Source organism: Daphnia pulex, chromosome 6 (assembly GCF_021134715.1).
Source record: "Daphnia pulex isolate KAP4 chromosome 6, ASM2113471v1".
NCBI classification, from domain to species: Eukaryota; Metazoa; Arthropoda; class Branchiopoda; order Diplostraca; family Daphniidae; genus Daphnia; species Daphnia pulex.
Genome location: NC_060022.1, coordinates 4,178,379 through 4,428,859, shown reverse-complemented (window position 1 = coordinate 4,428,859; position 250,481 = coordinate 4,178,379). Strand labels below are relative to the sequence as shown.

General features: G+C 41.2%; 19 protein-coding genes and 5 long non-coding RNA genes across 96 annotated transcripts; 9 read left to right on the top strand and 15 right to left on the bottom strand.

Annotated features, from left to right (window-relative positions):
- The first annotated feature begins 2,393 nt into the window (after window positions 1–2,393).
- On the top strand, window positions 2,394–10,115 carry LOC124195930 (vitellogenin-like). Of its 2 annotated transcripts, XM_046590616.1 has the most exons (17): window positions 2,394–2,576; window positions 2,702–3,000; window positions 3,089–3,512; window positions 3,579–3,724; window positions 3,805–3,942; window positions 4,016–4,180; window positions 4,246–4,485; window positions 4,577–5,103; window positions 5,187–5,355; window positions 5,431–7,197; window positions 7,267–7,486; window positions 7,556–8,037; window positions 8,109–8,282; window positions 8,351–8,624; window positions 8,698–8,846; window positions 8,938–9,594; window positions 9,680–10,115. In XM_046590616.1, exons 1-17 carry the CDS (start codon window positions 2,552–2,554, stop codon window positions 9,821–9,823), a joined length of 6,000 nt encoding a protein of 1,999 aa, XP_046446572.1. In that variant the 5' UTR covers window positions 2,394–2,551; the 3' UTR covers window positions 9,824–10,115. The 2 variants fall into 2 exon arrangements, with proteins under 2 accessions (XP_046446572.1, XP_046446571.1); XM_046590615.1 differs by having other exon boundaries at window positions 2,417–2,576; window positions 7,267–8,037.
- A 6,259-nt stretch (window positions 10,116–16,374) lies between these two features.
- On the bottom strand, window positions 16,375–17,213 carry LOC124195929. Its single transcript, XM_046590613.1, has 2 exons — window positions 16,997–17,213; window positions 16,375–16,905 (listed from the first exon to the last, which is right to left on the bottom strand). The coding sequence occupies exons 1-2, from the start codon at window positions 17,116–17,118 to the stop codon at window positions 16,395–16,397; spliced, it is 633 nt and encodes a 210-aa protein (XP_046446569.1). The 5' UTR covers window positions 17,119–17,213; the 3' UTR covers window positions 16,375–16,394.
- Window positions 17,214–25,548: 8,335 nt separating this feature from the next.
- Window positions 25,549–27,720, bottom strand: LOC124195928 (collagen alpha-1(X) chain-like). Its single transcript, XM_046590612.1, has 4 exons — window positions 27,503–27,720; window positions 27,313–27,369; window positions 26,243–27,239; window positions 25,549–26,177 (listed from the first exon to the last, which is right to left on the bottom strand). The coding sequence occupies exons 2-4, from the start codon at window positions 27,322–27,324 to the stop codon at window positions 25,723–25,725; spliced, it is 1,464 nt and encodes a 487-aa protein (XP_046446568.1). The 5' UTR covers window positions 27,325–27,369; window positions 27,503–27,720; the 3' UTR covers window positions 25,549–25,722.
- Window positions 27,721–32,979: 5,259 nt separating this feature from the next.
- On the bottom strand, window positions 32,980–35,662 carry LOC124195927 (collagen alpha-1(III) chain-like). The gene is made up of 4 exons (XM_046590611.1): window positions 35,143–35,662; window positions 34,776–34,849; window positions 33,662–34,685; window positions 32,980–33,597 (listed from the first exon to the last, which is right to left on the bottom strand). Exons 2-4 carry the CDS (start codon window positions 34,785–34,787, stop codon window positions 33,143–33,145), a joined length of 1,491 nt encoding a protein of 496 aa, XP_046446567.1. The 5' UTR covers window positions 34,788–34,849; window positions 35,143–35,662; the 3' UTR covers window positions 32,980–33,142.
- A 14,579-nt stretch (window positions 35,663–50,241) lies between these two features.
- Window positions 50,242–53,884, bottom strand: LOC124195919 (collagen alpha-1(VIII) chain-like). 4 transcript variants are annotated; one of them, XM_046590598.1, is made up of 8 exons: window positions 53,603–53,884; window positions 52,705–52,797; window positions 52,311–52,599; window positions 51,905–52,234; window positions 51,673–51,780; window positions 51,482–51,588; window positions 51,120–51,339; window positions 50,242–51,045 (listed from the first exon to the last, which is right to left on the bottom strand). In XM_046590598.1, exons 2-8 carry the CDS (start codon window positions 52,735–52,737, stop codon window positions 50,528–50,530), a joined length of 1,605 nt encoding a protein of 534 aa, XP_046446554.1. In that variant the 5' UTR covers window positions 52,738–52,797; window positions 53,603–53,884; the 3' UTR covers window positions 50,242–50,527. The 4 variants fall into 4 exon arrangements, with proteins under 4 accessions (XP_046446554.1, XP_046446555.1, XP_046446556.1 ...); XM_046590599.1 differs by having other exon boundaries at window positions 53,482–53,831; XM_046590600.1 differs by having other exon boundaries at window positions 52,711–52,797; window positions 53,603–53,830.
- A 3,369-nt stretch (window positions 53,885–57,253) lies between these two features.
- LOC124195920 (collagen alpha-1(I) chain-like) lies at window positions 57,254–59,737 on the bottom strand. 2 transcript variants are annotated; one of them, XM_046590601.1, is made up of 5 exons: window positions 59,586–59,737; window positions 59,301–59,356; window positions 58,955–59,232; window positions 58,061–58,881; window positions 57,254–57,971 (listed from the first exon to the last, which is right to left on the bottom strand). In XM_046590601.1, the coding sequence occupies exons 2-5, from the start codon at window positions 59,310–59,312 to the stop codon at window positions 57,445–57,447; spliced, it is 1,638 nt and encodes a 545-aa protein (XP_046446557.1). In that variant the 5' UTR covers window positions 59,313–59,356; window positions 59,586–59,737; the 3' UTR covers window positions 57,254–57,444. The 2 variants fall into 2 exon arrangements, with proteins under 2 accessions (XP_046446557.1, XP_046446559.1); XM_046590603.1 differs by having other exon boundaries at window positions 59,301–59,454; window positions 59,521–59,622.
- Window positions 59,738–61,451: 1,714 nt separating this feature from the next.
- Window positions 61,452–63,581, bottom strand: LOC124195922 (collagen alpha-1(I) chain-like). 2 transcript variants are annotated; one of them, XM_046590605.1, is made up of 5 exons: window positions 63,356–63,581; window positions 63,161–63,233; window positions 62,960–63,084; window positions 62,100–62,899; window positions 61,452–62,030 (listed from the first exon to the last, which is right to left on the bottom strand). In XM_046590605.1, the coding sequence occupies exons 2-5, from the start codon at window positions 63,170–63,172 to the stop codon at window positions 61,666–61,668; spliced, it is 1,302 nt and encodes a 433-aa protein (XP_046446561.1). In that variant the 5' UTR covers window positions 63,173–63,233; window positions 63,356–63,581; the 3' UTR covers window positions 61,452–61,665. The 2 variants fall into 2 exon arrangements, with proteins under 2 accessions (XP_046446561.1, XP_046446562.1); XM_046590606.1 differs by having other exon boundaries at window positions 63,161–63,235; window positions 63,359–63,401.
- Window positions 63,582–63,776: 195 nt separating this feature from the next.
- On the top strand, window positions 63,777–65,923 carry LOC124195926. The gene is made up of 3 exons (XR_006875489.1): window positions 63,777–65,115; window positions 65,180–65,405; window positions 65,483–65,923. It is a non-coding gene; the product is annotated as an uncharacterized LOC124195926 (long non-coding RNA).
- On the bottom strand, window positions 65,789–69,838 carry LOC124195921 (collagen alpha-1(III) chain-like). The gene is made up of 6 exons (XM_046590604.1): window positions 68,736–69,838; window positions 67,896–67,973; window positions 67,612–67,811; window positions 66,739–67,532; window positions 66,630–66,674; window positions 65,789–66,559 (listed from the first exon to the last, which is right to left on the bottom strand). The coding sequence occupies exons 2-6, from the start codon at window positions 67,905–67,907 to the stop codon at window positions 65,985–65,987; spliced, it is 1,626 nt and encodes a 541-aa protein (XP_046446560.1). The 5' UTR covers window positions 67,908–67,973; window positions 68,736–69,838; the 3' UTR covers window positions 65,789–65,984.
- On the bottom strand, window positions 69,774–71,458 carry LOC124195923 (tryptophan--tRNA ligase, mitochondrial-like). 2 transcript variants are annotated; one of them, XM_046590607.1, is made up of 6 exons: window positions 71,258–71,458; window positions 70,980–71,156; window positions 70,818–70,916; window positions 70,573–70,736; window positions 70,355–70,476; window positions 69,774–70,284 (listed from the first exon to the last, which is right to left on the bottom strand). In XM_046590607.1, exons 1-6 carry the CDS (start codon window positions 71,441–71,443, stop codon window positions 69,824–69,826), a joined length of 1,209 nt encoding a protein of 402 aa, XP_046446563.1. In that variant the 5' UTR covers window positions 71,444–71,458; the 3' UTR covers window positions 69,774–69,823. The 2 variants fall into 2 exon arrangements, with proteins under 2 accessions (XP_046446563.1, XP_046446564.1); XM_046590608.1 differs by having other exon boundaries at window positions 71,250–71,439.
- A 155-nt stretch (window positions 71,459–71,613) lies between these two features.
- On the top strand, window positions 71,614–73,391 carry LOC124195924. Of its 2 annotated transcripts, none has more exons than XM_046590610.1 (3): window positions 71,614–71,937; window positions 72,044–72,152; window positions 72,283–73,391. In XM_046590610.1, the coding sequence occupies exons 1-3, from the start codon at window positions 71,776–71,778 to the stop codon at window positions 73,104–73,106; spliced, it is 1,095 nt and encodes a 364-aa protein (XP_046446566.1). In that variant the 5' UTR covers window positions 71,614–71,775; the 3' UTR covers window positions 73,107–73,391. The 2 variants fall into 2 exon arrangements, with proteins under 2 accessions (XP_046446566.1, XP_046446565.1); XM_046590609.1 differs by having other exon boundaries at window positions 71,618–71,937; window positions 72,280–73,391.
- Window positions 72,095–105,944, bottom strand: LOC124195918 (glutamate receptor ionotropic, kainate 2-like). Of its 6 annotated transcripts, XM_046590596.1 has the most exons (20): window positions 104,944–105,943; window positions 98,231–98,392; window positions 89,086–89,346; window positions 86,247–86,422; window positions 84,693–84,746; window positions 84,354–84,518; window positions 84,074–84,226; window positions 83,293–83,496; window positions 81,934–82,027; window positions 81,637–81,746; window positions 81,410–81,514; window positions 80,266–80,523; window positions 79,389–79,790; window positions 76,941–77,138; window positions 75,909–76,134; window positions 75,677–75,756; window positions 75,329–75,413; window positions 74,807–74,907; window positions 74,268–74,429; window positions 72,095–74,039 (listed from the first exon to the last, which is right to left on the bottom strand). In XM_046590596.1, exons 1-20 carry the CDS (start codon window positions 105,179–105,181, stop codon window positions 73,968–73,970), a joined length of 3,306 nt encoding a protein of 1,101 aa, XP_046446552.1. In that variant the 5' UTR covers window positions 105,182–105,943; the 3' UTR covers window positions 72,095–73,967. The 6 variants fall into 6 exon arrangements, with proteins under 6 accessions (XP_046446552.1, XP_046446546.1, XP_046446547.1 ...); XM_046590590.1 differs by lacking the exon at window positions 80,266–80,523 and having other exon boundaries at window positions 104,944–105,944; XM_046590591.1 differs by lacking the exon at window positions 80,266–80,523 and having other exon boundaries at window positions 74,274–74,429; window positions 104,944–105,942.
- Window positions 105,945–111,674: 5,730 nt separating this feature from the next.
- On the top strand, window positions 111,675–136,297 carry LOC124195916 (glutamate receptor ionotropic, kainate 2-like). Of its 6 annotated transcripts, none has more exons than XM_046590589.1 (19): window positions 111,675–111,895; window positions 127,868–128,029; window positions 129,930–130,039; window positions 130,154–130,295; window positions 130,952–131,127; window positions 131,561–131,614; window positions 131,722–131,892; window positions 131,962–132,114; window positions 132,632–132,835; window positions 133,833–134,036; window positions 134,183–134,287; window positions 134,481–134,704; window positions 134,795–134,828; window positions 134,931–135,128; window positions 135,191–135,416; window positions 135,479–135,640; window positions 135,729–135,829; window positions 135,901–136,075; window positions 136,157–136,297. In XM_046590589.1, the coding sequence occupies exons 2-19, from the start codon at window positions 127,876–127,878 to the stop codon at window positions 136,219–136,221; spliced, it is 2,658 nt and encodes an 885-aa protein (XP_046446545.1). In that variant the 5' UTR covers window positions 111,675–111,895; window positions 127,868–127,875; the 3' UTR covers window positions 136,222–136,297. The 6 variants fall into 6 exon arrangements, with proteins under 6 accessions (XP_046446545.1, XP_046446543.1, XP_046446542.1 ...); XM_046590587.1 differs by lacking the exon at window positions 111,675–111,895 and adding an exon at window positions 124,020–124,422; XM_046590586.1 differs by lacking the exons at window positions 111,675–111,895; window positions 133,833–134,036 and adding exons at window positions 124,022–124,422; window positions 133,096–133,299.
- Window positions 136,298–137,102: 805 nt separating this feature from the next.
- Window positions 137,103–163,455, top strand: LOC124195915 (actin-associated protein FAM107A-like). Of its 3 annotated transcripts, XM_046590583.1 has the most exons (6): window positions 137,103–137,341; window positions 137,510–137,600; window positions 137,787–137,997; window positions 161,705–161,948; window positions 162,251–162,404; window positions 162,699–163,455. In XM_046590583.1, exons 4-6 carry the CDS (start codon window positions 161,722–161,724, stop codon window positions 162,822–162,824), a joined length of 507 nt encoding a protein of 168 aa, XP_046446539.1. In that variant the 5' UTR covers window positions 137,103–137,341; window positions 137,510–137,600; window positions 137,787–137,997; window positions 161,705–161,721; the 3' UTR covers window positions 162,825–163,455. The 3 variants fall into 3 exon arrangements, with proteins under 3 accessions (XP_046446539.1, XP_046446537.1, XP_046446536.1); XM_046590581.1 differs by lacking the exons at window positions 137,103–137,341; window positions 137,510–137,600; window positions 137,787–137,997 and adding an exon at window positions 158,255–158,556; XM_046590580.1 differs by lacking the exons at window positions 137,103–137,341; window positions 137,510–137,600; window positions 137,787–137,997 and adding an exon at window positions 161,268–161,530.
- On the bottom strand, window positions 137,248–145,704 carry LOC124195914. Of its 2 annotated transcripts, XR_006875488.1 has the most exons (10): window positions 145,020–145,483; window positions 142,964–143,405; window positions 142,705–142,802; window positions 141,132–141,453; window positions 140,757–140,920; window positions 140,404–140,627; window positions 140,128–140,314; window positions 139,979–140,065; window positions 139,542–139,841; window positions 137,248–139,480 (listed from the first exon to the last, which is right to left on the bottom strand). XR_006875488.1 is itself a non-coding variant. In XM_046590579.1 (9 exons), the coding sequence occupies exons 1-9, from the start codon at window positions 145,102–145,104 to the stop codon at window positions 139,639–139,641; spliced, it is 1,812 nt and encodes a 603-aa protein (XP_046446535.1). In that variant the 5' UTR covers window positions 145,105–145,704; the 3' UTR covers window positions 139,488–139,638. The 2 variants fall into 2 exon arrangements, 1 of the variants encoding a protein (XP_046446535.1); XM_046590579.1 differs by lacking the exon at window positions 137,248–139,480 and having other exon boundaries at window positions 139,488–139,841; window positions 145,020–145,704.
- A 1,233-nt stretch (window positions 163,456–164,688) lies between the features above and the next one.
- LOC124195913 lies at window positions 164,689–167,438 on the top strand. Of its 5 annotated transcripts, none has more exons than XR_006875485.1 (6): window positions 164,718–164,888; window positions 165,008–165,112; window positions 165,436–165,762; window positions 165,824–166,247; window positions 166,330–166,587; window positions 166,711–167,438. It is a non-coding gene; the product is annotated as an uncharacterized LOC124195913 (long non-coding RNA). The 5 variants fall into 5 exon arrangements; XR_006875486.1 differs by having other exon boundaries at window positions 165,436–165,911; window positions 166,016–166,247; window positions 166,330–166,559; XR_006875484.1 differs by having other exon boundaries at window positions 164,719–164,888; window positions 166,330–166,559.
- Window positions 167,439–167,691: 253 nt separating this feature from the next.
- LOC124195912 lies at window positions 167,692–171,152 on the top strand. 2 transcript variants are annotated; one of them, XR_006875482.1, is made up of 7 exons: window positions 167,704–167,775; window positions 167,853–167,983; window positions 168,342–168,447; window positions 168,782–168,955; window positions 169,039–169,147; window positions 169,586–170,188; window positions 170,668–171,152. It is a non-coding gene; the product is annotated as an uncharacterized LOC124195912 (long non-coding RNA). The 2 variants fall into 2 exon arrangements; XR_006875481.1 differs by having other exon boundaries at window positions 167,692–167,983.
- Window positions 171,153–172,560: 1,408 nt separating this feature from the next.
- Window positions 172,561–176,022, bottom strand: LOC124195910. 3 transcript variants are annotated; one of them, XR_006875479.1, is made up of 7 exons: window positions 175,731–176,018; window positions 175,267–175,372; window positions 174,759–174,932; window positions 174,567–174,675; window positions 174,029–174,128; window positions 173,525–173,629; window positions 172,561–173,045 (listed from the first exon to the last, which is right to left on the bottom strand). It is a non-coding gene; the product is annotated as an uncharacterized LOC124195910 (long non-coding RNA). The 3 variants fall into 3 exon arrangements; XR_006875480.1 differs by having other exon boundaries at window positions 173,525–174,128; window positions 175,731–175,861; window positions 175,939–176,010; XR_006875478.1 differs by having other exon boundaries at window positions 173,525–174,128; window positions 175,731–176,022.
- A 253-nt stretch (window positions 176,023–176,275) lies between these two features.
- On the bottom strand, window positions 176,276–180,495 carry LOC124195909. 6 transcript variants are annotated; one of them, XR_006875477.1, is made up of 8 exons: window positions 180,252–180,490; window positions 179,894–180,145; window positions 179,671–179,818; window positions 179,100–179,588; window positions 178,851–179,005; window positions 178,582–178,771; window positions 178,319–178,430; window positions 176,276–177,277 (listed from the first exon to the last, which is right to left on the bottom strand). It is a non-coding gene; the product is annotated as an uncharacterized LOC124195909 (long non-coding RNA). The 6 variants fall into 6 exon arrangements; XR_006875476.1 differs by lacking the exon at window positions 176,276–177,277 and adding an exon at window positions 177,390–177,735 and having other exon boundaries at window positions 177,797–178,430; window positions 178,554–178,771; window positions 180,252–180,495; XR_006875473.1 differs by lacking the exon at window positions 176,276–177,277 and adding exons at window positions 177,390–177,735; window positions 177,797–178,158 and having other exon boundaries at window positions 178,851–179,033; window positions 179,671–180,145; window positions 180,252–180,494.
- Window positions 180,496–181,549: 1,054 nt separating this feature from the next.
- On the bottom strand, window positions 181,550–183,572 carry LOC124195907 (S-adenosylmethionine mitochondrial carrier protein-like). 4 transcript variants are annotated; one of them, XM_046590573.1, is made up of 7 exons: window positions 183,486–183,572; window positions 182,922–183,031; window positions 182,692–182,848; window positions 182,502–182,614; window positions 182,165–182,432; window positions 181,956–182,094; window positions 181,550–181,875 (listed from the first exon to the last, which is right to left on the bottom strand). In XM_046590573.1, exons 2-7 carry the CDS (start codon window positions 182,967–182,969, stop codon window positions 181,776–181,778), a joined length of 825 nt encoding a protein of 274 aa, XP_046446529.1. In that variant the 5' UTR covers window positions 182,970–183,031; window positions 183,486–183,572; the 3' UTR covers window positions 181,550–181,775. The 4 variants fall into 4 exon arrangements, with proteins under 4 accessions (XP_046446529.1, XP_046446530.1, XP_046446531.1 ...); XM_046590574.1 differs by having other exon boundaries at window positions 182,922–183,026; window positions 183,486–183,566; XM_046590575.1 differs by having other exon boundaries at window positions 183,414–183,522.
- Window positions 183,573–183,730: 158 nt separating this feature from the next.
- On the top strand, window positions 183,731–185,075 carry LOC124195908. The gene is made up of 4 exons (XM_046590577.1): window positions 183,731–184,006; window positions 184,068–184,284; window positions 184,369–184,511; window positions 184,577–185,075. The coding sequence occupies exons 1-4, from the start codon at window positions 183,946–183,948 to the stop codon at window positions 184,687–184,689; spliced, it is 534 nt and encodes a 177-aa protein (XP_046446533.1). The 5' UTR covers window positions 183,731–183,945; the 3' UTR covers window positions 184,690–185,075.
- LOC124195905 (telomerase reverse transcriptase-like) lies at window positions 185,000–189,708 on the bottom strand. 3 transcript variants are annotated; one of them, XM_046590567.1, is made up of 4 exons: window positions 189,638–189,708; window positions 189,401–189,514; window positions 185,635–188,351; window positions 185,000–185,550 (listed from the first exon to the last, which is right to left on the bottom strand). In XM_046590567.1, exons 3-4 carry the CDS (start codon window positions 188,341–188,343, stop codon window positions 185,080–185,082), a joined length of 3,180 nt encoding a protein of 1,059 aa, XP_046446523.1. In that variant the 5' UTR covers window positions 188,344–188,351; window positions 189,401–189,514; window positions 189,638–189,708; the 3' UTR covers window positions 185,000–185,079. The 3 variants fall into 3 exon arrangements, with proteins under 3 accessions (XP_046446523.1, XP_046446524.1, XP_046446525.1); XM_046590568.1 differs by having other exon boundaries at window positions 189,396–189,514; window positions 189,638–189,698; XM_046590569.1 differs by lacking the exons at window positions 189,401–189,514; window positions 189,638–189,708 and adding an exon at window positions 188,682–189,124.
- A 15-nt stretch (window positions 189,709–189,723) lies between these two features.
- Window positions 189,724–234,620, top strand: LOC124195902 (plasma membrane calcium-transporting ATPase 2-like). 34 transcript variants are annotated; one of them, XM_046590533.1, is made up of 23 exons: window positions 189,731–190,061; window positions 191,686–191,917; window positions 208,347–208,453; window positions 208,595–208,922; window positions 211,198–211,383; window positions 212,273–212,281; window positions 212,991–213,223; window positions 213,308–213,443; window positions 213,564–213,698; window positions 214,834–214,860; window positions 215,639–215,842; window positions 215,932–216,134; window positions 216,250–216,492; window positions 216,590–216,831; window positions 216,895–217,159; window positions 217,225–217,404; window positions 217,513–217,707; window positions 217,775–218,180; window positions 218,285–218,493; window positions 218,600–218,751; window positions 219,845–219,983; window positions 227,004–227,072; window positions 230,276–234,620. In XM_046590533.1, exons 4-23 carry the CDS (start codon window positions 208,766–208,768, stop codon window positions 230,525–230,527), a joined length of 3,642 nt encoding a protein of 1,213 aa, XP_046446489.1. In that variant the 5' UTR covers window positions 189,731–190,061; window positions 191,686–191,917; window positions 208,347–208,453; window positions 208,595–208,765; the 3' UTR covers window positions 230,528–234,620. The 34 variants fall into 34 exon arrangements, with proteins under 34 accessions (XP_046446496.1, XP_046446521.1, XP_046446509.1 ...); XM_046590556.1 differs by lacking the exon at window positions 227,004–227,072 and adding an exon at window positions 222,551–222,731; XM_046590530.1 differs by having other exon boundaries at window positions 214,831–214,860.
- LOC124195906 (arrestin domain-containing protein 2-like) lies at window positions 231,484–248,859 on the bottom strand. Of its 2 annotated transcripts, none has more exons than XM_046590571.1 (9): window positions 248,362–248,859; window positions 240,614–240,790; window positions 239,124–239,246; window positions 238,872–239,002; window positions 238,089–238,184; window positions 237,833–238,012; window positions 237,316–237,513; window positions 237,123–237,237; window positions 231,484–236,995 (listed from the first exon to the last, which is right to left on the bottom strand). In XM_046590571.1, exons 2-9 carry the CDS (start codon window positions 240,723–240,725, stop codon window positions 236,643–236,645), a joined length of 1,308 nt encoding a protein of 435 aa, XP_046446527.1. In that variant the 5' UTR covers window positions 240,726–240,790; window positions 248,362–248,859; the 3' UTR covers window positions 231,484–236,642. The 2 variants fall into 2 exon arrangements, with proteins under 2 accessions (XP_046446527.1, XP_046446526.1); XM_046590570.1 differs by having other exon boundaries at window positions 240,614–240,794; window positions 248,362–248,858.
- Between the last annotated feature and the right edge of the window lie 1,622 nt (window positions 248,860–250,481).

The window sequence follows — 250,481 nt, the reverse complement described above, 5'->3', positions numbered from 1 at the left end:
ATTTCAAGGCTTATTTAATGACGTTTGCTATGCATATTGGGGTTTACTAAATTATTCTTTTTCAGTAATTAGATCTTGCAAATATTTACTTAGTTCAATACGGTATTTTAAAGAAAAATTTTACACGGGTTATTTTATTAGGAGCTCTCACGGCTCAACGTGTGATGGCCCCCACAGAAGCGTTTCGATTTCAGATAAGCCTCTAGCCATCCAGGCTGAAATCGAAAAAAATACTTATAAAATTTTAAACGGACATCGACATGTCTCAAAAGTGGTGTTTTATGGGGCCGAGTTTTTAAAGGGGAATTTCAAGGGATAGGAAAGGGTCTTAAAAACATTTTTTTTTATAAATAAATTTATGATTCCATTAAATAAACGACGAAAAATATTTTGGCGCAAAGAAAACTATTTTAGCGCCATTCTAAGTATTTGTTATTTTAGAAAAAGCCGTTTTTAGCACGGCGCTTATGGGGGGAAAAGGGGGTGTTCTTAAATGGTAAACGAGGGTGTAGAGACGTGGGGGTACATCCTACGACAATGTCAAGTGTGTATGATTTGTAGATCGTCTTTTCTTCTCTTCGGGAAAAAAAGAAAAAAATTCTATCTCTTGTCATTCAAAAGTTATTTGAGTTGCAATGAGACACGTAGCGCCATAAGAAAGCACGCAAAACGCGGGGGTGTTCTTAATAGCTTGGTGGGTACTTTAAATTATTACAAAAATTTCCAACTGTTGTGTTAATTAGAGACAACTAACGATAATATTACAAATTACAATAGTGACAGATCGAAAATCTTGGTATTGGTATCAACAATGGTATTTAAGAGCTGTGGAGCTTCATTGCGTGAAAATGATTTAGTATTATTTCAAAATTTTAACAGCACAAACGATTTTAGGGTAAAATTAAGACGCTTGATCAATGTTGTAGAAACCAGAGTCTAGCATATGGTATTAAAGAATACCTAGCTCATGAAATATGTTCAGTGCGTATTCGTTATCCTTAGTTAATTAATTTCAAGATTTTTTTATCGTGGATTAGGCCTATCAGATAAAGAAACATGAAATAGAGGGAAATTTTCCGACGGGCAAATTATCACTTTGCATTTATATAGCTAAACTGGGTTCCTCTATAACACATGGATTTTGCTTTCATTTTTTCAGCATTGTATCTTGACCAAGTAAATCCCATGTAAAATTTTGACGTTGAGCTGACAAAAACAAATTAAATTTTAGCCTATTAGTTCATTTTTGTTAATCTATCCATCACAGTGAAAAGAACGATTTTGACAGAATCGTTTTATGAAATTTAAAAAAATGGATTTATATTTCCAAAAATGACTATCAGTGTTCTGGAACTTTTTGATAATCTTCCCTGAAAATTAAATGAATATATTTAATATAAAGTTCATATGAGCTGCGTTGTTATCGCTGCCACACGAGCTGGACTCACTGGCCCCGTATTCAACAGCTGGAGTCATGTTTCAATATTAAAAGGGACAGTGTCAGCACAGTCACTTCGCCGTCATCACCGTGGTCATCACCGGATGTCATCTTGACGGCTTATTTGTAAACAGTTTGTTATCATTTAGTAGTTGACGGGTTGTATAGCATAAAATTTGATGAAATACCACAAAATTTTTCGTTCATACTTGAATTACTTGTACTTCAACATTTGCATTACAAATCGAAGATTTCCTTAACTTAGAAATCCATACATTTTCCCTAGCTTTTTCTTCTCACTGTAATTTAAAGTGATTTGAAGTAAATTTTCAATTTTATTCAGCGAATAAAAATGCAAACTTTTTTAAAACCAGCAACATATAAAAGAACTAAACAAAATTGAAATATAGCATGATTTTCGTAAATTGCTTCAATCACAGCGTCCGTTGCATGTATATAGGACTACTCGGCTTAACATTTCTCTTCAAATCAAAAAAGAAAAGAGTAAATAAGGACAATCAAACAACTCATCACATTCGGAATGGTTACATAATATTGAATATTATTGAAGAATAAATTTAACATTAAGTATATGGTAGTAAAATAAAACTACTAATAGTAATAAGGACACTACAACGTTAATTCCGTCCAGAAAAATTTCAATTCGATTGATATTTTAATATACATATTTAGTACTTATACTTATTGGCACTACACATAGATAACAGGCTTATGTAATTAGTGGTTTCTCTAGATTCATTTCGTCGTACCACTAAATGAAACCAAATCTTCGTGGCGTTGTTGGTTGCCAAGTGTTATTTGTCTGATGCGGCAAATCGTTGGACCTTAACACTTGTATGGCGTTTTGTCAAGTTGCACATAAAGAGGAAAAATTGCGCGATCAGCTCTTGTGAATGGGTGGCAATGGGTGGCGAGAAAAAGACAGGGTTGTGTAAACCACCTCCCGATCTTAGTTTTTACTGTGACTCAGTGATAGAAATCGCTGACGAAGTATCATTCAATTGGTATAAAAGCCGAACACGGACTGAATAACTTTTGTGTTCAAGCCATTTTCGTGCCAAGTACCCTACCCAGCGGTTCGGGCACTCCAAGATGCGTCTTCACACAGTTTTCTTCGGTAATTATTTAATTTTTAATTTATTATTATCCGAAGTATAACATTGATTTTTCTATAAAAAATATTGCATCCCTTAATCATAAAAAGAACGCTTAAACTAATCAAATTTTATGAATGATACACAGTCATTGCCCTCGGATGTGTTGCTGCCAGGTCTCCCCATAAGCCCACTGAAGGTCCTCGTCGTGCCCTCGTCACCATCGAAGGTATGGACATCAGCGGCAAACTTATGGTCGAGCAAGCTTCTATCACTAGCCCCGTCAAGATCCGTGGTGTCATCTACGGCTTGGAGCCCGGTCGTCACGGTCTGCACATCCACGCAGGAACTACTTTGGGTAACCAATGCGAAAGCGTTGGCCCCCAATTCACTCCTGCCGAGAAGTACGATAGTGAACGATCAGTGAGCTACATCGGCAACATCAAGGTAAAAAACTAACTATCGATTGTTAAAGAATTTAATGTAATAAAATAAATTTTATTTTTGTAAAAATAACGTTAATTTTTGTCAACAGACCTACTCGGGTGTGCCTTCCCGCACTGACGTCAGCCTGATTTCATCGCTGGTGTCTCTGTTTGAAGAAAGCCCTCGTAACATCTTGGGTCGTGCCGTTGTTATCCACCAACTCCCCGATGACAGAGCTCGCATCAGCAACGCCGAAGCTGAGAACCGTTTGGTCGCATGCGGCCTGCTTACTACCACTGAAGTCGAAGATGTTACCACCATCGAATCTACCATCGTCGAGGCTCAAAGAAGATTCAACACTGACAAAATTGAACAAAGAATCTTGAACGGCGAACAGTCCTGGGAAAATGTCAACCACCCTCACTACGGTGGTGACGCCAGAAAGGTGCCCTCCAACCTGAACTTGGAAGGAATCGAACGTCCCGTCACCGTCGATAGACTTACCCTTGAAAATGCCGCTCCTACTCGCAAAGGTAATCGAGCGCCTTTTCTGTTTTAACGGAATGGTGATCTAAATTCTGCTTGGCTATCCTCTTCAGTTTGGATGGCCGGTTACACCTACGAATACGATTACGCTGGCTGGACTTCAACTGGTATCATGGGCATTAGCACCAAGGTGTCTGGTGGATCCATCAAGGGACGTTTGACTATCGAACCCGTCGACGAGAGCACCATCGTCGTTGCTGTAAGTTCAAATCAGAGGGCTTAGTTTCATTGTAGTTGGCGAATTATAATTTCATTTCCCACTTTGTGTTGCACATTCAGCTTCTTTCCACCAAGGGAAAGCAATTCAACGAAGATGTTATGGAGAAATACTCTGAAGTCGACCCCGGACAGGAAGTTCGCATTATCGACCAAGAGCACCTTGAGAAACCCTTCCAAGTCAAGTTTGTCGCTGGCAAGGTATACAACAATCATAATTGTGCTGAATCATTATGGGACGCAATTTTGATCGAACCTGTATTGGTCATTTCAGGTTGAAACTGTCTCCATTGGCAAAGAAGAGCCCTTGTGGATCGTCAACTTCAAGCGCGCTTTGGCCGCCCAGATCCAACTCCAACTCGATGGAGCTTCTGGAGTCTTCCATCAGGGTGAACACGACAACTACTATGCCGAAAACACCGTCTACCACGCCATGGAGGTAAAAGAATCATTTTCCTGTGATTGAAAGTGGAATTTGTCTCAGTAAAAAAATTACTGGCGCAGGGATCCGTGACTGGCGAGTGCGAAACCTGGTACCACATCAGCCGCTTGCCTGTCGAGGCTGTCGAGGCTGAGCCCAAGCTTTTGCCCGCTCCCGAACTTTGCCAGAACTTCCCCGTCTACGAAATCGTGAAGAACCGCGATTTGGACAGTTGCCGCATTCTGCCCGTCTTCAACTACAACAGCAACCAAGGACTTCGTTGCAACTTGGTTAACGGTGCTGGTTGCGAGAACAAAATTTCGGTATGTGACGTTACTTCTTTAGGCCCTATAAGTTAATGATTGATTTTACTACACCTTTTGGCTAAACTTGTTATTTTTTTCTTCTGAATAGCACACCGACACCGTTAGAATCATCGGTTGTACCTCTGCTGAGGGACACTTCATCGTCCAGCGCATCAAGTCCATTGACAAGTTGGTCGTCAAGCCCTTCAGCTATGAGACCGAAGCCACTGAAGGTTTGACCATCCAGCACTTGACCCTGAGATCTGCCACCCCTACTGGTTACTCCAAGTTGGTTTCCCGCATCTCCGCCGATGTTCACATCTACCAGACTTTGGCCTACTCTTACGATGATGACTACAAGACCCACGGACCTCTTATGGGCAAGCCCACTCTCCGCAACGTCAACTCGCCCATGATCATGGAAGTCGAGCCTGAGATCCTGAAGAAGGAGGCCCTCCGCTTGCTCTCCGAAATCATCAGCGACGTCGAGTCTGAGTCTTACTACGTCGACCCCGCCACCAAGAACACCTCTGACAAGATTAACATGCTCCGCAGAGTGTTGGCATCTTTGGATTACAGCGAGTTGATGGCTTTCGTCGCCAAGGTCTGGGAGACCAAGGAATGGAGCACCTCAAAGTAATCATAATCTATGATGAAATTAGATTGTTTTGTTTTGTTTCAGGACGGTTGTTAACCAAGCATTGTTTTTTTTTTTGCAGCCAAATCGTTGTCGATACCCTGATGCTCTCCGGCACCAATCCTTCCTTGATGTTGGTCCGTGAATGGATCCTCCAGGGTAAGATTGTTGGCGAACAAGCCGTCCAGGCCATCTCTGCCCTCGTCCCTACTGTTGAGACTCCCACCAAGGAGCTTTTGACCAGCTTCATGGTAAATGACAAAATATGGCCTAAATGATTCATGATTGATGTGTCACACGACTAATTTTGAATGGGACGATTGCAGGAATTCTTGAAGTCCGAAGTCGTCCAGAGCCACCGCCAGCTCAAGATCACTACTGCCTTGTCTCTGTCTCGTTTGGTCTACCAGGCCTGCGTCAACAGCACCCTCGGCTTGAACATGTTCCCCAAGTTGGTTATGGGCGAATTCTGCAACCCCAGCGACTCCATTGTCGCCAGCCAATTGGTCCCCTACTTGGCCGAACAGGCTAAGATCGCCAGAGATGCCGGCGAGCGCATGGCTTTCCTGACCGCTTTGGGCAACATCGGCCACGAAATTATCGTTCCCTTCGTCAAACCTTTCATCACCTCCTGCGAGCCCAGCTCTCACTACGAGAGCGAATGGTACGAGCGCAACCAACGCGACTTGGTCAACTTGTCCAAGAAGGAGATGAGGAAGAAGTGGATCGAAGCCAAGAAATCCCTCAACTCAAAGAAATCCGAAAAGGAAGAGGAGGACATTGTCCTGTCCCGCTTCGAGTCCGAGGACTTTGAAGATGAGGCTCTATGCAACCTTGTCCGCGCCAAGGCTATCTTCGCCCTGAGCACTTTGGCTGTTGAAAAGAAGGAAATCGTCGGCACTCTGCTGATGCCCATCTTCTTCAACAAGGCTGAAGAAACCGAGGTCCGCTTGGCCGCCCTGACCCTGCTCTTCGTCAGCAACCCACCCCAGGCTTTCTGGTCCCGCGTTGCTTTGAGCACCTGGTACGAGCCCAACGACCAGATCTCCCACTTCATCTACACCACCATCGCCAGCAAAGCTGTCAACAAGAACCCGCTCAACCGCGAGGAGACTGTCCGCGCTGAAGCCGTCGTTGCTCTGATGAGGCCCATGTTCTGGACTTCCCACGCTGCCCTCAACTACCAAAAGGCCGGTTACTCCGAGAAGACCCGTTTGGGCTACTTGACCGAGACCGTCAACTTCCCCGGCTTCGAGTCCTTCATCCCCTCTCACCACTACAGCAGCTGGTCCGTCGCCATGGGACCTTGGTTCACCAAGTTGATGGAATTCTCCATTGACAGCAAGCACGCCGAAAAGTTCATCGACCGTCTGGTTGGTAAACCCGGTCTTCGCTTCAAGGCCAACAAGGACGAATCCTCCATCATCAGCCCCGAGTTGGAGAAAATCCACGAGGAACTGAAAATTGAGGCCCGCGCCACCGGCCAGCCCGAGCTCTACATCTACCTGAACTTCTTGGACAACTACCAACGCTTCTTCACCATCAACCCTACCACCGTCTTCAAGATGATCGAGAGACAGATCCTTCAGAAGGGATTCCGCGAGAACGCCGGAAAATTGGAGATCAATTTCCACAAATACTTGCCTCTTTTGGACTCTTTCGCCCGCATTCCCTCTTCGATGGGTTTGGCTTACTCATGGGCCAGCCACCACAGCGTCTTTGTTTCCCTGAAGTCGAACATTGAGGGTGGTTTTGCCATGTCCTCTCTCAGCGCCAAGTTGGAAGGTGCTTTGAAGCCCGTCATCGTTTCCAAGATGACCACCCGCCTGATGGTTGAGACTCCCTTCGCCCGCTCTTACCCCACCACCGGTGTCGATATGGAATGGGCTGCTGCTCTCCCAGGTCGCTTCTCCGTCGAAGGTGAAGTCAAGACTGGCAAGATCCAGACCGCTTGGGAAATCTTGGGCGATAAGCTCCGCATCGTCAAGCACTCCATTATTCCCTTCACCACCATCCGCAAGATCAGCGACTTCACCCCCGCTATCCTCCTCGCCGAGACCAAGCGCATCACTTATGTCGAAGAGCCCAAGGAGGTATTTGTCATTTTCATGTCCCCTGGAATTCAACAATTTTAGTCTAATTCTTTCCGTTGTTAATATTAGAACAAGGTCGTCTTCGGTGAGAAGCACCTCGGCATGAACTTCGTTTGGGTTGAGCGTGGTGAGCCTTTGGCTGCCAACCAGCCTTGGGCTTACACCAAGGACTGGTTCGGTACTCTGGCTTTCTGGGCCCTGCCATCCACCATCCGCCAACGTGAATGGAGCTTGTGGCTCGATATGGCCTCATCCGAGACCAAGGCCATCAAGACCATCGTCGCTATCTGTAAGTTTCAATTGAACAATTCCAACCTCTCTCAGAAGATATTTCATGAACTCAATACGTTTTCTTTAGCTACCAAATCTGACTCCAAGTTCGAGACCCCCCTTGCTGGCCACCTCCACGCCAAGTCCCTCTTTGACACCGTCTACGGCGAACAGATCCAGAGTGAACAGTACTTGAAACAACAAGACAGCCAATGGGAATCCCAAAAGTTCCAACACGTCTTCCAGACTCTGACCAACCCCACTGGCTACTCCTTGGATTTCACCGCTGAGCTTGTCCCCAAGTCATCTTCCATCAAGGCCCGTCGTATCGGTTCTTCCATTGCCTATGGCATGGACGGCAAATCCCACCGCGGAAGCCTCATGATGGAAAGACGCGATGAAGTCGAGGGCCAGAACAACTTCGTTCTGTGCGCCGAGGTTGACGCTCAATTCCCCGAAAACTTGATCTTCAAGCGCAAAGAGCTCATCAAGGATGAAGCCGAGCGCCGCTCCACTGTCAAGATTGGCTTCGGCAAGTCTTGCACTGAAGATCGCAAGATCACTGTCGCCGTAAGTACCACCTACTTTTGTGTTTCCAACTATGAGCTTTCTGATTAACTTAATTTAATGGGTGATGTCAGACTACCTGGGCTCGCAGCGAGGAGGACATGTCCCCCACTCTGCGCAACAAATGGGAACAGACCCAGTGCCGCAAACAGGAGATCCAGGGCCGCAGCATGAGCGATGAATGCATCGCTGCTCGCCGTCTTTCTTCCATCTTGAACAAGGCCGTTATGACCATCAACTACAACGAGGTATTAAAATATTATTGTTTTTTTTTCTATATGACTACCGGATTAACGACTTAACTTGATGCAACTAGATGCCCGCTGTTGTCCGCAATGTCACTGTCAAGGCCTCCAACCTCGTCCGCAACTGGTGGGGTTCTTACATGTCCGACAACCAAGTGGAAGTTAAGAACACTGCTAACCAGATCACCATCGAAGGTCTCTACTACCCATTGGCCGGCTCCATGGATGTTAAGTTGTACAAACCCTGGTCCAACGTCTTCTTCCGCGGAATCGAAGTCCACCCCGTCGCTGAGGTTTTCTTGCCTAAGCGCATGGCCGTTCCCCGTTCCGTCTTGGCTGCCCCCGGTAGGTTTATTTCTCACTGAGCTTTCAGCAAAGTTTAAATTTACAACAAATATTGTTATTTTACACGTTCAAGGCGTTTGCTTGATTGGTTCTGAGACTGTCACCACTTTCGATGGCCTGTTCTACAACGCCTCTTTCGCTGGCTGCGACCAAGTCTTGACCAAGGATTGCTCTGGCCGTTACAAGTTCGCCGTTCTGTCTCGCGTTGAAGGAGACAAGAAGGTAATCAGTTAAATTCTTTATTAAATACATTGGGTGGTTTATATCGGTTGAACAAGAATTTCATTAATTGGAATTTTCCTTGTAATATTAGGTTGTGACTGTTCTGTTAAACAAAGAGAAAATTGAAATCTTCCCCGCTCAGCAGAAGGTTAACGTAAATGGCATGGAAATCTCCGTCAGCAGTGAATCTTACACTGTTAAGAACGCCGAAAACGAGGTTTTGGCCGTCATCAAGAAAACCGCCGACAACTTCATTGAAGTCGACTCACCCATGTCTCATATGATCCGCGTTTTGACTGACGCCAAGGAAGTCGTCGTTTTGGCTTCTCCCATCCATCGCGGTCGTCTGTGTGGTCTTTGCGGCTCTCAGACTGGCAACAAGGTCACTGACTTGACCGGTCCTCGCCAGTGCTCTATTCCCCGTGACCTGATGGATGTCGCCTACGAGTTGAAATACCCCGCCGGATGCAAGAGCGACATTTCTTCTAGAGATATTGCTGAGCTCCGCCGTATCCAAGAAGAGTGCTTGAAGGAGAAATCCGAGACCGTTTTCGGTATCAGCGATGTTTCGCCCTTGTTGCCCAAATTCCAACAGAACATCTTGTCTAGCCAGACCATCCGCCGCCCTTCGCAGTGGACTGTCTACCGCAACAAAATGGTCGTCCAGGATAACAAGCGTTGCTTCTCCACCGAATCGGTCCCCAAGTGCGCTGAGGGAGCTCGCGCTCAAGAGACTGTTGAGAAGAAGGTATTTAATATGTTTATTTATGTCGATTTGAAACAACCTTATCAAAATTTTTGTGAATCTTATTAATGAACCTTTTTTCTTATAGTTGGGCTTCCACTGCCTTCCCAAGAATGTCTTGTCCGAGAAGCTGAATGAGGAGATCACTAGCCGTCCTCTTGATGAGCTTATGGGCAAGCAAGTCGATATGGTGCGCGTCTACTCGGTGCCCACCGCTTGCCTTCCCTTTTAAATAAATAAATACGAACTCGCCGAATAAAGTTTGGAAACTGTTCAAGCAGTTTTCACTTCTTTAGAAATGACCCTTGCAACCGAACGTCATATGCAAATTACTGAAAATCCTAAGATATATTAATTTAGAAGTTGGAATAGACTCTCATTATATCGAGAGTAGTTATGGCATGGAATTGTTTTATGGCGTTTTTGTGTTGTATTGTGACGCATCGCCAGGGTGATGTATTCTATATTAAAAAACAATTTCCAAGAAAGAGATAAATAAATATGCAGCATCACAAAATTTAAAAGTTGTCAAAAAACTTATTCAAAAATATATATTCGAACACTCTTTGTGTCGAAGACGCATCGTTAAGTTGTCCAGTGTGCATAGATACTCTATTTTTTATATACTCTTTTTTACAATAATTATAAGAGAAAACTCATTACATGTGACAGGTTGCATTGGTGTTGAAGAAATACCAAAAAAATGTCCCAAACATTTAGCCTGAAATATTTCCAAATCGTGGTAGGACCTTTCCTATCACATGTAATGGTATTTTTCGTGTTGAATCAGTGTAGAATACTCTATTGAACAATAATTATAAGAGAAAACTCATTATATGTGACATGTTGCATTGGTGTTGAAGAAACACGAAAAAAACGTCCCAAAGATCTAGCCTGAAATATTTCCAAATCACGGTAGAGACCTTTCCTATCACATATAATGGTATTTTTCGTGTTGAATCAGTGTAGAATACTCTATTTTACAATAATTATAAGATAATTTTCATTATATGTGACAGGTTACATTGGTGTTGAAGAAAAAACAAAAAAACGTCCTAAAGTTCTAGCCTGAAATATTTTCATATCGTGGTGAAGACCTTTCCTATCAAATGTATTGGGATTTTTCGTGTTGAATCAGTGAAGAATACTCTATTTTACAATAATTATGAGAAAAAACTCATTACATGTGACAGGTTGCATTGGTGTTGAAGAAATACCAAAAATACGTCCCAAACATCTAGACAGAAATATTTCCAAATCGTGGTGGAGACCTTTCCTATCACATGTTATGGTATTTTTCGTGTTGAATCAGTGTAGAATACTCTATTTTACAATAATTATAAGATAAAACTCATTACATGTGACAGGTTGCATTGGTGTTGAAGAAATACCAAAAAACGTCCCAAACATCTAGCCTGAAATATTTCCAAATCGTGGTAGGACCTTTCCTATCAAATATAATGGTATTTTTCGTGTTGAATCAGTGAAGAATACTCTATTTTACAATAATTATGAGAAAAAACTCATTACATGTGACAGGTTGCAGTGGTGTTGAAGAAATACCAAAAATACGTCCCAAACATCTAGACAGAAATATTTCCAAATCGTGGTGGAGACCTTTCCTATCACATGTAATGGTATTTTTCGTGTTGAATCAGTGTAGAATACTCTATTTTACAATAATTATAAGAAAAAACTCTTTACATGCGACAGGTTGCAGTGGTGTTGAAGAAATACCAAAAATACGTCCCACACATCTAGACAGAAATATTTCCAAATCGTGGTGGAGACATTTCCTATCACATGTAATGGTATTTTTCGTGTTGAATCAGTGTAGAATACTCTATTTTACAATAATTATAAGATAATTTTCATTATATGTGACAGGTTACATTGGTGTTGAAGAAAAAACAAAAAAACGTCCTAAAGTTCTAGCCTGAAATATTTTCATATCGTGGTGAAGACCTTTCCTATCACATGTATTGGGATTTTTCGTGTTGAATCAGTGAAGAATACTCTATTTTACAATAATTATGAGAAAAAACTCATTACATGTGACAGGTTGCATTGGTGTTGAAGAAATACCAAAAATACGTCCCAAACATCTAGACAGAAATATTTCCAAATCGTGATGGAGACCTTTTCTATCACATGTAATGGTATTTTTCGTGTTTAATCAGTGTAGAATACTCTATTTTACAATAATTATAAGATAAAACTCTTTACATGTGACAGGTTGCATTGGTGTTGAAGAAATACCAAAAAAACGTCAAAAACATCTAGCCTGAAATATTTCCAAATCGTGGTAGGACCTTTCCTATCACATGTAATGGTATTTTTCGTGTTGAATCAGTGTAGAATACTCTATTGAACAATAATTATAAGAGAAAACTCATTATATGTGACATGTTGCATTGGTGTTGAAGAAACACGAAAAAAACGTCCCAAAGATCTAGCCTGAAATATTTCCAAATCACGGTAGAGACCTTTCCTATCACATATAATGGTATTTTTCTTGTTGAATCAGTGTAGAATACTCTATTTTACAATAATTATAAGATAATTTTCATTATATGTGACAGGTTACATTGGTGTTGAAGAAAAAACAAAAAAACGTCCTAAAGTTCTAGCCTGAAATATTTTCATATCGTGGTGAAGACCTTTCCTATCACATGTATTGGGATTTTTCGTGTTGAATCAGTGAAGAATACTCTATTTTACAATAATTATGAGAAAAAACTCATTACATGTGACAGGTTGCATTGGTGTTGAAGAAATACCAAAAATACGTCCCAAACATCTAGACAGAAATATTTCCAAATCGTGGTGGAGACCTTTCCTATCACATGTTATGGTATTTTTCGTGTTGAATCAGTGTAAAATACTCTATTTTACAATAATTATAAGATAAAACTCATTACATGTGACAGGTTGCATTGGTGTTGAAGAAATACCAAAAAACGTCCCAAACATCTAGCCTGAAATATTTCCAAATCGTGGTAGGACCTTTCCTATCAAATATAATGGTATTTTTCGTGTTGAATCAGTGTAGAATACTCTATTGAACAATAATTATAAGAGAAAACTCATTATATGTGACACTATGCATTGGTGTTGAAGAAACACGAAAAAAACGTCCCAAAGATCTAGACTGAAATATTTCCAAATCACGGTAGAGACCTTTCCTATCACATATAATGGTATTTTTCGTGTTGAATCAGTGTAGAATACTCTATTTTACAATAATTATAAGATAATTTTCATTATATGTGACAGGTTGCATTGGTGTTGAAGAAATACCAAAAAACGTCCCAAACATCTAGCCTGAAATATTTCCAAATCGTGGTAGGACCTTTCCTATCAAATATAATGGTATTTTTCGTGTTGAATCAGTGAAGAATACTCTATTTTACAATAATTATAAGATAATTTTCATTATATGTGACAGGTTACATTGGTGTTGAAGAAAAAACAAAAAAACGTCCTAAAGTTCTAGCCTGAAATATTTTCATATCGTGGTGAAGACCTTTCCTATCACATGTATTGGGATTTTTCGTGTTGAATCAGTGAAGAATACTCTATTTTACAATAATTATGAGAAAAAACTCATTACATGTGACAGGTTGCATTGGTGTTGAAGAAATACCAAAAATACGTCCCAAACATCTAGACAGAAATATTTCCAAATCGTGGTGGAGACCTTTCCTATCACATGTTATGGTATTTTTCGTGTTGAATCAGTGTAGAATACTCTATTTTACAATAATTATAAGAAAAAACTCTTTACATGTGACAGGTTGCATTGGTGTTGAAGAAATACCAAAAAAACGTCAAAAACATCTAGCCTGAAATATTTCCAAATCGTGGTAGGACCTTTCCTATCACATGTAATGGTATTTATCGTGTTGAATCAGTGTAGAATACTCTATTGAACAATAATTATAAGAGAAAACTCATTATATGTGACATGTTGCATTGGTGTTGAAGAAACACGAAAAAAACGTCCCAAAGATCTAGCCTGAAATATTTCCAAATCACGGTAGAGACCTTTCCTATCACATATAATGGTATTTTTCGTGTTGAATCAGTGTAGAATACTCTATTTTACAATAATTATAAGATAATTTTCATTATATGTGACAGGTTACATTGGTGTTGAAGAAAAAACAAAAAAACGTCCTAAAGTTCTAGCCTGAAATATTTTCATATCGTGGTGAAGACCTTTCCTATCACATGTATTGGGATTTTTCGTGTTGAATCAGTGAAGAATACTCTATTTTACAATAATTATGAGAAAAAACTCATTACATGTGACAGGTTGCATTGGTGTTGAAGAAATACCAAAAATACGTCCCAAACATCTAGACAGAAATATTTCCAAATCGTGGTGGAGACCTTTCCTATCACATGTAATGGTATTTTTCGTGTTTAATCAGTGTAGAATACTCTATTTTACAATAATTATAAGAAAAAACTCTTTACATGTGACAGGTTGCATTGGTGTTGAAGAAATACCAAAAAAACGTCAAAAACATCTAGCCTGAAATATTTCCAAATCGTGGTAGGACCTTTCCTATCACATGTAATGGTATTTTTCGTGTTGAATCAGTGTAGAATACTCTATTGAACAATAATTATAAGAGAAAACTCATTATATGTGACATGTTGCATTGGTGTTGAAGAAACACGAAAAAAACGTCCCAAAGATCTAGCCTGAAATATTTCCAAATCACGGTAGAGACCTTTCCTATCACATATAATGGTATTTTTCTTGTTGAATCAGTGTAGAATACTCTATTTTACAATAATTATATGATAATTTTCATTATACAGTCCCCTCCATAAGTATGGGATCACCCCGCGCCGTTCCATAAGGCGGTGTGTATTTTCCATATGGGTTTTTCGGTTGGCAAAAATCGAAAAAATGACATAAATTCACCAAACTTGGGATTTATGTCATTTTATGTCTTTTCTATTGTCTGAATTTTTTTCAGATTTTTTCCCTTACTTTTTATGCCTAGAAAAGTGGCGCACAAAGTATCGGATCACTCCGACGCCGTCCGTGTTGTCTTATGGCGCAAATGGGCTTTTCATATTGCTTTTTATGTATTTAATTTTTAAGAAGGAATTTTTATATTCAAACCCTTTATACATTTCCCTTATATAAATTAACTGTAAGATTTCCATTATGATCGGAACCTTTTCCGAATTTTCCCCGATTTATTAATTTCCCCAGTTGCTAAAATAAGAGACTACAGAAGAGTTCATTTAGGGTTTGCAACCTATCGTCTGGCGTAGGCCGGAAAATTAGTGCCGTTTTTAAACGCCGCTGGCGCTCCGCTACCTTTTTTTGATTTTTGAAAACCCATCAAGGTCATTTTTCTCATTTTTTCACGATGTTTGAAAAAACTAAAATTACCATTTGGTTTTCTTTTACCGACATAAATCCTTTTCTGATTTTCTTCAGTACAATTATGTTTACTGATAGAGAAACATGTCCCAAGCGCATATTCATTTCGGTATAAAGAGACCAGAATTAAGTGTTAAAGAGAGAGAATAAATTTTGAAATTAAAGTCAGAAGGGAAATCAGAAAGAGTAATAGCATGTATTGTAAAATGTTCACAGAGTACAGTTAATAGAACTGTCAAACGTTTTAATGCAACTCAGAGTAACAATTCACGCTATCGCAGCGGACGCCCAAGTCTTATTAGTGCTGCTGACCGTCGGTATATTAACCAACTGTCAACTCGATGTAGAAGAAAAACAGTGTCTCAGATAATGGACGAATTCAATGTTTCCAGAAACGTGAAAGTTTCCAAAACAACAGTGAGGAGAGTGCTTCACAGTTGGGGTCTTCGAGGTTGTGTCGCAGCCAACAAACCTTTGCTGCGACTAGAAAACGTGCGAAAACGAATAAAGTTTTGCAAAAAGATTTTGAAAATGAAGAAAAGCGAAATTTTGAAAATATTCAACACCGACGAGACAAAAGTGGAATTGTTTGGCGACAAAAAGAATGGCTACTGTTGGAGAAAACCTGGAGAGAGATTCCACCGTAATTGTGTAAAACCAACAATAAAACATGGTGGTGGATGTATAATGGTGTGGGGTGGCATTTCGGCACAAGGACAAAGCAGATTAAGATTAATCGAAGGTATATTTTATCGTTATTCTAGATTTCACTCAATTCGGATAAATTTAATTTGAGTGCTAATTGTAACTATATTTTGAAGGAACTATGGATGCCAAAATGTATCACGGTATACTCGTTCAAGGTGTGAGGCAGGCTAAAGAAATATTTAAAGGAGAGCGGTTCTATTGGCAGGAAGACAATGATCCGAAGCATTCGGCTAATATTAATAGAGGTTATCTTTCTAGAAAAGAAAAAGACGGTAATAAATTTTCTATTATTCGTGTCCTGGCCTGATTATTTAAAACATTCGCTTTTTCTGCCAATTGGCTATGCAGGAACTTTGATTCACTTGGAATGGCCTCCACAGAGTCCAGATTTAAGTCCTATAGAACAGATTTGGGATTACGTCAAAAGCAAAATGGACACTACAGAAAGATCCTCTAAAGAGGTTATGTGGCAAAAAATTCAAAAAGAATGGAATAAAATCCCAAAGAAAGTTTTGAGAAAATATATTCTGTCATTGAAATCAAGATGTGCAGCTTGTCTGAATGCTAAAGGCTATCATACCAAATATTAAAAACACTTTGCTGATTTTCCCTAATGCTTTTGTTTTAGTTCGATATTTCATTAGAAATAAATGAAAGATTCACAATTTCGGATTTGTAATAACTTTTATTCCAAAAGTTCCCCATTATTGACCACAACTCTTTTCATATTTACAGGCATTGAGTCAAAAATATCCGTTACGTATGCATCATCGGTTGACAGTAATGAAAAGTGGCGTTCAATTTCGGCCCATAACATTTCTTTAGAAAGAATCGGTTGATGTTGCTTGTTAACATCCATTACTACTCTTGAAAAAACAGAGTTTAGAGGCATGATATCGCCTGACTTTTCGGGCCAAGAGGGAAATAAATGGAAATCATTTTCCTTCATCCAGGTCTTAACAGCTGAAGCGACGTGGACAGGGAAGTGATCTTGTATGAAACAAGACTGGCGAGAAACATGTGGCAGCACGTCACGTTGCAGCAAAGCTATATACATGCGAGTGTCAAATTTTTCTTCAATCACTCGAATCATACGAGGTCCTTGAACCGAGAGGCATGCCCAAACGAAAACTTGTCGCTCCACGTTACGGCTGGATGGCCCAAAGTACTGAGAAACAATACCATGGCTATCAAAACTGATACAGAAAAGACGTACACAAGTTAATTTTAAGTATAAGCTAGTCCCACTAGTAAAGTTTTTTATGATTAAGAAATATCTTTGCTTACGTGAAACGAGCTTCGTCACCACAAATTTTTTTACGCCAATCAAATTTGTCCAATTGACTGTTCAAACGGCAAAAATTGATTCTTCTCTCTTTGTCGAACATGTTAAGGATATAACTAGCCATAACGTATCGAACTGTTGACTGTAGATTCCAAATAAGCTTCACAAATTGATAGCTACGAATGTTCACTCTAAAAAACGAAAAACGTCCACTGACAAACTAAGTGAAAAATTAAGTCTAAACAGTAACCAAATTGTATACGCAGTTGTCAAATAAAAAATGAGAAAAATGACCTTGACGGGTTTTCAAAAATCAAAAAAAGGTAGCGGAGCGCCAGCGGCGTTTAAAAACGGCACTAATTTTCCGGCCTACGCCAGACGATAGGTTGCAAACCCTAAATGAACTCTTCTGTAGTCTCTTATTTTAGCAACTGGGGAAATTAATAAATCGGGGAAAATTCGGAAAAGGTTCCGATCATAATGGAAATCTTACAGTTAATTTATATAAGGGAAATGTATAAAGGGTTTGAATATAAAAATTCCTTCTTAAAAATTAAATACATAAAAAGCAATATGAAAAGCCCATTTGCGCCATAAGACAACACGGACGGCGTCGGAGTGATCCGATACTTTGTGCGCCACTTTTCTAGGCATAAAAAGTAAGGGAAAAAATCTGAAAAAAATTCAGACAATAGAAAAGACATAAAATGACATAAATCCCAAGTTTGGTGAATTTATGTCATTTTTTCGATTTTTGCCAACCGAAAAACCCATATGGAAAATACACACCGCCTTATGGAACGGCGCGGGGTGATCCCATACTTATGGAGGGGACTGTATGTGACAGGTTACATTGGTGTTGAAGAAAAAACAAAAAAACGTCCTAAAGTTCTAGCCTGAAATATTTTCATATCGTGGTGAAGACCTTTCCTATCACATGTATTGGGATTTTTCGTGTTGAATCAGTGAAGAATACTCTATTTTACAATAATTATGAGAAAAAACTCATTACATGTTACAGGTTGCATTGGTGTTGAAGAAATACCAAAAATACGTCCCAAACATCTAGACAGAAATATTTCCAAATCGTGGTGGAGACCTTTCCTATCACATGTTATGGTATTTTTCGTGTTGAATCAGTGTAAAATACTCTATTTTACAATAATTATAAGATAAAAATCATTACATGTGACAGGTTGCATTGGTGTTGAAGAAATACCAAAAAACGTCCCAAACATCTAGCCTGAAATATTTCCAAATCGTGGTAGGACCTTTCCTATCAAATATAATGGTATTTTTCGTGTTGAATCAGTGTAGAATACTCTATTGAACAATAATTATAAGAGAAAACTCATTATATGTGACATGTTGCATTGGTGTTGAAGAAACACGAAAAAAACGTCCCAAAGATCTAGACTGAAATATTTCCAAATCACGGTAGAGACCTTTCCTATCACATATAATGGTATTTTTCGTGTTGAATCAGTGTAGAATACTCTATTTTACAATAATTATAAGATAATTTTCATTATATGTGACAGGTTGCATTGGTGTTGAAGAAATACCAAAAAACGTCCCAAACATCTAGCCTGAAATATTTCCAAATCGTGGTAGGACCTTTCCTATCAAATATAATGGTATTTTTCGTGTTGAATCAGTGAAGAATACTCTATTTTACAATAATTATAAGATAATTTTCATTATATGTGACAGGTTACATTGGTGTTGAAGAAAAAAAAAAAAACCTCCTAAAGTTCTAGCCTGAAATATTTTCATATCGTGGTGAAGACCTTTCCTATCACATGTATTGGGATTTTTCGTGTTGAATCAGTGAAGAATACTCTATTTTACAATAATTATGAGAAAAAACTCATTACATGTGACAGGTTGCATTGGTGTTGAAGAAATACCAAAAATACGTCCCAAACATCTAGACAGAAATATTTCCAAATCGTGGTGGAGACCTTTCCTATCACATGTTATGGTATTTTTCGTGTTGAATCAGTGTAGAATACTCTATTTTACAATAATTATAAGATAATTTTCATTATATGTGACAGGTTGCATTGGTGTTGAAGAAATACCAAAAAAACGTCAAAAACATCTAGCCTGAAATATTTCCAAATCGTGGTAGGACCTTTCCTATCACATGTAATGGTATTTTTCGTGTTGAATCAGTGTAGAATACTCTATTTTACAATAATTATAAGAGAAAACTCATTATATGTGACATGTTGCATTGGTGTTGAAGAAACACGAAAAAAACGTCCCAAAGATCTAGCCTGAAATATTTCCAAATCACGGTAGAGACCTTTCCTATCACATATAATGGTATTTTTCTTGTTGAATCAGTGTAGAATACTCTTTTTTACAATAATTATAAGATAATTTTCATTATATGTGACAGGTTACATTGGTGTTGAAGAAAAAACAAAAAAACCTCCTAAAGTTCTAGCCTGAAATATTTTCATATCGTGGTGAAGACCTTTCCTATCACATGTATTGGGATTTTTCGTGTTGAATCAGTGAAGAATACTCTATTTTACAATAATTATGAGAAAAAACTCATTACATGTGACAGGTTGCATTGGTGTTGAAGAAACACGAAAAAAACGTCCCAAAGATCTAGACTGAAATATTTCCAAATCGTGGTGGAGACCTTTCCTATCACATGTTATGGTATTTTTCGTGTTGAATCAGTGTAAAATACTCTATTTTACAATAATTATAAGATAAAACTCTTTACATGTGACAGGTTGCATTGGTGTTGAAGAAATACCAAAAAAACGTCAAAAACATCTAGCCTGAAATATTTCCAAATCGTGGTAGGACCTTTCCTATCACATATAATGGTATTTTTCGTGTTGAATCAGTGTAGAATACTCTATTTTACAATAATTATAAGATAATTTTCATTATATGTGACATGTTGCATTGGTGTTGAAGAAACACGAAAAAAACGTCCCAAAGATCTAGCCTGAAATATTTCCAAATCACGGTAGAGACCTTTCCTATCACATATAATGGTATTTTTCGTGTTGAATCAGTGTAGAATACTCTATTTTACAATAATTATAAGATAATTTTCATTATATGTGACAGGTTGCATTGGTGTTGAAGAAATACCAAAAAAACGTCAAAAACATCTAGCCTGAAATATTTCCAAATCGTGGTAGGACCTTTCCTATCACATGTAATGGTATTTTTCGTGTTGAATCAGTGTAGAATACTCTATTGAACAATAATTATAAGAGAAAACTCATTATATGTGACATGTTGCATTGGTGTTGAAGAAACACGAAAAAAACGTCCCAAAGATCTAGCCTGAAATATTTCCAAATCACGGTAGAGACCTTTCCTATCACATATAATGGTATTTTTCTTGTTGAATCAGTGTAGAATACTCTTTTTTACAATAATTATAAGATAATTTTCATTATATGTGACAGGTTACATTGGTGTTGAAGAAAAAACAAAAAAACGTCCTAAAGTTCTAGCCTGAAATATTTTCATATCGTGGTGAAGACCTTTCCTATCACATGTATTGGGATTTTTCGTGTTGAATCAGTGAAGAATACTCTATTTTACAATAATTATGAGAAAAAACTCATTACATGTGACAGGTTGCATTGGTGTTGAAGAAATACCAAAAATACGTCCCAAACATCTAGACAGAAATATTTCCAAATCGTGGTGGAGACCTTTCCTATCACATGTTATGGTATTTTTCGTGTTGAATCAGTGTAAAATACTCTATTTTACAATAATTATAAGATAAAACTCATTACATGTGACAGGTTGCATTGGTGTTGAAGAAATACCAAAAAACGTCCCAAACATCTAGCCTGAAATATTTCCAAATCGTGGTAGGACCTTTCCTATCAAATATAATGATATTTTTCGTGTTGAATCAGTGTAGAATACTCTATTGAACAATAATTATAAGAGAAAACTCATTATATGTGACATGTTGCATTGGTGTTGAAGAAACACGAAAAAAACGTCCCAAAGATCTAGCCTAAAATATTTCCAAATCACGGTAGAGACCTTTCCTATCACATATAATGGTATTTTTCGTGTTGAATCAGTGTAGAATACTCTATTTTACAATAATTATAAGATAATTTTCATTATATGTGACAGGTTGCATTGGTGTTGAAGAAATACCAAAAAACGTCCCAAACATCTAGCCTGAAATATTTCCAAATCGTGGTAGGACCTTTCCTATCAAATATAATGGTATTTTTCGTGTTGAATCAGTGAAGAATACTCTATTTTACAATAATTATAAGATAATTTTCATTATATGTGACAGGTCACATTGGTGTTGAAGAAAAAACAAAAAAACGTCCTAAAGTTCTAGCCTGAAATATTTTCATATCGTTGTGAAGACCTTTCCTATCACATGTATTGGGATTTTTCGTGTTGAATCAGTGAAGAATACTCTATTTTACAATAATTATGAGAAAAAACTCATTACATGTGACAGGTTGCATTGGTGTTGAAGAAATACCAAAAATACGTCCCAAACATCTAGACAGAAATATTTCCAAATCGTGGTGGAGACCTTTCCTATCACATGTTATGGTATTTTTCGTGTTGAATCAGTGTAGAATACTCTATTTTACAATAATTATAAGAAAAAACTCTTTACATGTGACAGGTTGCATTGGTGTTGAAGAAATACCAAAAAAACGTCAAAAACATCTAGCCTGAAATATTTCCAAATCGTGGTAGGACCTTTCCTATCACATGTAATGGTATTTTTCGTGTTGAATCAGTGTAGAATACTCTATTGAACAATAATTATAAGAGAAAACTCATTATATGTGACATGTTGCATTGGTGTTGAAGAAACACGAAAAAAACGTCCCAAAGATCTAGCCTGAAATATTTCCAAATCACGGTAGAGACCTTTCCTATCACATATAATGGTATTTTTCGTGTTGAATCAGTGTAGAATACTCTATTTTACAATAATTATAAGATAATTTTCATTATATGTGACAGGTTACATTGGTGTTGAAGAAAAAACAAAAAAACGTCCTAAAGTTCTAGCCTGAAATATTTTCATATCGTGGTGAAGACCTTTCCTATCACATGTATTGGGATTTTTCGTGTTGAATCAGTGAAGAATACTCTATTTTACAATAATTATAAGAAAAAACTCTTTACATGTGACAGGTTGCAGTGGTGTTGAAGAAATACCAAAAATACGTCCCACACATCTAGCCTGAAATATTTCCAAATCGTGGTAGGACCTTTCCTATCACATGTATTGGGATTTTTCGTGTTGAATCAGTGAAGAATACTCTATTTTACAATAATTATGAGAAAAAACTCATTACATGTGACAGGTTGCATTGGTGTTGAAGAAATACCAAAAATACGTCCCAAACATCTAGACAGAAATATTTCCAAATCGTGGTGGAGACCTTTCCTATCACATGTTATGGTATTTTTCGTGTTGAATCAGTGTAGAATACTCTATTTTACAATAATTATAAGATAAAACTCATTACATGTGACAGGTTGCATTGGAGTTGAAGAAATACCAAAAAACGTCCCAAACATCTAGCCTGAAATATTTCCAAATCGTGGTAGGACCTTTCCTATCAAATATAATGGTATTTTTCGTGTTGAATCAGTGAAGAATACTCTATTTTACAATAATTATGAGAAAAAACTCATTACATGTGACAGGTTGCAGTGGTGTTGAAGAAATACCAAAAATACGTCCCAAACATCTAGACAGAAATATTTCCAAATCGTGGTGGAGACCTTTCCTATCACATGTAATGGTATTTTTCGTGTTGAATCAGTGTAGAATACTCTATTTTACAATAATTATAAGAAAAAACTCTTTACATGTGACAGGTTGCAGTGGTGTTGAAGAAATACCAAAAATACGTCCCACACATCTAGACAGAAATATTTCCAAATCGTGGTGGAGACCTTTCCTATCTTATGTAATGGTATTTTTCATGTTAAAATAGTGTAGAATACTCTATTTTACAATTATTATAAGATAAAACTCATTACATGTGACGGGTTGCATTGGTGTTGAAGAAATACCAAAGAAAATCCCAAACATCTAGCCTGAAATATTTCCAAATCGTGGTGGAGTCTTATCACATGTAGGGCCTAATGTTATTTTTCTTGTTGAATAATTGTTATTGAATATTTTCCTATCTACGTATTACGGACACTCCCCTGAGGGTTTTTACGTTGAATTTTCTTTGGGTAACGCGGATTTCGACTTTGGCACACTTGAAAGTGTTGAAATCGAAACACGAAAATGTCAACAAAAAATGATGAAAGTAGATTTTCAACCATGAAGAACTTTTGAAATCCTATCGGGTAATGGAATATTTGCCCCTCTACGTATTATGTACATTCCCTTGAAGGTTTTAAAATTAAATTTTCGTTTGGATAACGCGGATTTTCACCGTGGCACACTATGAAAATCTTGAAATCGTAACAAAAAAATGTCAACAAGAAATGATGAAAGCAGATTTTCAAACATGAATAACTTTTGAAATCTTATTGGGTAATGAAATATTTGTCCCTCTACGTATTATGGACACTTTCTTGAAGGTTTTAAAGTTGAATTTTTGTTTGGGTAAGGTTGATTTCGACCAAGGCACACTCCAAAAGTATTGAAATCGTATCACGAAAATTTCTCCAAAAAATGATGAAACTATATTTTCAACCATGAATAACTTTTGAAATCCTATCGGGTAATGGAATATTTGTCCGTCTACGTATTATGAACACTTTCGTGAAGGTTTTAAAAATGAATTTTCGTTTGGGTAACGCGGATTTTCACCGTGGCACACTATGAAAATCTTGAAATCATAACACGAAAATGTCAACAAAAAATGATGAAAGTAGATTTTCAAACATAATAACTTTTGAAATCCTATTGGGTAATGGAATATTTGCCCCTCTACGTATTATGGACACTCCCTTGAAGGTTTTAAAGTTGAATTTTCGTTTGGGTAACGCGGATTTCGACCGTGACACACTCCGAAAGTATTGAAATCGTAACACGAAAATTTCTCCCCAAAATGATGAAAGTAGATTTTCAACCATGAATAACTTTTGAAATCCTATCGGGTAATGAAATATTTGCCCCTCTACGTATTATGGACACTTTCCTTAAGGTTTTAAAGTTGAATTTTCGTTTGGGTAACGTGAATTTCGACCGTGGCACACTATGAAAATCTTGAAATCGTAACACGAAAATGTCAGCAAAAAATGATGAAAGTAGATTTTAAAACATAATAACTTTTGAAATCCAATTGGGTAATGGAATATTTGTCCCTCTTCGTATTATGGACACTTTCCTAAAGGTTTTAAAGTTGAATTTTCGTTTGGGTAACGTGGATTTCGACCGTGGCACACTCTGAAAGTATTGAAATCGTAACACGAAAATTTCTCCAAAAAATGATGAAAGTAGATTTTCAACCATGAATAACTTTTGAAATCCTATCGGATAATGAAACATTTGCCCCTCTACGTATTATGGACACTTTCCTGAAGATTTAAAAGTTGAATTTTCAATTGGGTAACGCGGATTTATTTTTTTGGACTAATCCAAAAGATTTCTTTCTTACAGGATGTGTTAATTGATGTCCAATACACCATTTTAAGTTCATTGAAGCAATGAATTCCAAAGGAATTCATGTAGGAATAGAAATAAGTTCAGTAGCTGGGCCACACCATTTTTGCTGAATATGAATTTGCTATTTTGATGGTTTCACTAATCCAAAAGATTTCTTTCTTACAGGATGTGTTAATCTATGTCCAATACATATTTTAAGTTCATTGAAGCAATGAATTCCAAAGGAATTCATGTAGGAATAGAAATAAGTTCAGTAGCTGGGTCACTCCATTTTTGCTTAATATGAATTTGCTATTTTGATGGTTTCACTAATCCAAAAGATTTCTTTCTTACAGGATGTGTTAATTGATGTCCAATACACCATTTTAAGTTCATTGAAGCAATGAATTCCAAAGGAATTCATGTAGGAATAGAAATAAGTTCAGTAGCTGGGTCACACCATTTTTGCTGAATATGAATTTTCTATTTTGATGGTTTCACTAATCCAAAAGATTTCTTTCTTACAGGATGTGTTAATCGATGTCCAATACACCATTTTAAGTTCTTCATGTGGGAATAGAAATAAGTTCGGTAGCTGGGTCACACCATTTTTGCTGAATATGAATTTGCTATTTTGATAGTTTCACTAAAAGATATCCAAAATACACGATTTAAAGGACATCTTTTTAAAATATCCTGTAAGAAATAAATGTTTTGTATTCGTTAAAAAATCAATATAGCAACTTCAAACTCATTGAAGTAGTGTTTCATAGTTCCACGAAGAGTTTCCATGAACCGTTTTTTTCTAAAACTATTTCTTCATTATTTGTATTATGAATTCGTTGTTTCAATATACTTCAAAACGTTTATTGGACATCTTTAAACATATCCTGTAATAAAGAAATATTTTGTATTCGTGAAACAATCAATATAGCCACTTCAAACTCATTGAAGTAAAAATGTTTATTTATTGTCATTTATTTACACATTGTGCGTAATCATAACGCAAGTCTAAAAATATAAAATACACAAGATCCTTCTCAAAGTGAAATGTGAATGAAATATAAGTAAATAAGATAAAACAATTTTTAGAATTAAATTCTGGTTATGATAGGGTGATGTTTAACCATAGCTTGGTGCTTGGGGCTCGTAAATAGGCTGCTGATAGATGGGAGCCGGTGCCGGATAAGCTGGAGCAGGGACTGGGTAAGCTGGAGCTGGGTAAGCCGGGGCCGGTGCTTCGTAAGTCTGTCCTGGAGAACCGGCAGGTCCTGCTGGTCCAGCGGGACCTGGATAACCAGGAGATCCTGGTTTACCTTGAGGTCCGACGGGTCCAACAGGTCCAAGAGGACCAGCTGGTCCAGGGCCGCCTGGGTAACCTGGACTACCTGGTTTGCCTTGTGGGCCGACTGGGCCGAGAGGTCCTACTGGACCAACTGGTCCTGGACCACCAGGGTATCCAGGAGCACCGGGTTTACCTTGTGGGCCAACGGGGCCTGGGCCGCCAGGGTAACCAGGAGTTCCGGCAGGGCCGGGAAGACCATCTTTACCGGGTTTACCTGGTTGGCCAGGTGCACCTATCAAGAAATTATTAATTTGATTAAAACACATTTGCAAAAATTATTTGTGCGGTTAATTTTACCAGTGTATCCAGGAGCTCCGGGCTTTCCATCTTTGCCTGGGTATCCAGGGCCGCCAGGGAGACCATCCTTGCCAGGAGCGCCATTGTAGCCAGGTGAACCAGCAGGTCCGACGGGACCAGGTGGACCAGGGATCTTGCTAGGTGCGCCGGGGTATCCATCTTTGCCTGGGGCTCCTGCATAACCAGGAGTTCCAGCGTCTCCCTTAGGTCCGGGACCTCCAGGATAACCATTGGTGCCAGGTTTGCCAGGAGCTCCTTGAAGTCCAGCGGGGCCAACTGGGCCAACGGGTCCGGGACCACCAGGGTAACCAGGAGCTCCGTCTTTGCCTGGGTAGCCAGGTGCACCTGGGGGGCCTGGGATCTTGGATGGGATAGTGTAACCTGGTGGACCAGCTTCACCTTTAGGTCCTGCAGGTCCGGGAGCTCCATTGTAACCGTCTTTGCCGGGAAGTCCAGGGCCCCCAGGTAAACCAGGTGCTCCATTGTAACCAGGAGTTCCCTTTTCTCCGTTGTAGCCAGGTTTACCAGGTGCCCCGGGAGCTCCATTGTAACCTGGTGTTCCTTTTTCTCCAGGATAGCCAGGTGAACCAGGTTTACCAGCAGGTCCTTGAGGTCCGGGTCCTCCAGGGTAGCCAGGAGCTCCTGGAGCTCCAGCATCTCCCTTATATCCAGCAGGTCCTGGAGGTCCAGGTGGGCCAGGTGGTCCAGGGATAACTTGAGGTTGTGAGTAGCTAGAACCTCCGTAGGCGCTTCCTCCAGATGATCCGGCAGATCCAGGAGATCCTTGTGGGCCTGGTGGGCCTGGAGGTCCCTTCAACCATGGAAGGTATTCATAGAAACTTTCCCACTGTTTCTGTATTTCGTATGTTGCTCCAGACCCATGAGGATTAAGAGTGGCCCACTGCTCCTTTGTAATAGAGACGGTTTCGCCTGCAGCTGGTGGTTGTCCATATTGGGGTGCAGCCAATACGGATGCGAGCACAAGTGAAACAAATGCCTGTGTTTAGGTAGAACATGTTAAGATACGGTTACTTCACTATTACAAATTATTCTTTTTTCTCGTAACTCACCCAAATCCACATGTTTTTTTCACTTTCTACCCGTGCGTATTTTCGGAAAAAATGGGTCTGCAAAGAGAAAAACCAGATGAAACTTAATTTTCAAGTAAGACATTGGTTCTAGTAGTATATATGTACAAAGGTAGGTGCAAAGTGTTCGCATTTGTTGTGATCAAAGGATATTAGTGTGAAAAATGTTTACCTCTCTCTTTCACGTTCTATGTTCAGAAGCCGTCAACTCAACACTAAGTTGTGATAAGAAAGTTGGTTCCTTAAATACTGTGCCGTCGAACCATCCACTTTTGAAGTCAGATGCAGGCTAGAAAATATGGGAGGTTTTTTTGTTCATCGTGAGGTAAATGCTGTGCTGCCCACTACAAGGCGTTCTATTGGTCGCGTTACTACTTTCGTTGAGCCAGGCGGACCTAAAAGAATGTTTTTTTATTGCTTGTTTTTTTTATTCTGGAATATTTGCTAAAAGGGAAACCTCTCTCTGCCTTGGGGGAGAGAAAGAGAAAGACGCGCTTCTTGCGCTGAGTTTCTTGTTACTTTCGTCCAGTTTAACATCATAAGAGTAAGAAGATTTTCAGCATCACCACTAAAGCAAGTTTTTCTTGTCGTTTCTATAATGGGAACTTCATTTTGAATACAACCTGGCATATTTTATTTCCTCAGTAAGAAACGTCTTGGGCAATAGGAATTTGACAATAATATTCCTTTGCAATATCCGCAAATAACCCAACACATGTTCATACACTTATTACATTGTTTTTACTATTGGCTTGCTTTTACCCAGATGAGTCATCAAGATTAATTTTTTTTTTATAATCGTCGTCGTTGTCTCATTATGCACATTTAACATTTGTGCTGTTTCTTATTATGATCAACGAAGATTTTCTTGTCTCTCATTGAACATATAACGTTAATGCAAATAAATTATATGTTTAAGCATTTTTATTCCATTCTTAGTCGATAGGCCATTGGGCTATATTTTTATTTTTTTTGCTGTATATAGATGAATATTCTTTCTTATCAACGCATAATAGATTTTTTTGATGATTTAAACAAACATTTAATTTGTCATGTTAAAAAACTTGAATTTATCTAGTACATCCCACATAATAGGCCTAGTTGTTTCATTGAGAATAAACACATGTTAAATATTCTTTCGTTTTCCGGTAGGCAGACCCTATATAACGCTTTCACTTGCTGTATTTGTCACTTTTACTTAGCTTTTCTGCAAAAAAAAAAATAAGTAGGCCCTATTTTTGCGATGTTTGATTGTGGTGCTGTCATCTGTGATGTAGACCTATATATATATATAGCTAGGCTCAACACTGACTTATAAGAAATCCAGCGAAAATTTGAAGAGCCAGAGAAAATTTATTTAAACAATATTCGCAGATACCTAAAACCATAAAATAAAACCTCACGAGTTATACATAGGCCTAAGCACCTGTATTGTCGAAATATAATACCATTATTTGACACAGCACGTACAACTATATAAAAATGTGTCTGATGACTTTATATCGATGTCCATTCCTCACTATGAACTAATAACTGGTGCTGATTGTGGTGAGTGGAAGAAAGAGGAGCAGTGTAGGACTACGATATTAACTCAACGGCAGAGGCAAACTCCTGTGTTCCTTCGGAAGAGTGGCAGACTCTAAAGCGTACGCAGATTTGGGATCGTTATTATTGGAAACCATCAGGGTGGCAATCATTTCTGTGAAAGACCCCGATGACGCTTTATTTTGGAAGATTGGCGTCAGCAGAGTCTCGTAAGCATGTCCTTCGATGGTTGAGTAAGCAAAGCGTCCACCGATACGGTCAAACTTAATGACTGCACTATCGTGACTTGGGACTCGGATCAGATGAGTAGACACAAATAGGGGGATACCATGAGTGGTGGCCACAAAAAGTAAGAAAACTGTAAGCTGTATAAAGAATAAAGTGATTTGGAGATGTAGGCTATTATAGGCTTATTAGTTCATTAAATAAAGTAATTCGTTCACTTTATCACATTTAAAGTATATCGCTACATTGGACTTACGAGTTTCATGTCGTGCAAAATGAGTGGTGATGTTGAGAGCACGATTAAAAGTAGAATAACACTGTTGGGTATTCCAAGATGAAGCTTTTATACATCACATTCATTTCTGGGAGCTTCCGGGACACACCATGAACCAATGGTTAAATTATAACGAAAATAAAGTGCTCCGTGCAGCGACCTTCAGTTCAAAAGGCGTGGTCGCGTTTTTGTACTTTTAATACAAGAGCCGTCTCACTGATCATCTATTTTATTTGCAAAAGGTAAAGAGTTTTACCTACTATTTACGCTTTCTTTGTTTTCTAAATAATTATGGTTTGTGGTCAAGGTTAGGTCAAATTTTTAATGATGCAATATAAAATCGTCATCCGCCCTTTTATCTTGTGTTCAGCTGTAATTCAGGATGCATCATTATTAACAACCATTTTCAAATCACCTCACGCATCCATTTCATAAATTGTTCTAGCATTTTCCCTCTCTTTTCGCATTAACTTTGGCCTTGTAAATTGAAAGGGATTGCACATTCTTTTCAGGTTTAAAGTAACTACAAAAACTACATAATACATTAACAAAACATGGAGCTAGATGAAGCTTATTTGACCCGCTTGTATAAATAGGATGCCTAAATGCATTCATAAATTAAGAGAAAACGGTTTTCGGTGTTATAAACAATTGACGTATTGTATAGACGAAGATAGTACCTGTGCTGGGTATAATATATATAGCAAGAATAACACACATAGATAGGCCTACTTATTATAGACCTACATATGGAATAAAAATAACTTGACAGAATTTTTTATTATTCATTATTATTTGTCTACGTCTTCTGCATTGCCTAATAAGTTTTATTGGTCTATTCTTATTTGGTAGATCTTATTGTTCTCTTTTCTTTAAATTAAAATAATAAAAATCTGTCTTTGACGAGTCGCGAAATAGGCGAGGGAAAGTTGTTCAATTATTTTTCTATGACCGACTTTCATTAAATGCCACTTATACAGCTATATGTGTAATACAACATTAATGAGATCTACAGTATGCCTATATCACAAAAAATGTTGTCTGTGGGTGGCATTGCCGTTGCCATCGAAAGAAAACGATTGTATAAATACTCCTACACTCACAAGCTCTCAATTAATTTCCTTTAATTTCTTAGTCAATTTACAATAGATTGTGAATTACGCCATGTAGAAAAAATTGATTGGCTGATGGGTCTTATTCCTAAAAGCTAACACATGCTGATGCATTGGTTCTCTTGCATCTTTTTCACGTGTCACCGCCTATATCTACGCTACATTAAATTCTATCAACACCAGCATTCATGATTCATCTATATAAAGGAAAACTTCTGTAGTTGAGTCATCGAAGACACCAGCAGCACACTGTTCGTGTCACCAGCAGCACAGCTCGTGTGTTTGGCGGTGGAGTAAGAAAGAGAAAGCTTTTGTATATTCTTCTTGTCACCGGTAGTGCTCGTTTATTTGTCGCGTCCAAAAAAGTGAAAGTTTTAGAGGACAAAACTCTATAGACTACACCTTGTTATCTTTTATTTAATATTGATGTTAATATATTTCCTGCTACCCTTATACTGAGACTGTCTTATACAGCACCACACTGAGATTTTTGGTTGCTGCAATCTTGTTGTAATGTGTAATTATTTTGCATGAAATTGAAATGTATTTTAAAAAAATTATGCAACCTGCTAGTCTGTTCAATGTAGGAGACGTAGAGATAGCGCCCTGTGCATATCACCTGCTGTACCCTGTGTCTGTGCTGATGTTGATGGGAATTTATGGAACGCCATAGGGACAAAAAATTAACTGCTCCAAAGTAAGCATTAATTTTTTGCTCTCCAAAAATAAGTGCTCAAAATTTAGTGCTCTCTCGCATCCGCCCTCTAGCGGGCGGTTCAAAATATTTCGTTTCTCCGCCTGGTTGTGAGAGGAGTTAGAAGCTATCGATTAAAATCCAATATTTAGCTTAACTATGGGATTTCTAAATTCGAATGCTTGCCCTTTTTCTTGCCTCATCACCTTTGCCAACCCGGCAACCCCTTATGTCTTCCGAGAATCCTGAAATACGTCATGCATCTATTCCGGATTCCGGCGATGCCGAAACATCGGAACATGCTAGGACAAATATTGTTACTTCTGCTGGGGAAGAAGAAAAAGTATCGACGAAGTACTAGTCACGAAGACAAAGATGGAATCATTAAAAAAAACACGAAAAAAATCACAGGACAGAAGGGTGGTGGGCTGGTGGCGGAGGTGATGGGGTAAGACGCTGATCGACGCTGATGTATTCGAAAATTAGATTTTAATCGATAGGCCTATTCAATTGTCAATATTTTCATTGATAGCGAAATATTTTGAACCGCCCGCTAGAGGGCGGATGCGAGAGAGCACTAAATTTTGAGCACTTATTTTTGGAGAGCAAAAAATTAATGCTGACTTTGGAGCAGTTAATTTTTTGTCCCAATGGCGTTCCATAGGAATTCTATAAACGGGAAACCGTATGTAGCCTATAAATATTTATATAAACCCACACTATCCTACAGCATGGATATGTGTTGCTACAATTTGATTGCATGTGTTACTGATGCGTGTTGAATCTCAATTTATTTAAAGACTTTCAAAAATAGACTATAATATAGCAATCTTTTATATAGGCCTATATCTTATATAGATTGCACAGAGAAGAGTCCATGTATAATATACGGTAAAACTTATGTATGGTCCCGTGCAACCCATATAGCCTATATAATAGAAATTTTGTGTGTGTGTCTATACGACGAGAAGCTGTATATAGGTAGAGTCGGGTATACAGTGCATAGTTTGATCTTTTGATGCCCGCAGTTAAATAACAAAAATTGATTCTGTTTTTACATAGGTAAAACAACATATTTTTACTTTCTATATACTTAATGCCGGAGGAAGTAGAAATTGCAAGTTGTCATGAAAAATAAACGAAGCTTTCAAAGGCCGCTTTCGATGTGCAAAAATCAGACCAACGAATTGGTGCACGTCACGACCTAAAAATATAGTCAGCAGCATGCAATGTAAATTAATGCACGAAACTAAAATCAGGTATCTTATGTTATTTTAAGTTTTATAATTTCTATTATCTTTGAATCGATGGCTATAATAATAATTTTACAGCTTCTCAAAATTCCACTTAGGCTTATTATTCTGTAGCGTAACTCGTGACACATCTTGCATCTGTAGTTTTTTTTTTTAATATTTTGAATAAGGAAAAATTTCTCTTTTTAACACGGTGAAATTGAAGCATCACTACATGAATCAATAAACGATGGGAATCATACCAAAAAATAGGCATCTCACGCAAAGTCCGAAAAGGAAAAAAATGTTCGCTTTCTAATTCATGTTGGTCATTCTCTACAGTTCTTCACAAATTTCGTAAAAGCCATCTTTCACCGGTGTCACGTGCCTTAGGTATTTACTTATTAACGTCACAATATCAGAAAAATCCTATTTCTATATTTTTGAGAATACGCTGTTAATTTAAATTCATGAAAGATACTTTTTGATATACTCTCGTAACTTTTTTACTCTACCATATTTTCGATTGATAACCTCTTTTTTTCAGAACTAAACTGTAAAAATTCATTATTATTATTGTGATTTATTTACACCTTGTGCGAAATCATAACAACAGCTAATATTCAAATATCAACTGCAGCAGACTTCTAAAAGTGAATTGGGAATGAAATATGAGTCAAAGAGGTAATAAAATTTTTAGAATAAAATTCTCGTTATGATAGGGTGATGTTTAACCATAGCTTGGTGCTGGGGGCTCGTAAATGGGCTGTTGATAGATGGGAGCCGGTGCCGGATATGCTGGAGCAGGGACTGGGTAAGCTGGAGCTGGGTAAGCCGGGGCCGGTGCTTCGTAAGTCTGGCCTGGAGAACCGGCAGGTCCTGCTGGTCCAGCGGGACCTGGATAACCAGGAGATCCTGGTTTACCTTGAGGTCCGACGGGTCCAACAGGTCCAAGAGGACCAGCTGGTCCAGGGCCGCCTGGGTAACCTGGACTACCTGGTTTGCCTTGTGGGCCGACTGGGCCGAGAGGTCCTACTGGACCAACTGGTCCTGGACCACCAGGGTATCCAGGAGCACCGGGTTTACCTTGTGGGCCAACGGGGCCTGGGCCACCAGGGTAACCAGGAGTTCCGGCAGGGCCGGGAAGACCATCTTTACCGGGTTTACCTGGTTGGCCAGGTGCACCTATCAAGAAATTATTAATTTGATTAAAACAGATTTACAAAATTATTTGTGCGGTTAATTTTACCAGTGTATCCAGGAGCTCCGGGCTTTCCATCTTTGCCTGGGTACCCAGGGCCGCCAGGGAGACCATCCTTGCCAGGAGCGCCATTGTAGCCAGGGGAACCAGCAGGTCCGACGGGACCAGGTGGACCAGGGATCTTGCTAGGTGCGCCGGGGTATCCATCTTTGCCTGGGGCTCCTGCATAACCAGGAGTTCCAGCGTCTCCCTTAGGTCCGGGACCTCCAGGATAACCATTGGTGCCAGGTTTGCCAGGAGCTCCTTGAAGTCCAGCGGGGCCAACTGGGCCAACGGGTCCGGGACCACCAGGGTAACCAGGAGCTCCGTCTTTGCCTGGGTAGCCAGGTGCACCTGGGGGGCCTGGGATCTTGGATGGGATAGTGTAACCTGGTGGACCAGCTTCACCTTTAGGTCCTGCAGGTCCGGGAGCTCCATTGTAACCGTCTTTGCCGGGAAGTCCAGGGCCCCCAGGTAAACCAGGTGCTCCATTGTAACCAGGAGTTCCCTTTTCTCCGTTGTAGCCAGGTTTACCAGGTGCCCCGGGAGCTCCATTGTAACCTGGTGTTCCTTTTTCTCCAGGATAGCCAGGTGAACCAGGTTTACCAGCAGGTCCTTGAGGTCCGGGTCCTCCAGGGTAGCCAGGAGCTCCTGGAGCTCCAGCATCTCCCTTATATCCAGCAGGTCCTGGAGGTCCAGGTGGGCCAGGTGGTCCAGGGATAACTTGAGGTTGTGAGTAGCTAGAACCTCCGTAGGCGCTTCCTCCAGATGATCCGGCAGATCCAGGAGATCCTTGTGGGCCTGGTGGGCCTGGAGGTCCCTTCAACCATGGAAGATATTCATAGAATCTCTCCCATTGCTTCTGAATTTCTTCAATTTGTGGGCGTTCAGCAGCGGGGTAGGAAGAAGCAGACCCGTATGGGTTCAGAGAGGCCCACTGTTCCTTGGTAATGGAAACAGTCTCGCCTGCTGCTGGGGGTTGACCGTATTGGGGTGCAGCCAAAACGGTGGCAACCAAAAGTGGAACGAAAGCCTGTTAATCACAAAAATCAGTTAATTAAGTCATTTTTGTGTTTATGTGGCTAAATGTTTCTTTTTTAATAAGAGGGATGTTGTTACTCACCAAAGCTCTCATGGTTGTTTTCTGAATTTACAACCTTTGTGTATACTGAGTCGATCTGCTCGACAAGGAACGATCTGCCGATGAGTAAATGAATGATTAATAATTGAATAAATTGTCGATAAAAGTATAAAGAAACGAAACTTTTTCAACAATAAATAATCTTTTTGTAATAACTGATTCAAGGTAAAAAGCAATTAAAATCATTATTGAACTAATCAGTTAATAGTATCCGTGTTTGGTTGAATATGTTATTACAGCTGGTCGTGACTGTTATTTCAAAAAAAGCTGTACTGAATTTGTTGTTAAATATTATGCTCGTTTCTCTCTGTAAATCCACTATTGAAATTGCATTCAAAGTGAATCTTACCTCTTATTGGGTTCGTTGTTTCCTAAACTGTCGACGGCAAAACACTGACTTAAAATGAGAGAACGCGGCCTTTAAATACCGAACGGGGTTGGCGGTGGCGGTGTAAACAGGGTAGAAAGAATGGGAGGGCTTTATTTTAGAGAACGCAATGGAAACTGTATGAATTGAGGTATAGAGTGTCCGCTACAAGACGTCCGATTGGCCGATAGACAGTGGGAAGTGCCAACCGACTAGAGAAATATACTGACAAAACCTTCTCCATGTACTAGAATGTTTGGCGTAAAAGGGAAAGCTCCACCATAGGAGAGAGAAAACGAAAGAATTGAAGAAAAAGAAAAAAAAAAGTAGGCGGAGAGAAGTGAAGATCGTCAAGAAAATATTCTTCCTTAACTGGTTGCTCCTCATTGCCGGCGAGTCGTTGGCAAGTGCTGTAGAAGAAGGTTCGTTCGCCCGGGGAGCCCATGATGGTGACCCAGTTTGATGGTTCATGTGTAAAGGGACGACTCGTTCACAACTCTCCTTTTCCTAGAAATATAATCCCGCGTCTTAGCACAAGCACTGCCATAGGAAGATATATACATACAATAACCCAGCAGCACTCGTATTATTTTTGTTTTTCCTCTTCTCCTCTTTGAGACACCTGATGTACTTCACCATATAGCCGCAATTTTATTTAAGTACTTTTGACTCCTACGAGGCCACACTCTCCATTTAAACTTCCTTTCACTCCTTTTTCCTTATATTACTGTCTCGATCTTTTGTCTCTTGAAAGAGTCAACGTGAAATCAGTACGGTCTCGTCTACTCCTCGTTTCACTGTCCTACACTTGAGAAACCATATTTGAACCTCACGATAATTCATGACGTGGCTATTGTTGGCTACAAAGGGAGGCGGAAATCCAATCTGTCCATCACAGCATTTCTCTCTGCTGTGTTACAACTTAAATCGCGGTCGGGAGCGCGTAGGTTGGCGTTTTGACATGCCATCCGGCGGCACGGAGCCGCGCTTTCAATATCGGTATGCAATTCTCTTCAGCAGAGCACTCTTGACGCAATAGAATGAGATATGTAGGTATACGTGTATATAGTGGGTTAGTAGAAAAGTGAAGAAGGATGTCGCGAAATCTATCCCAACTCAACGTCCGGATCTAATTCGCATGGGCGACTTGCTGCGATTCACATGGGCTCCCCTCGTCGCATTCCACATTTCATGCTTGGCACATGCCCGATGATGGGCGATGCGATGGACAGCAAAACGAGGACTATGTGTGTATATACCTGTTTATTAGAGAAATCAGGTTCAAGTTGTTTTCAAAAACAGAAACGCGGATCTTAGTATTAAGTCACGGACCCAGCAGTGTAGGTCACACCAGGTAGTCACGTATGTATGGACCGGTATATGGACGTATACTATATATACCACTGCGATCTCAACAGATCGTTGCGTCGCCAATCGTTAACCTTAATAAGTAGCTAGCCGTTTGTCTTCCTTCAATCGCTGCCAAGAAATGCAGTAGCTACGAGGAAAACGGATTTCAGCTGAACCTGTTGGACGGCCGCTCAGATCGCGAGATTGTGGGTCATCAACGAAAAAAAAAAGATGAGAAATAGGCGGAAGGACAGCGAGTGAGAGAGAAAGAGATGGGAGAAAAGAAAGAGAGAAGCGATGGATTGCTGTACAGTCTGGACGAAAAGAGGACGCGGCCAGAGGTTGGACAGCACATCCTACATCGCCGAGAAAGTGCGTGAGCGCCAAGCAGATGGGCTGGATAGCCTACTATACTCTCACTCTATCCGTATTTTGTGATGGACCAAAGGAAACAAATGAAGTGAAAAGTACGTGCGGTAAGAAAAACGTAGCCATGCGGGAATGCGTAGGGTTAGAGCAAGAGACCTACTTTTCACTCCACATCATTCGACTCGGACATTTGCCTGATGGCGAGAATGAAATAAGACAAAAGCAATGAGAAGAAATATGGATGTCAGCGAGCGGTCGGTTGAACGTTGAGGCGAATACAAGTCGATGCCTATAGCCTAGCCTACCTACCTACCTTTTGATCACCGGCCAGATATTCATATTATTTTCTTTTTTTTTCTTTTTTTTTTTCTTTTTGTTGATGTTGTTGTTTTTCTGGCTGTTGTTTGTATCAATGCTCGAAAAAGCATTCTTTCTCCGCTTCAGGGTGAGAAATCTCTTGGCCGCAAGCCCATTGCAAGCCATAGAAAAGAATCTAACTCATGCCGGAACGACGAAACTCTTCCTCCTTATTATATGTCAAACGCTCGGGTTTGGGATTATTCAGAACAAAATGCAGGCGGAGTTAATTACAGTAGTCTACGCGTGACCGATCATTATTTTAATCTCTTTTCGTATATATACAGGAACACCGACGACCGAACACGGACAAGGCAAAGATCTCAGCATAACGCGGACACAGCCTAGCTTTTGTCTTCCTACATCACATCATATGATGACCATCAGTTGAAAGTTTAAGAAAGCTGCCAAGCTCCGAGAATTTCTTTTCGTCGTGACCTTAAGTCACGATATGAGCGACAACAGTCGTTTAAAGTTTACGCTGATGTATAGTTCAAAGACAGTAATATTTATAGCCAACACTCAATCTCCTATTATCTCTCGGTATAAAGATAAAGTTGAGATAGACTATTATACACAGCGTGACACGTTTACGTATAACGTATAGGAAAGAAGACTTGCTGAAGCTGAAAGGAGTGTTCGACAACGGGAGAGGCTCTTGAGTGCTGAGCAAAGTATATACGAAAACTGCACGTGTATAACGATTTGGGGATTTTGGTTGGAATAAAGCCCAAGCATAATGTGATAACGGAACGAACCGCAACATTCAGCAGTACATGTGCTCTCCGCTGGTAAGCAGAACGAGAAATTGATGGATATATCGACAAGATTGAGACGAAATCGTCCTGTGGGCGAATCGATGCACTCGCGTGCTCCACTTCTGTATTAGATTCTTTTTCTTCGACGAAAATCTAGACAACCGGGCCCTTTTGCTGTATGTAGCTGCTGCCTTCGTTTTCTCCAGTTGAATCGGTGCCAACATCACCTGATAGCGCGTATTCGTTTATACCGCCATACTTCTGGTGCAAACCTGCATGATTCTCACCAGCAGTGAGTAGCCAGGAAGCGCCGGAAGACGCCCGAGGCGGAGACAGCAGAGCGCTCGATGCTCTCATTGTCTCTCTCTCTCTCGAAGCCAAAAAGCTTTCTAATTGAAGCAACCGACATCCTTGTTCTTCGAATAGCCGCAGAGGTTAATAGCAGCGTCTACACGTACGTATATACGAGTAAAAGTGAAAGGGTGCGGACGAAATTTACGATGACGGACACGGTGGACTCGTCTCTCCGCAGGTCTCAGCACTTTCAAGCAGCAGGGCCTCTGTTTCCTGCTTGCTCCAAGGGGTGAAAGTATGGCAACTGTTACATTCATTTTTTTTTTGTAAAGCGCTCAACTACGTAATAATAGACTGTATAAGAGTTATCTCTGCCATCGCAGACGATGTATAGCTGATGGTGAATGGGTGTATCTATAATGCATGTTACATTCGGCTTTCAAAGGAGAGAAGGGTGTGTCCCACTTTATAGTTTCCCCCTCTTTGAAGATGGGCCACTTGAATAACACTGGAAAGGATTTCAAAATATTGGCATGCCAAAAGATCTTCTCTGTGAACTCCTTTCCCGTTTTGGTGACGAGCGTTGGCGAGTTTACGCGTTTATGGTATGTTTACGGTTATATTTGTATTCAATATGTTGTATTGAATTTTTGAAAGGACATAAACTGTGCGTCTGATCAACGGTGCGTACTGTCCTTGATGCCAATTTGGTTTATGAATACTTCGTCGTGTCTATACGCTTTTCCAAATGAAAGTGATTCTCACTGATCGCTTCACGATTATTTGATAAATCTCCCACAACCTGCTTTTTTTTCTTTCTTATTTACGCCGTTCAGAACCGTGCCTGGAAAACGTGAATAAGTATATAGTTGACAAACAACTTGAACGTGGAATTAAAATGGGGGAAAAAAAATCAGATAGATATAGTGGAAAATAGAAAAAAAGAATTAAAACAAGATCGACAACAATGCTAAGAATCCTCGGTCATCGTACTGGTTTTAATATAACTGATTCAAAACGTGAAAACAAAAAAAACCTTGATGCCCCGGCTCTTCCTACATAGTAAATCGTCTGATGTTCAATCTCAAGTTTACATCTACACGCAGCAAGGAAAGTGAAAGTTGAAGGCTCAATGCCGGAGACTCCCAGCAGACTCATCTGAAGTCGGCCGCGACTCCTTGATGTATGTTTAGAAACTTGTTGTATATAAAATAAAGCTCCCAAAAACATTTACATCGATCTCCGTAATCTTAAGCAGCAGCTCGCTGAGGGGTTTCCCCGACGATGAAACTTGTGGATATACTTTGCTATGGTGTGATTTATCAAATCGACCCAGTATTTTCCAAAAGCTGTCATGGAGCCATACGCTGGACAGCTCCCATTACGACGTATCTACCTACTTCTTGATTATACCAAATATTTGAAAACTACGCGTAAATATTTATGTGAACTTTTCCCGTATTCCTTTTGAGAAATTTCCATTCGACTTTTATCCGCTTTTATATATCCCAGTTCCCAGCAATATCTGAATGCTCGTCTTATTGATATGGCAGAAGAAACGAAATTACTTTTACCGCGCTCAAGCACATATCTGCATTCTTCAGGTGAGTAGAAACTTATTGAACGCATCAAACATTTCCCATATGTTGGTCATCAGGTTTTAGCCGAGACAGAGAATATTATTTCTTTCTGCTCAGCTCGTGAATCTTGTCAATGATGCCCGTGCTGTCCATGTACGGATTCCGAAACTTAAGTGATGAGCACGCGATAGTGCAGCAGCAGATTTTTCAACGAGCTGTCCAGTTGAAGCGAAAGTATTATTGACCAGCGCTTATTCTCTCCTAACCACAAAATAGAGACAATCAAAAAATATCTTACAGATTATTTCCATCAGTTATTGATATCTGAGGTATGTTGTGGTCTTCTATGTTTCACGTGGAAAGTGAAAGCTCAGCGATGCTGGTATACCACCGTTGAAGGACGCCAACCTCTTTTCTAGTTTTAGAAGTTTTTTTTTATTGCATGCTTGACAGAATGTTTCTATTTTCTTCCGTGTGTCTCGATGATGCCCATTTTTTGTTGTTTGCATTAGGTGTCTAGCGAAATCTCGCCAGCTTTCACCTATAAATTTTAACATTGCCCCCTATGACCTTAAGGTTTTATTGTACGAGCAAAGCAATACAAATGGCGAGTTCGGTGTTCATCAGCACGGTGGCTTAAAAGGCTTTAATGCAAAGGTGCGGACTTTCTCTGCATGTAATTAACATTCGGTTTCATGCAGCCCTACAGATGAGCCGACCTTTCTCATATATCAATAAAAATATGTTTTACGACCATCTATTGTTTCCGTAGGTAACACAGACACGTGAAGAAGTAAATTTACAGCAGCAGCACTGCGGGCGGTATAATATTCGTTCACCATTCACAAGTTTACCATGTTGACGGTGCCCCTTGAATGGATGTGCGGTCTGAGCTAAATTGCGCGTGGTTCTCATTTGTATATACACGGGAGCAGACTTGTATAGGTATATGCTGGCGCAAAAGACCTCATAGGAAAACGATCGGCACGTTGTTGCGTTATTTTCAGACCAAAACTAACAGCCATCTCACTCGGGACATGCAACATCAGACAATGGAACAAGCGTTGACCGCTGAAAAATATGATGTGAAATAGAACCGGAGTCAGACCGGAGTAGAACGGTAACTTTCCAGCAGGCTTATACCAAATGCAAGAACAGTGATGATGACGCACGCCATAGCACTATATTGCTCAGTCATTCAGCCAAGTCACTTTTTACGACATAGTAAGCTATATGTGTGCCAGTTCTCTGAAACCGTTGCGCATTTAATGAAATGCTAACATACTTCCGCAACAAAACCTAAGATGCTATAGACGAGACGTCTGTATGTATACTTTCGATGGTCGACATTCTCGGATGGGAAGGAGAATGATGAAGAAACTTTTAAGCCCCTCAGAAGTCAGCCAAGTGGAATATCCGACCGAGACGTCAAGCTAGACCCAGTCTTTTTCACACAACACTTTCACTTCTCCGGCCTAGAACTACAATTACGGAACGCGCTCAGCATTAGCACTCACGATCGTCACACTTGGAGATTAGTCACATGACGAAGCATTCAGAGGATCAGACATGACGCAATTCGACGCTTGCTGGACGTTTCGCTTTTTAAAATCCGCGCGTTCAACCCACTAGGCTAAACAGTAATAAAAGAAACTGTAAAACTCTCGCCTTTTTTTAAAAACAGCCAACCATGTTTCTCCAAAATCGTCAACACTATAAACTATATTTAAAAACTCGGATGTTTAACGAGCCATAATATACGTTTAAACTTTATGTTTTTTAAAAATAAATGTCCTTATACAAACAAGCTGAATAATTGCTGATCAACGACCGTGCTGCGTGCGCAACAGCACTCAACAGCGCTGTATCGCTTAAAGACTTAAATGGAAGGTTGCACTGCAGGTGTTAGCTTCTGTTAACTTAATAAAACACAGGGAAAGTGAAGCATTAAAGAGATAAAAGATCGTTTCAAAAATTAATCCAGAGATTATGTTCTCATTGGACATCCTGCTGGATTTATGCTCTATCTTGCTGGGACTTTATATCGTACGCCTAGACAAATAACAGGTCTACTCTTTTATCTTGATCGGCCAACGGGGTGGCTCGTTTCATCGATGTACCCGAATATTTCTGGTTATTTGATGGAGAAAAAAAAAAGAAAAAGCGGGGAGCGAAGTCAATGATGATTTTCATTTCAAGGTTTTTTTTTCTCCAAACTTTTCCAAACTAGATGAATTTACATACAAGCTTTTCCTATAATTTATTTTCTTTGAGTCGTTTTCCGTGGGACATTCCAAATGAGAACCCTCTGCTGGATTCCACCGGAATCGGTCGGATTGGAACCGCATGAACAGGTACACAAAAATTAGGCTTCACAATTTCAGTGTTTCATTAGTGCAGCGCTCAATTTTGAAATGACACGAATTTCAAAAAGGACGAATCCCCAAGTCCGCAAGCCATATTAAATGTCCCCCGTCGTGTATGAAATGACAGCGCATTTAGAAATAAGCATATACTCAACTATCCATACTGTAATTAATATAATGAATTTCAGCGGTTCAAAAACAGTCACAGGAACTGGAATACATTTTTTTTTTAAGAAAGAAAGAAGCAAAAAGAAACGTATCAAGAAACGAGCTAGAGAGATTCTGAAAAAAAGGGGAAATAACCAGACCATCAAGGACAATGCAAACGGGTATATACTGCTTCACTGAGAGAAGGTTTTTTTTCTTCTTCTTTTTTTTCAATGCACCCATTGTCCAAACTTCAAAATCAAATATTCAATTTCAAGTTGGATTTTCCCCCAAAAAAATTTCGAAAAGAGAAATGAACCCTTTCATTATATATTGAAAATAACCATATATAGAAAATCGCAAGTCGTTTTTACAGTTTTGGGGAGAAAGTTTGTACCGTATCGTTTGTGGTCTGGTTTTGCCGTTTTTTTTCTTTTTTTTCTTTTTTTTTTTCTTTTTACCTGTGAGAGTGAGACAGATGTTGTTGTTTGAGGTGTACGAATCTTTCGTTGCCCTTCCCCTTATTTCACTTCAGACAAAGGACGCTGAGAATTCCCTAGACTATAATACTATAATACAGCACCATACATATTGAACCGCAGTTTTACTAGATTAACTTTCACTTGAGGCTGGGTATGATAATCTTACTGCTGCTGTGGGTAATAACAAATAGCTAACACCACACCAATCAAGTAGTGTCTATACAAATTCTGGAAAACCAATTCCGGAACTTTCCCTATATAGGTTCCGTTTTGTTATTTCTTTCTAAGCGATTGTTTATTATTAGGCAGCGCATTTTTTTTAACAAACATTTTCTATTTGCCGTGTTTAGTTTGACTCCTGCAGCACCGGAATCGTTCGCACACTATTCGGTGACCTATATTTTATAAGAATATTCAATTCTTTTTCCATCATCTGTAGGGCCCAATCCCATTAATATTCCCACCTTTATTGGTTAAAAGTATATAGTAATACGTTTAAATGTTATAGAATGCTACACAGGAGGGCGGTTAAAAAAAACGCTGTGTCACCAAGATTGATTATTTTACACGTTATATTGATGGATGGACGAACCAGCAGAAGTATGAGGTCGAATATAGTACTACACCCAAAATGTCCCTTTCACTTCAACCTGGTTTTTTTAAATTTTATTACTTTAACCTACCTGCAGAAGGGCTAAAGGTATGTTTCTTTTATCTTCCCAAAAAATCCCCCCACACTTTGCCCTGTTGTATGCCTTTTTTGTGACCTATTTTAAACCTTGACCTATTTGCTCGGCCCTCCATTGCAACAAGCTTATAGCGATGGATGTCTAGTCTTTTCTTATGGCTCTCGGGATCCAATAACCTTTCTCTCTTTACTGTAAATATAACTGACCTTGCTTAAGACATTCAAGTTGTCCACTTTCCTGTTTTTCTCTCCGTCACAACATCTTTCAAAACATCTAGGCTATAGTAACCACTCATATAGTTTCCAAAGCGAAAATTCCCTTTTAACTTAGACTTAAACATCTTCCAGTTGGCAACTAAACTTGTTGTAACTATGGGTTTTACCACACAGACTCATCGAAGAATTTCTTCGCGTTTTTTCCTTTGATATCGAGAAAGGTCCCCAAAAAGCTTCCGAATTGATGTAGCAACAATGATTATTATCGTTATTTTATTACTATTCCCAGCAGGTTCTCTTGTTGGAACATCTGATACAGCTTACTATATAGAAAGAGAAACAGAGAACCGATTCTTTTTTTGTCGGCTTTCGCCTGAACGAGCGCGCTTCCTGAAACGACACGATATCGGGTGTTATTAAAGCGTGAGGATTGCATCAGATGGTTTTATAGCGCTTTCTAATATATTCATGAATTCATTTGGCCATGGGAATAAATCACACCAGGCTACATTTGAAGCTCTAGGTGCTCATCGGTAGACCTATCTATCTGTATATTATAGCCTTCGGCAGATGAAGCAGATATAGGCGTTAACTTGTTTCGTTTGATGGCATTACCCGACCGCACTTTTACACGAAACTTAGTTCCAGAGAAAGGGAAAGAAAAAAAAATTGGGAATACCGCATGAGTGTCTACATTCAGTCCTGCTTCAAAAGACTCGGCAATGAGTCGAGTCCGACGAGCGAGTTTTTTTCAATAATCAGAGCGCATCAAACGCAATGGCTTTGGAAAAAACAAGAATTTAATTTTAATGGCGCACCGCAAGCACCGCAAACACCACAATGGGATGCGACAGCAGTCATGTCGGTCTAATCACATGCTATATGTATATTATTTCTTATACATCATTCTTTATACCGCAGCAACTATTTTCTGGACGTTACCCATCGTCTGCCCGCACTTTGGTGTTCGATGAACAATATTTATATCCCAGGCTAACGCAGCATGTACACCCAATCTCCATATTAGACTCATTAGACTCGATTATTTCCATTGCGCTGTGCAGCAGTCACTATAATTCCCGAGAAAAAAAAAAAAAACAAAAAACACCGCATATTGAAATCCCATGCAACCGAACAGAAACAGGAAACATTCCTGGTGAATGGGTCAAAACCTGCTCGCATGATGGCCAGCTTTCTAGTCGTGGGTAACTGGGCACAAATACACATGCGCACACAATTTCAAAGGCTTGATTGTGAGGACTTTGTTAGTTATATAACCAAACACGACTGATATTGGGGTGACTTGAATGAAAAGTTGTTAAAAAATCTGTGCTATAACGATTTGCATTTTTCCCCTTCTGCCAATAAATAAGGCAACAGAGTATGTAGCGTTCCGCTGTTGACATATGGCGATATAACTTCGCCGAAAAGAAATCAGGTTTGATTTCGTTTTCAAAATTTTTTTGCACAAAGTGTCTGCGTGCGTTGGAATTCAGAGATACAACAATAAATCGTGAGCAAAACAAATAGCAGGAGAATATAGCGCATGCAACCCCCCAAGCATATTAGACACTTTCGTCAAAGTTGTTTTTTTAATTCACGAAAGTTGTTATTCGCTCGCTCAAGTCGAGCTGGGGACTTTTCCGAAACGCAGCGTGATCTCCATCAAAGTTTTTTTTCTCCCACAGACGCGGGAGAGACAGCAGCGTAGTGACTATAAGTCTATGTACTATAAGTTATTTTACTATCTACATTGTGTGTTAGGAACGCTCTCTCTCCGTCTGCTGTCTCTCTTTTCCCTTGAAGTACATTTTCGCTATTAAATTGAGCGCGCGTCATATGGTGCCTTATGTTGCGATTCTCTTTATATTTTACAATTTGACATCCATTAGCTGGATGTATACTCTAAGTTGCTTCCTCGCGGGTATAGCCAGCAGGCGTGACGGGAAACGCAACTTATATAATACTCGCGCAAATGACGAATATAATTTCACTAATGGAGGTCAGGAATTCCAGAGCCACACCTATAAGAAATTGGGTATGCTTGGCGGAGGTGAAGAATTTGATTTTTGCTTTTTGCTTGTAATACCGTTGATGAGAAACCAACCTCTCTGACATGTGAATAAATCGATTCGTAGAAGCGGGTCAGGATATCGTGGCGTGCAGTGGAGAAAGAAAAAAAAATAGCGAAAGAGATCGATGGGCGGAACAGCACCGCTGGAGACACATGAGAAAGGAACGGGCGCGAGAAAGTGCGCCTTTCTCGGCCATGCGGACATGCGTAATATTTTTAGCAAAATGTCTGCTGCTGTCCCGAAACATATAATAGGAAAAAGTGGCGTGTGGAAAAACCAACTGCTGGCTGTATTATAGAAGGTTTGCGTGCCGCGACTGCTGGATGGAGACGCGGATGACTTGCTCCACTTTCCCTGTAAGTCTGCGCACATACGCGTGAGAGTGATGAAAACAAAAGTTGCTGCTGCAATTGCCAAATAATGCTGGCGAGATAGATACACTTGAGATCTGAAATCGGTTTAGCGTGCGGATGCGGTGGTGGGCTGGTGGCAACAACGGGGTGTCGCTTCGTAATTACTGATGTGTCATGCCGCAATAATACGCAATAATAGAGCTGTATATTTTCTCAAATAAGTTTCCGATTATCGTCACTATATACCACTCTGAGTTCACTGTTCATTTATTTTTTTAATGGAAAGTGAAATGTGTTATGAATGAACAGCATCAGCCTTGATCGCAAGTACATATAATCATCGAGGCGAAGTATGAAGGAATTTATCAGTAATGTGTGCGGCAATGTGTCTAGATAGACATAATAAGGATGTTCTACCCGATTTGCTGGGCAATTTTAGGGCACCAAAGAAAGAAAAGAAAGCAGCGCGAGCCATACGAGGCTAAATTTCAAAAGCGTCTATATGGCTGACTTTTTTTGGGCGTCCACGATTTCGTCACCGTAAATAATAATGAACCAAATTACAGTTTTTTCGATGGAAATCCTATATTTAGGCTTGCGTTTCCGCATCATAAATCAACTTCTTCACAGATTGTTTTGGGGAGATTTATTTATATATTTATGAGGTGCTGACCTTGCAGTCTGTTTCCGATGAGCCGCTTTCTAACTACATCAAATTTTTGTAATAATCAAATTAAGAAGGAAGAAAATGATTGGCTCAATAAATCATGGGAAGACAGAAACCCCGCCGTTTTTTTCCAAATAAAAAAACGCGGTTATACATTTTCGGTTATTTTAAATGGAATCAAATGTGAAACACCACCAAGCAAGAATACAATTTCCACAATATCGCCGTGTGTATGTGAAAGCGAACAACGGAGGGGGAAAAAAGTGGGCTATATTGCGTCCGCGGGCCACGAATAAATGAGCATCTTTTCTTAGATATAAAATTGCAAGAACCTAGTCGTCTGGAAAACCATCACAATGTGTAGCGGGAGTGGGGGAAAGCTGGCGATTTGTTTGGGGAAAAATACCATTATACCTTATAACGTCTACAGCAATATATAATATAATATAGGCTAAACGAAAAGAAGTGAAGGGCACGATGAGAAATTCGATCTCGGATTTTCTTTTCTTTTCGGGTAAGTGAACTTTAATTGCGTAAAGCCGTAATCTCATTTCTCATAAATGTCTCTTCACACATGATCGCATCTTCCCTTGAGGCACATGAATCAACTTTCGATTTTTTTTTTTTTTAACGCCGTCATCCATTGTGACTTTCAATGTAGTACATGAAATAAATACTACACACTGCATCATACTCAAGGAAAAAATCATACCGACAAGGTTGCTGGATATAATATAGGACTAGAGTTAATGAGCTTTAGTTTCTCATTTGAACAATTCAAATAAGCTGCGCTCATTTTATTAATTTATCAATTAGTTCGCATCAATTTTTAATTCTTGTTGGCTTACTGGTATGCGTCATTCATGTGTTTCATTGAAAATATGAAATGAGTATACATAATAGGTCTGTACTAACAAAAGAAGAGCCTATAAATCAGAATGAAGATGGAATAGCGGATACAAAATCACCGAGGCCGCTCCTCTTAACGAGGAGGTGCCGGTGTGGCGGCAGGTCCCTCTTGATCAAAAAATTCAAAATTGTCTTGTTGCACTTTGCTTGAAGTGTTTAAAGTTTAAACATTTTCAAATGTGATGGTTACCCACAAAAAAAGTTGTGAGGTACAAAAACAAGCCTGATCTGCAGTTGTTTGACAAATGAGATTTTTAGTGAATCCTGACTGATAAAAAACAAAATAGAGAGAGAAAATAGTTGCAGTAAACCGCCTAGCTCGGGAATTCACGTACTTCGTGACTACGTAACGATTTATAATCAATCCCACCGAAAATTGTCATAAAAGAAGAATTGTGTCCTACCTTTTTGCCTGGGAAATACAGCCAGGCATCCACAGTTGCTCCATCCATCCGCTGAAGAGTTCAATTACACCACCAGACGGGATAGGGTAAAAAGGAGGTCCTCGTGAATACACCCACACTCTCATGGGCATACACGAGAACATTTAAAGAAAGGGGAAGAAGAAATACGGTAATAACTCCAATGAAAAGGGATGCTGTTTATCTAAATAGAAATAACAAAATTGGATTACGAAATGACAGAACAACAAAAGTCTAGGGAAAAGTTGAAAATGAGACAGCGGGTTAACTCTTTATTAGTATTAACTAACAGCATAATTGAAGATCCTCATGTGATACACTGCATTCAGGGAAGATGTGCATTAGTAAAAAACTAGCAGGTCACGGGTTGATAAAAGTAAGTTAAAAATCATTACCCAAGCAATGACACTAGGATTGTTGGTGGGTGCCAGGGGAGACAGACAGACTGACGTCAGACTCAGCACAAGCAAACTTGTACATCTTTTTGTTACGATGGCTGGCTCTGGCCTCAAATCTGCACAAAAGAAAAAAGGTTACACAGCAATTTGCAATGCATCAACAGTGCAATTACACAATAAATGCTAGTCAGGAACTAACATTTCACAAAATTAGAACAGATTTAAATTTATTATTTAAAAGCACCCATAAAATCATTGCATTTCTATTCTTATTTTATTTACCCGCCAAAAAGGCCAAAAAGCATCGAGTCGAGGGCATGAGGAAACGCGACACCAGACACTTCACACGAAACGATCACATTTTCATAATTTGATTTGTTCTTGTTTTGTTTTTTTTTTTCATTTCATTCAGCCATGTATTTAGTTTTCAAAGGAGTTATCGCTCCATTTTTTACTAATAAATAATCTCAAACTTTATGGGCATATGCTTCATCGTCTTGAAACTAGAGGAAAGCAGACGAATCTAATCAGCATGCTTACAGTTACGTACAGATACGATTAATAAGATATCGATAGAAATAAAAATGATAACAAATCAAACTCCCAAATAAAAATACACACCGCTCAAAACCATAACCGAATAATTTTTAGTTGAAAACAATAACATTTCTTTTTGGTATAAAATTCCCCGGTAAGACCCCCGCCAAAAAAAAATTTATGGGGAAAGTTTTTTCAACTCTGGTTTAATATAAAGATAACTTATTACAATTCTCTATAGTTAAAAAAAAAATTAAGACTATTAAAGTTTCTCTTTTTGACTTCGTATATTCTTCGGCTTTTACACGAGACGTTTTGCCATTTTTTTAAATAATTCCCATGGGTGTAAAAAGATAAAACTCTATTTACCTTCTCCAATTTTATTTTATATGGAGAGTTGGAGCACAATATTCTGCTTGCATGGCCAGCTACTACGCGTAAATAGTATTTTACTCGGTATTTTATATCAATTATTTTATTTGCGTTACTCCCGTGATCAGATCTTTGAAGTGTAAATGAGCTTCCCATGCATTCTAATAAAAATTATAATGAACATTTCGGGGCAAAATAATTATTCGGCTAACCTTAAAACTAACGCAACCCAGACGGAAACTTAGCCATAAAATTTCAAGCTTTCCCATAAAAGAAGAAGTCTGGTGGTTTCGACACGGTTCAAATTGTCCTTGTAAGGAGAAAGGTCAACATCCTCTCCGAGATAAAGTCTAATAACTTAATAGGGGTATTTCCCGAATAAAAATCGCCAGCTTTCGCGAGTACGGTATGTTTGCCCATTTTTGTTTTCGGGATTCCCAATACCAAGCCCAATACGGTATCGGTTAGAATAATGTCAGATTGCCAAGTATGTAAATGGTCAACTCAAAAGCCACTCTAAGCTAACATGTATATACTTTCCAGAAAGTTTTCTCCAAAACGAATCGTAGCTGGATTTCTTTACCTTTGCGATTGTGTCGATGGTTTATGCAAAATGCGATAAACGCAAGAATTAGAAAAGTAACTTTTAGAATTTACTCCCTTCCCCTCTTCCACATGTTTCCCCATCTATTGCGCATTACAGCAAAACGAATAGCTATAAAAGAGAAAATATCAATTTCATTTTGGCAGAATCAAATAAATAGATTTAGTATTCGCAACGACAAATAAATAACATGAAAATAACAAAGTAATGAGTTGTTTTGGGGCATTCTATAAATACATATATAAATACTTTGTCTTACTCTTAGATGGTTTTTCAATCGAGAGTGGTTCAAACAAATTTAAAAAATTACTCAATGGGAACAATTTCGAACTCTTAATAACAGACGAGAAAGGCCAAAGGACTTGATCAACGAGCCATCAGACTTAAACAGGGAATTAAAAACACAAACAAAAAATCCGTTAATTAATTCCAAAGGCTAGTTAACGTGGGAGCAGATAAGAAGCTTAAATCGACGGCAGCAGACGAGGCCTTGTTTGATTTGACTTCGTGGAGATTTGTCACTCTTGGTTCTTTCTGCTGTGATCTGTAATTTTGTGACGAATATCCTGATCCTCCGCCAGTACTGTAACTCTGTGGCTCATAGGAAGGTTTCTCGTATTTTGGGGGAGGAGAATATGAAGGTCCTGGTGATCCTGGTGGCCCGGGATAGCCATCAGCACCGGGTTTCCCTCGAGGTCCTGATTGTCCTTCAGGACCAGGCACACCAGGATAACCTGGAGGGCCGGGCTTTCCTTGCGCACCTACTCCTCCAACTGGCCCTATAGGTCCTATTTGACCAGGGCGTCCTGGATTTCCGGGATGGCCGGGTGCCCCAGATTTTCCTTGAGGTCCGATTTGTCCAGGTTCTCCGGGGTAACCAGGAGTACCAGGGGGTCCTATTAAGCCATCTTTTCCTGGTTTACCAGGTGACCCAGGTGCTCCTGATTGTAAAACAGAGATTGAAATTTGAGAATACTTTTATTCAATTATGATTTGATTGATAGAATTTGTATACCCGTATAACCAGGAGGTCCAATAGGGCCGACAATTCCTGGTAAACCATCTTTTCCTTGGGGACCTCTTGGCCCGGGAACTTTACTGGGAGCTCCCGGATATCCATCTTTACCCGGAAGTCCATTGTAGCCAGCATCCCCTTTGAGCCCCGGTTTCCCAGGATAACCTGGAGGTCCCTCTTTGCCGGGATATCCCACTGGCCCAACGGGTCCGATCGATCCCTTTTTGAAAGTACATCAAGTTAGAATATTTTTCAAATTATAGCGCGATTTTCAAATTGTACATTACTATTTAACTGTAGAACCGAAAGGTCTAACAAGACTGGTAATTATAATATAACAACAATTAAAATTGACATCTCACCTTTGGTCCTGGCACGCCGTTAGCTCCCGGATATCCATCTTTTCCCGGAGATCCAGCATAACCGGGAGGACCAACAGGTCCGGGGAGTCCGTCTTTGCCAGGTCGTCCTACACACACAATATTAAAAAAATTAGTAACTGTCGAAATAGAAATGATGTAGAAGTAGCAAAGTAAGAAAACAATTAAAACACCATTGTATCCAGGTTCTCCTTTAGATCCAGGCAGACCAGGAAAGCCATCCTTTCCGTTGTAGCCTGGTACTCCAGCCAAACCGGGAGGTCCAGCTTTACCCGGATAACCTGGATAATAAAAAATGATATTAAGAATGTTAAAGACTATTGAATAATTCGGGATACATTGCGACAAAAATATTGATTCGCATTTGTGATTTTATTAAATGCCCTTGTCGACTCAAGTATGTACCTCTTTCTCCAGGAACTCCCTGTTTTCCAGGAATTCCATCATAGCCTGGTTTTCCTGCAAGGCCTCTTTCGCCTTGCGGACCGGGACCTCCATTTTTACCAGGATACCCCGGAGCTCCAATAGCACCAGGGTAACCGGGAGCTCCAGTATCTCCCTTATACCCAGCGGGACCAGGTTGGCCAGGTGGGCCAGGAGGACCTGGAATGTATTTTGGCTTCTCATAGCGATCTCCGCCATAGCCTCCTCCTCCTCCACCTCGGTAACCACCTCCGCCATGTCCTCCGCCACCTCCACCTCCATATCTGCCCTCTTCAGTTTCATATTCGCCGTCTAATAGAAAAAGTCATGATGTGAATCAAGGAAATCTCTTTTGAACTATTCTTTGCGATTGTAATTGTATGCGTACCTCTTCCAACTCCTCTAACGATAGCCGTTCCAGGGGGGCCAGGAGGGCCGGGAGGGCCTGGAGGACCTTTAAGCCACGGTAAAAAATCGAAAAAGCGCTCCCATTGTTCCTGAATTCTTTCAATGTTGGCTCGCTCTTCGGCTGGATAGGCACTGGGATCTGAGCCGTAAGGGTTCAACAAGGCCCAATCTTCTCTGGAAATCGGTATAATTCTGTCGAGCACTTCTCGACGCGGAGTCGCTTCAGCCAAGGAGAAAATTGTGACCGCCACCAACATTGGCGCAATAATCTGTTATTGGAAATGATTAGTACCAGCAAAGTGTTTTCCAATATAATATTATATATAAAAAAAGGCAGATGGCAAACTACTGGCATTATTCCTTAATAAACGTACCAGCACCTTCATGGTAGACACTTTAACACACATCAGTAGGTTTGGTGGTCAATGGAAGTGTTGAACCAGTGGTAGTAGGTTAATAAGTTTCGCCTGCAAAAGTTACAAAGGGAAAACCTATTTAGTACCAGAGGGTAAATTGGAACAACCGTTGAGTGGGACACATAACGTTTTCAGTGCCTTGCGGTGCGCTGTAAGCTATATAGGCTATATATATAAGTAAAAGACGTGTTGGAATCACGATTATAGCATCCAAACGTCGTTTTGACCTCTTTTCTATTCATGCGTAAATCGCAGAACCTCGATGTGAAATAGACCATGCTGGCGAGAGACAAAATACCATCATCATCACTTGACTTAACATCTTACTGTGCGCACTTGTAGTTCTGAAATGAAAAATGCATCAAATATTACCGACGCGCAAATAAAAAGCCGCAACATTGGTTCTTGCTGGTTAACAAATCATTTCAAGGTACCGTGAGAATTTCGAAAAATCGAAACCAAATTCTTGGCGATTTGCCCAACTTGAATATTGTGCGGCTTACCGTTGACCAGCCAGGGCGGCACTGCGGCAGTGTTCTTGTTTGACAAGTATATCGCGAATAAACCTTTCAGTCCAATGACCTTCTATGATATATGTGATAAGATAGACGTCATGAAAACCACTTGTGATTAACACATCTAAGGGAAATTTACAAACATGCAAATATTCTAACCATCCTATCTAACAAACCTATATTCGTTTGAAAATAAAATGATATCTCTTAGCTTATTTACTGATTCAATGCGCAGAAAATGTAATCCTACAAGTGAGACACTATACGATACGGCACGGGCACGACACGAAAATCTTCCCTGCACACTTTGAGGTGTTTGGTAGCCAAACTGAATTACCTACCTCCACCAGGAAACGAATGCGATGTTGCACCACGAACTGCCTGCAGTTGGGCACTGACTAGGGCTGAGAGACCATCGGTCGTTTAAGTAGGTGACGCCATACGATGAGGAGATGAAATTCCCGCGACGCCTTAGTATACACCTTTGAAATAAACGCTGATTGTCCCGAAGAACAAGGCGATCAGCGGATGGGTGAGGGGATTCCACCTGGAGCGATAGTCCCCAGCATAAGCTATACAGAGAGGGAATAGAATATGTAGAGAGAGCAGGTGACGTGAATCAGGAAGTAAGTAAACAATGCTCACCGCGGCTTTTATTTGTAACCTATCAGCATTGAGGCTCTCACATGGCGAAACCGCACATCTTTTTAAAAGTGAAGACCTTGAAAAAAAAAATGAAATTGTGTTTCGTGTTAGTAATAGTTTCTTTCTTTCTTTCTTTTTTGTTATTCTTTGTTAGTTTTTCTTTGGATTTTATTTTTTTTCATTCAAAAAGATTTGGACGGATAACTGTAATTAAGGTACTAAACACGACGTCTATAATAACTGCAGTACATCGAGAATTCAGTTAAGCGCCTTTTCAACGTAAAAAAAAAACAAGCTACAATAGTTGTTTTTTGCGGATCGAACGGTAAAACGCAAACAAGTTGAAATACACTTAGATACGCACTTCTTACTGCGCTCGATAAAAAACAAAATGCAGGCGAATAAGAAAATTGATGCGAATTTGATTAGCATGCTGAACGAACGAAATTTTCGGCAACAGGTCGCTGCTGCTGGCAATGAGATGCGCCATGTTCTCTCGCTCGCGACGTGATCAGACGTGGAACTGAAGCTATGTTGCTATTGGCTCCCGGCAAAACAGTGTCCTTTATATAATCTTATTCTCGGAGCAATAATCTGACAAGATTCTTATTCAGGATAAAGATTGATTGCCACTATAGATAAAGACCATACGACGACACGTATAGCAGCAAGTTACCGCAAGTTACACATCGACTAAATTTACACATAGGTAAATGCTACATGTATGTCGCTCAATTATCAGGATTGTAAAAAATGGGACGACTTTAGTTTTCGAGATGCACTTCTTAACAGAGCAAAGCAGCACAGCAGGACTGCTTGTATTACGTATTCTGAACTATTCAGTATCCAGCAGGCGTGCAACCCGTTTACCGTTATACCTGCTGATGCGAAGATGATTTTCCGACTGTACTCTGCTCCACGAACAAGAGCGCTATCTGTTACCCTTCGCACTACTTAAAGATTTAAATATAAAACTTTATTATAAATCCGCTTGATTTGTTATATTAATAAATGAATACATTACATTTCTTATATTAATAAATAAATACATTACAATCATTAGATATAAAATTCAGGCTATTATTATGATGTGGGATACGAACGTTATCAATCCGCATCGACTGGTGATGGATTATATGTTTTACGTAAATTGATTTCAATAGATTTATTTCAAGATAAACCTCGAAAGGGATTTGAAAACTTAAACCTGTTGGCCCCGATTAAGTTTAATCTGGCAGAAACATAAAAGGTTTCAAAATGATACTAGTGGCACAGTAAATATAGGTTACGTCTGTATAGTGTCCGTAGGGTATATATGTACACATCTTTTTTACAGCGTCCATGCAATATATTTCTTTCGAAATCTAATTGAGAGAGAAATCTGGGTGAAATGAGTCAGCGAGATAAATGTGACAATCTGTGCAAAGGATTCTTATCTCAGCTTGCCTTTCCCTTAAAAAAGAGGCATTGAAACAGCTCCGACTCATATAATTGCATACCTCAGAAACTACTATTAGTCGTTCCACTGCTTTCATCGGTCTACCATGCCATTTTCTTTTGTGTAATTCAACTAGTCACGAAATTATAACAGTTATGTGAATGGCCAATGTCCGACAAAAAAAAAGAGAGAGAGACGTTACACTTTAGTGAGCCAGTTCCAGTCCGCCATATGCTGCTGATCACTCAACATTCGACAACTAAAGACACGCTCGTATATTATAATATAAAGCGTATTTAGAAGTTTAAAGTTACCTTATTCTTGGAATGCTGATAAACATTTAAAGGTTAGATTTGCCGTGTCAAACAGTCAACAGTCAAACCGGCCAACGAATTTCTGTTAATAAAGGATGCAGAAACGGCTAGTTATAAAGCGCATCATGCGCGCGTTATTAATTTTTTCCAATTTTATTAGGGGTGTTAAGCCATCCAATAAAAGTTTTCAAAGCTGATTAAATTATTCAAATACCTGTAAGCTACACAGCAGTAACAGACACTTTTAGTACTGTTTCTTTAACTGTAAAATCCGTGTCTATAGTTTGATCGCCAAGAGATATAATATAATAACTTAACGGATCTAGGGCATCCGCCGCATGACATGTCTCAAAATCACGTAAACTTGTACGAAGTTTTAGTTCTGTTACTAACGTGGGACAACAAAACCGCAGGCTATGAGTTTGATTTTATGTGGGAAAGGCGATCCAGCAGCGGACGGATCAGATAAAAGACAAAAAAAACAAACAATCAACGAAGAAAGTAAAAATTCTTTCACTTTGAACACCAGATATTTCATAATCTACGTACTGAATCTTGAACAGCACAATACATTTCGTTCCGGTTGAAAAGGATTGCCTTGTTACGTAAGGCTTGCCCCCAACGGGCGCCGGTTCATGGCGGTTGCATCCTATTCCCTTTCGGACTAAAAAAAAATGTAATGACGGCCTTGATATGCTGCATATTTTTTTTTAATAAGCGGTATGGCGACCGTATATCTTTGGAGAGTTCTACTGTCAGCAACCCGGCATGAGGAATGAAAGCCTCTACGATGGAAAAAGAACGTTTAAAATAATTATTCTTCGTGAAGTTATATAGATATTAGTCATTAGTAAGTCATAATGGGTTGTAATGGTCACCGTATTTCGATTTGAAACAGCATGTTTCTGTTAATTTTAAATTTTACGATGCATTTTTATAGGTCGACATTTTAGAGAACACTTATTGTATAGTAACGACAACATAAACACAAGACAATTGTGTAGCAACAAGTGAGGGGAAAATTACATACCGCGTGACAGTTTTTCACTATTCCAAGCTTTGAACCACTGACCCTATAGAATTGCAGTCCAAAAATTACAACAGATACTCCAGTCTTTCACTTTTGATGTGATTATTTAACAGTGAAAGAGGTTCTATATTTCGAACATTTTTACTAACAAATAGCTGTTAACTTGTACCGAATCGGCAAACAGAGCGTGACAAAAAAGCAAATTTTATTTACGGTTAATTGAATAGGTGACTTTCTCCTATAAATTTATTACTTTTGCAGACGTATAAGTTTTGACGATTTACCGCGATTGACAATAATTTCTCTTTCTCTGAAAAAGACAAAAGAGCATATTTCCATTGACTTTCCTTGCAATTGATTTATTAGCAATAAATGTCAACTAAAAGGACTAAAAGTCTTTTCTCTTCTTGCAATCAACTATTCATCTCTAATAATCCAAGGAAATATTCTACTTTCCCTTTCTATTAATTCTAAACCACTCAGCACATAGATAAATTTGAAACGTGTAAAATAAAACAGGAAAAATGGAATTGGAATAGTATTAAGAAATAATTTGTTACAATTGTTTCGTTACGAATGTGCATTTTGTATTTAAAGCAATTAAAATCTTTCTGTTTACATCAACCAACTGTTGCAAGTGAAGTGAATATGAAATTACCATCGCTTTGCGATGACGAGGGTGAAAAATGTATAGCGTTTAGAAATATAGTTTTCTTTTTAATGTTGATGATCACCTAAAGTAGAATCTGAGAAAATCTATCGTCCGTAAGCGGACTGAAGTGGCTGGAATGAGGACTCGGCTGAAGGTGTCCACGTAGACTGAATGGGAGCTGACCAAGACGTTTGTGATGGGGTATGGAATGGGGAAGGTTCCTCAAATACAGCGTGATGAGAAGGTTGCTCGACTGATTGGGTTGGGTAAGCTGGAGCTGAAATTGTGCTTATACTGCCAGCTGCACCGGGTTGTCCAGCTGGTCCAGGTTGTCCAGGGCCACCGGGTGCTCCATTTTGACCAGCTGGACCTGGACCTCCTTGGGGTCCGGGGCCTCCTTGTGGTCCTTGAGGTCCTGGTCCACCCGGGAAGCCAGGTGAACCTGGTTTACCTTGAGGTCCGGGGCCACCAATCGGTCCAACGGGTCCAGCCGGTCCTGGGCCGCCATTGAAACCTGGAGCACCGGGTTTGCCTTGAGGTCCAGCTGGTCCAGGTCCGCCTGGAAAGCCAGCAGCTCCTGGAGCTCCGTTGAATCCATCTTTGCCGGGTCTGCCTGGTTGTCCGGGGCCGCCTAGATAAAATGAAGTGGTAAGAAGTTTTTTTTTGTCAAAGTTTAAATAGAATAATTTTGAAATTAATAAATGGAATAAAAGTAGCTACCTGGGAAACCTGGTCCGCCTGGTAGTCCGTCTTTGCCTGGAGCTCCGGGTCCGCCAGGGAAACCATCTTTTCCGGGAGCGCCATTGAAGCCAGGGGAACCAGCAGGTCCTTGGGGTCCAACTGGTCCAGGTTGCCTGCTTGGAGCACCGGGTTGTCCATCTCTGCCAGGACCACCTGGGAAACCAGGACTTCCAGCTTCACCTTTAGGGCCAGGTCCTCCCGGGAAACCATTTCCACCAGGTCTTCCAACAGGTCCGACTGGGCCAGCTGGACCAACAGGGCCAACGGGTCCGGGGCCGCCATTGAAACCTGGAGCTCCATCTTTACCAGGTAAGCCAGGAGCACCGGCAGGTCCAGGTTGATTTGAGGGCAAAGTTACTCCGGGTGAGCCAGGTTGACCCTTGGGTCCAGCTAATCCAGGTGATCCATTAAAGCCGTCTCTGCCAGGGGATCCTGGACCTCCATTGAGACCAGGTGCTCCGTTAAATCCAGCTTCTCCCTTAGCTCCAGGGAAACCAGGTCCGCCAGGAGCGCCGGGAGCTCCATTAGAACCACGTTCGCCTGCTGGTCCAGGTCCACCAGGTCCACCATTGAGTCCGGCAGGGCCAACAGGCCCGGGTCCTCCAGGTGTTCCTGGATTTCCAGCATTTCCAGTTTCTCCCTTCGGTCCAACAGGTCCTGGTGGTCCAGGTGGTCCTGGTGGTCCGACTACTGTGCTCTGTTGGGACTGTCCGAATCCTCCTCCAATAGCACCTCCATCTGATCCAGGAGATCCTTGTGGGCCAGGTGGGCCGGCAGGTCCCTTGAGCCAAGGCAAGTACCTGACAAGCCGTCCAATCTCTTGTTAGCCATAGTTCGGAAACTTATGTTATTGTTTGTCAATTTCGTAATTACTCGATGAATTTTTCCCATTGTCTTTGGATTTCTTCAATTTGAGGTCTTTGTTCGGTCTGGAGTCCGTTATTTTGTGTCCCCCATTGTTGAGACGAGATTTGTGGAGCCACCTCAACAAACTGAGGAGCAGCAGGTTCATACTGGGTAGCAGTAAGCTCGACTGGATTCAAGGATGCCCATTGGTCAAAGGAAACTTGTTGAGAAGCCTCAACAGTCTGTGGAGTAGGACCGTACTGTGGAGCAGCAAATGCCGCTGCAACCAAAAAGGGGAGGATAGCCTAACGACAAGGAATTGATTACGTTGATGATGTAAACTGCCTTATTTTAAATGTCTAATAAAACTTACTACTGCCTTCATGGCTATATAGTCTTCTCAATTAGCGTCTTGAGTGACAGGGTCGACTGCATAATCAGAAGGAATCGAATAATCAGAATTCAAAGTTTTCGTTTTTAGGATTATCAATGGTTTGAATAAATCTTAACATGATACACATTTAAGTCTGGAAATAATTGAGATTGAATGAATCATGACTCAATAGCACTACATATGAGACCATGCATCATACATTATGATATGAGTTTCTGATTGAAGCCTTTGAGTAAGAATCGTTTTGTTTCCACCAATTGTTACCTTTTCTTAAGATGTTTCTTCGATCACTGCCAACACAACACTGACCATAGACTGCAGAGATCCCGCCTTTTAAACATGCGTGCAGGCGTCTAGGAAATGTGAAAGAAGTGACGTAACCCACGGGTGAAGATGAGAGTGGGACGAGGTAGACGATAAACTGGGTGTACACATGGATAAAAGTAGAAATCTTAACTGTAGAGAAAGGAAAGAAAGTGTAGAAATAACACAGCACGAAAAAGACCAAGCATCATAGATCTTTTTTCTGAGTTGACACCATTTCTCTTTTACTTGGAGTTAAATCTTCAATGATGCATGTTGCTATTTATGTTGTATCCTAAATTTTTTTAGTTGAATGAAGGAGTAATATTTTCCTTATACTTTGATGTTCTTGTTATAATAAGCAAAGAAAAAGGCTTTTTGTCAGTCTGTTCTTTGAGCAGTTTGGTAATATGTCAGTCTCAAAGACTTTGAGACTGACATATTACCGAAAATAGTATAGTATTCCTTCAAATCTAGTCTTATATCTTCCTCCAATCAATATTATTATCTTTGCTATTACATACCTTAATCACCTTATAACCACTGATTCTTCGACGCGTTACTATTTCTAATTAAGTGCAAACAGATATGTAAAAGCTAAACAGTGCTCTTATAAACTCTCTGAGTCCTATAGTAAGAAAAGACCACTGCTTTAAAATTTCATACCGCTATATTACGGAAATATCAGTTATAGGCCTTATAGCGAAAGGAAAAAAATGAAATCCAGCAGGTGGTTGATGTGATCTAGGGAAATACCACCGGGAATACCTGAGGCATTTAGAGCTATACATAAAAGTGAAATCTTTTTTACGTTTTGGGAAAATGAACAAAGGCATATACTATTAAGTGATGAAAAGACGCACCAATAGTTCGGGGAATTTATTTTGCTGAGTGGACTGCGTATATAGCCACCAGCAGCCTGACTCTCTTTTAAATTTAAAATTCTTCCTTATTCTAATTAAACTATATAGGAGCTGACTGTCCGACCTCAAAACAGTTTATACCTACTCTCTAAAATGCCCAGAATACCTTGTTTTTGAAGACCCTGCGAAGAAAACAATTGATATTTCATTTTTTGAGTTATTTTTCAGCATTTCTTGTCGGTTAATATAAGCTCAATAAATGAAAGAGCGATCATTAGAAAATTCTTTAAATCTTTTAGATCACCACGTCCACCTATTCAAGAAAAAGCAGATGTAGGCTAAACAACAGAATTCGGGGATACATAAAACATATTTTGCTTTAGTACACATAACAGTTGAACAAAAAAAATGTGCTCGTCACAAAGTAGTACTAGAAACCTTTTTTTGGCAAATTGGAATGCAGACCAATTTTTCTCGCAATCTCGCCCCAGTTTTTTTATCTGGGGGATGGAAAGTTTGCGGCCGGAGCAAGTGATTGCTATGTGTTTCAAGTGGCAGGGTTGGACAGCCGCAGGTCTTCTGGGTCTATGGACAACAAGGATAAAATAAAATTTTGAATTTCATTATCTCATTTCTCATGCAACATTTCCTTCAATGAGAAGGGGAACATAAACATGAATCCAATAAACCAAGGACGTTTGCAGAAATAATATATCATTTGCGCATATTTTAAGATTCAATGTAAATGAGTTCCAATTTGTTATTGAGGGAAATCCTCACTTAAAACTTTGATGAAACAGAATATTCATTGGAATAATTCGAGCGTTATATTTCTGGAAAGGTTTTGGCTTTTTCTATTGAATATAGTATACTCTTTTTAATGCGACACAGAACCTGTGGAAATATGTTTATTTTTGTTATTGATTGCGGAATCTAAAAGAATTAAAGACCAGATTGTACCAACGATTTTTAACTTTCTTTATTTAAATTACAATTGCAATATCTCCAATAAAAATAGATATATGTACGGACATTTTTTCAAAGAATTTTGTTGGGATCTAAAAAAAACGGTAAGCTGCCCGAATTTAACAAAAGACCAACTCATAAGGCCTTAATAATGGTTCAGATTGGTGGCACTTTACTCCATTTTGGCAGCCAATGCATCATACAGGCTGGGCTTAATAATAGCGCGCAGGAGCGGCGTAGGTAACTACAGGTCCTGGAGCACCGATTGGTCCAATTGGGCCAACTGGTCCAGTGGGTCCAGTTTCACCAGTTTTGCCTGGGTAGCCAACAGGGCCGACCGGTCCGACGGGGCCAACAGGGCCAGGACCACCGGGGTATCCAGAGGGGCCCTGTTTTCCTTGAGGTCCGGCAGGGCCGACTGGTCCAACAGGTCCAACGGGGCCAGGACCGCCGGGGTATCCAGAGGGACCCTGTTTTCCTTGAAGACCTTGAGGACCAGGAGCTCCGGGGCCACCAGGGGCCCCAGGTCCACCAGGATAACCATCCTTACCAGTTTTGCCTTGTTCGCCTTGAGGTCCTGCTTAGCCAAAAAGTTAAAATCATTATAAGAATTCTATTAATCACATTTTGTCCACGGTTCACGGACCTGGAGCTCCAGGAGCGCCGTTGTATCCATCTTTTCCAGGAGCGCCAGTCAAGCCATTGGAACCGTCTTTACCAGGAGCTCCATTGTAGCCTGGATTTCCAGCAGGGCCTCGAGGACCAGCAGGGCCGTTAGATCCAGGAGCGCCGTTAAGTCCGTCTTTGCCTGGAGCTCCGTTGTAACCTTGGTTTCCAGCCTCTCCCTTGGGACCAGGGCCGCCAGGGTAACCAGGAGCTCCGTCTTTACCAGCGGGGCCTCGGGGTCCAGTTGCTCCAACTGGGCCAATGGGTCCAGGACCTCCAGGAGCGCCAGGAGCTCCGTCTTTACCAGGGTAACCAGGGGCGCCAACTGGGCCGGGGACATTAGATTGAACAGTTAAACCAGGGACTCCAGTTTCTCCCTTAGGTCCAACAGGTCCGGGGGCTCCATTGTAACCGTCTTTGCCTCGAGCCCCAGGTGCTCCATTCAAGCCTGGAGATCCAGGAGCTCCGGGTTCTCCCTTTGCGCCAGAGTAACCAGGTCCGCCAGGGGCACCAGTAGCTCCATCATTGCCTCTTGCACCAGTCAATCCTTGTGCTCCAGGTGTTCCATCATCTCCGGGCTTTCCTTGAGGTCCGGGAGCGCCAGTAGATCCAGGAGCGCCAGTATTTCCCTTTTCTCCCTTAGGTCCAGCATATCCTTGCGGGCCAGGGGCTCCAGGTGGTCCAGCAATATATTTATCAGAGTAGTCAACAACTCCGGGAGCTCCAGCGGGTCCTTGGGGTCCTTGGGCACCAGCTGGTCCTCTCAGCCATGGAAGGTACCTAAAAGGTTCGTATATTTATTTCGTCTGCAATTTTTAAAAATTTTCAACTGTTGCTTACTCAAGGAAGCGTTCCCACTGTCTTTGAATCTCTTCAAGCTCGTAGTTGTCACCGTAAGCAACTTGAGCCCGCTGGTATTGCGGAGCAGCCAAAGCAACCGCAAAGAGACAAGTTAAAATGATAGCCTAAACAAAAATACAATAACAAACGAAGCTATAATAACTGTGGGATGTGTTATGTTAGGGCAATTAGGTAACTTACTGCTGCTTTCATGATTTTCAGATTAAATAATGCTGGTAGAACAAAAGTTTGCTTCTTCAAAACAGCAAATATTCTAAACGAAAAAAAGAACGGGTCGTAAAAAATTCACTTTTCAATCACTTTCCAAAATGTTTACGATGAGATGATGTCGCTTGAAATCCAATTTGAAGGATTTTGAAAAAGAAGCTAACCTACCTTTAAGTTTGAAATGCTGTTTGCTTTTCCGCTGCTGAACCAACGCTGATGAAAATTTGCTGATCGCTGGCCTTTTAAACTCCCAATTGCTCCAATTAAAAGTAAAGGAAAATGGAACTCTTCATGAAACACCGCCCGTTAAACCTGAAAATGCAAGGCCATAAACAGGTTGCTGTACTGGAGCCCACCAAATAAAATTGGCTCGATTCAACTTTAACAGTCACTCACCAAAAGTGAAAGGTTAAATCGTTAAAATCAAACTGAAATTCATTTTATCCTTAAAGAATCGAAGTGAAAGGGTTTACCGGTAGTGACGTATATTAATATTCGTATACAGTTTTGAAGTCTAGTCCTGCAAACCTGTCAAACAACAACATGCTGGTGGCTTTCTTTCTCACGCAATTTATGGCCAAAGGCCGAAACTTTATAAGATTATATAGATGCTCGTCAATTAATGTGTAACGACTCTCTAAATTTTTCATTTCATTTTGCTGAAAACGCAAAGATAAGCCAAATATTGTGATAAGTCCAATTCTCATTTTATGTAATAATTGTTGTTTCGGTGCGCACCCTAGTTTTCTGTCTTTTATCAATGTTCCGGCTTGCATAAATGAAAGTAAAGAAAAGTTTGCCCGTCCGAGTAAGGTTAGTGAAATTAAATTCATCTTCCGGCATACGTGAGGTGTGGTGTGATTCATTGAGTGGTTAGATTTCTTCATCTGACTTCTGAAAGACACTGCAAGTGACTGCAAGCAATAATATTATTCAGGGAGAAAGTGTTTAAACCAAACAAGCTGAAAGTTGCTCAGTCCTCTTTCACAAATAGACCTTTTTCACAATGCGAAAAGTCTGGATTTTTCAATCCGGCAACGCAGAAATCGGCACGTTAGTTCCGATTATTTTCTCCCATGTAAATTCACATAAGAAATCGGGGTCCCTGTAGTTTAAATTCAATTTTTATTTTTGGGTATGTTAAATTTAAAATATTGTTCATAGACCGTGTTCCCCGATGAATTGGTAACATTTTCATGTATATATAATATTGCTTCTAATTTTTATTCCAACTAGATTTTTTTTGTTTTTTTGTTGAACTTTCGCTCAATGCCGAACCACCTGTGAGTAGTGATGCCCTTGGTGATGGTGATCTAGACGAATCATCGAAAAGAAAAATTCCTTGTCCAGGCAATGCTGCCTTTAACTTTTCGAAAAGGGTGGTACAACAGCGACCGCGATTGTTCCAAAGACTGTTTGTTGTGGAATGAAGTCTTGACCTTGCTAACAGGCCATACGAACCAGGATAATAACAACAAAACGTCGCTCCAAGAATACATTGAAACTCTGACATGGTAAGTAGTGGTAAGTAGTTTTCTTTCAATTTTTTCAAATTTCGATAAATCGCTAACAGTTTTTTTTTTTTCAAAACAGGAGAGTAGGGCCACTTTCTGGGATTTTGGAAATACTAGCGTCGGATACTGTGGTGTGGACCATTCCAATAACCAACGTCAATGGACCAATTTGCTTGTATTTTGCGATCGTCATGTAAATCGTATATACCGTTCGGCAACTAAGTCATGCCAATCATGCGATCGTACTTTCATGACAACGCAATTTCCACCGAAACCAAGATTTCTTAATCTTTCGAAGAAAGAGGAGTGCCAGGACAAGACATTGGTATTCTTGTGCGCCCGGAAATCGAGCGGGAGTGAAATAAACAAGGAACATTTCGACAACCTACTCAAGTCACTCAAACAAAGTGAAAGGTGCACACAACCATCACTGTCTAATTATTTATTGGTCAAAATAATAATTCTCTTCTATTTGCAGAACCGAGGAAGATTTGGTAAATTTAACCGACCTGGGTTACCAGCAAGTATGGAAGTCGTTGGAAAATTTGTTGCACGAACGACTGCAACTTCAAGCATTGCTTCGAGATACGAGCGAACAAACAATTCGGAACCTGATTGGCTACCAATGACGCTACTGGCCTGGCAATACTGTTCTGATTGGAATGTCTACACCTTCTTGTTTCACAATTTCCCCAAATCATCTGGTATTGCTTTCTGTAGTTACGTATCATATCTCTTCATCAATTTTTGATTGATTTTTTTTTTCTTTTTGATTCTCCAGAAAACATTCATCGAGGAAATTTTTGTCCGTGGGATCCCAAAAGACAGCCTCTTTTTTATTGTCATTGCCTAACGCCAAGAATTGTAATTCAAGCAAGTATGAAACAGTTGTGCTGGCCCACGACTTGCTGATCGCCTGAAAAAAACTTGTTTGTTTTGATTTAGTTTCTCATGAGGGCATCAAAAACATAGGAAATTTGAATTTGATTAAACTGATTTGTAAACTACACTTTTGACTTGCTACCAATAACGCCTTACAAATTTTAGAACTCGACTTGTAATTGAAATTATAGAAAGTATTCTCTTGTTTAGTGTACATATTTGTATATTAAAACGCACTTCACATTTTCTAGTTTACATCAATCAACTTTAGTTATATGAAGTGATCATCATTTTGCGAAGGTGAGGAATGTGAAATGTAGCGTATAGTTCTTTCTGTCAAGAGATATTCGTTTGAATGTACAAACGCTGACGTTCAGCCGATAGTTGCGATCTTAGTGAATTTATCGTCCGTAGGCGGATTGCAACGGCTGGAATGCGGGCTGAGCAGGAGCTGACCATGAAGATTGAGCTGGAGCTGGGGCCGACCATGTCGACTGAGCTGGAGCTGGAGCAGACCACGACGACTGAGCTGGAGCTGGTGCGGGCCAAGACGGTTGCTGAGCTGGAGCTGGGTATGAGGGTTGTTCAACTGGCGCTGGGTAAGAAGGCTGTTCAGCTGGGGCTGGGACTGTGACTACACTGCCAGCTGTACCGGGTTGTCCAGCTGGTCCAGGTTGTCCAGGGCCACCGGGTGCTCCATTTTGACCAGCTGGGCCTGGACCTCCTTGGGGTCCGGGGCCTCCTTGTGGTCCTTGAGGTCCTGGTCCACCCGGGAAGCCAGGTGAACCTGGTTTACCTTGAGGTCCGGGGCCACCGATCGGTCCAACGGGTCCAGCTGGTCCAGGTCCGCCATTGAAACCTGGAGCACCGGGTTTGCCTTGAGGTCCAACTGGTCCGGGTCCGCCTGGAAAGCCAGCAGCTCCTGGAGCTCCGTTGAATCCATCTTTACCTGGTTTACCTGGCTGTCCGGGTCCACCTAATATAAAACGCAATGAAGGAAATGAGTAAAACAAAACATTTTTTTTTTGTGAATCCCGAATAAATACCTGGGAGACCGGGTTGTCCGTTGAGTCCGTCCTTGCCAGGAGCGCCTGTTAAACATTAATCGATTAAAATGAATTATTAGATATTGTGATTTAAATGAAATCTGTTTACCTGGTCCACCAGGGAATCCGTCCTTGCCAGGGCCTCCGGGGGCACCGGGTTGTCCGACAGGGCCGGCAGGTCCAACTGGTCCAGGTTGTCTACTTGGGGCACCAGGTTGTCCATCTCTGCCAGGACCACCGGGGCTACCTGGAGTTCCAGCTTCACCTTTAGGGCCAGGTCCTCCGGGGAAACCATTCGTTCCGGGTCTTCCAACAGGTCCGACTGGGCCAGCTGGACCAACAGGGCCAACGGGTCCGGGGCCGCCCGGGAAACCTGGAGCTCCATCTTTGCCAGGAGCGCCGGGAGAACCGGCAGGTCCAGGTTGATTTGAGGGCAAAGTTACTCCGGGTGAGCCAGCTTCGCCCTTGGGTCCTGCGAATCCAGGTAGTCCGTTAAAGCCATCTTTGCCAGGTGTTCCAGGAGCTCCATTTCGACCAGGTGCTCCGTTAAGGCCAGCTTCTCCCTTAGCTCCTGGGAAACCAGGTCCACCAGGAGCGCCGGGAGCTCCATTCGATCCGCGTTCGCCTGCTGGTCCAGGTCCACCAGGTCCACCATTGAGTCCGGCAGGGCCAACAGGTCCGGGTCCTCCAGGTGTTCCTGGATTTCCGGCATTTCCTGTTTCTCCCTTTGGTCCAGCAGGTCCAGGTGGTCCAGGTGGTCCTGGTGGTCCAACTACCGTAGTTTGTTGGGGTTGGCTGTAGCTACCACCATAACCACCGGAAGAAGCTCCAGCAGAACCAGCAGTCCCAGGAGCACCAGGAGGACCAGGTGGGCCGGCAGGTCCCTTGAGCCATGGCAAGTACCTAGAATTAAAAAATTAAGAGTAAATACAGTCGTTCCTAAATGTTTGTTTGTTTGATTAAAAACGACCAATTTACTTACTCAAGGAATTTGGCCCACTGCCTCTGGATTTCTTCAATTTGAGGCCTCTCTTCGGCAGGGTAAGCATTGGAATTGCTTCCGTAAGGGTTTAGTGAAGCCCATTGATCAGCTGTGACTGGAGCTGTTTGCTCGGCGACTTGTGGTGCAGGTCCATACTGCGGAGCAGCCAAGACCGTCGCAACCAAAAATGGTAGAATTGCCTAAAATAATAATAAAATGTGTCGGTTATATTGGCAACTTTGACACGATTGACTTATTTTATGATCGCAAAAGATTCAACTTACTACTGCCTTCATGGCGAGGTCTTTTGAATGATTAGCTTTGTGGTGAAATGTGTTGACTGATTAGGGGAACAACAACGTCTGTAAAAACAAGTAGAAAAGAAAAATATTTGTTAAACCGGGGGTGTGGGGTGAAGTGGACTAGAGCGTCAATGCTCTGGAAAAAGGCAATGAGGCTCTGGTTTCGATCCCCAGCTGAACCCGTCAACAAATTGTTAGTCGCGCCTGTAATGGCAGCACAGCACAGATTCTTGATAAAAGTGTCAAGAAACATGACGTTAAATATACTATGATGTATAATACATCTCGATAAACTGAAGCGCCTTTGAACATGTTATGGAAAAGGCGCTATATAAATGTAATACTAACTAACTAAACCAACATGTCGTTGAAAACCAGTTGCTTAAACAATTCAGAAGAAGGTATAGACTCTAGTTCCGGAATATCCCTAGAGTTTCTCTACCATTAACCTACTTTCGCTTTCTCTACTTTTTTAACTTTAAGAGGTCTGTAAACCATGGAGACTGGAGAGTCACTCCGAGCGAGTGAGAAAGTATACAAAGAACATGATACAACTTTGAGAGCAAGGCTAAATTAATTCGGATTTCAATTTCGTTCAGAATTCTAACGTTCAAAATACTAAACACGTCTCTTAATTAATCGGACAAGTAAAAGGAATCGACTTTTTGTGTAATTTGTGGGACTACAACTAAAGAAATGTTTACTTATTCGCAAAATTCGTCGTGATACTTTTTTTAAATAGCGAGAGGTAGAGAGAAAATTCAATTGGATAAGCTTTTATATAAGTAGTGCGGCACAATACTTGAAATGAAACTCTCCTACCTTTCAGAAGATGTTCCTCAATTCAACGACGGCTCAACACTGACCATTGACGGCAAGCCGTACGCCTTTTAAACGTGCGCGCTCGCGTTCTAGCGAAGGTGAAAGAAAAATGAAATCCACCGGTAACATCTCGATGCGCCCGTCAGAGTCTATACCGGGCCTTGAAGAAAAGATGAGAGCTAGGCGAAAACGTGCTATCTTCCGTGTAGAGTGGGTAGTCCCGCAGCTGGTTTAACATAAAAGTGAAAGGTTTGAAGAACCGGGAGAAAGGAAAGGAAAGAAAAGGGGTGTAGACGTAATCAACAAAAAGGACGAATAGTATCACAGAGCCTATTTCTGAGTGGACACCAGCGGGGATACGTGACCCAAATCTCTTCTTTCTTCGAATTATCTCTTCAAGTCGGAATTCGGGAAAGAGAATCTCTTTCGTTCAGGAACCAAACGAAAACCTGTTTTACGATTCAGCTTTTCAAAGAAAATAAGAGCCCATGGGAGAAAGATAAAAGTACTGTTCTTTTCTGAAGATATAATCTAGACTACAACACCAGAAATATGCTGGGGATTAGAATTTGAAAATGTGGAGAAAAAATCAATTGAATTTAATGGGTGTCGAGCCGTTTGTCACTTGGTCCAATTGCTTCAAGCATGGCATACAAGGTAATAAGACTTTAGATTTTATAACGTGATTCTCCAACATTTAAATATGGGTTGTTAACGAAAAGGAACTTGCTAAACAACATACTTTTCGCAACTCGCTTTCTAACGTCATTTTCAGACAAGCGCAAATTTTACTTTTTTTTCAAATCGAAGCAAAAAACATGGCCCGCGGATAGTTAATGATTGATATCTCTAACCCTTGTCCAGTGTCGAACCCAAGATTATAGATGCATTAAGCTGACTACGGGAAATGAGGCGGAGAAAGCGACGGTAGAGATTCGTTTACCCTTAAAACTACCAGTAGGCTTTAGGCCGGAGGCGCACTGAGACGCTTTAAACAGAAAGTGAAGTCAAAGAGGCAAAAAGGTGCATCACTGCTGGTGGATGCTGAAATAAGACTCTATTGCGCTTTCGTTATTATTACAATTGCCTCAAGATGAAACAGTGAGACCTACGGCACTCTTGACTTCCCGCCACGTTTCTTGGGCAATGTCGGCAGCTCTAGCGCCACCCTGATCAAGTATGCTGATCAAGTAGTTGGGGTCTTTCAATAGCTCCATGTACCGATGCCGGATTGGTCGAAGAAATTCATTAACTGCCTCGGCGACAACCAGTTTGTACTGGGCAGTGTCAATGTGTTGGTTCTCGTGACAGATACGATCTGCATCTAGGCCAGTGCAAAGCGAGTGAAGAATGATCAAATTGGACACAGCTGGCCGGATGGCTGGATCGTATGTGACAGCTGATGTGAAATCAGTCATGGCTTTCTTGCACTTTTCGACGACGACGTCAGGATCGTCAGTGAGCTCTATCCTGCTCTTTGCGTCAGGGTCAGATTTTGACATCTTTTTATCCGGATTCCGCAAGCTTTTCAATCTGCTGGCCGATTCGTCTATTGCAATTTCAGAAAGTTGGAATATCATCACATTATCTCATTGCCACTGGTTTTGAAATCTTGTTACCATATACTACAGCACTAGGTCTTGGAAATATGGGGCCATATTTGTTGTTGAATACTCTTGCCAGATGTTGAGCCAGCTGTATATGCTGCAACTGATCTTCACCCACAGGAACATGGGTGGCTCTGCATAAAAAGGAACGAAAAGTCAAATACAATGTTAACAGAAATTTCTCCTGTCATCATTTTTAAGGAAGATAAAGTGAAATAGAGACAAATTACTTGTATAGCAAAATATCAGCAGATTGAAGAACAGGATAAATATAAAGGCCTAAAGGGATGTCTGTCATTTTTGCTGATTTCTCTTTAAATTGAGGTAAATGTCCCAATCGTGGCAGGGTTGTTAGACAGCTTAGAACCCAAGAGAGTTCAGCATGTTGAGGGACCTAATAAAGAGAGGACTAAGTCACAAAAGAAAACAACATTTCACTAATTAACAGCCTTAAAAATGCCAAGCTGCAAAACACCTTTGATTGCTGAAAGAGAATGCATTTCTCATGATCGATCCCACAGGCAAGAAGTGATGCAGCCATTTTCAGGATGTTCTCTTTCAGTGCTTTCGGGTCCTAAAAACATATAGGGTTACGTGTGGGTTAAACTCGCTACGGCAAGAGCTTCCTTATAATAACCTGGGGAAGAGTAATTGAATGAAGATCTACAATGCTGAAGAGTGAGTTTTCGTTTTGAGTTTGAACCCATTGTCGAACTGCTCCAAAATAATTTCCCAAATGTAAAACTCCTGTGGGCTGAATCCCAGAAAATATCCGTCTGGGTGCTTTCTTACTATTTGTTCCTTCTTGAGAATTCTATAGACCGTGAATAACACGAAATGAGTGTTTGCTTCATGAAAAACGTGCACTCGAGGGTGCTAGCAACGTTAGTTGGGTCTATGTGATTACGTTATTATCGCTACAAGCGAGGGGGCTGTTAGAAAGAAACTTTCTATCCAGAAAAGATGATCCACTTTTACTTTCTGCTGCTGGGCGAAGAAGACAATGAAGCGTTCTCGACATGCACAGACGGGACAGGCACAGACCTGACATTTTCTATTCAACAATAATACGAGATGGCTAAGGCGGATGGCGTTGATCATTTGTTCTCGATTCTCCGTTCAAAATATTCCATCACACATTGTTATGTGTTATGTTTTGTTTTTTTTAAGTTTTAAGTATATTTTCGTGTATGAAAAATTATCAAATAATTTATGAGAAATACAATTTTGAATTAAAAACTTAAATTAAATTATTTTGTAATATATCATGGCGTTCCCGCACAGAATGTTCCACGACTTTAGAACACACTTTGACACTTGTTTACAGACACATCAGATCGTTTCAATCACAGCCAACGTATGTCTGGCTTCATTTTTAAAGAGATTCATTGCTTTTAGTTCGAGTTTTTACACATTTTATTTGTGGTGGTGCTATGACTAACGTTTGCAGAGTGCACGGCAGTACTTCGGAATGTGTTTCATCGCAGTTTGCCAAGCTCAAGATTGCCGTCGCCTTGGTGGTGATACGAGACAAGCCGGCTGGTCAAAATGTCAAGGATTTCGTCAACAACTTGATTTCATTTCACCAAGACAAGGTAGGTTCATTCTGTAATGAGCTCATTTTGAAAGCACTGTATTGTTTGTTTTTCATTTGCATCTTTCGAATGGCAAAATAAGCAATTATATATATTTTTATCAAAGGACCAACGTTGGAAAGCCGAATACCACCGACTCAAACAAGAAGTCCTTCAATTAAGACAACAACAACTTTTATTCGCGATTAACAGCAGGTTGAATTCACAATCGAGTGGTAAGACCCGAGTAATAATCAAGTTTGACAGAGTTTGCTTTCATTATCAATATGGCAGTTGGATGAATTTCTTTTTAAAATCTCGTTTGGTTTGTTTTTCAATTTTGCATATGTGAAATGGGAACAGCAGACGACGTTAGTAGGCGAGACAATCGTCATTCTCGGTCGTTACTTACACCGCCAGACTCGCAATCAGATAGCCAGCCCGAGACGACCGTGGCACTATTGCCAGCCACTTTAGAGACGTCTAGCAGCAGCAGCAGCAGCCCTGGAGATGTCGAAGACGTCGATCGCATGGAATTTCTACGGGCTTATTTTTATTTGGAGCATCAGCTGCGCTCGAGTCGGCCAACACCGGCAGCCATCAGCAGCAGCAGCAACATCAATGGCAACGAGATCTTGGAGAAAGATGTGATTCGACAGAGCGTGCTGTCTGTATTGCAACACGTCGAACTCTGCGCACCCAAAGAACAATGCGATTTCTCCAAATGTCTGGACAGTTTGCGTGTCTGCGTTCGTCTACTCGACGCCCACGACAAGTGGAGTCAACCCGTCCGCGCCAAGTTCATCGAACTATCCTCGTCGTGGCTGCAGCGCGTCAATCACGGCGACAGCGTGCTCCGACATTACGCCCTGCTCGAGATCCTGGCCGATTCGGACGGGATGGCCGTGCAGCTGGCTGGGAGCCTCGTCAAGTCGATAGCCGAGTCGCAGCAGCGGATGAACGAGTGGGAGTGGGACGGAACGGAGCTCATCCCTCGACCTGTGCTGGCCCACTTCTCCAGCGCTTCCTATTACTTCCTCTTGTTGGAGAAAACCATTCCCCGAATGGCTCCGTCCGATAAAAGTCGCTTCGTGACCAGTTTATCCCACGTTGAACAGCGGGTTCACCTCAACTTTCCCCTCTTTGCCGCTTCCATGATGCGCCTGGCCCATCAGCTGGCAACCAGCTGAATCGAGAAAAGAAGAAGGAACGAAAAGAGCCCCAAAAATAAATCAAAAAAAGAAAAAGGAAAGGAGGAAAAAGAAGAAGAATTGAAGGAGAACGTTGAACGTGACCGCCTGCCCTTATTCATCCCTGCGTGCGCCGCAATCAATTCCCGATTGTTTTTGATTTCTTTCTCTCTCTCTCTCTCTAGTAACTGCTTCTTGTTTCACCAGTTGATTGGCAATCTGTCTTTTTGTGTGTGTCTGTGTCTGTGATGGGTTTATTGCATCTGTACATTTCTTTTTCTCTCACGTACTTTGTTTTTTTTTTGTTTCGTTTCTTTCATCATCAAAAGGAGGCCCTTGAGCTTCACCGGAACACTGTGGCGTGGGGAGGGATTGCTGGGCGAAGGAGGAGGACACAATTTTTTAGAAGAGATCAAAATGGGAACTTTTTTTGGTTTTTAAAGAGAGGCGGGAAATGATGCAAGGAATTTTAATAAAAATGTACATAACAAGTTCAAGAAAAAAGAAGAAAAAAACAAACAAACAAACAAAACAAAGAAGCTTTCTCTTTTTTTATCCATCATATAATTATTATTATATTTTTTTTGTTTTTTTGGTTAATTTTTTTCCTCGTCTCGTTCGTTCTTCTTCACGACTGGAAACGAAAAAAAGTGTCGGAATCCGAACGAAACCATCTGTCTTCGGGACGAGTTTCTTGTTGTTGTTGTTTTCGACTCTCTGCCTTTTCGTATTGGAAATTCTTTGTTTTTTAAAGATAATAATTGACTTTATGGAGGGGAAAAAATGTTTTTGTATCCGATGGGTTATTTGGTTGTCGTCACGAACAGCTTCTCTCGAAAAAAAAAAATTTTTTTACTAGTTTTAGTTGTCTAGGTCGTAGCTCTGAACGATAGACGCTTTGCGCAATTCGATCATTGGCATGACACCGTTTTCCTGCATGTGAGAAAAGACAAGAAAAGAAGGAGAATTATAATAACAACAACACGTTCACAAGAAAAGGGAAAGTGCGGGAGTTTTTTATTTCGTGACGGTCGTTGAACTTGTGAAATGTTTAGCGAAATAAAAAAGCGAACCGGTTCATTTTGGTATTATTTTCTTTTTGCTCCCGTTTTCCCCGCACCAACCGAATAAATGAGAGTAAATGATAATAATAATTCATACACGAACCCCGTGAAGAGGTGGAACGTCGTGGTTGGTCGGAACGTAAGTGTGACTGGGTGGCGTGCACCGGAGACAACTGCGCCTCAATGTTGGCCGCTGTCGGGATCCTTGGCAGCGCAGGGCGAAGCGAAGCTCCTCGCCCATCTCGGAGCAGAGCGATTGCTGCTCGACGTCGTGACGGCGGATGGATGGATGGATTGACGGATGGGGGAAGGTGAGGTAAAGTAAACCACAAAGTGTTGGTAATTCCAGGAATAGAAAAATAAAATAAGAAAAAGTGGGCGGACAGGTAGCCGAGGAAACGTTTTTGATTGCGGGGAAAGGTAACGAAAATAAATGCATCAAATAAATTTGAAATATTTTGAGAAAGTCAAGAAGAAGAAGAAGAAAAGAATAACGAACGATGTGAAAGCGAATCGACCGCAGTTGGGCCGGGACTCGTCCGCGATTCACTTAGTGGGAATCCGGGCCATGGATGGCAACGTCGATTCGAGTTTTTCATCGTTGACTATTACAGTTATCGCTCGTTTATTACGTACCTTCTCTTGCTGGGCATTGCGTTTCGAGTTCCAGCAAAACTCCAAAATGGCCACGACGATGGCCATCGCCAGACCGCACAGCAGGACAACAAACACGCCGCCTATTGTCGTTTGGCGGATGCCGAAATTTCATCCGACGTAAGAGCGGACGGACGGAACAAGGTGGGCAGCAGAGAAGCGGACGAAAAACGGGCAGTCGGTCAAGAGACAATTCAAGTCACGTAAACATGAAGAAAGAAAGAAAGAGAGAGAGTAGCCAGACACACACAATGGATCGTTAATAAGGCTCTGTATGGCTTGGTGATGCTGCAAAAGAAGCTTGTTGCGTTAGTGTAATACTATTGGGGCAACAATAGAATTCATAAAGGAAAAAAAATAAAACATGTTTGCAAAAGACGTGGGGGATCGACGAGGAAGAAGGAGAATGCTGATGGAACACGGTGAGAGAGAAGAGAAAGGATTCTTATTTCTTTTTTCATTAATAATAAAATAAAAGATATAGCAAAGAAGAAGAAGACTGACCGATATTTTCAACGCCCAAGGCACTGGCTTTCGACTCTTTATTCTTATCGTCTCGGTTGCAAACGTCACCCGTATCTTTCCACCACTGTCGTGTAGGGAGAAAAACAAAAAAAAAAGACATTTAGAAAAAGTTGACAATTTATTACCAAGGCGTGTGTAGTCATTTGCGGAAGAGTTTGCGGTGCAAACGAGTTTGTGTTGGCTTACATTCTCATTTGTTAAAAGAAATGGGCCATTTTTTTGTGTGTTATTGTTTCAAGGAGATTGAATAGTTTAATTGAGATAGTCCGGGTAACCGCAAACGCGTACGACATTGTCGATTGTCTAATGGAATTAGCGTTCAGTTACCTTATTATACAACAAGTGGATGGAACCTTTCTCTTGCAGCTCCAAAATGGCCAAAGATATTCTATCCCGCCACGGGGAACCTAGGAATTGTTAAGAAAACACGATAAAGAAATCCAACATAAAACGCCAAGCTTCTCGCATTAAAAAAAAAATAATACAATGGATCAAATTCCGTAATAATCAGAGATGAACAAATTGCTTGTAATAATAATTTTTAAAAAATTAAAATTACCTTTTGGCGTCCCGATGCCGTAGCCTTTCGAGTCGAGAAGACCGCCGATTTGGGTCAAATTGCAATTGCGTTGGACGACATAGTCGAGCGTGGTCGACTCCATCAGAAAGGCAAAGTTGCCTTCCATCACTCGCTTGGTGCCTTCCTCGTAAGTCGAGACGAAGACGGACGGTTTTTTGCTCTCCATGTAGCGCCACATTTTCTGGTACGTCTCGATACGAGAATCCTTTTTTTATTTCCACGTCACGGTCGTCAACGTAACGCGGGAGGGAGAAAGAAAAAAGAAAAAAAACATCTTAGCTTCTTAATTACCAGAGTGGAGATTCAAGATATTCAGACTTCAAGGTCCGCTGCCCATCATTAGTTTAAGGCCATCGGGGTGAATAAATGTCGGGGAAGAAAAGGGAAAACTACAGAATAAGATTTTTTTTCTTCTTCTTCCAGCGCTCACTCTCGTTTTTAAGAAAATTGAAATGACTCGGCAAAAGAAGCCGAGAAACTTCAATGGGAAAAACTGGGTTATGCCTTAAAAGGTCGTCGTTCATCCTCCTATCCCCAAAGTTTTACAGCCTTTGACGTAACAAAATGAACACAAAAAATATAATAATAATAATAAATGAAAGAGTTATAAGAAGAAGAAGCTTGCATACAAGACAGGCTTGAGTGCTCGTTTCAACCGAGACCGGTTCTGCTGCCCTTGAAGATCAGGTGGTAAATTTAACAAAAGAAGAAGAAGAAAGGAAAAACCCCCCAGAAAACAACAATTTGGTGGGCTATTAAAAAAACCAAATTTAAGCTAGGTTTTTCCCCCTATAGTGTCGTTATCCATTTTAATGAAGCTGCCATGTGTAGAGAGAGAAACAAACCCAGTCGTAAAAAAAATACTAAGAAATACCAAGAAGAGAAAGTGAAAAAGAACGAGAGAGAGAGAGCGGGAAGAATGAAGAAGAAGAAGAAGAAAAAGGGGATGGCCGCGTATCAAATTAATTAAAATATTTGTCTTTTTATTATAGTAGATATTGCGTAGTATACTCGAAAGAAAGTCATGGTGGATCCAGCCTCGAGAGTGCCGTACGAGATATCGCTCTGGTCGGCCAAGTCCTCGACCGAATCGATGGGCGCAATCATTCGCTCGACGGTGAGGAAGGCCGCCAGATTGGCCGTGTACGACGAGATGATTATGAGCGTGAAGAACCACCAAATGCCGCCGACAATCCGCGTCGACGCCGCCTGTTGCCGCAGCCCGTCACGCAATAGGACAATACCGACGGCGAAGATATCAAAGCAACACACACATCAATATTAGCGTCATTATTATCGCATAGCCCTTTTTTCGTCATTTGCAGACAAAAATAAATAATTAGACACGAGTGAATGACTTTTGCCGTGACCGTACGTGTCCGTTTGTATGTTGTGGGTGTTTTTTGGTTATGTTTTTTTTTAACGGGTGGATGATGGATTGAGAGGGATGGATATAGAGTTTTCTTCGTTCGTCATCTTTTGCCATTTTTTCTAGATACCGTCGAGTGATATTCGTTCGAGAAATCAGTCGAAAAATTGCGCAAATCGTTTCAAAGCTGCCACCGAGAAAGACGTTAAACACGCTCCGCGTTTTCATCACAAACCAAAACACGCACAGAGAATCAAGAAAATAGAGGAGACTATAGAGACGACGAGAGTGAAAGTTCCATAGAGATATTTTAGCGCATATAAAAAAAAATGAAAAAGTCAAAAATAACATTTTCAAAAAAATATTTAAAAGAAAAAAAAAAACAAGAGGCTGAATGAATATATAAAATCCCACGGTTCCTGATCAAATTATTATTTTTTTTTTTTTTGCTTCATGCAATCGTCCCGATGTTATCCGGGACCGAAATAGAAAACACACAGTCCCATCACGTGAGCAATAACAACCAGAGAAGGAAAGAAAAACACAAGACACGGGCCCACAAACAAACGGGAGGAAACGAGGAGCGGGATGATGATGGGAGAAATGAATTGGAAAGTTCGGGAATAAAAGAAAAACAAACGGGGGAAAAACGAACGAGAATAAAATAACGAAGAGACGAAGAATAATAATAATAAAAAAAGAAAAATGCGAAATTCTCACAGCGATCACCAACAAGGGCCACTATCAATTACAAGCCAATGGAATTTTGGAAAAAAAAAATATTATGCAATAGATATGTTGTGTAAATAATGACAGCGATGTATATAAAGGTTGGCATATAAAAGGAGCGAGGAAAAAGCGGGTAAGCCATTACACATCGTACACTGTAATGTCGATTCTATATTCGAGGAGAAAAAACAACTGCCAAATGATGTTGGATCGATACAACTAATTGGTTTGCGTAAATAGTATACTGAAGCCTCTATTTATGCACAATCACTGTCAATCATCGTCAATCGATGAAGACGTCGTGATTTTAGGGGGGTGAATGAAAAAAAAAGCAAAAATACATTAGCACAGACTCGCCTCGGCAGGTGGTGGTGAACTTGTGTAATTATTAAGGTCTTTTTTTTTCCAAATGAAAATGGCTTTTTTGGTCTTTCTTGGTGACAGATGGAACGACTTGGGCCAGCTTGGTATCAACCGCTGGCCGCTACTCATACAGAAGTCTATTGGCTCAAGACAACAGAAGCAGAACGCGACAAGGTTTGTTTGGGGAGCGATATATCGGGGGGGGGGGGGGGAATTGAGGGCTAACAGAAATCATAAGGCTGCAGTAAAAATAATATTTTAAAAAATAATTGCGTTCATTGAGCTCTGATATTGGGTATTATGACGTATAAACTGCAGCTCGAGAAAATCAAAAGGGAAAATTACAGTTTCAATTTTTAAAATTTTTTTGTTCAAAAAAGCAAAAAAGGAACAAAGAAAACTATGGAAACCAATCACGTTGCTTTGGCCTTTGAAGACTCTGCTTTTTTGATTGAATTGATTTTGGGACGAGAAAAAAAAGGGGGGAAATTCGTAAGATGCGGTAAGCCGCATTAGAATGCTAATGCGCTCGTCTACAAGTATTTAGCGGTATTTCGAACTATTTGCAACAATACGGTTCTGAGATTGCATTTTTTTTAAAGGAGGGGGGAAAGAAGTTGAGGATTTTCAGATTCTAATTACATCCTGATTAGAAATCGACGTCGACTTATAATTCGACCGCCGTGTAATTGCATCAAACCTTCCGCCGGAACGCAATTCGCTTTGATGTAACTCGTACGAGTGCAAAGAAGAAACAAGTCTGGTGGAAAAGAAAAAAAAAAAAGGTGAAAGACCCACACAAAATTGAAATAAAACCCTGCCGCCCAAACGAAAAAGAAAAAGAGAAATCAAAATAATCGGGTACACGCACGCAAAAGTTTTTCATTTTTTGTTTCCGGTAAAAAAAATCGCGGGCCTGATTGAAACTTTTGAAATTGTGACCGAAGCGAAGGCCTCTCTCGAGATCAGACGGCCACCGCCGCAGAACAACGAAATACCTTGGGATTGAGATCGGATCCTTGCTGCATCAAAGTGCCAATGGTAAACCAGAAACTGTTGGCCAGCGAGAAATCGTTGCTGCTGGCCAGCACCGGCTGATCGCTGCTAAACAAGGCATCGTGATTGAGTTGGTGCTGGTGGTGGTGGTTCTGCTGCTGCTGCTGTTGCATGATCTGGTTGATGCCGCCGCTAATGCTGCCCGACAGGTAGTGGTGGCAGTGGTGACACCGGCTGCCCAACCCGCTGCCGTTCACATTGTCGTGCCACTCGTAAGGCGTGAAGCGGGCCACCACCCACATGGAGAGCGAGACGAGGACGTAGGCCAGCAGCAAGAAGAGCCAAATCTCCACGGCCAGCGGATTCATAAAAGAGAAGAGCCGCGTCGGCGTCGGCGTCGGAACCTGGTCACAACTCGTTTTTTGTTTTGGCTGTTTTTTTTCGTATTTCGAATTTCCCGCGCCTTTTCTCAACATTTTCGCATGCAAAACCTATACTTAACAAACAGCTAATATACTATATCTTAGATCATACGAATATGCATATATAAAAGCGCTTGCTGAACGCTCTAAAGCGGAAAATTGACGGAGGACGCCAGCCGTTTTTAACGAAAAAATCTTGGGGGCAGCTTTTGAAACGTTCCGTACATTTTTGAAATTATTTTTTGTCCGGTTTTTTTGGCGTAGAAGCAATGGCATATGATTTGTTTTTTTTGTTTTTTTGTGTTGGGTTTGCGTGTGTATAGGTGCTGACATGTTTTTGAGCGGGTTGGTGAGAGCTTGTGGAGGATGTACGGGTAGAAATATTTGAGGTTCAAGCGGTCAAAAAAGAAATAAAAAATGTTTTTTGGGAGAATTTCGGGTGGGTGTTAGTAGAGACCTTTGGATTGAGTCCCGATCCTTGACGGAGAAAGGTTCCGGTAATGAACCAGAAACTGTTGGAGATGGAGAACTGATTCTCGACCACGTCGCTGTCGCCGTTGCACGGATGCGGGTTGTTCCACTCGTAAGGGGAGAAGCGGGCCATGACAAAGAGAGTGAAACTGACCAGGATGTAGGCGGCCATGACGTACAGCCAAATCTCCACCGCCAGTGGATTCATAAAGGAAAAGAGTCGAGTCGGCTGACTGGTCGGGATCTACTCCCCGGAACAACCCACATTCATCATGTCAGAAATTGGTTTTGGGGTTTTTTGTTTTGAATTTTTCGTCGGAATTTGAGTTAGTTTCGTAAAAGAATTCGATTTCTTATTTCTTTGAGTATCAAAATAGGCATACACCGACACGACATAAATATAGCAACATGTTTATCTCGTGTTATTTTAATAGATACTAGTTCAGGTGGCCAAACAGAAGACCTGTAATCACTCAGTCGGAAAACTCCCGCTGCGTTTTCGTGTTATTCACGACCACCGTATATAACATAAAACTAACATTTACAGTACATTCAACCAACTGAGAAAACTTTCACTTTCGCTCGGTTTGTTGACTTTGAATACGTCCCAAAAGAAAAAGAAAAAAAGCGCGGTCAAGGCAAACCAGTGACGAATATTTTTCTTCTTTTTTTTCAAATCCAGTCTTAATAAAGAGCTACTACTATGCCGGTTCTACCAGTAAATCTTGACTTTGAAGGCCGTTGTTAATAGTGACAGCCCAAAAAATTAAAAAAAAAAAATTTCGACGTGTCATTCGAGAAAACATATGACATCATCGAGCGACAGGTTTCTCCTTTCCCTGTCATTCAATTGATCAACTCTTGACCATTTAACCATTTTTTTTTTTTTCGAATTGTTTTGGATTGCCAGACGATGTCGAACATTTGGTCAATTCAATTCAATTCAAATAAAATAAAAGAATGAATGTCCGCTATTAAACGGAGATTTAAGCGCAAAAATACGAGCGGTACTTTGAAAAGTTGTAAAAATAGAAATAGCTAAATATTTGTGCTGTCAGAAATAGAAACGAATTGTTAACGGATTGCGCGTCAATAAAAAAGAAAAAAAAAAGGAACGGGGAATCACCAACCTTAAACAAGATGCTTATGCCAAGGTTCATAAAAGGCTTGGTAAAATCAATGACCATCTCCCGAGCGTAGTTGATCGTCATCGATCCGACGGCCAGATCGGCTTTCTGCAATTCCAATAAATCGTCCGTTTTGGGTTTTGGTTTTTTACGATTTTCAAATTCATGCAGAAGCGCGCGGAATTATTCAAAAAGAAAAAGAAAACGACCACCCGACGATCGAATCTTACCTTTTCGAGAATCTGACGGACGACGCCGTTCCATTCGCCAGTTTCGGGATCGAGAGCCCCGTACTTTTTGTCGGGCACCATTTCGATGACGTAATTGAAACCAACCATTCCTGAAATAAAATTGAAAACAAATTTCAAATCAAATCAAAATTCCCGAAAACATTTTGTTGCGCGGATACACGACCGACTTCAATTCATTGCCGGCCGTAAAATAAATGAACGGCGAAACGGACATCACCTCACACACAAAATAAATAATAATGGGCTAGATATAAAAGAAAAACCCTCAAATCATACCGGCAATGGCTTTAAGTAGGTCGATGCAGAATCCCTCGTAGCGGTCGTTCCCGGTCAGATTACGTTCGGATCGAAGCATCACGTACGGCATTTCCTGAAGTAACGGGCCGCGCATCAATCCCAAAGCCAAGCGCGTACAAATCGAATGGCACCAAAAAAAAAAAAGGCATTAGATAACGTCTCGGTCTTTCTTCTTTTATTTATTTATTTGTATTTATTTCCCCCATTTTCTCTCTGTTCCTCCTCCCCCCAGAGACAGCCGCGAAACGTTTATATATAAATCGCGTTTTCTGATGATGGTTTTACACTCCATCGGAGCCGCGGGAACCATTACAGTAGCACAAAAGACTTGAATCTCCAATCGGAGAGAACTTTGGAAACTTTTGTAAAGTCGAAATCGAACGTCGAAAGAATTTAATCGAGCCATCGAAACACGGTTGTTTTCTCTCTCTCTCTCATACTTGATGTTTCGGTTCTCTTTTCTTGTTTGTATTTCATTTCATTATTTGGTTTGTTTTTGTTTCGCTTGATCGGTCTGAACCCCAAGGAGATGATGTTAATCGCATCATGGCAGCAAAGAGTTGCCCGACGTTCTCTTCCATCACATATCAGTTCCAGAGAAAAAGAGAAAACGTGCCCAGCTAGACGTAGTCCAACAGAGTAGAGAGTAACAAAAAAGAGTAAAGGGGAACGCGCCAACGATCTGTAATTAAGATCTCTTTCCAAGCAGGATGATTCTTCTTGTTACAGCACAGCTAGTCGTCGCATCCAGTTGTGCTGAGCTCTCTTTTTCTTTTTCTTTCACGCTGTACGCGACACCGGGGGATGGAATACATCAGAAAAATGGGGCTTCTGGTGGTAGTGGTGGTGCTGATCCGTTTAACCCAGTCGTGTCTCGCATAGATACAGCAGCAGCAGCGACCCGACCAGGGGGGATCTTCTTCTTCTCTTCTCATTCCAATTTGCTTTCTGCTCGCTTCGTTGCATCACAACAGGCCAGCCTAGTTTTCCCTTTTTTCTTCTTTTCCACCCATCAGTGGTGAGGTGAGAGTGTCACACAAGACCTGAGCCTCAGGAGAGAGGGTCATTTTCTTGTTTTCTTGTTCAACATTCAACATTCATAAATGTGAGGCTTTCCCTTTATTTTCTAACCGCCAGCGCAACTCGTTTTCGTCCATCATCAATCAATCGGCGAAACGAATTGGACAACCGACGGTGATGAGCAAACCCAACGATTATACGCCCCTCTTATTTTGTGGTGATAAGAATAATCAGCTCTCCCGCCCTACCTCCCAAATAGTTGTTTTAATTATTCATTATTGACGGACGACGTGGTGTTGGTTTTTTTTAATTTTGTACCTCGTTGGTCATGACGATGAGCGTAATGTTGGGCGTGCTGCCTTCGTAGAACGCCACCGGATCGGTGATGTTGAGCCCTGACTGCCCGTTCCATTCGCCAACTTTGGTGAGATTCTCGCGCTTGAGCTTGAGAAGGTCCAGCGTGATATTGGAGCGACGGCCTTCCTTGAAGCGGATGGGACCCGTCAGTCCGACAAATTCCACCTAATACGTTTCGTCGAAGCGAGAGAGGCACAACCGGGGAGCAGGCCGTTGCCAAATTGGAATCAGAGAAGAGAAGCAATTAATAAAAAGGACACACACACACACACAGAAGAAAAGACTGATGCAAAGCTATTCATTCCCCGCCGAAGAATAGAATAGCCATAAATAACAAAAGAACAAAAATAACAAAACAGTCTGTTTTTCTACAGAGCTGCCTGTGCAAGGGGCCGACAGGCTTTCCACGCTACCTTATCAGTAAACACGTACACAGCCCAGCAGCTGTACACACACACACACTACGTACATCAAACGGCATAAATCAGAGTCCCAGTAGCAATCTCTGATACAAAGCAATACAATCCATCTATTTCTTCTCTTATTTTTTTATTTTTCCTCCTTCCAAATAGATTCCGGTGTACGCCAAGTGTATACGGGTTATATAACTGCCGTCTAAATAAATAGACGTGGGGGGTCGAGGTGCGGATATATATTTAGTGACGTATATATGACGTTTTGTTGCCGGGCGAGTTGCTGCTGAGCTGTGTGTGCTACTATTACTATATATACTACTATATACCGTGTTGATGTAATTGAAGAGCGACGATCCGTCATTCCACGGCTGCTCGATATCGCACGAGAGGTTGGCGAGACGCAGAGCCGTGCCCCGATCCAGGGCGGCCAATCCGTGGGCCAACGCCATGACGCTGTCGTACACCAGAGCCGGCTCGGCCTTGACAACAGCAACAACAACAACAACCGCAAACAAAACAAAACAAAAAACACCAACAAATTGGAATGAAATTAGTTGAGTAGAAATTTTTGTAGTAATTTCCCCACCACCACCAACTTTGACACACCTGGATGATGTTGGATTTATTGAGGATACTCTGGCCGATGGGCTGGAATTTCTCCATGTCTCTCAGCAGCTGACGTGTAAAGTTGCTCTCGGCGTCGACGATGCGGAATGCCGATATGTTCACGAAATTGTATTTGAAATCCTCCAAGTCGAACGTTTCCAAATCCTTTTGGCGTTTTTTAAGTCCCGACAGTCGAAAAACAACAAAAAAGAAAGTTGGCAATTGAAGTTAAAAGAGAATAACACTTCCTCGCCCACGCACACACAAGTTGCGATTTGAATTGATTAACAAACTGCACCGTGACTGTGTATACGTGTATAGACGGACGCGTTCAATTACCGGCGAGGCGAAGAGGTAGTGATACTGATAGTCGTTCATCTGCAATTGGAGAACCTGGTTGGGGTTTGGTCGACGGTGGCGGTGAACGAGGCGTGAACGGTTGCGACAGTTGGCGACAGACCACCACCACACGTACGTAAATTATCGTCGGTGATAAACCAAAAGAATAAAAAGAAAAGACAAAAAAGAAAAGACGATGAATTGCAATGGGCTCTCATTTACATATTGATGTGTTAGTATCCATCTTTGTCTGGAGGATTATACGGCCAAGGAAACAAGAAAATCAAATTCGTCTCTTTTTTGTTTCTCTTCTCGTATATACACGAGATTTAAGGAGAGAGAGAGAGTCACTATCCGTGCCGAGATTTATTCATTTATTATGAACTAAGTTGTCGCGTTCTCTTTTTTTTTTCTTTTATTTTTGGGTCGGGAGAGGAGAAGTTGAGACTACACACAATGGAATCTACGACGTGGAAGTTGGAAAGAGACAGTAATATCCACCGCCGGGGCATTAGTGCCCTCATAAAGTCAAGAATGTGAGTGTCTCTACTCCGACGCTCCAGGATTTTTCTTCTTTCAAAAAAGGAAAAAGAGAAAATCTTTGGCCCGTCATTTTTCATATTTCCCGGCTTCTCTATTCCGGTTGTTACAAGATCACGGAAAATAAGGGCGTGAAAGGAAGAAGCTAGGAAACCCACTCGACGATGTCACGTAACTCTAACAAAATCAAAAGACATGATCTAACTTGACTCCCACCCCCCACAAACTCGGTCACGACAATTTGGCGCGGGCGTCGGATTTTCCCCCCAGCACTGCTGGCCGCTTCAGGAGCGTCGTTAAAAAAATAAATAAAATGAAAATAAATAAAAGAACTCCTGGCTTTTCTTCGCTCCCGCCGTCGTTTGTGCGTGTGGCATTTCGACTTGTCTGCCGTTGGGGGAGGTTTGATGGAGGCTGGATGTGTTTCGGATAGAACAAGGCGTCGCGGTGTAACACATCCATTACGATCGTTGCAAACAGCTCTCCCCCCGTCTAGCTGGCCCTGATGCTGGCCTTTTGAAAATGCCGAAAAGGATCTGGAGTGTGAAGACGCGCCTCTAGCGACCGCCAGTGGGCGGGAGGGTGGACAAAATGTCGCCGCCAACAGATTTATGTCCGCAAGTATTTCCCTTATTTCCAAAAGGAACAAGGAACGAATATATATATACCATATCCCATCATCTTTATATGAAAAAAGAAGAAGAAGAAGAAGAAGAGGATAACTTTTGTCTTCCAGCTTCTGATTTGTGTCTTTTGATTTCGCTCTCCCTGCGGCTGTAATAGACTATACCCCCCATCTACTTGAATGGATATTATTATTACGATCGACTGGAATTTCCCTCCCTTTCATCTTCCGATTTCCCCCCTTTTCGGTTAGTTGGCCAAACTCTATCGAGCGAGACCACCCCCGTTGGTCGACGTACGAGCAAATCGTCGAGCAAAAAAATTAGAAAGAAACTTGTGCGGATTGTTTTTGTTTTGCGCTAAAGTTTCCTTGGTCTCGATATGACTTACGGCTCTGAAGAAAATGTGGACGTGCTCCGTCCGCGTGTCGACGATAATGTTGTTGATGTCTCGTTGCTTGATCTCGCGCAGCACTTGGCGGTAAGTGTTGACCGTTCCTTGACGGATGTGCACTTCCATTTTGCTGGTCGGCGGCGATCGCACCAGATCCTGCAGCCGCAACAAACCTGGGGGAAACACACACGCAATCGACAACAAGGCCAAATTAAAACGAGTTACATGATCTTATTTTAAATTCATCTAAACTAAATATTCAAAATAAGGTCGTGAGTCATCTAACCGAGACGACACTACACACACGTGAGGTTTTAAGGTTTTGCGGTTGGGTTGATGGGACATTCATTTTTGTTTTCTTTTGTAATGTGAGGTACAGAAAAGAGCCATTGAACAATTTTCAAAAAAAAAAAAAGCTCTTTCGAAAGTTGAAACCCCATTTGAACAAATAGCAGAGGCGGGAATCGTCGAACTCAAAACGGAAAATACAAAATAGTGGCGAATGTATATAAGAATATAAGCACACAGGACGTCGGTAATAACCAGCCATGTAACGCCGGGAGTTTTTCCAAAAACACTTTCAAACGAGTGTGGATGGGGGGTTCGTTCGGAGAACGCCATAAAAGCCCTGGGAAAGAAAACCTTCTGGCTGATATCGCGTCAGCGAAAAATAACATGTGGCAAATACTCCACACAACACAAACACACACTTGCGTAGGGTGGGGTAGGGGATAGTATTTATCCGGGGGTGTGTTTATTATTATTATCATTATTATCGTTCGTTATAATGCAGCGGCAGCAGCAGCAGCGACGCCCCGGCGAAAAATAATCGCATCCACATTTTCGTTTCATTTCCCACTTCTACTCCTTTGCGAGCTCTATTTTTGACGCTTGTTTATGTGACACGAAAGTGCGCAGATATATATATTACAGTTACACAATAGTCAGTCGAGTCGCTTTGAGGCGAGAAAAAGAAAAAAGGCCTCTCAGGCACTCTATTCTACGTAGATAGCGAACTGGATCACTTATTTTGACTTTCGTCTGTTGGTTTTTTTTTCTCCTTTCAAGTTTTGCGTGGGACTGGGAGACTTAAATCAAAGATTCGAATATAACGACAGACAGTGCAGCAATGTGTTGACACAGTTGGGGCCAGGAAGAAGAAAGAAAAAAAGAGTCGACACAGGGTGATATGACGATGGTGTGTGTGTGCCTTCAATTCCTATTTGAGTTTGGGGAAAAGAAGATGAACAGGGCGGCCAGAGAAAATCTCATATATCGTATCGCTTTGGCTGTTATACATAAATCTAAATATTAAGACTGTCTCTATGTGATAAGGAGTTTGGGGGGAAAAAAGGAAGTCACAGCAAAAACATCTTCTTCCGTTTAGCCGGAAGCTCGCCAAAGCATGAAACAAATCTGGATATAGTAGTCGTGTACAGTGTGCAGTATATATATAACTATAGATAGATATTATATAAACTGAAGCTAACGGAATAGATGGATATTATATCGCCCTGCAGGACCGGATATTTCAGCGCTGCGCTCGCTACCCCGGGAATTTCTTTTTATTTTCTTTGGTTTTTTACTTCTCTTCCACCAGATTTATGCGTCCGCTGTGTATTGGTGACCAGCACCACCTCTCCCTTTTATTTTATTATTTCTTTTTTTCGCTAGCTTATAGCCTTTCGATAAAGTCACGAAAGAAAAAGATAGCCGGAGATATAGAAAGAAGAAGAAGAAGAAGGCTAGTAATAATGTAACACACAAAGTGTATTATACACATGAGTGTATACGGCGGGGGAGAAAAAAAAAAGAAAAATAGGACCGTGAGAGTCGAACGAGAAGATGGACTTTTGGGGTTCTCCTTTTTGGCCTAATGCCAGACGTGTGTTATTGCAGCCTATTATATCGTCGGCGAAAAAATAAGAAAAAAAGAATCTAAGATGGACGAGAGTCAGAAATGGGTCGAGTACTCCACAATATTATGTGGCCGCGTCCAGTCATGCCAGTGTACAACAAGCATTTGGCGAATTTCTCACAGAATAAAAGCGAGCGATAGAAACTCTCTCGACCATAATGACGACACACTGTTGTACACTGCAGTGCACACAGCACACACTCTATTACATATACTACACATATGCAATTCCTTTTTTTTTTTCAAAGGCGATATATCTGCAGTACTATAGGTTTTCCCCCGGATGAATAGAGCGCGCGTGGCCGCATATGGTCTCTCCTATATGTAGCCTACATCCAGATGTGTGTGTGTGTATGTGCTAAAGGCTCACGGCACAAATAATATGCCGGCCAGTTGTTCGTACTGTCGCAGATTGCGCGACTAGACACACCATTTTATTTTTTTGAAAAGGAAAAACTTTCTCCAACTCTGTGAAACAAATAAACAAAATTTCAAAGTGACGCAGAGGGCGTCTTCCATGTACACAGTCACACAGTAGTATGTGTATACCTATCGCTTTTTTATCAAATTAAAAAAGAAAAAAGAAGGAGAACCCGGAGCACAAATAGGATTTCTATAACTGAGCTCCTGGCGCTCGCGGTGTCGAGCAGCAAGGAGCTGTAGGAGGTTTTCTATAGGGTTGGGTCGCTGAGTGCGGATCGATATAGACTACGGCTGAACGGAAGTCGAAGGGATTGTCTTTTTTCTTTCTATCTTTTCCAGCGCAATGTTTTTGAATAAAACAGAAAATTACGTATCCCCTACGAAAGCTTTGACGGTCTTCTTTCTTCTTCTTCTTTGACACTGGGTCCTCCAGATATGTCAATATTTTGAGTGGGGAGGGGGGGGATCATTTGGAAAATAATTGATTGTTAGTACCTCCTTCGTCTTCGTAGATGATGGCGACTTTGGTCCAGTTGAGAAAGCGCATCAGGTCCTTGTATGCGGCGTTGAGGACCTCTTGCGACGGATGCAGATTGATGGACAGCTCGTTGCGGGCGCTCGTCCGCGACTCCAGGTCCAGCCGGGTCTCCAGGTGCGGAATGTCCAGTGCGTCGCAGATGGACTGGACGTGAGGACCCAGGACCGGGTCCGATGGCCCGAAAATGGCCTGAACTCCAAAGTCAATCTGCTTGCAAGCTGCAAATGAAAATGTTTTAAAAAATAAACAAAATAATTTAATAAAATACTTAAAGTTAACAGTTTGAACGGGAATGTCATGAAAAGAAATAGAGCGGGACATGTATTACAAGGTATTCGAATGACTCCAACAACTTGGAAGTTATTAAATATTAATGCGTGTGTTCTTCAAGGTTTTCACGCTGGCGGGTATACGCTTGAACAAGCTGGGCGATCGTTATCATTCCCCCACGTTACGGATGGGATGAAACACATAGCCCTCAACTCGTTATTATTATACATTATTCGAGGCCGATTGAGGCCATCCACAATACTTCTCTTGTTATAAAACTTTAGACGTATAGTATTTCTCGTTTGGAAGTAGTCGACTCGGAGAACTTGGGAGAATTATAAAGGACACGTAGCCGAGCGGTCATCTTCAAGGCTAACCGGAGCAAAGGAATTCAAATCAAAGTTGAAGGACGTTATTGTGGTTCTCACCAGGAAAAAAAGAAATCAAATAAAAAAGAGGCCTTGAACGATTAAATGGTGAAAGTGACGGGAGATCACGGACCCGAGAGTATCTTGTCCAATTGTATCCAACGCTCGCGATGGGGTCATTACAGAAATACAAGGCCAGAAACTGGAAGCTATGAATACATCCCTAACTAGCTATAGTACTGTATACGTGGCCATTGTCAAGAGTTTCAGGATCGAAAAAAGAAGAAAAATAAAATCCTAGCTCCTTTTTTCTTCCCCCCTTCTCTTCTGTATGATCGATGATGAGTCTAACGTCTAGCGAACATGTAGCTAAAGAGAGAGATCGAATCTTTTCTTCTATCCTCGGGGTTTCCTGTTCATTTCCCTTTTTCGGTGGGGTCCCGATGCCGAGCCCTCGCCGACTTTGGGCTGGCATTTAAAGGGTTTCTTGATCCCTATTGACGTTTCATAATGGACCGATTTTAAAACGACATCGGGAACATCTCTCTCTCCCTTCTTACTTTTCGTTATCCCTTTATATATATTACCCATTTCGGGTCTTATTTCTTCCTCTCCCTCCCTACACCAGCACAGCACCGATCCTTTGGGCTTCGGCGGGTCGGTCGGTCGCTCTTGTTATTCTTCCAGCCGGATCTGCTGAGATTTCCGATCTTACAAATGAATCGAGTCGTTTTGGGTGTGTCCAGATTGAGTCCAACGATTTTATGGGGTCTTAAAATAAAAAAAAAGAGAGAAAGAAAAAGAAAATCTTCCATACTTCTTCATCTTCATTACAACTTACTACAGAGTTGGTGATTTATGACTTTTGGAGCTCATGTCGAATGCGAATAAAAAGAAAGTTTCAGCCGTGTGTCGTCGGTTATAGTTTAGCAAATAAATACCAATTTCATCAAAGTGCATCAAAGTTTAGGTGCATCTAGAAAAATGTGTGTTTGATTTGCAGCATTTCCTTGAACAAGATGTTAAAACGAAATAATCTTGAGTTTCAGTTTTAACTAATTTTTAAGCTGGGTGAAAAACTAAATAACTACCTAGTCCACAAACATATCGAAAAAACAAGTAGTTGTTACTGTCTGAGTTGCTTAACCAACGAGAACCACTAAGTGATTTGTTCACATCATGGGTGATGTCAAACAACAAAACACTGAGATGCCTGACATGATAATTTCATCATTTTCTTCCAAGTTTTCTTTTAATTTTGCCACGGTGGCCTAAGTCTGGCCTCTGACAAGAAAGAAATCTGAGCTCTATGACTTTGCTGGTTACCTCTGCCAGCTTTTTACACTCCAAAATATTTCACACTCACATTTACAAAAGTAAGAAATAACATACTTTCCAAAATAGTAAAATGTCCATTGGCAAGTGCACAAACTATTTCCTTGTAGGTTTTAATCGTTATATCTATAATTTCAAGTATTTTTCTCACAATGGCTCAAAAATTGAAATGCCATGTGGCGCTGAAAATTGTAGTCTGCAATCTGGATTTTCGTTTGCCAGATTGGCAAATTGTTATTTATTAACGAGTTTTTTTTTAATGGAATTTTGGTCTTGTTTAAAAAAACAAGTATTCAATAAAAATGATTGCGTAAAAAATGAAGTACAATAAAACCTAGTAAAACGTAATAACTCGAATCAAACCGAATGATGCGATAAAACTAGATGTTATGTAACGCTAAAGTGACTCTTTCCGCTTCCTTTGATTATTTCGGTGCCCCGGTGAAGGTGACTTGCATCTCTCTCTTAAAGGTTAGTGTGGCATGATTTCCCCTCCGCATATTTACACAATGGATTCTGTCTCCTCGACGGATTCATCACTCGGTTTCTTCCAGTCTCACGTTACACACACACACACAATCGTCTCGGGGGGAGAGGATTACATACGGGACGCTGCCTATCAATGTGGAACAGAAGAGATCTAAACAAAATCAATCATCTGTGTGTGGAGTAGTATAGTACACGTTAGGTACGCTGTCGCAAATCAATCCTCTTAAGATTTCACAATGGGCCCAACGACCAATGGGAGGCCAAGGCCGTCGCCGAGGCCGTATAAAAGTCAAACCTATTAAGTGAGGTACAAGAAGAGCCGAACATCGGCTCTCGGTGATGGCCATATTTTTATTGATTGCACGCAGTCTAGTCGCTTTCTCTTTCACTATAATAACATTGACGGATTATTTTCCCTTTGAAAATGATTATTATTTTATGATCATTTCTTTTTTTTTTACTCAGATGAATTTATAGCCGTGAACAATAATAGCTCCTCTCTTGTCTCCGAGCCCTTGTTGTATTATGCATGCGCCTATTATTAGTACATGGGCTGCGGTTGATATGTATACCTCCCCGTTGTATATAATAGGAGAATATAGGAGCAGCTCTATCTAATATTGCAATATAGCTCTATTATTATACTATAGCCTCCATAGCCCCACCTCATTAAGCAGCATTATTCCAAAAAATAATCATAATTAATTAAATCAAGAAAAGAGGGGGAGGGGAATTAATCTGGATGTCAACCGTCACCTTGTCTTAAGAGTCTATTAGTCAACTCCTCTCTTTATATTACAGGTCCACCATTCTTCATTTTCTTTGTTTTAACTTTTTTCAACTTGTTCTATCCCCCCGTTAACTTTGGATTATTGGACTTTTGATGTGTAATAACCTCCCTTCTATATCGTCTCTAATAATAATAATGAGAAAAGAAATATCAAATGGTGTCGTCTGTGGGCTCGACTGAACTCGATCGCCCTCCCCTCCCGACTCCATCCGCCAACACAAATTTGAAGATTGGAGGAGAGTTATTGGTGCGCCTATGCGTCGTGTGCTGCTGGTGCGTGCTCAAGCGTGTAGACAATTTCGATGGCCCAGCAGGACAACTCAAAAGAAGAAGAAGAAGTCGACGAAACGATATTATGTATTTGATTGTCTCTGCAGCCTGGACGAAAAAAGAAAACGACGACACGCGGGCTTTGATGCGTGCGATTCTGATCTCCTATTCGTCGCAAAGAAAAGAAGAAGAAGAAGTAGATTTTTTGATTTTATTTTTTGGCCCCCGGCTGCTGTCGACAAAATCAAATCCGAGTGGAAACAGAGGAAGAGAAAGTTGTCTCTTGTATAGTTAGATAATATCATTATCTTCAACTTTTTTGATTCGATTTCTAGAATAAGGTGAAGGCGCGATCTCCGGCTCTACGTGCTCGAGCGTGTACATCTTTCAAAGTCTACCATCGTCCAAAACAAAACCAAAACATCTCGACAAAAGTTTCTAGACATGCAGACGAAGGAGGAGGAGGGGCGAAGATGTAACTATTCCCGACACAATACAACAGACTTGTGTGCTGTCCAGCTATATTGTCGATAAGGTCCCTCTTCTCTCACACGAGTCTCTGAGGGCCGATGAATCCGGGACCTGATCTGTAACGTCCTCTTCTTTTTCTTCTTTTTCTTCTGAGTATAGTAGAGTAGGCAATGTTCGTGCTGTCTTTGTGTGAATGTGACGACTATACACGCACTCACGTCGCGAGCGAGGGATTTATTTGAGAACAAATGTTGTGCGATGTTGTTTTACCCCGGGATTCTCTATGTACTCCTGCCGCTTCTTGACACGTTAGATACGAGTCCAGCAGGAAACCGGACCCGCAAAATTGGAATGCATGGAAGACAACGGACCCAAAATAAAAGAAAAAGGAAGAAAAGTTCATCTCTTTGACTTTAACTATACGTCGGAGCGGCGCTCGAGATTCTTTTTTTCTTATTTTCTTGTCTATATAGGCTTCTGGCTTTTTCTTATCCGCCCAGCATTGACGTTTTTTCGATTACCGACGTGTCTGACGTGCCGGCCGTGTTGATCGCCAAGGACACTGGATTTACTTGTCCCGATTCCCGGCGTCCAGCCCAACAAACAACTCAAAAAATGCGGGAGAAACAAAACAAGAATAAAAAAGACGTTTCTTTTAAAAAATATAACAACCCGCAGCCATTAAAGTTGTTACTTGTTTTTTTGAATTATAAAATAATTTGATCGTTGATTTAAAAAAAAAAAAGGAAATGTTTATCGTCGTAATTTGGTACTTGATTGTCGGTTAACAATCAAATTAACCGGTGGTGGGGCCGCAAACTATTGACAGCCGGGGTCTTGTTTGGGTATTCTTTTTCCTCCGACCCCCATTTTTCACGGCCCTTGTCTTGCGGGAGATGCTATAGCTGTATTTCACACCACAGCAGCAGCATCCACTCTATTATTCCATCACGCCATTGAGGAGGAAGATGGCCAGGGCTCTCTCTCTCTCTCTATTGATTATTAAAAAAGGGATGAAAGGGATCGGTGCGGAAGAAATGAAGGGGAGAACCAGAAGAAGCCAGCGCACGAGTGATGTGCTGCCGCCGACACGAAGATAAATAAATAAATATTAACATCTTATCATAGAGATCTCTCTCATCGGTCTAGCAAAAAAAAAAAAGAAAAATGTATAGCGGGATAAACTAAGAGGAGAGAGTGATGGTATGCCATGTGTCCTCTGTTGTAGATGCTTCTCACTCTTCTTCTTTCTTTTCTTTATTCTCTCTTCTTCTTGTCTAGGAGATGATTGGAGAAAGTGGTGTGCCGGCCTTATACCCCACCACCAGTGTCTAAGGGCACACGCGTGTATATGTACATATCCATACCGTAGGACATACACCATCCGGCAGACTCCGCGCGCGGAGTGAAAGAGGAAAAAACGAATAAAAGAGAGAGAGAGAGAGAGTGCTATGCCGAGATAGAATACAGATATTCATTTTTCCCCGTGTCTATTTTTTGAGGCTTTCGCCCCGGAGCCTCTATATGGTGGACCCATAAAAAATAAAATAAAAGTTAAATGTTTCTTCTTTTTTTGGGAGGTTGTTGTTGGAATGATTATTTATTTACGGGCGGTGATTTGTGGGATATTTTTCTCGTCTCACCATGGACTACCACAACAAACGATTTCGTATAGTGCAAAAGAGGCTAGCTAGCTAGCTCTCTTTGTTGTGTGCGTACATTAAAAAAAGATTTTTCTTTATATTCCGGCCAGAAAGAAGATGGAGAGGCCAGCGCCATTTATTTTTTCCCATTTCAGTTTCTCCGCATCGATGGGCTGTTAAAGCGGTTTGTTAGTTTCGCCCCCCCTCGCCACATCATAAACACACGCGCGTGCATTGCATTTTGCCCTTTTTGGGGCTGGCGAATAATAATCTCAAAAGGCTCGCGGGCGACATCGTAATAGCACTCCGCCAGCATCGAGGTGTTGCTAATAAAAGAGCCTTCAGGCCGCTTTTGTGTTCCCCTGCTGCTGTCCAAATTGGCAAAATCAATTCTTATTGTATAAAGATTCGACTGAATGGGCATATAGACATTTGATGTGTATCCACACAACCAAACTTGTATGGCATCTTTTGGGTTTTTGTGACGGGCGAACGTAGTGGGTGGGCGCGAGAGAGGATGAAAAATATTCCTCCTAACGAGTTAAGAAAGAAATACCAATGTTACACGGACCGGGCATGACCTAAACAGTTAAGCCAACTCTATAGCTGTATACATCCTTAATTCTTTATGTAGGGATGTAGCACCGCGACAGATACAGTCTCAGTCAAAAGTATCATTTTTTAATAGTCCTCTCGTGTCAAATAGTTTAAACATCGTGAGGAAAAAATACCTATACCGTATAGATAATATAAATAATGCGCATAATAATAGTCTATAATGTGCTGTAGGTACCTTTCTCCTCAGATTATTCTTGGGATTCTGTGGCCTTTTTTTGTTGTTGTATTGGCTATAGGCGATGCCGCTATTATGGCATGTCTCATCACTCACGACCAGAAGTGAGCCGAAGCTCTCGAGTCCTAACACGTCAAGGAAAAAATCTCCAGCGAATGACACAGCAGCACAGCAAAGAGACAGCAGCAGGAGGAATATAGAGTTTCTCTGCGCTATCTGCCATGCGCTTTCTCCGGCGCATCATCATCATCATCTCCTTCTCTCTAGATTCTTTTACGTGCATGTACACTAGCGTATACTAGCCAGACTTTCACGCCAGACTTGGACGTCATCACTGGCTGGCTGGCTGATGTACTATAAGCTGAGTTGAGCTTCTTCTTCTTCTTTTTTATATTATTATTAACTCGTAAGATTCCTCTGGTGTGTATACTATACTGTATGTATACGCAGGATTAAATATTCATTTATTACGTTAGATTTTTCGTTTCGCTTTCCTAATGAACCGCGCATTCATCAACCACCTACGCATGGCTGGGTGGGGTTCCAGCGGGGTGATCTGGTCTGGCGACGTTCATTTATAATATACTTAGATTATTTATGGGCAATAATATATTTAATATACCATACCCAGTCGACCTATCCACACCGCCCAATTCCATCCAACAGTCTCACAAATATCAACGACGCCACTCTAACGCCAAAAAATCAATAAATTAAAATAAATAAAAATTGCGCATTCGGTAAGTCATTTCATTTAATCTGTGGAGAGATTCTGCAGCATTAAATGTTGTTATTTCCTGATTTGGTTTGACGAGGCAGAATTCTTAATGCCAAAAATCAATTTCCGAAGGTTTTTATTCCGGCCAAGAAAATTCCGAGAAAGTTGAGATTAATTGAAAAGAGTCGGGAATTTGTAGTGAAAACTGGATAGAGCGCATCATCACAATAATACATAATCTGATACACTTCAAGGTAATATCGTGTAGAGGAAGGAGGAAGCAATTAGATGAAGCAGTCACGAATTTCCGGTCCGAATCGGCAGTGCGCGCGTTCGCATTCTCACGAATTGCATTCAGCCGAGCCCGCGCGTGCAAAAATAAGAGAAATTCCGCGTCCGGCAAAAATAGAAAAAAGGATTTTATTTTGATTGACACGGATGTTATTAACCGTAACTGCGTGATGATAATGCGCAATGGCACACATCTATTCGGCAAGTGTACAGTATTATATATTATAGAAGTTGAATAGCGTTGAAAGTTTCCATCTTTTATTTTGTGCGTGAATATCTTTGGCGCTTTTTTCGTATTCGCTTTTGAAAAAGAAAAGAGAAGGGACACATTTTTTATTTTTGGTGGGTCATGTATGTACAGGCACTATATTTGTATAGGCTCCCAAGTTTCGTCTATGAGTCCCATCAAGAGAGAGACACTATGGAAAGAGAGAGAGCGACAAACAGCGGTGGCGCCTGTTCTTGATCAACCCATAACAGGAGTATGTCATGGCTGTGCATGTTTGGATGCTTTTAGAATAATACACTGGGGCCCGGCTAAATAATAATAATATAGCCTATAGCGCAGCAAAGCTATTTGCACTCGTCATATCAAGATATATCATTGGCAAAGTTGAAATTTTGTAATGGAAAGCTAGTGCTTTTTTTTAATGGTTTATCTGGTGGAAGATGTAGGAGTGGCGTATAGAATATAATGATAATCTCATGCGTCTATTTTTTAAACAAAGTGTTTTTGACTATTTTTGGGTGTTTATACAAATCGACTCGATAGGCCGTTAGCGCATTATGTAGCAGGGACTTTTCCCCTCCTTTCTCTTTGGGATTTTCCGTACGTAAACGTGGGCCGGGCAATTGCATATAGGATAGTCGTGGCAGATGGGAATATAACGGGCCGAATATAACGGAGAAAATTTCTGTGTAGACTCTCCTGCGGTGCCAAACTTTTAGGCTCTTTTTTTGATGCATCCCATAAACATTTGAATGAGGTGGGCGGGAGACACACACATAGAGAAACTCTCTCTCTCCCAAGTCAGAGGTATATACCAGACATGCATAGCGCTATATAATAATGCCGGGTCTTGTGTCTATTCCTTGTATCTTCACTTTCTTTTTTCTTTCTCCTTTTTCAAAACTCGCGGGCGATTTCTCTCTTCCCCGCTTGCCTAGCGACCGACCCTTTTGAACTGCTGTCTGGATGTGTACATGTCGTGTACAATTTGGCCGTACACAACACAGCTCGTACATTATTGTAAATAGTCCAACACATGTTAGAGCTTCAACTCTATACAGTACATGTCTTCGGGCTAAATTCACGCGGGCTCTTGGCGTTTCCTCGTGTAATTTACGGCACTTTGATGGAGTCCTCAAAAGAAAAACTCAATGCGAACCCCACCAGCAGCACGAAGAAACACCTTTTTGGGTTATTATTCCATAGGTCTCGATGACAAGTTTTATAATTTATGACGGGATGATTCGCACGAGGTTATCTCAGAGTGCCCAGATTTTTGTTTGGTTGTTTTTGAATGTTTTCCGTTCGTGATGAATGTCACGCAGTCATTTGCTTTTTGGGGAGAGTTGTTCCAGGTTTATTGCGGGACAAGTACGGAACCGAGTGGATTATTATTATGATTGTAATGTTAATTTGTTGATGTGTTGTGTGTTACCTTTTTTGGACGTGCGAAAGCTGTCGTCCCTCGGCACGTACTGGATGTCGTACACGAGCGTCGTGTTGGGCAAAATGGTGCGTTCGCGATTCAACCGGTAGACGGCATACTTGAAGGCCAGTTCAGCGCTGCCGTCCTTCTGATCCTCTCGGAAGATCCCACCTGTCAGAAATTCGCATCACGTTTTTTTTTTAGGGTTTGGTTTGGTTTGGTTTGGAAAATTTTTTCGGACGATTGACACGTGTGTGGGAGAAAAAGTGAAAGCCAAAAACAAAAATAATCATTAGCATTTTTGGTCCATAATATCAACAGATGCTGGAGAATGCTCGAATTATTATTGCGGACCCGATGCTATGGCCAAATAATAATTGGGGCCGATCGTAAATTTCTACAAGGATAAAATAATCTCTCTCAGTCTACCTGCGGAATAATATTTGAATCTTATTGACTTGTATGAACATAGCCTTCTAATCAATCTTTGTATATCCTCTTTTCTATTTTTGGTCATTTTGCATTTTTGTTTTTTTATTTTTATTTTTTTGTTCTCGTTGAACCCGTCGCCAGCTAGATTTTCTCTTTTTTTTATTTTTATCGAAAGCTTTTTGGTTAAAATGCTAGGCAGAAGGCCAACGGGTTTTATTTTATTTTTTTATGTGAGAAGGGGAGAATAGATATATTTTACGAGAGATGCGATATGTCGAAACGGTTGACTTTTACCCGTTTTTAAACGGACGTCAAACGGCGCCATCACAACGGTCCGCACACAAAAAGGAAAAAATTTGGTACTACATACGAAACCATCAACGACCAGCAGTTTAATAGGTAATTTCCCAGCCTCCAACCTTTTCCCCTTCTCTCGTTTTAGACCGTTGTCAACATCGTCAAATCCCTATACTAGCTCCTAATATAACATCGCCAGGATATGGTATCTATAGGGAAGATGCTTCAAGGGTATACCCAACGACCATATACGGAATTACCCTACAAAAAATATCTACTCTTATGAATTTAAATTCCTAGTATTAAACAGCCCTTGCACGTTGGAAGGAAGATGTAAAAACTACTGAAACAGAAAGTTTACTACATATTATAAATTCAATTTTCAATAGAAAGAACAGCGCAGCCGAAATCAAAAGTTGAGTGATAAAAATGTGACATTTCTGTCAAAAAGTTAACTTGATTCAAATAGGCCTACCCTCCGTCTCTAATTTATTCACCTAGGAAAAAAAAACACTTCTAGTCAATGAGTATTAAAATTTTAATGAATGGAATTCTGTACATGTGTGCTGGTCTCATTCCTGGGAAATGAATGTAACGATCCGAAAAATTTGCTGAGAGGAATAAACAACACGAGCGCTCGCACTCGGGAGAAACTTTTACTTTTCTATACGCTGTTTATAATACCCGTTCATTATTAGACAGCAGCTGCGCTCTGTATCAAAAACGAAATAAAATATCGTGCAAAGTTTTGACGTGAAAAAACAAAAAGATATCGGGGTGGTGATGAACGCGGGCACGAGAGAAAGGCGAAAAAGACGAACTGCAGATCATTTGCAGCAATTTCCTCGTTTTTCTTTTTGTTTTATTGTGTATAGACTTTCACTATACGTATATATACTCTGCGCTGCACATGTATGTTATTTGTGCACAACGCACCACCTGTTATTCCTTTGTTTACACAATTGGCATTTAAAAAATGTAAATGGGATTTTTTTTTTGAGTGGTTTGTGTTACAACTTACAAGGCGAAAGTATCGAATAATAATAAAAAAAGGGCTATATAATGACAGCGTTGTGCGTATGCTATGCGCGCGAAAGTTGCTCGAGTTCAAACGAATTTAACTAAACGTCTTTTTTTTTTATTGGACTAGGAAATAAACATATTTTTTTTTTGCTTTCTTTCTCCGTATAATAACTGTCTCCTGGTTTCCATTTTATCGTGGGAAAACCTGCCTGATGGCTAATTAAATACGTTCCCGGTAAACCCCATTCTGTCAATGTCTAGAGAGAAGTGAAATCATAAGATTTATTATTATTTTTTAAAGGCCAAATGCATTCGTCTAAATTTCTTGGGAATCAAATAAAAACAGGCATCGGGTTATCGAAATTGAATTTTAAAAAAAATATCACAGATGAAAAACAAACAAACGAATATTAAATTGGCCCTGAGCTCAAAGTCCTTCATTTGTATCTAGCTTTTTATATAGTGTATCTTAATTGAATGCAAATGAATTCAGCACGTCAAAATTTAATTCCTTCTTCCTTTTCCTGAATTTTAAACAAGTTTTCCCTTTCTTAGTAATAATTTCGCAACAAATATATATTATAGAAAAGGTCGAATTTCCAGCTATCTAGAAATTGGTATGAATCACAACAGCAGTGGACCTGCTATAATAAAAGCAACTTTTATTGCTCAAGTTATTTCTCGTGACAGTCAAACTAAATAAAAATTTAAAAAAAAATCAGATAAATTTAACAAGTCGAAGGTGTGTCACTTCGAATGTCTATTGCTTTCTCTCCATATGGCTGTAATAATATAATACGCCATTGGATTACTTTTTCTTTTACCCCCAGAATCTGATATGGTAATCCGTATATGATGCAATTCCAGGAATGGGCCGTCAGCGACCCAACGCATAATAATGTGCGCTCATAACTCTCTTTCTCCTTTGCACTTAAATGGACGTTCATGATTGCAGATCACACCTAACTGCAGCACGCGAAAGTGGGCGAGAGTGTATGCGAGCCAAATTTCACATCCGTTTATGCTGCACGCTGGTACTACGTTTATAGTAATCAAATGCCTTGGGGAAATTGGAAATCGTTGCTGCTGCGAATGAAAATGCCGACCTGTTCGGTCATGTACCTTTGAGAATGTCTCAATTATGCTAAAGATCATCAGCGGTATGTAGTATAGTTTATACGTAGGTATCATTTGTAAAACATGCAGGAGTCTCCTACCCACAGCGAAAAGCTCCCCACCGAGAGATTTATATTCCTATTTTCTGATGCCTACTTTCATTTTGTTCAATCAACTGCAAATTGTACTCACGGTAATAATGTAAGAGGTGACGCAAAAGAAGGTGGGAAAGTGACGTGGCCAAAGACGCAATAGATGCGTGTACTTGGTCATTATTAGCACGCGCCAATAAAATGATTATCCCGTTATTTGAAGGCCCTGATGGACTTTCTAAACGTGTACGTCGAAATTGAATGTGTCTCGTTTTTTTGTGTGTGACAGCCACCCTGTTGAGTAACTCTTTCAGGTACTGATGTGGAATACGTCGGGGGGTATGTAGAACTTGTTCAACCGAAAGTGTGACTGGCTTAATTCAGTAGTTATACCTGACCCATAACACGTATTATAGTCAATCTTATATCTCTACTTTATTAGCCAAAAATGGAGAAATGATATCAAACGGAAATTTCGTATTCTCTCCTCAACGCGACCGAAATCTTATCAAACGATTTAAATCACTTTTAGTTTTTCTCAAGGTTTTTCTAATTCAATTTTTGAAGGTGATCTCAACAAATGGCTACTTTTTAACGAAAACTTTCCATTCTTATATTTCCATCAGTCTGGCGTGATTAAGCAAAACTTCTTATTGGCCACCAAATAAACCGCAGCGCAACCATATACATCGTCTGGCACAACACGAATAATGAAAAGTGTCTATACATGACCCAAACTTTTTTAAGGATATCTAAAAACCTGATTGCGCTTGTGAACCTGAAATTCTTGAATGGACAGAACGAGAAAATAAAATCTAAAAAATATTCAAGTCTACACAGACATTGCCCGGTGCTAATGTCCTGCGCTATCTAGGTATGCTTTTAGTTCCTCGTTCGCTCGTCGTGGCGCATCGTCCAGCGCCAATATTATCGTCGAAAAAATAAAAAGGAATTATTTATTTCTATAGCTCAAAACATGTCCACGAATAGTTGTGTGTAACACAGAGAAGAAAAAGAAAAGAAAATTGACAAAAAATGTAGTTGTCGCATACACATCACACACATTGGTCTAGCTTGTCATTTCCACGGCTTCTCGCTAATAAGATGACGACTAGCGTAACCTTACAAATGATGGAACGTACACAAACGTTTCAATGGCTTGGGTCGCCCCAAAAAGTGTACAGAGCCGTCACAGCGGAGACAATCGACTATACTACCAGTTACTACCTGGCCAGCCAGCCGCCGGCCATGTCCGCACATCGTGTCTGTCTTCCCTTTGCTCTCCTCTGTACATCGCCCAGTCTTTGATAATCCTTTTTTTTTCCCTGATTATTATTTGCCTTTATAATATCGATTTCATGTACTACGACGTTCTATATACACTCTCTCCATCAGAGACCGTGTAGACAAGTGGACTGCATGGCCTATACACTCGATGGATATCAATGGCCAACCAAACTAAGGTGATGGCTGATGAGGAGCTATCGATAAAAAATTTGTTTTTCTTAGCTGGGCGGGGGGAGAGAGTTGGCCGGCTATAAATAATATCCGCTGGTCTTCCACAGGATCGACACGTTCCGATCTTTGAGCGCTGGGGGAAGAAAAGAACCACAACTCGGCAGGAAAAAAAAATTATTGACATAAACACGCCGACCTGAATAGATCCCAAATGATGTACCCCCCGCCCGTCGTCATCGATGGTATAGATCTTTGATATAGCGCGCGCGCCTGGGGGTTGCTTGTATAATATCAATCTCGATGCCTAATAGCATTAGATATAGACACAGCAGGATCGCCAATGGCTCCTATTTTCTCGGTCTGGCGGGCTCCTATTCGCCAGGCCGTTATCGCCATCTCTAGTCGCATTTCTCTTATTACTTTCTCTCTCAACTTTTTCCCCATTGAATTGTCCATCCACACGGATATCCTATATAACTCCCACTCTCTGAGGGGCATAGCCAACAGGATCTTTGCTGGCCAGCGCTTAGGTTATCACTATATATTCTTTTGATCATTATTAGCCGGCCACCCTAATGCTTTAGATAATACTACATCTAGGACGATATGTGGTTCTCCTCTGGCTCTTGGTACGATATTATATACAGCATGTACACGTCTAGAGCTCCAGCATACATTATAAAATTTAATCCTCGATGATGTACTATATGCATATAAGAGAAAAGACGTGGCTGGGAGCAGCGTTAAGGTTTCCTTGCAGGTGGGGGGGATTGTTGGGAGGATTGAGTATGTACACTATGATGCAAAACGACGACTACAGGGTGTGTAGACCGTGTAGTGCTCTCCCCCCCTCCCTCTAGTCGGTATACATATACTAACCCCCAGGTGAGGTACATTTTCACGAGCATGTGTAGACTCTATCTGGCCGCTGGCAGTCCTTTTCTCTATGACGTGAACCCCTAGTATAAATGTGCTGGTATGGAAGACGCACAGGGCGCAAGATTTTTTGGGCCGGACTTTTGGCCGCCCAGTAAGTAAGTAGCATATAGCGGGCTAGCACAATATCTAAGAGGTGTACGACTGTGTACTCGTACCTGGGCCAGATATCCTCTAGTTACAATGTGTGTGTCCTTTATTGGATGAGTGTTTATTTGTGCCTTATTTCTTTTCGGTTCTTCTTCTTCTTCTTCTTCTTCTCCTTTTTCTCTCCTCTATTCTTTTGAGGGTGGAACGGGCATGGGGACGGCCGCACTAATCGGATTGGTTACATACATATCTAGCCTCCTCTATATAGTTTGAGTCTTTTTACTTTTTACTTTTATTTTTGTTCAAAATCCCCTTCTTTTTTCTATTCTCTTTCCCACTTTCCTTCTCCTTTCCTTTCGTCCAGGTAATGATGAGCCCACGACATGTATAGACCCATGGTTAGACGGCCAATATCGGATTGATTTAACTTCTATTATACACTGTACTACATATTCCGCATTAAACCCAATCCATCAATCATCATCTGCAAGACTCTATATCTGCATCCTTGGCGAGAGGACATTCTTTTTTAAGCCGGGCTGAATCTATACACATCGAAGCGGAACGTGGTGGCAGGCGCATATCAACCCAATGTAGCGAAAAGTTAAGTCTATAGATATTCCCAATAGTGACGACGAGTTGCGGATTTCACGCAAACGGATTCCTGTCAACGTTCTAGTCGTCGAGTCTACACAATCGGAACTGCACACACATATAGGACGCCTTACTAAATCAAAGGCTAGATAGTAGTAGCTGCACAGCCGCTCGTGGGGGAGGGGAAATATGCGGCCTCGGGGATAACTATCCAGACAAAAAAAAATAATACATGTAAGAGAAGATGTAGAGATCCCGATTGGCTAATAGATATATCTAGAAATAGGGAACAATCTACATATTTCTAATATAGACTGAAGATCAAATTCGAGCGAATAATGTAGGGGGAAGAAAATTCAATCATCCTTCAGCTCTCTCTATAGAGTATATCCCTACCGGCATTTTGCGTCTAGAAATATCGTTCCGGCCGGAAGAAGAAGAGCTTCCGGAACGAGTTGGATATAAGACGTAGTGAAAATCAAATCAAATATAACTACTAGTTCTTTTTTTCTATCCTCCAACTACGTTACTACTTGCTGTGAGTGGTACAGAACAGTCGAGTCCAAAAAAATCGATAAGAAACTTTGTAGCATTTTTTTTTCTTTCTTGGTATTATATAAGAAAAGTGGGGGCGAATAATAATTGGGTTCTTGTCTATCGATTTTTTAAAAATTATTTTTGTACCTATTCGGATGACTGGCGGAAGTGCCGAAACGGACTGGAAGATGAAGGCGAGGGCGAGGAGGCAGGTGAAGGAGCGGCTGTTCCACGACGACGACGACGACGACCAATAGCCAGCCGACAAGCGGATATCATCTGCCCGGAAGGTTTCTTCGTGAGTTCCGCTCAAAGTTGTCGCTGGAGCCCAGGACGGAAGGAGCCATTTCCACTTTTCTCGCTTCCTCACTGCTGCCGCTCCCATGGCGCTCAATTCATCGAGTTCCTTACCGGCTCCTGGTGGCTCCTCCTCACACACTCCGCTTATGGCGCTGCTCCTTTTTGTGGCCTAGCGCTCCTTTTCAGTCCTCCCTGCACAGCAGCAGTGCGATCAACTTTTTCTTTTTTTTTGTTTCGGCAGGCCGGCAGCAATAACGACTATAGCACCTCACCGGCTTCCCTGTGTCACAGTCCCGTGTCCCAACCAACCGACGATCCAGCCGATGGACTTTCCAGACAGCGATGATCGGAGAAATGAGCGTTCGATTGATCGTTAGGGAATAAGAAACATCACTGGTGTTTTGGTGTTTTTGAGTCAAGCTGGCACACACACTCGGATAACGAACTATGTGTATGGCTGACACACACCTGGTCTCACTGGCCACTCCTGACCAAGACGACGGAAGGTAAGGGGGAGAGATAATAAATATTCAAATGACCAAAAAACGGGAAAATGGAAGAACAGATTCGGGATGGAAAAAAAAAGATCGAATGAAAAATCGTCAACGGAATACTACTGACGTGGAGCGGAGGTCTGGAAATACATTTGGGGTCAGAAAAATGCAAATAATATCAAGAAAAGTTTCAATCGACGATGTCAGAGGGCGAGCGGGAGTTTGTACAGCACTGCTCCTGTCGTCAAGGCAGCCCGTAAGCGACTGGCTTCTCCCAAAAAGCTGCTACTCCCGCCGATCCTACACACACACCCATCCGGCAGCGGGACACACACAGCACACACGCAGAAGGAGCCAAAGACAGAAACACCCTCTCCCACCCACTCCTGTGTCTTATGCGCTTCGACCCACGTACCCCAGTACCAACCACCAGCACCACCCTCCTGAACGAAGAGAAAATAAAAATCCCTCCGCTCCTATGTAGGACTTGTCATATCCCGCCCGACTCTTCGATGGGTGTAGTATGTAGCTCCTGATGCGAGCTCCTGTCCTGCCTATATCTAGGAGAGACGAACTCTATACTGTCTCTTCTGTCTCTCTCTCTACACCTTTTCATCCAGCTCTTCTCTTTTCTTGGCGCATTCGTGTGTCGGGACATCGGACGGGATATAGTTGCAGGAGGGCTAAAATATAATAAAGGCCGGACCGCCAATGCTGCGACGGCGCATTATAGATCCTGCAATTGGTTCTAGCCCCCAGCTCAGGAGCCCGCCGATTTTTTCCCATTCGCAATAGCAACTAGACCGTACATTTTTGGCTGATGTCAATCAAAATCTAACATGCTGGACAAAGCCGATCAGCATATGTTATCATCTTTTCCATTTTTGAAGTTAACACATTCATCAGACACACGCCAGATGAATCGAAAATGAACCCAAGATGCGCTTAGATAATTTATACATTTGGCCGTGTAATCATGTTGTACAACATGGTTTATTTCTTATATCATGATCACGTTAGAACGCTGTCAATTGTTTCGATCGTCTCCGATTGCAAAGCAAAGTCCATCTATTGTTTCACGACGTGTTTGGTTGGCGACCGAGTAGGATTTGTCGTTCGACGTTCAACAAAGCGACGCAGCCAGCAGACGACGAAATGTGTGTTCTCAGTCAACATGGAAATCAATGGGTACATATCTCTAATGGGAAATCATACGATATTGCTGCTGATGGGCAAACTGATCCGTCAAGAGTGCATTATATTATCACCACCTTGATTCTATAAGCGCCATTTCATTATTTCTATATAGATCTCTCTGCTGTCTATAGCTGTTGTTATGCTATTATACATTTATATAGTTGATAGTGCTGCTCATCTCTTTTCTACGTCGTTTCTATTTTCGGCCGGATGATTGATATCCATTCTTCTGGTTTTGATGCCAGATGCCAGGATGGGGAGAAACCGGATGTCCGGAAGATGAATTTTGGCTTTTTTCATATATACCAACTTATAAGTATACGTGTGTGAGAGTATCTACAAGAGCAACGCTGCCCAGCGCCCAAGTGTCTAGAGATAGTAATATCCACGACGGAGAAAGAAAAAAGAAAAACACGAAAAAGGATTGAGTGGGTCGCTGGATGGTATACTATAGCTATACATACAGGGGCTCGTTGTGTGTTTTATTACACTTATTGGGACCATTCTTTTTTTTCTCTCTCTATTACAGCCCAGCACGTAGAGAGAGATAGATATTGTTTTTGTAGTGTAAATCCAACCCACACGGCCGTCATCCTTGCTGTTGTTGGCCCAGCCAGTATCTTGTTATACCAAGCTATCGATTATGGGAGCGGAAGCTATATTCACTGGGCAACAACAACCACTGGACAGCCAAAAAAATGAAAATAAAAATATAAAATGTGCGGGGGCTATATATCGAAGCAGCAGCTATACATTGGTTAGCCAGGCAAAATCCGCCAAGGAGCTCTTAATAATTTCCCCCTTTTTTGATCTAGCTATATAAGATGTGTATAGGTATCTGCGTGAATAAGAAGGAAAAAAAAACCCGTCCGCTCGAAATGACCGCGAGCGACGGTCGTGACACGGAACAAGGCACAACATCACACAAGCGCCACCCAAACGAGATCCTAACATCATCATCATCTGTAACATGTCCATTTCTCTCTCTCCTCTTTGCAGCTTTTATCCAGCTGCACTGCGATCCACAGTCCACTGTCCAGCAATATTAGAGATCAATATTGTAAATCCAGCACTGGCGGATATCTACAGTTGCTGCCGGGCGCATCAAACTAAATGTATAGAAGAGTATAAAGACAAAGCAATAGAGGCATTAAATAATAATAATAACATGGGCGAAAACAAAAATAAGATATGGCACATTATTATACAAGAGTGAGAGAGAGAGAGAGTTGACTTGAATGGCCAGCGCAGTCCCCGTCACGCGGGATTTTTTCAGGCGGGCTATAAAAATTGATTTTCATATAAGAAGATGGCTCTGCTGGGTGTGATAGATCAAATCAGGAGAGCTATCCGCGCGGACGATATACTATACTATAGATGATGGATATACAGGGTCCCCGCCACTTTTCCCTTCCACGGAGCTAAGCTTCAACGATTGCGGCCAGTTAACAGCTCGGCGAAGATGGAAGGAAAGTCCGTCCGAACGACCGAGGGGTGTGCGGACGATTGATGGGAGGGATGAAGCCTGGGCTAAAAAAAAAAAGATGGAGAGTGTGAAAAAGATGAGCAGCATACATTAATGGAGCTAGACTCTATATCTCCTATATACACCTCGATATAGCACCAAACGTATAATAGTTGTGCTCATTTATTTTATTTTTTCAAATAGCCCGCGCTCGCTTTATTACGTATAAGCCAGTTGGAATCGACATTTCTAGAACGCGCTGGTTTATTGTGTGTGTGTGTGTGTAATAAACGAAGCCCTTTATCTGCATAATTTCGCTATTGAATCTAGTGCGAAACTATGGAGACGAGCTTTTCTCTCCTATGATGTCAATTTCAAAAGTTAGAAAGATGCCCACCAGCAAGATCCCCCTTTATTTTATTAATATCATCACATCATCGATTGTTGGCGTTGAGCAGATAAAGCGCAGAACCGGATATAAATATACAGGGAAAAAACCCCCTCCCGCGTTTGTACACATCTAATAAGAGAGTCATCACAGCCCAATTGGTATATTATATATAGCTTATAGCTTTTCTTCATCTTCTCTCATCACTTGTGATTATTTTTATTTATTTTTTTCCATCTTAGCTGTACTGTATGTATACATATAAAAAGTCAAACAGTGTTGTAACACCCCCGGATATCTTCGTCCCACGCTATATAGCGCGTTTTCCTATATTACATGCGCTGCACACAGCGCGATAAGTGTTGCTGCGGCACTGTAGTATGGTTATACATGCGACAGCCAACACTGTGCGATCCTTCAAGAAAGGAGGGGGCGAAAGTTACGTAATAAAGGCTTGATTAATCTATTCGGCACTGACGAGAATAATGTATATATCACTGGCGCACCGCGTATTAAATATAAATAAGACATGGCATCACCTTGTTATTTTGATTTCTTTAAACCTGTACAATAGAAATAATGAATTCGTAGCTGCTGCGGGTATAGATAGCTATGATAGCTTTGAAACGTTAACAATATTCCGGTCGCTAATTGATTCAAAGACATCGCCTTTGATAGTATAAAAGCTAATATATAGGGGCCCGACCAAATTGGCTAGATCCCTTTAGATTCCTTAATATTCTTGTTGCCTTGGTTGTGTAATACAGAATGTTACACAGAAGTTGCCGCTGGATACTACTGTGTATGTACCAGAAAGTTGGAAGCCAAGATTCTTGTCCTATTTTGGCCGCTCGCTATAATTTACAGCAGTCCAGCACTTGTTTTTTCCCCTTTCACAACGCCCATATATATTTTGGCCAGCCATCTTTTATTTGGATATTGAATGTTATATCTGTTTTTGGGGGGCTGAAAAGAGAAAAGAGAGATGAAACATAATCGGAGGCTTGGCTTGATCACACAAAATGAAAATACAAATATAACTGTCATCATCAGATCCAAAAGCCAAAATAAAATAAGAGATGAGAAACGGTTTGATTGCATCCGGAGCTGCCGCGTGAATCACCGAGTAGATGATACGCAAATGGACGCCGATGAAGAAGGTATACCGGTATATACATTGTCGAGTTTGAATGTCTCGAGTCGGGAGTTGACGGCGCTCCGCGTATTGCATCGGGCGGCGTCTCGTATAAAACGACGCGTCGTAAACTAGTCGAATCGTATTGGCGGGCATCCGACGCATATCCAGCAGGAGCAGCCCATCACAGCCTCTTCCATTTTCACGTTGGTGTGTAGGGTGCGGGAATTGTGTGTCGTATTACAATACCGTTGGAGAAGAATCTATATAGACAACCCCCCTACTAACACGTTCCCTTATTTCTTCAGCTGGTCGACTTGTAGGAGCAATAACTCGTCAGCTCCCGGATCAATGTGGGTGCAAGTCGACGACGAGGTCGGTGAAACTCTTGTGATCTAACCCAACATGCAGTCAACTGTCATTACCGGAGACATATTAAACAATGCTTTTAACGCATCGGCATTCATTCTTCTTCTTTTTTCTTCCCCTCGTCTGATTCCCTTGATTGCCGACAAAAGATGGGCGGAAATTCAATTAGAAAGGAATCACTGGGCGTTAACTACAAACAATTATGGAATTCCTTCCGCTGGATATGAGTCGCCACAGCGTCTAATATCATTTAGAACGCGGAGCCAGAGCAGTTTGGTCGTTCCCTGATTTGCCGGAGAGCTGGATTGATTCGCCGGCGTTTGATTAGCTCAGATTGGTGGATGAGATAAGTGTTTCAGCATGTTGTCCAGCATCCAGCCGCTTTATACACATGTATACTTTCTGGAATGGTAGGAATTGGAATATTATATGGTACGTCTGATGAAGCATTCGATCCCGTCGACAGAAGTTTTGTCCCCTGAGCGTGAAAGTTTTTGTTTATTCAAACGGCAGTCAAATGAACGACGATCGAGTAGATAAATTTTTATTTCCTCTTGGCTTTTTTTTAAAGAGGGTCCTGGAGGGTCTCATTGTGGTGGTTTCGGTGTAATAATAATTATCTGCGGTGCAAATTTGTATTTTTATCTTGATTGTGGTAGGGGAAATAAGTGTAGCATAATGAGACGAACTATTAAATACTTAAATAATTTAACGATCCGTTCAGCGGATATCGAGGGCAGGGCAACTGAGAAAACCGCTTGAACGGTTTGAATTTACTTGGGGGTCGATTTTTAATAAGATAATCGATACCTTAAGAATGACTAATTAGAAAATGAGTGTCGTCTGCTTCTACGTCTGCTTCTTCGACTTTCGAAAGCAGGAACTTCTCTGCTCAAGAGATTACAGATTACAAAGAAAAACGGAACGATCAATTATTTAGAAACGTTAAGTGGCTGAACGAAAATTAGCAAAAGAAATAAAATGACAAAAATGTGGTTGTCGTGTGAAAACTCTGGTTTAGCGGCTCTCCAAGTCTACATGCTCGCCACTAGTCCATGCTGTTTGGCGGGTAAATGAAAACAAAGAATGCAAATGGACCTTTTCCAAATTTGTGAAGTGTTTCTTACTATAATAGCATTTATCATGTATGCCCCCTGTTGATGCATTGAAGTTTGTTTGCATCAAGATGTAACCTTTTCCTTTGTGCAGATGTGAGGCCAGAGCCAGCCATCGTAACAAAAAGATATACAAGTTTTTCTTGTTCTGTTGTTTGCCCGTCATCAACAATCTCAATATCATTGCTAGGATTATAATGAGATGTGTTACTTTTATTCCTGCGACCTGCAAGATATTGGAATGATGCATGACTTGCAAAATGCAACTGTATTACAAGGAAACCTTCGCTTCTCCCATTTATTAACAATTAGGGTTTACCAGCAATGTTTCATTTTCAACTTGTCCTTACTTGTTGAGTTTTTGTTTCTGTAAATGCTTTTCGTAACTCATTTTTTATTTTTCATTTAGATAAACAGCATCCCTCTTGATTGGAGAAACAACCGATGTCGGCCGTGTTACGGGTCTCTTCTTCTCCTTTCTTGAAATCCCCTATGTCCTCGTGTATGCCCATGCGAGTGTGGGTGTATTCACGAGGACGCGGGATGCCCTTTCTCCAATCTCGCCTGGCCGATTCAACTATTCTGTAGATGGATGGATCACTTGTGGATGCCTGGCCGTACTTCCCAGACTAGAAGGTAGGAAACACCTTCATCTCTATTCTTCCTTTTTGACTATTTGTTGGCATTTGATTATCGTCAGTTAGGTAGTAAGCTATGATATTCCTGAGCTAGGCGGTTGACTGTTTTCTCTTGCCGTTTTTGTTTTACTCGGTTAGGGTCCATTAAATAACCAATGGAAGGGTTGCTCAATTGTAGAGAACAACTGCAGCTCAGGCTTGTTTGTACCTCACAACTTGTCTGTGGGTAAACAATCCAATTCGAAAACTTTAAAGCTTCAAGCAAAATACAGCTAGAAATTTTTACGACCAAGAGAGACCTGGGACCTGCCGCCACACGGGTACCTCTTCGTTATCTCACTGCCAAAAATGTCAGGGCATCAAGGAGTTACGAAAGCGAAATAGGCCGTTGTGTTTTCACATTGTGTAGCGTTTATTTCTACATAATTTTGTGATTCGGATTTGGCGCTTTTATGGTTATAGGCGGTAATATCAATAAATAATCCGTTGGCGTACATTTTCTCTCCCGCACTCTTGTAGAAATATTGAAATGTCGACGGGTTGTTCGTGCGCACAAAATGATTCAGCATCTTTTCCAGTTTTACACAACAAAGTGAATCAACTCGTTTCAGGCCCAGTTACGCGGAATCATTGGTACTATAGCTACCGTATTCCCGAGGGGCTGTAATCCTTTCTCCGCACAACCCCGAATGTAATAGGTTTTAAATACCTCGTCATCCTTCCCCCGCAAACGAAATTGAATCAAGCGCAGTTGGGTAAACACATAGAACGCAAATGCTTTGAAAAAAAAGAAAAAAAGGGTCTCCAACTTTCTCTGCTTTGTGTTTCACTTCTGCTGGATTCCTGCGTTGATTTGACGATTCCGAGTATTAGTAGTAGATCCTCCTCCCTATCTATGTTAATGCATATGCAGATTGTGTTCAGCATGTGAAAGTTCCACACGTTCATCCACCGGGGTCATTCCTTCCTTTTCCAGCTAGCTCCGTGATGGGCCTTACGGTGTGCCATGCGACACGCTTGAAATATTCGAAATAACTAAGGAGAGAATACGAGACAGATACCAAATACATACTCTAGTAGCTAGTTGAGCCCCCGTGACTGAGCAGCAGGGAAATCCCGCCATGATCCACTCATTTCCGAAATAAATTGAAAAATACAAAATAGGGACTGAAAATACCAAAGACTCTGTCTCTCGGCACGCGTAACAGAGTTGACGGAAAGTAAGTTTTCACGGTACGTACGTACAGTACACGAGTAAATATTAAACAAAGGAGACATTTCAAATTTCGTATCGGATCGTCGACACGACAGAGTCGAACATCACAAATGTTTGAGCTGGAAATGTAATTTCAAACCAGAGTTGTTAACGTTTCAAATGGAGCGGCGATCTGTCTTGTTGTAACTTATCGCCCTACATTTAAAACGTGATATGTTTGATCTAAGATATGCGTCATTAAGACTCGTCTCTTTATCGGAAAAGAGATTAAATAGAATTGGGGAGTCTGCGCGGAGATGCAGATGCTACACGTAATTTGTAGATCTGTCGGGGCTGTCAAGTTCACAAAAGGATCGTCCTTACAAGCCATCGATTTTTTAAAGCAAATGAGTTTCAAGTTTTCTTCCGATTTGCCGTAGACATGCGAATGTTTTCACTTTATTTTATACCCTTCGATTTATAGGCTACTTGTTCCCTTTGCTAATGTTTGATGACTGAAATTGATTTGAATTTCTATTCAATTTCTATTCGAATCGAATTTGAAATTGGACAATCAGTTCTACGATGTGTGCGGGCGGCAACCAGCCAATCATAGGCTGATTTTATTAAAGATCTACATATGTAGTATCAAAAGACTTTTTCTTTTCTTTTTTTCTCTTTTCTTTTTTTCTCTTTTCTTTTTATGTTATGGAGTTCATATACAGATGCACTCAGTGCCTAGCCTAGCAAGTATTGGGTGGCATAGTTAGCCGATAGAATCTTGACATCCCAACAAGTGAAACACAGCAATTGCACGCCACACGCAGACGTCCCGGGAGATTAGGTTGCTTATCACCCAATAGAGGAAACTGGGGAGGGCGGTGGTTGGTGGTGGTGGTGGTGTTTTTCTTCCTAGGCGTCTTATTTTCAGTCTCTTCTGTGTCTCCACGGTGATTTAAATCAAAAAAAGGCTGAGAAAGATTCCGATAGAAAATCTCGGCATTGGAATAGAAACTGAGAACAAAGTTGTAATTCAACGTCTCTTATTTCTTTATACGCGACTGCTGGTTCTCTCTCCCCTCTCCTTCGCTTCGTTTCTTCCTCCCTTGACAGTTGAAATCCCGAAAAATAGGAAAGACAAACTTCTCCTCGGTGTCCTATTATATGGTTCTTTGTTGCGAATAAGTCTTCGCCAACTATATAGGGTTTTCCGCCGCAAGTTCCAGTCGCCAGTTTGACTACTCCAAACAGCGGATTGTTTCTCTTCGGCCTTTTTTTTTCTTTCTCTCTTTCATGGTAAATTACTCCGGCCAAGCGATTCCATATAAAATAGTTCTTTACACACGAAAGATGGTAGCTATACAATAATTACGGTACCGAGGTTCCGTATAGAGACGCTCAAAAATCTATGTAACCAAATCATCTTCACATGGTTGAATCGGCTTATAGACTTATTCTCTCTCTTTCTTCTGTATTTAGTCCCAGACTACTTTGAATGTGTATACAGCGACGAGAGACAAGCCTCAAAATAGCGGAGCAAAGAAATCAATATCGCGCTTACAGAAAAGATGCCATAGTCTATGTACTGTGGATAGCGTTCATCCTTAATCGGATATAGTGGTTGGCATAACACGTGTAGTAATGTGGGACCCATTCTCGACCTTAACCTGCGATGTGCATACGAGGTGTATTTTTGGAATTTTTCGTTGATAAAAGACGATGTAGCTCGTCTGACATGGGTGATTCTGTCGAGATAGTTGCGCGTTAGGGTTGTTCCGCTTAGAAGGAAACCCGCCAAAAAAAAAGAGAAAAACCGGCACGGGTTTATTGGCGCTGATTCGATTGCCCGTTTCTTTTGTATGCCGCCACCGCCGACTACTTTATAAGTCGGTCCTCTCAGGTTGGGGGAGGACCTCTGAAGCTCCAAGAACCGTATTGGAATATTCATGGCGTCTTGCATCATATTCATCTCGAGGTTCGTCATGCACAGGCCAATTTCCTCCATCTCAACATCTTAGCCTTCACTCCTTTCCCCCGTTTTTGACATGGCGAAGCTATAGAGAAGAAGAAAAGAAGAAGAAATAAAGGACTCCTTTCACTTCTTCTTTGCTAATCAGATAGGATATGTCTTGACTTTTGCCCGAGCAACTTGAAAAGTAGTTTATACCTCTTTTAACGCATTGGTGGGGGGCTGGCCTTGCACGTTGCGTAAGTGAATGAGACAATCAAAGTCACGTTTCTTGTAGACTCTGCTTCTAATCGTTCGTTTTTTTTTGTTGTATACCAGCGAAGAAGATGAAACGGTATTTTTGTATTTAAAGACAAATGATGCAATTATCTACAAGCATTTGTTTATGGCCGGGGAGAGCGCTAGCCCGAAAGAAGGTCGAGTACAGTAGGATATACACGCGATCAAGACCGACGAAACTTGTTGTTTTCAATTCCGCCTGTATCGAACTGTGAAATCGAAATGCCATCAGCCTCCCTTCAGAGACTTGAGACCCCCCCCCCCCCCCCCCCATACGGCCCGCCAACTTTGAATAGCAGCCAATGACATTTTCGGATTTCAGCCCCGTTAGTCTCGATGAGCTCTCGAGAGCAGCTCGCCTATAGGATTTGTCGGCCCCACCAGAGAGTCGTGACAAATGTGATCCAGTCTAAATGCAAGTAGGAAAAAAAAAAACAAAAAATACTGACTCAGGGAGCTTTGAACAGACAGACGTCGCACATAAATATATTAAGTCTCTGTCTGAATTTCTGCCTTATCGCATAGAAACCAGTTTGAAATGCAGATATTGTGCGACGTATGACAAGTCAACCAGATGGGATTCGTCGCCAATCAAGTTTAAATCAGAATGAAATGTTTTAATGGGAATAATTTAAACCCGAAGTAGACTGAGTAGAAGTAGAATTGAGCGAGTTTGAAATTTTTGGCGGGATTGAGCTTTTGAATCCAACTGAGGATAACTAATAGGTAATTGCATAACTTTCCATCCGAGCGGAGTGGTGGTGGTGGTGGCGAGAGAGTGGCGACGTGTGTCTTTTTTCATTTGATTGACTTTTGATTATCACGATAATTATATTTGTATGTGTTTGTGTGTGTGGTTTTTCCTTTGATTTGGCGACCGTGCCGAAAGGGCGCGCCGTGACGTGAAATCCAGATCGGGCGCTGGGAGACTGATGAGACAAGAGAGAAACGGGAGAGTGCACGGACGAAGGAGTGGGCGGGACACGGGAAAACTCGTGACTCTGGGCCGAGAGAGCCACAGCAATTAGTGGATGAAAATTGGCCGCCAGAGGGGCGATGGGGATTATTCGGACCCAGAGTGCTGAGAAATTCTCTCTCTCTGATTCAATTGCAACAGCCAAGCGGAAAACGACCGGGACAAAAAGAAAGAGGAAAAAATGGGAGATAAGAGAGAGAGAAAAAAAAAGGAGAAAGTCAAGACAGAGACTGAACGCGTCACTATATAGAAGGAAAAAGGAGAAGAAATGAACCAAGAGCGAGGATGCACAATAATCGGTTTGCTACAATAGAAAGAGGAAAAAGAGAGAGAACGGGAGTTTATCCAGCACGTCAAAAGCGAGTGCCGTCTGTGTGAGTCTGGCCCGGCTTCCCAGCCAGTCGAGAGTCTATCCCCTGGCCGCAAACCGTTGACCTTTTGCCGACCCCAATCTTTTCTTCATTTTCCAACGCGTTTTTCTTTCTTTCTATCGCAATAGCCATTTCAAAACGAAGCGATCTCTCTTCTTTTTGGAAAAATAAAACTCGCTTCGAAAGCGGACCCACGATTATTGACTTTGCATACGTAATAGAATGTAGATTGCGTCAACTCTACGATGATGATGATGGTGGTGAAAAAGGATGCCACACACACACACACACACAAAAAGCCCCACGCAAACAACCGGATCATCAATGAAAAGATCAGACTTTATCGTGTTTTTTCCAAAAGGCCTTTGCGCAGCAGCACAAAAGAAGTAATCGTCGGTAAACTAATGTCCCTGCCGCCCATCAACCCGACGCAAATAAGGTAACTAATAAAGTGAAAACGACCGATAGATTGATTGATCGGAAATGCGGGGATAAAGAAAACTGAAGTCGCCATTTAGGAGGAGCCGCTTTTTGGGGGGGTCTTTTTGATTGTGATATTCGGGAAATCAACAAAGGGAAATGATGTAGAAGCCATCGAACCACATCTCGCAAGCCGCTCGACATCCTCACTCTCGCTCGCTAGCTGAGGGTGGATATGCCTTTAAACAATGGCGAGAGATCGAAGAGCGATGGGTTCATCTATGGCTGCGAAGCGAACACAAACAAGACAAAACGGAAGAAAAACGTCAAGGAGCAAGTCGACCGAGCCAGCGGCCTCTATATACAAGTATAGATGGCTTGGTGCTCTTATTCCAACACTAGAAAAAAACAAACCGAATCAGAAAAGTTACATCCAAGAGCCGGTGGTACCCCATCCGCTCCACGTCTTGCGCAAGAGGGCGGAACCAGGAACCCTTCAACCCTCACCAGCTTCTTTTTTTTTTTTTGTTTTTTTTTTTTGCTTCCACCACTCGGAAGTTGATCGTAAAACTTCGGCGTGTGTCGAAAAACCCGAGAGCCACTAGCCCGACGCTTGCTACTTTTACGTACTAAACTATATATACGTATATGGTGTTTTTCTTGTTTCTCTGGTAGTCTCGAAACACTTTGTGTATAGGAATGGGGTGACTGGAACCTCTGCCTTTTTGCTATCGACAAGACGATTTGTTTTTCTGCTTTTTTTATTCGAAAGCTTCAGCCGCTGTGTATGGCTTTAAGTCTCGCAAGAGACAGGAAGAAGGATAAAGCGAAAGAGGAAGAATAAGAGATGGGAATAATGGCCAACATTCGATATCGATGTTTTTAACTTGGATGGTGGTGGTAGTAGTAGTAGGGACGGGGGGATGGGATATCTATGCGAATGGATCGGCGATGGATAAAGACAAAAGTGGAGCCAACAGTTGAACTAACGGCGGAAACCTTCTAGAGACGTATGTCCGCTCCATTGCGCCAAGTCTTTGTGAGAAAGCTCGTCGTGTGTCGTGCTGGCTGTGCTTGTGGCTACTGGCTGGCGAAAGGCGGCTCTGGCGATGCCATAAAGTTGGCCGAGTGAGTTTGACTTGAAACTCTAATGCAGTCAATGTTGTATAGTAGAAGGCGTTCCGTTATTCTCGTAAATATCTGGATATGGTGTCGCGCAATTTCGCTCGTAAACATCTGACCCACCAGACATCAAATCGTTTTTGTCCATCAAGATGGTCACACATAAAAATTGGTTGTGCAAATGAAATTCGAAACCAGTTTTGCAGCTTTTCAACCTTCTCCCATTGCGAAATGGAATGATATTAAGATTAAATCAAAAGATAATCGAGTTTCTTTTGCAGTTGCTAAAAATTTTTTTTAAGGGGTTTCCACTGCTTTTACCTGTCACTTATTGAGTGGAAATCAGAAAGTACCAAAGCTATTTTCGCCTTGCCATTTTTGGACTCGAGTTCCTTTCCCTGTGCCTTCTCTTTTCTCTATTTTATTTCTCTCTTTTTTTTTCTTTAATGGTATAATAGTAGTAGTCGCAAATACGCGCTAGTTTTCCTGGTTTATTCACCTCGTAAGTTTTGATTGATCATACTTAATCAAAGAAAACGGCGGTCGCCCACGGGAGACTTTTCTGATGCGGCAACTTTCTCTTCTTTTTTTCATGTCATTTTGATTTGATTTTTGGCATAACACTCGACCCTCTTGAAAGCAAGACTCTCCCCTTTTTTTTATTTCAGTTTTCTTTCATTACAGCTCAATTTCATTTCTTTGATTGGATAGCGCGTAGTCGTTTGATTTTGAGTTTTTTTTTCTATTACGAACGCGCCAAGAATGGGAGGTTTCCAATTTAGCTAATGGAGAGCAACCGATTGATGTGTACTGTCCATCGCGCATAACAGTAAATAAATAAATTGAAGAAACTTGTTCCGTAGTTAAATTAACTGATATATTTCGTGTAATTTAGAAAAAAGTTGTTTTCAACTTGTTTGTGGGCTTGGCAATTACCCGAACAGAAACCACTATGCAAGCAAGCCAAACCGCTGTTGCAATACGTAAAATATGGGTCAAAATCTTTGACATTGTGCTGGTAAAGAAAACAAGTTCCCTTTCTTGACATTTTCGCCCCAACAGGACACCCTTCTTTTTTCTTTTTTAAATTTCCAAATCTGAACCGAATGCAAACAAGCGCCAATTAAAGAAAATTTTCAGAACAGTTTCCAAGTACAATTTCAATTTTTGTAGAATATCGTTCTCAATTGCGACTCATTTCATCGCGTTATTTTGCATAAAGTGTCAAGGCCTTTAAGGAGGAGGGAAATTTATGGTATTGCGTCAATATTTGTTGATTCAATGGTCTGCAGAATACTAAGGCCCTTTGTTGGACACTGTCTCTGTCCTTCCTTTTTATTTTATTTCACATTTTATTTTCTAAATATATATATATATATATATATGTGGCGTTAAAAAATAGCAGACCGTGACTGGGCATCTTGTTATTTCGACATCGTCATCGTCGCCCACGAGATTAAGGTTATGAAGCGTAAACTATCATCCACCACCTGACGCCATAAAATTTTTTTTTTTTTTGCGTGACCGCGTGATTTGTTAGCTTTTTGATCGTGTGACGGTATTAGACCACCGCTTTCCCTTCACTTTCACCGTCTCTATTTCACATCCCCTCTGTAAATTCGACATTGATCTTAGTTACATAACGGTGGATAGCGCAAAGTTAAGAAGCCAAGGATCGGTAAACCACAGCCATGACGAAGCAAGATCGTAAAAACCGCTCAAAGTAAACCGTCTTTCATTTAGAAGATTTGTTTTTTCTCTTCTTGTCATCATCCGACGACATAAAGTCCTATATGGTGATTCAAATAACCATCTACTCTGCACAGGGAAAACCGTTGCAAACCGTTGCAAACCGTTGAGCCAATGTAGTCTTTCGTTTTTTATTTCGTTGTCGGAAAACCTATTGCCTATCTATTTTTTGATGAAAACAAAGCGCGCTAGATAGTAAAAAGGTATGACGTTTGTTGTTGCCAATGTAGTGGTCGTATGTTGCAGGTACTATCATGTGAAATGTGCTGTCAAGTAAGTGTAATAAGACCGACATCGTCAGGGATAGTAAACAAGAGAAAGGAGAATGCGGCTGAATCGTTACGTCTCGCAAATTTACCCTTAGATATTTGGAAATGTTAGAGCAATTTTGGCGAAAAGTGACTTGGTGTGGTTACGGTTTTGAACCAACGAAATTTACGGATAGAACTTAATTTAGGAAACAAAATCTCATATTATTTGCGCTCGTGTACTGGTTGCGGTTGGCATCGCGGTACGTTCTACATAATTAATACAATACCGTATAGCCCTGTAGCCCACAATCACTATAGTAACAAAAAACGTCTTCTCTTATATTAGCAATCTCTACTCCTAAATTGCACCCATTTTTCACATTCACATCGCGACTACAGCAGCCAATCTTTTTCATTTGAACGGACACTCGTCGACATCTAGCGAGAAAATACGGGACTTTGTGCTTTTTTTCAATTTCGAAAAAATAAAGTGGAGGACAAATTCATTTGGATGGACTCCCGATTACAATTTTTGCTAGCAATGTAGAAATAAAATAGCCGCGGTCTCATGATTATAACTGGACACAATAATAAAAAAAAAGCACAGAAAGCTTTCCGCTGCGTTAATCACCGACATACATGGCGTATTCTGATTGAAGGCGAAGTAGGGCGTTCGCGTATCTCGCTAACGAACCTAATCAAGTACTTTCAGTCGTGTGTAAAACGACCGCTAGCCTTTGCTGCATCCATATAAAGCTGAAATAACTCACTTTCGGCCTATCGCGATTATGGAGAGAGAACGACGTGATTGGCGGTTGAAAGGGAAAGACACGAATTAACGAGCGTAAGGGCCGAAAAGATTTCCCCTTTTTTGGAAACATTTTCAGTTTTTTGGAACGTGCTCATTTTCGATCCTTTTTTTACCCTTTCACTTCCGGCAGTGATGAATTTTGCCTCTTGTGCTCGCACTTGTAACTCACAGCCATCATGCGGTTTGGCTCATTCCAATAACGTCACGATCGGACGACCGAAAGAACAATCGATTGATCCCGAAAGGAAAGTCGTGCAGATAAAAACGCTCTGTTGTATCCTGTTAACTGGGAGAAACTAAATAATAATTGCCCTGTGAATGGGAATTGTTGCCGCCAATATGCCCTATAGCTGGAAAGTTTACATGGTATAATGGGTAATATTTTTGCGAACTAGTTCACTTCATAACGGTTCGGTACTGCATTGAGAATCAGTCCAGTCTCGAAGCTCTAGCGATTTCTCCTGTCATACGATTGAATGGTTAAAGCTTAACAGGAAATCAATCAACCTGAAGGAGAGAGCTGGGATGATTGAGAGAGGACCCGATGTATTTTCATACGTATAGGGGTCTTAAAAAAAAACTGTCGTCTCGTCCGATTTTTATCTATGTCATCTAGCCTGTCGACTAGCTCATGGAAATTGGCACTTTTTTTCTGCGATGAAGCATCGTTCCACTTCAATGTTTCGGCAGGGCAAACTAGCAGTGATTTTTTATTGTCTCCCCTTACCCTCGGAAAGCGATAGAAAAGATGAGCGATAAAACCAGGACAAAATATAAATAAATGCATACACAAAAAAAATACAAGAAAACGCCGAATAACAAGTTTCGTACATATTAATATACGGTCAATATAAAATGCCAAAGACGCGCGCGGCGCTGCACGTTTCATTTACATTTTCGCTGGCTCGGTCGTTTTCGGGGTGATGGTCTAGTGGTTGATGTAATGGTAATCAGATTATCTCGTGTTTTCTTGGAGGTGAGCCTAAACCTTGTAAAGGAGTCAAGTAGACCGATCGGAGCCTTCATTTTTCCATTCTTTTTTCTTTCTCGCCCTACATGTATGTGTATATACCGGCACTGTCATCCTCTATTGACTTTCTTCGCCCCCCATCTTTTGTATTTGTTTACCATTACACCCCAGCGAGTAGTATTTGGCTAGCCGCCAAGGGAGTAGAATAAAAACTAAACTTCTTTTTGCGTCTTTTTTTTGTTCCCTTCCGCCCCAACGAACCACTGAGACTATACCTCACAATCAATTGTCACGGAATCACAACAATCAGCCGTCACTGAATTTTTGTCCTTTTTTTTTATTGCACACGTCACTGAAACCAAGACACATTACTATAATTTATTTCTGAAGCTCTTTCTGGGTGTGGTGTAGTGCAAGGAAGGTGTGGCCATGCGTGGGTTATGTAATCTAATTCCATTCAAAGTGTGCTTGATGTTTCTCATTGTATGCAAATGAATTCCACCTTTGGATTTATTGACGCATATTCATCACATTCAAGAAATCTGACTTTGATCTCAAACTTTATTTTGGCTACTTTCAATTTCACGCACTGATTCCCCCGGGAAATTTAAAAATAATTTTAGCCCGAAAAATAGATTGGGCAACTTGAACGAGATCATTTGTGAGAGTTCGGCGACATGAAAGAACGGCCGTAGAAAATGAACCGAATGAAAGACGGAAAAAAAAAGAGGGACGACGCTGAATAGAAGCAACAAACTCGAAAATGTTACTTAATCTCACAATTTGAATTTTACTTCCTGTTCAAATTCAGCTCTACATAGAGTAAAGGCCAAAGACTATATGGGCGTGCGCATATAGTTTCAAGCTTCAAGAAGATAGTCCAAAAAAAGGAGCCGAGCCCATAGAGTCTCTGACAAAGTGACGGAGTTTCAATCCACTTTGTGGATCCCCCCTCTCTCCTCAACCGACTTTGAAATGACGATGGAACGAGAAGACACGAGTCTCTGGACCGTCTTAATAAGTCAATTAACTTTACATAAAGTCATGAGTCGCAAAATCGTTCACGCGCAGACCGGGTCGTGATTAGCCTATGGCACTTTCGATTACCGACGAGTGACGAACTGTCAACGAGAAAAAGAAAAAATCTTTTGGGTGGGAGGACTTTCTCATTTTCGGATGCTACTACATTTTTCTTTAGATTTCAACCATTGGACGGGAGCCAAGCGTTGAAAACTTAAAATTTAAAATCATAAATTCTTATAGGTCATTTCCATGTTAAACTGAGTTTGGTGCATAACTTCGCTAATAAAGCCAAGGCAGCCGGATATAGATGCGTATAAAACTAGGAAATGGGTTTTTCTACCAAATGTGGCCATCCATCCTCTTGCTGGATGGATGTGGCCCAGACGTCTAGAACCGTGAAGACGGATGAACAGATGGACATTGACCGAACCTAAAATCACGGATGTTGTAAGTTTCCTGTCTTACTTTATCCTCAATGAACTCGCAACTCATTCCTTTGTCTTTTCTTTCTCCCGACTAATTCCGTCAATCAGAAAAGCCTCACGTTAGAGGAATCTACTTTCAACATTTCCTTCCTCGCCATTTTTTTCAAAAGCAGCAAATAGGAAAAAGCCTACCCATAGTTCCATACAAGACCGTCTTCCTAAACGTTTACGTGACTTGAATCGCTCAATCAGTCGGCAGCAGAAATGAGCATCCGGCAGTCATCGGGGGGCGTATGTAGCCGCATCGACATTCAAAAGCTTGTTGTTGGCTTAGCTGTCCGTTCCGTAGCGATAGACAGAGAGGAATATAGAAAAAAAAAACTACAGATACAAACCAATGGTTAATAACGACGGTCATTGGCTCGGGACGAATGGGGTAGATGATGAAGATTTATGGTCACGAAACATGTTCACTTTTGTACGACCTCTCATACGCTCATGCGCCAACAGGCCTCGGGTGCTCAATCAGAAGAACACCATATAGCCGGACGGTAGCGCGCTCGGGGTGGAAATCCTCGACTGGGCCAGTTGCACGTGACTGTTGATCCTGTGTGGAGGTGACTTCCTTCGTCTGTGATCCACATTCTTTCACACACAGGACCAAACAGACAGAAATACACGATTGGTAAACAAACAAACTTGAGCGCAAAAGAAAAAGAAATAACAAACGGAGGAGAAAAATTGATAACGAGAGAATAGAAAAACAAAAACTGCGCTAAATTTTCCCGTGTGATTTCCCAGCGCCTTGGATGGTTCAATGTTGAGAGAAAAATGCCGGAAGAGCGCTATTACAATCCGCTCGACTGCCGGACAAGATCCGCAGCCATCACTGCCTTCGTCGTCGTTTATCTTCTGTTCGCCACCGTCCAGCCTTCTGGTGGATTGCCCCCAGTCATCAAAATCGGCAAGTTTTATTGCTTTCGACCACTTGTGTGCCGAAAGCAGAAGAACTGAACAAGCAATTTTTTAATTAATGTTGTATGTCGTATAACGAGAGTAATAGGGGGCTTGATTCAAGAAAAGCAATAATCCCCCTTAATTGCAGGGCTATTACTGTTGATTCCAATAACAAAGATTTAAAAGAAAACGGTTGTTATTATGTCCATTCGTCACCCTGTTTTGACCATGCATAATGCTGGCTAGAGACCAAATCAACTGCGTTCCCTATGCACCGATCTGCATTCGTCGATTAATTCAATCGAATAACGAACCAAGGGCACAGCGAATGCGACGTTTTTCATTTGCGACCTATCCATCGAAAAAGAAGTTGTCGTTGGAGTGATGTCCGCTCCTCATCCATCTTTTTTTTTTCTTCTGGATAGTTGATTTTCTTTGTTTTCTCTTTTTCTCTGTCAAGAGTTTTCTGGTCGATCGGAATGTTTTGTTATAAAAGCTTTTTTTTTTTTTTTTGGTTCGCCCCATCCAATCTCCATCCGTTCTATTCAATATGTCCCGACAGGAATCAACTCAACGTCGCATCCTCTGGCTCAATGTCAATATGCGATATATATCTGCGAGGATGATTCGCCTTCGTAAGATTCTCAGACATCATGTCGATATGAGCGTCAAACCTCCATCAATAAGTTCCCAATAGTGAACAGGGTGTACAAGGAAACAAAGTAAGATGGGAAAAATAAGGTATTAAACAAAAACCCTTCTTGATTATCGTGAGGAAATTGGGCATCGAGCAAGTCACGTCTGCCTGCGATTTGAAAGTCCATAAATCATCCACAGAATTGAGAATTCACCATCGTAAAAATAATTTTAAAAAAATGCTTGGAGCTCAGGAAACTTTTTGCTTTATCTCTCTTAAAGTTTCCGCTTCCAAGACTTTACGGGACCCATATGTCAGGCTACTAATTTGCGAAACAGTTTAATATAGAAACTGAAGCAGCTGTAGATATCTGTAATCAAATTTGGAAAATTTATCGATAGAGTAGTTGATTTTCAAAGAAGCACTTCCTTCAGCTCGTTACTTATTTTTAGCTGTGGGAAATATATGCTCTATAGAGAACTGAGAAAAAAGGAATTAAAAAACTAATTAATCCAAGCGGTGGTAAGAATAGAAGAGAAAATCGACCAAAGCGATGCAAATCTAGTTATGCTTTGCCAATATTGCAATATCTAATTTTATCGTATAATTCGGTTTTATTCGATTCATTTAAATTTATTTGATTTATTTTCTTACCCAATCATTTTATTGAATATATATTTTTTAAAGACAAACTTGATAAAAAAACGAGTAGACATTTTCGACTCATTTTCGTGATCTGGCAAGTTATGTAAAACCGCGCCATCTCAGATTGCAGACTACAATTTAGCGACCACACATGGGATGTAACTTTTCATTTTTTAAATTTTTAGTTTGATAAAATACTAAAAACCATCAATAAAAGGAATGGAAATAGTATGTGCACTTCACAGCTAACATTTTACTATTTTGGCAGGTATGTTTTTTCTTAATTTTGTAAACTTGTGTGAATTTTTTTGTGTAAAAAGCTGGCAGAAGCAGACATAGACATAGCTTTCTTTCTTATCAGAATCAGGTTGAGGCCACCATGGCATAATTACAAGAAAAATTAGAAGAAAATGATGAAGGCATAATTTCAGGCATAGTTTTCTTGTTTAACATCATCCATGATGTGAAAAAATCACTTAGTGGTTTTCGTTGGTGAAGCAACTCAGACATTAACAACTACTTGTTTTTTTCAATACGTTGAGTTTGAGTACTAGGAATTTATTTATTTAGTTTTTAGTTAGTTTGAAAACTATAGATAAAACTGAATAATAGACAGAGTAATCTCTAGTTCATTATCTTGTTTGAGACAAAACAAAATTCAACAATTATTTAATTTTTTTTTTCGAAAAACCAAATTATTTAATTTAGTTTTATGAAATTTTTTAACTAACTTGAACGCTACAAAACATCGTCATACGTTGATGGTGTCCAAACCATCTAATTGGAAGTAGCCGTCAAGTTCCAAGAATTAATCGAGCTCGCGTGCTTTCTAAATAAGAGCCAGACAACAGCAATAACAATGGGGAACAAAGTCAAATGTATCATTAATTTAATATGAGCCGCTTTACAAGCCGTCTCGAAATCTAATGGGAGGTCGGACTAAAAATAGAGCGAAATAGAGGCTCAACAATGCGGCATGAATGGGCTTGAGCTAGTTACAGTAGTTAATATGTGGGTGAGCACGTTCCAAAAGGCTAGAGCATCTCTCGGAGACAAAGCCGTCCCTTATTTTGATTGGGCAACCACCGCGAGGAAGACGGCCATCATTTGGACGTGAGCTCTCCTTTATTTTCTGGTCTTTTGCCGTCTTCCCTCTTCCTTGTCAGACTCCAAGGCATATATTCTTATAGTATAGTCTTCCGCCTTGTGGGGGCTGCAATCACCCTCCAACTCTTATCGCGATGACTGAACGGTCATCGGATCAACACGCCCCATTTTCGACATCAGAACAAACGCCTGCGTCTTTAGTTATGTACTGGTCGCCATTCTTTCCTATCTCCACTTTGAAGCCTAAACCGTTTATAGTGCGCTCTTCTATTCTCGATTTCCTCCTCGGCTATTGTCAATCCTGTCCGTCGTTCTTTCTTCCCCATTTTCTTTTTCAATCTCTTTCAATTTCCCATTTGTCTGGCGATCGATCAACAAGCAATCAATCGTCCATGATTCGAGGTATTTATGCTCAGTAGCCTACGAACCTACCATCGCGTGTAGGCGAAAAAAGATGTGGAATTGAAGAGCAGCAATAATTAGGATATCATTCAGTTCCAGCATCGAATTGTTTTTTTTTATAAACGTAGACATTCTATCGACTTTTATGTCTAGCTCTTTTATTTTTTCCCCGTCTCCAAGATTCATTTCTTGTTTTTCCATCCGCACCGTCTGGTCAGTGATATAACTCGCAAAAGATGGCAGGCAAAACTTAAATCCACTGCGCTTACGTCACTGTCATACTCCAAGTGCGGTCCTTACTTTTGAGATATATGTCTAGTAATATAGCCAGAAAACCTATTTGCGATAAAACTAGCTTGCCAGTTTTTATGAGTTGCAAAGTGTACAGCATCAGGAAACTAAAGTTCGTGTCGTAAAGAAACGAGAAGAAATAATCCGGTGATATGTTGCTGTTCCAACGGACATATCGGGCGTGTTATCGTCCACCCAAGAAGTTCAAGTTTTCTTTTCACAAAATCGTGGAAGACGCGGTGGGGTGTAAACGGGGTGCTATATTGATTTACTCGTTGTATGCTATATATACTGTGTGTAGTGTGTATATCTCAAGTGATTCCCTCACGGACACTGCTGACACCCCAATCGGTGTGCCTTGTATTTATAGGAGCCATTATGACCGAAGAGCAGCGTGGTAGCCAAACGGAGCAGCTTTTCAAGTACGCCGTAGAGAGAATAAATCGCGATCCGGAGTTGCTACCCAACACGACCCTGATCTACGACATCCACTACGTCGACCGCGAAGATAGCTGGCACGCATCGAAGAAAGGTACAAGTGTGTTGATGCTAAACCTGTCAAGTCAAAGTAGAAGTCTAGTGTGTAAAGTTGAATGGCTTTTACGTCAGCCATTTCATTATGCCTTCAACAAGAACGTTTACTGAATGGCTGTCAGCTACAGCCACGAGAGCTCACATTGATTTAACGACGGGAATTTTAGAACTCCTGTACGTTCTCCGTAATATTCAACGATTTTTAATCTCCGCCGACTAGTATACGGCGGTGGATGGTCTGGATCCTATAACAAAGACTTATTGAGAGTTGTGTTTAGTACAGTATAATCACCAGTCGAGACTGAACTTTTCAAACAAGATCTTGCCGAGCTGTTTCGTCAACTGAGGGCTTCACTGCCCTTCGCGTACCCTCCTGGCTTATTGTTCTAACAAGATTTTGAAAAAAAGTATTATGTGTCGGCTTGGGCCACGTATGGCCTCACTTTTTCATGAGCCAGCAAGAGTCTAAAAGAATATTACAGTCTGCTGCCGACAGAGTGTGCCGATCTGTCGTCATCAATGCCGCACTTGACGAGATTCCATCGGTCAGACGGTATGGCTCGTATGCACTCGATCGACATGGCAAAATCGACGCGTTGACGAAATGTCATTTCAAATAGAGGAATTCAAGGTGAAGGTTTTCTTCTGTTGTTGTTCTCTTCGACATTTGGCTGCTAACAGAAAGAAAATGACAAGGGGAAATACTCCAAGGGAAAAATAGATGTTAACAACCCTCAAGGGCCGGCGGTGAACTCTCGAGTCACTCGGTCTCCCGGATGGTAGCCCATCCACGACCTACTGCTGCTACTTTTCTTTCTTCTTTTTCCTCTTTCCTCTCCGGTCTTCGTATACGTTCCTAATCGAGAAATGGGTTAGAGCGACAAAAGGAACTGTTAATCACACCGTTCAGGAACGGTCACGATGCTTATCTAAAGCAAAACCGTGCAAATGGAAGAGAAGATGAGGGGGCAATCGATGTTTGTCAAATAGGAAGCCTTTATATGTACCGCGGGGGGAGAGGAATTGGGAATGCTAGCTGCAGCTTAGAAGTCATCCGTCATCTTATCCAGCAGCCGATCGCGTTCGAAGCAATAATCAGCTCCGTCGCACAATCTCCGCGGAATTTCCGGTCTGTCTCTCCGCCCATCTTCTTTCGGCTTCCCGATTCGCTTTTTCACATCCTCCTCCACCAGCGGAATTCGCACGTTATAATGCTTAGCGCCATAGTTCAGTTCTGCACTTATATATAGAAGTTGTGTGTATAAGTAATTTATATCACCCAGTCTTGTATACCCGTCCCAGCAGTCCCAGACAATGAGCGTGAGGAGATGGGAGTGTAATGGTGTACGTTCTTTGTCAGCCTATTTTCTCTTTCTTCCGCCTCCATTGCCGGTCTGCCCAAGAAATTCTTTGGTCTTCCGCGTATTATGATTTATCTTTTAGCGGCTTCCATTTTATCCGCATTGTTGGTGATTGATGACAAACCAATAAAAGCTGAGGCGCGGAAAAATTAATGCCCGACATACAAACGCCTCCATTGAGATGAAAGCCAAATTTCACCAGGCCTTGCTCATGAGCAAGCTTACAAAATACAGAGTAATCTTGTTTCGGAAGTCGGTTGACATTTTGGACCCTCGCTATTTATGGACGCAGTTCGTTAATTCTATACTCAACGGTCTATTTCTTCAGAAGTCGACGGATCGCGACCTCAATACAAACGCCGTCTGATTTACTCGGATTTATACAGGCCTAATCAAATTGCAAATTCTGTTAATTGCTGCTTGACATAGTTATAAAGATATGTACTAAAGACCAAGGCCCGCTGTAGTTCTCTAGACCTAGGTATATAGAGGAAAGAGGTCTCAATTAATGGTCAAAACATTTTTTTCTCCCTTTAGCCTGCTTACAAGTGCAACAAGGAGCGCACGCTATTTTCGGTCCGTCGGATCCGTATCTTGGAGCTCACGTCCAGTCAATCTGCGATGCGCTGGAGATTCCTCACCTTGAGGTGAATATAGTCATTCACCTTTAATTAAATCTACTTGTATATACGTATTATAAAAGAGATGTCTGTCTAAACGTAATTTTTGTTTGCTCGACGTTTCCATGGAAAATTCAAAAGGCCCGCTTAGATATGGACAGCGAATACAAACCTTATTCGATCAACGTGTATCCACCAATAGACATCATCAACAAAGCCTTCATGGACGTTATGTTCTTCCTCAATTGGACCAAAGTTGCCATCATTTATGAAGAAGACCAAGGTATGTATAGGTGGATAATCAATTTTCCGCCGTTTGTCATCGGTATTATTGTATCAATTAGCCTGGCGCAATCAATCTTAATATTACCGCAGTCCCTTACGACGCCGACGGTTCGTCTCGATACTTTTGTTGGCACGTATCGCAATCGATAGCTATTCCCTGGTATAATGAAATAAAGCCAAGGAACAATGAATTTCATGTTAGATACTTCTCTAGCAAATGTAAAGCAAATTTCACTGTAAAAATGCCGCCATCAAATTTTTATGGGGTCTTTCAAATCGGTTGTTGCGTTCATAAAATTGTGATGAGAAGCGAGAAACTATCCTGTGCGAATTTTTAGTGGGGAAAATCTACTTAAAAAAAAAACACCAGCCCTTTTAGAATCGCAGTAGATCATCCTCCCTCTCTTGGGTAATCGAACGACTAACCCAATCTACATAATATATACAATTTTGCGATGACAAGCGACAATAGAATTGGATTATCGATCCGTTCACGAAAAAAAAACTGCATTTGTTACAGTTTCTTGAATATATTTGGGGTTTCTTTCCTGCTCTCAAAACGATCTTGAAAAATATGTTTCTCAATCGACCTGTGAGAACTATGAAATTTTGACTTGTCTGTCTTATACTTTTTTGCCCCGACATTGTGTAAAGGGTTGGTGATGCTTCAGGATATGATCCGCGCGCCAATGGCCAAGCCCATGGAAATACTCCTTCGTCAGGCGTCTCCCGACACATACAAGGACGTGCTCAAGGAGGTCAAAGCCAAAGAATTCTACAATCTTGTAATCGACACCAGGCCGGAGAACATGAATTTCTTCCTCAAAGGGGTGAGTTCGGTTGCCATAGCTATATATCCAACGATCGTATCTAGCGTCTTATTGTTCGTGTTGGAGATCTTTTCTGGTTTTTCTCAAGTCGGATTGGAGAAAAAAAAAAAGAACTAAACTTAAACACTGAGAACAAACGAGAAGCGATGCGTTCCTGACGACCGACCCGTAATAAATATTTCGGCATCGATTCTCAATCCTTTAAACCCTCGTCCGGTCATATCCGGAACGTTGAGTCCGGGTGCGAGTGGGCGTTATCGCAATCCATTCATATGTCGTGGACTGGTGGTTGATCGATCAAGGCAATCGATTCTCTTTTCTTTCGTTCTTTCTTGCTTTTCTGACACCATGACAAAAAATCGCTTGAGGCCTTGTACAAACGTATTGTTGTTTGATTCGAGCCTATAAAAAAAAATTCCTTCTTTCACAACAGGTTCTTCAGCTTCAGATGAATGATTACAAGTACCACTACTTGTTTACGACTTTTGTAAGTGTTATAATTTGTTTTTCAAGTTCCGTCTCTCAAGTGGACGATGATATGAAAAGGAATTTGCATTTCAAAAGTCTGTTATCTGTTTGGAATGTGATTGACAGGACGTGGAAATATTCGACTTAGAGGCCTTCAAGTACAACTACGTCAACATAACGGCATTCCGAGCCGTCGACAGCGAATATTTCCGTGTGATGCAGACGCTCAAAGAGATGGAACGGGTTCAAATGCCCGGCTACAATACCTCGGTCATCAATCGAACTCGAATCCTTCAGGTTTCTTTCTAGAAAGATCTCATTCTCTTCAGCACTTCAAATATAAATAATTGACATTACTGTGGACAGATCGAGCCGGCCTTGTTTTACGATTCGGTCCACGTTTTCGCTCACGGACTGCAGGCGCTGGACCGCAGCTCTTCTCTTCGTCTGGCCAACATGTCGTGTGACGATGAAGTTCCATGGAGTGACGGCTCCTCTCTATTTAATTACATCAACGCAGTAAGTTTCGTTGCAGCGATTTAATTCTTTTATGTCTTGTATCTTTAAGTCTGCGTTTAGCTTTAACTCAAATGCCACACCAGTTTACCTAAGCCCGGTTTTTTAGTTTACCAAAATTGAAATAGAAATAACAAGCATAATAGTTGAAAAGGAGAATAGACGTGACACCAAACTATTGTTCGACTAGCAACTTTAGCAAAGTTGTCGCTGCTGCGTTGTTCATAATCGAATACGCCCACTAAGTGAACTTTTGTCTAGACTACTAGGAAGCCAGTTGATATATAATATTGTTCCAACACTATTGACTAAAACTACAGAACGTGATGTGAATCAGTGTAGGCGAAAAGCTGCACACACATCACGCCTAGCTGCCACAAAAGTAGAACGGAATCAATCATCGGTACAACCTGCTCTGTAACGCTGAAGGCCATGTTTTATTGACTGCGCCAGCGTCACCACATAACCGCGTTAACTAAAAATAAAAGTTGATACTAATAAATAAATCCCCTTTTCGCAGGTTGAATACAGGGGATTGACCGGTCCGGTGCAGTTCCGCGAGGGCCGCCGCACCAACTTCAAGTTTGATCTTCTAAAACTGAAATCCCACGCCCTCCTCAAAGTTGGCGAATGGACGCCTCGAACCGGAGTCAATCTCACCGACCCAGTGGCTTTCTTCGACGCTGGAACGATGAACGTCACTCTCGTTGTCACCACCAACTTGGTCAGTGGCACGAAATAATCGTTATTCTAGCTGGCATGGCCATCACTTGGATTTCGCTTTTCCCGTTATATTATTTCGCAACGTTTTCTTCCGCTTCACGCGACAGCTGATGAATCGTGTCGCCAAAAAGCTCTTCTTTATACCCCCCCCCCCCCCCTGTTCAATTATTATGTGTTTTCTCAATGTTGGCATGATTCCTAATGGCATGGCATCGCCGAAATATTTGCTGTGTTTTTCTTCACGGGAAACTGGACACACAGGAGCGGCCGTACGTCATGCTGAACCACGGTAAGAACTACACGGGCAATAACCGGTTCTACGGCTTCTCGATGGAATTGCTGGACGAGATCGCTCGCATCTCCAAGTTCAGTTACATCGTCGACATCAATCCGGATGGGGCCTATGGCGTCAAGAATCCCGTCACCGGCGAATGGAACGGCGTCGTTAAACAACTCATGTCACACGTTAGTTCCAACCCCATAACCGGTTTATTTTCACAGTTACACGTTTAGTTATATAGCTTTGTTAGTACTTGGATTGTCAGCAAAGACACTCGAGTTCAAGAGCCACGACGACGACAACTTAAAGGAAAAAAAAAAAAAAAACAAGGTAACAAACGACTTTCCGCGTTTCCGGCCATTATGGTTTTTGTAGTGCTTTCTTATATCTGCGCTTATTCACGTTAATAATCAGATGATGGAACAGCACACGCCAAAATCTCGCATGCCCACTTTAATGGTTTCATTAAGCTGCAGCATGAGTCTATGTAGTGGAGTCTGCTTTTGCATGTAGTCGTTAAGTATATTCGGCTGCTGAATATAGTCTTGCTGTGAGAAACTGCTTAATAGAATGCGCATTGCATAAATAGACATAAATTCCTTAGCTCATTATGAGACTATCAAACCTGAAACGCCGGTACAATTATCCCTGAAGGCACTTGAGTTTCCTTGTATAGTCTTCACTATACAGACACGTTGCTATACGCGTTCGTTTGTAGGAAGTGCCCTACGTATTGCTTGCATCTGGCTACAATCTGACTGACAATGAACGCTACGAAGGCTTCTGCGTTGAATTGATCAAAGAAATCGCTCACTTGGTGGGATTCAACTACACCATTCGGCTAGCGCCCGAAGCCAAGTACGGCATCTCTGATCCGAAAACGGGAGAATGGAACGGTATTGTGCGGGAGCTCATGGATCGGGTAACGGATTTTCCATTTTTCTATTCAATCAATTCCGACTTTGCAGTGCTTTTTTTTTAGAATGACGAGTCGATGATATGGTCGGATAAAAATCCTTTTATTTTACAATTCAAATAAGCGACTAATCACCTTGTTCTTTTGTACAGAAAGCAGACTTGGCGATTGGTAGCATGACGATCAATTATGCCCGAGAGAGTGTCATCGATTTCACGAAGCCTTTCATGAACCTCGGAATCAGCATCATGTTCAAGGTTTGTCCTTTTGACCAGTTTCAATTATTCATTTTTTTTTTTCTTTCTGGCACAACAAATGATTGAACGTGGTTGATTTCACTTTTGAAATTTCAAAGAAGCAAATCGACCGTGAAATTGCGAGCATGTACTGCGCCGTACAGATATCCAAGAAGGATAATGATTGATTTTCTCTATCCTTTATTATTAATAGGTTCCAACCAAGCCGCCAGCGCGTCTTTTCTCGTTCATGAAGCCGTTGACGTTGGACATTTGGCTCTACGTTTTAGTAGCCTATGCTTTGGTTTCCATCACCATGTTCCTAGTCAGTCGATTCTCACCCTACGAATGGCACAATCCATATCCGTGCGTCGCCGATCCCACCGTCATCCGCAATCAATTCAGTCTGGGCAACAGCTTCTGGTTCACTGTCGGCACGTAAGCACGCTGGGCTACTTTGCCTAATCTAATACATATGTTGAGTGCAATTAATATTCCGCTGATGGCCTGCCTTGTTATTCATTGTAGGTTGATGCAACAAGGTTCTGATCTCAATCCCAAGGTAAACAGGGGCAACGTAATTCGCTTCCGCATTAGTATAGCAGAGCGGCATTAGGTGATGTAGCTTTGATCTTGAAATTTTATCGACCATTGAATCGTGTAGGCGGCTTCAACGAGGATCGTGGGCAGCATCTGGTGGTTTTTCACGCTGATTATCATCTCGTCATACACCGCCAATCTAGCCGCCTTCCTCACCGTCGAGCGGATGGCCTCCCCAATTGAGTCGGCTCAGGATTTGGCCGAGCAAAGGGAGATCGCCTACGGGACCCTCGAGAGCGGATCGACCATGACATTTTTCCGAGTGGGTCATCGCTTACTACATCATGCAGGACTTGAATTTGAATGCGTTACATTTCATTACAGGATTCGAAAATTGAAACTTATCAAAAGATGTGGCGGTTCATGGAGAACAAAAAGCCATCGGTGTTCGTCTCAACCTACGACGAAGGCATCCGCAGAGTCCTGGATGGCAACTACGCATTCCTGATGGAATCGACAACGCTCGATTATTTTGTGCATCGAAATTGTAACCTTACTCAGATAGGGGGCTTACTCGACTCGAAATACTACGGCATCGCTACGCCTATCGGTAACATATTAAGAATTACGGTTCCCTACGGCATTATTTTTATTTTCCCCGGCTCGTTTCAGGATCTCCGTGGAGAGATAGGATTTCCTTGGCCATTCTCGAACTTCAAGAGAAGGGCGTCATCTACCAATTGTACAGCAAATGGTGGAAGAATAAAGAAGAGGTCTGCAACAAATTCCCGCAAGGCAAAGAAACCAAGACTACTTTGGGCGTCGACAGCATTGGTATATCTCAAAATATTTGCCGTGTCCAATACTATTCCTGTCGTTTTTTTCCCTTGAGTGAATGCGGCCAATTTTCAATCGTTTGCAGGTGGCGTTTTTGTTGTCCTGCTGTGCGGATTGGCCGTAGCTGTCCTTATCGCCATCATCGAATTCTGTTGGAATTCGAAGAAGAGTGCGGCCTACGAACAAGTGAGTTTCAAATAAAATAATCCCAGGAGAACCAAATTGATTTTCAATCCTGTTTATTAAACATGGAACAGCAATCGCTATGCTCAGAGATGGCCGAGGAGTTTTGTTTTGCCGTCCGCTGTCGAGGATCCGTCCAGCGTCCAGCTTTCAAAAGGAAATGCTCCCAGTGCGTCACTCACTGCTCGTACTTGAGAGAAATGGATTCTCATCACGTGCCGGTTCCCACAAACGGACTTTTAGCCGAAAGTACGTCATTTTGTTCCCGCTTAGTTCAGACGTTGATGAAACTTTGAGATTACGATTATCACAATTCTCTTTATGTGTCAGATTTCCGAGAAGATTTCAGCACCGAGTACCAAACCGAAGGACTGTCCAATAATACCGTCGTTTGAAGATATATTTCTGACTATTTGATCTATTTAAGATGATCTCAATTATCGGGTTTGAATAAACTGTTTTCCCTTATTACTGATGTGGCTTTGTAAAAAAGAAAAAAGGCCTTTTCTCTGAAACTTTTCTCTGAAAAGCGAAGCTTAAGAGCCTTAAAAACTTCAACTATCGATTATTTCCCATGACGGATGACAACAACAAAATAAATATGAATGTAGAATATAAATGAAAGCAATCCACATGTCCCCTGCTGCCCTTAGGGTCCTCAATTTCTTTGTGCAATACTGGTAACAATTTGAAAAAGAAACAAGCCAATAAGTGATTGAATGTGACAAAGCCTCTTATCTTTCTCTGACGTCCTTGTATGAGTGGCCTTTCTTGATTCCTTTTGTCACTGTAATATAGAACCAGACTTTATCGATTAGTCGGGATTCTTCCTATTGAATTGTAGACTCGAACGTGACCATCTCAGATTTTGTTTCCCCTCTTGTTCGAGAGTAAAAGTAATTTTTCAAAAAGCCTGTTCTGCAAAGATTATTCCGCCAGATTAGTCACACTTTTCCCTCTTGGCTTTTTAAATAAGGGTCCTATGAGGGTCTCATTGTGGCGGTGTAATACTAATTATCTGCGGGTTTCGTGCAAATCTTTACTTTTATCTTGACTGTGGTAGGGGGGCTCAGTGCCTCAGTGTAACTTGATGAGACGAGCTGTTAGATTAGATACTTAAATAATCCTGATCCGTTCAGCGGATGTCAAGCACGGGTGAGAAAACCGCTTTTGCCGTTTATTTGAGCGGTTTGGATTTAGGGGGAGGGGATTTTAATCGATATCTTATTTAGTTGTCTAATTAGAAGATAAGTGTCGTCTGCTTTCTCTTTGTTGAAAAGTTGGCGTTGGCCCATGAGATTGAGTTGGTTTTTGGAAAACTGACGAAGATTACAAATAATAAAATGGAACGATCATTTTTTTGGTACGTGGCTGCAAGAAAATTAGCACAAGAAATAAAATTACAAAAATCATCGTGTCAAGAGTCAACTCTGGACGAGAGTGTGTCGCTGTGTCGTGAGTCCTGAGTCGCGTGTTCATAGAATCTCTTAATGCACATTCCATGATGTTTAGCAGGTAAATAAAAGCAGCAGGTAGATTACAAATAGAATGATTATTCGAGCTAAACCAGAGTTAAACCTGTTCATGTGAAATGTTAGTTCCTGACTAGCATGTGTTATGTATGCCCCCTGTCAATGCACGACAGTTTGTTTGCACTAATATGTAATTTTCTCCTTTTTGCAGATTTGAGGCCTGAGCCAGCCATCGTAACAACAGAACTTTTTTGTTCTGGTATTGACCTTTCATCAACAGCAATCTCAGAATCATCACTTGGGTAATGATTTTCGTTACTTTCATTTACTTGTGACCATGTGACCTGCTAGATGTTACATGGGAAACTCAAATTCTCCTGTTTTTTAACAATTAATGTTTGTCACTGTCTCATTTTCAAATTTTTATTTACTTATTATTGTTGTTTCTGCAAATATGTTTCGTAACCCATTTTTTTTTATTTCTTCAGATAAACAACACCCTGTTAGATGGTAAAAACAACCGATTCTCGACGAGTTACGAATCTCTTCTTCCCTTTTCTTTAAATACCCTTTGTTCTCGTGCACACCTATGTGTGTGCGACACGAGGATCCAGGACAACCTTTTTCTCGCCTGGTGGATTCAACTTTTCAGCAAACGGAGCACTTGTGGATGCCTGGCTGTATTTCCCGTGCATAAAGGTAGGAAACATTTATCTCTGTCCTTCCTTTTTGACTGTTTGGTGGTGTCGGTTATAAATCGTTAGATAGTATACGATTATCCCTGAGCTAGGCGATTATCTGGAATTGTTTTCTCTTGCCGTTTTTGTTGACTCAGTTAGGGTCCATTAAAAAACCAATGGAAGTGGTTGCTTATACAGTATTTGTAAAACGACTGCAGATCAGGCCCGGTTTTGTTTTTTCGTATCTCACAACTTTGTCTTGTGGGTAAACAATCCGATTCTTTTAACTTTGAACACTTGACACTTCAAGCAAAGTGCAACGAGAACATTTCGATGACCAAAAGGAATCTGCCGCCACACGGGCACAGGCACCTCCTGGTTATTTAGCGTATACCTTCTCTTTTAATTCACGACCGCGGTCGCCAACTTACTTTTACCGGTGTCGTCTTCTTTGTTCTTTTCTAGCGAGTTGTCCCAGTTTGACATCGACGTTTTGTATTTGTCAAATGAATACAGATCAGGCCTGTTTTTGTTTTTTGTACCTCACAACTTTGTCTGTGGGCGAACAACCAAATTCAAGAATATTTTAACTTTAAACACTTCAAGCAAAGTGCAAACAGTTAATGTTTATGACCAAGGGGGACCTGCCGCCACACCGGCACCTCCTCGTATGGCAATCATCACGCGGTGAAATGTATAATAAACTGCCAGTGGCACGCGATGCGAAAAAAACAAACCCATATAGACACAAATTTGGTTTCTCTATACTTAAACTGTTAGCTTGTTGTTTAAGATTTCAGCCTTTTGCGCAGAAGGAAAGTCTGCATAAATATTTTGTTTTGTTTCTTGTTCATCCTATTTTCAAAAAAGATGAGTTTAAATGGAAAGTCTGCTGGCCGTGTGTATACAAGCAGGTTATTGCCGATTTCACGACAGCGAAATTCCATATAGAGCCGAAGGTCCCTCCTTGAATTTAAATCTCCCACCAGGCGACTCATAAAGAAATTGTACAGCTTCACTTTGCTTCACAAGTCTTTTTTTTTTTGTTTTTTGTTTTTTGTTTTGTTTTTTTATTATTGAACTGCTGCTGGATGGATATTGCGCCAGTGCATATTTTTGTAATATTCTTCGCCAATCGCGATAGTGCGCTTCACTATGCAATCAACTCGCCTGCGTGCACCACTGCTCCCGCTTGTTTCTTAAATAATCGACTAGGACGTGGCGGATGAAAAGAGCACGGTCCAAGTCTTTTGTTCCTTTTTGAAATTGATCATTTCTGCCCAAGCGAAAACTTTGCGTTACTCACAGTCAGTTGAACCGAATGGAAAGCCCGACGGTCAAGTTGCGCGCGGAAACGGGTACACATCAACTTGCGTAACACACATTCAAATCAGAGTATATAGCGCTCGGAGCGCTCGTCCGATACTTTTGATGTTTTTTTTTCTATCCAATTCAATCATTTTGAAAATCAGCCGACTATTTGGACTTAAAAGAAAAGCGACCTGCCAGTGTGAGAAATAATAATAAATTTATTTAAAAAAAGAACGTATCATGTCAAATAACCTGCATGAGCGACACGGAAAGCACAAACGTGGCTTAGAGCCACACGGTAATAGGTGGCCTACAATCGAAAAAGCGATCACGCTATCGATCAGATTTTTCATAGTATTAGATTGTCGACGACGTGCAGAACGCCATTGGTCAAGGTGATGTCTCGAACGGCGATGCAGGCTCCGTTGATTCCTACACAATCCGCGTCGCGGCGCACTGTCAGGACCTGATCGTCGAAGGTGAACAAGCGATCGCCATCAATCAAGCCCGAAGTGAACCATGTGCCGCGAACGACATGGCGCCTCAATATGTCTGAATGGAATTTGTTTTTTTGTTTTTTTTTTTTTAACAGAAAAAGAAAAAAGAAAGAAAAGATTTAAAAATAAAATTAGCGGTTCTAGGTCAGAAAAGCAAGGTGAACGAAAGGAAAAAGGGGGGGGGGGACTCACCTGCTACATCAGACGGGCTTGAGCCGACTAGTAAAGCGTCCAGCACTGGGCTATCGACCGGTAGGAAAGCCGTCAAAGATACGGAATCTATTTCGGAAGTAAAATTGAATGAACTTTTATCATTCGTTTGAATAGGATTGTTAAATTACTGTTGGTAAAAGCAGGATTGGAGACGCTCTCCAACATCGAAAAAGCTGTTTGTAAAGCCGGCGTCCATTTGACAACCGAGTAGAAATCACCCAGAGGCGGAAGAAGAACGGACTTGACGACGTGAACGACTCCATTAGACGCCAGTTCATCCAGGTCCGATATCTGGCTGCCAGAAGCAGTGTACCACTATTGACGAAATATTCAAAAGAATCGGAACTTATTATATAGACTCTCTTGATTGGAATAATAAGAAGCGATTAGGAGACTCTACTCACGCTGGCCCATCCGTCCGTGTAGAAATTGATGTGGATGGGTCGGCTATCGTAGAGCGACGGCAGCTTCTCGTCGTTGATGAGCTGCACCCTGGTCGCATTGGCCTGGACGACGTGGTAGGTGAGGATTTGTCTGAGCAGAACCGGGTCGCTGACAATATGGTCGAAGATCTCCTTCGGCAGCGCCTGCCACGCCTCGTTATCAGGTGCGAACACCGTCCACGGGCCTTTAGAACGAGAATTTGGTCGTTTGTGAACGCGCGGATAGGGAGGGCGACAACACAACGGAAAGAAACAACAACAACAACCAAAAAAGAGAAACTTCTCTAACGCTCTCTAACGTCTAACTCGATCACCTTGACGGGTGAGCGTATCCATCAAGCCGCTGCGCTCCAGCAGCGCCAGAAATGTCGACGCTCCCAAACTCTGCAGAGTGGCTATTACATTGTCCTCGGTTTGCCAAGTTAGTTTCACAGCGTGCGCGAAGTTGTCGATGTTGACTAACAGCTCCAGCGGAATGCTGGATATTTATATTCGTTTTTTGGTGTGTTGCGTTGGGTTGGGTCGGTTTTTGTATAGATCCGCCGAGAAAAGAAAAAAAATAAAGAAAATGAATGGTTAGTCGGATGATGGTCCATTATTTTTATACGCCAATTCGGGATTTGGTGTTGACGTCTGTTTTTGCTGTTGAAAGAGAAAAATGTGAAAAAACTATGGTTTTTCTTCCATACTTGGCCTCCGGTGAAGGGTATGTCTCTTTGGGGAACGGCACGACGACGACATCGAATGCGTTGTGGTCGATTTCGTTGGACGGGTCGTACTGCAAACTGGCCAGCAGATCTTGGTCGGACACTTTTCGGAGGCTAATACTGTGATTGGTTATAACGTTTTCGACTGGCTGCTGCTGCTGCTGCTGGCCTTCGGGGGACGATAACCGCTGTCTCAGAGACGGGCAGAAATCCATCAAGCGAGGACGATCCATCAGGCCGTCGATGATGTGCACGACTCCGTAATCGGTTTCAATGTTGGCTCGCAACACTTCCACCCCGTTGGCTGTTTTTGTTTTGTTTGTTCGTTTTCATTTGGACCGTAGTGTACCGTGAGGGAATGCACAAAACAAGCGAGAAGATACGACTTGCGTCATCATCAGTCATGCGAGTATTACACAATGAGAACACAAAGGCAAACACACATTCTGGGGGGAAAGCATCACGACAAAATTGCGGTTTAGGCCATTTTGGTAGCTAAATTTTGGCATTGTTGTTTGAAAGAACAAGGGGAAACCTTTTTCTTCTTTTGTTCCCTGTTCACAAATGGATGTGCGTCCCCAGTGAACCATCAGCATCCACCGCTTTTGCCTTCTTGTCTGAGCTTGTGTTTAGTTTTTCGCATAATTTGATGACGGTTTACTGTGACTGGAGCAGAGAAGGAGCGCTCCGCTAATGCCAACCGTCACCTGCCAAGTCTTCAGTGTCGTCTAAAACTTATTGAAGAGCTCTGCCAAAATTCACCTTGGAGGTTCTTTTTTTTCTTTTTCTTTCTACGAACTGATTAAGGATATAATCACAGCGTGTAAAAAACACACTCGGTTGACACGTAATTCCTCTGCCTTTTTTTTTTGCTTTTTTAGAGCCTGTAGTGGTGTTGGTTTCTTGACTTTTGATGGGAAGGAAAAGAAAAACTTTAAGGAGCGTTGCATGTACAAGGGGAGGTCGACTGCTCCTTGAATTTTGGACGATTATTTATTTATTTATTTATGTTGAACGGCGTCGACTTTTTCTCGCATTGAATAGTAGACACAAACCTTGGAAGTCAGCCAGAAAAAAAAAAAAAAAATATGTATATAAACTCTCTTTCACGTCGACTATCTCATCCTACGACTCTAGACGATAGCCGAGGCTACGGGGCGCTATATAACTCTATGCCATATTTCGGTATAGAATAAAAACGAAGTAGCATTTCACGATATTAAAAAAGAGAGAAAAAAAAGGTCGGCCGTATGAAGATTGAGCGAAGCTTTTCATGTGTCTACAAAAAGGAAAAAAAAACACAGGGTCAACGAAGAAGAAGAAGTCTGTGGGTTTCTTTGGCTAATTCAGTCGATTGTAGCCCATCATCGTTGATGGTACGCATAAGGAGCTCAAATCCCACTTTCCCGCGTGCGAAGCTTCGTTTCAAAAGGAGACTATATAAATGTTATTTCGGACTCTATCGATGGATAGAGAAAGCACTCTATCACACAGAGCGATAGAGGCTGGCGTAGGCCATATCGCCGCTGTATAAAGTCAGAGCTAATAATATTACCTTCTTTGGCGCAGATGAACACGGGTGAGTCCTCTAGTGACATGGCCACGTCTTCCATCCTGTCAGAGAGCGTCACTCGACCGAGGACGGTGTGAGATCTGTTGACATAAAACAATTCCGTCAAACTGTAATCTCCTCTTTAGCTAAAGAGCTGGTCTCTGTGCCAACGATAGCCGTTTTAGACACACAAGAAAGCAAGCAACCATATAGATATTAGCTGCGTACGGCCAAAAGCCACGGACTATTAGCTGGCACTTACCGCACGATTTGGCCGACACATTCGGGGTCTTTGAGAGCCACGGCTGATAGCGAAACGCCGAGGCTGTTCAAATAAGCGTCGGACGGTGCGAACATGGTGTAAACTGAGCGCTGGAGATCCAAACGGGCGACGACGGCGGCTGTCACAAATTGATCGTAGGTAATTCTTTTGCTATTCGCCGATCGTCCTTCTCTTTCGTTGTCCTGTCCTTGCTCTTGTTGCTGCTGCTCCTGCCACTGGATGTAGGCGGCCGGAAACGTCTCTGGACTTTTTTCAAATATTTCCAACAAATAAGGATCCGGTGCGGCTGGCGGTTGCGGTCCTTCACCGGGCGGCGGTGGGGCCGGCGCTTTGATGTTGATGCCATGAGTTGAAGGTGGCTGCGGTTCCGACCTCTTATTCAGCTGGAATCCGGACTCTCCCACAGGTGGTCCTTCAGGTTCTTTAAAAAAAAAGAAAGATCGTAATTGAAACGTTAAACCGTGAGCGGTAACGACCGTTCACCGAAAAGCCAAAAGAAAAGAAACGTGTAATTAACGAGAAGATCTTCGGTCTTCCGGACGGAACCACTTTGTCGGTTGTCAGCCTTCGTCCCTCTAGATAGCCGAGCGCGGACCCCAACAACAGAACATTTTTTCGGGCAATTTAACAGCCCATTGCGTTCGGATCGAAATCGTCGTATAATCTGTGATAGTTAACGCTAATAAATCATACGCGCTTTTGGCTGCTCGCGAGTCGACCTCATTAGAACCTTAGACCTTGGATAAGTTATGGTTATGTAGGGTTTCTTTCTTTATTTCTTGTGGTTTTTCTTTTTTCTTCCCCGAAACGATCATAAATATTGATCGATGGACAAGGCGGCGGCGAAAGAATGTGGCGTCAAATTGTTGTGTCGATTTTTTTTTTTGTCGGCCCGAAATTTTAAACGGCGATGGGCGGCGAGAAAATGAAATAAAAAAACAAAACCAAACGGATTGGGCGCCAGTCGTCTAGTCGCTGTTGTGCTGCTGCTGCTGCGCCCGTGAAATTGACGAATCTATAATCAAGGACGTGTTGAAAAGCGAATACAACTCAAACCCAAGAAAAGAAAAGAAAAGATTCAAAATCAACTATGTAAAGACTTGACGGATGGGACGGAGCTAGCTGGAACGTGATGGTCGTCGTCGGCGGCGACGTTCTCCAACTCTTTTTGCGCGCTATCTTGATGATTGGGAAAGTTTACGAGAAATTCACGACAATAATCTGTCGAAAGAGAACGAGAGTTGGTGCTGGGCCTGACTTCGTGCCGTTCTCCCATTGCCCACCCTGACATCCTCAACTCTCCTGACGAGCCCGTTATTGCGCATTTATTCAGGCACGGCGCGTGCAAGGGAGTTGGGAATAGTAGTGGGGCCGGGCCCCGCTTTTCCAATGGTGGAATGCCAAAGAGGACATGGGAACGGAGAATCGTACCCAGCAAACAACACAGCACACACACGCTACAAAAACACGTACGACTCGGATTTCGATTGCTTGTTTTTTTCTTGCCTCACGGTGCGGAACCGCGACCGTCCCGCGGGCAAGGTCCTTACTGACGTCACGCGATGACGATCGTCGCCGACTTTCCGACGACAAAACAAATCCAAAAATATTATCAGGAAAACCAGAAACCCCAAAACGCACGTAGGTATATCTATAAGAAGAACCCATACAAAATTCGAGAAAAAAACAAACATATACCCAGTATATAATGTACACAGCGTATACGTATTTTACGACTGAAGGTATTTTTTTTTCTTATCGAATCTTGTAGATCTAAAAGGGTAAAAGGCTCAGGTATTTTTTTTTTTTCGACCAGGGCCTCTGAATAAGACGAAAGCATTTTGGTTAAAAAATAAAGAAATTTCAATAAATTCTCTCAAGCTGAGTGCTGGCTTCTCAACCTTGGGGGCCTCTGTTGGGCGATCGGAACGGGGAAAGTGTCGTTGATTCCTCATCAATTCCCAATCGAGATAAACGATTATTACAGGAACTGTTTTGAATGGCTGTATTTGAATTAAAACGCCGTGTGGTTTACCTCCGAGTGTTTGGCGTAGAATTCCTCCGTTGCTCGAATTGCTCAACAAGGTGAAGAGGAAGCAGCCGAGCCAGAAGAACCTCATCTTGTTGCGAGCGTTGGTCAACACAATTTGGTCGCAAAACCGATTTGAAAAATCGAAAAAAAATAAATACGATGGAATGCGGAATTGGTTTTGAACCGTACTGATCCTGGAAACCGACTGGCGATGACTGCGCTGTTCCCCAGTCACAAAAGTCGAGGCTACCCGTTGTCCAGACGAGCCCAGAGGGGGGAAAGAACAAATCAGCACTTGGAAGTCAGGTGCTTGGACAATATCTGCCGATGCTATTGAAAAACGAAAAGTTGCAGGGTGCAGCGATCCCCAGGTTGTTGTTGTTGTTTGGTGGTTGGTCTCTGCCCGTTTGCGAGAGCGAGAGAGACGGAAAGATGCTGGAAGCCTAAGCCGAGCCACGAAGTGCACTGACGCGATTTGTTTGTTTGCCGCTGGTCAAAAACCTGTTGCTGCTGCTTGGCTGCTGCTGCTGTTGGCGGATGGCGCAAGCAGCAAGAGGGGGGAATCAACATCCAAGACACCCGTCATGGTGCGGTTACAGGGCCAACTCGTTGGAATCCTCCCAGGAGATGGTGGAGGAAAAGCAAAAAATAAAAATAACAACGGACCCTGGCCCAACACGCACAGCACAAACACGGGATCTCTTCCAAGTAATGATTATATATGTGGTTTCTTGTTGATGTTCATTTATTTAAAAAAAACCGCTAGTCCGTGACCTCTCTCACTCTCTTGAATCTTGAACTTGCCTAGCTCCTCGGCTACGTTGGAAAGCAATTATTACAGGTGGGAAAACGCCGGGGGAAACCGCATGTTAGTCTTACGTAGCACCACCAAAAAAAGCGATTCGGGCTGTTACATCAGCCAAACAACTTTGAAAGTATAGTAGTCATCCCATCATGTGTTTTCATCATCATTCTTTTGACACACGACTTTGTCCGCGTTCAACGGGGGGAAGAAAAAGGGCCCCACATATCCTTGGCGATGTAATACCTTTTGTGCAAGTTTTTGCGCTGGTTTTTGAAAAATTCTAAGTTCTAAGAAGAAGATGGTTTCTTTTGTTTAGTTAGCGATTTGAATTTTTTTTCACGGTCGAAACTGACGGCGAAAGTCAAACGCTTTTTTTTTGTTGTAAAGGAATTTCACGCCCGTGTGGGCAGCAGCAGCCGCCTGACAACAACCGTGTTCAAAAATCATGATCTGCCGATTTCAGATTGTTCCTTCTCTCAACAACAACAACCAAACAACGGAGAGATTAGCAAAACAAAAGCCGAAAAAAAGTAAAAAAATGCGAGACGAACATTCCTGACGCTTGTTTTTTTGTTTGTTCCTTTTACTTTTCTATTTTTTTTTCCCTCGTGACGATTCAAAATGACCGTCGGGGCGCGTTTATTCTTGTCGGGAATCGTAGATTCGTGCGTGGATCATTTCTTCCTCCTCGTCGTCCTTTCTTCTTCTTTCTTTTCTGACGTTTTGCCTTCGAGTCGCCCATGATTCATAGCTCCTTTTGAGAATCGTGAATGCGAAGGTCGTAAACCTCTAGTGCGCCGTTCCACTGTACGACGACGACGACGACGTCCATCACGCGCATATATTACTATCACTGGCTTGTGTTTTTTTTATTGTATTGTATTTATTCTTTGATCCGTACGACGCATTGGCGGATGGATGATGGAGTTGTCTAGCCATCTACTGAGTAGGTGTTGAAGTTGGCCTCGCTACTTATTCTCTTTGGCGGTTTTTTTGCGCACCATTTCTTTTTGCCAATCAACGCCAGACAATCTAAATACGTGTTTGTGATGGACGTCTGGTTGATTCCTGACAGGATGTAAAAAAATAAACCATTTATTGCCGACTGGGAGTCATTTGAAACTTACCCTCGAAAACTGGGAGTGAATCGGTCTGTACTTTCCAAGGCTGCATCAACAGATCCGGTAAATAGTTGTAATGGATTTTTTTGAATAATTTCAATGAATAATCTCTTTGTTGCGGGTGATTCGGTAAATATGGGCTAGCGTAGAGCGTAACGTGACTGACAAGTCGATTTCGTTTGAGTACCTGCTTCGAGTAATATCGTTCTTTTGTGTATTCGTGATAGTAAATTTGACTCAACAATTCTAATTCCCGCTGGCTTAAGTAGCGCGGAACCGACGCAGGCGCTGATGCATTTTTCTTTCTTGATTTATTTTTTTGTTGTTGTATTGTCCAGTTTACGGGTCTGGCGATTGATGGAGCTCGCAATTTAAAGTGCCTCGAGTAACCTTTAATTATTTCAAATTTAATAACTGATATTTGTGAAAAATACAGCATTTGCTGGTGTAACATCTCACGTGCAAATTAAATTAATTACAAGCTGGATAATAATCGTTCGAGTTTTTACGACGGCGGTGAATTAGAGGGTTTCATTTCTATACCAACAATGCGCAACAACAAATAAAACTGCGGGAATTTTCAATGTGTTGGGTTTTCTGGATTCGTTAGATCGCTCCATTAGTTGTTCTATTCCTTCAGGCCACTCTTAACACGACTTATAACGGGTTAAATCTAACCTGTTACAAAAACCTACATTTCTAAAACAGGAATTAAATCAGAATTCGATTAATAACTGGTGACCAGTAAGATGCTGTTGTTATCTTTAAACTATGAAAAAGGCATTGAGCCATTGACTGTATCCCATTTGTTTAATGCACTCGGAGTTGGTTAATGCCACATAGACATTAATCTCCGGAATTTTAGAGAGTCGATTTCCTAACAGAAGACACCCGAACCTTTTAACTGAAACCCAATATACTTGGACTCGGAATATTTGGGGAGGTAATGTGAGTTGATAAATTAATTTAATAAAATCTCCGAGTAATTTGAACTGGGCACAGGACAGCTTGGGGGATCAAGCAGGCACGTCACAGTCTGATAAATGGCTGGTGACGACATCGTTCGACTTCACGACATCCTAATCCGCCGGCCCATATAGCTATTTAAAATATCCGCTTGTGGCTCTAAAAAATTTTTCCACTTTTCATCCAATTAAAAAGGCATTGAAAACACAAGTATCTGACATTGAAGAGACTTCCGCTTACGTTAACAAGCAATAGTTGGGGGAAGATATTAGCAGCAGTGAAAGGATGTGACTCAGACTGTGTATCATTTTACTTACTTGTGAAGAGCGCGTGTCAAATGGAATCGGTAATAAAAACAGCCAGTAAAAGATTTTGCCCAACCCAATTGAATGATGAAATTTCCCCTTCAACTTTTTTCAAAAACAAAAATATAACACTGTAACTAAATACGACTCGAAAAATAAGGAATACTTTGAAAAAAGTAGTTCTTGGCTCGTCCAATTAAGATTGGCCTATATTTCGTTCAATTTAGGTTTTTTGATAAATCGCCGTCAGTCCAAATAACTGCGCGTTCAATTTTGGTAACCACTAATGCCTCGAATAAGTGCTGGTAGTGGTCAGAGTAAAATCTGTTGATTCTAATAAAGACAATTTTGGGGGGACTTGTAAACCGAATTTGGCACATTGGTCATAGCTGCGCAATATTCGTTTGTAATTATTCAAAGCGCGCATTTGTTTAAACCCAACAGCCAAGACCCATTTTATTTTTTAAAAAATCGGTTGCGTGAAAGACGGATGAATTTGGATTCGCACTCGATAGATGGCCTCCATTCCATATTTGGAACGGAAGACAAAAATATTATCCCCCTCCAAAAAAAGAAAATGCAATGCGCCAGCGGCCGGGAAAGAAGAAACTACGCGCGCGTATCGTGATTGAATTACGACTGCGAAATGAACTTCCGTTCGACTTATCAACCCAGTTAGACAGCTTGGCGTTATTGGATACAAAAACAACCAGTATCCTGATCGCCCCCTCCCAGCTCTCCATCACTCTCTGCCGTTGCGTTTCCCTCCTTTGATTCCCGTCATCCTCATCATCAAGTTTCTTTTCGTTGTTGATTCGTTTTGATTTTTCCTGCTTCGCCGTCTCCTTTTTCACGTCGTTGTTCACTCTCTCGAAAATTTGTTTTCGTCTTCATTTGCTGCTCTGGGCGAAAGAAATGACTACATGAACGAGCCTCGGAGCTAAATTATAAACGATCCCTTCTCTCTCTCTCTCCTTCTTCTTTCCGCACGGAATTTTTTCCTCCTTTTTTTCGCATCGACATCACGGAGCGTGGCGAAGGATAGACCGGCAACGTTGTCTTTTTTTAAAAATTCTGAAAATATTATTTTAGTTTTTTTCTTTCTTTGTGTATTGTTAGATGGTTGGCTGGTTGCGAAAGAATGGGTAAAGAATGGTTTTTTAGCTGCCGGCAGGTAGTAGGAGAGGTACAAATTGGTTCTCAGGTGCGTTGGGACGGGCTTTTTTTATTTGGACGAGAGGTTCAGTCACCCCTCGGCATTGGCGAGAACAGCAAGTGTAGAATCCTAAAAGACAGACGGAACGGACCGTTCTTGGTAGACAGCAGTGTTGATCTGTCTCTCTCTCTCTCCCTACCTGGGCCGGCTCTTTATCATTGATATATCTTCCCCGTTGTACGACGTTCCGCGTTCTTTTGATTCGTGACTTCGTGTGACAGCGGAAGCAACATTCTCATTCGTTCATCACCAACGCCTCAGTGTCAACCGGAATAACCACAAATTGGCGACGGGGGACACAAAAAAACCTGCACTGGGAAAAAGATTCTTTGTTTTTTGTCTCTTTGATAAGTTGCAAAGGAGAATCAAACGCGCCGAGGGTTACCACCTGCAAGTTACGTGATCATTCCAAAGGCTAAAGGTGAGAGTGATACAATTTATTTATTTTTTTCTTAGATTTTGAAATCGTGTTTCTATAGACTACACAGTCGTATAGTCCCGAACTCGCGAGTCACGATTTCGGTTGTAATACGATGCGAGAGAGAGAAACAGGTTCTGATTTCGTTTGTTGCAATTTGAATAATTTTACCATCGAGGGGCGTTTTCCACGTCGAATTTTGCGCGTCCTAAAAGGAGTGACTCGAATTTCTATTTCAAATTTGGCTGACGGCGGTCATGACGGATTCCTTCATTTTTTCTCTCTCTCTCTCCTCCGAGGCAAGAAATGATCAATGGCGTATTTATTTATTTTTTTGTTGTTGTTTTACTTGTTGTTGACCGCTCAGGTCCCGCGATTCCCGCCGGAGATGCGGGGGAAATGTTTTTCGAATTCTAATTTCACTCTCTCCTCGAAGCAATTTTCTTAATATCCCGATGGTCATTTTCTTTTATGGTTTGAACGAGGTTGTAGAAATTGAAACGCTTCGTCGAGCAACTCGTCGGGAATTCGTATTTCTCTGCAGGGTTTTTTTCTTTTTTCATTTTCTACTTTGTTGGAATAACCCATCGAGTATTTTGGGTTTTTTTTTTTCTTCTTAAAGATGCGTATGGGCAGATAAGTAGTCATTATGTCTATATAAGGGAGAAAATTCCTCTTCTCAAATTTGCTGGACACCTAGATTTTTCTTAAATAAAATGTCGTCCTAGTGCTAGGAAGTTACTCTAGCGTGACCAGCTTCATTCCCTCGGTATTTCCCAGTGGCTACTGCTCTGCTGCTGTTGGCACCGGCAAACAGAGATGAATAAAAAGATTTCTCTTTGCCTTCGTTTTACCCCCTACTGATTCCCGAAAAAACCGTCGTAGCTATTAGTTAAAAGCTTTTTTTAAAAGCGCACAGCATCTGGCGATCCAATCGCTTACACACCTTTTTCACCTGTTTCTTTCTTTTATTCAATTTTTTTGTTTCTCTTGCTGCCTCCATGTTTTATCAAATTTTTCGATGGGTGTGAGAGTTCTCGACTGCCTCGAGTGTCTCTGTTATTTTTTGTAATATTTTGGACATGTTTCATTCGGAGAGAGAAAGAAAGAGGCGGATCCCGGATCCCAGATTCCCATGGCGTCCCCTCTCGCAATAGTTTTCACTTGAAAGATGCAAACATTCTCGGGTAGGGTAAGCTAAAAAAAAATTACTAAAGAAAACCGGAACGTTATTTAACTGTTTCTCCTTTCGGGGAAGCCTACCCTTACCCAACACCGTCTGCTCTTACAGATCAGATACATAAATTTGCATTTTTATGTAACGTTATCGACCTTGAATATCAAACTGTCTGGACTGTCAGTTGCGTCAATTGGCCGCTGAAGGAGAAAAATGGTGGTGGGGAGGGGGGATAAAAGAGTTTGAAAATCCTGTAGAACAACAAAAGACCACACTTAAATTTTTGTTCGTCTGTTACTAACTGCGTAGTACTTTTTTCTCTGTGCGTTTATCTCCTTATTTTTACTGCTATTTCGGCCTTATAACTAGCCGGCCAACAGCAGATGGACGAAACAGGAACGGGCTGCACAATCGAAGGGGAAATGGTCTTTAAATTTCAAGTAAAAAGAAGAAAAAAACAATTGAAATAATGTCCGATGATAACGATCCGATACGGTCTTTGTTCTCTACTTCCTCGTCGTTTTAGTTGGAAACAGACGGATCGAGAATCGTGCAATGAATGCGATATTCTTTCCAGCTCCTTTTTTTGTGTGTCCTCGCCACAGAATGTCGAACCCAAACGACCGTAACGGCTACCGAAATTCTTTTTTTGGGGGGGTTTTGGTCCGCCTTGTTTTTCTTATTGTTGCGTGTACATTTGTTTCTAAAAGGAATAAGTCTTGAATATGAACGACCGAATGACCTGCCCTGATGACCTACGTGTGACTAAAAGTCTCTTAATTTCCGTGTCTTTATTTTCCCAACTTCAAACGGAAGTTTTGAACTGAGATCTAATTTTTGAAAAAAACCTTTGCTGAGAAAACAATGAGGTTCCGTTAATTGAATTTGAAAAACGAGCGCCTATCGATGCACCGTCTGTCGTGCGCGTGTGTTCTTATTTTAACTTATTTTTCCATCCGTTTGATATCGTAGAACTTGTTTGCTCAAACCGCTACTACGTACGTACTGCTATATCGTCCCATTGTGTCCGCCATTCGGGACATTTATTTAACGACGGCAACAAAAACAAAAGCGACCAACAAAAAGGTGAACTCCTCCCCCCCACGTGAAATATTTCCCGTCCCGAACTTCCCAAATGACGTCGTTCTCCATACCGACGCTCTGATAGACGTCTGCAAATGATTGCAGTAGTCACGTCAAAAACTTGTTTTTTCCCCCCACCCGCAGTTGTAAACTTTTTGGCGGGCGTCATAATAAACCACAGACTTTCTAGCGCGCGCACACACACACACACTGGCATTCCCGCGCGTCTTCTTTCTACACATCCGCGACGTAATACTCTCACGCCATTTGGTCTGAGAGAACCGGAGGCGAATCTCCTCTGCAGGTCATTGTAGCGGCCGGCTCTAATGGAGGGTAACCCCTCACTTTTACACAAGATGTACACACTGACGTATTTTTTTTTTGAGCAGCTGGAGTCAAAATGCAACGATAGACGAACCGGTAAATCTGATGTGTTTTGCTTTCGAGATGGAAGAACAAAAGAACATATAGTCAATAACACGACTACAGTCGAATGGTGGTGGCTGTATAACCCAGTTGTTAGCCCCGAGGGCCACCGGAATATTCTTTTTCTCTTCAACTTTTTATCTCTTATTCGGCAAACTTGACACCTGCGATCTGGACTATAACGGGAGTGCGCGTTCCAAGTTTAGTCTGAGGAGGCGAAATAGCTCAGACTGCTACGATGCTATGCCCTCCTCCTAGAGAGATATGTACGAAAAAGACGGCATGACGTTTTCACGCTGTCTATTCGCCAATGATTTACCATAGAGTTGGACTCACGGTCTTCCTCCAGTTATTTGCCTCGCACGGTCAGTCAATCGCTTTCGGGAGCCGCTGATTGGTTCTCCCGCATGTGCCACTGTAGATTCTCTGACCGACCGTTGCGCCCTCATGTCTTGTGTGTGTAAAAAAACGTAACGGGCGGTTCTGGCTGCTTATTTCTCTCAAAATACGAGCCACAGTCCATGGCAGGATGAAATCTTTTTACATCGATAACTATTTCATGCTCACGAAATGTTTGAAATTGGCAGAGACTTGGAACTAAATTATTCCGAGAGAGCAACAGATTGCCGCCGCTTCCGAACAGAAAAAGAAAGAAAAATCTGTCGGGAGAGCGAACGCATCTGTGTGCACGCACGCCACCTGCGACGACACGGACTGTCTGTGAGCTGCTTGTCACGAGCAAACCCGAGTCGAATACAAAAGACAAGTGAAGGAGAGAAGATGGAGAGATCATTCCCTTCCCTTCATCCCTCAAGTCCCGTGTGCGTGGAGAGAAAGAGAGCGTGATCTTCCTTTTCACGCACAAGGTTAACTTCTCACGGTCCAACTCATTTTTTTATTTCGGTTTTTAATTTGGGCTATTAAATAACGTCAGGGCTTTTCACGTCTGGCATGACGACCGCCACCTGACGACTTTTCAGAGAATTTTTGTTTGTCTTGAGCCAAACGAAATATAATCAGCACCGCGGCGGATGTGTGTGTGTGCGGAAGAAAAATAAAAAAATACGCAGCAGCTCCGGCAGCGAATCTTGGTAGATTTGTTAAGAAACTGGAAAATTATTTTAGTCTCCACGGGTGCTGGTCTCATGGGCTGTTTTAATATTGTTGTTGCTCCGAACTTGAACGTCTGGCGCATCTGTTTCAACAGACGTACTACCATATAACACAGTTTTTACGGGCAGATAATTTGTTTTCGTGCTATATAATCTTGGAAATTTTCTATTTGACTCGGAATTTGGAGTAGAGAAAAAACCGTTTCGACATTGTCGGAAAGTATCGACGTAAAAACAAGAAGACCGGAAATAAGTGTATATAGGTATAGATACGCAGTCGATCCGGCTCCTGCTTCTTTTGTCGATGCGGAGCAATGGAAATCCCCGTTAAACTACTTATTTGTATTATTATTATTTTTTTTATGGCACCTACAAACCGTGACTCCATCATATCAAAGAATTATATTTTGGTTTGCTACATTTAACGCGGTGGAAGGGAAACAGGTAGAATTTTTTGTTTTTTCCGTCGAGCGCTTTCTACTTTTGTGAAACGAATTCGAACAATTCGCCAGCGTTGTTTTTTCCGTTGCGAACCAATCTCGACCAATTCGCCCACAATCGAAACCTCCCGCGATGAGTGGCCCGCCCGTCGAGATTGAAGTAACGGACAGTTATTAATGTCTATACTTTTCCGAAGAAAATGTATTTATCTTTTTTTTTTTTTTTTTTTGTTAAAGATTTGGGATTTGTGCCAAAGCAAGCAGTGCTTTAGCCATGGAATTCCATGGCTAAAGCACTGCTGACTGTCAGGCCTCTTGACTTTTGTGCGTGAGCTTAATATACACGAAGTGACGGTGACGTAACAATGGGTGCGGAACTAAGAGAAGCGTCGGCGTGAATCGGGCACGTAAGATAGGCGCGTGACCGTTTGTGCGTTTGCCTATTGTGCCCGGCCAGTATGTTGTTGTTCATCCTCGTTTCGCAGAAAAAAAAAGAAGAGCGGCGCACACACGCATACAAACGGCGGCTGAATATGGCGGCTGCAAACTAAGCCTCGACTGGCTGTTACGACCTGTTTATTTCGAACGTATCTAGGAGGGGAGTCGACAGCGGGAGGGAGAAAAAAAAACACAAACCAAATGAATAGAAATGTCTTGCCGAACAGTCGAGGAAAATCTCGTGAAGTTTTCCTCGTGATGCGAGCGCGTGGTGCAGCAGGCCTCGTGCGTAGATTTGACCCAAAACCTGGATTTTTGTAGGCTTGTTTTTATTTCAATTATTTGTACAATTGTATTTACACCATCTTCTTGTTTGGAGGTTCTCTTTTTTTTCAAATTCCCTGCTGAGTCTATTTTCGGTGATAACGAATTTTAGAACAAACCCGGATAAAGTTCTGGCTGTTGCTTGTTATCTCTCTTGTTTTTAAATACAAAACTTGTGTCCAATTAGAAAGAAAACACACTCTGGTTTATACTAGTTAAAATAAATGGTTATTATCTGTTGAAATGTTTTTTTCATCTTTAAGTGCATAGTCACGGTCCGTAATCTCTTTGCTGTTAGTCTTGGTTATCTTGGTCAAAGAGAGAAGGAAATGAAGGAGGGACCGATAAGAGTCTAAACGGATGATGGAAGATTATATAAGACCGCAGATGACAAGACAAAGACCAGAAGAGAGAGAGAAAAAAGAAACATCATTTAGGTAAAATGTCTTTGGAAAGTGTCTACAGGAAAGGCCCAAAAAGAATGAGATCCATAGCACCGGCACGAGCCTCTCTCTCTCTCTCTCTCTTTTCGTATTTTTCTGGGTACCAGGTGCAAATGATTGGAAAACATGACCATTTAACGAGAAAAAGAGAGAGAGAGAGTTTTTTTTCTTTTTCTTGTTTGAGGTTTGTCTCTTCCTTACTCTCTCGTATTTTTGAATCGTTCGTTATTAAAAGGGGGTCCCGAGAAGTAGGATGGACCCGCGTGAAGAGAAAACGCTTTTGAAAAATGCCATGAGCCGCGTCAGAACTCCGTAAAAATGGCGAATAAAACACGAGACAAACCAGAAGAATAAAAGCTCTATAGTCTTTTGGGTGGGGTGAGGACGGCTGCTCTCACGCGCGCAAAGAGATGCCGTCGGAGAGAGAAAAGCAGGACGTGTGAATAAAATGCAAACAAGCACACAAATCACATGGGTTTTTTTGGATGTATCATTGGTGGCTTCCTCTTCTTTGAGTATCTCGTTAAGGCGTAGAATTACTGCCTTTTCTATTTCATTTTATGATGATGGAGTCTAAATTTTGTTTTCTACGACTGTCTTTTGCATTGTTTTCCCTTTTCTTTTCACTGGTTAAAAACTCAAAACTTTACGGAGAAACGCAGGACATTTTTGAGAGGAGAAATGAAAAACGAAAAAAAACGAGAGTTTCGGTGGGCGGTTTCGATTTCTCCATTCGCATCGGTTCGCACTCTCCCGGATGGGTTCCGTCGTCGTCACGGTACGATCTTCCCCCGCGGTCGGTTGATGATGAATCGATGACGTTGATTTTATTTTTTTTTTCTTTCTCGCGGTGGCAATTGCCAAGGCTTTTTGCCGGATGTTGCAATCTCCCACGTACACATTTTACACTGTTTAGTCGACTGAGGAAGAGATAAGAGCTAGTATTAGGTAGAAACAAAGTATCGGACATATACATATCATTTTGAGACATTCCTCCGGGTTCAATCACTCCGGCACGGATGTGTCGAAATCGACGGCGTGGGTCGTTTTTGTCGAATCTCAAAAGAGAACAACCCTTTTATTTATCCCGTGTTGATGAGATAAGCAGATTTCTTTTGCTATGACTATCTATCTCTCGTCATCTGGATGGCGTTTATTTTTCGGGGGGAATTTCCAGGCTGCGAGAGATTGGATGTGACGCATCTTGTTTTTAATCCTCCCATTTATAGCACACACACACAGACACACCGCCCCACATGTTTTGAGCACTCTGCTTCTGTAGGGCGTCGTCAAACTTTTTTTTTCACGTTGGTGGTATCGGCAGCCGCAACACGGGAGTTTATGTCTATTACATTAAATAGGTGTAAACTCTTTTACCATTCCATCAGACATGCACTCTGCTTCACTCATTTCACCCATTAGTGTTTGAGGAGGGGGGATGTAAAGCGGACTCATGTATATATAACACCCACTCCACTGGACGGATATATTTATAAATTTGCATGTGGGCATACTGTTTATTTGGACTGTGGCCGAGCTGGGAAACCTGGACCTCCCTCTGTCGCCACCTCCGTTAGAAAAGAAAAGGGGGGAAAATGTTTCTACGCCACCAACACACTGCACTGCTGTACCCATTTCCGGTTGTGACACACATATCGAACAGCGATCGGATTTCCGACCGTGTTTTATCTCTTTCCAACATTGGCGTCATCAGTCAAACTTTTGGGTTGTTTTTGTTTTGTTTGTTTTCCTTTAGAAAAAACCCGCGATTGAAATGTCGAAAAATTGCCGATAATCACTCGACGTAATACCTGCTGCTGATTACATGGTGGTATGAGATGCAGCGGTGCGCACGAACGCCGCCGTCGTCATTTTTTTCTTTTTCTTTCGGGGTGATTACTTCTTCAGCCCGTCATCCAGCTCCAGCAGCAGCAGCGGGATAAATAACGTACTATTATCAAACTCTAAATGATGCGTTCCGCTGACAAATAATTGTCACGCAAGACCAGATAGGAATGAAGTGGGGGGTACTACCACGGAGTGCGTACCCTATTTCACTCTCTTTCTTTTTTCTTTTCTTTTTGTCTTTCCAAAAAGGTGAATTGTTATGTTTCTTTTCCTTCCACGTCGAAATTACCGTTTCGGGATCGCTCGTTCGTGACACACGGACAATCTGTTGTCGATCGGAACCGAGACAAAAGAACGTGATAGCGTTTTTTTGTTGTGTTTTTTTTTTTTTCGTTTTGGTTGTTCCACTCTTCCAGACCCAGTGAGTGGTCATGAGAGGGGGGGGGGGCAGTTTGAAAGTCGATGATGGAAAATCGAAAATCACTTTTGACCGAGACGAGAAGAAAAAAAAAAGTCTCAGCTCTTTCCCCCCGCTGCGTTTCGCCTCTTTATTTTCTGACCTCCTCCTTTTACCCTCTCCCCTCCATCTGTCTGTTGGATAATGACCGACTGTAAACCCCCCCCCCCTCTATATATCCACTAACTCATAGAAAAGAATCTCTTCTATTACAAGGAACCCCCAAAAGAAACTGGAGGGAGTTTTTTTTTCCTTCCTTCCATCCTCCGAGTTATCTCCAACTCATTAAAGTTTTTCTTCCATCCTCAGTCGGTACATTCCAGTGAAACTTGGGAGAAAAAAAAAAGCGCCCAGGTAGTAGTAGTATATACTTATATTCATAGATCTCCGAAGACGACAGGGCGAATAGAGAGAGGCCCTAGCAAAGTATACGTTTTTTATTATGATTATTATTTTCCCTTTTGTTTTGGTTTCTCTCTCTATTTTTTTTTCCTCCTCCAACGAAGAGAAATACACCACCACCATCATCATGCGAGAGAGTGCTGAGGAGAAAGAGAGAAATCTTTGGGGTCTTTGAAAGAGAGGGTTTGTTTAGATTCGTACGGTGGGCGGGGTCTCTTGAGCTTGGGTGTCTATAGCCATATTCTCTCTCTCACTGGCGTGGCCCGCTGGCCCGCCTAACACACAAATACAAGTACGGATACAGTCGGTGGCCATTCGGTTCACAGGTCTCTAGCCGGAGAGTCGTTTTCGACTTTCACTCTCGACGTCGAACAATTCCAGTTTTAAATCCACCGCTATAACTGATTGGACCCCACAGTGTTCTTGTCGTGCATGTGCTAGTATATATAGTATCTCTAGTCTTTGTGAACGTGTGCTCCATTGTATTGCTTTGATAATAGAAAGGAGAGAACAATCGGAATTCATTGAAGGGATATTATGTGCACCATGGAGAATCGAGGTAAGACAACTATGGGATCCGCTCGGTGAATCGTTACGTATTTTTTGAAGTTAGAAAAGGAAAACTTTGGTCTGTCGCATTCCCTTTCGATGTCCATTTTGGTATCGACTTTGTTTTTGTTTTTTTCTTGGTCCATTTTTATACCTACGAATCTGAAACGCTTCCAAGGTTTCCAACAGCCTTTTGGGATGCAGCATTCGTTATGCATTTCAATCTTTTTCTTGTTTCGAAATGTCTTTTTTGATGTAATGCCGCCCTTTTAGCGGCAATTCAATAAGAGCTTTTTTTAATTTTTTTGAAATCTATCCAAGTGCTGACCCTCCAACTTGCCGTGTATATTCCTAGCAACTCTGTTAAAAGTGAGGACGAAAATTCAGCGTGAAACATGATCACTGACTTTCTGTCTGTAACTTGTGTGAAGGGGATTTGCGAACAGCTGTTTCAAGCGAAAGGATTTTGTTTTTTCTCCGTTTCATTTTGATTGCAAAAAACCGAGAAAGTTTGACGCATAAAAACCCAAAACAAAAAAATCGAAAGGGATTTTCACTCGTTTGTTTAAGTCGGGTGGGGACACGGACAATTTCGTGTACGCATACCTTAATTATTCACCTGTTGTGTGTTGAGTTTCTTTATTCTCCTGATTGGACACCGCAACATTTCGCTCGAGTTTTTTTGTTTTGTTTTTTTATTCTGCTCCAAAGATATGCTTTCACTCGTGTGGTCACCAACGAGGACCCGAGAAAAATCCAGTCGCATTTGTCTCGATAACTGGAAACTCGACGAAAGTTTCAGCGAAATGGAAAGGGAAAGTCAATAGGATTTTTTGAATTTTCCGTGCGCAACAAAACAAACCGAATGTTTCAGTAGAAGAAGCTCGAATTTCCATCGCGCTTGGCTGCTTGCTTGCTTGCTTAGATTCCTCGATTTTATCGTCTATACTACCGATACGTCCATCCAAGTTAATCCGTACAAGGATTGAAATAAGAAAACTCTTATAAAACACAAAACTACTGTCGTCCGCTCCATATATATAAATGTGATGGTCCCATATCTGAACTCTTCAAGGCTAAAATACCCAACGTGGATTTTTTTCTTGCTGGGCTCTTCCCTAACAACAGCGGCGACAATAAATCAAGGGGAGAAATTGAAGTGATTTCACACTTGCACCCAAAAGAAGGAGTCTGAGAAAACCAGAAAGGCGTGATTTTCCATCATTCCCGATCATCGTCTTGTTCCCATCCAGTCTCTTTGCATCTCCTTCTCTCTCTCACTCTCCAGAGAGAAGGCCATCTTTTTCATGTCGAGGAAAACCGGCCAGTTTGAAATCTTGACCGCCGGATGAATATTTGGAGACTATAGCACTCGACCGATCCGACCGCTCAATCACGCGTCCTGCCAACCGACGCACCAGCGATAAGAAGAGGACACGGAGAAAATGTTGTTGATGACCGACTGGGAAATGGTTGAACCGGACAACGAATACTATATATTTATATCTATGCGCTCACGATTCGGTGAACGAATGGAATTTCAGCCGAGAGTTCGATGGACTGTGATATTTAATATCCGTCGTGATATGCGACGTGAATGCGTAATGAATAAAAGTGTCCAATGGTGTCGCATATGGCCAGGCTGGCACATTCCAAGCGCTCTAGGCGATCGAGTCTTAAAAAAACAAAAACAAAAATCTTTAAAAAACTAAAAATTTTAACTCGACAGCTGATCTGCCGATAAATGAAAATGATTGGAAATCTTTGACTGATACTCGCAACGTCGCTGCTGACATCTATCACGTCAAAAATCTACCTTTCTTTTTGAGTCAACAACAAGAGGAGAATGACCGCTTATTGATGCAGAATTTTCTCTTGGACAAGGATCAGGAACTTGACAGCTGGAATTGGTTGGGGAGAGTGTCTTGAATGACAACATATTGGTAGGAAGCTGGTTCCTTTAGAGCTTTTGCATTCAATTTGGGAGGGTTGCGTATAGAAGAAAAGGGAGAAAGTCTGTTGGGGGGACCCAAACTCTCTCTCGAGTCTCTTTTCTCTCAGCGCTATCACCTTGCGTCCTCTTCTGCCTCGGTTGCTGGTCGTGATGTGGATTGTTGAGAATTCTATTTCAACAGCGGTTTGTCGGGTCTTGGAGTCGATGCTACGGGTAGCGACAAATAGCGTGCGGCGAAAAAATAAAAGTCCCTTTTAAAGTCACTACCAACAGTTGCTGGTGCTGGTGCCAAAAGACTTTTTTTTTTAATAAGGAAAAACATCGTTAATTCTAATCAACTTGATGCCTTAATAAAAAGTTAATAGATTCTTGCTCTAATGAACAATTCCTGTGAACCTATACTGTGTACAAACTTAAAAAAGAGATCGTTAACTCTTCCGGTCATCCATATTGGAAAAATTCATCGATTTTAGCTTATAGTTTGGCTCAGGTAGTCATTGCGTACAATCTAGCCTTTTGTGTTTAAAAATGACATAACCTCTCTAAATGGTCACCTCTTCCATTTTATCACTTGCTGAAAAAGAATGGTTAAATGCGCCGTGATTTTCAGAGGGAAATGCTGTACGAAGTGTGCGTGCCGCGACCTCTTTAATCCGTTATTCCATCGGATGTTGACGCTTTTTGACAGTCACGCTACGAAGCCACACCACTGAGAGAGAGAGAGACAGGGACAGGGAGAGGGAGGATGCTCATTTGAGGCCTTTTCTATGCGCACGAATGCGCCGAGCGATGCGCTCTTGCTTTGCATTGTCTCCGTGCGTATGGCGAGCCAGGTAAAAGCTTGAGTTAGCCTGTTAGTCGTTGCCTAGTTAGAAAACTTGTCATGACCGGTCATTTGGCTCATTTCGGAGTCAACTGTAACAACGTTCAGACATGTGGAATCAGCAGCAGCAGCCACGCAAGCAGGAAAAGGACAAACGCCGAAGTTCCATTTGGCAAATTGTGGCTTTTTTCGAGTGTCGAAAAGATGGTATTCATTGCAGTTTTCGCTTATTATTCATTCCTGTGTCTTAGTTTGTAAGTTGATTTAGTTGGTTCATTTAATTTAATTTTCGTGGAACGTTCTCTCTGATTTGCCCCAAATAACCGTTATTTTCTGTTTTGCTCCACTCTTGTGTGTGTGTCTGTCTCCCTCTCTGTGCAGATAAAAAAAGCGGCCGAATGATTCCCGAACCGGACTACAATGAGGACGACAGACCAAACTACCGACGAATTTACAACAATTTCAACAACAACAACATCAACGAGAATATGAAGGAACGCTTGGGCGGCGGAGGCGTCGTCATGGACAAGGAAGGCCTGGTGGTTCCACGAAAGCCCCCCAATCCTTGCATCGCCTCGATGGAACGTCGTGACCTGCACCGTGAACTCGCGTTCCACCAGAAAACGTGAGTCGTCTCATTCGTCATTCATGCGTGCCAAACCAAACAAAACATAAAAAAAAGCGTTTTCAAATTGAATTAAGCGATCCCGATGACGAAAAGTCTATTATCGATTTGTAACCGAAAATGACGAGCGGCGCTATAGGTGAAGACCTTGCCGGTCGAATCTCGTAACGCTTGCCCAGCGTCACCGGTGGCTAACGCGATTAACGAACTGTGTGTTCTGTTTCTGTAGTTGCGTAGTGCCATTTCCTTAAACTTGTTTGTTGATTTTCTTTTTTACTTTGATGCTGATAACTAATTTTCAGAGGAAAAGCTGTGCTGAATCAGAAAAGTGAACTGCAACGAGCCTTGCAGAAACAGCGAGAAGTGCAGAGCAGGAAAGAAGTTGAAAAGGAACGTTTGTCTACGCGTTCAGCTCTGGAAATCACGCTGGAAAAGCGTGCTCAACGTCTTGAAGAGGTCTTTATTCCGATTTTGATTCTCAATTGCATTCTTTCGAAATATGAATGGACGCTTGATTATCTTGGGTTTTCCATTCGAACGCACCAAACAAGGGCAAACTCGTCACTTGTCGTCAATTTCTTCGATACGTTAACGTCAATAACGTATTCAGTGACGACCACTTTTATTCCAGTTTGATTTCTAACGAAAAAAGAAGCTTTTCTATTCATTTGACATTTGGACATTTTCTATCCGTTGACTCTAAAAAAAACATACTATTTTTCCTGTTATCGTCCCTTTTTCTGATTTTAGCTGGAGCGCGGTTTCACCACGAACGAGTCTAAGCAGCAGCCAATGTCACCAGAATCCAACAACGAGTTTCTGCGGATGCACGCCAAACTGCGGGGACGGGTAGAACGTACCGCAGCCATGCCTTGAGCGATTCGTGCGGGTCATTAAGGGAATAAACAAAAAAAAAAAAAACAAGACGAAGAAATAAGACTAGCAAACTGGAAAAATTTCGTTTTAACCCCTCCACACCTGGAGAGGATAAATTATATAAGAGAAAAAGATGAAGAAAAATCAGTTCATTTTTAATCGATAAGGCTTGATCGTGTAAAAATCTGAAAGTCACCCGTAATTCATATTGCAATCGTATTTCATTTCAAACCTCTTAATATCTCCCCCCTCCCTATTTGTCTCTATTTCTTTCCTTTTCTTTTTTTAAGTTCTCCAGTCCTCTTTAATTTCGCTCTTTTTTTCGGTGTAATCTCGTTCGTGTTATATCCACAAGTCTCCGTTGTGTGAGTGATCTTGCAATTGATGTGAAGTTTACTTGTTCTCTTTGGAATTCTGTTCTAGCTTTACAATGTTGTCAGCTAGCGATCAGAATGAAAACTTGACTGTGACCTATTGCATATTCATATCTAATTTACCCTTGTCGCTTTTTCGTTACGCTCGATGTCGACGCAGTCTGCTTTCACGCATGACTACGGTATACCGATCATAATCTTGTACATCATTTTCATTTCAGTTCAGTTTTTTATGTATAATACACAATCACAATGAAGTTGCGCGCACTTTGTTTTTGCGCCGTTCCGTAGAAATTCGGGGGGTTGGCCGGGAAAGTGAAGGCTCGTTCGTTCGTATAGAAAATACGCTGAAATGAGAGCGTGTAGATTCTGTAGAATAAAGACAAAACAAGTGGAAAACAAACAACCCTGAAACGGCGAATTGGGTCACTGCATTTGAGAGTTGTGTTCTAGTGGTTGCATCCGATGGCCCTGATATATATATAGATGCGGGCATCACGCACAGACGTGTGTACCTTATGAGGAATTGTCAGCCGAAATTATACACAATTACGCGAAAAACCACCGAAAGTCGAGGGGGATGGCGGCCAACATAATTTTTTTCCTGGCTGAAGTAGAACACGACGAGTAAAGTACCAAATTTTGGCCTTCAAGTGCTTATATACTTGAGTCCTGGAGCAAACATGACTTTTAAATTTGCGTTCCTACTCCGAACATGGGTTACAGGCGGTGCTTGAGTGAATTGTTTATTTTACGTCCAGTGGGTCCCGTTTGAAATGGACAAACAATATTCGTTGAAAACAACATAGATCAAACTGCCAGGCTGTGCCCTTTTCAAGTAAAGTGATCGCCAACGTTAAAAAAAAAAACTTACCCGACAGTTTGTCTTGGTACTGGTGGGATATGGCAAGTAATAACTAACAACGTCCTCGAAAATGCCAATTCGGGAATAATTATACAGAGAACGACCGACAAGGGAATATGAAATTTTTCAAAGCAATGGCTAACGTCGAGGAAAGATCAATTATACAATATGGCAAGCGCAAGCCGTTCATGACACATTTCACGGAATGTGTAGAGGTAACAGCAACACAAATTGTATAGTTGTAATGCTAATTCCAATTGCAATCAACTCAGTAATTCGCACATTACAAAGGGCTTGTGATGTTAAAGATATAATAACATTAAAAGCAAGTTGCACTAAAAAGGTAACATTAAAATTTCGTTCGCAATAGGTTTTCCATCGAGGATTAATCAATTAGATGACTTGTTTTCAATCAGAATTGTGTAATTCCCTGTTTTTAGTTGAATCAGCAGTAGCTCGACGACTGTGAAGTATTCGAGGAACAAATGTGAGCCTTAGACCAGCAAAGTAGCGTGTCCATTAAACCGTTAACGGTTTAGTAAACGCTTTTACTCAAATGCCCTACCCTAGATGGCGAAGCCATCGAGCTATTCCTATTCGATTAATCCATGCTCCATCTCCCGGCAGTCATGGAAAAGGTTTAGTCTCGTTTAGTCGTTTGGATCTTCTTTCTTTACCGTTGAAATTAAAACAAAAAAACAAAAAAACATGGCGATCGAGAGTCCATGATCGAACCACGTTGCGAGTTGCGAGTTGCGACTTGTAAAGAACGCCATTGAGTGTGATTGTGTTTTGAGGGAAGAATAGTTTCCCACAGTTAGTTAGGTAAGAATTATAATTAGAATTTCAGCGAAGAGTAAAACTTAAAAGATCAAGTGTAGAAATAAAAATCTTACAATAATTATGAAGCTGCTAGTAATAATCTTTCTTTTTATTCTTTTTAGGTTTCAGACCCACAACACCAACGGAGTACCAATGTTGATCAAGAACAGAAAACAGGATTTGCACTATTGCTTTCATCTTCAGATCTTCTCATGTCTCTTTCTCACGTAAGTACTGGAATATTTCTTTAGTAAACTGTAAATGAATGAAGTAGAGAGGAGAGGAAAAGACACTGTATTTTTAGAGGACACAACAAAGAGAAATTTAGAAAATTTAGAAAAAAAAAATTTAGAATAAAGCGAGATTTTGCTTAATAAATTACTTGGAATTAGTTAAATCTGTGTGGGCTGCCAAACTAAAACTAATAAACTAATAAACTAAAGAAATGTTTTTTATGGAATAACCAATGGAGGCTTATTGGCTGTTGACTAACATGTGCAGATCATAAGTACTGAATATTCTAATGGAATTCCTCATTTTATTTTCTCAGACTCTGGAATATTTGGGTAAAGACAGCAATCGGCGCGAATACTGATTCATTGTAAGACGCAGCTATGGTGAAGAAACTGGCAGCCTGAAAGAAATTGACGGTGATGATTGATATGAAGAAACTATTGCCGTGGAGCCTTAAGAATTCGTACTACTCGAGAAGCCCTATCAATTCGCCCAGTTGATTAAAGTTTTGGCTACGACGGAATCTGAAAAGGCCTTTTGTCAAGAGCAAAACGCAACCTGAGCCTACCTGAGACAAGAAATTCAGTCAGGGGGCTCCCACAAACTAGTTGACAAATGAACGTCCTAGTTTTTGTCTTAAAAGGTGCTAATATTTCGTTATAATATTTAGGCACCAGCAAATCCTATCTGGAATTTTGCTATAGATGAGACTAGACTTTCAGACGGTCGTCAACGTTGAGAAAGAAGAAGAATCTGAATCCAAAGTAGATCCAAAAGAACCAACTACTAACGGTATACCAAAAGAACTTATTCCACACGCTCCAAGACTAGCATTATTGTGGCTTATCATTGTTGACTTACGAATAATGGTTTTACTGGTGGAGTCATCAATGAAGAAAGCAGTGGTACCTCCAGCAAATCGAAATATTCGTTACCAACCGACGTTATTTTCAATTTTGGCATTGGACGGCCGGCACCAGACGTATATTAACCAGTACACGAGCAATCCACTTGTGGCCAGTAAGCACCAGGCATCGGAGGAGAAACACAGTAAATGTTACTTGTCGCTCAAGTTTCCCGTTACCAAACCTTTATCACCTCCATCATATCAAAGGACTAAAGCATCAGGTAATAGGAAACATTTAAATTTGTTTTCGAATCCATAGCTAATGAGCATTTTATTCTTTCTAACTGATCCGGAAACACTAAGGTGATGAAATTCGTCTTTACGGTCAATTGAGTTCGACCGTATCACGATTCACGAATTGAAACATCAACAACGAAACAATTTGAAACAATCAAGGTACCATCAAACAGCGAAGTGCGCCGGCTCACTCGGCCCTTGCGGCACTGACGTACTCTTCTTCCTCTGTCGCCGTCGTTCTGTCTCCGTCACTCGGCCGACGGGCGCCATCCACCAGCAAAACCAACATAATCTCGGTCAGCATTGTGCGCCCCTGTCTCTTAAGTAAATTCTCTCACTCGTCCCATTTGCCTCGCTTTGAAACTCCTTAGCGTTTGCATTTTCTTTAGCTTTTGCTGCCAAATTCAACGCTTGTTTGTCAGTGCCACTTTTGTTTTCGATTAACAGGAACTAGCGACGTGTTGAACGACATTGGCAACATGCTAGCTGACTGACGGACGAATTGGGCTCTATGTTGGAAGAGGAAAGCAGTAACCAGCCCATAAGGCAGAAATCCTAAATGGGGGGTCGCAAAAAGCGTTGTTTGTAATTATATATATCTTAACCTGGATTTTTAAACGTTTGCTGATCCCCTCCTTTCCCTTGGAGTAAGAAAAACGTTCCGGCCTCCACTTTTTGTTCAATGCCAGGCAGCTGCGTCAAAGTGCCTAGTTCACAAGCATGATCCATTTGGATTGATGAAACAGTTGATGAACAAGTGTTGGATATTCCTATATTCTTATTTCTCCCTTTTTCTTCTTCAATTTAACACTGGTCCATCTCGATGGAAATGATTTCTTTTACGTTACGTGACGATTTTAACTAGTGGTATTTTTTTTTTCTTTCTCCGTCCTTTTTGTTATTGCCCGCCCAGCCAACTGATGTACCTATATAATATTGTATGGAATACATGTACACGTTTATCGTATCCCACTTTTGAGCAGATAAACGGTGTCTGTAAGCCAACTGCACGTTTTTTTTATTGAAAAACAAAAACAAGCCCTCCTCAATAATCGGACTGGTTTGAACCCTTATATTTTTCATCCAATCTACGCGTTTTGAGTGTTCCTCCCGTCGTCCTTTGATTTATGCTAGCTTTTGATCTTCACACTAAATAAAAAGATTTCTTCATTTGATCTCTGCAAAAGTTTGTCTATTATCATTTGATATTGTTGTCTCTTTTCTTGTATAATGTTCAGATAAAATCAATCTAGAATGTAGATCTAGACAAGTTTGTCAGAACATCAACTTGTAAATCATAGTTCACAGCCGGACTTTTGCCGCTTTTGCTGATTGGCCCTTCGCGATTGCAGAGATGCCAGATACGGACGTTTTAAATAGCAAAACTGAAATTGGCAATGCTGCGCTATGCGCGATACTTTCAAGATGGCTGCTGGCATTCAAAGAGATCGTTACCGAGAATGGTGATAGGTACTAAAATGTGCTGGGTCTGCGGCATTTTCCATTATGAAAGTTAAGTCAAAAAGATTTTGTTTCGTTACGAGACTGTATGGTTGCTGAATGTAAAATTTGTACATGTTTATTTACAGGAAATCTAGCCTGTAATTTCAAATCTGCCAAATCACCTTATCAGTTATCACGTGGCCTGAAACTGATGTCGTTGCTTGCTACTTGTACCGGTTGTATGTATCAACCCGTGAAGAAACACTTGACAGCAAAAGTAAGTGGCATGTCAACCGATTTCCATTCAAATTTAGTTAATTGTTGACAGAGTAGATCTAGATCCTATTTTGTTGTAGAATCGACTGTGTTGCATCTTCAAAGGACATGTGGTTTTATGATTCAATTTCCATGGGGTTGAACTAGACTTACTATTGTTAGTTGGGAAGTCTTGCCAAGTGTAGGTTCTATTGTAAAGTTTATGACCTTAGAATTGCAATGAGAAAAAATTCCAAAATAGAGTATCCTTGTAGTTTCGAGGGACTGTTTACTTCAACTTCAAACATTTCATTATATTACATCACACAAGACATTTCCTTCTCATTATTAATTTAATATTTTTTCAATTTTTTTAACAGCATCTGAGTATGAGCTGCAGCCAGTTGGTGGAAGGTGTGACAAGTCAGCTGTTGTATTCAGTTTGTGAGGCATCCCATGCAAAAACCAGAAATGATTCCCAAAAAGGTAACTATGTTCATTAATTTATCTGTTAGAAAGCTTTAGATTAAGTAATGGAAGACCAGGGAATAAATATATAGCAAAGGGATCCTTTGCTTCAGTATTGTAACTTTCAGTGAAGTGTGTGGATGTGTGGTTTTACATTATTTGATTTTCAATTTTCCATCCTTTTTAATTTTTTTTTATTAATTGAAAAACTTGTTTACTATAGATTTTTCTGTAGAATTTCTAATATCAAAATAATTTTGAGGGAATTTGGTGATTCAAGTTAACAGTCTTTACTCCTGTCATCTTGCTTGCTAATTTTATGCAAATTTTCTGGAATATGTCGCTTGTCTAGGTGAAGGTGTGGTTCCACTAGGTGGCGGAGTGTCTGTTGGTGAGTGACGAAGCCGCCATTTGCTTTTGAGACATACCCGAATGTGTTGCTGCCTAATGACGGTGTTCTTCGCTTTTACATGAAAAAATGTGCCATTCGACTAAGCTGAATCGAAAGTGAACAATTCTAAAGCAAGTAAGTGCACTGTGAGAGTTTTGACTTTTCGAAAAGTTCATTTTCCCATCTACTTTCATTTATTTTCTAAATGCATGTCGAAGTTTTAGCCTTTCTCCACGTGATCGCTGCCGTGTGATGAAGATGCGTTTCTGAGAGGATCTCTACTATACTGCAAGACAAAAACGTGATGAAACCAGGAAATTTGAAATGGTAATAATATACTTTTAAGTTTAATCAAGTAGGTTAGCATTTTGTTCTTCATGTTGAAAACAAGTGACATCTTATTTCATGCTTTAAAACAAGACAGCTTTTGTGGAAATTTTTTGTCAGTTTCTAATCGATCAGTACAGAAATTCCCCTACAACTTGAAAAGCTTTAAAGAAAATTTTCACAAAGTGATCTTTGGTCACCTTTATGATTTCTTTTTCTCTAGTAATCTAAATTTTAAGTATATCATTTCCTCAACTACAACATGTTGCACAACAACTTAAGATACAGTTGCAAGCTAAAGTGAGCAAAATAACAAAATAGTGTATTCTTGTAGTTCCCAGGGACTGTTTAGTTTAACTTTATCACTTTCATTATATTACATCAAACGAGACATCTCCTTCTCAATATTAATTTAAAATTTTTCAATTGTTTTAACAGCATCTGAGTATGAGCTGCAGCCAGTTGGTGGAAGTTGTGAATATGTTAGCTGTTGCAAACAGTTTGTGAGGCATCTCGTGCAGAAACCCAAAATGATAAGGTAACTATGTTCATTTATTTCTCTTTAAGAAAGCTTTAGATTAAGTATTGGGATACCAGAGAGTAGATTTCGTTGCTTCAGTGTTGTAACATTCAGTGAAGTCTGTGAACGTGTGGTTTTACATTATTTGATTTTCATCCTTTGCATTTTTTTTTTTTTTTCACAAATTGGAAGTTAAAAGAAAATTTTCACAGAGTGATCTTTGTTCATCTTCATGATATCTTTTTCTATAGTAATCTAAATTTGAAGTATATCATTGGCATTGCCTTAACTACAGTACATTGTAACCATTTATGATACATTTGCAAGATAAAGTCAAATATCATTTGCATAAATTTTTTCTGTTTAGAGATGTATTTTTACTTATCTATTTTAATTTTGTTACACGCACGTCGGAGATCTCGCCTTTCTCAACGTGCGGTGCCGTGTCAACAAGATGTCTCTTTGATGAGGTCTACTATATTGCAAAAGAAACATGTGAAGAAAACAGGAAATCTGAAATGGTAACGATTTACTTGTAAGATAGATCAAGTGGATTAGGTTAGCATTTTGCTTAAACTTTTGTATACGTTTGTGTGCTACCTTTCGTGATCTTTGTTTAGAGTTTACTTCAGTTAAACATTTGATTTAGATGAAATTCGGCTAATTCCTGCTTCTATATAAGACAGCTTTTATGAAAAGAACATATGAAGAGATGTAATTTTTTTTTATCAAACAGAACAGAAATTCCTTTCATTTTTTAAAACTTGAAATTAAATCTTTATCTTTTGTCATCTTTTTGATTTATTTTTCAATAGTTTAATCTAAATTTGAAGAAAATCTTTGCCTTAATTACTAAATGTTTGAAACATTTATTTTACGATTGTAAGCTAAAGTTGAACATCACTTGCATTTTTTCTTTTGCTTTGTAAATTTTATTTTATGGTATCTTTTTTCACATTTCAAAATGTTATTGGTTCATTAAAGTTCTTTTGCTTTGTAGGATTCCATGGTCCGTTTGATGTTTGAGCTGTTTGTGGTGTTGCTGTTTGGTGTGAAGTGGGTTTGCAGTCATTTTCAACTTGAGAGATGCGCTGAAATGGAGCTTCGTCAGACTTGCAGTTCAACATCATACTTCAATGTGTTATTTCTCTATGTTTGTGTCCGTGCAGTGTTGAGCTGTTGGGCAAAACGATCAATGTTGTCTGATGGCTGTCAGGCATATTTATCTGCTGCATTTTGTCAATATGTCGTCTCTTGCTACCTGTACGTTGAGGTAGTGCTTGATGAGAACAGTATCATTTAATTTTTCAGTCGTTATTGCAGCCCAAGCTGGTGAAAGATCTTTTTGCATCAAGTAAATCTGACTGTTTTTTTGTGTGTTGTTGGAGTGTTACGAAAGTTGCGTCATTATTGTGTTGAATTGTCATTGTGACTGCAGTTCACCGTTTATAATTTAGGAAGGGAAAAAAACAGAATTATGGGGAATTTATGTCAAACAAATAATAAACTTGCTTTCGGGATTGGGAAAGGAATGTGGAGGCTGTCAGATGGCAGGGTGGTGACTTGAATTTTCATATCTCAAAATATAATGAGGTATGTTAAAATGTGCTGATGCGAAAAATGTGGATAAAATCTTTATAAATCCACAACAACTTCTATAATGTTAATACCTATTACCTAATTACCCTAAAATCATACAACTTCTAATATCCTATTACACAGTAATTTTATAATCTCCTAACTCACTATCCTAACTAAACCAACTAACCATACCCAACTAAACCATATCCCTACAACATCCATATTCCTTCAACCTATTACCTAATATACCTATAAACACAACTGTTGTATGATTTTTGGTCAATTAAATAATATGTTATAACATTATAAAATTTTTTGTAGATCTATAAACTTAAATCCTCATTAATCGTTACATAACATTTTAACAAACTTCATTATATTTTGAACTATGAAAATTCAAGTTAACAACCTGCCTACTGACAGCCACCACATTTTATTCCCAATCTCGTAAACTTGTTTATTATTTGCCATAAATTTTTCATAATTCTTTTTTTCCCTTTCTAACTTATGAACGGGAAACAGCAGTTACAAAGACAAGTCTACATTATAATAAACAACGATGTACCAAGAAAAATCCAATATATTATTATTTAATAATATTAATTTCATAGAAAAAAAAAAATTGATTAACAAAATATGTTATGAATATTGGTTTATTAATATTATTTTATTTCTATGTTGCACCGTTATTGTAACTGTAACTAAACGTTCATAAGTTAGAAAGGGAAAAAAAAAAGAATTATGAAATTTTTATGGCAAATAATAAACAAGTTTACTAGATTGGGAACAAAATGTGGTGGCTGTCAGGTTGTTAACTTGAATTTTCATAGTTCAAAATATAATGAAGTTTGTTAAAATGTTATGTAACGATTAATGAGGATTTAAGTTTATAGATCTACAAAAAATTTTATAATGTTATAATATATTATTTAATTGACCAAAAATCACACAACAGTTGTGTTTATAGGTATATTAGGTAATAGGTTGAAGGAATACGGATGTTGTAGGGATATGGTTTAGTTGGGTATGGTTAGTTGGTTTAGTTAGGATAGTGAGTTAGGAGATTATAAAATTACTGTGTAATAGGATATTAGAAGTTGTATGATTTTAGGGTAATTAGATAATAGGTATTAACATTATAGAAGTTGTTGTGGATTTATAAAGATTTTATCCACATTTTTCGCATCAGCACATTTTAACATACCTCATTATATTTTGAGATATGAAAATTCAAGTCACCACCCTGCCATCTGACAGCCTCCACATTCCTTTCCCAATCCCGAAAGCAAGTTTATTATTTGTTTGACATAAATTCCCCATAATTCTGTTTTTTTCCCTTCCTAAATTATAAACGGTGAACTGCAGTCACAATGACAATTCAACACAATAATGACGCAACTTTCGTAACACTCCAACAACACACAAAAAAACAGTCAGATTTACTTGATGCAAAAAGATCTTTCACCAGCTTGGGCTGCAATAACGACTGAAACATTAAATGATACTGTTCTCATCAAGCACTACCTCAACGTACAGGTAGCAAGAGACGACATATTGACAAAATGCAGCAGATAAATATGCCTGACAGCCATCAGACAACATTGATCGTTTTGCCCAACAGCTCAACACTGCACGGACACAAACATAGGGAAATAACACATTGAAGTATGATGTTGAACTGCAAGTCTGACGAAGCTCCATTTCAGCGCATCTCTCAAGTTGAAAATGACTGCAAACCCACTTCACACCAAACAGCAACACCACAAACAGCTCAAACATCAAACGGACCATGGAATCCTACAAAGCAAAAGAACTTTAATGAACCAATAACATTTTGAAATGTGAAAAAAGATACCATAAAATAAAATTTACAAAGCAAAAGAAAAAATGCAAGTGATGTTCAACTTTAGCTTACAATCGTAAAATAAATGTTTCAAACATTTAGTAATTAAGGCAAAGATTTTCTTCAAATTTAGATTAAACTATTGAAAAATAAATCAAAAAGATGACAAAAGATAAAGATTTAATTTCAAGTTTTAAAAAATGAAAGGAATTTCTGTTCTGTTTGATAAAAAAAAATTACATCTCTTCATATGTTCTTTTCATAAAAGCTGTCTTATATAGAAGCAGGAATTAGCCGAATTTCATCTAAATCAAATGTTTAACTGAAGTAAACTCTAAACAAAGATCACGAAAGGTAGCACACAAACGTAGACAAAAGTTTAAGCAAAATGCTAACCTAACCCACTTGATCTATCTTACAAGTAAATCGTTACCATTTCAGATTTCCTGTTTTCTTCACATGTTTCTTTTGCAATATAGTAGACCTCATCAAAGAGACATCTTGTTGACACGGCACCGCACGTTGAGAAAGGCGAGATCTCCGACGTGCGTGTAACAAAATTAAAATAGATAAGTAAAAATACATCTCTAAACAGAAAAAATTTATGCAAATGATATTTGACTTTATCTTGCAAATGTATCATAAATGGTTACAATGTACTGTAGTTAAGGCAATGCCAATGATATACTTCAAATTTAGATTACTATAGAAAAAGATATCATGAAGATGAACAAAGATCACTCTGTGAAAATTTTCTTTTAACTTCCAATTTGTGAAAAAAAAAAAAAAAATGCAAAGGATGAAAATCAAATAATGTAAAACCACACGTTCACAGACTTCACTGAATGTTACAACACTGAAGCAATGAAATCTACTCTCTGGTATCCCAATACTTAATCTAAAGCTTTCTTAAAGAGAAATAAATGAACATAGTTACCTTATCATTTTTGGTTTCTGCATGAGATGCCTCACAAACTGTTTGCAACAGCTAACATATTCACAACTTCCACCAACTGGCTGCAGCTCATACTCAGATGCTGTTAAAACAATTGAAAAATTTTAAATTAATATTGAGAAGGAGATGTCTCGTTTGATGTAATATAATGAAAGTGATAAAGTTAAACTAAACAGTCCCTGGGAACTACAAGAATACACTATTTTGTTATTTTGCTCACTTTAGCTTGCAACTGTATCTTAAGTTGTTGTGCAACATGTTGTAGTTGAGGAAATGATATACTTAAAATTTAGATTACTAGAGAAAAAGAAATCATAAAGGTGACCAAAGATCACTTTGTGAAAATTTTCTTTAAAGCTTTTCAAGTTGTAGGGGAATTTCTGTACTGATCGATTAGAAACTGACAAAAAATTTCCACAAAAGCTGTCTTGTTTTAAAGCATGAAATAAGATGTCACTTGTTTTCAACATGAAGAACAAAATGCTAACCTACTTGATTAAACTTAAAAGTATATTATTACCATTTCAAATTTCCTGGTTTCATCACGTTTTTGTCTTGCAGTATAGTAGAGATCCTCTCAGAAACGCATCTTCATCACACGGCAGCGATCACGTGGAGAAAGGCTAAAACTTCGACATGCATTTAGAAAATAAATGAAAGTAGATGGGAAAATGAACTTTTCGAAAAGTCAAAACTCTCACAGTGCACTTACTTGCTTTAGAATTGTTCACTTTCGATTCAGCTTAGTCGAATGGCACATTTTTTCATGTAAAAGCGAAGAACACCGTCATTAGGCAGCAACACATTCGGGTATGTCTCAAAAGCAAATGGCGGCTTCGTCACTCACCAACAGACACTCCGCCACCTAGTGGAACCACACCTTCACCTAGACAAGCGACATATTCCAGAAAATTTGCATAAAATTAGCAAGCAAGATGACAGGAGTAAAGACTGTTAACTTGAATCACCAAATTCCCTCAAAATTATTTTGATATTAGAAATTCTACAGAAAAATCTATAGTAAACAAGTTTTTCAATTAATAAAAAAAAATTAAAAAGGATGGAAAATTGAAAATCAAATAATGTAAAACCACACATCCACACACTTCACTGAAAGTTACAATACTGAAGCAAAGGATCCCTTTGCTATATATTTATTCCCTGGTCTTCCATTACTTAATCTAAAGCTTTCTAACAGATAAATTAATGAACATAGTTACCTTTTTGGGAATCATTTCTGGTTTTTGCATGGGATGCCTCACAAACTGAATACAACAGCTGACTTGTCACACCTTCCACCAACTGGCTGCAGCTCATACTCAGATGCTGTTAAAAAAATTGAAAAAATATTAAATTAATAATGAGAAGGAAATGTCTTGTGTGATGTAATATAATGAAATGTTTGAAGTTGAAGTAAACAGTCCCTCGAAACTACAAGGATACTCTATTTTGGAATTTTTTCTCATTGCAATTCTAAGGTCATAAACTTTACAATAGAACCTACACTTGGCAAGACTTCCCAACTAACAATAGTAAGTCTAGTTCAACCCCATGGAAATTGAATCATAAAACCACATGTCCTTTGAAGATGCAACACAGTCGATTCTACAACAAAATAGGATCTAGATCTACTCTGTCAACAATTAACTAAATTTGAATGGAAATCGGTTGACATGCCACTTACTTTTGCTGTCAAGTGTTTCTTCACGGGTTGATACATACAACCGGTACAAGTAGCAAGCAACGACATCAGTTTCAGGCCACGTGATAACTGATAAGGTGATTTGGCAGATTTGAAATTACAGGCTAGATTTCCTGTAAATAAACATGTACAAATTTTACATTCAGCAACCATACAGTCTCGTAACGAAACAAAATCTTTTTGACTTAACTTTCATAATGGAAAATGCCGCAGACCCAGCACATTTTAGTACCTATCACCATTCTCGGTAACGATCTCTTTGAATGCCAGCAGCCATCTTGAAAGTATCGCGCATAGCGCAGCATTGCCAATTTCAGTTTTGCTATTTAAAACGTCCGTATCTGGCATCTCTGCAATCGCGAAGGGCCAATCAGCAAAAGCGGCAAAAGTCCGGCTGTGAACTATGATTTACAAGTTGATGTTCTGACAAACTTGTCTAGATCTACATTCTAGATTGATTTTATCTGAACATTATACAAGAAAAGAGACAACAATATCAAATGATAATAGACAAACTTTTGCAGAGATCAAATGAAGAAATCTTTTTATTTAGTGTGAAGATCAAAAGCTAGCATAAATCAAAGGACGACGGGAGGAACACTCAAAACGCGTAGATTGGATGAAAAATATAAGGGTTCAAACCAGTCCGATTATTGAGGAGGGCTTGTTTTTGTTTTTCAATAAAAAAAACGTGCAGTTGGCTTACAGACACCGTTTATCTGCTCAAAAGTGGGATACGATAAACGTGTACATGTATTCCATACAATATTATATAGGTACATCAGTTGGCTGGGCGGGCAATAACAAAAAGGACGGAGAAAGAAAAAAAAAATACCACTAGTTAAAATCGTCACGTAACGTAAAAGAAATCATTTCCATCGAGATGGACCAGTGTTAAATTGAAGAAGAAAAAGGGAGAAATAAGAATGTAGGAATATACCTCAGCGAATTCAAATCAGCTCGAGCGTGTATAAAGTTTATGCGTTTCGGCTTCAAAACGGCATGAATGGTTGGTTGTCGCCTTGTCGGCCATATTTGCATACAGCGCGCATTGCGTAACCACACCGGTGACGGTGCCGACTATTAGATATTCTGCGTCATTTAACCATATTTAACAATCTAAAATTAAACGCTTTGAAAGCGGACCGCAGAGGAGACTCTGCTCTATCTCGACAAAATTCAACCCGTGGGATCCCATAATAGCAGAGCTTTTTAAAAATAGTTTAGTATTTCTCATATAAATTGATCTGTCCATTTATGGCAACGATCAGTTTTCTTCGGGATTATCCAGTAAGAACAACTTCTATCTCCATCTGTCCACTATACAGCACTTTCATTGGAAAATTCGGGACTTGAACCCACAGACACCGACTTTGGAGGCCGACGCCTTATCCATTAGGCCACAGATACATCATGATTAGACTGCGAAAAGTCAAGTAGATCAAGAACCCCAAGGCGTCTGTACGCCTATACTGATTCGATTTAATTCACATCGAGATGTGCGACCTTAGCGCAATGGTTAGAGCACACTGTATCCTACCAAATTGTCCCGTGTTCGATTCTCTGTCCCTCCAAATTGTATAATGCTCCTCATATACTGTCTGCTCAATACTACTAATAATCTAACTGCTAACTTAATAATCTAACTGCTAACTCAACCACTAACTACTCACACTAAAATAACTACTCACACAACTACTAATCTCTACGTCTCAATTTACTTCTAAACTCACCTCCCGATCTGTTAGGCGTCCTGTTGCTATAAAGGACGTCTATCTATAAAGATCGTTACCCATATAACCCCGGTATTCTTGACTAGCTGACACACGCTCTGAAGTTGTGTCCTTAAGTTCGTACGATTAGCCCCTGAGGGTCATCGACGGTTGCCGTTCACTCGGTAACACTAGATGGCACAATTACGGCCCAGTATGCAGCGCAATGAAGTAAGAGCGTGGCCTCTGGTCAGATACCACTCCCAGAACCTTCCCTTTTGGCAAATTTAATAAAATTATTACAACAAAAATTCATTAATTTGTTTTTCATCTTACATTTTGGGTTGTGGGCTCAACATGATGAAAGGGAGATGAAATATTATGGATTATGTCATCTGCTGGTTTTCTTGGAAAATTCATCGAATCTGTGCTCTGTGAAACAGTAATTTTCCAATCTGGCAAAGTGCAACAAATTTAGGGGATGCGCCATAATGAATCTATATAATTGCAAATCCATCAGGTTTTATTATGTTCATAGCCAGAATGTAATTTGAAAAATGCGAGTCAAACAATTCCTTGAAGCGTGCGTGTTCAGCAGTTGTTGGTATCTAGATCATGCGAAGGGTGGCGGCCGAGTGTAGCCCCGTCACGATGACCGACAAACACCGGTTCGATATGCTCGCGGCAGGTTGTTGAAACTATAAATACTTTTTTTTTAATTTTTTTTTCGTGGTCAACCAAGAATTTATCGAAATTTATGCATTTAGTCGAATAAAAGAATGAAATCATAAAAAAATCAAATAAAAAAAAAGCGTTGAAGAAAAGAATAATTGAAAATTATAAAGGAAAAGCTCGCACCGGCTCATCACTCACGAAGGTGAAAGAGGAAGGCAGGCGAAGAACATAGAGCCCAATTCGTCCGTCAGGTCAGCTAGCATGTTGCCAATGTCGTTCAACACGTCGCTAGTTCCTGTTAATCGAAAACAAAAGTGGCACTGACAAACAAGCTTTGAATTTGGCAGCAAAAGCTAAAGAAAATGCAAACGCTAAGGAGTTTCAAAGCGAGGCAAATGGGACGAGTGAGAGAATTTACTTAAGAGACAGGGGCGCACAATGCTGACCGAGATTATGTTGGTTTTGCTGGTGGGATGGCGCCCGTCGGCCGAGTGACGGAGACAGAACGACGGCGACAGAGGAAGAAGAGTACGTCAGTGCCGCAAGGGCCGAGTGAGCCGGCCCACTTCGCTGTTTGATGGTACCGGCGTTGTCGTTGGCAAACGGCATTGAATCCGATTCCGTGCTGGACGTCGACTGCTTTCACCACAGATAATAGAAAAAAGTTGTTTGAATTCGTCAAACCAATTTCGAATGGAATCATTTGCATTTTTACCTTGAAACTGGCATCGGATCCATTCCGGCGTTGACGGAATTCTATGGCCGGGCTTCCCAGTTCAGTATCTGAAGTTTCAATGCTTTCGCTCGGACTGCATTCTCTGGTCGAGACCATCTTCATCAGATCATCATCAGAACTCCTCCCTGGACGAGCTATAAAAAAAATTCGACGGACAATTTACTAGGACAATTTGATGGATGGACCAATTGACCAGATTTTCTCAACACTTTTACTCCAGATGTTTACCTCCAGATCCCAAAGTCTCTAATGTGCACTTAAGTCGAAAAAGATTAGGTGGTAGTACTGGCAGCAGATTTTTCGAACCTCTTGCGGTAATGCTTAGTTAGTAGCACCCTAAAGTTGCAAGTCATCTTCATTCTTATGTGACAGTTGGTTGCGACGATTTGGGCGCTTCCACTATCTTGCGTTTACGTAATCAGGTGGGGCGACTTCACTGACCGTTTTACAATCCATACCCATGTTGCCGGCTTTGGTCATCCTTTCTTCTCAGCGAGACATGCTGAGCGTTCGACCTTACAAAGCGAATTCTTTAACGATTAGAGGCCGTCTGTGCGGAAAAACGTGTCATTCCTGAACAGAGGTCTGGCCAATGAGTAGATCCAAGCCGGTGAGTTATTCTTGTGGTCGCAATGGAAATTTTGAACGACATCGGGTTAGATGTTTCAATTCGTGATACGGTCGAACTCAATTGACCGTAAAGACGAATTTCATCACCTTAGTGTTTCCGGATCAGTTAGAAAGAATAAAATGCTCATTAGCTATGGATTCGAAAACAAATTTAAATGTTTCCTATTACCTGATGCTTTAGTCCTTTGATATGATGGAGGTGATAAAGGTTTGGTAACGGGAAACTTGAGCGACAAGTAACATTTACTGTGTTTCTCCTCCGATGCCTGGTGCTTACTGGCCACAAGTGGATTGCTCGTGTACTGGTTAACATACGTCTGGTGCCGGCCGTCCAATGCCAAAATTGAAAATAACGTCGGTTGGTAAAGAATATTTCGATTTAGTGGAGGTACCATGCTTTCCTCATTGATGACTCCACCAGCAAAACCATTATTCGTAAGTCAACAATGATAAGCCACAATAATGCTAGTCTTGGAGCGTGTGGAATAAGTTCTTTTGGTATACTGTTAGTAGTTGGTTCTTCTGGCTCTACTTTGGATTCAGATTCTTCTTCTTTCTCAACGTTGACGACCGTCTGAAAGTCTAGTCTCATCTATAGCAAAATTCCAGATAGGATTGGCTGGTGACTTAATATTATAAGTAACCTAAATAGAATGATAGAAACGGTTATTAATAGCAGTTTCATAATTATTGAAAGATGAAATTTCTACACTTCAACTTTTACTTTCACTGAAATTTTACAATTCTTACCTAACTAACTCAGAGCTATAATCTATATAGCTAGTACATAGCTCTGACTAACTGTTGGAAACTGTTCTTCTCCCCGACCACATTCCACACTCAATAAAAAGGTAAGCCTCTTTTACATGAAAGCTCTGAACTCAAAGTCACAACGTGCTCATCAGTCTCGGACTCAGCACTCAGGTGTCAGGTCGCCACTTTTTTTTCTTCTTCTTAAAACAGACAATTCACAATTTCCTTGACTGCCCTGAGATGGGACATAGTTCGACGGCTTCGCCATCTAGGGTGAGGAATAAGAGTACAGCGTTTACTAAACCGTTAACGTTTTAACGGACATGCTAGATTATTAGCTGTAGTGTAGCCCACGCAAGTGATTCCGTGATACATCTAGAAATCAGTATCGTTATCACCAACACTACCACGCACATAACCTTCAGTCATTTTCAAAAAAATTTAAAATAACACAAATTCGTGAGCTACTGCTGGTTCAATTATAAATTTAAAACTCGGCATTACAAAATTCTGATTGAATGAGCCATCTAATTGATTAATTCCTGCATTAAAAGCCTCTGCAAACAAAATTTTAATTTTACCTTTATAGTGTCACAGAACTTTTAATGTTATAATATGTTTAACACTACAAGCCCTTTGTACTTTGTAGTATGCGCATTACTGAGTTGTTTGCAGTTGGAATTACCATTTCAACTACGGTATACACTTTGCGTTACAGTTACCTTTACATTTTCCTTATTATCACAGAATCCCATCAACTTTGCCGGGGGGCTTAAAATGTGCAAGGCCGCCTTTTGGTGTAGCCAAACTAGACCTCAGAAACCAGGTATTAATTAACAATGACCTCCTTAAGTGTCGAATGACGCGTATCACTCCCGCGTGTTGACGCAAACCAGCCGCATTAGTGAATCCTTTCCAACAAATTTACTACGGGCTCCATCATAATAAGATAACGTAAGTACAGATTGAATGAATAAGATTTAAACAGTTTTTGCGAAGAAGATTCCACCTGAATGATGTTGATCAGACAAGAAAATGGTGAAAAATTCATTAGGTATCCGTCAGACTAATTCACATTTTACAGGAAAATAAAAATGCAAGCTAGTTTTAGAAAGAATATCCTTAAACTATTAAGCTACCAGTCCTAGCAGAGCCTGGTATCGATCGTTACATATTAAATGGTTTGTGGCTCACAAAAAAGGTTGCGCGTAATGTCCTTTGTCAGCGTCAAACTTTTAACTTTTACACAATAGACTACATGATCTGTTTAGTCCGAGAAAGGGCTTTGATGCAGGTTCTAATAGAGCAATCTATATTACTGAAGACATGAATTATCTTAACAAGACATTTCCTGCTGAATGATTGCAACAACCAAGTGCAACAACAAAATCCTTTTCTTGATTGCAAATTCAAACGTAATTTAAAAATGGCAGATTTAATTCGGTAAAAATTCAAGCCAACTAAACATGTTACAATTTTGGGTTTCCTGTGAGTAAACTGCCAATGAAGTCAAGGATCCGGTCATGAATTAAGGGTAACCAAGGCTTTGTCGTAAACTCCGAGAAATATTGCTCCTCCGATTGATATCCAAAGAACACGTGGGACGATTCCAGCAAAAAGTCTGTCAATTATAATAGACATTTGATGTTAGAACACTTAGAAGGGATGAAGAAAAGCGGAATAAATAAATAACTGCATTACCCTTTGATTCCTTGAGCAAAGTAAATGCTTCTCAAAACTAGGCTGAGTTTTCCACCCGCTTCAATACTAGCCGGGTCGGCCAACATTATTCTTGTCTTAGCCACGTCGAGGGGTGTTGTAACAGCTGCGGCTATTCCTCCTAAAAGAAACCCAACAGTCAGTCAATTAGTTACATTGTTACAATTATAAGAGCATAAGATCTAACTTACCCGAAACAGCGCCGCAAACAGAAGATTGCCATGGGCTGACTGGTCGTCCTTGTGCGTCTGACCAAAAGGATTTCATCCCCTCCCAAAGAGGAAACTGAATAAATGAAAATGGAATTTCGCGGAGAACGGTTGTCATATAACCCCTATACAAGCCAGCGATTCCTTCTAGCTGTAGGATTGACCGAAAAATATGTTTGCTGGAGGAGTGGAATCCTGCTTGTCGTCTTTGTTTCACTACCTCGACCGGAACGCGTATTAAGCATGCTGTCTAGACGACAAGTTTCATATTTATTTATAAACTATTTTTGTTATGTAAGAAGAGGTGCATATGACTTACAACTTCACCAAACGCAGCACTGGTCATATGAACAATTGGCTGCCAAATAGTGAAAAAGCCATTACTATTCAGTAATCGTTTGGTATTTTCATAAGTACAAAAAAATAGTGCCGCTACATTTCGCAAAAAAATTTGCAAGTAAATTAAACACATATTTGCTTGTGTAACTTAAGTCAATTCTACCACTTACCAGTTGGTGCTGAACCCAAAGCAGCTGTCCCAAGTCCAGAATAAACTCCACGAAACCCTCCTGACTTTACAAAACCATCAGGACTCTGTAACCTTGTTTTAATAGTATCAAGGGGGAAAAGTCCAGCATCCACAGAAATTCCTGCAATTCCGCCAGCCTACAAAAAGTAAAGTTCACATATATTTACAAAAATAGCCTAAGGAACTAAAATTATCTCTAACTGTCCTTACAATTAGGAAGTTGTGAAATGAAGTATTAAAACTTGTTTCAGTAGCCATCTTGTTCAAAACTGGAGTTGTTTCCAATTAAGAAAATGTTGATACCAGGTACAGCTACTATCCTTGACATTAAAAAAAATTACTTGTTAGATTGACAATATATTGTATTGTTGAATAGAAACACACAAAACGGAATGGTAAAAACGTTATTTCTAAATTTCTTATAACTGACTAAATGGTTTAGTTAAGAAAGAAGCTCTCTAAAATTTTCTGACAGCTGTGCAATGATTTTGTTTATCTATGAGCAACATTTTTTGCGCGTACTGGGACACATTTATTCGACTGTAGATCGAGAAAACAATGTGCTAACTTCTTTTCTATCGTTTCAATTTGTTAGAGAATGGAAAAGAGATTTTGGACATGTTTTCAGAAGAGAAGGTATACGGTAAAATGTTTGAAACAGAACTAAAAAAAGAAGAAAGTGTAGAGAACACGCAAACATGCCTCTCTTAATGTTCAACATAATAACGAGAGTTTAGTAGTAAAATAAGTATAATTTGCGAAAATTTCTTGTACTTGAACTTGGAGACATGTTTAGCCGGTTTCCGTCGTCTGTCTCTTTAGCAGTTTTCCTTGCGCTACGCTGTCAGATATTGTTGATTCACACAGTAGAGCATTAAATAAAATTTTAGAAAAATCATCATTTTAATTGTTTAAAGTTATAAATAAAGCTCTTAATATAATTTAAATGACTCTGGAAGAATTTTGGAACAGATTTGGAAATTTTAACAATGACGTCACTTGGTAGCTGTTTAGTTATGTCAAGTTGGGCGTGGTAAACACGACATATTCTGCAGCCTCAGGCAATTGTTCTGTAATGTTGTGATGGGTCGAATTTGAGCACGCTATTTTCAAGAGCACTAGACTAGAGACACGAGAGATTTTTTCTCATAGCGTTGCTTATTATTCATCATTAAAGTAACCATAATTCTACAACATTAAGTTGTAATATCTCATCACTCATCAGTATAATAAGATGTGTTTCAAAGCATTTGCTTCCATAGCAATACTTTTCTCAACATTCTCTCTTTTCCCATGTAAGAATGTTTATATTTTTACTTGTTTGCTTTTTTTTATTATCTATTTAAAATTTTGCAGGCATTTATGGGAGGTTATGCCAAATTGAAAATCACAGAAGATGGATTAATGATAACACTTCTCAATTATCTGATGATCAAGATCTCTTTCATTGTCCTAGACCTGAAGATCCTCCCCAATTTACCGATTGTTGTTATTCTGATAGCCAAGCTGTTCCTGGTACTGGTATGTGCTGTGAAAGAAAGTCACATGATTCTATGTTAGGATTTGGTGATAGGTAATTAACAATTTTAGTGGTCTTAAGCTTTAAACTTTTACATAATTTGGTTCTTTTTTTGCATCTATTCTGATGTATTTACAGTATGCTGATAGCTATATCAGTTGGGGTCATTATTTCCTGCCTTTTATCTTCAATATTGGTTCTTGTTTGCTGTTTTTGCAGTAAATGTCCATTATACTCTGTGTGTCACAGCAAGTATGAGCATAATGACACAATTGCTTTTTGTAAGTTCCTTGAATTTAAAAACAATGAAAAACTTGACATGATTCTTTTTATTTTTTAATCACAGCTACCAAAGAAGAATTGATGAAATTAAATGGTATGCCGAACGAAGATTACAAAATTCAGCAAGGTTATGAACCGAATGCCGTTCAGGTTCGGCCGGTCCTTTATGACGCTTGACGAGCGCATCGTCTGAACCTCCAGTATCTCAAATTAACACTTTAATTGCAATACTTAATGAATCTCATCGAATTCACGCGGTAACTTTATGCTGCATTAATGATATAACCTCATCTCGTGCTGAACCAAGAAGCTTAAATTGTCTTCGTACAAAATTATTTTTGCGCTACTTTCTAATACTATTATGCTATTTGATGGTGAATTCGTCCATTTTGAAGCTTTAGACGTGATTGATCCTCCAAGAAGAATTGTGTAATCTAGTCACGTATGCAGCTAATCTGTTTGTCTGTTTTGCAACGATTTATCACAATTTTGATGAAAAAAAAATTGCATTTTCTTTTATTCAAGCAAAACACGACTTGAAAAATACAAGCTTTGATACAAAACAGTTTACGTCACGCGATCTTTCATCCGTCGGAATGACCGGGGAATCCGGCGCCCAATCCACGATCGAATGTTTCTGAGCTTCGCTTCTGGCAACTTTTTCTCGTATTCGTTTTGTAGCATTCGGATAGCCAACAGAACATTCGAGTAGAGCTTTTCGTGCTGGTTGAGCTTTCGGTGAAACGCCTCGTAGCAGAGCCAGGCCGTCTCCGTCCTACTGAGAATAATCTTGACATCTTTCCTGCGTCGGTGGACACTGCTGACGTGGCCGACCATTTTAGAGCAGCATTCCTTTATCACAGTGTGGGCGAGGTAGCGAGCGTCCAGGGCTTTGTCACACCGGTGGTGACGTCGGGTACTACGCATCAAAATGTGTTTCACAATGGCATGAAACCGGAAAGCGGCCATGAGACAAGCACTGAACATGGATCTGGTAATAGTCGGTTTCCTATTCACTCTTGCGTCAAGGTAAATGGTCTAAAAATTTAAATATAAAATTACACACGTAAAAACAAACTGGACTTTATTTTATTTTTTTTTAAAGAGAAAACTGAAAGTCACCTCAATTTTTAGTGTTGAAATTCCTTGTAGACGCTTGAGTAATAATTTCCCGGGCTCTCCAGATGTCGGCGTGATGCAGTGGATAATGTCCGTCCCTTCGTATTTGGTGTAGTCTCCACGAATTTCCAACGTTTTCGTGTGGAATTGCAGCCCACAGAAGGAGAACCAAACAGGTTTTCGGACCGGTTTATCTTTAGTTTCGTCGCGAGGCTCGGTCAGATCCAAATTCGTTGCAGATTTGTTGATATTGACGTAAGCGTTGTAGTCTGTAAAGCCCTGGTGGATGCGATGATGAAACGTTCGAGCGCGCTCGCCATTAGTGGTCAGATAAAGGAAATCATCGACCACCCGAATTAGCAAGTCTTCTGGGTGATTGAGAAATTCAAACAGATGCTCTCGAACCAAATGACCGTAGTAAATGTGACACAGGGCACTGGATAGCTGAGATCCTTGTGGAATTCCTCGCTTCAACCGATAATGTGTCTTATCATGGTGGACGACATGGACCTCACGGACGGATTTGATGGCAAATTGCAGGATTTTGACAATGTCCAATTTCTCAGTGCGGGTTCCTGTATGGAAAACGACAGTGCCGGGTGACATTTGCTGCACCCATCCTTCTGGATTTGTTTTATGGAAGTACGGAATGACTTGGAAAGGTTTACTTCGCCGACCATCTGGACTGACGGTACACAAAGTGCGGATCTGCAGCTCTTTCGGAAGTGTCCTGCCATATCCTTTCAAGAGGGCCACCATTTTCTGGTGATCAATAGATCCAAAAGCGTCTTCGACGTCAGCATTGACAAAATAAACGGGTTGTTCTTTGTCTCGATTTTCGACAAAGTGGACCCATTTTCGATGCAAACTGTGGGTCGATTTGGCATCCATCCCTTCCGCATAAAGACCGGCAATGGTACTGAGGAGTAAACGAGCGGTGTTGACTTCTTTACGACTAGTATTTCGGAACTTGGTGGACATGATGGGTCGAGAGCCGTTCTTTTTTGGAACAAAACGCAATCGAGCGAAAAGTAGGAGATTTTGCAATTCCGCCGCTGGGTCGGGAGCTGTCGATTTCTCCAACACGGGTAGCGGTTGACGGAGACTGACGGAGCAGATAGAGCGTAGCATTCGATGATGGATCCTTTGCCAAACATCTTTCGAATAGAAAAATATCCGATTACGGCCATAAGATGTCTCTGTGGCATAAAAATGCTGTCGGATCAAAGGTTTAACGAAACCCACGAAAAGCCAAGTGATCAATCTGGCCAGCAATGAAATCTGGACGGGTAGGCTCGAAAAATGCGAGAACCAGTGGCATTTACTGGTCTGCATTGACTGAATGAGATCATTGAGCGTGAACGATGTGCCCCGACCGGCTTCAACGAATCTTCGGACGTTCGATAAAAATATTTGCTGGTTAGTTTGGCCGCCTAGCAACTCGATTGGCACGACTTTCTTGATAACGCATCTGATAAACAGATAAACACGGCCGGCATCGACAAAAGACTTTTTCGGGTCGTAGTCTGAATTGGCCAACATCCGCCGTACGATTGGATTGTACCGACATCGACGGTGATTCTTCATCATGACCTCGATCAGTTGACCCAATCTGGGCAAATTTGATCGTAGTTGATCTTCTGACTCGTTGCATTCGGTACCGACGGCCGCTCTCAAAATAGCCAGCACAGTCGGATTCGGAGAAGAATGAGAAATCGGATGGGTTATCGGAAAATGCGTCCAGCCAGAGCTACTGTAGAGAATTTCATCGTGTGCAATTTTGATAGAGCCATCAATAGCTCTTCGATTATCTACATTTTGTTTTGCTATCAACTTGTTGCGCCAACGCCGAGTCTTCTTCTTGCCCATTTCCTTCCAACTGGATGGATGTTCAGTTTCGTTTGTTGGCACTTTGGCTTCGATAGATAACGGTATAGGAAGAGACAAGCTGTCAGATTGCTGGAAGCGTATTTTTTTCAAAACAGGCACCAAAGATGTCGGTGGATTATCTGGAATTTTATCGACGATCGGAGCGATACTTTTGGTCGTATCTATAAGGAACTCGACATTCTGAGATTGCCCATCACTGGATGCAAGACGAATTTTCTTCAATGGTCGCTTGGCAGACGGGCGATCGAGAACTGGAAGCGTCGATGTTTTAGGCAGAATCGCTACCACATTTTCTATCTCTTTTCTTTTGCGTTTGGTGGCCTTTGGGGCTGCGCGGAATTTGAAGATGGGCGGATAGCTTTTCTCCAGGTCACCTTTATCCAGCGAACCGCAAATTTGTAGCAGGGCTCGGCTTCCAACAAGGACGAAGATGCTGCAGTGGATGAGGAGGCATTTCATCTTTTGGGTTCCGATTTCCGCATGGAGCGCCTCCCAATCGGTCTTGGTGGCATGTGGTACGAAAGGGCATTCGCAGACGCTGCTTGTTGTCACACAAGGCAGGTGCCATTTGTCCTTTAGGCCTCTCATGAACAAGTTGGAATCGCATGACTCAATTAATTGATACCAGTCCAGCTGTTGTTTGGCTCCAACCTGCGGCGCAGCCCGCAGCTTGCACTGGTGCTGAACATGGATGGCTACAGCCTTTCGAAACAGTTGTGGCAACTTTTTGTTATTTTCCCCATCGTCCTTCAAATCAGCTAAGCTGATAACCTGCCTGCCGGCAAAGACTTTCTTCAAGATATCAAATCCGCTTTCAGTCATCGGGAATTCTGCGTGAAGAAGAAAAAAAAAGAACATAAAATTAAAGCAATCAGGCAAGACGGAGAGTTTCAAAACACAGCGCAGGTATTTCAAATTTTCTCCCGATTCGTACTGTACAAATCAATCAAGGGTGTTGAGTCATGGTGGTTTGAATTGTCTACTCTGTTCTCTTCCATGGCTCATTCAACTCTCAAAACTAGAGCGCTAGGTATGTGATGAGAAACAGGATCACAAGTTTTTGTTTGTTCTTTTTTGCTTTGGAACTTGGGGGGGAGGGGGGACACAAAAGGGAAAGTGGGGCATTCGTTCATATTTGAGAAATCCCATGAAAAATTTACCGCAAACGGTGGAAATTACCACCGTCTCCGCTTTAATACACCCCGAGGCTGTAAATAATAGCCTAGGACTCAACTTCTGTTGTCCGCCTCTCACCACACAGCCATGTGCGTCATCGAAACATTGAACGCCAGTACCGTTTCTTCTTGGCTAGCACAAATACATATCCAGTTCACAGATACACAATTAAGGATGAATGAGTACATTCACAATAGCCCAAAGGAAGACTTTTATTGGTTTTTAATTTGAATTATGTAAAGGAGCCTTTTATATAACAAAATCTGAACAATGGATCATATTATCATACAATCAACTCATAAACTAACTGAGCTGATAAGTAGTCGTGCAGCAATATGATCCAAGTTTTAAAGTTATCTATGTTTGAGTGAGTCAACACACAGTTTGACGTCAACCAACAGTAAATGTCAAAAGGTATAAACTAGGAATACAATTATTGTAAATCAAACAAAGATAGTCTTTAAAAAACGGAGAGTAGTGGTGACGTAACTGTCTAACGGACTGGAATAAGGCCTAGAACCCAATTTCCTGAAGACCTAATTTTTTCCCACCTAATCATTTGACTAAATTAGACCTGTTTAGGTGTACAGACCCCAGATGACATTTCCTACTGTACCATAATAAATTCCATGACTAATGAATAAAGATAGACAAAGTCATGGATATTGATGAGTCTAGCATATCATGAATGACGATACCTTACATTTTTCATAGATTCCTCTCCATTTTCAAGGCGCGAGTCCCGACAACAGCAAAACAAACAAACGTCGTCTGCTGGTGACGAGACCTCCCCAGAGTTGACGATCTGTGTTTTTCCCTTTTGAAACAAATCAGCAAATGAAATAAAAGAAATCGTTGAATGAATTTAGAAATATTGAAAATAGCTATTGTCACTGCCAAAAAGTAAATATACCGTTAGAGACAAACAGACAACCATTACCTTGAGAAAAAATGAGAGATTCGTTGAGTGAACGCGCCCGAGCCCGCCACATTTTCTCGGCTCCTCCTTTCTCCCCACCTCAAAAAATAAAAAAAGATGGCGTTAGTGCCGGGCAGTGAGTACTAGTAGGGAGTTTCTCAGTCGACTCTGTAAGAGAGAATACGGTCGGGTCGTGATTTTGGGGCTCGTGAATCGTATTTTCGATTGACTTTTTTTTTCTTCTTTGCTGTCCACTAAAACAGTGTGATTGTGTATGTGTGAGTGTGCGTGAGGCCATATTTTTTTCGCAGCCGGTCGTGGACAAATTTCGACGTCTGTCTGTTGAGATTTTTCATTTTTACTTTGGCTGTATACTTGGGACACGTTATTGCAAGAAATAACTCCTGTTTAGCAGTTGTGTGTGCCCATCGGTATTTGCAGCTCTGTGAGTATATCAAACGACACATATATATCCTCCCTGTCGGTTTTTATCGTTCGTTCGTCTCAGTGTGAATATGGCGAAACCTTTTCTCTTTCTTCCCATGTTGTGTCCACACCGGCAAGATCCCGAGCAAAGCAGCTGTCTAGAAATAATTCATTCTCGATTCGTGTCCCACAAAACGTGACCTTGTTTTTTTTTCTTTCTCTCCAACATGGGCTTTGAAAATGGAAGGGAATTGAATATTTTTTTGTTGGCGAAGAAAAATTCACACACAGTTGAGAGAGAGAAAACCATGCATATTTAATGGCCGAATGGGGGGTGTATTTTTTGTCTTCAAGATTATAGTACCCCTTGACAATTCGTCATTTTCCACAGCTGGCAATAGTTGAAAACGTTTTTTCTTTTCCTCCACGAATTTTCAATTAAAAAAGACTGTATTCGTCATCCACCAAGATATCTTCTGCCTTTCATATTCGTGATGGATGAGATGTGAAAAAAAAAATCCTCGAGAAAAAAAGATACACTAGACACAGAGGCTGCTATTTTCGTCAATAAAAATGTCGGGTTCCCTCAGCTCTGCGCTTGCGCCTCGTTTCCTTTCCTGTGAAAATTGGGGATTACTAATCAGGTCGTTGCCATTTCTTTCTTTTTTGCCTTCCAACCTCCTCACTATTTTCAAAAAGTTCACGCCGTGTGTGTGTGTTAACCTCAAAGCCAAAATATCAACCCTACAGCAGCAGCTACAGTGACATTGTCTGGATTATATGTAGGTCACGTCATCCTTTTTTCGGTTGTTGTTGTGTCGTGCTGCTGCTATTTCTGCTGCTTCTTGAATAAAAGAACCTTTCTCTTCTTTGTACAAGAAAATGAAGCCCACGTTTGCATGAACCAACAACACCTGCTCCGCCATTGAATCAAGTTTTCAGCCGAACTAATGTCCGTGAACGATTCTTCGTTCCAAAACCCAAGACACTGAATTAAATCACATTGGGGGGGAAAAAAAAAGGTGTCTCATCCTATCCCTTTATGAGCGTGAGAATGTCCAGTCACGTGGTAGCTGAGAACAATCGACCAACTGAATGCGGCCCTTCCTGTCAGAACGTGATTAAATTCGTCTCTGCTTTAGAGCAGACGCTTCTCGGCTCAATTTGCAAAACATTGGAGAAATATGGAGAATAGAGACTTTATTCCAATCACGACGTTTTTTGTTCGAAAACGTTTTGAGAAAATGCCAACCAATTCAGTTTGTCGCTTGTTTCCCGGTCCCACACACTTTAGTGTCTCGACACGATCCATATATCTTTTTTTTGTTTTTTTTTAATCTTCGACATACGGTTAATACTTTAGGGCGTAACTTCTTGTCATCTCTCGCTCTTGTCGGTAGGCTTTTTAGTCCATCAGAGATTGCGATTGGGGAGTTAGTCGGTGGCCACTGCCGGGGCAAGATAACGTGTTATTGTCCTGGTATCTTTCTTTTATTCCCGTTATCTTTTTTTCCCCCCTATAATCTTTTATAATTTCATCATTTCACCTCAACTAAACCTGCAGAGCTGATGTCTATATACGGGAAAAAATGACGTCAAATCCACTATAATATTTCTTTATTTCCTCTTGTTTGTGATTTCAGATTTCTACCTACCCACAATGGGGAGTCGGAATAACAACTGATTGATCAATAGAATTTGTGATCGAGTGACACACACACACACACACACGGACATTGGTAGGCAGACAACGACGCCCCGATAGACTTTTTTGCTGGAAGGGCGAACGGTTCTTTAGTGTGTGTGTCCTCCTGGAGGCATGGAACGCTACACCAGGAAGGTTTACTCGACCACATCCATCGCATCCTATTTCAGGTATCTATTGATTCTTTTGCTTTTCTTTTTTATGATATTTCTCGTGTGTGTGTATTTCTTGCTCGGTTTTTATGGACGTGTATGTGTTGCAACAACCAACCCCTAGAAGATATAGAGAGTGACGAAGCCCGTTGGTTGTTTGTTGCTCGACGATTGGGTTGGTTGGATCGATTATGTATGTAGTCCTACTATTCGCCGTATGGATAAAGGTACACACATATATTATCCATCGTTGTGCTCGGTACAGAGAAAGAGCGAGAGCAGATTCCCTCGTTGTGGTATTGATTCGGTTGGTGGCACACGCGTCGAATGGGTTGCCGCAATTATTTTCATTAGAGTTAATAATAGTCGCCATTATAGTCGCCATTTCTCTGTCATCATCTTCGATTGGATCGGCGGCCCCTCCCCCCTATTGTTTGCTGCTATCCGGATGATTATTTCATTGTATTAGGTTCTATTCTTTATGACCAGGAAGGGAATAATTCGATAGAAACGACGATGACTACCGGTAATGTTCAATAAATGAGTAGCGTAGGGCGTCGGTATTTTGAGATATACCGTTTTCTTTTTCCCTCCTCTCTCTCTTTTTGTTGCGTTCTCTTCTCCCCGGGTCTGTCGGAGGGCATTAGTCCGATTAGTGATTTAACCCCCAACCGCCCATTCCTTTTAGTCCTTCCCTCGTCTATCCACCCACACACACACACATCGGAAGCAAAAGAGCCGGAACGTGTTGTTCTGCTTCTCTTTCCACTCTGTTCGCGGCTGGCAGCCTTTTTCTTTTTAACACCCTTTCTCGCTTTAGCTTATTAACTGCACCAGCTCCTGAGAGAGTGTAGTGACTAGTGAGGTAGGAGAAAGAAAACCTAGACTGCGATTCGCTGCAGGGGAGGACCGCCATTGTTGTGTCGAACCTTTTCGGCTCGATGATTAGACCATACATGGAATCTCCATTTTTCACTTGCAAAGTTCCGTGCATCGGGCCGGGGGTAGGTAGGAGTCCTCGAGAGCGAAACTTTCTTTTATTTTGCCTCCTCCTCCTCCTAACCCGTTTCCGATTGATTTGTATACGGTGCGCAGTGGTGGTAGGTAGTCGGCACGTTCTCCTATAACACAAGCTCCTAGTTTCTAGCTACTCTTTAAGGCGCTTCGACAATACACTAGGCAACTTTTTTCGGTGTTTCTGATCATTTTTGAGAAAGTGGAGGACAACTAAAAGAGAACGGGGTGGAAGGGAGAGGGTGGGTGGGGGGTCTCCCGTTGTCACGCTATATATCCTTTTTGTGCGTGTCAAGAGTGTGTGAGTATCGATCAGATGCCACTCTTGTATTTGTTTATATGATCACGGCCCCCCCCCTGTTTTATTCAACCACCCATCCACCTCTCATCAGAATTTGTTTTCGGGAGCGGGGTGGTGGTAGGTCTCTTCTTGATCGCGCCAATCCTTGTTACATCACGATCTCTTCGACCCTTATTGATTAAAATAAAAACGGGAAAAAGAAAAGGAAAAAAGGAATGAAAACAAGTTGACGTTTTATTTATTTCCTCCCGTTCCTCTTCACGTTTTTGTTTTTTTTCTTGAATCGAAAAGCCAGTCGAGCCAACCCCATGACTAAGCGCCGTCGTAGAACCGGCTATTACTTGAAAAACAGGACAGGATTTGGTGGACTTGGATGGGCTTGTTGTTTTTATATCCAGCGGGCCGCAGGGAACCGCGGCCGGTTAAAAGAAGAAAATAAAATAAGGGACGAAAGAAAAAGATGGAAGCGAATAGCGTGAGCCCCCCCCCCTTCCTCCTCCTCTTCTTCTTCTTTCTCCAAGAAACGGGAGCTCTATTGATCGTGGCTACCCTTCTGGCAATGATGGACCCTGTATGGCTCCTTGTCTCCACGATTCCTCCAAGAATCTTTGAGAACACGACATTGGCCATTGCTCGACCGTCCGCAGTTCTTCTTCTTCTTTGATTTTCCTTGATGATCTTTGATTTCTACGATGATCTTTCACGCCGGCAATGGGAGTGGGGACGGACGGGCGATAGGATCACGCTCACGCCGGCGAACGCAGTTGGGGTAATTGTGTCAGATCTCGCGTGTGTGTGGGAATGATTTTCTTCTCCTTCCCACCATCCATCCATCCGTCCATCCATCGCGCCTATTAAAAGAGAACCGGAAGAAGAGATGACATAAAAGGGAAAAAAGACAGGCCGACGACCGTGTGTGTGTGTGTGTGTATTTGTGTTCTGAGCTTTGATTGAATGTGAACCTCAGAGGGCTTCCAGCATTTTCTATTGTTTTACCCGTCTTGATTGCTCAGCCTGACGGACATGGGCGAAAGACACAAGAAATCTTGAATGCTATAGTCATTAAGACAACAAAAAAACGGAACAAGAAAAAAGAATAGCGTGCGCACACAAAGATAAAACCAAAATCAGTTTAAGCTTCTCTTTCTCTCTGAGGAATAGTTGCCGGATTGTGTGTCTGTACTAGAAAGATGTTATCATTTCTTGGAGGGGATCCATGTCGACTTTTGACTATCGATTTTTATCACGTCCACGTATTTTTCTCTGCTTCCCCCCCCCCCCCCCCCCCTCACTTAAGTTTCAGTTTGTCTTGGGCCCTGATCCGGAATTGCGGAATTCTCCAAGTGGAGAAAAACTGGTCGTCTCACCCTCTTGAAATCTCGTTATTAAAATCGGCGTCCTTTTCTTATTCCTTTTTTTTTTATTTCCCCCCTTTTATTCGTGAGCGGATGTTGCACGAAAGCTCTCTTTTTTTAATATTTAAATTTGAAAGTAAAATAAAACATGGGAGACAAACAGGAATAAATCTGTCGTCGTCAGCGACGGATATGACATAAAGAAACGAAACAAAAATAACGGGGAAGAATGAAAAAAAGAAAGAAAAAAGAAACTAGGAGGTTGTTGGGTGGACGAGAAAGTAGAGGGGGGATGTGAGGATTTTCTAGTGACGAGACAATCGATCCGGCAGCCAAGAAGCCGGAGCAGGCCACTGAGAGCGGAATGTTGACAATCCCAAAACGAGCGAGTATGTGGACTCGAGTCGTGTCTTACCGAAATACAGAACCGAGGACTTATAACCGTTCCCGCGATCTTACCTAAGAAATAATAAGTAGTCTAGTTTGACTGCTTTTGCCTTTTTTTTTTTGTTTTTTAGCATTTTTGTATTTTAAAAGGGAATTGAATTTTGGGTTTTTGTGTCAGCCGGATGTTTGTCGTCGACCGGTTCTTTTGCGCGAGTCATAGTCTGAGCTCGCCTCCTTCTTCCTTAAGACTTTTCGTGAAGGGAAGATTGCATTCGAATTTGGCAAGAAACTGACGAAGGAGTTTCTGTCTTCCTTTTTTTTCTTTTTTCATTTTCCCTTTTTTTTATTTTCTTTCGAGATCCAAATGGTGGAGCCAAGTTTCTTTTTGAAATGGCTGTTGGATATCATGGCGAAGGAGGATGATCTGTGTGATGGCCATCGTTGTTTCTCGGGCTGCGATTCTTCTGGCCGAGCTTCTCGACGGGCGAACGTGTCAGTTGGATTCTGTGAACATTTGGCGCAATAAAAAAAAAGAGAGATGGTGGAGGGGAGAAAGAGAAGGCGAAGCAAAGAAAGAGAGAAAAGAAATGGGTTGTGCGTTGCCGGTTGCCAGGACTGGTGTCATCCATCACTCTGTCGTCCGGATCTCTCTAGGACTCTAAGCCTAGCAGAGTAGTAGAAAAAAAAATATCTAAAGAAAAACAAGGAAAAGAAGAAGAACTACACTCCCTCCGCCCTTTTAATTTTTTTTTTCCTTTTTTCTTCTGTTGGCAAAACTGCAAACACGGAGAGAGTCGACGTTGAACTTGGCCGTCGAGGAGAGAAAGGAAGAGGCGAAGAGGAAAGCGAATGATGAACGATCCACTCGCTCCAGCTCCTCTTGCAATAGTCTTATTAACTATCAGAGCGATTGGTTCTTTTCTTTTGCCGGGGTCCTCCTATAAGGTTCTTTGACTTGTGCAGTCGTACTTCATGTCCGATCCGTGTTATTTATTTATTTTTGAATACGACTGACTTTACTTTTTCCCGTTTGGCGTCTTTCATCTAGTTGAATCGACTACCACTAGAGAGCTCTATCTGTATCTTTTTCTTCCCTTTTTCAATGTGTCGGAAGAAAGAGAGCCGGACTCCGGAACCTACGAAACGTGAACGCAGACCAAATCGATTTTCCCTTTTTTTCTAGTTTTTGCTATTATTTTTCGATTCAATCAAGTTGAGAATTTCCGTACGTGAATTCTGAATTATCGATTGGATGGACATGTAATATATAAGAGTACGGAATCACGAACATGGTGTATAGCAGAGGGGGGGAGACCCACCCATGTTCTATTTATAGAGGCTCGTCGTTGGTCTGGGAAAATTCCTATTGTTTTTGGGGGTCTCCCGTTCTCTCTCTCTCTCCTTTTCTCTCTGCCGGTTGAGCAAGCTGGATCGTTATTCTGGCTGTTCGCGCGACGGATTCTGTCCCTTTCACACACAGCACAAGCCCCCCCTCCTCTCTCTCTCTCTCTCTCCTTTTCCACCCGGAGCATCGACCGTCCGTCCAGTCAGTTCGTTCTCGAATCGACTGCGTTGGTTCTGCGAATCCACCAATCAGCCTACACGATCCGATCCGTCCGCCCACCACCACACCAACACCCGAGGACTTCACTTTCACGCCCGTCCTGTCGATGTTGGGACCGCTGAGCTTTGAGCGAGGAAGACTTATTGTTCCGCCTACGTAAGCTGCATCTCTCTCTCTCCTCTTCTAGACCCCTGCTCTATAAAACCTCCTCATATCTTTTTTCTTAATTTTCTTTATGACGATGATGATTATTCTTTCCTTCTTCTTGTCTGGCAACAGCAGAAATACCGACCGGCCCACATACTCGGCTGATGACTTAATTTGGCGTCTTTTCTTTTTCTCTCACCATTTCTGCGACTTTCATTTGTTTTTATTGTGAGAGAAGGGTGGTGTGGTAGAAGAAAAGCAAAACAATAATATTAATGGACTGGACTAGCGGTGGTAGTACTAGTAAAAAGTGAAGGGTTGCCTTACACGATATGATGGATCTGTCCCAGCACTTAAACCATATGGCGTGGATAAGTCTAAGAGAGAAAGACGGGCGGGGGTCCTTTAGCTCTGTGAGCTGCCGGGCTCTTTTTGATTTGTTGTGCTGTGCAATGTGTTGTCGTCCTCCTGTTTGGTGCGTGAGCTCGTATATGCTCCCCGCTCTGCACGACTCTCTCTCTCTTTCTCTTCGACATGTCAAATATCCGTCGAGAGATGAAGGCAAGGAACTGAAAGGACCCGAGAACTCATCGCCATTCCTCCCACAACCCCACCCATCGTCTAAACCCCCTCCCTCCTTCTCCCACCTCCCTTTGAGCGAGTGTGGCAAGAGGTTCTTATCGATCCTGAGAAGCGAGTCCGCGCGCCACTCCCGACCTAGTCCTCCTCCTCCTCCTTCTATTCGCTAAGATGAAATAAGATGGATGGACGAAGGAAACGGAACATTTGGGGAGGGATCTTTATTTTTTTATTTCATTTTATTATTGGTTACAAGGGGAAGAGGAAGGATTCTTCTTCCACCCTTTCTTTTTTTAACTCTTTGGAGGAAATGACATTGGAATGCATTTTTTGGGTGGTCGGGAGCGATTTGAGGTCGGTGAGGTTGCGTCTTTTTTTCATTCTTTTTCATTTGACGACATCGTTTCCATACGTCGGCGTGGATCGATATGCAGTTTGTTTTTGATCACCTGTCGCAAATGGGAGTCTGCAAACTAAAACAACAGAGAGTAGAGTAGTCGTACCAGCAAGTCGTGCACACACCTGTCTATACACAGATGGACCGCACTGACCTGACAATGGGGATGATGACGAGAGTTGTTCCCGGAGAATAATGGATGATTGTGCAAGTTTTGTGCGAGGCCTTTTTGTTGTGTTTTGGGTCTCTCTGTGGGGGTATTATGCCGGGCCGTATCCGGGTAACTCGTGTCTCTCTCCCTCTCAAATCCTATTCCTTTCTTTAGTTTAGACGTTTGACTCGGCTATTAATTGCGGCGCTTTTCACTACGACAAGTAAATGTCAAAGAAAAAGAGGGGGAAAAAGTTTATTTTTACGATGCTGGTAAAGAAAGAAAAAAAGGAAAAGGAAAAAGGGAAGGTCTCCTCGGTTGGCAGCCATCTTGTGGCCGGGAACGGGACAGGATTGAGTCGTGTCCCGTCCCGATGTCCTGGTCCCCTCCCCTCCTCCTCTCCTCTCTATTGTCGTGAATGAAACATGAAGAAAATGGTTGCCAACAACAAAAGGGCAAGATGAAATGAGAACAAACAAACAACAAGCGAGAGAGAGAGCTAGGGAAAATGAAGCGCAAGCAAGAAATGAAAATCCCCCCACCATAAGAAGAAGACGGGAAGAGTAATAGAGGAGGAACGATGGAATCGCCCAAACGCAAACAACAAAATCAAAAAAAAAAAAATAAATAAAAATAGAGGTAGAGGACAACATGGAAAAGCACAGCGACATGGACTGGACGATTAGCATTTATATTGATCCCGGGAGAGAGATGCCTCTTGTCTCTCTCTCTCTCTGCTATCTATAGTTTCCCTCTCTTTTGCTCTCTCTCTTTATGTGTGTATGTCTCTGGGTTCTTATGTGTTTGTGCGCGCGTCCTGCCGGACATTGTAGTGGGACCAAGCGGAAACTGGCAAAGGTCGAGCCCGGCTCTCGTGAGTCTACCATCTGTCCTCGTTACGCATGCATGAAAACGGACGGGGCCGGCCCAGAGTTTTCGGACGTTCCATACACCAAACTGGGCAAAAGCAGCGGGTCCGTAGAGAGAGAGAGTGTCTCTCTAAAGCTGGTCGGAAATTGTAGACCTGCTGGTAGAAATTTGCTCATCAACATTCCGCCAACTGGGAAAGAACAACAACAACAACATCAATGCAAAAGGGGGGGGGGGGAATTGGATTGGATTGGGAGATCAACCTCAAATGGCATTCCATTTTGGTAGACCGAGGCAAGAGGGTTGTTTTTAGAGCCGAGTGTGGAATAAAAGGGGAGGTGTATCGTATCGAAATTTTTCATTACGAAAGGGCGGAATGCCGGCCGATTCCCGGTGGGAAATAGGCCTTAGCAATACAAGAATCAAGATTGGACTTGGACTAATGGACTTTCCGATGCTGTGAGAAAGAGAATGGCGTAGAGATAGGAGCCGAGTGAGTGAAGGGGGGTGTATCTACTTAATACTACACATGTATAAAGTATACGGACTAGAGACGATGAGAGAAAACAAATACAAAAGAGCTGAGCCAAAGAAGAAAGAAGGAAAGAAAAAAAGTCGCCAACGTCACTGGGCAGTTCAGTTGACACCTAGCGCAGACTGGCGGTCGGCAGCGGCGGCTCTATCGATCCGTCCGGATGAAAAATGTTGGAACTTTTTTTTCTTTTATGTAATTCTTTCTTTTTTTTTTTTTTACTTTTCCCTCCTCGTTTCTTTTTGTGTTTGTCTTCCTTTTTTGTTTCTCTTTTAGGTCCGTCTTTTTATATATATTTTGAGTGCGCGCACAGCTCTCTTTGATACGGAGGCGTATGCCGTGAGTCGAGCGTAACAGCAGCAGCAGCAGCACAGAGGACGAGAGGTACAAGTCCCTTTTACCCTATAGGCCACCGTACAGGGCACGCTGTAGTATACACACGCACACACAGAGGGACTGGTGTAGTTTGGTGACTTGTCGGCAGTGCAAGTATACTCTTTGTAAGAAGAAGAAGCGGAAAAAGGAACGAAACGAGTGTGTGTGTGTGTATAGCTAGCTAGCTAGCTGGACTAGGCGAGAGCGTGAGAGCGAGAGCTATAGCCATCGGAAAGTGGGGGAGCAGGAGGAGTAGGTGAAAGAGTAGGAGCCGGAGAAGACGTCGAGCACCGCTCCGCTAGTGCACGGTCGAGCGTTGCCCACTACCGGTGTGTCCCGGCAGCGGCTCGTGCTGTGGTGCGTGTGTGTCGGTGTGTGTGTTTACGCGTGTGGGACCCCCCTTCTTTCCTCCCCTCTCCTTATTACCCTGCCCTCTACAACCCCTATGTACTCGTCCGAGAAGAAGAAGAAAAACAAGACGGGAAAGTCAAAGAAATCTAAAAGTTTTGTTGTGCATTTTTGGAGTGTGTGAGTGCGTGTGTGCCGTGCCGTTCAGTCGGTCCCCCCCGCTGATTACACGCCGACTCGGGTTTTTAAATACAAACCCCATCGCGTCATTTTTCAAAGCGACAATTAGATAACCGAACCACAAAAACAAATTTGCCGAAACTTTTTCAACGGCGAGCGCGCACTTTCAGCGTGTTGCGTGTTTGCGTGAGTGTACATGTGCGAGTGTCCATCTTAACGGTGCGCTCCGAAATAGGATTGCCGACGAGAGAGAACCGAATTTTAAAAAACAAAAAAATCAACGAGAGAAGAAAATTCGCCGTTTCTCTTCTTCCCCATTTTGATCTGTAATTATTGGCTGTCTCTTTCTATTCTTTCCGTTTCTTTAAACATCCGTTTTTACTTTTTTATCGGAGAGAGAGCTGGGGATTGGAGAACTTTATTTGCTTCTTCTTCAGCCATTTTGTCTCCACCCTTTTTTTCTTTTTCTCTCTTGTTAACTTTGATGATGTCACGTGCCGGCTGACGATTGGACCGACGCGCTTGCGCCGCCGTTAGAACTGTCCCCTCGAGACGCAAGCGCGCACTCTTTCATTTCCCTCCCGGATCTTTTATCTTTATCCTCCTCCTTTTCATTATTGCTGTAATCCTCTCCAATTTATTTCTTTTCCTCCAAACAAGAATTCGCAACGACTTTGCTCTCCTTTCTATATTTGATTTTTCCCTTTTTTTGTTTTCCTGTTTTTTTTTTTCTTTTTTAATATTTCCAATTCAAATTTTTCGACTGGCGCAAAGGGAGAAAAACAAAAAGTAAACCGGAAGTGAAAAGTTCACGGAATAGTTTTTTTAAACAACCAACTTGGTTTCGCTTTGTCTATGCCGCCGTCGTTTGGCAGCAAATTTTTCCTTTTTTTAGAGAGCGTTTTTCGTTTTGCCTGAGATCCTACCCGACTCGCTGTCGGCTCCTGTTCAAAAGACAGACTTGCCCTCCCGCTACACCAGTGCGACTTACCACACGAATCCCGCCGTCTCTCTTCCAGTATTTTTAGCCTGTTCAGCTCCTCTTTAGCTTCTTGGCATTTTAGTTTTTTTTATTTTCCTTCCCTTTTTTTTGCCGATAAATAAAAAAGAGGAAAAAAAAAAGTTCCATGCATTGACTATGAAAACCCGAAAATAGCGAAAAGCCTTTCTCCGTATGCGACTTCACGGCGCATATGTGTGCTTTTTGTGTGTGTGTGTGTGTGTATATTTTCCAGCGCATGTTAAACAATTGGAGCTGGAGCCGAAATGGATGCTATAGTGTTCTTGTTATCTTTGTCATAACAGTTGGGGGAGACTGGTTTGTGTGTCGGCAATAGAATAAAGGGCACATACACACATGCACAAGCTTCTCTTCCTTTCCAGGCTGCCTTCCTTCCTTTTTTCGCCAAACAAATTGAAGTTCCTGTGCACCGCTCGCCGCTATTGCTCCTCTCTCGCTGGCGTTTGACGATAGCAGCAGAGGCGCAAGATAGCAACAGCAGACGCACACACACTAGGTTATGTCGGAGCTAGGATAGATGACAAGACGGAAAATGGAAGTGAGGCACAAGGAGGAGCAACTCTTTGCCACGGCTGAGACTTTGAGCACTACAACAAGTAGTAGAGTCCTACTAACTAGTTCCTTTACCTACTTACAATAGTTCTAAGCCAGCCAGCCGAGTGGGGGTGTCTGTATATGTGTGTGTTTTTGGCCCAATTGTTTAGATGAGTTAGCCGAGGCGATCCTTTTTCGGAAAAACTTTCAGGGATCGGGCAAAGCAGTACAAGTTGTTGTGTTGTGTGTCCTTTATCGGACACGGTCCTTTTCCACTGTAAATGGAGGCCGCGCCTGGGATTTTGTTTGTGTATTTTAGCACGTGCCTCTTTTTCTCTCTCTCTCTCTCGACCTAGTAGTATAGTAGTCCCACGCAAACATACACACTTGTACCCATCACCCAACTGTGTGTAGTGTGTGTGTGCTGCTGCTGCAAGTAGTTCGTGTATATTTACACAAGGTGAATTGTACAGCAGGAGCTTCTGTTCAGAGTAGAACGAATGCTCCAACTTGCGTTTAGGAATGTCCTCGCTCTCCATTCGCCTCTCGTGTTGTTGATGAGATCCGGATCTAATACCCAGCTGGGCTGGTACGGACGGTGTAGGAGGAGGGGGGGGGGGTTTACTTTTGGATTTTTCCACAGTCGGACAGCCTCTCCTATTGCGCCCGTTGTCTCGGGGTTGTCTCTAAGCGCCTTTCTATTTCTCTCTCTTTTTCTTGTTTCTGTTTAGTTGTTAGTTTGCTGTTTGTTTTTCAAATTGACATACGCCCCTGTGTGTGCGCTCTCTCGTCGAAATCCATCCGGATTCGAAATAGAGACTGTAATGGTGGCGGTGGTAGTGATGGTGCAACTTGCACGCAGCTCCTGGGCGCCTTGTTCTATTGTTAGATCGGAAGTTAAGACCCTCGTTCGCCAATAACGTACCTCCTCCTCCTCTTTTTTTTTCCGTTTTGGTTCCTCACACTTTCGCCTCGTTTCGGTGTGTGTGCACCTACAAGACAAGTGGGGCACCCCACTGTGGAGAAGACAGCAGCTGCTGTTTGGTGCTCTCGGGGACCTGGCTAATGAAATTATTTCACTTTCTTTTTTCTTTACCCGTTGCGTGGGAAAAGAGCGTAGCCAAGTTATTTTTGAAACGACAACAAAACTGTTTTTCTTTTTTCTTTAAAAGACTGGACTCGATTGATGTGCGGAGCTGTTGCGCTTCTATGCTGCAATCGGTGCACTCGTCCTGGATGCCTAGTTAACGTAAACACAACCTGTCTTTACACTTCCTTCTAGCTCTTTTTTTGTTTGTTTCTAGTCGCCGATGATTTTTTATCGCCGGAATGTTCCAGTCATCTTTTTATTTTTAAGGATCGCTTCCAACCTTGCCGTTTCCCTCGCAATGGCTTTCTGACGCGCCTGTCACGACGCCATGTTTCCTTGTCTGTCGACTTGACATGCAGAACGTGGGTGAGCCGGGTGTCCCATTCCTCCCCAGGCATTTCTTTTTCTTTTCTTTTTTTTTTCTTCTTTCCACAGTCGTGAAAGCTCAAAAAAAAACCCTACAGTCAAAGCTATTCCGCCCCGCCAGGTGTCTTTTATGAGTACTAAAAACAAAAAAGGAAAAAAAAATAAGAAGTGGGAATATGTAGATGTACAGCTGGACAGGAAAAAAAAGTAGGACCCCTGTCGCTGTCGTCATCGACAGCAGCACGCTGACGTCACGGGATTAGACGCCTGTTCGAAGGGGGGCGTCTGTTCGAGTCCGTTCGGCTCTAGCCAACGAGAGGTGTTTGGTCCCAAGGAGGCCATATAGGGTCGAGTTATGTCAAGAGAGAGAGAGAGGGGGGAAAAAAAAGGGGAAGCTTGTACGTTATTGATTCGCCTTGTCCGGCTAGGAGGAAAAGCGGAGTCTTTTTCTCATTGAATGGCTCAAATAAAATAAAAAAATAGAGAAAAAATGACGAGTAGGAAAAGCCCCAAAAACGGACGTCTAGCTGATGGACGATTGTGTTTCTTGCTAAAAGTAAGTCGAGGAGGTTTGAATGGTTCCTTCCAGTTCTGTGCGACCTTCTTTCGGGCTTGCCTATTGACCATTGAAAAGAGCTAATAGAAAAGTAATCCGGATTTCTTTCTTCCTCTTGGGGCAAGTCTTGTCTTTTCAAGTGGTGTATCCAGTCTGTTGCCATGGAAACTGCAATGCCGACTCGATTGACCGGTTGAACTCTCCGGCCTACCCCTCTTCCTCACTATATGACGAGAGGCAATAGGGAAGAAAGCAAATGCAGCAGCAGGTCTTTGATTAAAACTAATTGAATCTTTACCGGGATCGGCACCGACCTGATCCATCCGGTCTGACGACGAACAGATATTTATTATCATTTTCCAAAGAAGAAGAGAGCCCGGGAGGAAGCTCTACACAAAATAAAAGCTGTAGAGTCAAAAAATAAAAAAAAGGGAGTTTGTGTCTGCCCGTCTGCTGTTGTGTGTAGCAGCTAGGAAGAAGAACTTGGAGGGCTTGGAGCCGATTTGATTCTCCATCCAACTATCGCCAATGATTTGGGTCTTAAACACATACACACACCCATAATACAGTATCGATTCGATGACGGGCACCACATCTAGTCGATGTTGTGTGTGTGTTTCTGCCGGCTGCGCGCGCGCGCGCGCCGTTTCGATCCCGGCTCTTTTTGCCTCACCGACATCAAGGAGGAAATGGCTTCTTAGGAGGGGGCGGGCAGAAAGTAGGGGGCTAGAGGATTTCACAAGATGGAAACAAGGATCGCCAAAAAAAAGCGAGTTAGAGAGAGAGAGAAAGATATACAAGTCCTCCGTAGTCATTGTGTGTGTGTTTGGGGTGCGACATATTCTTGGCTGTTTTTGTTCCTAGTAGACGTTGGGATAGGGAGTAAAAGGGAGAAGACAGAGACTCAAGGTCTTGACAGTTTGATCGAGTTCCTCTTTTTTTTGTTTATTCGTTCCGTCATTTGCTTTACCCCCCGTCCCTCGATCCTTGATATAAACACACACACACAAGACTTTTCGGGTGGAGTCGGGCAGATGCCAAAGTCGTGACGCTCGTCGCTCCTTATCCATTATGATGCTTGTGGCTCACTCTCTCGACGGCCACGTCGAAGAAACGACGATTTATTTTCTTATTTTGCCTTTTTTCTTTTTCTTTTTTGGGGGGGTTTCTCGGTCGAAGATGTTGGCTCTCCTCTACTCTCTTTCTCAAGGGCAAGCATTGAAGCTCTCTGGAGCTCCTCTTTATCGATTGAAGAGCGCTGGAGCTACTGCTGCTAGTACAGTAGTGGTGGGAGGTTTCGTGACACGATCTCTCTCTCTCCCTCTCTCCGTTCGTGCTCCCATGTATGCTTCACGTCCAAAATGGCTGCCGGGCGTTTTGCCTCTTCAACCAAACCCCCCACCACCATCACCATCTTCTTCTTCTTCTCCTCCTCGATTCTTGGCTCTTCAATATTACATACAGTTGCTAGGCTCTGTCTCTCTCTCGCCCCCTTTAACTTTTCTCTCCCTGAATCATTTGTTACAAAGCCTCCATCCCGCCCGTCCAAAGTGGCGGTGCTCTGTCTGGAGTAGAAAAGAGTATCGATACATCGTCCGTCGGATCGGAACAAGAGACTTTTTTTTTGGCTAGCAATTTTCTTGATTTAGGGATGAAGTATAAGACGCAGGAAAGAAAAAAAAAAGAGTCTGAAATAAAACAAAAGCGGAAAAATGAAGAAGAAAAAGAGTGTAGTCTGGAAGAGTGGGGAGGAGCGCTGTGTGATGGATGATCGCGAGTTTCTTCTTATTTTCTTTTTTTTTTCTTCCTCCTTTTCTGGTCGAGTTGTTCGCGCCGACTCGACTATCTCTTCGTCATCGATTACCATGTCTCTTTTAACTCCGCACAGCAAAGTTGGGCGTGTGTGTGTCCTCGTAGCTCCTTTTGCTCCTGGTTCCTTCCGTCCTCTGCGAAATCTTATCTCAAGAATAAAAAGTAGTCGAAGAACTTGTTATGATTATTTCTCTCTTTTCCATCTCCTTGAGCCAAGGAGGCCGCAGGGAGGCGGTTGGGTAGGAGGAGGAGGAGGCCAACCCCGAAAACCCAAAGTTGTATAAATACATTCACAATTTACTGCTGCTATGGCTCCTAGTTTCCTGCGGGCGCATCCTGAAGCTTATTCGGAGAGAATGCTAAGGAAGGAAAGAGTCATCATTTCCTCTGCCTACCCACAGCCCCAACGTCGTCGTCGGCACCGGCTAAAGAGAGAGAGAAAGAAGACTCTGTCTCTGTGCAACTCGAAAAGAAGAAGAAAAAAAAGGACAGAGCCAGTGGATGGCAGCTCATTGAGGGGTGGGGGGGTTGGTTTTTTCTTTTGAGTTTTGGTTAGGTTCCAGATCGGCTGCAAGGGCTAACCAATAGAGGTTAGGATTTTTTTTATTTGATTTCTCCTGAAAAGCCAAATAGGTTTGCTGCCGAGTGAAGAGATGATGGGTTCATGGTTTTGAGATGGCGCATTTTATACTCGTGGTTGTACCTCGCACGGTCGTTTTCTCGTGGGTCGTCGTAGTAGTCAAAGTACTGCCACTAATACAAGAAAGCGAGACAAAAGCGACGAGTTTTCAATAGGAGGCGAGGCTCCTCCGTGCTAGGAGGAGGAGGCAGCTGGCCAACAACCGTCCCTTTTCTAACCTTTTCATCTCTCCTTTGACGAAGAAGACGTTCCCTTTTCAATTTGAAAGAGGATTTCCTCTTTTTTCTCGCGTTTCTTTTTCCCTCGCTCGCTCGCTCGCTCGATTCTTCTTCTTCTTTTTCTGTATTTTATTTCTTTGGCTTTGGCAGATGCGATTGTCTTCATTTGTCATCGATCCCCTTCATGTCCCTCCCCCGTATCTTGTCAAGCAGAAGAGGAAAGGGAACAACTCCCCACTTTGGCTCTTTCGTCTCGTAGCCAAAAAGAAAAAAGAAATGAGCCAACTCTCTAGCTCTCTCTGCGTTCGGTCGTGAGCGTCGGAGGTGATACGCGATTGTGACAAGATAACACTGCAGATATTCACCGAACAACTTAGTATTCCCTGCCTACTACTCTACTTCTTGGCCGTCCTTCCGCGACTTGTGCTGGAAGAAAGAAGAAGAAAAAAAATGTGACTCGTCGCCTCCTCGTTTGATTTAATGTCTGTCATGCTGCTCCTACGGGTCATTTCCAGTTAGATAGGGCGTTGCCGGCAGCTCTCCTTTCTCGTTATCGCTGCTCCGACGGGCGGGCCGACGGACGGACGGGAGGAAGGAAGGAAATAGGAAAAAGAGAAATGGTGTAATGTTCCAAAACTTTGGGTTAGAGAGAGAGAGATATCTCCCGTTACTCTCGCAAAAGTAACGAGCACTTTAAGTCACTTTGAAGACGAATTTCATCGTCTACCAATTGGACGGCTGTTGTTGCATGTCGACGACATCGTCTTCGTCGTTTGTGGGCGTGATGTGTACAAATCTTTTTTTATTTTTTTTTTCTCTTTCCTTGATCGAATTAAATCCCTTTTTCTCTGTTTGTCTCTCGTAGTACCTTCATTCCCATCTCCTCCGGGTCTTGTTGCCGAAAATGTAGAAAAGAAATGGTGGGAAGGGCTGAAGAGAAGAGAGAGAGAGAGAGGGGAATGGATTTCGGTTACAAAATCAATTGGTCGTTTCATCCGCATCTTAATACTCCCCGCCCTCCACGAAAGAAGGGAAGGAAGAAGAAAAAAAAAATCCTGATTTCCTGGCATCGTCTTTGTATTGTGCCGCCTCCTCCTCCCTCTTTTGGCCGGGCGCGCTCTATCTCGTTTTGGCAACGACTCGCGAGTTGCGCCGAGCGAACTCGTAGGCTATAGCCGACTAGTCTATACCCGACCAAGCAAAGCCAAACCAACCAACCAATCGCTTCTGACGTCATTTGGACCACACACACACACACACACATTTCCCGGCAAAAGCCTCGCCTTTGCTACACATGAGAGGGTGCACTGTACATAGACTGCTGTACTACTTTTGTTGTTGTTCGTGCGTGCGTGTGTGTGTGTGTGTCTGTGTCATGGATTTATCCGAAATGAAATGAGGGTATGGAGCAACCAACCAACCGACCGACCCAGCTGGGGGCGGTTAGCTTAGCTACTCCTAGCCACGTACTATTTACTAGACAGTATAGCGCTATCATTACTGTTATTACGACGACTGTACTAGCATGTCTCTAAATCGTTAAGACTTTTAATGTCGAGGGGAAAAGGAAAAGGGAAAAAGCGGGGAACGAGTCCACACACTTTCGTTGATGCGCTCGTCTGATGCAAATGACCGGATTTGACGTCATTGAGTTTCTCCCCCCTTTTTTAAAAAAATTCGAGTTCAGTGTGTTTGTTATGATGATTTCGATATTGCAACAATGTATTGCCCGTCGGCTACTTGACAGCCTCTCATCCTCCCCTTGAGATTTACCCTTTGTCTGATCGACAGACAGTAGTTAAACGATTGAGGCCCAGTAAACACCCGTTACTTAGGCCCCTCCATACCATCATTCATCGTGTGTTTACATTTGTCATCAAGTTATTAACATTTATCCGTCCCTTCATATAAAGTGTGTGTGTTCCCCGAAATCTTATTGTGTGTGCATAGCCGGAATGTAATTTCATCATCTTTCATATCTCTCTCTCATTTTTTTTCTGACGTCTGTAGGTTGTGATGTAATACGCCAACGCCCGGCGTATGTGTGTGAGTGCGTGAGTGAACGCGTGTCATCTGTGTACTTCAGTCCTCACTGGAGACGCTGTCTGACAAGAGAGGTATAGAAACAATTTACCCATTTTAATCAATTTTGATCATTTATCTCTATGAATTATTTATACTATTACTATTATTTTACTTATTTATATGTATGAATTTCAAAAAAATGAATTACAAATTGGTTTTTCTATGAACGACAGAGTTGTCATCGGTGAAAGTTGTCCGAAATTCGTTGGAGGAGTGTTGGAGCTGTTTCTCTTTCCCACCCCTCTTCTGGCTGTTGTTGATCTGAGGATCAGTTGGGCGACGCGCACAATAACCCTTTTTACCAAAGAAAAAAAGTTCCCAGGGACAAAACCCCCAGCATCAAGATGGCGACGGTGGACGGAAGGCCGGCCCAGTATGGGATTTCTCTTAAACAGCTCCGAGAGGTGATGGAGCTGCGGGGCAGCGAGGCCGTAGAACAATTGCGTCATTATGGCGGAGTCCAGGAGCTGTGCAAAAAACTATACACCTCACCAACGGAAGGTAAAATAATCCCATAAATAACATTTGCCAACGAGTTTTCAACATTTATCCGTGCTCCTTCATTTTTCCTATCCTTTTATCCCCTCCTTTTGATTATACTGTTTTTTTTTTTTTTTTTTTTTTTTTTTACTTTTCCATCGGGGATATTTAAAAAAAAACCAAACGGAATGAATTGAATATATATCCATTTCGAAGGGAAAAGTCGTCATGTCGCTCAAGTCAGCTGGCGCTGGGAATAAACGTCACGAAAGAGAACGATGGGGCATGTCGACATGTTTTTCGCATGTCCTCGTTCCGTTTCGTTGCGTCTGCACAAAAGGGTTTTTCTCATTTCGATTCCCCTCTTCTTTTTTTTTCCATTTCTTTTCACGTCCTCTCTTTTTTTTCTGTCCAGAAAATGTCGTTGGATTGATTTTCACTGGTGTGAAACTTAAACAACTTTTTTTTTGCGCTCTCCTTTTTATTTTATTGTCCACCGTTACATTTTCTCTTTTTTAAGGGTGGCCTCGCTAGTTCTTATCGCACTCGTTCGCAGTTTAACACCCGCCATTGACAAAAGTCACCCCCGACTCCCAATCCTCGCCCTTTCTTTTTTCCTTTTTTTATTATTGGACGTCGCTTTAATGGCACGTTTCCCTAAATATAAATAATAAAAAAAGGCTAGCTCAGTTCTTATCTCTCTCTCTTTCTGTTTCTTATATATATATCCTAGCTAGCTGTGTCTTGTCTTGGCCCATTCGTTCCTCTTTTACCCGCTAGACTGGCCCGGCCCGGTCGATATAGAAAGTCTTTTCTCATTGCTTCTTCTTGCTTCTTCTTTTTCTTCTCTCTGTTGTTGTGTCTGCCTTATCTGTGTGTGTGTGTGTGTGTAGCTCTTTGCTCCTCCGATACTCGAACGGTGAGTGAAACGCGTCACGGCGGGCCAACTCAAATAAGGGTTACACAATGCACTCTGTGTACACTGAAAAGTGTATACGAGAAAGAGAAATAATAATAACGCCAGAGAGAGGAAAAATGGAAAAAGGAAATAATAATAAAAAAAAAAAAGATTAGATGGTACACACACAAGAACTCGAGAGCGCCATCGACCCAGACGGATACGAAGGGAGAAATTTGAAGTGGACAAACAGCCGGTGATAGTGTAGTGCGAGGGCTATGTTGCTGGGATCGGTTAAACAACCGGCCAAGAGGTCTTTGCGAAACCTGATCCGATTCTGACCAATTTGACCGTTGGTATGTGTGTGTGTGTCGAGGGTTTTGCCATAGATGGAGGAAGTACTTCAGTAGCGAAGAAGAAACTTTTGAGAGAGGGAATTTCATTAGGTTTATTTGATATCAATCAAACAGCAAACGTTTCTTTTTCTTTTCCGTTCGTCTGCCCTTTACGGTTATTTGTTGTGCAGCGGGGTTTACCATTTCAAAGTTTGATGATTACATCACCATCATAAGCGCTCGCCCCGTCGTCAGGTTCCTCCTTGATTTTAAAGCTCCGCCTACCTAACCGTCATTGACGTCATTGCCGCGTCACTATCGACGCCTTCAAAAGAGGAGCCCTCCAGCAAATATCAATTTTCCCTTTTTTCTTTTTTCTTGTTTAAACTGAGAGAGAAAACTCCGTAATTTCCAAGATCTCGGCTGTGCCCCTCAAACTCACTTATTTAATATGTGAAGCGGGTCGTGTGAGTCTGTTTTCGACTTGATTTTTGTTTGTTTTTTTCTTTTCTTTTCTCTAACCAGAGAATTGTTTGCCCATTTGGGAAGTTTTGTGTTCTCTGTGTGTCGCTTTTTATTTGCGGCAGCCGTAGATTATTGCTCACAAACAGAGACAGAGAAGAAGAGACAGACAGACAGTACGTGCTGGCTTTCATTCCGGTCCCTGTAACGAACTCGTTGCCCTTCTTCTTCTTCTTTTTCTATTTTTCCTTTGCCCTTTTTTTTTCCTTCTTCATCGCTTCACTTGCCTGTGCCTCAACGTGTCCGAAAATTCGATCAACTAATCAAGCTCATAGGGATTGAATCGATAATAGAACAAGAAGAAGAAAACAGGGGGAAAGCCCCGACCGGAATAATGGATGATGTATTTGCACGCGTGCCAGACTGTCGCTATTGTAGTCGAATTGGATTATTCATGTTTTCTCTATCTGTCTGTTATTCCTCCTCCTCTATGCTCAATTTTTTCCTTTTTTTTTCCCGTCTCCGTCCTTTGTTGATACATATTCATGTACTGCATATTTGGCGGATAGATTTGTTTTCATCTGTTTGTTGTTGATAACAGGATTATCCGGTTCGCCGAAGGACATCGAACATCGGCGGGAAACATTCGGATCGAACACGATCCCACCTAAGCCGCCAAAGACCTTCTGGAGATTGGTGTGGGAAGCGCTGCAAGATGTCACCCTCATCATCCTCGAAGTGGCCGCCATCGTCTCACTACTTTTATCTTTCATTCCTTCCAGTAGCGGTAATTACTTACATACCAACTCCCCTTCTCTCGACCGTGTGTTCTTCTTCTCCTCTCTCATCTCCCAAATAATGCTCTTTCTATATACGCGTGTGTGTGTGTGTGTGTGTGTGTGAAGCGGGGGATTTTTTTTCTTTTGCAAGGGATGATGGCAAGCAAGAAAAAAAAATGACGTGAATGCTGCACTTCATGCGCGCGCGCGAGAGAGAGTAATATGGCCGGAGCTTGGCTCCGTTTTGGGGTTTTTTTAGCCGTCACGGAGCGCCCGCAACTAAAGAGGTCGTGCAATAAAACAACCAACCCAAAAAATCCATCTCAGTAGCAGAAGCAGCAGCACAGGCTGCTTGAAATAGATCTCTGAGCCCTCCTCCTCTTGGACGATCAAGATCTCGACTAGAATCGATGAGAAGATGGCACACAAGAAAAGAAAGAGAGTCAAAAGAAAAATATAATAAAAAAAAAGGATGAAATAATAATAAAGGGCGGTGGGGAGAGGGGGTTGGGGGGCAAAATAACGTAACGTCGATTCTTCACCGTCTGGTTTTCGGTCGGGCTCGTTATCCTTGGCCGACTTCCTGTGGGAAATGTCGGGATTATTGCTGATTGCTGGAGAATTTCTAAGAGGAGATGGAGGTGGTTATGGTTTAGATTGAGTTATTTCTCGCCATCCTTTTTCTCCGTTGTGGGCTGGGGAAAGGAGGGGGGGGGGAAGCGGTTAGGGATTGGGGAGGGGTTGCTCATAGTGTGTGTATCACGCACGCGGAGAACATCTTCAATCATCGTAAAGCACCATAACTGCCTCTCGTTGATCGGTCTTTCCATCTCTTTCTATCTCTATATATTTCTTTTTTTTTCTCAACACATGCTTGACGTCGTCTCGGTGATGTAGGCGACGAAGGTAAGGGTAACAACCATTAACACGCATGGGTGATGACTCCTTCCTTCCTATATACCCCCGGCGTGTTTTCTCCCTTTTTTTTATTTTATTGTCGCTGTTGTTTGTTGTTTACACTCGTGCGCCCTTTGGCTGTAAAATTTGATGGGCATTATATATCTGGGAATCTGGGCCTTTATTGACGTAAGATTTACAAGGAAACTGGGGTTTAAAAAAAAAAGGAGGGGGGGCGAAAGCAAAGCCAAGTTGCTGCGCTAGTCGAGTCGGGTCGGTGTAAGGCGGCAAGCAGGAGCTGCTCGCAGCTGTGCGGCATCAGAACAACTAAAGTTTTGGACTTTGGATTTTGTGGAGCATCAAATTCGACTTGATTAGCGACTCTTGTACTTGTACGACTCTGCTCGGTCTCCCTCTTAATTGGGGCCGTCCTTGAATGTTCGTTTCATCTTCGGGGGGTAGCCGGGGAAACGAGGAAGCCTCGCTGCTGTAGAGGATTCTCTTCTGGTTTATATGTTCGCCCTTTTCGCGCTCGATATAGCTTTCATATATCATCATTTATCCATTTGATGTATTGCTAGAAACCTCGTACCGCTCCCGACTGTGTATTGACAGTTGGCCGAGTTTTGAAGGCGAAAACGTCCGCGCCCGTTTCTCTCCAAATGCTTCATCTCTTTTTTTCTTTTTTCCCATTTTTTTTATATTTTTTGTCTCTCAGAAAATGAGCTCGTTCACGAGGAGGACAAGTCTCACGAATGGATCGAAGGCCTGGCAATTCTTATTTCCGTCATAGTCGTCGTCTTGGTTACTGCCTTTAATGATTACACCAAGGAGCGACAATTCCGCGGACTGCAGAGCCGAATCGAAGGCGAGCACAAATTCGCCGTTCTGCGCGGAGGCGAGAGCAGCCAAATCTTCGTCGGCGAGATTGTCGTCGGCGACATTTGCCAAGTAAAGAGAATTTTTTCTGCTCCCGTGAAAAGAATTAAAAAAAAAATAATAATAATAATAATTTCAATTGATAATCTTGCCCAGGTGAAATACGGAGATTTGCTGCCCGCAGATGGCATCCTGATCCAGAGCAACGATTTGAAAGTGGACGAGTCGTCACTCACGGGCGAATCGGATCATGTCAAGAAAAGCGAGCTGACGGATCCCATGCTTCTCTCCGGTAAGAAAAGGGGAAAACAAAAAATAGTGGCCAACTCCACCGTGGTGGCCATTGGCCAATGACCGTGAAACGACATTCCCCCGGTCTCATTTGACTGTTTTGCGCTACCACCTAAATTAGGTACTCACGTCATGGAAGGCAGCGGCCGGATGCTGGTGGCTGCCGTCGGCATCAACTCCCAGGCTGGCATCATTTTCACGCTGCTAGGTGCGGCCGCCGATCAGCAGGAAGCGGACGCTAAACAACGGAAGAAAGGTGACACTCTCTCGCCTCAATCTTACCCACCCTTTCCTTTTTTTTTGTTTTATTTTTTTTTTCTCGTCGATAGTTGTCGTTAGTTCGATTTTACACGCCCCGTTTACTCTCTCCCCTCCTCCCGTATTGGCTATTTTTGGGGTTTCACGTCGATCGATACCAATGATCTTATTTAGCCGGTTCGCTGATCCCCCAGCATTTGACTATGGGGGCGTTAGACATTGGGTGAAATTCCATTCGTTAAAAGAAAAAATTTAACAAAAGTAAAACTAAATAATAAGGAATTCCGTCGAAGAAAAATCTAGAAGGGAAGAGACGATGATCAACTCTCTCTATTTGTTTTTATTTCAAAATTTAAAATTTTGCAAGCGTTCTAGTTCTTATTCAAGAACTTTATATATTCTATGAATTGTGGATTTTTTTCATTTTCACTTTTGGTTCGTAGTTTGCAAATTCGAAACTTTTTTCATCTCTTGTGCGTGTGTGTGCGCGTGAGTGTGAGTGATACGTCTCATGTTTCCACCATCGTAAAGTATGGACACTTTATGATGAGCCTAGTGTGCCTATTCTTAAGTTTTGGATGCATTTTTCAGGTTCAAAATTCCTGCCTCCAGTATTTTATTTTAAAAAAACGTCGTTTCCTACTTTATTTTTTTTATTTCAGTAGAATTTGATGGTACTGCGGGATTTATTAGAGCATTCAAACGGGTTTTCTTTTTCAAATTTGTTGAGCGATGAATCAATATGGTAAATTATGGAGGGATGTTGAATCTAAATTTTAAGATGATTTGAATTCTTGAGTTTGAATTTCCAAAAAAGATTTCCCTTTTATCTTACTTTATTGCTCCTCGTTCCTTTTTATCGAATATTTCTCTTTTATACATGTATATTTACGCATGGCCTTTATTTTTATGATTCCCCTTTTACCATCCATTACCCCAAAACCACGACCAAATAACCACCGTCACGCGACCACCGACACGACCCGACCCGTACAACTTCCTCTATACAACAACAACTACAACAACAACTACTACTTCTACTTCCCCGATTGCAAAAAAACCCAAAATCTTGTACAAATACACCAACACGGCGTCTCACATGCCTATCATAAAAATGGGGCGTGTTTCAGAAGCTAAAAAACAACGGAAGAAGAAGAAAGGTACGCAACAACCACAAAAAAAAACACCATCAACACACTGCAGCTTCTCTCTCTCTCTCTCATTCTCTCATTCTCTCGTTCTCTCTCTCATTCTCTCTTCACTTTATCTTATCTCTCTCTTTTCCAAATCTATCCTCTTTCCCTACATACTTTAGTCTATCGCTCGTGAATTGGTTTGGGTTGACGCTTATATTTAAATCTTTTTATCACTTTTGCATTTTTGACCAAACAGCTTGACTTTTACTTGCATGTTTTTTTGTTTTGTTTTTTGGTGAGAGATTGCCTATTTGTTTGAAGATTTGAAACGGGCCAGTTTCCTACTTTTTTCTATTATTTTATTGCGAAAATCGATACTCTGGTTTTATTTGATTAAACTTTTATTTACGGGTGGGGGGAGGGGAGATACATCGTCATTCGTCTTTGATGTCAAAAGATGAAACAACAAAAACAGAGAATTGCACTGACACAAAATGGGGCAAAAAAAAGAAACTTGGCACTCTTTTATCTATCATATCTTTTATCCTCTCGATATAATAACCGTCGCTCTCTTACGTACCTCTCTGTCTCTTCTCTCCTTTCTCGTCTTCTTCTCCGTTCTGTCGCTGCCTTCGCTGTTTGCTCCATTCATCAAGCCTCCGGCTTTTGGGTTTTATGTTTTTTTTTTTTTTTCGGTTCTCTGTTGAAGGGAAGGCAGGGGGGTTGTACTTCAATCTTGTGTGTGTTCACTAACATCTAACGCGCATTGTTTATCTTGTCGGGCTCCGTTTGACGTCTCCAGGAGATGTAGAGGAAGGCGCTGTTGGCAACAACAGCCACCCGTCAGATCATGGAGGGAACAACATGGCCAGCAAACAGGAAGCCAGAGAAGGATCCAGCGGACCGTCTGGCGATGCTCCCATCAAAGAAGAAAAATCGGGCCACAAGGACAAGTCGGTTCTGCAAGCCAAATTGACAAAACTGGCCATTCAGATCGGATACGCCGGTAAAGATGATTGTCGTATTTTCTTGTTGTTGATGAATTCCTATCTGACCTTTGGGTGTGCGACTTTTTTTTTGTGTGTTTGTGTGTAGGTTCGACCATCGCTATCCTGACGGTCATCATTTTGATAACGACCTTTTGCATCAAAACTTTCGTCTACGAGAACCAGCCGTGGAAAAACGAGTACTTTAACTACTTCGTTAAGTTCCTCATTATCGGTGTCACCGTCTTGGTCGTCGCCGTCCCAGAGGGTCTCCCCTTGGCTGTGACTCTTTCGCTGGCCTACTCGGTCAAAGTGAGTAGAAGTTGTCCTCGCTCACGGAACATGAGCTTCCCAACGAGCAAGCTATTAGAGCGACTAATGATTTGTGCCCCCCTCTTCTTTTCTTTTCTTTTTCGTGTGTAAACAGAAAATGATGTTGGACAACAATTTGGTGCGGCATTTGGACGCTTGCGAGACCATGGGTAACGCCACCGCCATCTGTTCAGATAAAACGGGAACTCTGACGACGAACAGAATGACGGTCGTCGCTTGTTATGTCGGAGGACAGCATTACAAATCCATCCCCAAGTACGATTCACTTCCACCGCAGGTGGCCAACCTGGCCATTCAAGCTATTTCCATCAACAGCGCTTATACCTCGCGTATTCTGGTAAGAGAGAGACGAGACTATTCTGGCCACGTCCGCCGTCTATCGATTGACAGCTTTGAATAGATTAACAACACGCATGTCCTATTCGATCTTTCAGGATGGAGACTTGCCTAACGAACCCATCAAGCAGGTTGGCAACAAGACGGAATGCGCCATGCTTGGTTTCGTGCTGGATCTAAAGAAATCCTACCAGAGCATTCGTGATGAGCATCCGGAAGAGTCCTTCCACCGCGTCTACACCTTCAACTCTAGCCGCAAATCGATGAGCACCGTTATTGCCCGTGAAGGGGGCGGCTACCGCGTTTTCACCAAGGGTGCATCCGAGATGGTGCTGAAAAAGTGAGTCCAATCCAGCGCTTCCGGGTTCCTTGATAATAAATCCTATTTCTTTTTTGTTTCAAGGTGCGCCTTTATTTATGGCGTCGATGGAAAACTGGAGAAATTCACTCGTGAGAATCAAGATGGGCTAGTGCGAAACGTAATCGAGCCCATGGCCTGCGACGGCCTGCGTACCATCGCCGTTGCTTACCGCGATTTTGTGCCGGGCAAGGCTGAGATCAATCAAGTCCATTATGACAACGAACCCAACTGGGATGACGAGGATGGAATCATCAACAATCTCACGTGCATGCTTATCGTCGGCATTGAAGATCCTGTCAGACCTGAGGTAAGCAACGCGGTTCAATCGATTTGTTTGACGTCTCTTTGTTTATCATTCTGTTTGATGAATAGGTCCCAGAAGCTATTCGACAGTGCCAGAAGGCCGGTATTACAGTGCGCATGGTGACGGGAGACAATGTCAACACGGCTCGATCCATCGCCATCAAGTGCGGCATTGTCACGCCCGGAATGGACTATTTAATTATCGATGGCAAGGAATTCAACCGACGTATTCGGGACTCGAATGGCGAGGTTTGTTTGTTGTAATTCGACTTCGTTGCCATGGTTATGTTTAACCTTGGGCTCTCGTGTGTGTTTTTCTTTTGCCTTCCTTCTTTTTGACCCCATGCGAACGTCCAGGTCCAACAACATTTGCTCGATCAAGTTTGGCCCAAGCTTCGAGTGTTGGCCCGCTCTTCACCCACCGACAAGTACACCCTGGTCAAGGGAATTATTGACAGCAAAATATCCGACAACCGGGAAGTAGTGGCCGTGACGGGAGACGGTACAAACGACGGCCCTGCACTTAAGAAAGCCGACGTCGGTTTCGCTATGGTGAGCCACTTCGGGGAAATTCATTTCCTTCTACGGTGACATAACGAATGCCATTCTCTTCACTCAGGGCATCGCTGGAACGGATGTGGCCAAAGAGGCGTCCGACATTATCTTGACGGACGATAACTTCAGCAGCATCGTCAAGGCTGTCATGTGGGGTCGCAACGTTTACGACTCCATCGCCAAGTTCTTGCAGTTCCAGCTGACCGTCAACATCGTGGCCGTCATTGTGGCTTTCTTCGGCGCTTGCTTCATCCAAGATTCGCCGTTGAAGGCTGTCCAAATGTTGTGGGTCAACTTGATCATGGACACCCTGGCCTCATTGGCCCTTGCCACTGAAATGCCCACACCTGATCTGCTTACGCGCAAGCCCTATGGCCGCACTAAACCTCTCATCTCACGAACCATGATGAAGAACATTACTGGCCAGGGCATCTACCAGCTGTCGGTCATTTTCACTCTCGTCTTCGTCGGTAAGGATTTTTTATTTTATTTATTTATTTATTTTTTAGCGGCGTTATCCCTTTTTCCCTCGGTTGTTTCACACCTCAAAAAATCGCGTTTCGTTTTGTTCCAGGTGAGCAATTATTTGATATCGATTCGGGCCGATATCGGGCCGATACCGTACCCACCCAGCATTTCACCATCATCTTCAACACTTTTGTGATGATGACTCTGTTTAACGAAATCAACGCTCGTAAGATTCACGGGCAGCGGAACGTGTTCTCCGGCATCTTCACGAACCCCATTTATTATTGCATCTGGATAGCCACAGCGGCTTCTCAGGTGAGACGAACGTGTATGGTTGGGTTGAACATGTTTGTTGTTTGGGTTATCATTATTCGATTGTTTTTTTGTGTTTTATTTTTTGTGGTTTCGTGTCTATCCATAGGTGGTCATTGTGCAATTCGGTGGTCAAGCGTTTTCCACTGCCCCCCTCACGATAGCCCAGTGGGCCTGGTGCGTCTTTTTCGGCGTGGGAACCCTAGTTTGGGGCCAGGTGGTCACCACCGTTCCCACTAGCAAGATTCCCAAAATCTTCTCGTATGGCTGCTTCCTTTTTCCATCCAATAGTGTATCGAGTCAACCGTGATTCTTTAATCTTGTATAGAACATTTTCATCTGTTTTTGTCTCGCACTCAAAACACTCAACACACCTGGTCTTTGCCGGCCACGATTGCACACGACGAAAAGGTGTTCCTTAAAGTCACAAAACTTTGTTTAGTCGCCTCCGCACCGTAGTAGCTCTTTTTTTTCCCCTTTTTACCCCCCTCCACTCTCCTCCCTTTTCTTCAGGGTTCATTTTGCTATCGAGACGATTAGGGGGAAACTCTTCTAACAAAAAAAAATTCTAACCTATCGGTGACGACATGGTCTCACGGACCGGGACCGCTTGAACATGGACTCGGTTGCCAATCTCTGATTATTTATTATCTCTTTATTTCTCTCTCTCTCTCTCTCTCTCTTTTTCTCTCTTTCCAAACCGAGAAAAACAATTAACCATTACTAGGATCTCCGGTAATATTTTGCACTTTAGCACACACAATTCACGCACTTGAAATTCGGAAAGTTGAATTTTTTTGATAAAGAACTGTCATCATTGGAAAAAAAAACACCTTATTGAAAAAGAATTGAAGTGAATTTTTTATTCATTTCCCTATAGAAAATCGATAGAATTTTACTAGCCCAATTTGCTGACCATCTCTCATTATAAAAATCACAATTTTCGGTCCACCGAATCGGACGCGACAATCACACAAAACACGCAATATTCTTTCGTCCTAAAAAGCACTTTGGGTCATTGGGAGTGGGTTTCTCACAAACACACACACAAACACACAATCATTTGGGGGAAATTGGCTATACTGGAAAGGTTGTTGTGTTAGGAACGGTTAAAGTAGAAGGAAATTATCTTTGCGAGTGTTCACTCTTGGCCGGCAAGAAACAGACGAAAGATGTTGGTGTTGCGATCGTCCGAATCCAGCAATCACGCTTTAAAAACAAAAAGGGTTTAAAGAATCGCTGAAAATGATTTCAGAAGTTAAATTTGAGTTTTGATTTTTTTTTTTTTCTGTTTTTCTAAATGCTCCGATTCGATGTGTTTGTTTCCCTTTTACGAACTGGACAACGACAACAGCTGGGGTCGAGGACACCCTGAAGATATTTCAGCTGCCATGGGCGCTCTCACCGAGGACAGATTCGATGCGGATGGTGAGAAGAAGCGGACGACAGGCCAGATCCTTTGGATCCGCGGCCTCACTCGACTTCAGACACAGGTAGGACGCAGTTAAGCCGATGTTGATTCGCATCGGACTTCGTTTCACTCTCTCTATCTCTCTCTCTCAATCTCTCTCTTAACGTACCCCCGCGTTTATTTTCTTTTTGTTTTTACTCTTATTAGAGAATCTTTAACTGTTTCCACACTGATTGGTTTTACCATTGGTTTTTATCTGATTTTTTGATCGAGTTTGTTGCCCCTCCCACCGCCCATTGACAACGTCAGTGCTCCAGAGCATTTACAGTATTATCCACACACACACAAAAACAAAACAAACACAAAAATTTAATCTGAATTCGCGTGTTCATTCCTAATGACGTGAATTCTCCCATTTCGGTTGGTTTTTTTTTTTTTCGATTGGTGTTTACCGACTATAGTCGCTGGGTCACTCGACCCCACAACAACATCGAGCGATGTGTTATTCACTACGCTATGAACCTACTTTATTTGTTATATAATTTCTTTTTCTTTAGATTTTGCCGTGGCTATTCGGTTGTGAGTTTCTAGTTCTTTTATGTTTTATTTTATTTCTTAAATTTGGTTTAATTTAAGAATAGTAGATTTAAACAAAAAGTTCTACGTCGATTTAGTTTTCTAAGTGTATCGCTCGGCGTAAAAATACCCCCCGATCGAGCAAGAAACGAAGCAGCGAACATTGCCCGTACAAGCAAAAGAAAAAAAAAATCAGAAAAGCTGGTCACGATCGACAATCGATTTTTGCCTAACGAAAAAGAAGAGAAAACGCTCGTGCGTGATTTTCCATTAGACGAGAAAATGATGGCCGTCAATTAGGATGCGACAATGTGGTTCCACACGGTTTTTTTTCCCTCCTTTCCTTTCTCTTCGAAATCATCTACCTCTGCTCTTTGTTCAAATCATCGCTGAAGAAAAAACTTTGGGTTCCTGGAATTTTTCTCGGTGTTTTGTTTTTTTTTCATTGTAATTCTCCCGTTGTTCTTTCTACATCCTTTCCGAGGTTAACAGCTCCACTTCATGTACAGTTTTCTCTGAGACGATGAAGCGATTGTGTATGTGTGTATGTGTCCTCGGTTCAACAATAGTTTTTCACCGAATTGACAAGAGGGTTCGAAGGGTTGGTTGTTGGCCATTTTTAACTGGATTTGAAGAGGATATCATCCCCCCTTTACTCGGTTCGTTTCCAACATCATTTTTTGGGTTCTAATTGTTTCCTGAAACCATCACCCCCCTATCGCCGCCCTTACGAAATCTGTTCATTCCTTTTTGGTCTATTCAACGATTCTATCGCTGCCTCAATCCTCTTCTTTCTCTTTCTAATTCCGGTTGCCCCCTCGTTCCGTATCCATCTTTTTTTTATCGAAACCATTACACTACCCCGACCAACTCTGGTGCCCAAACTGCTGCCCTACCCCTGTTTGTCGCATTATGTTCCCACATTGTGTTATGCCTCATTTCTCCATCCATCCATCCATCCATCCATCCATCCATCCATCCATCCATCCATCCATCCCGCCTCCTCCTCCGTCCACCCAAAAAAAAAAAAAAAATAACCCTTCATAAATTCCACATTAGTTGGACGTTGTGACCCGTTTTTATTCCTGCTCGGCTAATTAGGTAACCCCGATTTATTTCTTCTTCCCATTTTTTTTTTTTGTTCTTTTTATTAATTCCTGATTTGCTGCTAACCACATTGCATGCGCCATGCTCTTCATTTTCGTCCGTTTGGTTTTCTTTCACGTTTTCGGGTTTTTCTTTAATTTTCGCCGTCGAGATCGAAAAGAAACACTGGGGGGAAGGGAAGGTAAAAAGCCCACTCCGGAAGAATCTTCGGAACTTGCGGCTCTTGTGCCTTAGTGGCCATCACTGCATTCGGAGTTGAGCTCCTCTTTATTGTAAAATGAAAAAAGAAAAAAAAAGTAAAGAATAACGGAAAGAATTTCTGAACGAATGAGATGTATTAAGTTGATTGATTTATGACATGAAAATGTCAAGTTAATTAATCCGCATGATATGTACTGGGTGTCGATAACGATTTAATTTTTACAAATTCGTGTGTGTGCCTTAATTATTATTTTAAGTTTTTAACCAAAATCGACGAAATTTTTTTTTTCAGAGACGTTCATGATTTGTAATGTGGTGTTTTGATTAAGAGCATTTGAATGCGTCTAATTTTACGTCGTACTCATGAATGAACACTCGGGATTTCCGTGTTCCTCTATGATTTAGTCTTAAACATTACGCACGTAAGAGTTTTTCACCCTAGCAACCAATTACGTAAGCCTGAAATGTTGATTGATGATCATGTTTGTGATTTGTTTTGCAATGGAAATCACAGTAATGCTCTCTATTAATAATTGGTGACCAAGAGGAAAATAATGATGAAACAAACCAAAACAAAACTGACCTGCTCCTCCCCCCCTCTTTCTGTCCCCGCCCTATAGCCCACACACTCACTCACGTCCCAAAGTCCACGCTAATTGATGGTGCAAATGTATTGATTTCTTTTGTGTTTTTGCTGTCCCGACTCGTCACTGGCGACGCCCCAACATAAACCGACACCCGATGCCGTGTGATTGTGGTTTGCAGCTGCGAGTGATCAGAGCGTTCAAGTCTACGCTGGAGGACCTGGAGGAGAAGCGGTCCGAACACAGTGTGCACAGTTTACGGAGTTCAAGGAGTCAGTCGGGTCTTCGCCCGTTGTCGGACATCACGTACATAGACGACGACCCCTTACACAGGGCGGCAGCGTCGCAACATCACACCCCCGGTGAGCGTGAGCCCCACGACAGGAGCCGTCCACCAATGGCTTTGACTTCCGATGGTTTGTTGGCAGTGGCTGGCGGGTTTGGGGGCGGTGGTAGTGGCGGAGGTGGAGCGGGTGGACATCATCATGGACACCACCATGGCCAGAGGCAGCAACGGCACTCGTCGTCTGCTGAGCACTCGAACAACAACAACCGAGCCGCCGAGCGCAAGAGCGCCAGCGCCGGCTCCGGTGCAGTTCCCTCTGCGCTGACCATTAACGGGCATCACGTGACCCAACCCAGTTCCCGCTCCCATTCCAACACCCATCCGCAATTCCAAACGTCATCCACACTCGTGAATGAAACCACCAACTCTTCTTACTTGACCAGTATGTCTCCTCCCCAATTGCTCACCCCGTACCAGGCCAGCAGCTCCACTCATTATCAGATGCCTCCTCAGATGCCACCCTCAAACCTCCTGCCCGTTCGCTACGACGTTCTCGACTACGATCCGCTCCCGAACCTGCCGGCTGACCTGCCACGCCTCGTTCACGAGACCAGCATCTAAAAAAAAAAAAAAAAAAAAAATATTAAAAAACAAAAAAAAAAAAACAAAAAAAAACACATATTTATATTATATCCCAAACCGCACGACGCGAGATGGCAGATCTCACAACCACCACCTCTTATTCCTGCGACCATTTTGGACGGCTTCTTTTCCTCCCCCCCAACAACATATCTTCTTCTCGCCTCTCTCTCTCTCTCTCCAACGTTGTTTTCGCTCTGTATTTTCACACGCCAACCAACAGCGTCGTCATCCTTAACAAAAAACCACACATATACACAACACACACATACACACGGGGCTTGCCTCTCTGTCCATCTATTTATCTCTCTCTCACTCTCTCTCTATTCTCTCTCGATTTCATCACTCTTTTCTCGCTGTTTTAACAAAGTGACTAGTTAGTTTGACTGGGGGCGCTTGGTTGATGTCTGTCTGGATTGGGGCCCAACACTGGAGTTGAGCTTCAAAAAAATGTGTTTGTCGCTATCATCTCTCAAGCCAATAAGAGAGGGACCGCGGGAATCGGGGCAAGTTTCCTTTCAAAGAAAAAAAAAGAGCAAAACAAGTGACGCGAAAAGGGGAAAATGTTGTGTCGCATTTTGTGAATGTCGGCTTTCTTTTTCGGTGGTTTGTGTGTCCTTTCGTCGGCTTGGCGGACGTTGATTTTGACAACGCCCGTCATAGTGATAAAGTACTACTATTATAGACGTGACAATAATTGCTCGTTGAAGCTTCCAAAGCAAGCTCTCTTCTGCGAGATTCGTTTTGATCCAGCGTCCGATTCCCCCTCCCTCCCCCTCACTCCGCCCTTTATACCGCCATCGTTTTCCGGTTTCAGTGTCAATTCTTGTTCCGACTTTTGATGGAAGACAAAAATTGGAAGTGAGAAGGAAAGGGAGGAACTGTCATTTGGCTTGATGTGAGAAGCCCAGTGCTACTTTGATTTCGAAATCTCCTCCCAAAACATATGCGAACATTGTCCCCCGACTCTTCACCGTTTACCGATGGCGAACGCCCGCCAGGGGAAGAGAGAGAGGTTATCGATTCACGAACGGTGTCACAAGAGAAGACTCAAGAACACAAACACAGAGCGCAACAAGAAGATATTGATGAGAGGATCCGCCAGTTGTGCCTGCCACGCAAGATGGAGCTGTCTTTGTCTTCAACATCTGACGAAACAAAGCGATTCTATCGCCAGCCTATTTAAAAATTCACAAAACGAGTAGGCTATCTTACTAATCACGGTTGCTCGTTTTTTTTCTAATTTTTCTTTCTTTCTGATTATTATTATCATTTTTTTTTTTATCGAATCGTAAATATTGATATCTTTCTTCCCCTATTCTCCCTCTGCGTTGTATTTTTCATAGCGGTTGAAGAATTTTTTTTTTTTTCTTGTCACTCACTCGATTTTTCTTTTGGATTGTTTGTCATTTTCAGTTGGATGACGTTTCGATTTTTAGCTTCGGTTTTTTTAACGGTTTTTCTGTTTCCAATATTTTTTGATGCGATGAAAGGCAAAGGCCGGAAACGGTGGTTCGCGTGGTTCTGCATCTAGCTCTTTCAGAAACTTAATTTTCGCTAGTCTTCAAAAAAAGGTTCGAAGGTTTGGCGATCCAAGCAAGGCACTGCATGTCTTCGACGATTTCAGTAAACAAACCAAAAAATCCTAACGATAATCAGGGAACTATTTCGTGTTGGTTGGAATGTACCACATGGAAGTTTTTTTTTTTTCTTAAATGATAGTTTATCGTCACAATTTCGTCTACATTTCTTTTTCTTAGTTAGTAAGCGTGTGATTTATGAAACTGCCGTCAGATCTCGGATCTGCTTCCTCACTCAAATCGCTTTTTCTATTTCATTTTTCATTCATTCCGTCTGATTTTTTTTATTTCGGGTAGATTGTTGTTTCCTCTTTCCTTTATTCCCATCTTTATACTAGTGTGTAGTCGATTACTATTTTCTGTTTTCCTACATATGTCCTCGACAGCACCCTCGTCTCTCCCTTTTACCCCACGTCTGTATGAGACAAAAACCCGATTACAAAATTCATCACCTGTGTCACCAAATCTAATTTTTGTTGGCCCTTCTCTCTCTCTCTCAATCTCTCGTCCTCTCTCTCTCTCTCTCTCTCTCCTCCCTCATCCCCAATTGTATTGAATATCTTCTCTTCCGAATTCTGATCTTTCCATCCCTCGACTATTTTTATTTCATTTTCGTACTCGATGAATTCTTACCTTTCGATACATTCCCCCCTTATCACCACCACGATTCGTATACCGGCACAAAAGCGAACAAATCAAACCTATCTCGAAATCTGTTTCATCAAGAGCTAACGACAGATGATGTTCTTAAACGAGTTAGTCCGATTTTTTTTTTCCGAATTAAGAAAAATGAGGTAGCGCACTTGATAACCACTATCTCGCCTTCTATAACGGATACTTCTCTTCTCTGTCCTGTCAGATGCAACGATTCCTTTCTACTTCGTACATACGTCGACAAATATCTCTTTGCTGTTTTCTCTATAGTTATACCCTCATCGGTAGAACATATCCAATAGATAGCTTTTTCCTTCACCGCTCAATCGGGGTTATTCCACCGCATTTTGTTTTCATTTTTTGTTTTTATTGCGATTTTCGATCACGGCCCATGATCTCTGAAGTTGCAATTCCTTTTACGAGTTTTCGTTTTCCAAATGGTTATGGCTTATCCCCTTTTTTGAGTATCGAAGAACTCGTAGATGCTGTTAAACACACCAATTTACAGTTTACACCCCGTTTATTTTTTATTTTATTTTTTTTGTGATTATGTCACGTGGCAAACAATTAGTTATGAGCTTCAGATTTTCGGATTGATCGCGTACTCAATATTTTGGTACATTTCTTAATTTTTCTGTAGTTGCGGAGCATAATTCTCGGGTACAAGGGTTCATTGTCCTTACTCTTTATTTATTTATTTTTCAACCAAACCTTGGCTTTAAAAAATTTTATCATCTTTGTTAGTTCGAGGGAACTCCTGCCTTGTAAATTAATGTCGAGATGGACATTTTCGTCTATACTCTACACATAACCTGTCCCGAGTTCCCCATTTCTGCCATACATATTTTGTTTTTCCTTTTTGACTTGTGAACACTGGAATCTATTTGTTCCCCATTTTCTTATTTGGTTTTGGTAACGCGAGACATGTGGCCGTCTTGTTATAGCCATCTTGATTCTCTTCGCTTCGTCCTTTTTTTTAGTTGTAGGACAAATCCAACAATTCCAAAATTTTATTTGAGTTACACACATCTCTCTTCCTCCCGATCTCGGGTTATTTCAGTTCCTCTACACTTTCAATCAGTTTAGCTGATTGGATAAACGTGCAAGACGTCATCAATCCGGTTCCGTCGGCATGATTATATTTAATTGAGAACCAAAGCCAAAAAAAAATCCAATTTTTCTTTAAATTTCTCCATCGTTATTACAAGTTGCAGTTGAAATGGATTTTTCAACTTCAACGTACCCGACATCGAGATTTGATGATCGGGGCAAACTAAATTTTTTACCAATTTTTTTTTTCTTGTTTTATTTTAATTCCTTAAAACTATCATTATTATTTTGTCGTGCATTTCAACCTGGATCTTTTTATCTTGAAAGTTAAACAAACAAACAAAATCACACCGCAAAAAAATGATCCCTGTATTCTTTGCTTTTCTCTTTTTTATTCTTACATCTACATTCCTCTCTCCGTCAAGGTGATTGGTGGTGAATTGCAGGAACGTTTGATTCCGGTTCCCTACAGCAAGAATACCACAGACCAAGCTGTAAGCTCTTCCTGTTTTCATTTTCCGTTTACCTGAAAAAAAAAAAAAAAAAAAAATTAAACCAAAAAAAAAAGATAGCCAACGAAAAACAGAAAGAAAGATGCATCAGCTTGTGGCATTTAAATAGTCATCATTTAATTTTTCTTACATTTTTGTTGATCCTTTTATTTCTCGTTCTCTTCGATAAAACTCTTTAGACCTCCCTGTTTCTTCTCCACGTAGCATGAAGCTCATTTTTGGACGCATGATATATCGAGGCTGGCAGAATAGCATAGACGTTAATGTATCGTTATTCTCTCTCTCTACACCGCCTGATGCCTCTTGATTCTCACTTCAGAAAGTCAAAACAAACAACCAAAAAACAACAAAACAAAACAAAACCGTTTATGATTTGCTTGGCCTGTTTCGTTTTTTATTGATTTATTTTCAGTTGTCATCACGTATCTCACTTGGAGTTGCCCACGCTCTAAAGTCGTTGTTTCTGTTACTTTTTTTTCCGTGTTCGCATTTCCAGGTCCGATTCCTCCCCCTTTTTTTACGTGTATCATTTTAGCTTATTAGCTATTCAGTGGACCTGCATTGACATGTCCCCTTTTATCTTCAGCCCGTTCCCTTGTAAATTTGACTCAAATAATTTTTTCTTTATTTCTACCATAATTTGCTCTTTGCGATTCGAGAAATTAGTGTTTACGGTTATTAGACATTGTTTGGTAGGATTCGAAACGTGGGAGGTTTCACGCGTCCAGGGCACTACCTTTTTGAATCACACAAAGACAAGACTTAAATTTAATGTATTACCTTCCGTTAAATTGGCATCCGGCTGTTTGGTTCTTATTTGAATTCAATTTAAATTCGTTCGTTATTTATCGTTTTATGTTTTGGAATTTTGTAGCTTAGCAGGCGAAATTTAGCCGGGTATTCCGCCCTTCCACTTCGGTGCATGTTTGCTGTTTCCATTTCAATTAGTTGAACCCTGGCAAATCAGAATTTAAAAAAAAAAAAGACCCCCTTCTCTCTTCCCCTCTGTGTCCTACTACACACAATGTTCAATTCAAGCCTCTCCTTGTCAATCTTTTTCCTTTGGCGGGGGGAGGGATGTGGGAGAACGGGATTTAGTAGAGTAGGAGCCGAGAGGAAGAAGATGACAAAATAATACAAAAACCTGCCTGTTTCACACATCACACTGCTGTGTACAGTACAACCATACCCCAAGACCGATGAGATGTCACGGAAATGGCACCTACAGTCATCAGTCAGATAGCATGCTGCGTGTCTATTCAAACACGCACTGTTTACACCCCCGTATTATTCCCTTTTTAAAACCCTATTGAATTGCGATTCCTTTTTCACCCCAAACCCCGCAGTCTTCTATTCTTTTCATTAAAAATATTCTCTCTTTCTCAGAGGCGAGCCGTTGTTTATTTATTTTTTATTATTATTATGTTTTTCTTTCAGATTCGCCAAAACTAAATTTTCCATTATTTAGATTTCGATTTAATTAGCGTCTACTCCATCAAATATCGGCCGATTTCGTACGTATCTCGTCTTGTTCTTTCTACTCGCGAAAAACGAAAAAGATTCGGGGCAGGACAGGAATTTCAAAGCGAAGGGAGGGAAGCGAAAATCGTTGAGGAGAAACTATTTCTGAGACATGCAGTGTTTGTCTTCTTTTTTTTTTTTTCTTAGCTTTATGGTTCGAATAATTTTTTTCGCTCCTATATCTACTCCAATTCTCCAAACATCTCCAGAAGCGCGAAAAAGCAAATGCCACACAAATGTTCCATCCAGCCTTTGCCAGCTGCGTGTCGTATTTTTTTATTTTTTTCCTTATTATTTTTCAGATGGATTTTTTCAGTTTCATTAATTTAATTTCTTATTCATTATTCGAATTCGGTTTGCAGCTACTTCAGCCGACTTGGTCTGACATTTTTTGAGTTTCAATTATCCGTGTGACAGCGATTGTCTTTGTTTTTCGGTTATTGGTGTTGCCAGTTTCATTGTTGTTGGAAGCGTTCGCTCTTCGCTGTATGTTCATGCGTATCGATGTTCCAATCTGGAAATCCAATGTTTATAGCCCTCGGACTTGACACACACACCGATTGCGTGGCTCTGGGAATCATGTTTGTCCGCGTAATTTTCTATCCTTGTCGGTTGGAAAACAAAAAGTTGTCGGCTCTATATTCATTCGATGTCCAGGTTTCGGTGGATATTCATTTCAACATTCTATTTCTCTCTATCTTCATTTTCGTTACTTGTAATTAGTTTGTTATTATTATAGTATTTTTCGTGGAGCAGCTTCTATATGAAACATTTTCATTCATACTTTTCTAGATAGAAATTCTGACGCTGCTTTTGGTCAAAGAACAAAAAAATTATCTGCTTTTGGTCAAAGAACAAAAAAATTATCATATAGAAAATCGATCCTTCTTCGGATCTTTTAGTTACTTGCGATTTAACTTTAAAAATTTTTTTTCTTATTTTCAAAATGTCCTTGTGTTTGACTCGCTTCTCGATGTGAATACGAATTCAAGTTGTTGGTCTGTTTTGCTGAGTTGTGCACGTCATATCGGAACACTGCCTCTTATTGGTTTTTTAGTCTTGAATGCTGGTTGGATTAATTACTAATCTACTAACTATGTACATAGCTTACGGAAATATTTTTATTTTTTTTTTGTCTTACATTTTTTTTTTTTTTTGTTATTTCTATGGGGGAAAAACCTGACCGCGAAAAATGTTATGCACAGTTTCAAGTAGCTTTCTATTTCCATTTGATTTCGTCATTCTAGTAGATTTTCATTTCCGATTTCACTTTCTTTTTCTCATCCAACAGCACCTTTTCTTCTCGTAGATTTCCCAGAAAACGTACTTGTTTTTATAGTTCTACTATTTGCTGTACTTTACTGGTCGATCTTTTGTAGACGCTAAATCAATATTTCATTATTTTGTAAATTTGTAAAAAAAAAAGCAAACAAAAAAAAAGTTGAGATGGAAAACCACTTGAAACTTGATATGGGGGCTTTGTGCATTTGTTGTCGGATTCATGTACTTACGCAAGGTCTGGTACACATTCTAATAATGTTTTTTTTTTCTCTCTCTCTTTTCTTTGTCTCGTGCATTTGTTTTTGTTCCGGTGTATTTGCCGACACACCCAAAAAAACAAAATAATCGAAACAAAAACATTTTCACGGATATCACCGATGCAGATCCGCGTCGTTAACGCCTTCCGCCAGGGGGTTGATCCGCGGTTGATGGAGCGCACCAACCCGGCCCTGGCAGCGGTGCTACAGCGACAAGCATCCGCGTCTTTGGCGAAACGTTTGTCGCAAGCCTCTTCAATTGACTACGCTGACGCCCCTGGAGCGACGGGGATAGGTGAACGCGAGCGAGACTACTTGGCACCCGAAGTGGACATGGAGCGACTCTCTTCGCGGAGCCACACGGAAACGGCCGTTTGAGGAAACAACAACAACAAAAAAAAGACAACAAAATTAATAAATTAATAATTCATGATCTAATGCTCTTCGAGGCGGAGAAGAAAAACTAAAAGAAAAAAACCTAAAAAAAAAATCGAAATAGGAATCAAAGAAATCCATCCATCAAATACTGACTTTCCCTGACTTCCCAGTTCTTAATTTCTGTTTTTTTTTTCTTCTGTTTTTGGAATTCTCCGGCCCGAGTTCTGTATGCATCTGTTAACTCTCTTCCAACTGCCGAAACATGTTCTCCGACGATGAAATTGATCAGCCCATACCACTCCATTTCTTTAATTCTCTTTGTGTGTTCTTATTCTACCCGTTTCCCTTCAACGAGAATGATGTGCTATGGTACGCTTACCTTTTTTTCTACCGTGCTAATATCCCCCAATTCTTAGACGTCAAAGGAAAAACAAATGGAATGAGGAGCAGAAAAACACCCAATTTTTACTTTGAAAATTTAGCAAACAAAAAATTGGATTCAACGTCAATTAATTGTTCAAGTGAATGCGATTTTTGTTTTTGGTTCTTACTTTCTCTCATTATTATTTTGTTTTCCTCTGTTCGATTTTTCTGTGAGTAAATTCAACTGCTGTTGAAGAGAAAGAAGGTAGTATAACACAGGAAGTGATTGCTTAGTTGGGAGGGGGAGATATTAAGAAACCCAGTTGCCGTGTCATCAGATTTCTACGACCCTCTTTAATTGAAAAAAAAAATACGCAGAGAGTTTGCAACCTTCTCGCCGATGTCCGTCTATTTAGAAATAATTCTGCAATTTAAAGAAACCTCTTCGATGTCCTCCTTATATATGATTTTGAATTTCTCTATACCCCCCACCTTGCTTTTTCGTTTGTTATATTTTACTTATTGGGTTGAGTGGAGACACTTTTTCATTTCTTTACTTGTATCATATGAAAAAACCCCTTTTTCGAGTATTGCCGTGTGTTTGCGTGTGCGTTCTCTACACTTCCCATTCCTCTCCGACCTTGGTACACTTCATTTTCATCATTTTGTTGGTTTTGGAAATCTTTCGTTTCGCTGTAATCTTCCTTTTGTTTTGTTTTCTTTCCTCCCTCTCTTTCTATCTTTCCCTCACAGTGTGCTTTTTGTAATGTACGTAAGTGTGCTACTTATATTTCCTCCTTCGTTTTCTTTTTCACTTCTTTTTACTTATTTTATTTCTTTCTTTTTTTTCGAATTCAGAATTATTAAAGTGTGTATCTCCCTCTCCATCTCCCGAAAAAAATCTCCCTCTCTTAGTTTAAAATTGCCACCCTTTTGAACTCTTTTTATCATCTTTTTTTTTCTTCCGTGTCTTTTTTCCATGAGGGATGTTTCGATTGGTTTCCAGACGCGAGGTCCTTATATACATAGTAAACGAGAGAACAAAGCCATAGTCTTACGTTGTCAACTCTGTTTCAAATACTATTTGATACGAATCGGTTCTCATTAGTTCCTCGATATGTTTCGTCGGTTTCTCTTCTTACGTCCTCATTTTTCCTTTGATTCTTGATTGAAATCTTTTCTACAAGACCGAGAGAAAGAAGCAATGACGAAGATCCACCTATAACTCTGACTCCCTCTCCCCCTCCCCCCTCTAAATTTATTGACCTACAATTTTCTTTTTTATGTTTCACTGCCAATTTTCCACGAATTGCCCGAATGCATGTGTAATTTGTCTGTTTTCAGGAGTTTAAACAAGCGAGTGAAAGAGATATTGAAAAAAAGAGAATTTAACTTGGGTTAAAAACGAGTGCGAATGAGAGTGAAATGTAATACGTTCTGATGTGGGGGTGGTGCCTTGTTTCACCGATCACCCCGTTCTGCAAAGTCGCCCTTTTTTCATTTTTTTTTTTTTGTTTTGTTTTGTTTGAGGATACTTTCTCCAGTGAGTTTCAGGACGACTCTTTTCTGTTCTCTTTGATATCACCATTTCTCTCTAATCCCGACCTCTTTGGTTTAGAACAAGTTTCAATTGGAATTTCATTTCCTCACACTGCCTCTCATTCAGTTGGTTGTTAGAGTGGAATCGTGGAGACAGAAATGAAGCTTACAAACACCGTGTTGCCGGTAGGACATAGAAGCAATAGTTGTGTTATAGGGGTGACGCCCGTGTATGAGGAGAATAGAAAAGAAAAAAGAAAAAAAGCGGAAAATTCATTCTGGTCGTCTTATCCAACGCGGTTGTGTGCGCTATTGCTACTCTCCGTTTGGTTATTAATTATTTACATATGTAGATTCAGTTTGATTTCGTTTTACTGAAAGAATGGCGTGAAATAACCCACTGGGGGCTCCCTATTTTTAAAGTTGTTATTAATGAGAGTTAAAGAAACACACATATAAATAATCGATGTGAAAGCGGCGCCTGATTTTTCCTTCTTGCATATAATTTGGCATTTTTAAAAATTATTATTATTATTATTAATTCCCCCCTACCCATCCGTGAATCCATGATAGGATAATTTTTCGTTGAATTCATTAGACAGAAGCATTTAAAAAAAAAGAGAGGCATGGACATTTTCACATTGAACACTATGTAATACCTGCTCGGATGGCCAATTTGAACAAAAAATGTTGCGTCACATCGAGCGTTATGAAATAGAAAAACAAGAACTCGCGTGCGTGTGTGTTAATTTTCCCTGTTCTTCTCTCCTGCTGTTTTTTTTATTATTATTTTGTTTTATTTTATTTTTATTTCGTGGTTTTCACCGTTGGCGAAGAATCCATAAAAAAGTTATGCATTGTAATTGCTGTTGAATAGCCAAGTATTTCTTTTCAAAACAATTTTTTTTTTCAAACTTCTCGTTACATACTTTTATTGTTGGTGCAAAGAATATTTGCGAAGCAAAAATGTGTTTCTGCTCCTCCCTCCTTTCATCCCACACCACTTCTGAAAGTGTTACTGATTAACTATATGATTATGGATTTTAAAAAACAAAAAAAAAAGAGAAGAGTGTGTTGTTTTTTCCACCCCTTCTTTTTCATTACAAGAAGTCAAGAAAAAAAAAAGAATTGTTTGTTATAAGCGAAGAAATTTTTACAAGTGTTGTTGACGTAGCGTTTTATCTTATGGTTATTATCTTTATATAGTTGCGCTCCAAAGGGTTCATCGTTTTTCATGACACACACACACACAAAAGGAAGACTGTTTTTTCTAAGTCACGTCGTCCTCTCTTGTCTTTTTTCTCTCTCTATCTATCTATCTAACTATCCATCTCTAAACTTTCTCTCTCTCTGTAGCTTGTGGTAGCCAACGGTTGTTTGTTTTCTTCTCGATTCCTTCCCAATTTTAACGACTGATCCCCCCCCATCCCCCTCTGATCCCCTCCTCCTGGAAAAGAAAAAAATACTTAAATATCTCTATTAGAGACAAAACCGGAAGTTATTCTTAATTCCACGACTCCAATCTTTCCATTAAAGGTGTAAATGTGCCAGTGCATTATGTCATAATTTTAGTAAGGGGAGGTGATGACATTTGTCCCTGGCGGAGAAAAAAAAAGGAAATGGGGATGAAATACGAGTCTGTGTCTCTTCGCATCCTTCACACTTGTTTTCCCGTCATTTGATTTTACTTTTACTTTTAAGTTGGACGTGTTCATTATCTTTTTTCCCTCTATTTCTATGGCTGTCATTCTTTCCATCTTTTCTGGCTAGTTTTCTTTGATTTGATTTTAGGTTCATTCGACAACAACAAACAAAATATGACTCTCCGCAGCTGAACTTATATATTCCCGGAATTATTATTATTTTTCATTTTTTCTTGAAACTTAAAAAAAAAAGTTCCCTTCCATTTTCCGCTGATGATGATTGTTTGACAACCAAAAACATGATGCTCTCTATAGCCCTTGTATCGATTATGCAGCCACGCGTAATTCGCAAGTCTAATGGATAGAAGAGAGGAGCGTGATTTCTTTTGATTATGAGGTTTGAGTTCCGAGTGGTCTTCTTTTGATTTCCTTCATTTCCCCGTCGACCCTTTGTCTCTCTCTTTTCTCTCTCACTCTTTTTCTATCCAATTTTTAAATATCTTATCTTCGTATATTTCTCCTTGTACAAATAAAACTTTGAGCTCTTGGTTACCAGTGTTCTCATACTGTTTCCCCGGCACTTCTTTTTACTCGTGTAATGCTGTTATTAACAGTGTGGTGTCTCTATACTGTCACTCACCGTGTCTTGTAGTCCAACTAACCCCCCTCCCCCCTAAAAAAAACAACACTTTTCTTCCTTTTTGATACATTCAACAACAACAACAATTCTATCAGCGTCAGGCCATTCACTTTTTTGTTTTTGCCACAAAGGTTTTTTCATCCATTGCAATCAGGCTGATATGCATGTGTCGGATATCCGATTTCTTTGAGGGTTGGGAAACAGGTAAGGAATTGGACTGAATGGAATTAAATATCATAAACACTTCATAGTTTAGATTTTTCGGGGGTGGTGTTGGACACAGGTGTTCTACGGCAAATTAACGCCGAATGGTATACGGACATTCTGGCGTTATTCTCCCTTACACGAGTTGCAGGAAGGTCTATACCTTGTCGGTTGAAAAGGAATAAGTTGAGTCGGCCGCAATTATTAATTAGAGCGTCTCTTATACGCTCTGTCGAAATAGCGGTCGACCAATAAATCAGGTAAATGCAAATGTAGAATGCAAAAAGAAGAGATCAATTGCGGTATGCTATACGAGGTGGACGAAAAGATAATTAAAAAATCTGCCCAAATGTCACCAAATGTGTGGAAACTATACGCTATAGATTATTGAATGAATTAACCAGCACTCAAACTGTCAAAAACAAGCGTTTGTGCATTGGTGGTTTCTACAGCGTGTTATACCAATATTTCTATATAGCTACAGTATAATATATACAAGCTAAAACAAAATCAAACACTATTTAGCTCATCGCGAAGCTAATTATAGTTTTACCTTTGCAATTTTTTTCAAGCAAATTACGACGTCGAGAGAATATGTGGTTCGTTGCGTTTCCGACATAGCAACTTAATAAAAATTCCAAAATAACATTCCGTCATCACTTAAATATTGAAATCGTCCGATTGTATTCACGACTCGAATGCAAAAAGGGGGGAGCATTAAAAAAAAAAGGAAATGTCCAAAGGGAGAAAAAATAACCGGTTAACTCATCAGAAAACCAAAGTATGTGCAACATTCGAATTGTGAAAAGATGAAAGTAAAAAAAGAGATTAGAAAGAAAAAAGAGTCTGGCCTTGAAAGAACCAACAAACACGGGTAATATCTAAGACAAAGAACGTTTCAAATGGCGGCCAAATAAGAAGGCCGAACTGCGTCATACATTCACAAACAATGTTTCATCATGAATATGCGCTCCAAAAACGATGAAAAAATAGGAGATTTTGGTTGGGTTTGTTGTCGACCGAGTGCGAGACCGTTGGACATTTTTTTTTTAGTTCACTGGGAATCGCTAGGATTCAGTGAGATCCGATTATCTGATTTGTGGAACGAGGGCCGGCCCAGGTTTCCGACATCCTTTCCGCTGGATCTTTGCGGATGAGTAGTATTAATACTGCCATCTGTACCGTACTCAGTTACTTACCGCTCCCACACGAAGCAAGGCTGTCTAAAATAATAACTGTTACCACAAGTAAAACAAACAACACGACGCGTGCTATGTGTACAAAAACAAAATGAAATATCAATGCTCTCATCGACTAAAAATTCACACATTTGGCGTTGAAAAAACGGGGGAATCGGAACAAAACAACTCGGAGCCAGCATCCGGGGTTATTTGTTTTTGTTTTATTTGGTATGTATATTTGTCGATTCGACTGTTTGTTTTTTTTTAAGTTGCGTGTCATTTCTCAGTCGACTGGGGAAAGTATTTCAATGCAGTGGCATGTAAAATAAAATTTAAAAAAGTCAACTATCATCAGCAAAACGTCTCTTATGAATTCCATGTGCGTTCGTCTTTGTGCATGGTCGACAAGAGCATCAAGTTTGCCAAGAATAAAAATAAACGAATTAAATTGTCTGCTGATCCGTGTTGGGACACTGTTGGACAGAGTCCGGCCATTAAGAACCGGTGATTATAGTTGTCGTGGAAATCGTTCATGACGCAACATGTCAGGAGTCTTGAGACGTAGTCGACTGCTGTGCACCGCTTGACGAGCTCCCGGCATTGGCTGTAGCGGAGACGGCCGCTTTGGTGACGGGCGAATTCGAAGCGATAACATTAGCCGCGGTGGCAGCCAATAGGGTGCTTCGATCCTTGCTGTTCTGTTGCGTCAGCTTAGCACAATTGGCCGCGAAATTGTTGCCAGTTTTCAGGTGACTTCGCAACGAGCTGACGCAGACATAGACGGGACGATAGAGAACGACATCCGCGTCACAAGTGTTGGGCCCACCGTCGTAAACTTGGCCGAGCTGGAACTCCGGCCCGACATATCGACCTCCTTCCACATGCTCACACGCCGGCTCTGTCCGCATAACACAAATAATAGAAGAGAAACATGGGCATAATCAAAACAAATGGATGGATGGGCTTTAGAGCGCCTTGGACGTCATTCCAACCAGCATCTGCCGAATAATTGAAATGAAGCGTACCGTAGTAAACCACTGGCTGGTTGGGTGAATTGGGAATCCGGAACGGAACGGTGGCTATTGTTACGGGGAACTCCATTGTCAAGTCCTCTGCCTCCGACTCCAACAGCAAACTGACCTGTTTGTGTGTGTTTCCAAAAATACATTTGATTGGTCGAGATCAATCGGCGGCAAGGCGCACTTCAAATTGACTCACGTGAAGGGCGTAATAGACGTTAATCATCCGACAGACGCCAACTAGCGTCGTCGGTAAGGCTGGCAGCACCAGTGACTGAGATGAATCGAATTTGGAACGCCTCCCAGGCTGGACTGGATCGCCTCGATATTCTAGCACAACATGTTGCAGCTCCTTGGTGGCGCCGAGAACTACTCGGTGAATAGTGTACTCCACATACTTCAAAGAAATACAAGTAAATGAATAATAGAAGTCTAATGCTGTTACCCAGTCTTCTTGATTTGATTAGCTAATGCATCTGGTGGATCGGTGGAGCGATTGCTAATTCGCCGCCGACCTTAGAATCACGTTTCGTAATTGCCTTATATATTCATTGAATTGAATCCTCAAGTTGCCTCGCCCAAATGGCCCACCTCTGAATGGCTTTTAATTTGTGTAATATGATCACGCTGCCGAGCAACGCACCGTTTCGTCGGTCGATCAAGACGTTATTCACTGTCAATTAATACTTTGAAAGGATGAAGAATCGGGTACTGACCTGGACGAGACGTAGTCGAAGCCGCACTTCTTCAGCGCTGCGGTTGTGGATGTCAGCCTTCAAACGCAAGCTTTCGCCGCTGACGTAAGCAGACCTGTCGAGTTGAACGCTCAGGGATAGAGGACCCTTCTTACAGCAGAGGCAGCAAGAAATCCGCTTTCTCCGTCGACTGAGCGGTTTCTGTCGATTCAATTGTTTCAGTTCAATTTAAGGCTGTTTCAATGTTACTTAAACAATTTGTCATTGATTAACACACCAGGTATTGCTCCTCCATGCAGTCGATGTGAGGTCCGATGATGGTGAAGTACTTCATGCCTTGTGGAGGGGACGCGTACGGTATATCAACCGTCGCCTAGCAAAAGGCAAGCCAAAAGTTAGACGATAAGAAAATTGTAAAAAATTATCCGAAAGCTATATATGCAATCCAAGGTTTCAATAGCGATCTATATAAGCTACTTGAAAGGAAACTTGATTTTTAAAAAATTTGGTCCCATTCCCTTCAGATGTTAAATTTTTTTTTCAGTAGTTGATTCTTTTCAGTGAAAGTTTGAAGTCAAATAAAATAAGTTGAAAAAGGCAAGTCAAAGACCGTGCCAAAAAAATCCCATAACCAACGACAAATCCCCTATATGCCTTACATCTCCCTTCCACTATATAGAGAGCTTCCGGCACTCACGGGAGCTCCAGTATAGAAGTTGCGACTAAAGATTAAGCTGGCACACTGGCAGATGCAACATCAAAATCCAACAAGAGCTCACAATCAATAAGATAGCTTTTAAGCTCCTCCTCTTTCCATTCCCGTCTCCACCCATTCTCATCTTTACCGTCGTATCTCTTTCATTCGCTATTCCAGTGCATTCTGGGTTTTTTTTTTCTCGTCACCCATCCTGCGGAGCAAGAAGAAACTCGCTCACCCACTACTGCTGTTTGGGTTTATATTGCTGATAGCATGACAAGAAGCACGAAGAATTCTAAATTAGCAGCAGCCTGCATGGACAAGTTTATATATCGGTCTGTTGCCCGTCTATACGAAGCTTACCTTGATGTAGTATCGAACCGTTCCTATCTTGCTCTCGAACGAGCAAGGCAGACAGCTCTCCGGCAATAAAAAGTGAAAGGGAAACTGGTGATAACCTCTGGGCAGCACTGGGATGGACCCGTCGGCTTTCTCTGTAACAAATAATGTTTTAACGAATGGTGCAAAGAGAAAAAGTTATGCAATCTCAGCTTTTTGGTCGACTGCGGTGCTATAACAATTATAGTTTTGCATGGCATTTTATAATTTACATACCTTTTCCCCAGATAGTCGATCGTTCGTCTATGAAGTACTGGTCGTCACTAATTGATTGTTGGTCGCCGGAAACCACCACTTTCCATTCTAGATGAGCTCTTCCTCGTAGCACTACGCGGACAGCTGTTTCGAGAATTTCAGAACAAAACAAACGAACAGTATTATTAATTATTCTTGTATTTGGAGAGATTCTCCTTTGGTTTGAAATGATCAAATGAAACGTCCGAGTTTCAACTCCAGAACAGTTTCAGTCCGTGTAATAATAATACAACTATGTCATCAAGTGCCCAGCTTAAATTACGCAAATGAAACTTGAAACTCATCCAGACGTAAATAGCCGAGTATTTACGACCTCTACTCTTCTTACTCCAATTAATTCAATACCTGCATTCTCTGTTTCATTCACAGCTCTCTGCGTCCAGTCATTAAAATTGCGTGTGTGAGTGTCTACATGGACGTTACCCATATTGCGCGCGCTCTTCTCATTAAATTTGAATGCCCCGCTTGTTTGACAATTTCACGATAAACTATTCGATGCTGGTTCTCTACCGAATACGATAATTTGAAATAATAACGGCAGGTCGCCGGGTATAGGAATTACAAATTGGAAAGATATAAAAGGGCCTGCTTATAAATGCAAGGTGTTTTAATATTTAGAACCAGTAACCCTTTACCGATGCCTCGTAAAAAAACCGGACAGGAAAGATATTACTATTTGGTATGTGTATCGATCAAACTGTCAAACAACAAAAAGAAAAATTATACGGACATATGGGATTCTGTGGAATATCATTCCCACCTCAATGTAAAGACCTGATACCACTTTTCCACAGTGCCTCCCATATAGTGTGTAAAAAAAGGGGCATGAAGTTGTTCCCTCGACGGGGAAAAGAATTCGCTTCCTCAATACTTTATAGTTTATACTGTAGAGTAGTTCCCAAGTAAACCGGAAATTATGTATGAAAGCTCGGGGTGCCGCTAATGTATGGCTAGAGGCTAGCAACCAGATGAGAAGAAAGTGCCGATAAAAATATGAAACTACTCGGAGATGGATTGATTATGTTCTCTATTTCCAATCTATTTCCACTTGATTTACCAATTTGCTGAATCGGAAGGCGCTCATCCCGTCAGCACGCACATGCAGCACAGCTGACGGAATAATTTCCGATATACGAGAAGTCCTTTCTCGTTCTCGAGCTCGCCCAGCGCATTTGTCTTTTTTCCGCCCACACATCGAGATTGATTTTATGTTTCCCGACCAGCAGGGACATTGCCACCCACACGGCCTGTCATTCCGGCGAACTGTGGGCATATTGAGTAATAAACTATTTATTGAAGCTGGCTGGCGATGGAGAGTGCCATTGGTCGAAGTCTCACAGCAACGCGTATGTTGTTAGTGCTCGTGAGCACTATTAAAAATGGATCAAGAAACCAGCTACAGCTCGTTTCAGCGCAGTGTGTGTCCTATGTGCAGCGCTTATACAGTATACCTCTTAGTTTGAAGTTCTCTGAGGTATCGAGGATAACGACGCCGTAGACGGTCTCGCCGGCGTAGTACATTTCTTTCTCCAGGCGGATGTCGAATTCTCGTATGTAATCCATGTCGGTGGCTGAATGGCGGCGCTTGCCGACAGCTGGAGCTCCACAATTGATCTATCTAGTCATGACTGTCTGTATAGAAACACACAAAAAACGATAGAATTCACCAAAAGGAAAATCAATAAAAGAAAGAATATATATAGGAAGCTGGAAGCTGTCTCTTTTCTTTGGTTAGCAGTAGCCAATAACAGCCGAATGCCACGATATCTGTCAGCCAGCTGTTTTAGACTTTTTTTGGTTCAATTTCCTTATATATAGGTTTGCAGGTTATGAGCAGAATTTTACGGTGTAGCGTGTGCCGTGTATGTATGCTGGGCTTATTAAAAGCCAATTCTAGTCTCTAATAAAAAATTCACGCATGTCTTCATCCATTGTTCTCAAATCGAGCCAACAAAACTGTAATCACAACTCAAACAATCTCGCATGATTTCGACGGGGAACCCACGACCCGTAAGAAAAAGGCCAACCATGCGGCACGCATTCTCATATAACATCATTTATCCAACTGAATCCGCATTCATTTCGTTCATTCACGAAGGCACCTTTTATATAGCGTATAGCGTATACACAAGGTTTATTATAGAAGGAACAAATTGCTTCTTTCATTTCCTTGAATTGCTTGATGGCTCTGAAGCAAGCTTTCCTAAATTCTTGATAATGCACTCCCCGCGTAATCAGTAATGGTAGCTCTAGTTGAGGAGACGCTCATCGTTTCTGGATATTTGGAGATTGCCGATTACTTTATTTACCAAACTATTTGGGGTCTGTCTGCAAGACAAAAATGTATTCATTGACAGAATTAATTTATTCGCATCTCATTGATGACGAGGATCGATTGAGCGTCGACTCTCGACATCACAGATATCATTTACATAAGCCCCCGAATTAAAAAGTAAATGTTAAAGTGAATGTGGGCTGTTTTTACACCGCTATGTAACTCGGACTAGACTATATATTTATTATCGAAAAATGGAGACTTTATGACGGTTTTACAAATTCAAGGAGCGAACTCAGTACCGGTATTAATGCTCCTCGTTTCAAGTGGGATGGAAAGTTTGTCAAACAGCAGTAACCGAGTTCAATTTGTTTTTTCATCTTTGATAGCAGGAATAAACCTGGGGTCCGTATATACTTCGTAAATCGTTGTGCATCAAAGACAAGGGCCCTCTCTTGCAACTTCCTGTCCCCGTGCCCAATTTTATCGCTTCCGTCCCCTTTATATCTCGGTCAGCCTTACAAGCGGAAATAACGGATTGATGGAGTTTACCAAACGGAACCTGCATTGCCATAGCTCAGGGATTCAGGGAAACTTTTGTTGCACACGTACTACTTCAGAGATAGTATCGATAAATAAACAACCAACCGAAACACTAAAAAAAATAAGACATGTCATTTTCCAAATCTTATAAAGATTTCAGTAGCGAAGTGAATTCCCTTTTAACGCAAATAAAAAGATTTCGCAAGAGAATTGGGTTTCTATACTCATTTCGAATGGAATGTGCGTTGGTTTGCACATAGCCTATGTGATAAATTTGTTTCGTTCATACGATTTCATATGTTAAATTACTATAATATCCGCTTCTACGAAAAATTTTTATTGAATTTGGGTGAACGTGAAGCAAATGCCAAACCCAAAAATAAAAAAATGTTAACAAAGAATTGAATTAAAAATATCCGTGCCAGCAGTGAAATGAGTTATCCATTGATCTTGACTTTGAATACGGGCCTCTGCAATCGAAATAATGTGACGAAGAGGACGACAATGTTGCCCCAATTTGTCGAGGGTAAAACATTGCCCACAGTTGGATAAAGCAGTAGACTACTTGGTAATACACGACGAGCGGGTGTTTAACGTCATGGCTGGTTCGGACAGAGAGAAGAACTATACGTCATTTCCGACTGTTATCTTGTTGGTTTATCTTAAAGAACGATAGCACGCTGTATACTACTGCTTGCTGGCTATCAAGCGCATCTGTTCAATGTATCAAAAAGCACACACACGATTTGTTCGAAGAGAAAAGAAACAGGCTTTTTTTGACAGAAGGATATGGAAGGAGAAATGACAACCTAGATGTGCTGTGTACTGTTGGACGGAAGACGCCGCATAATCCCATCGATTGGTTCCAGCATAATATACAGAAAGCACAATTCCAGATTGAGATTTACTCTCGGAAAGAGGATTTTACCGGGCTCATTCTCATCAGTTCACACTGTATTCCTAGGTATTATTACGTATGAATGATATACCTGACCCTTTTCGTGCACAATATGTTGAAGTCTTGTATAAGTCCGGACCAATAGGCGCGGGCAGAGCTTATTGAAGACACGAATAAAAAAAGAAGGCGAATAAAATTATATTTCCACCACTACAAATGGGAATCGATCGCAAGAACCTCAACAACAGAACAAATACAAGCGCTTCCTATATTCTCATTCGTGTAGCATTCACTACAGTCTCGTAGTCCTGGTATATAACCAAATAAAGCACATCTTCACGTGAAATCCCAAACACAATTCCAATATACCCACAATCCTACATGCTCCATAAAGGCGGCCTTCCTAACTGTACACGTATATACAAGCCTCCTCCAGTCGTTTCGTTCATTAACGGTCTTATTCACATTTAATGTCGGTCTTATATTATTCACATTTTTATGTGGTAAAATTACATGCAATTATACTTTTAACGTCTCTTCGTTTTGGGGATGGTAAACTCTATCTGAACGACAACGGGAAATTCATTTTAAAAAAAATATACGTTAATGTCATTCGACTTCAATTATCTCTCGTCGCTCGATCTACGCAGTTGCAAAAGGCTCTCATTAAAGCACTCCTTGTTATAAGTGATTCACTAAATTTTAATCCCAAAATTGCTTCAGCTGAGAGCTATGCATGGAAAGTGGATTAAATATCCTTGCTTTTGATCTAGGCGTGAATAGTAATTATGTAGGTAGTGAATACTTCATCAGGGATGATGCAAAATTCAATAGTCTAAAAATTGCTAATGCTACACTTTTTACTCTTAGCTCATAATAATCGTATTCGTATTAGAGTAATAAGTGAGGCAATAGCAAGCGATATCGATATCAATGATTTGAATAATAATAATGCGACTTCTATTTGCAGATGTTTAATTTTGTATTATACGATGGGCGTAACGAGCGAAAGGAACATTAAACAATAACGCAACAATTCACGTCACCTCTACTACAGCCCTTTGCTCCAGCACCCCACCCCACACTGACCCAACCTTGTTGGCGAACTGGTTAAAAAATTGAAGAATTCAAACGCCTCAAATTGCATACTACCAACAATCTGGTTGCTCAGGGCAGCAGTTTCATAAGTTCACGAGAAATTTTCGTACCGTAGTTCATTATTGCAGTTATGTAGGGCCTAAGGCCTATAGCTACACTTAAACATAGCCCACAGTGTCAAACCGTATCTATAGACACAACGCCCGTCACCATTTTCAATGAAACACCCACCGTGCTGATTCCCAAAACCCTGTTCTTATTTGAAAAGTTTTTATATTTAGTTATTCCCTTTGGATATTCTTTGATAACGCAGATGTTAGAGGATCAACGACGAGAGCCCCCGCTTTGTTTTCAGCGTTTCCAAAGATTTGGAAAGAAGTTCAAGGTGCAGGAAGACGAACAAGCTCTATATGCACAGGTGAAAAAAGCAAACAGATGCCAGGCAGAAATCCTAGTTGGAAATAAACTTTATTCCATATACACGTTTGATAACGAAGATAATTCCTGGATAATTCTTTTGTCTCTCAACATTTGCGCTCATTACCTCCGTTCTTTATACTTCTCGAGACATGCAGTGTGAAGCTGGGTTCTCGGAATTGAATGTTTTTAAAACACCCTCATCTCGTACGAACCATTAAACTGTAGCCTTCTTTACAGTTCTGTGAACATCATATTACCAAACCCTTATTTGCGTTCGTGAAAGAAATGTGTTGCTTATTATTACCGTCGCCTACAACAACGTATAAAACATAGCCGTTACTTAACTTTTAATGTCAATACGAAAATAGATATTAATGCTACTTACTATCCGGTTACCGTTTCTCCGGATATAAGATATCTATAACAAGGTTGATTTTGAATTTAGCCTTATTCCATCATTCGTGCACCCAGCGAATTAAGTGTATTCCAATCAGTCAACTTTTTATACTATAATGAAATTTAAAAAAAGTGTGTACCGTGAATAGTATAGATAAATGCAATAATAAAACGTTTGCTTTTACGTCCTCTTACATGGTTCCATTCGACTTGTGCAACAGTTCATCCAGTTTCCGCACGATTATTATTATTTTGTTAACTTTTGAAAGATTTTATTTTACTTCATTTGGTCCGGCACGCTCGTCGGATAAAACAAGTTTTACAACAAGAGCCGTATACGTTACGTAAAAAGGCCTTTAGATTCGCTTATGCACAATCGAGGGCAAGGCGATACAACTTTTACGACGGCATTCAGTCAATTTGCTTGCCATTAAAAAACCAAATTACAAGCTCAAATAATACAGTATGGCGGAGGTTGTAAAAATAAAAGCGTTCTCCCTTTTCCGACCCAAAGACATACCCACAAGATACCGTAACCTTTTCCTATGTGTATCAAAATCCTTATTGGTGAGCTTAGGGTTCGTAGAGTTGTTTATAACGAGGTACGTATAGCGTTTCTGCTTTTGCTCTCTGGTATCAGTTTTCCCACTTATAAACTCCGAGATCCGCAAGCTCGGGGCGTCCCTATAGCAGCGCATTGATCGCGTTGGTGATTAACCGAGTCAACACTAAAACACGATCCCCGTTGATTACGCGCAACAGCAAGGGTTCTGTCTTGATACAAATAAACCTGCTGGAATTAAAAGGAGGATTATTTTCTATCGACTGTTATATGTGCGCTCTGTATTAAGATGTCTGGGTCGATGCTTATTTACTTATTCTCAGCGGTATGGCGACCGTAGAACTCCAAAGACAGAAGAACTCCACCGACAGTAGAACCCCAATATTTTAAATAATTGTTAAAGATTTCTTTGTATGCGACAGTAGAACTCCAGCGACAGTAAAACTCCTTTTTTAAATATTATTAAAAATACCCGACAATAGAACTCCAGTGCCCGACAGTAGAACTCCACTCCACATGAAAATAACAAAAAAAAAATTATTGGAGTTCGATTGTCGCGTAGTGGAGTCGAAAATATCTGAATTTAGTCACTGATGATCTATACTACCACCTAAGTCGGTTAGTTTTCTTGTACTTCGAATCGTTCGGAAAAGGAAAAAGAAAAATATCAAAAAGATTATCAAAAGATTGGCTTGATGTTGGCTTCCGGGAAAAACCTTTTGTTCTTTTCCTAATAGCGGCGCCGAATCGCCTTCCGAAGATTTCTCTTTGCCGTGCTGGTTAATCTCCTTCTCTTTTCTTTTCGTATCCCTAATTTTGTAAATGTTTCCTCGTTCTTGGCAAGATTCCACATCACTGTGCGATCCGGATTTCTTTCCGTTGATGCGCTCCAATTGACGTCGCCTCCAATGGGTCTCTTTTCTTCTTCCTTCCGCAGCGGAGAGACTCAATCTTCTGCGGCAAAATCATCAGTGTGTTTACAGTATAGTATACCTTCTTGTTTTGTAGCCTGTGATGTAACAAACAAACAGAAGAAGCTTGCAGCCTTGTGCACACTGGTGTGCATTCCATGCTACCGGAAAGTGATATGTATATGTTTTATAGCAAATATAACGGTATGGTACGGAAATCCAGATTTCTCCTGTCTATAGTATACAGAAGGCAAACACACGACAACAACGGAGCGCTGCGTAGTCGATTTCCTTTATTAATAAAACCGGAGCGAGATCGAATGTCAACGCGGTTTTTATTTGCCATTTTGCGAGACAGGATATGACCTTGACTTTGACGAGATGGAAGCCAAAAATGACACAAAATCAGACGGAACAACGGAGTTGGCAACGGCATCATGGAAATATTCGTACTTATTATTTTATTATTCGTATACCAAATACCCAGTGAAATGGATCGGAAGATTCAACCTGACCGAAATGATGTGCAACACGGAAGCCCGGGAAGCCTATATATTTATGTCCGTAATTTTTAAGACGATATACCTATACACTGTTGTCTAGGCTGGCGACAAGCGTGGCACTCCGTTCGTAGACGCGTCCGTGTCCAATACGAATCTACGAAAAGAAGAACGAGAGCGACTGATGTGCGGTTTGTACGCAGAGTCTTTTATTTTCGGACACGTCGGTGCTGTAGATTTGATTTCAAAGCACCACCTTGAAGTCGAGATTCCCTTCTTCTTCTATATGTTCGACACACATCCATTAGAGGGAAATTGGAGGCCCAAAAGCCCAACCCCCCCCCCCCCCCCCCGTCTCCGACGATTCTGTTCTCGCTTCGCTGACACATGAAAGGAAGTAATCAACGTTGGAGTTGATGCGGTCGCTCGCTCTTCAATGCTCTTCATCTCTTTTCCTATGTACAGAGCTCGAATTAGACGAATACCCAAACTCCCTAACTGCGAACGAGTGGAGATGGCCGGAGCCCAGCAGTCCAGCACTTGGCAAAGGAGAGAGAGAGAGGCGGCGGTGGGGAGAATGATATCCGCTGAACGAGATAACGTCTTCCGTCTAATATCTTTTCATTGGGATAATCAACAGGAACCATCAGCAACTGTTATTGCATGCTTGACGTTCTCCGGCTTCTTGGCTATGAAAAATGTCGTGCTTAATAAATATTCACGACTTTGAATTTTTGAAATTCATCGATCAGTCAATATACCCAAGAAGAAAAACAGATTTTGATCCAAAAGTATTCGCTGCTGCCTTTGAGAAATTTCATTTCATTTTGCGACGGTATCTATAATACTAATATCCGTAATTACTGAAATGCTAAATAAATCTGATTTTATTATTCTCTTGAGCCAAAATGCTCCTAAAGAATGCCAACAATACGTTGGCTATTCGCTACTTGTAATCGTCCGGCCGCCGTTTTCTTTTAACGGCGTTAAAAATTAATTTGAGCGGAATTCCGCCACTAACTAGAAACTTTATACGCGAGATGCCCGGAGATGCCATAAAAACAAAAGACGAGGGTCGGTCGCTTTTTATATACAGGGCCGTGTATAACGTCGTGCAATCTCGTTTTCCCTTGTTGGGTATCGCTATAACAACGGAGATGTAGATAATAAAAAGAAAAAAAGAAAGAATAAAAAACCTAACCAACCAACGAACTCACCAACCCAGCTTGTTTGTTATTTTAATCACGCCCCGTTATTCCTATAGACGTACAGCTTCTATCGATCCATCGTTCTCCGACTTGATTTTCTATTTGTCTTCGAGACTAGTATACCGGTGCTTGACTTCTATTTAGTATTCATTGATGGCAGCAGGCAATGCCGCTTTTCAATTTGCAGTAGCAGCGTGTAAACAGCCAACTATATAGACTTGTTGAACTCAGCACTTGTGTCACACCTTAGAAAGGAACATCTGCCTATACAACCGAGCCCAGAATATATAGGGCACGTGACCTTTTTCAAAGCGCAGTGCGTACTGACAATAAGAGAAAAATAAAAAAATAAACAGCACAAAAACTGTCTGATGTTCAAATTCGTTACCGTTTCAATCAAAGTGCGCGGTGAGTGTTGCTTTTGTGATGCAGATTTTATATTGCAAGCCAGAGAGCTTCGTGGCTGATTTATCAGTCGGAATAATATAGATCGACTGGAGCATCCCTTCAACGGATGCTGCTGTGTATATCACTTGATTTTCTCACTTTGCAATAATGGAAACTGGAGAGTGAATATAAAGAATTTGCACTTGTTTTTTGTTTTGTTGTTTTTTTTTTTTAATAGCTCGACTGTATTATTCGTCAGCGCACAGGGGGGAAATTGAAATGGAACTGAAAAGAAAAATGATTCGATGTGGTTTAATGTTGGGAGAATATTTTGACCGCCGTTGGAAATATACTTGGTTAACAGACACCACTCACGACTGATGGGCAGACGGATAGATATGAACATAGACGGGAACAACCGAGAGCCAGGGTCAGACCGCTTGTTGGCGGAGCAAAGTCACTTGCCCAACTGGATGGATAGCGGGGCAAGCGAAGAGCGATGGAGGAAAGAAAAAAAAGAAAAGGAAGGACAGGGATCCAGAGAGCTAGGAGAGAATGTGCTGTGAGGACAAAGAGGGAAGAAGAAAAGTCCCTGAGCCGCCGCACTCGCTCATCAGCCGAAACGGTCATCTTCATTGCGCAGGTTGGCTTCAACCCATGATATTCTTCGGGGATCGGGGGCTGCAAATAAAAACTCGGGTTTTGTCCAGCATCTATATGTATAGCTTTTGGTTCTTCACAATAACCCTGTATTATTTTGGTATATTCGGATTCATCACACTAAAAATCCTCCCCAAAAAATTCGGTGGCGTTATACACATATAGGGCGCGCTCAGCAACGGATTTAATACGTTTTACTTGCCTGTCTGACCTCAGAGATTTATCGCCGGGTTGGGCAATCACACAATTAAGAGACAAAAGAGTTTAGAGTTGATGGGCGAACATATACACTTTCAAGCAGCAGGATTTAATCGAATCATGTTTATTGTTTGAGGGAGTTTTATGATGTTATAAGACTGTATATGACGAAACCACTATACTATCGTATTTTCTTATTTGAAATAAGTTTGATTCCGCATTTTTTTGTTTGGCTCCATTTTCCTTCCTTTCCAGTTTCCGAGCTTTTCCCTGAACTTGCACCAGTCTTTTTCTTTCTTTTTTCCCTCATTCAGTTTCGATCGCTGTACTTGTCTTGCTACATCAGCAGTGGACTGCATAACTATATATCCTCCCTCCAATGATTCCAAACCCAAAAGCCTTTTTCTCCCTCCATACATATATTCAGCCTATGTAGAGTGTGTGTGTACGTATATGTACATACATAATACACATATCTTATTCATCTTTGGCTCCCGAAGTGGCGTGGAAGAAAGAAAAAGAGGAAACAAGAAATTCAAATAAAACTACAAGGCATACAACCGAAATACAAATCGAACATTTTGTGAATCGAATAGATGCCACTCTGGTTTAATTTCTCGTATACTTTTCTTTTTCCAGTGTCAATTCTCATTTTCAGTTGTATAGTATAAAATTATCCGAAGTCATTGACGTGGTATATTGAGTGAATTCGCTGACACATGAAAATGAAGCTCACAATCAAGTCAACTATCAGCGACACGGTTGCAAAGTTCGCTTGAAACAATCGCGAGCTCTTATTCCTTTGTTTGACGGGAAACTTGGTCTAGTAAATAGGTATATAACTACGTACGGTATACGGGCGAGTGTACGTATAAGCCTATATACACGCCATTAGTGTGCGTGTGACCGCGACATCCGCGCGGGCATCGATGCCACGGCCCTGCTGGACTTTGTTCTTCTCGTTGGCGCTTCGCGGAACGATGGAGCAGCAAATGATGTCGATGCCGGCGGAGCTTCTCCCTTTGGTCCAAACTATTTGATGCCCCCCTCCCGTGTGTTCCTGCAAGTTCGGCTCTTCTCTTCCTCGCGCCCGCCAATTCTGTCCTCTTTGGCGCTCCGCCCACGCACGCTCAACACAGATATATACCGGCCATGATCGATAAAGCCGAGCCAAGGGGAATAACTTGTTCCTTTCTTTCTTTCTCTCTTCTTCGACTTTCTCCTCTTCTTCTTATTCTCCTTCTTCTTCTTCTTCTTCTTCTT

Coding starts and splice junctions, on each gene's coding strand:
- LOC124195930 (XM_046590615.1), top strand. CDS start 2,552: ATGCGTCTTCACACAGTTTTCTTCG. Junction 4,181..4,245: donor CCGTCTACCACGCCATGGAG/GTAAAAGAATCA, acceptor TTACTGGCGCAG/GGATCCGTGACTGGCGAGTG. Junction 8,625..8,697: donor TTCCGTCTTGGCTGCCCCCG/GTAGGTTTATTT, acceptor TACACGTTCAAG/GCGTTTGCTTGATTGGTTCT.
- LOC124195929 (XM_046590613.1), bottom strand. CDS start 17,118: ATGGCTAGTTATATCCTTAACATGTTCGACAAAGAGAGAAGAATCAAT. Junction 16,906..16,996: donor GGTGACGAAGCTCGTTTCAC/GTAAGCAAAGAT, acceptor TTTCTGTATCAG/TTTTGATAGCCATGGTATTG.
- LOC124195928 (XM_046590612.1), bottom strand. Junction 26,178..26,242: donor CGGAGCTCCTGGATACACTG/GTAAAATTAACC, acceptor ATTTCTTGATAG/GTGCACCTGGCCAACCAGGT.
- LOC124195927 (XM_046590611.1), bottom strand. Junction 33,598..33,661: donor CGGAGCTCCTGGATACACTG/GTAAAATTAACC, acceptor ATTTCTTGATAG/GTGCACCTGGCCAACCAGGT.
- LOC124195919 (XM_046590597.1), bottom strand. CDS start 52,737: ATGTGTGTTAAAGTGTCTACCATGAAG. Junction 52,235..52,310: donor CGTTAGAGGAGTTGGAAGAG/GTACGCATACAA, acceptor TTTTTCTATTAG/ACGGCGAATATGAAACTGAA. Junction 51,340..51,481: donor ACGGCGTGCCAGGACCAAAG/GTGAGATGTCAA, acceptor ACTTTCAAAAAG/GGATCGATCGGACCCGTTGG.
- LOC124195920 (XM_046590601.1), bottom strand. Junction 58,882..58,954: donor CAATGGGAAAAATTCATCGA/GTAATTACGAAA, acceptor ACGGCTTGTCAG/GTACTTGCCTTGGCTCAAGG. Junction 57,972..58,060: donor AGGCGGACCAGGTTTCCCAG/GTAGCTACTTTT, acceptor CATTTTATCTAG/GCGGCCCCGGACAACCAGGC.
- LOC124195922 (XM_046590605.1), bottom strand. Junction 62,900..62,959: donor CAGTGGGAACGCTTCCTTGA/GTAAGCAACAGT, acceptor CGAACCTTTTAG/GTACCTTCCATGGCTGAGAG. Junction 62,031..62,099: donor CGGCGCTCCTGGAGCTCCAG/GTCCGTGAACCG, acceptor TTGGCTAAGCAG/GACCTCAAGGCGAACAAGGC.
- LOC124195921 (XM_046590604.1), bottom strand. Junction 67,533..67,611: donor CAGTGGGCCAAATTCCTTGA/GTAAGTAAATTG, acceptor TTTTAATTCTAG/GTACTTGCCATGGCTCAAGG. Junction 66,560..66,629: donor CGGACAACCCGGTCTCCCAG/GTATTTATTCGG, acceptor GTTTTATATTAG/GTGGACCCGGACAGCCAGGT.
- LOC124195923 (XM_046590607.1), bottom strand. CDS start 71,443: ATGATCAACGCCATCCGCCTTAGCCATCTCGTATTATTGTTGAATAGA. Junction 70,917..70,979: donor ATTCAATTACTCTTCCCCAG/GTTATTATAAGG, acceptor ATATGTTTTTAG/GACCCGAAAGCACTGAAAGA. Junction 70,737..70,817: donor TTCTCTTTCAGCAATCAAAG/GTGTTTTGCAGC, acceptor TCTCTTTATTAG/GTCCCTCAACATGCTGAACT.
- LOC124195924 (XM_046590609.1), top strand. CDS start 71,776: ATGACTAACGTTTGCAGAGTGCACGGCAGTACTTCGGAATGTGTTTCA. Junction 71,938..72,043: donor TTTCATTTCACCAAGACAAG/GTAGGTTCATTC, acceptor TTTTTATCAAAG/GACCAACGTTGGAAAGCCGA. Junction 72,153..72,279: donor GTTGAATTCACAATCGAGTG/GTAAGACCCGAG, acceptor AAATGGGAACAG/CAGACGACGTTAGTAGGCGA.
- LOC124195918 (XM_046590596.1), bottom strand. CDS start 105,181: ATGGGAGCGGCAGCAGTGAGGAAGCGAGAAAAGTGGAAATGGCTCCTT. Junction 80,524..81,409: donor GCATAAGCATCTTGTTTAAG/GTTGGTGATTCC, acceptor TCCGGGGAGTAG/ATCCCGACCAGTCAGCCGAC. Junction 76,135..76,940: donor CCACCATGACTTTCTTTCGA/GTATACTACGCA, acceptor AAATAAAAAAAG/GATTCTCGTATCGAGACGTA.
- LOC124195916 (XM_046590587.1), top strand. CDS start 124,290: ATGCCGGAAGAGCGCTATTACAATCCGCTCGACTGCCGGACAAGATCC. Junction 135,129..135,190: donor CGACCATGACATTTTTCCGA/GTGGGTCATCGC, acceptor ATTTCATTACAG/GATTCGAAAATTGAAACTTA. Junction 136,076..136,156: donor AAACGGACTTTTAGCCGAAA/GTACGTCATTTT, acceptor TTTATGTGTCAG/ATTTCCGAGAAGATTTCAGC.
- LOC124195914 (XM_046590579.1), bottom strand. CDS start 145,104: ATGAGGTTCTTCTGGCTCGGCTGCTTCCTCTTCACCTTGTTGAGCAAT. Junction 142,803..142,963: donor TGTGTCGGCCAAATCGTGCG/GTAAGTGCCAGC, acceptor TTATGTCAACAG/ATCTCACACCGTCCTCGGTC. Junction 140,315..140,403: donor ACACGGACGGATGGGCCAGC/GTGAGTAGAGTC, acceptor TTTCGTCAATAG/TGGTACACTGCTTCTGGCAG.
- LOC124195915 (XM_046590580.1), top strand. CDS start 161,434: ATGTGGAATCAGCAGCAGCAGCCACGCAAGCAGGAAAAGGACAAACGC. Junction 161,531..161,704: donor TTTCGAGTGTCGAAAAGATG/GTATTCATTGCA, acceptor CTCTCTGTGCAG/ATAAAAAAAGCGGCCGAATG. Junction 161,949..162,250: donor CTCGCGTTCCACCAGAAAAC/GTGAGTCGTCTC, acceptor ACTAATTTTCAG/AGGAAAAGCTGTGCTGAATC.
- LOC124195907 (XM_046590573.1), bottom strand. CDS start 182,969: ATGGCTACTGAAACAAGTTTTAATACTTCATTTCACAACTTCCTAATT. Junction 182,615..182,691: donor TTTGGGTTCAGCACCAACTG/GTAAGTGGTAGA, acceptor TGCGAAATGTAG/CGGCACTATTTTTTTGTACT. Junction 182,095..182,164: donor TGTTTGCGGCGCTGTTTCGG/GTAAGTTAGATC, acceptor GGTTTCTTTTAG/GAGGAATAGCCGCAGCTGTT.
- LOC124195908 (XM_046590577.1), top strand. CDS start 183,946: ATGTGTTTCAAAGCATTTGCTTCCATAGCAATACTTTTCTCAACATTC. Junction 184,285..184,368: donor ATGTTAGGATTTGGTGATAG/GTAATTAACAAT, acceptor ATGTATTTACAG/TATGCTGATAGCTATATCAG. Junction 184,512..184,576: donor TAATGACACAATTGCTTTTT/GTAAGTTCCTTG, acceptor TTTTAATCACAG/CTACCAAAGAAGAATTGATG.
- LOC124195905 (XM_046590567.1), bottom strand. CDS start 188,343: ATGACTGAAAGCGGATTTGATATCTTGAAGAAAGTCTTTGCCGGCAGG. Junction 185,551..185,634: donor TTTCAACACTAAAAATTGAG/GTGACTTTCAGT, acceptor TTAAATTTTTAG/ACCATTTACCTTGACGCAAG.
- LOC124195902 (XM_046590530.1), top strand. CDS start 208,766: ATGGCGACGGTGGACGGAAGGCCGGCCCAGTATGGGATTTCTCTTAAA. Junction 216,832..216,894: donor TCCGAGATGGTGCTGAAAAA/GTGAGTCCAATC, acceptor TTTTGTTTCAAG/GTGCGCCTTTATTTATGGCG. Junction 219,984..227,003: donor TCACTCGACTTCAGACACAG/GTAGGACGCAGT, acceptor CTCTCCGTCAAG/GTGATTGGTGGTGAATTGCA.
- LOC124195906 (XM_046590571.1), bottom strand. CDS start 240,725: ATGGATTACATACGAGAATTCGACATCCGCCTGGAGAAAGAAATGTAC. Junction 239,247..240,613: donor AGAGAACTTCAAACTAAGAG/GTATACTGTATA, acceptor TTCTCGAAACAG/CTGTCCGCGTAGTGCTACGA. Junction 239,003..239,123: donor ATCGACTATCTGGGGAAAAG/GTATGTAAATTA, acceptor TATTTGTTACAG/AGAAAGCCGACGGGTCCATC.